This window comes from Coregonus lavaretus, assembly GCF_964263955.1.
Source record: "Coregonus lavaretus genome assembly, chromosome: 27".
In the NCBI taxonomy this organism is placed as follows: domain Eukaryota; kingdom Metazoa; phylum Chordata; class Actinopteri; order Salmoniformes; family Salmonidae; genus Coregonus; species Coregonus lavaretus.
The window spans coordinates 4981926-5270283 of NC_140014.1; the positions used below are offsets into that span (position 1 = coordinate 4981926).

Consider the following 288358-nt stretch of genomic DNA (forward strand, 5'->3'; position numbering starts at 1 on the left):
ACTGTGTGACAGGAGTGCTAGATCGTTCCCAAAATTGAGTTCGTCCAATTGTGTCAATTAAGACCAATGTATGCCATTTTGCCTGTTCGCTTTTGTCTTCCTTATGATCCAGTCGATTGCTAACAGGAAAAGGAAAGGTGACAGAAGACATCCCTGTTTTACCCCAGTCAGCACTTTGAAGGGTGTGCTGAGCTTGCCGGCATGCACAACCCTGCATGTTGTGCCATCATAGGTGGTGCGGATCACTCTGGCAAGCTTCTCTGGTATACCATAGTGTTAAAAACTAATGACTAGAGCACGTTTTAGTTGCATAATGAGCTCATATATAATTGCATAATCTGCTTATTAGTAGTAATAACAATCAATTTATTAGTAGTAAAAACTTGTTATAGGTTGTTTATTACTGTTTTATATCATCATATCCCCTTAGTATGAATAAATGCCTTTTACATATTCTGGGAGATTGAAAGTAGTGTTCTAGGAATGTGTACTCTCCTAACTCAAGGCCTCTCCTAAGGAGATAACCTAACAATAGTGTCTGAGGAGCATCCATAGGGTCTCTCCATCTAGGCTGTCAAACGCGTTCTCATAGTCCACGAAGTTGACATAGAACGATGAGTTCCACTCAATAGATTGCGCGACTATGATGACTATGTGTGAACAGTCTTTACGGAAGCCTGCTTGGTGGTGTCTCTGCTGGGTTCTGTCCACTGCTGTTTTCAGTCTTTCTAGGATTACCATGTTAAAGACCTTTCCCGGCACAGATAAGAGTGTCATTCCCCTGTAATTATTGCTGTCCCGTAGATCTCCTTTCTTTGGAAGCTTGATCAGGTGGCCTGTCTTCCAGTCCTCTGGGATGTCTTCTTCCTGCCTGATACGTGATAGAATAGCCTATACTGTAGCTCTGTAGAGGTGTTCAGGTCCGCTTTGATTGCTTCCGCAGGGATCCTGTCTGGTCATGGGGCTTTGCCATTATTCAGCAGGCAAATTGCTCTCCTGATCACTTCCTTGCTTGGCGTCTTGCAGTTGATTTGTAGGTCCGTTTCTGCTGGTGGGATATGGTGTGTAGTGTGAGGTGTTGGCCTGTTTAGGAGTTCATCAAAGTGCTCTGTCCATTTTTCAGCTGTTCATCATGTGTTGTGAACCTGGGTTACAGTCAGGCCTGTTCACTACCATACCGCCTATGTATTTTTCTGCCATCACCTACCACATAACATTCCCTAAAGATAAAATCTGTTCAAATAGATGGCCTGATATCTGGATGTCATAAATAAATGCAGAATGAAACATAACATTATTTCCCACTTTAGTCTGTATACTTTGAGTTCTAATATTGTTGGGAAGCCTAGAATGGCTTTATAGGCCTGTGCCCCGTTTCCCAGAGCCTTTCTTAGCATTAAGATCATCGTTAGAACCTTCTTACGATGTATCTTTAGTAGGCAAGGTGTTTCCCAGAGCCTTCGTTAGTAACGTGGCTCTTAAAAACCTTTGCACGTCTACAGACCGAGAATGGTACAATTGCGGCCTGCAATTCCGGGCGTTCTTGCATGTGGTCATTCCTGCATCTGCAGGAACCCCTCTTCATACTTTTATTGGTCAATTTTTAACCTAGGACAGGCGGGAGGTGGGGGCGCTCCAGTACAGTAGGTACCATAAAGTTGGATGCCAAACGCCGATAAACCTCACAGAAGAAGAGGCGGGAGCGAAGGACAATGTGTGCTAGCTAGGTAGTCCTACGGTGGACTCCGGTACACAGCAGGCGGGAGGCGGGGGTGACACTGTGTGCTAGCTAGTATGCATACAGTGTCGCCTCCTGCCTGCTGTGTACTGGAGTAGCTAACAGGAGGCGGGGGCGACACCGGTAGACAATGTCCTTCGCCACCCGCCTGTCGGGCACTGTTTTCCCACAGTTCTGTTAATGACGGCGAGGGTAGGTGTTCAGCAGGCGGGAGTGAAGGACACTGTGTGCTAGCTAGCTAGTCCTAGGAGGACTCCGGTACACAGCAGGCGGGGACGACACTGTGTGCCAGCTAGCTAACTAGCAAGTTAGCTAGCACACAGTGTCGCTAACTAGCAAGCTAACAGTAGACAGTGTCCTTTGCCCCCGCCTGTTGGGCCCCGTTTTCCTGCAGTTCTATTAACAACTGTCTACCAGTGTTGCACCGCCTCCCACTAGATAGTAAGAAGGACTCCGGTACACAGCAGACGGGGGCGACACTCTCTGCTAGCTAGCTAGCAAGCAAGGAGGACTCCGGTACACAACTCTGATAATACTTTTATTTCCCTTTTTTTTTTTTTTTTTTTTTTTCACCTTTATTTAACCAGGTAAGCCAGTTGAGAACAGGTTCTCATTTACAACTGCGACCTGGCCAAGATAAAGCAAAGTAGTGCAATAAAAACAACACAGAGTTACATATGGGGTAAAAAAAAACATAAAGTCAGAAATACAACAGAAAATATATATACAGTGTGTGCAAATGTAGCAAGTTATGGAGGTAAGGCAATAAATAGGCTATAGTGCAGAATAATTACAATAGTATTAACACTGGAATGCTAGATGTGCAAGAGATGATGTGCAAATAGAGATACTGGGGTGCAAAAGAGCAAAATAAATAACAATATAGGGATGAGGTAGTTGGGTGGGCTAATTTCAGATGGGCTGTGTATAGGTGCAGTGATCGGTAAGGTGCTCTGACAACTGATGCTTAAAGTTATTGAGGGAGATAAGAGTCTCCAGCTTCAGAGATTTTTGCAATTCGTTCCAGTCATTGGCAGCAGAGAACTGGAAGGAATGGCGGCCAAAGGAGGTGTTGGCTTTGGGAATGACCAGTGAGATATACCTGCTGGAGCGCAGACTACGGGTGGGTGCTGCTATGGTGACCAATGAGCTAAGATAAGGCGGGGATTTGCCTAGCAGTGATTTATAGATGGCCTGGAGCCAGTGGGTTTGACGACGAACATGTAGTGAGGACCAGCCAACAAGAGCGTACAGGTCACAGTGGTGGGTAGTGTATGGGGCTTTGGAGACAAAACGGATGGCACTGTGATAGACTACATCCAATTTGCTGAGTAGAGTGTTGGAGGCTATTTTGTAAATGACATCGCCGAAGTCAAGGATCGGTAGGATAGTCAGTTTTACGAGGGCATGTTTGGCAGCATGAGTGAAGGAGGCTTTGTTGCGAAATAGGAAGCCGATTCTAGATTTAACTTTGGATTGGAGATTCTTTATGTGAGTCTGGAAGTTGAGTTTACAGTCTAACCAGACACCTAGATATTTGTAGTTGTCCACATACTCTAGGTCAGACCCGTCGAGAGTGGTGATTCTAGTCGGGTGGGCGGGTGCTAGCAGCGTTCGATTGAAAAGCATGCATTTAGTTTTACTAGTGTTTAAGAGCAGTTGAAGGCTACTGAAGGATTGTTGTATGGCATTGAAGCTTGTTTGGAGGTTTGTTAACACAGTGTCCAATGAAGGGCCAGATGTATACAAAATGGTGTCGTCTGCGTAGAGGTGGATCTGAGAGTCACCAGCAGCAAGAGCGACATCATTGATATACACGGAGAAAAGTGTCGGCCCAAGAATTGAACCCTGTGGCACCCCCATAGAGACTGCCATAGGTCCAGACAACAGGCCCTCCGATTTGACACACTGAATTCTATCTGAGAAGTAGTTGGTGAACCAGGCGAGGCAGTCATTTGAGAAAACAAGGCTATTTAGTCTGCCAATAAGAATGCGGTGGTTGACAGAGTCGAAAGCCTTGGCCAGGTCGATGAAGACGGCTGCACAGTACTGTCTATTATCAATCGTGGTTATAATATCGTTTAGGACCTTGAGCGTGGCTGAAGTGCACCCGTGACCAGCTCGGAAACCGGATTGCATAGCGGAGAAGGTACGGTGGTATTCGAAATGGTCGATGATCTGTTTGTTAACTTGGCTTTCGAATACTTTCGAAAGGCAGGGCAGGATGGATATAGGTCTGTAGCAGTTTGGATCTAGAGTGTCACCCCCTTTGAAGAGGGGGATGACCGCGGCAGCTTTCCAATCTCTGGGGATCTCAGACGTTATGAAAGAGAGGTTGAACAGACTAGTAATAGGGGTTGCGACAATTTCGGCGGCTAGTTTTAGAAAGAAAGGGTCCAGATTGTCTAGCCCAGCTGATTTGTAGGGGTCCAGATTTTGCAGCGCTTTCAAAACATCAGCTGTCTGAATTTGTGTGAAGGAGAAGCGGGGGGGGGCATGGGCAAGTTGCAGCAGAGGGTGCAGAGTTGGTGGCCGGGTTAGTGGTAGCCAGATGGAAAGCATGGCCAGCTGTAGCAAAATGCTTGTTGAAATTCTCGATTATTGTAGATTTATCGGTGGTGATAGTGTTTCCTAGCCTCAGTGCAGTGGGCAGCTGGGAGGAAGTGCTCTTATTCTCTATGGACTTTACAGTGTCCCAAAACTTTTTGGAGTTAGTGCTACAGGATGCAAATTTCTGTTTGAAAAAGTTAACCTTTGCTTTCCTGACTGCTTGTGTATATTGGTTCCTAACTTCCCTGAAAAGTTGCATATCGCGGGGGCTATTTGATGCTAATGCTGTATGCCACAGGATGTTTTTGTGCTGGTCAAGGGCAGTCAAGTCGAACCAGGGGCTATATCGGTTCTTAGTTCTGTATTTTTTGAATGGGGCATGTTTATTTAAGATTGAGAGGAAATTACTTTTAAGGAACAACCAGGCATCCTCTACTGACGGAATGAGATCTATATCCATCCAGGATACCTGGGCCAGGTCAATTAGGAAGGCCTCCTCGCTAAAGTGTTTTAGGGAGCGTTTGACAGTGATGAGGGGTGGTCGTTTGACCGCGGACCCGTTACGGACGCAGGCAATAAGGCAGTGATCGCTGAGATCCTGGTTGAAGACAGCTGAGGTGTATTTAGAGGGTATGTTAGTCAGGATGATATCTATGAGGGTACCCATGTTTAAGGATTTAGGGTTGTACCTGGTAGGTTCGTTGATAATTTACGTGAGGTTGAGGGCATCTAGCTTGGATTGTAGGATGGCTGGGGTATTAAGCATATCCCAATTTAGGTCACCAAGCAGTACAAACTCAGAGGATAAATGGGGGGCAATCAATTCACATATGGTGTCCAGGGCACAGCTGGGGGCTGTAGTCCCATAGTCAAAAGTGTCACACAAGCATGAAGATGTCGTGTTTGAGGGGGGGTGTTCATGCAGGAACCATATTGATGCTCGAGGGGGGGGCGTTCCTGCAGATGCAGGAATGCCCACATGCAGGAACGCCCCGAATTGGGGGCCACAATCACACACTATTGTCCAGACCACTCGTAGAGCAGCCAAAGCGCATCGTTAGATACTTTTTTGCCCTTCTGTGTCACTTTATTCACAGAACATCTCCACTAAACATAGAACCAAGATGTTTAGGCTATCTGTCTGACTGTGACTGCTGATAACTTCAGAACGAAGTTGACTACAAATACAAAGTTGCCAAAGTATTTGCAATTGTTACAAAGAAGTGAAGGATAAAATGATGCGTCAAAAGATGACTCCATTAAAAGATATATAAGCTACATGGGCCAATATAGGCTATTTCAGTGATATTGAAATACATTTTATGTTCAATCAATTGAGTTATTTTTTGCAACTAGGCTACTGTCTGTAATTTTTGTCTCAATGTGTTTCATGATGTGTGACGTGCACAATGATGTGCCCTATTTGCGATTTAGTGCATTATATTATTGGGTAAGCATAATAAGCCGCTTCAATAGCCTATTTGCAGCCCTAGGTGGTAATATCTCTCTACTAAGCTGATCCGTCATCAGTATTGTGGAATAATTCTAATGTCAATGTAAGACTTGCATGGAGAATGCTGATCCGAGACCAGCGCTGCTTTTCTTTCCATTTGTTCAGTATGCCAGTGTCAACATATGTGAAAACAGCACATTTCTACATTATGTCAAAAAATATATAAAGTTAAAAAGTTCTACCCATCTAGTTCTACATCATCAAAAGTTAAAACATTTAAAAAACAGTGATTTTCAAACACTGAGATTTGTGGTGACGTAGGGAGCAATAAAATACCCTACCTTGGCCTGGAAACTCGTTGCAGGTTTTGAAAATCACTGTTTTTTTTACTTTTAATCCTACCCTGTGATGTCACACAGTACGGTTACATGCACACAATAATATGATTACTGTGGATTGATATAATAGTTAGTTAAAACATTTACATCAGAGACAGCCACAGGCATAAGCAACATAAGTGGTCGCTTAGGGCCCCAGGAACTCAGTCAGGGTCTCAACTTACTATTGAGAGTAAGAATAGTAGAATACGCAAGGTGCAAGTTCGAAATTTGGTTGTGCATTAGCAATTTTTCTCTTGTTATGTCAGTCACTGACAGTCACTCAATTAGCCATGTCAGCTAACAATTTTTGGATTGGTAAATCAGTCTAGCCAGCTATCTAAACTTGTAGTAATCATGTCTGAATACCGACCGGTCACGCAGGGCTCGTGCCCAGTGGCCCTGACCTCCAGGGGGCCCCAATTGATTTTGTTAGTCACTAGTACTCAGATATCATTAACATGACATAAGTCATGGCAAAATGTGCAGAATTGCAGAAAATGTGCTTTAAAACTGGAAAATAATCTCTCCACCCCATGGCAAAACGTGTAGAACTGCAGAACACTCGCTTTAACTCACCAACCATATCTAGTTTAGGGCCCCCAAAAGGCTGGTTTTCATGCTTTGCAAGAATAACTATTTCCCTAATAACCTGATGGGACTTAAATACATTCAGAAAATCACCAATCAAATTAAACATCTATGTTATTTTTGAGAAGCCTATTTGATTCTGAGTTTGGACATATAAAGTTTTATGTGAAAGCTATTTCTAAGATGCATACTTTCAGTTTTTCGAACTTACTTCACTGGCATGCATGAGAGAGAGGCTTGCACTATGTGCAGATCAAATACACAGCTGGAACACAGATTAAGCTGTTTACATGTCCTAATAATTTGAAAGATTGGTCAGAAAACCAGGTGCTTTAATCAGTCTATGCTTACTTCGATTTTTAACATACCCCTATTAAGATAAGCAGAGTAACACGACTATTGCCATACTCGGCCTACTGCCTTAATCAGTTTAATATCGAATTATTAGTGTGCATTTAAACATAATCACAGAGAAGCATTTTTTTAGGACCTTTCTATTTATCTTTTTAACCACAGATCATAGAAACGTGCTGTTTTCACATATGTAGACACTGGTTTGGTGCTGGAGATGATGAATATGAGGTTGAAAAGTGGCGGAATTGTCCTTTAAATTGGCTAGTAAATAAAGATGCATCTGGTTTGATCATCGTAACCCACTGGGCACAGACGTCAATTCAACATCTATTCCACGTTGGTTCAACGTAATTTCATTGAAATGATGTGGAAACAACGTTGATTCAACCAGTGTGTGCCCATTTGGAATTACATCGCAACTGCAAAACGAGGCCCTGGTCTCTTTCTCTCTCGTGCTCTCTCTCTCTCGCGCTATATCTCTCATCAATAGGCTACCCCTGAACAAAACAGAAAGAGACATATGAACCCACGAGAACTGATTAAAAAAAAGCTTATAATTATAAGCCGAGTTAAATAATTATATGAATTACATTGTTATAACTAAAGTTCAACAATGAAAATCCTGACAAAATGATGTATGTAATGTTCCCATTCATTGTTGTGGATAATAGTTACGAAAAGGTCGTGTGGATTAAAAATTATATTTTTCTTTCTCAATTGAAACCAGATGGTGTCCAGTATCTTGCCAGTCAAGACAAACGGAACCAATCAACAGTCCCTAAACTTTTAAATCCCTCCCGCTTAACTTCGGGTGAGTTTGGGTCAGAGGTAGAAGTTGATGTGGGTTGAAATTCCTATAGAACGCGCTGTCCCCCCGTCCGCTTCTTCTTATCTAGCTGCAAGAGCCGCCGACTGAATCAACCGCTGCTAGATCAATGCACAGCTTTTAAAACATTTATAATGGCGATGGGAAAATTAACGATATTTCTACTTCAGTTGTCGTGGACTGTCCATCTTGTAACAGGCATTCAGAGGAAAGATATATTTCCTTATGGGACACTGAGCGGCGATTTCACTCTACAGGAGGGGGACGACGAGACGTCCAAAGTACTCGCATTGAAGAGACCTCTCTATTTCTATGAGGCGCAGTTCAATGAGCTATACGTGAGTATGAACTATGACTTATATTTGCCTTGTGCGCTAAGTATTCGGGGTATATTTGTGGTTCTTGGTCATTGCACATATATGAGAATGATAACTAATATGTCAAGAGACATTTTCTAGTACGGTCACTGAAGAAATAACACGTTTAGTAATCTTTTAAAAACTTGTCAAACTGTGTTCTGTCGAGGTACATTGCACGTGAACATGGAGTTTAACTAGGCAAATTCAGGGTAATGAAATTATGAAATGAATAACATATCTCATTCCTCGTAGCATAGCCTACTGTTTCTTGTCAATGGATCGATTTTGGACATGATGGAATTAAATAGGAAAATATGCCGATGCATAGGGAAAATTGAATAAGATTATTATTCATTCAATTAAGTATTTTGGTTCTATGTTCCAATCATGAAACACTTGCTTTCTTTGCATCTGTTACATGAGTTCATTAAAGGAAAGATTCACGTATTTGAATGTTATATCGTATTTGTGCATCTCTGAGCGATGTTCTATCGATTCCCATGGTAATTTTATGTTTATGAGTATCTAGGCTATTCGTTTAAGCAGGCAGAAATACAGCCGGTATGACACGTTTTGCATAATGCGTCATACTGGCTGTATTTCTGCCTGCTTGAACGGCGAATAGCTCAGATACACATACAAACTGAAATGATCCCAGGAATCGATTAAACATTGCTCAGAGATGCACAAATACGATATAACATTAAAAATGGGTGAATCTTTCCTTTAAGTCACTCTTAGGAATCTGTGACCATTGAGTCGCTACCCCGCAGGTTGTCAGAGTTGAACTCCCTTGGGCAAATCACCCATGTACTCATATCAATAGATCACTTGTTAGAATCCATTGGGGTTCCAGCGAAAGAGTTTTAAAACGGACATTTTAAATTAAAAGTAGTACAACAAAGTTAATATTTTGTGCTGATTGTCAGAAGAAACACGTTTTCAACTAAATAAATTCCCTGAGGAAATGTATTTTACACATTGGAATTTTCTCAGGGCATCAGAGCATGGAAATACCAAGGCACAATTCGCCAGACAACTCGACGCAAATATACACAACCAGTCAAAAGTTTGGACACACCTACTCATTCAAGGGTTTTTCTTTATTTTTTACTATTTTTTACATTGTAGAATAATAGTGAAGACATCAAAACTATGAAATAACACATATGGAATCATGTAGTAAACAAAAAAGTGTTAAACAAATCAAAATATATTTTATATTTGAGATTCTTCAAATAGCCACCCTTTGCCTTGATGACACCCACCAGTTGAGAATCGCTGAGTTAAAGTGCATGTTTTTGACTCACAAGGTAAAAAGTGCATGTTTTTGACACCAAGGTAAAAAAAAGTCCTTTATAGGATCTGGTACACTTCTTGAGAGGTCTTCCCTTTGGCCTTTGGAGCAAAACATTTTCAATTACAAATTGCCCCTTATCCCTAACTCCAACCCCATAAGGCATCCTCTAGCTCTGAAAGGATTGGATAAGCTATCTGTAATTACTTCAGCTCAACTTATGATAGGTTGGGTGACATTTTTTTGTTTCAGATCTACAGGAGTGCCTAAGGGCCAGGGCTCACTTGATAAAAACAGATGTCAATCTCAATTTGACCTCCCTGGTTAAATTGTGGCCCCGTGTATCTCAGTTGGTAGAGCATGGCGTTTGCGACGCCAGGGTTGTGGGTTCGATTCCCATGGGGGGCCAGTATGAAAAATGTATGCGCTCACTAACTTTAAGTCGCTCTGGATAAGAGCATCTGCTAAATGACTAAAATGTAAAAACAAAAATGGTTAAATAAGGGGTCGATTTGCAATTCAGCACTAAATCCTATTTCCCTCACTGCATTCTTTCCCCATTCCTTCTTCTCCAGGTGGCAACCAATGGTATCATCTCAGCCCAGGACCTGCCTATGGAGAAGCAGTACGTGGACGACGGCTTCCCCACCGACTTCCCTGTCATCGCCCCCTTCCTGGCAGACATCGACACCAGCAAGGGGAAGGGCGCCATCTACTACCGGGTCACAGAGTCGCCCACCCTTCTCAACCGGGTGGCGCAGGAGGTGCACCGGGGCTTCCCCGACGGCCGCTTCACACCCACGCACGCCGTCATCGCCACCTGGGAGAACGTGGCCGCCTACGAGGAGGTTACGCGCGCCACTGGGCCATCCGATAGGGTGAGTCTGGCTGTCTGTTTGTCTATCATTTTCTTGGTCTGTCTTTCTATCGGTCCGTTTGTCTGTCTGTCTGTCTCTCTGTAGTTGTGTCTGCAGCCTGTAGGGAGTTACTAAGTATATATGACTCCCCCCTCCCTCCCCCTAGGGATTTGGGTTCCCCTCCCTCCCTCATCCCTAAACTGCCTCTTGACCTTTGGTCACTGGCCAGAGGTCATCAATCCGGGTCATCAGCCGTCCACTTCAACTCGTCCCCCCTCCATCCCGCCACCCTCTGTCCCCCTCCTACCCCCAAGGGCGACTGGGCATGTCTCTCCCACCCGCACAGTCTATTAGGGATCAAGTCATCATATTATGTGTTACCCATAGAAATATAACTACTAGAATGGATATTCCCATTCAAGTCAATGTTCAAGTAATTATATTTCTATGGTCATCTTCATGTATTACTCACAGAAAACATGTTATGTGAAAGTCTCTCAAACCCTCCATTAGGCATGTAACTTATCATTAAGAGTGCATATTTCTGGCTAGCTACTAAAGAGGTATTGCAGAGATTATGAGGACAAAAACGTAGAAAGCAGCTTGGTTCAATCAGATAACATCTCCTCTACTCTGACTGTGCCAAGATCCTAGAATCAGATCAGATGTGTCGGAGTCTTATTCTCTAGAGAGCCTCTGTGGAGTGTTACCTTTCACTATAAAAACACTTGATATAAGTCTATGGGGAGAAACCAGAGAAACCATACCCTTGCCCCATGCTCAATGGAGAGGCTTGTGCTTTCTAATATGGGAGCAGTGTGAGACTGCCGCTGCTAGTGCTATCAGTCATCATCATAATGCTTGAGCTTTACTTCTTAAGGTAATGGATTAAACGTAATGGATTCAATCACACAGACTGGCTATTGTGCCTTGTACATCACACTGATAGCTCTTAGGGTTGCTTGTTCTAGAATCTATAAGGTCCTGGATAGACTTATTCACAGAATACAAACCTAGATTTCACCTATCCCATTTATAATTGACCCTTTGCTAATTCCCGCCCTGGGATTTTGGGCAACCAATCGCAGCGCTCCAATGGATAGCAACTGTCGTCGAGTCCAACACCTCAGAAAAGCTCACAAGCTCACGTTTAAATTGCATGAAAGACAATGACAAAACGGAGACTTCTTTAAAAAATACATTGTTTAACCTCTTAAGGATCAGACCCTTTTTTCAATTTTTGCCTAAGATGACATACCCAAATCTAACTGCCTGTAGCTCAGGACCTGAAGCAAGGGCATGCATATTCTTGATACCATTTGAAAGGAAACACCTTGAGGTCTGTGGAAATGTGAAATTAATGTAGGAGAACATAACACATTAGATCTGGTAAAAGATAATACAAACAAAAAAACATGCATTTTCTATTATTTGTTTGGTTCCATCATCTTAGAAATTCAAGAGAAAGGCCCCAATATAATATTGCAGTTTAGGCGCAATTTAGATTTTGGCCCTAGATGGAAGCAGTGTGTGTGCAAAGTTTCAGATTGATCCAGTGAAGCATTGCAATACTGAAATGTGCCGAATTGGTCAATTGATACATTTTCAAGTACATAACTATAGAGAACATACAAAAATGATATGGTAATACAAAATGCAAGTTTACACACTCCCAGGAATGTCATACATGATGGATCATTAGCTCACTTTCACACATCTAGATGGGTGTGGAGCCAGAGACAGCAGGGGTTCAAACTGTAGAACCCAGTTCCTAAATTTGAATATAAAAATGGATTTTATCAAACTATGCTACATTTTATCTCTGGGACCCTTAGGATGAAATCAGAGCAAGATTACTGAATGTAAGTACATTATTTACCTTCAAAGGTGAATGTATCAACCCAGTTGACGTGATACGTTTTTTGTTGTTGCGCACTCTCCTCAAACAATAGTATGGTATTTTTTCCCACTGTAATAGCTACTGTAAATTGGACAGTACAGTTAGATTAACAATAATTTAAGATTTCTGCCCATATAAGACATGTCTATGTCCTGGAAAGTTTGCTGTTACTTACAACAGTCATGCTAATCACATTAGCGCACGTTATCTCAACCGTCCCGTATACGTGACATCGATCCCGTAGAGGTTAAATTACTAAATAATTTAACAGTGCATCAGTAGTACTTGCTACTGTGTGTTGGAGTATTTTTCAAATCTGAAATTATACTTTTGTTACATTGTTTGTTAGCTCAGCTGGTTAGCTAGCTTTCAGTCTCATTGACCACCAAACATTGCTTACGCTTGCTAGCCACTTAATATAACTTGTTTTCTCAAAATGTATATTAGCTAGCAAAGTTAGCAGTTTTGAATACAATTCCCATCTGCTGTCGACGTCAGGATACGATTTGAGAGCACTAGTTAGCTCCAAAAGTGGTTATAGCTTTGACTGCATGCTAACAGTAAATTCAGAGCCATTCAGCGGCTAGCCACACTACAAACATAATTTTACCAGGTTCCCGTGAACCAATTGTAATAACAGTCCACCACAACATACCCAAGAGTTTCATGATTAGCAAGGGGTAGTCTGTGTTTAATTTAATTGTGTATTAAAAACACAGTTTGAGATCATTGTGAGGGGATTTTTCCAGTGGTTAGAATGGGTAAATATTGTCTGAGGTTGCAATAGTAACTAAGGGGGGTGGGGCTTAGCGAAGGGTCAATTGGATTAACTAACATGTTCGCTAAGCACGAGGGCAATGTTTGTGAAAGTGTGGTCCTAGACACAGTACACAAATAATGCAATACCTTTCATGAAAAATACCAAGATTCTCCCTTCAGCTGCTAATTCATTAACTCTTGGAATCGGGAGATTCGGGGTATTAAGAGTGTCTGGTTGTTCGCTATGAGGGGGGTCCCTCAGGTTGAAATGGATTGACTTCAGAGTTCTGTGTGTGTGCGTACATGCGTGCATGCACGTGTGTGATGAGGAAAGTCCCACTGACTTGAACTGAACAGCCATAATATTCAGTGTCGCCTAGTGATTCTAATGCGTGTGAATGAATAGGCTTTTCTGTTGGACCAGGGCCCACGCCTTCTCTCTCAGTGAGAGAGAGCAGACAGCTGTGACGGCACACTGGAAATATTGTATTTTGTTATTTATTAGTTCTGGGAACGCCTCTGCTCTTGCCCTTAACAAGGGTCCTCCTTGGAAACACCTCCCCTCTTGTTGAAGTCTCTAAGTGCAAGGGAACATGAGTAAACCAAACAATCTGAATCAAAACCATACAGCTTGTTGATTAGAGGCCTTACTGTTCTGTTTCTCTCTTATGCTTGGATCATGTTCGGGGGGTTTTGGTGCCAAAACCACATTTTGTCACCCTAAAGCACAATCTGTCCCCACATTTTATTACATTGGTGTAAGAGAACATGAAAGCAGGCTGTAAAATTAGCAGACCTGTCTGGCAACCCTGCTAATGTGTGTTTGTTTGTGTGTTCTTGTCTGTCTGTCCGTGTGTGTGTCTGTCGAATCAAATCAAATTCTATGTGTCACATAATAATAATATGCCATTTAGCAGACGCTTTCATCCAAAGCGACTTACAGTCATGTGCGCATACATTTTTACATATGGGTGGTCCCGGGGATCGAACCCACTACCCTGGCGTTACAAGCGCCATGCTCTACCAATTGAGCTACAGAGGACCACATGCGCAGAATACAACAGTTGTAGACCTTAGAGTGAAATGCTTACTTACAACCCCTTAACCAACAATGCAGTTTTAAGAAAAATAAGTGTTAAGTGAAAAAGAGATAAGTAAATAGTAAAAAATAAGCAAAATAACAAATAATTCAAGAGCAGCAGTAAAATAACAGTAGCGAGTCTATATATTTACATTTTAGTCATTTAGCAGACGCTCTTATCCAGAGTGACTTACAGTTAGTGAGTGCATACGTTTTCATACCGCCCCCCCCGTGGGAAACAAACCCACAACCCTGGCGTTGCAAGCACCATGCTCTACCAACTGAGCTACACGGGGCCACCGGTACAGGGGGTACCGGTACAGAGTCAATATGCGGGCCACAGGTTAGTCTGTGTGTCCTTCTGTGTGTGTGTGTGTGAGTTCCCATATCGTTGGCAGTGCCTAATGGACTGGTTGGCAGCCTACTCATCTGCAGCTGCGGACCCTGCGGACGCTGCCTCAAAACCTGGCAACAAACAAACAACGGCATCTGTCTCGTGGCATTTTTGCCATTCCACTCTTCCTCTCTCACACACACACATTTCAAGAGGGTCTGGGAGACGTCTGGTGTGTGTCTGTCTGTGTGCTCCGATCCCAGACTGGCCCCTAGTCATCACTGACTCACCCAACAGATCTTTGTGGTAGTCTCCAGTTCAAGTGTTGCTGTGACATGACCAAGAATACACTCCTTGAACATCTTTGATAGACAGTATTAATGAAGTGTGTGCGCGTGCATGTTTTCTGTGCGTATGTGTGTGTAGGAGTTGGACTCTATAGTAAAAGCACACTCTCTTCCTCTGGCTTTTGGTTATCTACTATGTTTCCGCTTGACCGACCGCACCATGGAGGGGAAGAAGAGAGTGTGACAGCCGGTGTGTTTCACTCCGGTCGGAGGAGGGGAAGCGACATTTCAAGGGCAAAGGAAAAACCTCTGGATGATCCCTCTGTGTTTTCCTTTGGGATTGGAACGGCTTTATCTCTTGGAACAACACAGCTCTCCAGCCTACCACCCCTCCAGCTCAACCAAGCCTCTGCAACCACCCCCAGCCCCAGATGTCCATCTCCCCACCTCCCTACCTCCCCAGCTGGTGTTGGGGGTGGGTGTGTGGTGGGTGGAGGATGTTGGAGGTCTGTTGAAGTGTTAGCCCTTGAGCAAATATGCAGTGGTGGAAGTCTGCTCTAAAGTATTTGGAGCAAATCTCAACAATGAGAGGGTCTGGGTGCCATCATCTGCCATCATCTCATCAGGCTCGGCACGGTGACCTGTGGTACCATCCGTCTCCATTCCCAGTCCCCTACCTCCACGTCAAACCCAACACCCCCTTCCCCCAAATGTATGCCCGCCTCCCCATCCCCATCAAATCAAATCAAAATGTATTTGTCACATACACGTGTTTAGCAGATGTTTTTGCGGGTGTAGCGAAATGCTTGTGCTTCTAGCTCCAACAGTGCAGTGATATCTAACAAGTAATATCTAACAATTTCACAGCATATCCCCAATACACACGTGGGAAGAGTCATTTACAATACATCTTTAAACAATCTTGTTTATGGGCTTGTTTTCTGGAGCTGCTCCGAGGCAGTGTGGTCTTGTAATTAGGGAACTTTTCTGTGGCTGTGGGGGAGGGGTGGGGTGGGGGGTGGGGGGGGTGTAATTAGTAAGCCTAAGGGTCTCTCTTCTCTCTTGTCTGTCTCTTGTCTTTCTGTCTCTCGCTATTCTCGCTCTTTCTCTTCTTTCTCTGTCTTTTTCTCTCTCTCCTGTCTCTCTTGCTATTCCCTCTCTCTCTTTGAACCAGATGCATGATTGTCTCTGGGGTCTGGAATGGGGGAATGAGGGTGGAGGAGGGGTTTGTTTTTACTGTGACAGTGGTGATGAAGGTGATAGCTCCGCTCTGGGATAGCTCCTTGGATTACTGGAGTGGGGGGAGGAGAGGAGTGAGGGATTTCATACAGGTCCAGGGTGAAGGAGAGATAAGAGAGGTTGGGGGGGGGGGGTTGGGTGTCTCTGTCCTCAAAGTTGAAAATACCATGCTGGGTGAGATATGGGCCTCTATCACCATTTGCTCTCATTCCCAAACTACATCAGTCTAGGCCTGTAAACTGTGTGTGTAAACTGTGTGTGGCCATCGAGAAGTCGTCTTCTCCTCTTTGACGGTTGAAGACGTAACCCCCACTCAGCCGCTCTCTTGAAGTTTTTGTGTTCCCACACTTCCCACACATTTAATTAAACGGCTCAGAAAACCACACTGCTTGTAATAATAACAAATTGCACAAGACAAGACATCAAGAGCGGGTCCCCTCCCAAGCCCTCTACACATTTAATTATGGTATTTTAAGCCTTTTAGTGGTGTGCAGGACCTCTTTAAAAGGGTGTGAAAACCTGCTTGGAGGGGGAAGAGGTCAGCTTCAAAAAAAAAAACTCCATAAAGGGTATCGGGCGAAATGTTTCCGGGGGGTGGGGGGGCACATTTGGTGAGAAACCCTGGCTTGTAAAAACGGTGACGCGCCTGTAAAAGTTGGAGGACAGGAATGATATTCAGTCAACATTTTGGAGTAGGGGGGTAGGGGGAGAGTGGTGTGAAGTTTAAACATGGGGAGTCAGTGTTAAAATGTTAGGAGGATGACTGTCTGTTCCCTGGGCACTGATAAGGCAGAGGATGAGAAATGGAATGCAGTGCACTGTACTATACATTACTTGGAAAGAGCTGTTACAGAGTTTGATTGAAGCTCTGTTCACTTTCAGTTGGCTCTCCTTTAAGAAGTGTGGCTTTTTGATTCTCAACTCTAAACATTGTGAGGGCAGTGGCACCACTACTTTTGAAAAGTTGTTTGTGTATTGAGGAGTTTGAGTTTTGCACTTCTGTTATAGCACTGATAATGCTACCACTGTGCTTACCACAGTGTTTTTCTTATACTGTTAAATCCTTACTTGAGACTTATACACAAAATGTCAACCTTTGAGTGAATCATACATTGATGTCAATGGGAGTCCAAAATACACATTTTTATTCTGTTACAGTGTTTTCCCTATAAGCGCCGGCCGTCGGCTAAACAGCCGGTAACAGCCTCATTTTCAGCCAGCAACTTTTTCTACGAGAATGCCCTTGTCTGTCTGTGTGTCTACCACTATGCTAACGGAAACTGTCTTCTTGTACATAGAAGGTCTTTCCCAAAAACCTCAAGTAAATGTTAACTACAAAGTCGCCTATGCTTACCTGGCAGAATGATATCATGATTATTTGCATCAATCCAGTGGGTGTTTGTTTTGCAACCTCTACCATGTGCGCTACAGAAACATGGCTAAAGAACAGCCTCTTGGTAGGTGCAGACTTGAATTAAAGGGTAACTACACAAAGAAAATAACAAAAATCATATTTTTCCCAGACCTCAATTTGGTTGCTTTGCTATTAAAAATGCGTGGTTTTGAGAGTGAAAACGTGGAAAAACAGGGAACATTTCTAAACCTGAAAAAACTAAAGCAGAATTAGGCAAAAAATTAAACAGATTTTATAGGGCTCTACGAATCGCATCGGTAAGAGAGTCATTTGGCTCTCTAATTTATATATTGGTAGGCTACTACTGCTTTTTGGCGATTATCTGCAAATAAATGATGAAAACATTCGATGAAGATGGTGAATCCTCCCTGCAGTAACAATAGGTAGTGGAGAGAGAGCCTCATTCTGGTCCAAAATACGATAAAAGAAAGATTGAATTCTTATAAAAGCCCATGATACTTATATGGTATTTTTTAAAGATATTAATATAGACCTACTAATTTGATGAAAGTGTAGAAAATGGAGTAGTCAACTGCTGCTTTCGGTGTAGCAGAAACACCTGCTTCATCATACATGTTGCAGGTAGCTGAAAAAAATGCCGAATAAAAGAAAGCTAAAAGAAAGCATTAATATCATGTGGAAACACTGCCAAGGAAACTAAACGAAACGAAAGCATGGGTTGCTGTCATACCTTGTCAATAGACTGCTTACAGGGTAAGGAAACCAATGTGTCATTTTGTAATTTGGGTGAACTATCCCTTTAATAATAATAATAATAATAAAAATAACTCCTGAGTGGCGCAGTGGTCTAAGGCACTGCATCGCAGTGCTAACTGTGCCACTAGAGATCCTGGTTCGAATCCAGGCTCTGTCGCAGCCGGCCGCGACCGGGAGACTCATGGGCGGCGCACAATTGGCCCAGCGTCGTCCAGGGTAGGGGAGGGAATGGCCGGCAGGGATGTAGCTCAGTTGATAGAGCATGGCTTTTGCAACGCCAGGGTTGTGGGTTCGATTCCCACGGGGGGCCAGTATAAAAAAAAAAGATGTATTCACTAACTGTAAGTCGCTCTGGATAAGAGCGTCTGCTAAATGACTCAAATGTAAATGTAAATGTAATATTTTCTTAGAAAATAGTCCTGATCATATAGGCCTAGGCCTAGACGTTATCCAAAACAACTAACAATACACTGAATTCATACATTTTCAAATTGTAAAGTCACATCTTTCTACTCAATACCACAACTCATTTTACCAATCTGGGAGGTAACCTCGATAAAGTATTCAATAACTTCGCTGTGTATTTCAGATGGAATCAAGGCATTAGAATGTACCAGAGGCCACCAAAATAGAGCTTGTTCAGGGGGGGGCATCTCCCGAGCCCGGAGAACCCTGTCTGGCTACATTTTCTATTTGTCTGGCTACTCCATGTACATAGGGAAAACACTGCTGTTAGCTAGTCACTTGAAATAAAAGCGTCTTCAAATTCCATGTACAGTAAATGCCATGCAAAACATTTCCAATGAAACTGTAGAGGTACAGACTGTAAAATGCAAGGTTGCCAAACTAAAAGGGCTTTGTACAAACAGTGCACTTACTCCACACCCTCCACCCTCTTATCTCCTCTGTAGTTGAACACATTCCAGGCGGTGGTGGCCTACGATGAGAACGACTCCTATGCCCTCTTCCTCTACCCCGAGGATGGATTGCATTTCTTTGGGACGCGCCCTAAAGAGTCCTACAATGTGGAGATTGAGCTGCCGGCTAGAGTTGGCTTTAGCAGGGGAGAAGTGTCCTTTATATTTTCTCGGATGGAGGGACCCTACTACAGCGTCACCAGCAATGAGCAGAGCCTAAAGAACCTCTACCAGTAAGTACAGGACGTCCCTACTCCTTATGGCATAAGACCCAAACATAGTGTTAGTTATATTGAATTCCTTACCTGAGGTTATAAAACTGGGATCTGTTATGAAAGGTTTTTAGTGTTCCAACTGTTCTGGCACTTATTTTACAGAGATGTTATGTAAGGACTTTGTAGCAAGATAGATAGTACATGCAGTTTCTTTCTCCTGAAATGCAGAAAGATGCTTCTTCTCCTCCTTTTCCTTTTCTCCCTTTCCTCAGGGTTGGCAATACTGGCGTACCTGGTGTGTGGCTCTTCCACATCGGCAACCGCTACTCCTTCGAGAATGTTGTGCCCGCCGCTGTGGGTGGCGCCCTCGCCACGCCACCTCCTAGAGGCCAGGAGGGCGATGACAGCACCACTGCAGAGTACCCAGAGGTAGAGTACCATGAAACCTTTGAAGAAGAAGAACCCGACGAGGACTACCCACCCATCGCCGACCCCGACTTCCAGTCCCCAACTATCCCAGAGTTCCTCCAGCCCTCACACCCGGACCATGGCGCCCTCCCGGATCAAGCCCGCCTGCAGTCCTACGGAGGTGACCTTCCTTTAACCTCTGACCCCCAGTATCGTGAACATGACAACCATGGCAAGCCACCTCCAGCATCCAGTCCATCCGGTCCAGGGGAGTACCCGGCCGAGTACCCAGCCCGGGAGCCCGAGCCCAGGAACCAGCCCCACGAGCCCCCTCTGGAGGACGTGCAACAGCAACAGCATCAGCAGCTCCAGCCCCAGGCCCAAGCCCCCCAGGTGGTCCCTCGGCCGGAGCACACGGTCCTGGAGGTGTTCCCCAACAACAGGAGGGAGAGCAGCCCTCGTACGGAGAGCGGTCCCCCGCTGGCCCCCGGTGGCGGACATTTTGTTAGCGTAGTAGAGGAGGAGGACGTGGACTTTGACACAGGAGGTGGGTTCAAGTCTGATGTTTTCTCTTAAGCTAGCTAGTTTAGTCAGTGTTCTTCACTGTGGGGTCCTGAGAACCCACAGTGGATTTGCAGGCTTTTAGTCCAACCCAGTACTAGTAACATACCTGATGCAGCTCATAACCTCCTCTTGTATCATCCTGTATCCTTGTATACTCATGTATATCACCTCTGTCTTTTTTAGCTTTTGTCTGCCTTTCACTCTGTCCATCTGTAAACCAGCTTCCCACTCAAGGCTGGATAGGACCTGTTCTCATTCACCATCATTCCTTGGTTTCATTGTTTATATCTCTGCTACACTCTTGACCTGTAAGCTGGTCACTTCCGTTTATAATTGAAACAGGCTTTCTTCACTCTGACATCATCCAAGGGCCAGTATTTGTATTTATTAGGGATCCCAAGGCAGCAGCTACTCTTCCTGGGGTAAAAACACATCGAGGCACTTACATCACAAATAAAACACAAGATAAAACTGTACATCATATAACATTATAACACCACTACATATCTATAATATAAAAAGTATAATACCACCATACAACAATATTACAAAGTGCGTTTGTTTGTAGAGTGTGTGTGCGCTAGCGGGTGTGTGCGTATGCTTGTGTCTGTTCCTGTGTGTGTGTATCTCTTCACATTCCCCGCTGTTCCATAATGTGTACCTTTATCTGTTTTTTAAATCTGATTCTACTGCTTGCATCAGTTACCTGATGTGAAATATATAGGGTGAACGCACCAATTGGTGAGTCGCTCTGGATAAGAGCGTCTGCTAAATGACGTAAATGTGCCCTTGAGCAAGGCACTTAACCCTAATTGCTCCTGTAAGTCGCTCTGGATAAGAGCGTCTGCTAAATGACTAAAATGTAAATGTAAATAGAGTTCCATGTAGTCATGGCTCTATATAGTACTGTGTGCCTCCCATAGTCTGTTCTTGGGGATTGTGAAGACACCTCTGGTGACATGTCTTGTGGGGTATGCATGGTTGTCCGAGCTGTGTGCTAGTAGTTTAAACAGACACGTCGGTGCATTCAGCATGTCAACACTTCTTACAAAAACAAGTAGTGATGAAGTCAATCTCTCCTCCACTTTGAGCCATCAGAGATTTACATGCATATTATTATTATTTGTAAAAAAAAAGACCCCTTTTTCTCCCCAATTTGGTGATATCCAATTGGTAGTTACAGTCTTGTCCCATCGCTGCAACTCCCGTACGGACTCGGGAGAGGCGAAGGTTGAGAGCCATGCGTCCTCCGAAACACGACCCTGCCAAGCCGCACTACTTCATGACACACTGCTCGCTTAACCCGGAAACCAGCCGCACCAATGTGTCGGAGGAAACACCATACAACTGGCGACCGTGTCAGTGTGCATGCACCCGGCCCGCCACAGGAGTCACTAGAGCGTGATGGGACAACGACATCCCGGCCGGCCAAACCCTCCCCTAACCCGGACGACGCTGGGCCAATTGTGTGCCGCCTCATGGGTCTCCCGGTCGCGGCCGGCTGCGACACAGCCAGGGATGGAACCCGGATCTGTAGTGACGCCTCAAGCACTGTGATGCAGTGCCTTAGACCGCTGTGCCACTCAGGAGGCCCCTACATGTATCATCAAAGGTATTATCTAAGTGAGTTTCAGAGATAGTCAGAATATGAATGCCATCTGTTACTAGCAAGTTATTGATTTCATGAACCTTGTTTCTTAGGCTACATATGTTAATGTGGGTAATTTGTAGCACTTTTCTGGGATGCTTGATTGTTTTTATTGCTTTACTGCGAAGCTTAGCAGAAGTAGACATGCTCATGTTATTTATGTTTGAGCTGATAGTTTCAGGGTGAGCTGCACACAGTGGACTTCCTACTAGGGCAGACCGCCTCAGTGCTAACAGTATAACTCTGGTTCATAGGCACATGATTACTGCATACAATAGCTGTAGGATCAACAGAGGAATCAGGGCAGTTAGAGGGACATAAATTAGGTTACTTACATTGTGTCTGCCAACACCCATGGGATAACGTACATTTGCTGCAGCATTATGACATCTCAGCGATACAATTGTAGGGACTAACTGAGCTGGGCTTGGGTCATTGATAAGTCTCTCAACGCAGCCTTGAAATGCGTGGACAGAGTCCAGGAGCAAAGATGATTCAGATGGACTCCATTATTCCTGCAGAGCATCTTCTGTTTCCAGAAGGTGTCAAAGTTATCTATAAAAGTGATTCCAACAGAGCTACAGCAGTCTTTTAGCCAAGTGTGTAATGTCAGTAGCCTGCTGAATCTTTCACACCTGTGGCCCAACGATGGTACCGGACCTGAAATAATTGGCCACTCTTTGGAATCTTTCAGTGCTAGAATCAGTTCTTTAAAATACATTTTCAGAAGTTAGGAGCTAGCCCTCCTAATGTCGTTTGACCCCACATGGACTATGACAGCGTCAGCTCCCGGCAGCTGCCATAGAACGGTCGGAAGCAGCGTTGTAATGTCCTGTACTCGTGCTCCAGGATAGCACAGAGTATTTCCCCCGGGAACTATGATGTTTCTTACCATAGAACTGCCGAAGAAGACAGCTGGTGCAATGGCAGAGGAAGTCCGGCCGTTCTTTCGCCTCTAGTGGTTTAGGAAACCCCTCGAGGACCAAAGGGCGGTGAGCCCGATGGACCCGAGCCAGCTGTAGTATCCATCGTGGATGATGAATGGGCTGGTGTCTCAGACAGCCTCACGGTATGATGAGGGTGGGAGCTCTGAGGATCTGAACCCGAGGTAGAAGCCACCGGAGAGGGAGACAGATGAGAGGACAAAGGCACCGGAGCCTCTGGATCCAGGGCGGCGAAGCTGTTTCTAGTCTGTGTCTGGTCCGGGCTTAACATCTAAAAAGAAGGCCCCCGTTGCTAGAGAACGGCGAGTGACTTATTTCAATGGATGGTTAGCAGGATCTAGAACAAGAACATCCACCAAGTCATCCAGGAGCATCCTACCAACTCCATTCTGTGTGTAAGTGTGTGTACTCGCTCATGCGCATACATGCTGGCAAGTGTTCGTGTTCGTCTGTATGAGTATTTGTGAGTGTGTACTGTATAAGAGTGTGTGTGCGTGCATGTGTGTGTGTGTACCTTAGCCACAGACACTTAGCAAATAAGCCTGGCGTACAGGCTCCGCCGAGCGAAGGGAGATTCCCCACTCGGATGAGGAAATGCAGTATCCAGAAACCCAGAGAGTCTTTCTCTCTCCTCGCTAGATTGCCAAGAGTTGTTTTGCTAAAGCAGACAAGCAGATGTAGAGCATTAGCCTCTCATCTGGCAAGATGCTCTAACGCTAAACCCTCCATGTTTAGATAATTGATTAGGAGCTTTTAGTGGGCCAGAGCAGAAGGGGAGTTTGGCCAGAGCAGAAGGGGAGTTTGGCCAGAGCAGAAGGGGAGTTTGGCCAGAGCAGAAGGGGAGTTTGGCAAGCTAGTTCATTGTAATTCTGGATGACGAATGACTTGAGGTTTGAGTTTCTCCACAAAGACGTACTGTATGTGTCTGGCATTTTAGTTGGTCTCCCAGCAGCTTACATTGTAAAAACGTGCAAAAACATTCCAACATTCTGTGAGTTCGTAGTAATGCAATGAATCGTCAAATGAAATATCGTCAAAAGAGCTACAGTAAAAGTATGTGTAGTATCTCTCTCGCTCTCTCTTTCTCTATGTCTCTCTCTCTCTCTGTGTGTCAAGAGGGAAAGAGTAAGGTGTGCTCTGACTTCTACTAAGCCTACTTTACGAGGAGAAGATAAGCTAATAGTGTTTTAGGGCTGTCGTTTTCTCTGCAAGGTTCTCAGCTCTGCCATGGTCAGGTATGTAGTGCTGCCGTAGCGCGGGGAAGCGGCGCTCCCTCTCTTTTTTTCAATTTGAATATACATGGAGCTGGTAAAAATATTTCTGGAAAAATGACCACTTACATTCCATGAAAACGATAGAATGACAAACTAAATAAATATGTAGTCTATAGCAGCCTATAGGTTGGTATGATGGTTTCCTCCCTGTCTTCTCTCTCTCTGGCAGTGGCGCGAATTATGAATAACTGTAGATGTGTGCAGAGGCCCGTCGGTCTGCGGCTTGACCACTTTGAGCGGGCCAAATCCGACGTAACAACAGCCACAGCCAGAAAACTAAAATGTCTGTCCTCAAAACAGTTGGTTATGGACTTGGGGCTCATGTACGATGCACTTGAACTCGCCCTACTGTCCTAGTGCTTAGCTTACAGAAATGTACCACCTCTATTGTGTATGAAGAGAAAACTGATCCACCGCATGAACCGTATCATCACACCAACGAGGTCTAGGATCCAAATTCACCGCCTGTCTGCCTTGATGTTCATAAAACTCCACAGACCTCCTCTTGCGTAGTGGAACCCAGAACGATATGTTGACCACTTGGTTACGGTTCTATCCTTTCAGCACCACGTTTCGAAGGGCGCTCAAATCGCTTAAAATAACCCTCATCATCAAGATCTGTTGCCATGCCTAATAGACCTACTCATCACTTATTATTATTACAAATAAAAGATGATCACTTTTCACAATGGTGCTCGTTTAGTAAAGTTAGATCAAAGCTGAATCATTGTCTCGCAAGATCACATAATGATTCAGTAGTATTTTACACAACAGAACCAAATATAATAGCGTTTGCTGTAGCATAGTAGGCTTATACAATGTTGCACCAAAAACACCTCCTCAGTCATTTCTTATCTGAAGCTGAATAGTCAAAACAAATTCCTAATGCTGCCAAAACCCAACAGCGCCCACCACTAGGCAGGCTTTGATTGAATCAAAATTGGCCTACAAGAAAGGCTTATAATTTGTTAACACCATCTGCTTTAATTAGCTTACGAAACAGTAATTCAGAAAGATCTAAATGCATATTCCCATGACACTGATTGAGAATATTTCACCGGTAAAACGTGAAGAATTATCATTCACTATTGACAGTGATGATGGCCTATTTTGAAATTGGGTATGCCTAACTTAGTGTTTGAGGGTATTAAACATATAACATTTTGTTGAGATAGGCAGACGTTGCAATTGGAGGATGCATTTTATGTATGGTCCTATTGTACAATGATATTCAATAGGGTACATCTGTCGGTACCAACTTTGATTGGGAAATGATGACGTCATTACATTTTCCATCACCTAAAAAACATAGCACTACACCACTACACCACCCCCATAGGGTTCCCCCCCAATCACCTCCAGCGGAGTCAGCGTATTTTGACAGATTCAAGTTCTGACTGTTTTCTCTTCTCTTCTTCCCGTCTTTCTTTCTCGTCCTCCCTCTCTGTGTCTCTATCTTTATTTCTGTCTTTGTGAATTATCTACTACCCTCTCTCCCCTCCCCTCCCCTCTCTCACTCCCCCTCTTTTTCTTTCAATTGAATTCAATTAGCTTTATTGGCATAATAAGAAAACATCTTACATTGCCAAATCAAACATAGAGGAACATATTAGATCAATGATTATTAGGAAATAATCTCTCTCTCTCTCTGTGTGTGTCTTGCTCTCTCTCTCTCTGTCTCTCTGTCTCTCTCTCTCTGTGTGTGTCTTGCTCTCTCTCTCTCTGTCTCTCTCCCGCTCCTGCAGTGATACAGTACAGCACAGAGACCAAGGAGACGTGTGCCCGCTTCCAACAACAGTGTTCTCAGAACGCCTACTGCACCGACTACTCTTCCGGCTTCTGCTGCCTCTGCCGCTCTGGTTTCTACGGCAACGGTCGTCACTGTCTACCTGACGGTGAGTCCTGGGGAGGACGGTATAGGTCGTGACACAGGCTCCGAGGGTCACCGCCAGGGTCATAATATAGCATAATGTCACAAATTTATATTTATGGATTTGAACCAGTGTGGTTTTGTCAGTCATACAACATCTGTGAACAATATTTGGGGTTATTGGTGAGAAAATTGTAATTTGGCTTTCCGTACCTGTATTCCTATTTCCACAGTTCACATTGCCTTAGTGGAAAGGTATGTGTGATATGTATGTACTTAGTGTTGCCTAGAGGGAAAAGAAACACACACACTCCAACTCTTTCCATCTCCGAAATACACACACACACCAATTCTCTCTATTTTACACACACCCAAACTCTCACACACTCATCAAAACCTGGTCTCCACCTCCCCCTCTCCAACCCCCCCGGCTCTCTCTCACATGACAGCATCATCTTGTTTCTAGGCCCTGCAGCCATTTCCTGCCAGATCAACACCTCTGACGCAGTGGTGGGCTCCTCAAACAATCCTCCTATTGGTCCCAGGGCCATGCCAAGCTCCTCTAGCCCCTCGCTAGCTGGCTAATTACCTGGAAGTGGCTTGACAGACATTCCTATTTGGAGAGCAGCGTAAACGCTCTCTCTCACACATGCACACACACACACACACACACACACACACACACCCACCCTCTGCACTCTCAACCGCCTCCCTTTATTAGTCTGGCTGCATGTTATTAATCAAGGGGGGTAAGTGTGAGTGTGTGTGTGTCGAAGGGCATGTAAAGTAATGTGGGTGGTATTTAAATTTTTGCTTTATTACAGTATGAAAATGTATGCACTCACTAACTATAAGTCGCTCTGGATAAGAGTGTCTGCTAAATTACTAAAATGTAAAAATAACCAGATGTTTTGGCAGCCAGTCAATGCTTTGACAAATAGAGTCAGTTGACTACTTGAAAGAGTTGGAGGGGATGATGTCACCCTGACTGACTTTCCACTGGGTTGGTTCATCCTCAGGAATGAGGTGTTTTGTCAGAGGCTGAAGTGTCACAACAAACGTGAACACATTGTTCCAGGTAGAAGTGTCAAGGCGAACGTGTGTGTATTGTTCCAGGGCTGGAGTGTCAAGACTTGTCAAGCGTGGTACTTGTGAAGCCTTTGTGTGATTTGAGAGACAGTGTGAGACACTGACAGACATGCATGTGCTTTGATGGAACAGGAACACAAACACACAGGGTGCTTTGTAGGGACCTAGTGTGAGTAAATAGAGGAAAATAACCTATTGAGACTGTCAACACAGTGTCACATAAAGGCATGTTATACAACAAAGTGGGGACCTGAGCCGTATTTTCATAGTGAGATAATTACTACAATAATTCCATATGAATTCAATCAATTACCAAAATAGGTAGGAATAAATGGCACTTCTCAATTCTTGAATTTGAATTTGAATTGACGGAATTGAAATGGAATTGACGCCAATGCTGAAACCTATACGCCCAGTCTATGTCCCCAAAATACCCCCATGTCCCTTCCTGCTACCTCTGTAGCTGTGTGTTTGTTCCTCAAGTCATACACTTCAAAGACCTGTTTTTAAGCTAAAAATACAGGAAGGATTATAATATTCCATTGGCATCTGTTTTGTCACTTTGTATGTCTATGGAGTTGAATTTGGTGCAGATGTGTGCTATTTGTGGTATTGGTGTTCTCTACATGTTTTGTGTTAGATACGCAGACATTGATTGGTTGACAGGCGATGTGTGGGGAAAGTGTTTCTGGTATCCCATTCTGAAAAATGTGAGCAGCATGAATGTTTGCGGAGACTGCATTCTCAGTTTTTTTTACCGGATTAAGCATAAATGAGCTTTTAGAATGTATGCCCAATACATTGATTCATTCTGAGTAGTATCCCCCCTTCTATTTTCTCAGGTGCTCCCCATCGCGTCAACGGCAAGGTGAGCGGGACAGTGATAGTAGGTTCCACCCCCGTGGACCTCAACAGCGTGGACCTGCATGCCTACATCGTAGTGGGTGACGGGCGGGCATACACAGCCATCAGCGAGGTGCCCGAGCCCGTAGGATGGGCACTAATGCCCGTGGCGCCCATCGGAGAGCTCTTCGGCTGGCTCTTTGCCCTGGAGCTGCCCAACAGCCAGGCTGGCTTCAAGATCACAGGTGAGCTGAATCACGATGTTACCGGCGCTTAGTGAAGTTGTCACCACGTTAACAAAACATCCTTTTACAACCCGTGTTCAGCCTGAACATGACGTCATTGCATCCAATTTTCAGAGTCCTAGTACCTCACTCAATAGTCTCCCTCAGAGTTAGTGTGGCGGTGCTATAAACGTGTTTTAATCTCTACATAAAACTTGTTCTCCATGATGTCACCACTGCATCTATTGCTCTGTGTGTGTGTGTGTGCGTGTGCTTAGGTATGTGTGTGTGTCTGTGGTGTGTGTGTGTGTGCGTGCGTGCTTCGTTTGTGTGTGTCTGTGGTGTGTATGTGTGCGGGCATGCATCTGTGTGGGCGTGCGTGTGTGTTTCTGTGTGTGTGTGAACGAGGCTGTTAGCAGATGCCCCCATGTTGGCAGACTTCAGGTCGCTCTGTGTGTTTGTGTAATGTGAGTTTACAGTCATACAGCTGTGTTGTCTCCAGAGGGGTGACATGCCTACTCCACCCCTCTCAGGCTAATTTGAGTCAGGTGTTCCGTTGTTGTGTGTTTAGACTCGTTTTATTAGCTAAGAGGCTTGTGGATTCAAACTGTCAGAATGATAGTATGCTCAGATTCCCTGTCTGTTGAACAGTTTATCATCTGGCAAATCTGATAGGAGTGACCTACTATTGCAGGCATTAATGTTATTATGGAGAATTGAGAGACTGGGTGTAGTAGTGAGATTCTGCTGGGTCCCAGCCCATTCGAGTGTGGAAGGGAATTAAATTGTAGACCAGATAGCCAAAAGAGCTATACAACGAGATATAATTGAGGTTAATGTTCCACTGGTTAGTGGTGAGGCCAAATGTAAGATCCTTTTTGATAGATGTGTGGCAGCGGAGATGGGACTCTGAGCCCAAGGGCCGGAATTTACACTACCGGTCAAAAGTTTTAGAACACCTACTCATTCAAGGGTTTTTCTTTATTTTTACTATTTTCTACATTGTAGAATAATAGTGAAGACATCAAAACTATGAAATAACACATATGGAATCATGTAGTAACCAAAAAAGTGTTAAACAAATCTAAATATATTTTATATTTGAGATTCTTGAAATAGCCACTCTTTGCCTTGATGACAGCTTTGCACACTCTTGAGGAGGGACACATGGATTGTGGGATGCACCCGCATGGTGGGGGGAAGTTGCAGGCGGTAGGCCACTTGGTTGACTCGCCGGACCACTCTGAATGGCCCGACGAACCGGGAGGACAGCTTCCTGGACTCCACGTGGAGGGGAAGATCCCGCGTGGAGAGCCAGACCCTCTGTCCCAGGCAAAAAAATGGGGCCGGGCGACACCTGCGGTTGGCCTGATATTGAGACCTGACCGAGGCCCGCTTAAGCGCCACCCGTACCTGCCTCCAGGTGCTGCGACAGCGACTGATGTGGGCCTGGACCGACGGGACCGCCGCCTCCTCCTCTTGCTCTGGGAATATGGGGGACAGGCCAGTGGATGAGCAGAGAAGGGTGTTGTGGGCGTACTCTGCCCATGCCACCAGGTCCACGGTGTCGAACTGCCGGGAGAGCGCGTCAGGCTTGGTGTTCTTTGACCCCGGACAGTATGAGATGGTGAACCAGAACCTGTTGAAGAACAACACCCACCTGGCCTGGCGTGAGTTGAGCCTCTTGGCCCCCTGAATGTAGGCTAAGTTCTTATGGTCCATACGACGAATGGATGGGCGGCCCCCTCTAGCCAATACCTCCACTCCCCCAGGGCGAGCTTGACCGCTAGCAACTCACGGTTCCCCATGTCGTAATTCCGCTGCGCCGTGGACAGCCTACGGGAGAAAAACGCGCGGGGGTGAGTCTCACCATCCGTGAGGAACCGCTGGGACAGGATTGTTCCCACCGCAACGTCTGAAGCATCCACCTCCACAATGAATGCAGGGAAGGATCAGGATGCCCTAGGACCGGGGCCGATGTAAAGTGCCGCTTCAGCGCATCAAATGCGTTCCCCGCTTCCGGGTTCCAAGCGAAGGAGCGCACGCTCGTCTGGGTGAGGGCTGTCAGGGGAGCGGCTAGGGAGCTAAAATTGCGAATAAATCGGCTATAAAAATTTGCTCTATGAAGGTCGAATAGCAAAGACCTTACTCAATTGTTATAGTTGTAAAATAAACATATCAGGTTCAAACCACCCAAGGTTTAATCTCATTGCCATGCATTCAACACTACGTATGATGAAAGTAAACAAATATGAAGGGATGACGTCTCTTCCTGTCGCTTATATAGAGATATCACTTCCTTATGATGTCCCTTCCTGTCCCACAGGTGCAGAGTTCACACGCCACGCCGAGGTTACCTTTTACCCCGGCAACCAGCGGCTGAGCATTGTCCAGACGGCCCAAGGATTGGACAGCGAGAACCACCTCAGTGTTGACACACGTCTCTACGGTGACGTGCCCTTCATTGCCCCCGGCGCCACCGTGCAGGTGGAGCCCTACAAGGAGACCTATCAGTACTACCCTTCAGGTGCGCTAGCCAATCACTACGCTAGCCAATAAATAGCCAATCACTGCCCACCAGGGTTGGGATAAATTCCATTTCAATTCGGTCAATTCAGGAAGTAACTAAAATTAGAATTTTCCTTATTGTTTTTCAGTGTGGAAATGTTCAATTGGTATTGGAATTTCAGTTTGCTTCCTGAACTGACTGAATTGAAATTTTTGTTGACCACCTCCACCCCACTTTACCTCACAGGCATTCTGGGCCTTCCATGGCTCCGTTCCAATATCCACACTAGCATACCACCTAGAACGAAGTTCACCTTTTGGGCATATATACATTTTAAGTGGTAAGCTAGTATAGACGTTGGAGCATAGCCATAACTGGAGCCCAGTGGTTTTGCAGACTATGGAACCTGATCAGGAAAACCTCTGAGGATGAGATGGACTATTAGGTGGTAGTTTAAGGAGGTTAGGAAAAATCTCCCTAGCCCGAGTCATGACTTCCTCTCTTCCTGTACCCCCCTGACTCTATTTCAAAGGAAAAAGTTGTTGGCTTCTAGACAGTGGAAAAGCAGATGTGTCTCTTATTTCTCCTCGCAAATGAATCCTAACTTGATAAGCCGAACAAAATACTTTTTCCAACCTACACTACTATTTAACTGGTCCCCATCTGATCTAATGTCATGATGTGACAAAGGCGCCACTAGCCTCCCTCTCCCCTTCCCGAGTGTCTCAGCCATCTCTCGTTGCATGGAGATAAGGATCGGAGGGGGGCTAGTTGCTAGTGGACGGTTGGGGCTATAAAAAGAACCAACCTCTGAGACTTCACTGCCTTCACTTCCTTTTGGAGGAAGCCGGGGACAGATTTTTTATGTGCTCCCGGAACGTAAACTGTTTTTCATCTGAAGGGCCCACTGGATGAGGAAGTGTTCAATTAGCAGAGCCACTCATCCTGCCAGGGCTGATTATAGACCAGGGTCGTTAGGGTCATCAAAAGGAAGGGGGTTTTCTGGTCTTGGTAAAAATGTTATTTCAAGGTGCACTGCTCCAGACCAAACCGTAGTCCATATAACAGATCATAAGCATTGTAGAAACAGCTCACTGGGCAAAAACGGGTTGCATCAACATTATTTCCTCGTCATTTTAACAAAACAATTCTATGTGATGACGTTGAATCAACGTGGAAAACTGATTGGATTTGCAAAAAGTCATCAACGTAAGGGAATCTCGTATTTTTGTCACCCAACTTTTAACCTAAATCCAATGACATGGTAATTTGTTTTGTTGATTTCACTTTGAATTCACGTTAGTTGACAACTCAACCAAATGTAAATAAATAAATAAATAATAAATAAAAAATAGACGTTGAACTACTGTCTGTGACCGGTGGGAGAGCGGCACAGACCTGAGTAAAAATAGTACTTGTTTTCTTTTGAATACTTTGTGTTTGATTGAGCCTGTCTAGAGTGCTAGACGGGTGGGTATTGCACTTTTGGGACTATTCAATTGGTTCCATTGCGCCAGGCAAGTTCAGTCGAGTGCCGCTCAAGTATTAGAAAGAAAACAAATACTATTTGGACTGTGCTGTTTCTAGAATGTGTCTATGATCAGTTATAAAAACTACGACAAATGGTGCTTGTAAAACAAATGTAAAGAGCGTTCATGACACCCAGTAACACAAAATGCTAAATTTTATCATATGCCATGACTCTATAAAATGGCATAAAAGCTTTATTACAGCACAGATACATCAACAACAGACAATTTCATATGATCTATTATTGTGGATAATGTACTCTGTCAACAGACTATTTCAACTCGTACATCGTAGGTAATGTAGCCTTTCGATAGGTTTCAACTGGTGCATAGTGGGTAATGTAGTCTCTTCTCCCCTCCCGACTCAGTGGTGAGGTCCACGTCGGTGCGGCAGTTCACAGTGGTGTCGGCGGAGCGCGGCTCGGAAACATTCACCTTCCAGCTGCATCAGAACATCACATACCGCGACTGCCGCTACGGGCCTCGAGTGGGGCCTGAGACGCTGCAGCTGACCACAGAGCGTGTCTTCGTCATGTACGTCAAGGAGGAGAACATCTTGAGATACGCCATTACCAACAAGATAAGCCCAGTCGGAGGTCAGTTCAAGTTTAAAGTTCAGAAGTTATTGTACCATTTTTCTTCTTGGTAGTGTTGTCTGTGAGGTTGTGTGATGGGAAAAGGTATGGGGCTGGGTATGTGTTTTGTCTGGTTGTGCAGTCGTTTGTGAAAGATGACAGTTACAAAGGTAAAGTTTCCGGATAAACTTTTTTGGCATACAGTAATTATAAACCTGTTATTACATGAAGTAGAGTCAGTTGAGTGTGGGCATACAGTACCAGTCAAAAGTTTGGACACACCTACTCATTCCAGGGTTTTTCTTTATTTTTACTATTTTCTACATTGTAGAATAATAATGAAGACATCAAAACTATGAAATAACACATATGGAATCATGTAGTAACCAAAAAAGTGTTAAACAAATCTAAATATATTTTATATTTGGCATTCTTTAAAGTAGCCACCCTTTGCCTTGATGACAGCTTTGCACACTCTTGTCATTCTCTCAACAAGCTTAATGAGGAATGCTTTTCCAACAGTCTTGAGTTTCCACATATGCTGAGCACTTGTTGGCTGCTTTTCCTTCACTCTGCGGTCCAACTCATCCCAACCCATCTCAATTGGGTTGAAGTCAGGTGATTGTGGAGGCCAGGTCATCTGATGCAGCACTCCATCACTCTCCTTAGTCAAACAGCCCTTACACCTTGCCTGGAGGTGTGTTTTGGGTCATTGTCCTGTAGAAAAACAAATGATAGTCCCACTAAGCGCAAACCAGATGGGATGCCGTATGGCTGCAAATGCTGTGGTAGCCATGCTGGTTAAGTGTGCCTTGAATTCTAAATAAATCACAGACAGTGTCACCAGCAAAGCAGCCCACACCATCACACCTCCTCCTCCATGCTTCACGTTGGGAACCACACATGCGGAGATCATCCGTTCACCTACTCTGAGTCTCACAAAGGCACGGCGGTTGGAACCAGAAATCTCAAATTTGGACTTTACAGACCAAAGGACAGATTTCCACCGGTCTAATGTCCATTGCTCGTGTTTCTTGGCCCAAGCAAGTCTCTTCTTCTTATTGGTGTCCTTTAGTAGTGGTTTCTTTGCAGCAATTCGACCATAAAGGCCTGATTCATGCAGTCTCCTTGGAACAGTTGATGTTGAAATGTGTCTATTACTTGAACTCTGTGAAGCATTTATTTGGGCTGCAATCTGAGATGCAGTTAACTCTAATGAACTTATTCTCTGCAGCAGAGGTAACTCTGGGTCTTCTTTTCCTGTGGCGGTCCTCATGAGAGCCAGTTTCATCATAGCGCTTGATGGTTTTTGCGACTGCACTTAAAGAAACTTTCAAAGTTCTTGAAATGTTCCGTATTGACTGACCTTCATGTCTTAAAGTAATTATGGACTGTTGTTTCTCTTTGCTTATTTGAGCTGTTCTTGCCATAATATGGATTTGGTCTTTTACCAAATAGGGATATCTTCTGTATACCACCCCTACCTTGTCACAACACAACTGATTGGCTCAAACGTATTAAGAAGGAAAGAAATTCCCCAAATTAACTTTTAACAAGGCACACCTGTTAATTGAAATGCATTCCAGGTGACTACCTCATGAAGCTGGTTGAGAGAATGCCAAGAGTGTGCAAAGCTGTCGTCAAGGCTACTTTGAAGAATGTCAAATATATATCTATTTTGATTTGTTTAACACTTTTTTGGTTACTACATTATTCCATATGTGTTATTTCATAGTTTTGATTTCTTCACTATTATTCTACAATGTAGGAAATAGTAAAAATAAAGAAAAACCCTAGAATGAATAGGTGTGTCCAAACGTTTGACTGGTACTGTATGTCAACTGTGAACATGTATTATTTCGGTTGATGTCTTCGCTAACATTAGCCATAGAAGTCCAGTATCTGCTGTTGAATCACCCCTGCTGAGTACGTACAGTACTCCCCCTCAGCCTCTACTGCCCCTCCCCACCTCCCCTCATTTTTGGGATGGCTCCTTTATTAACACGTTGACAGATAACACACTGTACCTATAAAGTGCACTACTTTCGACCGGAGACCGTAGGGCTCTGGTCAAAAGTAGTGAACTATGTAGGTAGCAGGGTGCAATTTGTGATGCAGACTACTGTAGCTTCTGCAGATATGGCTGCATGCCTTTAATACAGCCCAGCGTGTACAGAGGCAGTGTAAGTAACAAATCAGTTAGGAAGTCACTCCCCTATGTGTGATAAATCCAAGCACTAAAACCCATTTCTTCCCCCATAAAATAGCTACATGCTTACACGAGGTCTCCGTAGTGGTAAGGCTACAATCAGTAAAGATGTATGTCTTTATGTTACCCATTTGGGTCAAGTTTTGGTCATGGTTGTAATGGGAATGAGCTTGTTATGACATCAGTGACGTCAACCCCGTTACAGTGCTTTTAAGTTACGGAGATGAGGTTACTCATACACACCGAATACACACACACACACACACACACACACACACACACACACACACACACACACACACACACACACGCACACACACACACACACACACACCCTTTTACATCACTTATTCACACAGGTGAAGTCTGGGACCCTCTGTGGAGACAGGGTGAGTCTGGGATATGTCTCCTTGCATCTTTCTCCCATCCCCCCTCAAAGAGAGAGAGGGGGGGGTTAGCGGTCCCATCTGAGGCCGTGGGCTCATATGTTCCTCAAGGACAACCTGTACCCCTTTCACCTCACCTCCACATCCTTTTAATCCTCCATTCCTCCCCTATCCTGCCTTCCCACACACTTGAGGCTGATGCAAGATAGAAGGAAATCAAAAAGGAGGTGGTTTGCTGCGACAGCACCTGCATCTGTGAAAGAGTTGTGTTTTGCCGTAATGCTGCCCTCTTTTGAACCGCCGTTCGTCTTCTTTGTCGTAAGCATGTCAACAAATAGCTTAAGAAGCTTACACTGAAATGTTTGAAAAGACAGGCTTCCAGTGTGGCCGCGGAAAAAGAGGGCGATGCACTCGCACACAGATGCACGGACATGCACACACTTACACCACAAACACATACACACACACACACCCACATACACACACCCACACACACATACATAGAGTTGAAGTCGGAAGTTTACATACACCTTAGCCAAATACATTTAAACTTAGTTTTTCACAATTCCTGACATTTAAGGTTAGGATCACCACTTTATTTTCACCACTGACAAGGTCAGTTAGGATCACCACTTTATTTTAAGAATGTGAAATATCAGAATATTAGTAGAGAGAATTATTTATTTCCGTTTTTATTTCTTTCATCACATTCCCAGTGGGTCAGAAGTTGACATACACTCAATTAGTATTTGGTAGCATTGCCTTTAAATTGTTTAACTTGGGTAAAACATTTCGGTTAGCCTTCCACAAGCTTCCCACAATAAGTTGGGTGAATTTTGGCCCATTCCTCCTGACAGAGCTGGTGTAACTGAGTCAGGTTTGTAGGCCTCCTTGCTCACACACGCTTTTTCAGTTCTGCCCACACATTTTCTATAGGATTGAGGTCAGGGCTTTGTGATGGCCACTCCAATACCTTGACTTTGTTGTCGTTAAGCTATTTTGCCACAACTTTGGAAGTATGCTTGGGGTCATTGTCCATTTGGAAGACCCATTTGCGACCAAGCTTTAACTTCCTGACTGATGTCTTGAGATGTTGCTTCAATATATCCACATAATTTTCCTTCCTCATGATGCCATCTATTTTGTGAAGTGCACCAGTTCCTCCTGCAGCAAAGCACCCCCACAGCATGATGCAGCCACCCCCGTGCTTCACGGTTGGGATGGTGTTCTTCGGCTTGCAAGCAACCCCCTTTTTCCTCCAAACATAACGATGGTCATTATGGCCAAACAGTTCTATTTTTGTTTCATCAGACCAGAGGACATTTCTCCAAAAAGTACGATCTTTGTCCCCATGTGCAGTTGGAAACCGTAGTCTGGCTTTTTTATGGCGGTTTTGGAGCAGTGGCTTCTTCCTTGCTGAGCGGCCTTTCAGGTTATGTCGATATAGGTTTAGTTTTACTGTGGATATAGATACTTTTGTACCTGTTTCCTCCAGCATCTTCACAAGTTCCTTTGCTGTTGTTCTGGGATTGATTTGCACTTTTCGAACCAAAGTACATTCATCTCTAGGAGACAGAACGCATCTCCTTCCTGAGCGGTATGACAGCTGCGTGGTCCCATGGTGTTCATACTTGCGTACTATTGTTTGTACAGATGAACGTGGTACCTTCAGGCGTTTGGAAATTGCTCCCAAGGATGAACCAGACTTATAGGAGGTCTACAATTCTTTTTCTGAGGTCTTGGCTGATTTCTTTTGATTTTCCCATGATGTCAAGCAAAGATGCACTGAGTTTGAAGGTAGGCCTTGATATACATCCACAGGTACACCTCCAATTGACTCAAATTTAGTCAATTAGCCTATCAGAAGCTTCTAAAGCCATGACATAATTTTCTGGAATTTTCCAAGCTGTTTAAAGGCACATTCAACTTTGTGTATGTGTCACGTTCGTTCAATGATGGGTCAGACCAAGGCGCAGCGTGATATACGTACATGTTTATTAAACTAAATAAACACATGACAAAACAATAAACGAAACGAAACGTGAAGTCCAAGGTAGAACACACAACATACCTTACACGGAACAAGATCCCACAACTAGACAGTGCCAATAGGCTGCCTAAGTATGGTCCCCAATCAGAGACAACGAGCGACAGCTGCCTCTGATTGGGAACCACACCGGCCAACATAGATCCACACATACTAGATCGACAACATAGAAAAAGCACAACAAGGAAATATACACACCCTGACTCAACATATAAGCGTCCCCTAAGTCAGGGCGTGACAGTACTCCCCCCCAAAGGTGCGGACTCCGACCGCACAACATAAACAAACAGGGTAGGGGCCGGGTGGCCATTCCGCCTCGGAGGCGGATCCGGCTCGTGGCGTGACGACCTCTCACTCTCCGCCTCCCTGTTGCGCCCCTGGTCTGGTCTGGACCTCGGCGCGCTGCTTCTCCTCTCCTTCCTCCCACGATATGCCAGGCCCTGTCTGGACCCTGGTGTGGGAGACCCCGAACCTGGTGAGGGGCTGACGTCATGGTCTGGACTGGAGCCGCTGACCGCAGCTGGATTGGGCACCGGTGGAGCGGATTGCTCTGGCTCCGGAGTGGAGCCGCTGACCGGAGCTGGACTGGACCCCGGTTTAGCGGACTGCTCTGGCTCCGGAGTGGCTCAGCTGACCGGAGCTGGATCAGGCACCAGTGGAGCGGACTGCTCTGGCTCCGGAGTGGAGTAGCTGACCGGTGCCGGACCAGGCACCGGTGGAACGGGCACGGGCCATGCCGGACTGGACAAACGCACCATTGGTCTGGTGCGAGGAGCAGGCACGGGCCGGACCTGACTCGGAACACGCACCACTGGCTTGGTGCGAGGGGCTGGAACGGGCCGGGCCGGACTGGCGACGCGCACCACTGGCTTGGTGCGAGGAGTAGGAACGGGCCGGGCTGGGCTGGCGACGCGCACCACTGCCTTGGTGCGAGGAGCAGGAACGGGCCGGGCCGGGCTGGCGACGCGCACCACTGTCTTGGTGCGAGGAGCAGGAACGGGCCGGGCCGGGCTGGCGACGCGCACCACTGGCTTGGTGCGAGGAGCAGGAACGGGCCGAGCTGGCGACGCGCACCACTGGCTTGGTGCGAGGAGCAGGAACGGGCCGGGCCGGGCTGGCGACGCGCACCACTGGCTTGGTGCGAGGAGCAGGAACGGGCCGAGCTGGCGACGCGCACCACTGGCCTGGTGCGAGGAGCAGGAACGGGCCGGGCCGGACTGGCGACGCGCACCACTGGCTTGGTGCGAGGAGCAGGAACGGGCCGGGCTGGCGACGCGCACCACTGGCTTGGTGCGAGGAGCAGGAACAGGCCGGGCCGGACTGTAGAGTCGGACTGGAGGTCTGGAGCGGAGAGCTGGCACAACCCGTCCTGGCTGGATGCCTATCTTCGCACGGCACGTGCGTGGTGCAAGCACAGAACGTACAGGACTGTGCCGGCGCACTGGCGACACAGTACGTAGCTCCGCATAACACGGAGCCTGCCCAGTCATACACTTCCTCGCGTGAGTACGGGGAGTTGGCTCTGCTCTGACACTAGGCTCCGCCAACCACCCCGTGTGCCCCCCCCCCAAAATGTTCTTGGGGCTGCTTCTCGGGCTTCCTCCTCGACCGGCCTCCTCCGTGTTGCCGTTGCTCCTCTCCTGCCTGGGCATCTATTATAGCCCATGGTCCTCTCCCCGCAAATATCTCTTCCCATGACCACAAATTGCCCACCTGTGACATGGCTATTCGCTCCGCCTGGGCACGTTGCTTGGTCCTCGTTTGGTGGGATCTTCTGTCACGTTCGTTCAATGACGGGTCAGACCAAGTTGCAGTGTGATATACGTACATGTTTATTAAACTAAATAAACACACGACAAAACAATAAACGAAATGAAACGTGAAGTCCAAGGTAGAACAAACAACATACCTTACATGGAACAAGATCCCACAACTAGACAGTGCCAATAGGCTGCCTAAGTATGGTCCCCAATCAGAGACAACGAGCGACAGCTGCCTCTGATTGGGAACCACACCGGCCAACATAGATCCACACATACTAGATCGACAACATAGAAAAAACACAACAAGGAAATATACACACCCTGACTCAACATATAAGTGTCCCCTGAGTCAGGGCGTGACAGTATGTAAACTTCTGACCCACTGGAATTGTGATACAGTGAATTATAAGTGAAATAATCTGTATGTAAACAATTGTTGGAAAAATGACTTGTGTCATGCACAAAGTAGATGTCCTAACCGACTTTCCAAAACTATCGTTTGTTAACAAGAAATTTGTGGAGTGGTTGAAAAACAAGTTTTAATGACTCCAACGTAAGTGTATGTAAACTTCCGACTTCAACTGTACACACACACATACACTAGTATTTAGCTCAACCCCATCAGTGGAAAGCTCCTCCAGCTGTATTGCGATGAGCTGTCATGTCATGTGGAGGGGGATGTCAGTGCTAGAGGAAGGGGGGTTATTGTTAATCTCTGCTGCTCTCTGGGAAATAATATCTCCTCCAATGACAGATTTACAGAAAGGGGGGGGGGGGTGGTCGTGATGAATAGCTGTGGAGTGATGTCATGGGAACCAGAGCAGAGACCCGGGAGCGATACCATGTTTCCGATGCCCCAGGAGAGAGCTCCAATCACAGGGAAGGAGAGAGGGGGAGGTGGGGTTGGGGCTGGGGCTGGGGGACATAGGGGCCAAACCAGCTGGGTGTGGGGGTCTAGGGTTGGGGGTGGGGTTGTGGGGGGCCACAGCTGGTGCTGTCTGTCTGGGAGTACTTGGGTAAGATACACTTACATGATACATGTAATTACACTGGCTGAGTGAGTCATGATTGGGGATTGGGACGTACTGACTGTCATGGCTGTGATGGACTGAAGCTTAATCCCAAATGGCATCCTATACCCTATATAGTGCACTACTTTTGGCCAGGGCCCATTTACATTTACATTTAAGTCATTTAGCAGACGCTCTTATCCAGAGTGACTTACAAATTGCTCATGGTGCTCTTGCCAAAAGTAGTGCACTTTAAAGAGGATGGGGTGCCATTTGGGATGCAGCCTTAGTCGACCTTCACTGAAGGGTATGATGCAAGAGGGTTTTGTGGTCAGGGTTCAGCAGAAAGAGACCAGTCTTCAAATCATCCAGAAATTGTTGAAGTAAAATGCAGCCATTGTCCTTTCTCCTCCCCTCTCAATTCCTTTTCCCGCTCTTTTGTTGTATGTTCGTTTTTAGTGTCACAAAAATTCACACACGCACGCAAACAATTGAAAACAATCACAGTAAGATACTTAATTGTCACCCAGAAATGATTTAATATTGAGATAAAAATGGCTGCATTGGACCTTTAAGTACCTTACTTTGATTGTTTTCAATGAAAATGGTCTAATGGAAACAAAAATAGCTTCTTAGCAAAGAGCAATTTCTCAAGCAAGACATTTGCTAGGACTGACTGGGAGTGGGCTGAGCTGGGAGGGGAAAACTGAAAACTAGCTGTAATTGGAAGATAAGTTTGGAACACTCTTTCCTACTGGTTTATTAACTCATTTGATGTCACCAGGCAGGCCAAAACTCCATCCCACCAAAACAGGCAGAATATTTCAGCCGGTCTTTTCAAACAGCTCTTACACTAAAAGGGCATTATCATCATTTTCACAATTTCACAGTATTATTACAACCTCATAGTGTGTATATACACTGCTCAAAAAAATAAAGGGAACACTAAAATAACACATCCTAGATCTGAATGAATGAAATAATCTTATTAAATACTTTTTTCTTTACATAGTTGAATGTGCTGACAACAAAATCACACAAAAATTATCAATGGAAATCAAATTTATCAACCCATGGAGGTCTGGATTTGGAGTCACCCTCAAAATTAAAGTGGAAAACCACACTACAGGCTGATCCAACTTTGATGTAATGTCCTTAAAACAAGTCAAAATGAGGCTCAGTAGTGTGTGTGGCCTCCACGTGCCTGTATCACCTCCCTACAAAACCCTGGGCATGCTCCTGATGAGGTGGCGGATGGTCTCCTGAGGGATCTCCTCCCAGACCTGGACTAAACGTGGCGTTGGTGGATGGAGCGAGACATGATGTCCCAGATGTGCTCAATTGGATTCAGGTCTGGGGAACGGGCGGGCCAGTCCATAGCATCAATGCCTTCCTCTTGCAGGAACTGCTGACACACTCCAGCCACATGAGGTCTAGCATTGTCTTGCATTAGGAGGAACCCAGGGCCAACTGCACCAGCATATGGTCTCACAAGGGGTCTGAGGATCTCATCTCGGTACCTAATGGCAGTCAGGCTACCTCTGGCGAGCACATGGAGGGCTGTGCGGCCCCCCAAAGAAATGCCACCCCACACCATGACTGACCCACCGCCAAACCGGTCATGCTGGAGGATGTTGCAGGCAGCAGAACATTCTCCACGGCGTCTCCAGACTCTGTCACGTCTGTCACATGTGCTCAGTGTGAACCTGCTTTCATCTGTGAAGAGCACAGGGCGCCAGTGGCGAATTTGCCAATCTTGGTGTTCTCTGGCAAATGCCAAACGTCCTGCACGGTGTTGGGCTGTAAGCACAACCCCCACCTGTGGACGTCGGGCCCTCATACCACCCTCATGGAGTCTGTTTCTGACCGTTTGAGCAGACACATGCACATTTGTGGCCTGCTGGAGGTCATTTTGCAGGGCTCTGGCAGTGCTCCTCCTGCTCCTCCTTGCACAAAGGCAGAGGTAGCAGTCCTGCTGCTGGGTTGTTGCCCTCCTACGGCCTCCTCCACGTCTCCCGATGTACTGGCCTGTCTCCTGGTAGCACCTCCATGCTCTGGACACTACGCTGACAGACACAGCAAACCTTCTTGCCACAGCTCGCATTGATGTGCCATCCTGGATGAGCTGCACTACCTGAGCCACTTGTGTGGGTTGTAGACTCCGTCTCATGCTACCGCTAGAGTGACAGCACCGCCAGCATTCAAAAGTGACCAAAACATCAGCCAGGAAGCATAGGAACTGAGAAGTGGTCTGTGGTCACCACCTGCAAAACCAGTCCTTTATTGGGGGTGTCTTGCTATTTGCCTATAATTTCCACCTGTTGTCTATTCCATTTGCACAACATTATGTGAAATGTATTGTCAATCAGTGTTGCTTCCTAAGTGGACAGTTTGATTTCACAGAAGTGTGATTGACTTGGTGTTACATTGTGTTGTTTAAGTGTTCCCTTTATTTTTTTGAGCAGTGTATATAAACCACAGAAAAATCACGTTTATGACTGCACTGGGCCTTTAATGTGACTGTGGAAGGAGGGAGGGAAGGGAGAGGGATTGAAGGAAGGAAGATTCTCAGAATAGAGGAGCGAGAGAGAGGTAGAATGAGGGGCACGGAAAGAGGGAAGAAGAGAAATTGAAGAGGGCTAAGGAGAATAAAAAAGTTACATGAGATTGAAGAGGTCAGAGAAAGAGAGGAACGAGAGAACTAAAGGCGAAAAAGTATTAGCAGTACGCTGCAAATACTGCGTCCAAAATAACACAGTTCTTTTTTTGTATTAGATATATATATTTTTTGTATTTTACCCCCCTTTTTCGATAGTCTCATCGCTGCAACTCTCCAACGGGGTCAGGAGAGGCAAAGGTGGAGTCATGCGTCCTCCGAAACCTACCTGCGCTCCTTAACACCTGCCAGCTTAACCCGGAAGCCAGCCATACCAATGTGTCGGAGGAAACACAACGTTCAACTGGCGAACGGGGTCAGCCAGCAGGCACCCAGCCCGCCACAAGGAGTCGCTAGAGCGCGATGAGCCATGTAAAGCCCTCACCATCCAAACCCTCCCCTAACCCAGACAACGCTGGGCCAGTTGTGCACCGTCCTGTGGGACTCCCGGCCACGGCCGGTTGTGGCACAGCCCAGGAATGAACCCGGGTCTGTAGTAACGCCTCTAGCACTGCGATGCAGTGCCTTAAACCGCTGCGCCACTCAGGAGCCGTGATTTTGCAGTATAACTGCACTCAGCTAGCCGAACCGAACGATTGTGCTTGCATACTCCCTTAAAAGACCTGCGCTTGAAAAAACTAGAAAGAAGCTGCAATAGTACTGTTTGTCAATTTTGAGATGCCGTAGCCAGTATACACTTTCTCAAAATAGTCAGAATTAATCTAAGATAACCCAAGAAGTCTGTCATTAATTTTGACGTTTTTGCAGAGGAGATCTTAGTTGCGGAATTTTACATCTAACTAAGATGTTTGGTGCAGTATTTCTCAATGAAAAAATGTTCTTTGAAAATGAGTCGTCTCTCGTTGAATGACAACAAAGACTTTATTGAAGAATCCCTAGTGTTCACCGATCACCGACATGGGCACAGACTTCGGCTCTGAACTTAGACTTGCCTGCAGAAAAAAATGTGTGTGCCCGAACAGCCGAAAAAGTCCAAAACGAACAAACACGTCACAAAATGTCATCAAAATATATGCACAAACTCTACCGAACTGTTTCGGCAGGCAAGCATGCAGACGCCTTTAGCAGGCAGGAAAGAATGAACGAAGAGACAGGAAAGAGGGAAGAGTGGGGGGACTGAAGTGAAAGAGGACAGTACAGAAAAGGGTGGTCGAGTGTTCTTCCTTCTTGTTGTCCCTTGAAAAAACAGCATGAAACACGGGGGCCCCTTTGACTCTTTCCCAGGAGAGTCTCGTATTTTGAACACAATGGGGTCCCGTCTTCTCTCTTTATGACAGAAGATCAGAGAGAACGAGTGTTGTTAACTACCCTAGCGTGTTTTTACGAAGCTTGTGTAAGGGACCCCCTGCTCATAAACACTGAGAAGAGAGTGAGGGATGTCTTTTGTTGTGTTTTACGGCCATTTTAAGCGTGTCACGCGAGCCAGGTCAAGTGCTTTGAACCTCAAGGTCTCCCAGAGCGGCGATGGTGGAGCACCAGCTGTGTTCAAATCCTTTGCCTCCAGTATCGGCACATTTAGCCAATGCAGCTACTGTAAAAGCTGTTTTCAAATGGAATTGTACCCATCACCCCATACTGTTGCTCAGAAGTCATTTTATGCCAGAACACTCACCACTCATCGGCTTTGATGTGAAGCCATTGTGACTGACTTGGTTTGAAACCCAGGTCTTCTGCACACCATAACATTGCGTTAGCCCGCTGAGCTTAAGCCTTAGCTCGGGTAACTCATCATGCGAGTGTGGTTCACTGAACCATCTCCTTTACACCATGATACTCCAACTATAACAGTATACAAACACTGCATCATCATACCATGTCATCCCTCCATATTTCTTACAGTCACATCCAATAATGGTGGGTTTAATCATCTAAAGACTATGGTTATTTTGCAATACGATTTCGACATTCCAAAATTCTTCCCGTACATGTTCCCATTTCCCACTCGATTTTTCCGTGTTCTGTGACTATATAATGTTGATTGTGAGTCATCTGTGGTTTTGGGGAAACCCTGGCCCGCACTCATCCGGTTACTCATCCATCTCTCTCTTTCTCCCTGTCTCTCTCTCTCTCTCTCTCTCTCTCTCAATCTCTCTCTCTCTTTCACTCAGTCTCTCGCTCTAATCTGTCTCTCTCTCTCTCAGTGTTTGTCTCTGTCTCTCTCACTCAGTCTCTCCCTCTCTCGCTCTGTGGTAGTCTGGTATTTATTTGCCTAGTCTGCCATGTGGTCCATGGCTGTGTGTGAATGTGTCTTGTCTTACATGGATAATTGTACATGAGGTTGTACAATTAGGCCAGGAATGCTTTTGTGTCTGTCTGGTTTCCAGGGAATTGAGTCTACTTGCCATTCACCACCGGATAGAGTAAAGACACAACTCAGGATTTCAATCTTCATATATGATATATACACTCATCGGCCAGTGTATTAGGTACACCACCCTGTTCACGAAAATTGATCGCTCCTACAGACAGTGAGTCACATGGCCATGGCTTGCTATATAAAGCATGCAGACAGGCATCGAGGCATTCAGTTACTGTTCGATTGAACATTAGAATGCGACTTTGAGCGTGGTATGATTGTCGGTGCCATGCGCGCCGGATCCAGTATCTCCGAAACGGCCGCCCTCCTAGGCTTTCCGAGAATGGTGCAACAAACAAAAAACATCCATTCATCGGCAGTCCTGTGGACGAAAACAGCTTGTTGATGAGAGAGGTCGAAGGAGAATGGCAAGAATCATGCAAGCTAACAGGTGAGCCACAAACAGACAAATGACGGCGCAGTACAACAAGTGGTATGCAGAATGGCAACTCAGAACGCACAACTCGTCGATCCTTGTCACGGATGGGCTATTGCAGCAGACGACCACACTGGGTCAGCTAAAAACATGAAGAAGCAGTTCCAGTGGGCACGCAATCACCAACACTGGACAATTGAGGAGTGGAAAAACATCACCTGGAACATCAGTTTACTTGAGTGGCCTGTGCAGTCCCCAGGCCTCAACCCAATAGAGCATATTTGGGATGAGATGGAACGGGCTGTTCGCAGCATAAATGTACCGCCGTCCAATCTGCAGCAGCTGCGTGATGCCATCGCATCAGCATGAGCCAACATCCTTGTGCAACGTTTCCGACACCTTGTAGAATCCCCCGAATAATTCAGGCTGTTCTGGAGGCAAAGGGGGGTCCGACCAAGTACTAGATGGGTGTCCCTAACAAACTGGCCTGCACACTGAATTTTATTGACAGCGTTTCGATCCAACACGGATATTCGTCAGGTCAAGCAGACTGAGTGATCCCATCACCAAAGATGTACATATTTCATCCCACATGATCATTACACACATGACACATTGTGGGTGTGGATACAATACAAAACACGGCTATACAAAAACACTTATACGCATAATAATCAGAGAGGTACAAATATTTGAATTTAATCCTTGACGCCTACGTGCAGGGCTCTAAAGTGCAGCCATTTTGGTCACATATGTGGAGCGGCACGTAGCCTACCGGTTAGGAGCGTTGGGCCAGTAACCGAAAGGTCGCTTGTTTAAATCCCTGAGCTGACAAGGTAAAAAAAATAATAATATCAATGTGCCCTTGAGCAAGGCACTTAACCCTATTTGCTCTGGATAAGAAAATATGCTCCTACATTTTTTGCTGTGTGACCTGCCATTTTAATTTTGGGAGCACCAGTGCAACCAGGAAAAGAATCACCCAGATAATAATTGTTGTAATGATAGGCTTCACTGTGCAGTTGTTTCCGAGTACCCTAGAAAAAAAAGCAAGCACAGATTAGTTAAATCCAGAGCCTACATGTAAATAATTTTAAAGAATGCATTGGTGATTTGTATATCTTGCAACTTTCTGAAAACTCCACGACGGCACTTTGTGTAGTCAGTTAGTGATACCGAAACAATCATTTCTAAAGGATTTCCCATAAAATTTTCCAAATGAAATGTTAACTGCAAAGTAGGTTTACCTGACAGAATTATATGATATCATGATGATTTGTATCAATCGGGTGGTCTTTTGCAAACTCTGCTATTGTGCATGCAGTATAGAAACACAGCCAGCCAAACACCAGTCTCTTGAGGTGCACAATCTAAATTAAAGGGCAACTATACCCTCCATTTTATTTTATTTTTCTTCCCCAGACCTCAAAAGTGGTGTCCTGGTGTGGAATAAGAACATCCAATGTTGTTATCTTTCGATTTAAAAAGTGTGATTTTGATAGTGAAAAGCTGAAAGAAATGTGGGAAATCCGAAACCTGGAAAAACAAAACCTAGAAAAAGTTATTGTGTGGTTTTTGGTGTTACAATGGCGAATACATTTACTAGCTGGTAAGAATTCTGAGTGGCTGGTAGATTTTTTCATCTACCTGCCACAGTGGCTGGTGGATCAAAAAGTTAATTTTTAGGCCCTGTTCATAAACCATGCCGCGGGTCATTCCAAAACCACTCATGGGCATTTGTTTAGACCTTGTTCAGTCATGTTACCTAGTTAGCTAGCTCGCTAACAACCTGGTTACTTTACCAGTATATTTAGAAATGTCGGGGCACAGAAAGAAAGGAAAAGGGATAGCTTCTTTAGAATAGCAATGATTATAGCAATGAATGAATTACTGATTTCTTGCATGTCATCACTCACAAACTTGAACGCTCTTAAAGAGACAGTGTACATTTTCAATGTAATGCATCTCAGTAGGTAGTGCATTTACACAATGCAGGAATCTAATATTCCACAAATGACTTTGTAATTTCAATGACAGGTTTTTGCATCAACATTTTAGCTTTTTATAATAAACAAATGTCTTTACAGGGTTAAATATTAGTTTCTAGAGCACATGTGCTTCATAAGTAGCCAGAATTAATATAGGCCCAATATGCTATATCTCAATTAATACCAAAATATATATATTCTGGTGCTCCTATATTTTATGTTGTGATCCTAACTATTTTAAGTTGGGAGCACCAGTGCTACCAATTTTTTTTAAAATTTTATTTAGAGCCCTGCCTACATGTATTGTATTGTATTGTATTGTATCTACACCAACAATGTGTCATGTGCGAAATAATCATGTGGGGTGAAATATTTGGGGATGGGATCACTCAGTCTGCTTGTCCCTGTTGCTCTGACAATATCATTGCTCATCCATATATTTATATATTCTTATTCCATTCCTTTACTTAGATTTGTGTGTATTAGGTATTTGTTGTGGAACTGTTAGATATTACTCGCTAGATATTGCTGCACTGTCGGAACTAGAAGCACAAGCATCAATCCAAGATGGCGTAGTAGTGCGGTCATGTATTGTGTTGTGTCCTCGTGTAAATAGCCTTTTTTTTGTGTCTTTTATTTGTATATATTTCTCTATCTCACTTTCCATCCTTTAACTAAATATACTTTCCTGCAACCCGCCTCACCCAATGTGGAACGGATTCTATTATTTCTTTATTTTTATCAAGAACCTACGGCTGAAACTAGCCAGCTAGCCAGCTAACTAGCTACTTGCTATTAGCCACCGTTAGCGGTCTTCACCACTGTCCATGGCCTGCACTACCTACCAGCCAGCTCTAGCCTGGACAATTATCGCTCAGTCTGCACAGCGTGCTATCGACCCAGAGCATATTAGATTTTCTGCCAGAATCACTGGACCTTAACACCGGACCATCGCAACTAGCTAGCTGCAACCGAATGGCTGTTGTTGGCTAATATCCACCTCCCGACGTACCAGTTAGCCTTGAGCTAGCCTCGAGCCAGGCCCATCTCCCGGCTATCTACCTCTCTGTCAACCGGACGGGACCTCCTAGTGTCGACACGGAGCCCCGCCGATCCATCACGACTGGTCTGCCGACGTAATCGTCTGATGTGGTTTCAACAGGCATCCCGTTGCGACGACCACGAAGATCCATCTGCTAGCCCCGGCCCGCTAGCACGCGCAATCAACAGCCGTGCCTCCTGCTCGCCTGTGCTGCCTCCTGCTCCCGGACTTACTTAGTGCTGTTCACTGGACCTTATGATCACACAGCTACACAGCTAATGCCTGCTGGACTGTTCCTTTACACGGTACCCCATCCTGTTTATCTGTTTAGCCTCAACCCAAACTTTCGTCGCCATTACCAGTTGTTGTCTTAGCCCTCTCGAATAACACCTGTGATTGCGTTATGCCTCTCTCCCATGTCAATATGCCTAGCCTATTGCTGTTTGGGTTAGTTGTTATTATACAATTTCACTGTAGCTCAACCAGCCTCAGAGAGCTCCTTTGTCCACTGTACTCATATCCTTCCATGTCCTTGTCTGTACATAATGCCCTGAATCTATTCTGCAACGCCCGGAAATATGCCCCCTTTCTCTGTACCCAACGCACTAGAAGACCAGTTCTTAAAGCCTTTAGCCGTATCCTTATTCTATTCCTCCTCTGTTCCTCTGGTTATGTAGAGGTTAACCCAGGCCCTGAAGCCCCCAGTATCACTCCTAGCCCCAGGCGCTATCATTTGTTGACTTCTGTAACCGTAAAAGCCTTGGTTTCTTGCATGTTAACATCAGTCTCCTCCCCAAGTTTGAGTTATTCACTGCGTTAGCACACTCTGACACACAACCCTGATGTTCTAGCAGTGTCTGAATCTTGGCTTAGGAAGGCCACCAAAAATTCAGAAATTTCCATTCCGAATTACAACATTTTCAGTCTAGATAGAACTGCCAAAGGGGGCGGAGTTGCAATCTACTGTAGAGATAGCCTGCAGAGCTCTATCATACTATCCAGGTCTGTGCCCAAACAGTTTGAGCTTCTACTTCTAAAAATCCACCTTTCCAGAAATAAGTCTCTCACTGTTGCCGCTTGCTACAGACCCCCCTCAGCCCCTAGTTGTGCCCTGGAAACCATATGCGAATTGCTTGCCCCCCATCTATCCTCAGAGTTCGTACTGCTTGGTGACCTAAACTGGGATATGCTTAACACCCCGGCCGTCCTACAATCTAAACTAGATGCCCTCAATCTCACACAAATTATCAAGGAACCTACCAGGTACAACCCTAAATTCATAAACATAGGCACCCTCATAGATATCATCCTGACTAATTTACCCTCTAAATACACCTCCGCTGTCTTCAACCAGGATCTCAGCGATCACTGCCTCATTGCCTGCGTCCGTAATGGGTCCGCGGTCAAACGACCACCCCTCGTCACTGTCAAACGCTCCCTAAAACACTTCAGCGAGCAGGCCTTTCTAATTGACCTGGCCCGGGTATCCTGGATTGATATTGACCTCATTCCATCAGTAGAGGTTGCCTGGATGTTCTTCACAAGTGCTTTCCTCTCCATCTTAAATAAGCATGCCCCATTAAAAAAATTCAGAACTAAGAACAGATATAGCCCCTGGTTCACCCTAGACTTGACTACCCTTGACCAGCACAAAAACATCCTGTGGCATACTGCATTAGCATCTAACAGCCCCCGCGATATGCAACTTTTCAGGGAAGTCAGGAACCAATATACACAATCAGTTAGGAAAGCAAAGGCTAGCTTTTTCAAACAGAAATGTGCATCCTGTAGCACTAACTCCAAAACGTTTTGGGACACTGTAAAGACCATGGAGAATAAGAGCACCTCCTCCCAGCTACCCACTGCACTAAGTCTAGGAAACACTGTCACCACCGATAAATCTACGATAATTGAGAATTTCAATAAGCATTTTGCTACGGCTGGCCATGCTTTCCACCTGGCTACCCCTACCCCGGCCACCAGCTCTGCACCCTCCGCTGCAACTTGCCCATGCCCCCCATGCTTCTCCTTCACCCAAATTCAGACAGCTGATGTCCTGAAAGAGCTGCTAAATCTGGACCCCTACAAATCAGCTGGGCTAGACAATCTGGACCCTTTCTTTCTAAAATTAGCCGCCAAAATTGTCGCAACCCCTATTACTAGCTCTCTTTCGTATCGTCTGAGATCCCCAGAGATTGGAAAGCTGCCGCGGTCATCCCCTTCTTCAAAGGGGGTGACATTCTAGATCCAAACTGTAACAGACCTATATCCATCCTGCCCTGCCTTTCGAAAGTATTTGAAAGCCTAGTTAACAAACAGATCACCGACCATTTAGAATCCCACCATACCTTCTCTGTTATGCAATCTGGTTTCCGAGCTGGTCATGGGTGCACCTCAGCCACGCTCAAGGTCCTAAACGATATAATAACCGCGATCGATAAAATACATTACTGTGCAGCCGTCTTCATCAACCTGGCCAAGGCTTTTGACTCTGTCAATCACAGCATTCTTATTGGCAGACTAAATAGCCTTGGTTTCTTAAATGACTGCCTCGCCTGGTTCACCAACTACTTCTCAGATAGAGTTCAATGTGTCAAATCGGAGGGCCTGTTGTCTGGACCTATGGCAGTCTCTATGGGGGTGCCACAGGGTTCAATTCTCGGGCCGAATCTATTCTCTGTGTATATCAATGATGACGCTCTTGCTGCTGGTGATTCTCAGATCCACCTCTACGCAGACGACACCATTTTGTATACATTTGGCCCTTCATTGGACACTGTGTTAACAAACCTCCAAACGAGCTTCAATGCCATACAACACTCCTTCCGTGGCCTTCAACTGCTATTAAACGCTAGTAAAACTAAATGAATGCCCTTCAATCGAACGCTGCTTACACCCGCCCGCCCGACTAGAATCACTACTCTCGGCGGGTCTGACTTAGAATATGTGGACAACTACAAATACCTAGATGTCTGGTTAGACCTTAAACTCTCCTTCCAGACTCACATTAAGCATCTCCAATCCAAAATTAAATCTAGAAACGGCTTCCTATTTCACAACAAAGCCTTTTTCACTCATGCTGCTAAACATGCCCTCGTAAAACTGACTATCCAACCGATCCTTGACTTCGGCGATGTCATTTACAAAATAGCTTCCAACACTCTACTCAGCAAATTGGATGTAGTCTATCACAGTGCCATCCGTTTTGTCACCAAAGCCCCATATACTACCCACCATTGTGACCTGTACGCTCTCATTGGCTGGTCCTCACTACATATTCGTCACCAAACCCATTGTCTCCAGGTCATCTATAAATCACTTCTAGGCAAATCCCCGCCTTATCTTAGATCATTGGTCACCATAGCAACACCTACCCGTAGTATGCGTTCCAGTAGGTACAGTGGGGAAAAAAAGTATTTAGTCAGCCACCAATTGTGCAAGTTCTCCCACTTAAAAAGATGAGAGAGGCCTGTAATTTTCATCATAGGTACACGTCAACTATGACAGACAAAATGAGGAAAAAAAATCCAGAAAATCACATTGTAGGATTTTTTATGAATTTATTGGCATATGATGGTGGAAAATAAGTATTTGGCCAATAACAAAAGTTTCTCAATACTTTGTTATATACCCTTTGTTGGCAATGACACAGGTCAAACGTTTTCTGTAAGTCTTCACAAGGTTTTCACACACTGTTGCTGGTATTTTGGCCCATTCCTCCATGCAGATCTCCTCTAGAGCGGTGATGTTTTGGGGCTGTCGCTGGGCAACACAGACTTTCAACTCCCTCCAAAGATTTTCTATGGGGTTGAGATCTGGAGACTGGCTAGGCCACTCCAGGACCTTGAAATGCTTCTTACGAAGCCACTCCTTCGTTGCCCGGGCGGTGTGTTTGGGATCATTGTCATGCTGAAAGACCCAGCCACGTTTCATCTTCAATGCCCTTGCTGATGGAAGGAGGGTTTCACTCAAAATCTCACGATACATGGCCCCATTCATTCTTTCCTTTACACGGATCAGTCGTCCTGGTCCCTTTGCAGAAAAACAGCCCCAAAGCATGATGTTTCCAACCCCATGCTTCACAGTAGGTATGGTGTTCTTTGGATGCAACTCAGCATTCTTTGTCCTCCAAACATGACGAGTTGAGTTTTTACCAAAAAGTTATATTTTGGTTTCATCTGACCATATGACATTCTCCCAATCCTCTTCTGGATCATCCAAATGCACTTCAGATGGGCCTGGACATGTACTGGCTTAAGCAGGGGGACACGTCTTGCACTGCAGGATTTGAGTCCCTGGCGGCGTAGTGTGTTACTGATGGTTGGCTTTGTTACTTTGGTCCCAGCTCTCTGCAGGTCATTCACTAGGTCCCCCCGTGTGGTTCTGGGATTTTTGCTCACCGTTCTTGTGATCATTTTGACCCCACGGGGTGAGATCTTGCGTGGAGCCCCAGATCGAGGGAGATTATCAGTGGTCTTGTATGTCTTCCATTTCCTAATAATTGCTCCCACAGTTGATTTCTTCAAACCAAGCTGCTTACCTATTGCAGATTCAGTCTTCCCAGCCTGGTGCAGGTCTACAATTTTGTTTTTGGTGTCCTTTGACAACTCTTTGGTCTTGGCCATTGTGAAGTTTGGAGTGTGACTGTTTGAGGTTGTGGACAGGTGTCTTTTATACTGATAACAAGTTCAAACAGGTGCCATTAATACAGGTAACGAGTGGAGGACAGAGGAGCCTCTTAAAGAAGAAGTTACAGGTCTGTGAGAGGCAGAAATCTTGCTTGTTTGTAGGTGACCAAATACTTATTTTCCACCATAATTTGCAAATAAATTCATTAAAAATCATACAATGGGATTTTCTGGAATTTTTTTTCTCAATTTGTCTGTCATAGTTGACGTGTACCTATGATGAAAATTACAGGCCTCTCTCATCTTTTTAAGTGGGAGAACATGCACAATTGGTGGCTGACTAAATACTTTTTTTCCCCACTGTATATCTCACTGGTCATCCCCAAAGCCAACACCTCCTTTGGCCACCATTCCTTCCAGTTCTCTGCTACAAATGACTGGAACGAACTGCATAAATCTCTGAAGCTGGAGACATCTCCCTTACTAACTTTAAGCATCAGTTGTCAGAGCAGCTTACCGATCACTGCACCTATACACAGACCATCTGTAATTAGCCCACCCAACTACCTCATTCCCATATTGTTATTTACATTGTTATTTTTTTTGCTAATTTGCACCCCAGTATCTCTATTTGCACATCATCTTCTGCACATCTATTACTCCAGTGTTAATACTAAATTGTAATTATTTTTGCACTATGGCCTATTTATTGCCTTACCTCCTTAACTTACTACATTTGCACACACTGTATATAGATTTTCTATTGTGTTATTGACTGTACGTTTTGTTTTTGTTTATTCCATATGTAACTCTGTGTTGTTGTTGTTTTTAATCGCACTGCTTTGCTTCATCTTGGCCAGGTCGCAGTTATAAATGAGAACTGGCTTACCTGGTTAAATAAAGGTGAAATAATAATAAAATAAATAAAATTTCGCTACACTCGCATTAACATCTGCTAACCATGTGTATGTGACCAATAAATTTGATTTGATTTTGATTTGATTTGACCAGATGAAGACCCGTGTTGGATCAAAACGGTGGTAAATTGGAAGCATATTCAGTGTGTGGGCCTTTCTGTTCTTAACAAGCATTGTTAACCACAAACAAATGGTACGTGAAGGCACATTGGAATCTTTGAATCATTTCATTATTTGCAATCGGACTGTAAAGTTAAGTTGGTCACACGTTAAACTAACAATTTTAGGCATGAAGGCTTCATAGTTGATACACAAATCATTTATAAATCGTCATCCAATAGAGGCCACGTGGCAAAGCGCCAGATGTAAGTACCTCTTATAACGCCTTTTTTACATAGTATGAATTTGCGAATCATCAAGGCCATACTAAGGCTTCAAAAGATGTTGTTAGTTTTAGGTGGTACCGTAAATCCCAACTGACTTGGTTTGTAACTAAAGATGTGCTCCTTGTCTCCTCAGTGGAACCTTCAGAACCTGCCCAGGTGAACCCGTGCTACTCAGGAACCCATGACTGTGACACCACCGCCCAATGTCTGCCCAGAGAGGGCCAGCAGTACCAATGCCAGTGTGCCACTGGGTACAGGGGCGACGGGCACAACTGTTACGGTAAGAGTGGGGTACTGTGGATGGGGTGGGTCTTGGGGGATGGAAGGGTTGAAAGGAGCAGAGCCTTTGAATACATTGTATATGTTCATGGGGGGGGGGGGGTGGGGGGGGGTAGATCAGCTATAATATTGCAGATAGATTGTAGCTTCCATCAATGTAATTGTCTGCATCATTTCCAATCCCCCATATATATTTTCTTTTGCATATATATACAGTACCAGTCAAAAGTTTGGACACACCTACTCATTCCAGGTTTTTTTTTTTTTTTTTTTTTTTACAATTTTTTACATTGTAGAATAATAGTGAATAGAGCAAAACTATGAAATATCACATATGGAATCATGTACTAACCATAAAAGTGTTAATAAACATATCAAAATATACTTCAAATAGCCACCCTTTGCCTTGATGACAGCTTTGCACACTATTGGCATTCTCTCAACCAGCTTCATCTGGAATACTTTTCCAACAGTGTTGAATGAGTTCCCACATATGCTGAGCACTTGTTGGCTTCTTTTCCTTCACTCTGCGGTCCGACTAAGCCCAAACCAGATGGGATGGCGTATCGCTGCAGAATTCTGTGGTAGCCATGCTTGTTAAGTGTGCCTTGAACTCTAAAGAAATCACAGACAGTGTCACCAGCAAAGCACCCCCATACCATAACACCTCCTCCTCCATGCTTTACGGTGGGAACCATACATGCGCAGATCATCCATTCACCCACACCATGTCTCACAAAAGCACGGCGGTTTGAACCAAAATTCTCCAATTTTGGCCCAGCAAGTCTCTTCTTCTTATTGGTGTCCTTTAGTAGTGGTTTATTTGCAGCAATTCGACCATGAGAAAAAAATGGCGCCGACAGAGAGGGCTGCCTCGCTCCTAGTCCTTAGGAAACTTTGCAGTATTTAGTTTTTTATGTATTATTTCTTACATTGTTAGCCCAGAAAATCTTAAGTGTTATTACATACAGCCGGGAAGAATTACTAGATATCAGAGCGGCGTCAACTTACCAGCACTACGACCAGGAATACGACTTTCCCGAAGCGGATCCTTTGTCAGCACCATCCAGGGCATTTGAATTGATTCCAGAGGCCGACCCAAAACAACGGCGCCGGAGGAGAGGCAGCTGGAGCGGTCTTCTAGTCAGACCAAGGAGGCGCGCACACCACCCATCGCTTCCGAGTATATTACTCGCTAATGTCCAGTCCCTAGATAAAAAAGTTGATGAGATCAGGGCAAGGGTTGCTTTCCAGAGAGACATCAGGGATTGTAACAGACTCTGTTTCATGGAAACATGGCTCTCTCGGGATATACTATCCCCGTCCATATAGCCATCTGAGTTCTCAGTACATCACGCCGACAGGAATAAACATCTCTCCGGGATGAAGAAGGGTGGGGGGTATGTTTCATGATTAACGACTCATGGTGTAATTGTAACAACATACAGGAACTCAAGTCATTTTGTTCACCTGACCTAGAATTCCTCACAATCAAATACCGACTGTATTATCTCCCAAGAGAATTCTCTTCAGTTATTGTTACAGCCGTGTATATCCCCCCTAAAGCCGATACCACGATGGCCCTCAAGGAACTTCACTGGACTTTATGCAAACTGGAAACCATATATCCTGAGGCTGCATTTATTGTAGCTGGGGATTTTAACAAAGCAAATTTGAGAAAAGGGCTACCTAAATTCTATCAGCATATTGACTGTTGCACTCGGGCTGGTGAAACAATGGATCATTGCTACACTAACTTCCGCGATGCATACAAGGCCCTCCCCCGCCCTCCTTTTGTAAAATCTGACCACGACTCCGTTTTGCTCCTCCCTTCCTATAGGCAGAAACTAAAAACAGGAAGCACCCGTGCTAAGGACTATTCAACGCTGGTCTGACCAATCGGAATCCACGCTTCAAGATTGTTTTGATCACGCGGACTGGGATATGTTCCGGGTAGCCTCTGATAATAATATAGACGTATATGCTGATTCGGTGAGTGGGTTTATAAGGAAGTGTATAGGAGATGTCGTACTCACTGTGACTATTAAAACCTACCCCAACCAGAAACCGTGGATAGATGGCAGCATTCGCGAAGAACTGAAAGCACGAATCCCCGCATTTAACCATGGCAAGGTGACGGGAATATGGCAGAATACAAACAGAGTGGTCGTTCCCTCCGCAAGGCAATCAAACAGACAAAAGTCAATATCAAGACAAAGTGGAGTCGCAATTCAACGGCTCAGACAGGAGACGTATGGAAAACCAGCCACGTCATGGACACCGACGTCTTGCTACCAGACAAGCTAAACAAGTTCTTTGCCCGCTTTGAGGATAACACAGTGCCACCAACGCGGCCAGCTGCTAAGGACTGTGGTCTCTCCTTCTGCGTGGCCGACGTGAGTAAGACATTTAAACGTGTTATCCCTTGCAAGGCTGCCGGCCCAGACGGCATCCCTAGCCGCGTCCTCAGAGCATGCGCAGACCATCCAGTCTGCGGTCCCCATATGCTTCAAGATGGCCACCATTGTTCCTGTACCCAAGAATGCAAAGGTAACTGAACTAAATTACTATCACCCCGTAGCACTCACTTCTGTCATCATGAAGTGCTTTGAGAGACTAGTCAAGGATCATATCACCTCCCCCTTACCTGTCACCCACTTCAATTTGCTTACCGCCCCAATAGGTCCACAGACGATGCAATCGCCATCACACTGCACACTGCCCTATCCCATCTGGACAAGAGGGATACCTATGTAAGAATGCTGTTCATTGACTATAGCTCAGCATTCAACACCATAGTACCCTCCAAGCTCATCATTAAGCTTGAGACCCTGGGTCTCAACCCCGCCCTCTGCAATTGGGTCCTGGACTTCCTGATGGGCCGCCCCCAGGTGGTGAAGGTAGGAAACAACATCTCCACTTTGCTGATCCTCAACACTGGGGCCCCACAAGGGTGTGTGCCCCTCCTGTGGTCCCTGTTCACCCATGACTGCATAGCAATGCACGCCTCCAACTCAATCATCAAGTTTGCAGACAACACAACAGTAGTAGGCTTGATTACCAACAATGATGAGACAGCCTACAGGGAGGAGGTGAGGGCTCTCGGAGTGTGGTGTCAGGAAAATATCCTCTCACTCAACGTCAACAAAACAAAGGAGATGATCGTGGACTTCAGGAAACAGCAGAGGGTGCACCCCCCTATCCACGTCGACGGGACAGCAGTGGAGAAGGTGGAACGTTTTTAGTTCCTCGACGTACATATCACTGACAAACTGAAATGGTCCACCCACACAGACAGTGTGGTGAAGAACGCGCAACAGTGTCTCTTCAACCTCAGGATGCTGAAGAAATTTGGCCTGTCACCTAAAACCTTCACAAACTTTTACAGATGCACAATTGAGAGCATCCTGTAGGGCTGTATCACCGCCTGGTACGGCAACTTCACCGACCCACAACCGCAGGGCTCTCCAGAGGGTGGTGCGGTCTGCACAACGCATCACCGGGGGCAAACTACCTGCCCTCCAGGACACCTACATCTCCCGATGTCACAGGAAGGCCAAAAAGATAATCAAGGACAACTACCACCCGAGTCACTGCCTGTTCACCCCGCTATCATCCAGAAGGCGAGGTCAGTACAGGTGCATCAAAGCTGGGACCGAGAGACTGAAAAACAGCTTCTATCTCAAGGCCATCAGACTGTTATACAGCCATCACTAGCACAGAGAGGCTGCTGCCTACATACAGACTTGAAAATCAATGGCCACTTTAATAAATGGAACACTAGTCACTTTAATAATGCCACTTTAATAATGTTTACACATCTTGCATTACCCATCTCATATGTACAGTGAGGGAAAAAAGTATTTGATCCCCTGCTGATTTTGTACGTTTGCCGACTGACAAAGACATGATCAGTCTATAGTTTTAATGTTAGGTTTATTTGAACATTGAGAGACAGAATAACAACAACAAAATCCAGAAAAACCGATGTCAAAAATTTTATAAATTGATTTGCATTTTAATGAGGGAAATAAGTATTTGACCCCTCTGCAAAACATTATTTAGTACTTGGTGGCAAAACCCTTGTTGGCAATCACAGAGGTCAGACGATTCTTGTAGTTGGCCACCAGGTTTGCACACATCTCAGGAGGGATTTTGTCCCACTCCTCTTTGCAGATCTTCTCCAAGTCATTAAGGTTTCGAGGCTGACGTTTGGCAACTCGAACCTTCAGCTCCCTCCACATACTTTCTATGGGATTAAGGTCTGGAGACTGGCTAGGCCACTCCAGGACCTTTAATGTGCTTCTTCTTGAGCAACTCCTTTGTTGCCTTGGCCGTGTGTTTTGGGTCATTGTCATGCTGGAATACCCATCCATGACCCATTTTCAATGCCCTGGCTGAGGGAAGGAGGTTCTCACCCAAGATTTGATGGTACATGGCCCCGTCCATCGTCCCTTTGATGCGGTGAAGTTGTCCTGTCCCCTTAGCAGAAAAACACCCCCAAAGCATAATGTTTCCACCTCCATGTTTGACGGTGGGGATGGTGTTCTTGGGGTCATAGGAAGCATTCCTCCTCCTCCAAACACGGCGAGTTGAGTTGATGCCAAAGAGCTCGATTTTGGTCTCATCTGACCATAGCACTTTCACCCAGTTCTCCTCTGAATCATTCAGATGTTCATTGGCAAACCTCAGACGGGCCTGTATATGTGCTTTCTTGAGCAGGGGGACCTTGCGGGCGCTGCAGGTTTTCAGTCCTTTACGGCGTAGTGTGTTACCAATTGTTTTCTTGGTGACTATGGTCCCAGCTGCCTTGAGATCATTGACAAGATCCCCCCGTATAGTTCTGGGCTGATTCCTCACCGTTCTCATGATCATTGCAACTCCACCAGGTGAGATGTTGCATGGAGCCCCAGGCCGAGGGAGATTGACAGTTATTTTGTGTTTCAAACTGTTGTCATCTTCTCACCAAGCTGCTTGGCGTTGGTCTTGTAGCCCATTCCAGTTTTGTGTAGGTCTACAATCTTGTCCCTGACATCCTTGGAGAGCTCTTTGGTCTTGGCCATGGTGGAGAGTTTGGAATCTGATTGATTCATTGCTTCTGTGGACAGGTGTCTTTTATACAGGTAACAAGCTTAAGAGTGTGCTCCTAATCTCAGCTCATTACCTGTATAAAAGACACCGGAGAGCCAGAAATCTTTCTGATTGAGAGGGGGTCAAATACTTATTTCCCTCATTAAAATGCAAATCAATTTATAACATTTTTGACATGAGTTTTCTGGATTATTTTGTTGTTATTCTGTCTCTCACTGTTCAAATAAACCTACCATTAAAATTATAGACTGATCATTTCTTTGTCAGTGTGCAAACGTACAAAATCAGCAGGGGATCAAATACTTTTTTCCCTCACTGTATACAGTAATGTAAAAGTTATATATTTTTGTGATCCAATACTTAATACAGTACATTTATGGTTGTAATCCAGAGAGGTTAGAAAAAGTATCTGGATCCTCAATTGAAAACTTGGCAAACTCTGTTTGAGATTTCACATTTTCATGGGTGCCATATTGACACGAAAAGCTTGATGACAATCCCATTGTCACGCCCTGGCTCTGGGGACACTTGTATGTTGAGCCAGGGTGTGCATTTCATTTATTTATCTAGTATGTGTATTTCTAGGTTGGCCTGAGTGGCTCCCAATCAGAGGCAACGAGTGTCAGCTGTCGTTGGTTGTCTCTGATTGGGAGCCATATTTAAACTGTCTGTTTCCCATTTGTGTTTGTGGGATCTTGTTTCAAGTCTGTTTATGTTAAACCGTGAACTGTCACGTATCGTTTGTTGTTTTGATCGTGTCTCTAATTAAAGAGTATGTTTGCCTGCAACGCTGCGCCTTGGTCCTCATCTTTGGTAGACGAACGTGACAGAAGAACCCACCATGCAACGACCAAGCAGCGTGTCCAGGGGCATCTCTTGGGCTGGACATGGGAGGAAGCGCCGGGAGAAGAGACGGTGGAGGCGCGCCGTAGAGAGGAGCAGCGGCGCCAAACGGGTCAACGTCGGACAGGCGAGAGGCAACCCCAGAAAATGTTTAGGGGGGGGCACACGGCATGGACGACGGGGCTGACGGAGGCAAAAGAGGGGCGGATTCAGAAGGCCACCAGGTTACGGATACACCGCCCTGTACGTCCTGTGCGGATGCCTCACACAGAGTGTGTGAGGGTAGGCATTCAGCCAGGACGGGTTGTGGCCGCTCTTCACTCCAGGTCTCCTATCCGTCTCTACAGCCCGGTTCGGCCTGTCCCTGATCCACGCACCAAGCCTACGGTGTGCGTCGCCAGCCCAGTCCGGCCAGTCCCTGCTCCACGCACCAAGCCTACGGTGTGCGTCGCCAGCCCGGTCCGGCCTGTCCCTGCTCCACGCACCAAGCCTACGGTGTGCATCGACAGCCCAGCCCGCCCTGTCCTCCTCCACGCACTAAGCCAGGGGTGCGAGTCGTCAGCCTGGTAAGGCCCGTTCCTCCTCCACGCACCAAGCCAGGGGTGCGCGTCGTCAGCCTGGTAAGGCCTGTTCCTCCTCCACGCACCAAGCCAGGGGTGCGCGTCGTCAGTCCAGCACAACCCGTGCCTGGGTCACCGGTGCCTGGTAAGGTACCGGTCAACTGCTCCACTATGGAGCTGAAGCTAACCGCTACTGCTAAGTCCAGTTCAGCTCCAGCCGGCGGGGCCAGACTGGACCAGGGGCGCTATGGGGGGTGTATTGGAGGGTGGTGGTCAAGGCCGGAGCCAGAACCGCCGCCGAGGAGGTATGCCCGCCCAGCCCTCCCCTGTTTTGTTCAAGTTGAGGCGCGGTCGCAGTCCGCGCCTTTAGGGGGGGGTACTGTCACACCCTGGCTCTGGGACTCTATATGTTGAGCCAGGGTGTGTTCATTCTATGTGTTTATTTCTATGTTGGTAATTCTGGTGTGTTTATTTCTATGTTGGCTAGAGTGACTCCCAATCAGAGGCAACGAGTGTCAGCTGTCGTTGGTTGTCTCTGATTGGGAGCCATATTTATACTGTCTATTTTCCCTTTGTGTTTGTGGGTTCTTGTTCCGTGTTCGGTCATTGTTACCGTTGGACGTTACGAGTCGTTTATTGTTTTGTTGGTTGTGTATGTTATCACTGAAGATAATAAATACCATGTTCGTTCAACACGCTGCGCATTGGTCTCTCCCTGACGATCGTGACACCCATTGTAGTTACTGACTTTGCATAACTCTGCATCGCTAGCTAGGAGCTGACAAGAGGGAGTTATCATGAGAGGTCCTGTGCAGTGGAAAGAGAGATGGGGCAGCGTGGGGTTGGATAAAAGTAGATGAAATGTACAGTATAAGGCATTGGGGTACAAGGTTGCTGGCCAGTAGAGAAGGGAATGTCGGCTGTGGCACTATAGATGGAGTTGTTTAGGGAGTGGAGAGGAATTGCCCACCATCCCCCTCCCCCACCAAGTATATCTCTCTCTCGCTCACCCTCCTCTTCTCTGAGTCATCCATCCAGCGAGGAGACAGAGTGCGCCAAGGCTTTGACACTCTGTTTACTCTCTGTGGAGTGTCCTGGATACGCCCTCATGCCCCTCCTCTCCTCTCTGCCCTCTTCAAAGCCCCCCCCCCCCCCCCCCCCCCCCCCCCCACTCAGTCCAAGGCTGCATCTGCCTTCCATCAATATTTCACATCTCAGCTCATTGACCAGGGGAGAGGGGAGGAGAGGAGAGGTTGGAGAAAGAAGAGAAGGAAGGGAGTGGAGGTAGGGAGGAGAGGAGGGGAGATAGGGGAGAGGAAGGAAGGAGACAGGAGTGTAGAGAGGAAATTAATCGAGTATGCCAGCATGGGAGTGCATGTTTCTATAACAATCTTGGTAACTCTTCTTCTCCCCCCCCCCCCCCACACTCTCTGTGGTCTGTCCCTTGTGTGAGAAAACTGGGGTGGAGGAAAGGAAGAGAGGGAGAGAGATCTGTCATCTGGGAAGAGGAAAGAGGGCTCTGCATGTATGGGGATTAACAAGCGACACCGCTGGGTTTTGGCATGAAAGCCTCTCTGCCACTAAAAAGGGGAACACACGGAGGGGCAGCTGTGGGCCCGCAAGGGACAGAGAGACGAGCCCACCTGGGGGTGAGAGACAAGTCTTCGCACCTCCCCTTTAAACCGTCCCGCCGACCCTGCACAACTTCCACCCCTTCCCTCTTCGCAGCCCATCAAAACACATGCACAACACAGATACACACATGCCCATGTGCGCACAGTCACACGCAGAAACGCATGTATGCACACACACACATACACCTCACCTTCACCCATTCCCATTCCCACTACTGCAGAGGAATCTGGAGCTGATTTCCTGGCTGCCGAAGGGCACCTCTCATGTTGGTTGGGTGAGCAGGGATCTGACAGTGTGTAATTTCGTCACCTGTTAGAATGCCCCTCTCCACCATCCCTCCCCCTCCCCTCCGGGGCAGGTAACAAGGGGTCAAGGAATGGGGATGCCCCTCCCCCTTCCAGCCTCCACTGTCATTAGCCCCCATGATCAAAACCAGCTCCCCCGCTGCGTTCGCTACGACCACCCTCATCGGCTCCCAGCAGCTCATGGGGCTCCCAGGCCCCGTTCTCACGAGGCGTGGTGCGGAGCCATCACCTGCCAGCCTCCCGCTGTCATCACAAACAGCCGTGATTGCAGTGCATGGTTTATATCCCATGTCTTGAGGCGCCATGCACAGAGCCTTCTTTACATTCACCAGGACACCAGCAATGGGTCTTAAACAAACGTCAGACTAATTCATGTCAATGGTGGGATCCCGGCTCCCCTGTGGAGTGGAGCTTTATAGGGCTGGGTTACGCTGTGTTTCTCAGGGAAGGCAGATTATACCAAATATCTGGGTTGAAATATGATGTGTATTCTCTCAAATACTCTCTCTGCGCTTGATTGAGCGTGCCTGGCATGATGGAAACAATGGAATAGTCCCAAAAGTGAAAATGTCAAACCCCACCCATCCAGGCAGACTCAATCAAACGCAGAAATATTTGAAAGAAAGTAAACACTATTTTAACCCAGGCAGGGGTGTTTCTAAGATTTTAAGACATTTGGGGCTTGCTTAGCCCAAAGCCAGTAGGGAGGTCCGGGGGCATTCTCCCCCCGTCAAAAATAACTACCAAATTTCAACAGCTAGAAAGCATGAATTTGGTGCACTTTGTGATGAACATTGAGAGATTTGAACCTTGACAGATTATATATTTTTCAAGGTAACTTGCACCTTCCCACCTGCTACCTGCCACAGGTTTAGTGTCAACAGTAGGATCCCAGCTCCCCCGTGGGAGCCGGTACTCAATTACAGTAGCTACTGTGGTTGTCTCTACTCTGGATCACTCTCTACTCTGGATCACTCTCTACTCTCTGCTCTGGAACACATACATCTACAGTGAATTGCCAAAAACCACTCAACAACTTAAAACATAGACTGACCTGTTCAATGAGCCAAACTGATTAAAGAATCCCACAGTACCCAAACGCACTCTCTCTATCAGACACACACACACACACACACACACACACACACTGTGCAGTAATTAGAATCCATTGAGCAGTTTTAAGTGATACAGTCTCACCCCTCCTCTGCCTCTCTCCATCGCTTTCTCTGTGTCGTCTGTTGCTGTCTTTTAGTATTCTATGTTGCTGTCTCTTGTCTACCCTCCTCTCTCATCCTATCCTGGTTGTAAAAAGTGTCAAAGTAAACAATTGTTTTAATAGTAACTTCACAGGCCTTTTCACCTCATCTGCAATTTTTTTTTTTTGCAAATAAATGCAACTAATTAGAATCTATAGCGCAGCTTGAGGTGATACAGTCTACCGTGTGCTCAATCCACCTCTGTTCTCTCTCCACCTGCCCTCTTCTGTCACTCTCTCTGTGGCTTGTCTGTTGCTGTCTGTGTCTCGTCTGTTGCTGTCCAAATAAAATAAAATTGTATTGTTCGCGTACACATATTTTGCAGATGTTATCACATGTGCAGTGAAATGCTTGTTTTTCTAGATCCAACAGTGCAGTATACCTAACAATACACAACAATCCCAAAAAATAGAAATTAAGAAATATCAGAGTCCGGAATACACTGAGTGTACAAAACATTAGGAAGACCTTCCTAATATTGATTTGCACCCCCTTTTGCACTCAGAACAGCTTCAATATTTCGGGGCATGGACTACAAGGTGTCTACAATGTGTCAAAAGCGTTCCACAGGAATGCTGGCCCGTGTTGACTCCAATGCTTCCCACAGTTGTGTCAAGTTGGCTGGAGGTCCTTTGGGTGGTGGACCATTCTTGATACACATGGGAAACTTTTGACCGTGGAAAAACGGTGACATCAACAAGGAATCATAGCTTTTTCACCTGTCTATGTCATGAAAATGGCATGTTTTGTACACTCAGTGGATATATACAGTACAAGTCAAAAGTTTGGACACACCTACTCATTCAGGGGGTTTTCTTTATTTTTACTATTTTCTACATTGTAGAATAATAGTGAAGACATCAAAACTATGAAATAACACATATGGAATCATGTAGTAACCAAAAAAGTGTTAAACAAATCAAAATATATTTTATATTTGAGATTCTTCAAAGTAGCCAGCCTATGACTTGATGACAGCTTTGCACACTCTTGGCATTCTCACAACCAGCTTCATGAGGAATGGTTTCCAACAGTCTTGAAGGAGTTCCCACATATCCTGAGCACTTGTTGGCTGCTTTTCCTTCACTCTGCGGTCCAACCCATCCCAAACCATCTCATTTGGGTTGAGGTCGAGTGATTGTGGAGGCCAGGTCATCTGAAGCAACACTCCATCACTCTTGGGGTATGTCTCTATAAGCTTGGCACATCTAGCCACTGGGAGTTTTTCCCATTCTTCAAGGCAAAACTGCTTCAGCTCTTTCAAGTTGGATGGGTTCCACTGGTGTACAGCAATCTTTATGTCATACCTCAGATTCTCAATTGGATTGAGATCTGGGCTTTGACTAGGCTATTCCAAGACATTTAAAGGTTTCCCCTTAAACCACTCGAGTGTTGCTTTAGCAGTATGCTTAGGGTCCTGCTGGAAGGTGAACCTCCGTCCCAGTCTCAAATCTCTGGAAGACTGAAACATGTTTCCCTCAAGATTTTCCCTGTATTTAGCGCCATCCATCATTTCTTCAATTCTGACCAGCTTCCCAGTCCCTGCCGATGAAAAACATCCCCACAGCATGATGCTGCCACCACCATGCTTCACTGTGGTGATGGTGTTCTCGGGGTGATAAGAGATGTTGGGTTTGCGCCAGACATAGCGTCTCATCTGACCAGAGTATCTTCTTCCATATGTTTGGGGAGTCTCCCACATGGCTTTTGTCTTTAAGCAATGGCTTCTTTTCTGGACACTCTTCCGTAAAGCCCAGCTCTGTGGAGTATACGGCTTATGGTCCTCTGTAGCTCAGCTGGTAGAGCACGGCGCTTGTAACGCCAAGGTAGTGGGTTCGATCCCCGGGACCACACGTACACAAAAAAAAAAAAATTATGCACGCATGACTGTAAGTCGCTTTGGATAAAAGCGTCTGCTAAATGGCATATTATTATTATTATTAAAGTGATCCTATGGACAGATACTCCAATCTCCGCTGTGGAGCTTTGCAGCTCCTTCAGGGTTATCTTTGGTCTCTTTGTTGCCTCTCTGATTAATGCCCTCCTTGCCTGGTCCATGAGTTTTGGTGAGCGGCCCTCTCTTGGCAGGTTTGTTGTGGTGCCATTTTCTTTCCATTTTTTTTTCAATGGATTTAATGGTGCTCCGTGGGATGTTCAACATTTCTGATATTTGTTTATAACCCAACCCAGATCTGTACTTCGCCACAACTTTGTCCCTGACCTGTTTGGAGAGCTCCTTGGTCTTAATGGTGCCCCTTGCTTAGTGGTGTTGCAGACTCTGGGGCCTTTCAGAACAGGTGTATATATACTGAGATTATGTGACAGATCATGTGACACAGATTGCACACAGGTGTACTTTTTATTTCACTAATTATGTGACTTCTGAAGGTAATTGGTCACACCATATCTTATTTAGGGGCTTCATTGCAAAGGGGGTGAATACATATGCACTCACAACTTTTCAGTTATTTATTTTTTTGAATTTTTTGAAACAAGTTATTATTTTCATTTCACTTCACCAATTTGGACTATTTTGTGTATGTCCATTACATGAAATTCAAATTAAAATCAATTTAAATTACAGGTTGTAATGCAACAAGGGGGGTAAATACTTTTGCAAGGCACTGTAATAAGTTGCATGGACTCAACCTGTGTGCAATAATAGTGTTTAACATGATTTATGAATGACTACCTCATCTCTGTACCTCCCACATACAATTATCTGTAAGGTCCCTCAGTCGAGCAGTGAATTTCAAACACAGATTCAACCACAAAGACCAGGGAGGTTTTCCAATGCCTCGCAAAGAAGGGTACCTACATGTCTTGGTAGATGAGTAAAAATAAAAGCACACATTGAAAATCCCCTTGATCATGGTGAAGTTATTAATTACACTTTTAATGGTGTATCAATACACCCAGTCACTTCAAAGATATGAGCGTCATTCCTAACTCAGTTGCCGGAGAGGAAGGAAACCGCTCAGGGATTTCACCATGACGCCAATGGTGATTTTAAAACAGTTACAGAGTTTAATGGCTGTGATAGGAGAAAAATGAGGATGGATCAACAACATTGTAGTTACTCCACAATACTAAACTAATTGACAGAGTGAAAAGAAGGAATCCTTTACAGAATACAAATATTACAAAACATGCATCCTGTTTGCAACAAGGCACTAAAGTAATACTGCCAAAAATGTGGCAAAGCCATTAACTTTATAGTCCTGAATACAAAGTGTTATGTTTGGGGCAAATCCAATACAACACATTACTGAGTAACATTCTCCATATTTTCAAGCATAATGGTGGCTGCATCATGTTATGGGTATGCATGTAGTCGTTAACGACTGGGGAGTTTTTCAGGACAAAAATTAAACGGAATGGAGCTAAGCACAGGCAAAATCCTAGACCTGGTTCAGTCTGCTTTCCACCAGACACTGGGAGATTAATTCACCTTTCAGCAGGACAATAATCTATAACACAAGGATTTGCTGGAGTTTCTTACCAAGAATACAGTGAATGTTCCTGAGTGGCCGAGTTAGTTTTGACTTAAATCTACTTGAAGTCTATGGCAAGACCTGAAAATGGTTGTCTAGCAATGATCAACAACCAATTTGACAGAGGTTGAAGAATTTTGAAAAGAATAATGGGCAAATGTTGCACAATCCAGTAGAGACTTACCCAAAAAGACTCACAGCTGTAATCACTGCTGAAGGTGCTTCTACAAAGTATTGACACAGAGGTGTGAATATTTATGTAAATTAAACAGGGTTTAAACAGGGTTAAATATAAAGTTGTAGTAAAGTTCAGCTTCAGTCCACAGGTGGGCACTGTGTCACTGTCTGAAGATATATGCTTCAGTCAGAAAAACATTCTCTCATCTATTCGGTCTCAGCTAGCTAGCCAGCAGCTACTGAAGTGGCTAGCCAGCCAAGCAAGCTGAAGAAGCGAAACCCATCAAATACACTAGCTGTAAATAATCACTTTTCCTAATATCATGACTTATATCAGCATCCAGCTTGCCCATTCACTAAATATACTGTTAAATAACTCTGACTGACACCCAATAGCTTAAGGATGCTGAGCGCTAACACTAGCTTATTAGCATTAGCCAACCCTTATGCTGAGGGAGACTAGCTAGTTAGCTACCACCAACCCTGCGCAAACCTCTGGCTAACTCTGCTGCTGCTACTGCACTATGACTTTCTCTCCACCTCATTCACGGATGCCTCAACCTGCTCAACCTGAACTCTTTCGGATATAGTTCCGAATATCCATATTTGCTCTTTGCTATGCTGCAGACTCTGATTGGCTGAAAGGCATTTTGCTGAGTGATGACATTGACATCTAACCGGTGCTGTAGGGGTGGGGAGGGGTCAAGGTACATGAGTGTTTCACTGCGTTGTGAAATCTTGACCAATCACAGCAGGCACCGTGTCTCTCCAGGGGCTTTGCGCAGTATATTGTATTGTTTATTTTTTTCATAAAAATGTGTCAGTAAAACTACTTTTTTTTATACTGCAAATTGAAACTCATATCAGACTGAAATGTGATCAAAAACATCCGGGACTGAAGCCTCGGAAACCCAGGCCTAATGATGCCACTGAACCCAAGTCTGGTCTCAGCAGTGGAAACGGACAGAGAATCTACTCAAACTGATGGTCTGATGATACTATAACTGTGACATAACAGTTCTGTTCTCTCTCTCGTCTCCCTCAGATGTGGATGAGTGTGTTGAGGGCCTTACCCTGTGCGGTGCCCACGCCCAGTGTTTCAACCTGCCAGGGAGCCATCGCTGCCAATGCCAGAGCGGCTACGAGTTTGGCTTTGACGGGCGAACCTGTATAGGTAATTGTTCTGTACTATTGGAATTCTGACTGGACTGCAAACTTATACTGAACTGCAGACTGGCTGTACATTCCTTGCAATTCCCCATTGCTGCCTGCAACCCCTTGAAGATTATGCATGCACAGTACAATCCCTTGATAAGATCTCTATCTTGTCATTGTCTTCATTTTATTGAGGAAATTATTCATTGTAACCACACTATCACCTACAAGTGACTAGGAAATCAACAGCGTTGATTCATTTAAATAATAATAATAATAATAATAATAATAATAATAATAATAATAATACATGGGATTTAAAGAGAGAACAAACAAAACAAGAAATTAAAAAGATAAAATTGAAAAGCTGCTTAGCTTAGCTAGATCTGAGTTAGGCAGAGCTAAGCTGAGGGAAAGCCAGGCCGAACAGGTGGTGTTTGAGTCCGTTTTTGAAAGTGGTGATGAAGTCAGAATTGCAGGTGGCTGGGGGGAGTGTGTTCCAGAGTTTAGGAGAAGCGCGCTGAATGCCCGGTCCCCGTCTTATTTTTGGGATGGTGAGTAGTCCAGAGTCAGAGGAACAGAGACAGCGGGAGGCGTGTGTGTGTGGAGGAGGTCGGAGAGGTATGAGGGGGCAAGGCCATGGAGGGCCTTGTAGGTGAGGAGTAGGATCTTGTAGGGGATGCGGAATTTGACAGGGAGCCAATGAAGGTGGAGCAGAGTGGGGGTGATGTGTTCCCAGGGTTTGGTGCATGTGAGGACCCTGGCAGTGGAGTTCTGGATGTACTGGAGCCTATCCAGTGCTTTGCTGGACACCTTGAATAGGACTCCATTGCAGTAGTCCAGACATGATGTGACAAAGGCATGTATGAGGGTCTCCGCTACTGGGTCCGTGAGGGATGGTCGGAGTCGGGAGATGTTACGGAGGTGGAAGAAGGAGGAATTGGTGAGGTAGTTGATATAAGGCTCGAAGGAGAGAGTGAGGTCCAGGATGACACACAGATTTCTGACCTCGGAGGAGGGCAGATGGAGCAGCCCTCAATGGACAACAATAGGTCACCCACTTTTTTGAGGAGAGCCTTGGGAGGCACCAGCATGACCTCAGTTATATAGCTGTTGAGTTTGAGTAGATCAGATGTCATCCAGTTTTTTATATCCCGGAGACAGTTGATCAGAGACGGGGGAGGGAGAAGTGGGTTTGGTGTGGATGTAAAGCTGGGTGTCATCCGCATAGGAGTGGAAGCTGAGACCATGGTGGCGGAAGATCTGGCCCAGGGGAAGAATGTAGCTCTCTGTGTTTATTAAAACTCCCATCGCACTTATTGGAATAGTAGAGGTGTTAACCCCTGTGTCATGGCAAAATTCCCAACCTGGCCCCATTCCATCATGGCCACCTAATCATCCCCCTCATTCCTAATTGGCAGATATCACTCCTCACCTCTCCACCTGATAGCTGATGTGTGGTGAGCGTTCTGGCACAAAAATGGTCGCCGTGCATTACCTAGGTGGGTGCTACACATTGGTGGTGGATGAGGTGAGTTTCCCCCTACTATGCAAAGCGCTTTGAGTACCTCAGTTGGTAGAAAAGCTCTATATAAATCCAATCAATTATTCAAAGGCTGGGGGAGAGGAGTGTGTCATAGTGAGACACAAGCTCCTCGGCCGAGGATAGAAGGATGAGGATTGTTGTGTGTTTGAAGCCTGTTTCTGAGAGACTTTATGTTCCTGTATGTAATGGTCCGTTTTTGCCGCAACTTGGTTAGGGGGATAGGCACATTACAGTGGATGGCAAAGTGGTCTGAGATGGTAGGATCCAGGCCACGCAGGTTGAAGGGGGCAAAGTCTGTCGAGCACACGAGATCCAGAACATGACCTTTGTCATACAGTGAGGGAAAAAAGTATTTGATCCCCTGCTGATTTCGTATGTTTGCCCACTGACAAAAAAATGATCAGTCTATAGTTTTAATGGTAGGTTTATTTGAAGAGTGAGAGACAGAATAACAACAAAAATATCCAGAAAAACGCATGTCAAAAATGTTATAAATTGATTTGAATTTTAATGAGGGAAATAAGTATTTGACCCCCTCTCAATCAGAAAGATTTCTGGCTCCCAGGTGTCTTTTATACAGGTAACGAGCTGAGATTAGGAGCACAGTCTTAAGGGAGTGCTCCTAATCTCATCTTGTTACCTGTATAAAAGACACCTGTCCACAGAAGCAATCAATCAATCAGATTCCAAACTCTCCACCATGGCCAAGACCAAAGAGCTCTCCAAAGATGTCAGGGACAAGATTGTAGACCTACACAAGGCTGGAATGGGCTACAAACCATCGCCAAGCAGCTTGGTGAGAAGGTGACAACAGTTGGTGCAATTATTCGCAAATGGAAGAAACACAAAAAAAACTGTCAATCTCCCTCGGCCTGGGGCTCCATGCAAGATCTCACCTCGTGGAGTTGCAATGATCATGAGAATGTTGAGGAATCAGCCCAGAACTACACAGGAGGATCTTGTCAATGATCTCAAGGCAGCTGGGACCATAGTCACGAAGAAAACAATTGGTAACACACTACGCCGTGAAGGACTGAAATCCTGCGGCGCCCGCAAGGTCAACCCTGCTCAAGAAAGCACATATACAGGGCCGTCTGAAGTTTGCCAATGAACATCTGAATGATTCAGAGGAGAACTGGGTGAAAGTGTTGTGGTCAGATGAGACCAAAATCGAGCTCTTTGGCATCAACTCAACTTGCCATGTTTGAAGGAGGAGGAGGAATGCTGCCTATGACCCCAAGAACACCATCCCCACTGTCAAACATGGAGGTGGAAACATTATGCTTCGGGAGTGTTTTTCTGCTAAGGGGACAGGACAATTTACCGCATCAAAGGAACGATGGACGGGGCCATGTACCGTCAAATCTTGGGTGAGAACCTTCCCTCAGCCAGGGCATTGAAAATGGGTCGTGGATGGGTATTCCAGCATGACAATGACCCAAAACACACGGCCAAGGCAACAAAGGAGTGGCTCAAGAAGAAGCACATTAAGGTCCTGGAGTGGCCTAGCCAGTCTCCAGACCTTAATCCCATAGAAAATCTGTGGAGGGAGCTGAAGGTTCGAGTTGCCAAACGTCAGCCCCGAAACCTTAATAACTTCGAGAAGATCTGCAAAGAGGAGTGGGACAAAATCCCTCCTGAGATGTGTGCAAACCTGGTGGCCAACCTCAAGAAACGTCTGACCTCTGTGATTGCCAACAAAGGTTTTGCCACCAAGTACTAAGTCATGTTTTGCAGAGGGGTCAAATACTTATTTCCCTCATTAAAATGCAACTGATGGTCTGATGATACTATAACTGTGACATAACAGTTCTGTTCTCTCTCTCGTCTCCCTCAGATGTGGATGAGTGCGTTGAGGGCCTTACCCTGTGCGGTGCCCACGCCCAGTGTGTCAACCTGCCAGGGAGCCATCGCTGCCAATGCCAGAGCGGCTACGAGTTTGGCTTTGACGGGCGAACCTGTATAGGTAATTGTTCTGTACTATTGGAATTCTGACTGGACTGCAAACTTATACTGAACTGCAGACTGGCTGGACATTCCTTGCAATTCCCCATTGCTGCCTGCAACCCCTTGAAGATTATGCATGCACAGTACATTCCCTTGATAAGATCTCTATCTTGTCATTGTCTTCATTTTATTGAGGAAATTATTCATTGTAACCACACTATCACCTACAAGTGACTAGGAAATCAACAGCGTTGATTCATTTAAATAATAATAATAATAATAATAATAATAATAATAATAATACATGGGATTTAAAGAGAGAACAAACAAAACAAGAAATTAAAAAGTTAAAATTGAAAAGCTGCTTAGCTTAGCTAGATCTGAGTTAGGCAGAGCTAAGCTGAGGGAAAGCCAGGCCGAACAGGTGGTGTTTGAGTCCGTTTTTGAAAGTGGTGATGAAGTCAGAATTGCAGGTGGCTGGGGGGAGTGTGTTCCAGAGTTTAGGAGAAGCGCGCTGAATGCCCGGTCCCCATCTTATTTTTGGGATGGTGAGTAGTCCAGAGTCAGAGGAACAGAGACAGCGGGAGGCGTGTGTGTGTGGAGGAGGTCGGAGAGGTATGAGGGGGCAAGGCCATGGAGGGCCTTGTAGGTGAGGAGTAGGATCTTGTAGGGGATGCGGAATTTGACAGGGAGCCAATGAAGGTGGAGCAGAGTGGGGGTGATGTGTTCCCAGGGTTTGGTGCATGTGAGGACCCTGGCAGTGGAGTTCTGGATGTACTGGAGCCTATCCAGTGCTTTGCTGGACACCTTGAATAGGACTCCATTGCAGTAGTCCAGACATGATGTGACAAAGGCATGTATGAGGGTCTCCGCTACTGGGTCCGTGAGGGATGGTCGGAGTCGGGAGATGTTACGGAGGTGGAAGAAGGAGGAATTGGTGAGGTAGTTGATATAAGGCTCGAAGGAGAGAGTGAGGTCCAGGATGACACACAGATTTCTGACCTCGGAGGAGGGCAGATGGAGCAGCCCTCAATGGACAACAATAGGTCACCCACTTTTTTGAGGAGAGCCTTGGGAGGCACCAGCATGACCTCAGTTATATAGCTGTTGAGTTTGAGTAGATCAGATGTCATCCAGTTTTTTATATCCCGGAGACAGTTGATCAGAGACGGGGGAGGGAGAAGTGGGTTTGGTGTGGATGTAAAGCTGGGTGTCATCCGCATAGGAGTGGAAGCTGAGACCATGGTGGCGGAAGATCTGGCCCAGGGGAAGAATGTAGCTCTCTGTGTTTATTAAAACTCCCATCGCACTTATTGGAATAGTAGAGGTGTTAACCCCTGTGTCATGGCAAAATTCCCAACCTGGCCCCATTCCATCATGGCCACCTAATCATCCCCCTCATTCCTAATTGGCAGATATCACTCCTCACCTCTCCACCTGATAGCTGATGTGTGGTGAGCGTTCTGGCACAAAAATGGTCGCCGTGCATTACCTAGGTGGGTGCTACACATTGGTGGTGGATGAGGTGAGTTTCCCCCTACTATGCAAAGCGCTTTGAGTACCTCAGTTGGTAGAAAAGCTCTATATAAATCCAATCAATTATTCAAAGGCTGGGGGAGAGGAGTGTGTCATAGTGAGACACAAGCTCCTCGGCCGAGGATAGAAGGATGAGGATTGTTGTGTGTTTGAAGCCTGTTTCTGAGAGACTTTATGTTCCTGTATGTAATGGTCCGTTTTTGCCGCAACTTGGTTAGGGGGATAGGCACATTACAGTGGATGGCAAAGTGGTCTGAGATGGTAGGATCCAGGCCACGCAGGTTGAAGGGGGCAAAGTCTGTCGAGCACACGAGATCCAGAACATGACCTTTGTCATACAGTGAGGGAAAAAAGTATTTGATCCCCTGCTGATTTCGTATGTTTGCCCACTGACAAAAAAATGATCAGTCTATAGTTTTAATGGTAGGTTTATTTGAAGAGTGAGAGACAGAATAACAACAAAAATATCCAGAAAAACGCATGTCAAAAATGTTATAAATTGATTTGAATTTTAATGAGGGAAATAAGTATTTGACCCCCTCTCAATCAGAAAGATTTCTGGCTCCCAGGTGTCTTTTATACAGGTAACGAGCTGAGATTAGGAGCACAGTTTTAAGGGAGTGCTCCTAATCTCATCTTGTTACCTGTATAAAAGACACCTGTCCACAGAAGCAATCAATCAATCAGATTCCAAACTCTCCACCATGGCCAAGACCAAAGAGCTCTCCAAAGATGTCAGGGACAAGATTGTAGAGCTACACAAGGCTGGAATGGGCTACAAACCATCGCCAAGCAGCTTGGTGAGAAGGTGACAACAGTTGGTGCAATTATTCGCAAATGGAAGAAACACAAAAAAAACTGTCAATCTCCCTCGGCCTGGGGCTCCATGCAAGATCTCACCTCGTGGAGTTGCAATGATCATGAGAATGTTGAGGAATCAGCCCAGAACTACACAGGAGGATCTTGTCAATGATCTCAAGGCAGCTGGGACCATAGTCACGAAGAAAACAATTGGTAACACACTACGCCGTGAAGGACTGAAATCCTGCGGCGCCCGCAAGGTCAACCCTGCTCAAGAAAGCACATATACAGGGCCGTCTGAAGTTTGCCAATGAACATCTGAATGATTCAGAGGAGAACTGGGTGAAAGTGTTGTGGTCAGATGAGACCAAAATCGAGCTCTTTGGCATCAACTCAACTTGCCATGTTTGAAGGAGGAGGAGGAATGCTGCCTATGACCCCAATAACACCATCCCCACTGTCAAACATGGAGGTGGAAACATTATGCTTCGGGAGTGTTTTTCTGCTAAGGGGACAGGACAATTTACCGCATCAAAGGAACGATGGACGGGGCCATGTACCGTCAAATCTTGGGTGAGAACCTTCCCTCAGCCAGGGCATTGAAAATGGGTCGTGGATGGGTATTCCAGCATGACAATGACCCAAAACACACGGCCAAGGCAACAAAGGAGTGGCTCAAGAAGAAGCACATTAAGGTCCTGGAGTGGCCTAGCCAGTCTCCAGACCTTAATCCCATAGAAAATCTGTGGAGGGAGCTGAAGGTTCGAGTTGCCAAACGTCAGCCTCGAAACCTTAATAACTTGGAGAAGATCTGCAAAGAGGAGTGGGACAAAATCCCTCCTGAGATGTGTGCAAACCTGGTGGCCAACCTCAAGAAACGTCTGACCTCTGTGATTGCCAACAAAGGTTTTGCCACCAAGTACTAAGTCATGTTTTGCAGAGGGGTCAAATACTTATTTCCCTCATTAAAATGCAACTGATGGTCTGATGATACTATAACTGTGACATAACAGTTCTGTTCTCTCTCTCGTCTCCCTCAGATGTGGATGAGTGCGTTGAGGGCCTTACCCTGTGCGGTGCCCACGCCCAGTGTGTCAACCTGCCAGGGAGCCATCGCTGCCAATGCCAGAGCGGCTACGAGTTTGGCTTTGACGGGCGAACCTGTATAGGTAATTGTTCTGTACTATTGGAATTCTGACTGGACTGCAAACTTATACTTAACTGCAGACTGGCTGGACATTCCTTGCAATTCCCCATTGCTGCCTGCAACCCCTTGAAGATTATGCATGCACAGTACATTCCCTTGATAAGATCTCTATCTTGTCATTGTCTTCATTTTATTGAGGAAATTATTCATTGTAACCACACTATCACCTACAAGTAACTAGGAAATCAACAGCGTTGATTCATTTAAATATAATAATAATAATAATACATGGGATTTAAAGAGAGAACAAACAAAACAAGAAATTAAACAAGTTAAAACTGAAAAGCTGCTTAGCTTAGCTAGAGCTGAGTTAGGCAGAGCTAAGCTGAGGGAAAGCCAGGCCGAACAGGTGGTGTTTGAGTCTGTTTTTGAAAGTGGTGATGAAGTCAGAATTGCAGGTGGCTGGGGGGAGTGTGTTCCAGAGTTTAGGAGAAGCGCGCTGAATGCCCGGTCCCCATCTTATTTTTGGGATGGTGAGTAGTCCAGAGTCAGAGGAACAGAGACAGCGGGAGGCGTGTGTGTGTGGAGGAGGTCGGAGAGGTATGAGGGGGCAAGGCCATGGAGGGCCTTGTAGGTGAGGAGTAGGATCTTGTAGGGGATGCGGAATTTGACAGGGAGCCAATGAAGGTGGAGCAGAGTGGGGGTGATGTGTTCCCAGGGTTTGGTGCATGTGAGGACCCTGGCAGTGGAGTTCTGGATGTACTGGAGCCTATCCAGTGCTTTGCTGGACACCTTGAATAGGACTCCATTGCAGTAGTCCAGACATGATGTGACAAAGGCATGTATGAGGGTCTCCGCTACTGGGTCCGTGAGGGATGGTCGGAGTCGGGAGATGTTACGGAGGTGGAAGAAGGAGGAATTGGTGAGGTAGTTGATATAAGGCTCGAAGGAGAGAGTGAGGTCCAGGATGACACACAGATTTCTGACCTCGGAGGAGGGCAGATGGAGCAGCCCTCAATGGACAACAATAGGTCACCCACTTTTTTGAGGAGAGCCTTGGGAGGCACCAGCATGACCTCAGTTATATAGCTGTTGAGTTTGAGTAGATCAGATGTCATCCAGTTTTTTATATCCCGGAGACAGTTGATCAGAGACGGGGGAGGGAGAAGTGGGTTTGGTGTGGATGTAAAGCTGGGTGTCATCCGCATAGGAGTGGAAGCTGAGACCATGGTGGCGGAAGATCTGGCCCAGGGGAAGAATGTAGCTCTCTGTGTTTATTAAAACTCCCATCGCACTTATTGGAATAGTAGAGGTGTTAACCCCTGTGTCATGGCAAAATTCCCAACCTGGCCCCATTCCATCATGGCCACCTAATCATCCCCCTCATTCCTAATTGGCAGATATCACTCCTCACCTCTCCACCTGATAGCTGATGTGTGGTGAGCGTTCTGGCACAAAAATGGTCGCCGTGCATTACCTAGGTGGGTGCTACACATTGGTGGTGGATGAGGTGAGTTTCCCCCTACTATGCAAAGCGCTTTGAGTACCTCAGTTGGTAGAAAAGCTCTATATAAATCCAATCAATTATTCAAAGGCTGGGGGAGAGGAGTGTGTCATAGTGAGACACAAGCTCCTCGGCCGAGGATAGAAGGATGAGGATTGTTGTGTGTTTGAAGCCTGTTTCTGAGAGACTTTATGTTCCTGTATGTAATGGTCCGTTTTTGCCGCAACTTGGTTAGGGGGATAGGCACATTACAGTGGATGGCAAAGTGGTCTGAGATGGTAGGATCCAGGCCACGCAGGTTGAAGGGGGCAAAGTCTGTCGAGCACACGAGATCCAGAACATGACCTTTGTCATACAGTGAGGGAAAAAAGTATTTGATCCCCTGCTGATTTCGTATGTTTGCCCACTGACAAAAAAATGATCAGTCTATAGTTTTAATGGTAGGTTTATTTGAAGAGTGAGAGACAGAATAACAACAAAAATATCCAGAAAAACGCATGTCAAAAATGTTATAAATTGATTTGAATTTTAATGAGGGAAATAAGTATTTGACCCCCTCTCAATCAGAAAGATTTCTGGCTCCCAGGTGTCTTTTATACAGGTAACGAGCTGAGATTAGGAGCACAGTTTTAAGGGAGTGCTCCTAATCTCATCTTGTTACCTGTATAAAAGACACCTGTCCACAGAAGCAATCAATCAATCAGATTCCAAACTCTCCACCATGGCCAAGACCAAAGAGCTCTCCAAAGATGTCAGGGACAAGATTGTAGACCTACACAAGGCTGGAATGGGCTACAAACCATCGCCAAGCAGCTTGGTGAGAAGGTGACAACAGTTGGTGCAATTATTCGCAAATGGAAGAAACACAAAAAAAACTGTCAATCTCCCTCGGCCTGGGGCTCCATGCAAGATCTCACCTCGTGGAGTTGCAATGATCATGAGAATGTTGAGGAATCAGCCCAGAACTACACAGGAGGATCTTGTCAATGATCTCAAGGCAGCTGGGACCATAGTCACGAAGAAAACAATTGGTAACACACTACGCCGTGAAGGACTGAAATCCTGCGGCGCCCGCAAGGTCAACCCTGCTCAAGAAAGCACATATACAGGGCCGTCTGAAGTTTGCCAATGAACATCTGAATGATTCAGAGGAGAACTGGGTGAAAGTGTTGTGGTCAGATGAGACCAAAATCGAGCTCTTTGGCATCAACTCAACTTGCCATGTTTGAAGGAGGAGGAGGAATGCTGCCTATGACCCCAATAACACCATCCCCACTGTCAAACATGGAGGTGGAAACATTATGCTTCGGGAGTGTTTTTCTGCTAAGGGGACAGGACAATTTACCGCATCAAAGGAACGATGGACGGGGCCATGTACCGTCAAATCTTGGGTGAGAACCTTCCCTCAGCCAGGGCATTGAAAATGGGTCGTGGATGGGTATTCCAGCATGACAATGACCCAAAACACACGGCCAAGGCAACAAAGGAGTGGCTCAAGAAGAAGCACATTAAGGTCCTGGAGTGGCCTAGCCAGTCTCCAGACCTTAATCCCATAGAAAATCTGTGGAGGGAGCTGAAGGTTCGAGTTGCCAAACGTCAGCCTCGAAACCTTAATAACTTGGAGAAGATCTGCAAAGAGGAGTGGGACAAAATCCCTCCTGAGATGTGTGCAAACCTGGTGGCCAACCTCAAGAAACGTCTGACCTCTGTGATTGCCAACAAAGGTTTTGCCACCAAGTACTAAGTCATGTTTTGCAGAGGGGTCAAATACTTATTTCCCTCATTAAAATGCAACTGATGGTCTGATGATACTATAACTGTGACATAACAGTTCTGTTCTCTCTCTCGTCTCCCTCAGATGTGGATGAGTGCGTTGAGGGCCTTACCCTGTGCGGTGCCCACGCCCAGTGTGTCAACCTGCCAGGGAGCCATCGCTGCCAATGCCAGAGCGGCTACGAGTTTGGCTTTGACGGGCGAACCTGTATAGGTAATTGTTCTGTACTATTGGAATTCTGACTGGACTGCAAACTTATACTTAACTGCAGACTGGCTGGACATTCCTTGCAATTCCCCATTGCTGCCTGCAACCCCTTGAAGATTATGCATGCACAGTACATTCCCTTGATAAGATCTCTATCTTGTCATTGTCTTCATTTTATTGAGGAAATTATTCATTGTAACCACACTATCACCTACAAGTAACTAGGAAATCAACAGCGTTGATTCATTTAAATATAATAATAATAATAATACATGGGATTTAAAGAGAGAACAAACAAAACAAGAAATTAAACAAGTTAAAACTGAAAAGCTGCTTAGCTTAGCTAGAGCTGAGTTAGGCAGAGCTAAGCTGAGGGAAAGCCAGGCCGAACAGGTGGTGTTTGAGTCTGTTTTTGAAAGTGGTGATGAAGTCAGAATTGCAGGTGGCTGGGGGGAGTGTGTTCCAGAGTTTAGGAGAAGCGCGCTGAATGCCCGGTCCCCGTCTTATTTTTGGGATGGTGAGTAGTCCAGAGTCAGAGGAACAGAGACAGCGGGAGGCGTGTGTGTGTGGTGGAGGTCGGAGAGATATGAGGGGGCAAGGCCATGGAGGGCCTTGTAGGTGAGGAGTAGGATCTTGTAGGGGATGCGGAATTTGACAGGGAGCCAATGAAGGTGGAGCAGAGTGGGGGTGATGCGTTCCCAGGGTTTGGTGCATGTGAGGACCCTGGCAGTGGAGTTCTGGATGTACTGGAGCCTATCCAGTGCTTTGCTGGACACCTTGAATAGGACTCCATTGCAGTAGTCCAGACATGATGTGACAAAGGCATGTATGAGGGGCTCCGCTACTGGGTCCGTGAGGGATGGTCGGAGTCGGGAGATGTTACGGAGGTGGAAAAAGGAGGAATTGGTGAGGTAGTTGATGTAAGGCTCGAAGGAGAGAGTGAGGTCCAGGATGACACACAGATTTCTGACTTCGGAGGAGGGCAGATGGAGCAGCCCTCAATGGACAACAATAGGTCACCCACTTTTTTGAGGAGAGCCTTGGAAGCCAACAGCATGACCTCAGTTTTATAGCTGTTGAGTTTGAGTAGATCAGATGTCATCCAGTTTTTTATATCCCGGAGACAGTTGATCAGAGACGGGGGAGGGAGAAGTGGGTTTGGTGTGGATGTAAAGCTGGGTGTCATCCGCATAGGAGTGGAAGCTGAGACCATGGTGGCAGAAGATCTGGCACAGGGGAAGAATGTAGCTCTCTGTGTTTATTAAAAATCCCATCGCACTTATTGGAAAAGTAGAGGTGTTAACCCCGGTGTCATGGCAAAATTCCCAACCTGGCCCCATTCCATCATGGCCACCTAATCATCCCCCTCATTCCTAATCGGCAGATATCGATCCTGACCTCTCCACCTGATAGCTGATGTGTGGTGAGCGTTCTGGCACAAAAATGGTCACCGTGCATCACCATTGGTGGTGGATGAGGTGAGTTTCCCCCTACTATGTAAAGTGCTTTGAGTACCTCAGTTGGTAGAAAAGCGCTATATAAATCCAATCAATTATTCAAAGGCTGGGGGAGAGGAGTGTGTCATAGTGAGACACGAGCTCCTCGGCCGAGGATAGAAGGATGAGGACTGTTGGGTGTTTGAAGCCTGTTTCTGAGAGACTTTATGTTCCTGTATGTAATGGTCAGTTTTTGCCACAACTTGGTTAGGGGGAAAGGGACATCACACAGGATGGCAAGGTGTTCTGAGATGGCAAGATCCCGGCCACACAGGTTGGAGGGGGTAAAGCCTGTCGAGCAAACCAGATCCAGAACATAACCTTTGTCATCAAATTCAAATCAAATGTATTTATAAAGCCCTTTTTACATCAACAGATGTCACAAAGTGCTTATACAGAAACTAAAATCCCAAACAGCAAGAAATGCAGATGTAGAAGCACGGTGGCTAGGAAAAACTCCATAGAAATGCAGGAACTTAGGAAGAAACCTAGAGAGGAACCAAGTTCTGAGGGGTGGCCAGTCCTCTTCTAGCTGTGCCGGGTGGAGTTTATAAGAGTACATGGCCATTAAGGCCTGATTGTTCTTCAAGATCTTCAAACGTTCATAGATGACCTGCAGGGTCAAATAATAATCACAGTGGTTGTGTGTGGGAAACTGCACATGCTGTGTGATGTTGAAACAATCCAGGAGAGACAGGAACTTGGCAGCAAAGGCACAACTGTTGGAAGGACTTTAACCTTGAAGTCTGTATGATGGATAACAGCAAGCCCCCCACCCCGACCAACATAGCGAGGTTTTTGTAGTTACAAATAGCCTGGTGGTGTAGCTTGATTAAGCACCATAAAGTCATTTGACTGCTGCCAGGTTTCTTTTAAGCACATCATGTCAATATCTTTATCCATGATAGCATCATAAACAAGCAGTGATTTGTTATTGAGAGAGTGAGTGTACTGTTCAGCAGAGCAAACTTACTGGTGTTCTGGGTAGTAGAGGAGGAATTGACACCGGGGTGCTCAGTTATGTATTTGTTGTGGAGGCGAGCACTCGCTCAGAACAAGCGAATCTTACAGTTCAGTCACTCGCTGTGTAGGTATTTTCTGAGCGCGACCCTTTGGCAGTAGGCCCCCAGACGTACAATACCCAGGTCGCGGTGCGTCCGTAGGGAAACAGGGCATTAAACCTGGCAGTTTGTAAAAAGCAATCCTAATACTCAGCAAGCAAGACTCAGCAGGCAACAAAAGGTAAAACTATTAGCAAGAAATCCTATTAAGCAAAAAGCACAATGATCAACACTAGATAGCAAACAATATCAACGTTTCAAGAGGAGAAGCGGCAGCCATAGCGCACCTTGGTACTCACAACCCAGAACTTCTCAAATTAAAGGGGAGTCCCATGTATTATTACTATTATTTTTTTCAATGTTAATTCAGTTTAGCTATCATTACTGCAGCAGTAGAGGTGGAAAAGTAAGGCAAGTAACTTGAGTACATTTGTAGTTATGTACCAGTTTATAAGCCTGACAAGCGTGGCTACTAAGTTAGGGAATTTGTTGCACGCTGACTCTCTTGCACAATCATTGCGTACACTCATTCAATGCTATTGACACCAATGAAATCCATGAGTAAATCATTAGGAGGGAATCAGTGAATAAGCAGGGGCTGTTCCGGCTTCCATGTAGGTGAGGGGGCTGAGGGGAAAAGAGAAGAAGAGAGACGAGAGAGATTAGAGAGGAGAGACAATGGCTCAATGTTCTCTTCGGGAGAATGTGTGCGTAGGAGACACAGAGCACAGCTGAGGAGCACCGGGAGGTCGGGATGGTTAACTCTTCCTGTGTCTCCAAAAAGGCCCAGAAAACAGCCTCCAGGCTGCTTAACCCCACCTTTTATTTAACCCCATCCTCCCTTTCTCCTCCCCTGATGTTGGCCATAGAACTAGAATCACTAGAATAGACATTCAAGTCAAGGTTCTATAGTGGGTGAAAGATCATCACCGACCCTTCCCACCAGATCCCAGTTCTATGATATTGTCCACTTGGCCCTATTTCTGATGTTTGGTGTTTGACTCTATGCTTGTTGTGCCACAGACTTGGACGAGTGCCGCTCTCAGCCCTGCCATCCCCAGGCCACCTGCTCCAATACTCTGGGCTCCTTCCAGTGCCAGTGTCAACACAATTTCCAAGGAGACGGCTTCCAGTGTGTCCCTAGCAATGGTGATGCTCATTAAAACTTAAAAGACTTCATAGCAAACTAGATTAGCTTTTGTGCCACACTGTCTCATATCGAAATCTTACATCATGCACTAGGCCTAGAAGTTAGTGGCACTGTCTTCCAACAAGCTTTGAGTCACCATAGATATGGGGTTTAGGCTAGGTGTACTGAACCTTGTGTCTTAGGTCTTGTTCTCCATGTGTCTTGGTCCTCAGGGCATCCGGAGCGCCCTAAGACACAGTGTGAGCAGCACAGAGACAGCCTGCTGGGTGGGTTGTCTCCCCGGGGGCCCCGGCCTGTTCCTGGGGGCCCTGCTCCGGGGGCCTTTGTCCCCCAGTGTGATGAGCAGGGTCAGTACAGAGCCCTACAGTGCCACAGCTCCACAGGACACTGCTGGTGTGTGGACAATAGGGGGCAGGAGAGAGCAGGGACCAGGACTTTGCCCAGAACTTCCCCCACCAACTGCGACGGACCAGGTGAGAGCTGCTCAGACACACAGCATATCACATGCACACACACACTGAACACACTTTTCAAAGAGACAGCACTTGTTTTGCCATTGTTTTCAATGGTGTGGAGCACATGTGCTTTTCACACAACGTGGACAATAGTTCAACTTTTGTGTCGCCCCTCTCCGGTGACGAACCTCACATTGAGGAAAAAAGGCGATGTGGTCAGCGGGGAACACTGTGGTGTGTAGAGAAGAAGCTTAGGGCCTTTTTACTCCAAGGAAAATTGTGAAGTAAGATCTGCCTTACTTCAATGTCAGATTTGCTGTGTGTAAAAAGGCTCTTAGCAATGTTCAGCCGCATCGTATGTCCCCAGTATGATTCATAGTCAGTTTGTTGTGTTAAACTCTTATGTTATCCCATCAAGTTTGTCTTTTGGTTAAACCTCAACTCTTCCGCAGTAGATGCTTTTTCTGACCACCGTCTTTTGACTGTTGATATTTGTGACCGACCGTCTCGATTCGGTGTTATGTAGCAACATTTTAAATTGTGTTTTTTACATTGGATAAAAGTAGAGACAGAGCTAGAAAATGGTATATCATACACTACAGTTGAGGAACAATGGGAAAGTAAATCTGCTTTGAAAGTTGATAAACTTGTAACCTCACTTTTGAGAGAATGGCCCTTGAATGTTTTGGTAAACCTACTGGAGAGCTCTTCTTTGTCTACACCCATTCAGCATCGTTCACACCCTCTTAAGCCTTAGCCCCACCCATCTCTTTAAGGATTCACATGTGAGGCTATGTACTAAACAACCAAAGATTTCAAGACTAAAGTATGGTTTTTACTACGTCTATCGACAGTTGTCGCAGTGACAACATTCTATTGTTGTCCGACATAAACTTGTCGTTGTCGTTATGAAAAAGTATAAACACAAAAACTACAGGCTGCATGACATTAGCAGCCTGGTGGTCTAAAATAACACCAATAAACCCACCAGTTTAAAAATGAATTTAGTATATGTCAATCTAGCAAACCATGGAACTAAAAGCAACTTTCTAAACAATCTTTTGGTTTGTTTCTAGCTTGTTAGCTAGCTAGCTAATGTTAAGTTAGCTGGCTAGCCAGTTAAAATAATGACCATATCATATAGTTGACAACGTCTTCACTTTAGCTAATTTGTCTTCATTATTACAGGAAAATAAATGTACAACATGATCATTATTTACAAGTTAATTAGCGAGCCAATTATAGAAAATAGCTTACGGTTGTGAGTGTGACAAAATAAAAGCAGGGCATTCTACCTGAGAATTTTAGAACTTGCACACTGTCTCGTTGGCCTAACGTTATATCCTAATTTGACTTTGGTGCAGGTCATGTTCTTCACATTACTGTCTCTGGTAAACACATAATATATCAAATATAATCAAAGTGTATTTGTTACATGCACAGAATACAGAAGGTGAAGTAAAATGGTTACTTGCATAGTGGAGTCTTCTGTTGCATTCCACTGATTTCAAAACTCGGTCCTCCAGAAAGTGGAGAGCAACACTTTTGGAGTTCTACTACGTGATATCTTAAAAAAAAGCAGCATTAGAAAGGATTACTTAACATATACTGACCAGCTCATGTAATAGACAGAAGCGTGCTACATGGCAGACCAATCCAAACTCATCTCTCGACATGTCCAGCCCATCCATTTCCTCAACCAATCATGGCTAGCGGGAAGGTTCCTATCTTTTTCCGTGGCTAAACCAACTAGGCTCGTACTTTAACAATTGTATTTGTATTTACAGATGGCATACAAGTTTGTTATTAAGGCACATGAAAGTTCACATGTTCCAGAAGGCATTTCTGCCAAAAAACGCATTTTGATATAAAAAAAAAGTTACGTTCAAATGCCTCTCCTGTGAAGTAGTGACGCGCGACATACGCCTAGTTTCCTGAAACTAGTCACATTTAGTCTTTGGCGAAACCTTTTGACATATTAATCTAGACACTCTTACATTCTATTGTAATCCTACATATTAAAACCATCCAGCGACGGTCTCCCTCTCTTTTCAACCTCCAATGCGATGTGTCCACATTGTCTGGAAGTGCTTATTTGTCTGAGAGAAGTAGTTATTGCCTCAAACAGACTATACCAGTGGTACTAACTTCCAGATGCCACGACAGATTCAACACAGCTTTTGAACGACTTGAGAAAATAAAGAAGAAATATGTTTTTTTGTTTGACCCTGAGAGGGAAGTGTGGATGGGACCACTCACCAGATGGTTTTTTTATACACAAAGCTGTCAGGGAGAGAGAGAGGGGAGAGAGGGCGAGAGGCCTCCGTGTCAAGGATACACCAGTTAAGTGTTGACACCCCCTAGAAACTGGTTTTTCAAAAGGACGAGTGATGTCCAGGAATTTCTCTCTCCTCTCTCTTGGCAGATGGTGTTCCCTACTGGAATTCATGTTATATCTACACTTGCTTTAAAGCCACAATGTATTAGATTTCCGATGGCTCATTGGTGATTTCAACTAATGTAATATCCCCATTTATTTTTGAAGAATATGGCTTGTACTTTAAAGGTAGACTCAGCAATGCTCAAAGTAAACAGCAATATTGGGCTGATTTCCAAACTGGATAACTTTTTTCAAAAAAAATTAGGAAACTGATCGCCTCAAAGAAATTAAGTTAAGAAACTTAAATAGCTGAAGTGAGCAGTACTAGTATTTTGATTTCTCTATACATAAAAAACACTAGTTAAATTAAATCTATATGGTGAAGTGAACACGACAATCTTTTTTAAGTCAAAGTCACTTAATAAGTATACGTTGCAGTACTTGAAACGTTTGAGTTCACTAAAGTCCACCTTACTTAGAAACTATAATTTACCATTACTCAAATATAACTAAGTTTACAAAAACAAATGTGGGAAACTGATTACATCAATTTGATCAATTAGCCTTAACTCAAATATAAATCAGTAAACACATAAACGTTAGTTAACTACACTCAAATAGCAAAAGTTCAGAAGCGTTCTGAGTCGCTAGAGCACAATGGGACAAGGACATCCCGGCCGGCCAAACCCTCCCCTAACCCGGACGATGCTGGGCCAATTGTGCGTCGCCTCATGGGTCTCCCGGTCGCGGCCGGCTGCGACACAGCCCGGGATCGAACCTGGATCTGTAGTGACACCTCAAACACTGCAGTGCCTTAGACCGCTGCGCAACTCAGGAGGCCATTAATTGTAATTTCTGTTGGGATCCAGCCAGAGTTAAGATATCCAACAGTTGAAATGTGTATTCACCCGCAACCTGCATTCATAATGACTGCCAGCGTTAGGAACAGTGGGAGTAGACTACCTAAGCCATTTAAACTGGAACAACCATTTCAGTAACGGATGCAAAAATTCAAATTAAATGATTGGATTAGTTTAGAAAAATGTATGTTATATACACTGCTCAAAAAAATTAAGGGAACACTAAAATAACACATCCTAGATCTGAATGAATGAAATAATCTTATTAAATACTTTTTTCTTTACATAGTTGAATGTGCTGACAACAAAATCACACAAAAATTATCAATGGAAATCAAATGTATCAACCCATGGAGGTCTGGATTTGGAGTCACCCTCAAAATAAAAGTGGAAAACCACACTACAGGCTGATCCAACTTTGATGTAATGTCCTTAAAACAAGTCAAAATGAGGCTCAGTAGTGTGTGTGGCCTCCACGTGCCTGTATGACCTCCCTACAACGCCTGGGCATGCTCCTGATGAGGTGGCGGATGGTCTCCTGAGGGATCTCCTCCCAGACCTGGACTAAAGCATCCGGCAACTCCTGGACAGTCTGTGGTGCAACGTGGCGTTGGTGGATGGAGCGAGACATGATGTCCCAGATGTGCTCAATTGGATTCAGGTCTGGGGAACGGGCGGGCCAGTCCATAGCATCAATGCCTTCCTCTTGCAGGAACTGCTGACACACTCCAGCCACATGAGGTCTAGCATTGTCTTGCATTAGGAGGAACCCAGGGCCAACCGCACCAGCATATGGTCTCACAAGGGGTCTGAGGATCTCATCTCGGTACCTAATGGCAGTCAGGCGACCTCTGGCGAGCACATGGAGGGCTGTGCGGCCTCCCAAAGAAATGCCACCCCACACCATGACTGACCCACCGCCAAACCGGTCATGCTGGAGGATGTTGCAGGCAGCAGTGTATATTTTTGTAGCAGAAGATTAATCAATCAATCACAATGTACATGCATAAACACAGATATTAAAAACAATTCAAAAAATCTACATGCAGTCGAGCATGCTTAGGAAAAAAGTTAATTTGTTATCATAACTTTTAAAAAATAAAGTTGGTGTGACTTCTCATTTAGTTTTGAGTCAGTACCACATAAACATTTTAAGTAATAATGACTTTTCATTGACTTTAAATTCAACTTACTAGAAGTATTTGAGTTGGCACAACAACTAAGAGCATTGTGTCTGTGTATGTGTGTGTGTCTGAGCACCCTTTATTAACCCCTTACCTGTCTCTACAGATCGCCCTGAGAGGCCTAAGACTCATTGTGAACACCACAGAGACAATGTCCAGACGACCAGTCCTGAGGGGTACCCTATCCTGGAGGTCTTTGTGCCTCAGTGCGATGAGCAGGGTCAATACAGAGCCCTGCAGTGCCACGGTTCTACAGGACACTGCTGGTGTGTGGACAACAGGGGGCAGGAGAGGGCAGGGACCAGGAAACCACCCGGTACTGGCCAGCCTAACTGTGACGAAACAGGTAGGAGTTTTAACTTTAATGCCCCCCTCTACTGATCTGTATGTGTCTTGCACAGGGGCACACTTTTGATGGCCTTACAGGAGTAGCATCCCACACTGACACCAACGCAGCAAATTCAGGGAGAAGTCCGACTGGGACTCAAACTCATGTCAGTCCGATACCTAAGATATTACACTAAGTGGCCCTTCCTTGAGCCTTTTTGCTTTGTTATAATTAACTGTGGCATGTAGAGTGTAGATTTCTGGAAAATCATGAGCCAAAAAACTGCAAATCCCTATCTCCACCAGCCTTCCCATAGACATTAGCGAATGTTACTACATTTACTAGCGGTAGCTAGCTGACAAGCTAACTGAAGCTAGCTAGCTTGGTAAGGAGCACTGGATTTTGACTGGTCGCTGAACACAAGTTGTGGATCTTTTAATAGCTAGCTAACTAAGTTGCCATTTGGGCGAAGTAAAATGTTCTCCCTTTTCTCTTTTCAATTTTACCTGGCCAGTTAGCTTGTTGGCTAGCTCCGGTTAACGCATCTGTGCTAGCTTTTGCACTAGCTACCAAAGACAATAGCTAGCATGCTACCACATGTAGTAAACAATAATAAAGCAAACACCTTGACTCAAGGCGTGAGCATAAATATTTACTACCAGAATTAAATGTATAATCCATTGCTTTGACATATTAGAACATTTGAGGAAATTTTGTTTTACCAAGTTAGTATTTTGTACCGGAAATAACACCACAACCAATTTTTTGCAAGGTATGATTGGATTGATCAGTTACCTGGTTTAACCCCTTACCTGTCTCTACAGATCGTCCTGAGAGGCCCAAGACTCAATGTGAGCAGTATAAAGACCGTGTCCAGACAACCAGTCCTGAGGGGTACCCTATCCTGGGGGTGTTTGTGCCTGAGTGCGATGAGCAGGGTCAATACAGAGCCCTGCAGTGCCACGGTTCTACAGGACACTGCTGGTGTGTGGACAGCAGGGGGCAGGAGAGAGCAGGGACCAGGAAACCACCTGGTACTGGCCAGCCTAATTGTGATGAAACAGGTAGGAGTTTTAACTTTAATGCCCCCCTCTACTGATCTGTATGTGTCTTGCACAGGGACACACTTTTGATGGCCTTACAGGAGTAGCATCCCACACTGACACCAACGCAGCAAATTCAGGGAGAAGTCCGACTGGGACTCAAACTCATGTCAGTCCGATACCTAAGATATTACACTAAGTGGCCCTTCCTTGAGCCTTTTTGCTTTGTTATAATTAACTGTGGCATGTAGAGTGTAGATTTCTGGAAAATCATGAGCCAAAAAACTGCAAATCCCTATCTCCACTAGCCTTCCCATAGACATTAGCGAATGTTACTACATCTACTAGCGGTAGCTAGATGACAAGCTAACTGAAGCTAGCTAGCTTGGTAAGGAGCACTGGATTTTGACTGGTCACTGAACACAAGTTGTGGATCTTTTAATAGCTAGCTAACTAAGTTGCCATTTGGGCGAAGTAAAAAGTTATCCCTTTTCTCTTTTCAATTTTACCTGGCCAGTTAGCTTGTTGGCTAGCTCCGGTTAACGCATTTGTACTAACCTTTGCACTAGCTACCAAAGACAATAGCTAGCATGCTACCACATGTAGTAAACAATAATAAAGCAAACACCTTGACTCAAGGCGTAAGCATAAACATCTACTTCCAGAATTAAATGTATAATCCATTGCTTTGACATATTAGAACATTTGAGGAAATTTCGTTTTACCAAGTTAGTATTTTGTACCGGAAATACCACCACAACCAATTTTTTGCAAGGTATGATTGGATTGATCAGTTACCTGGTTTAACCCCTTACCTGTCTCTACAGATCGTCCTGAGAGGCCCAAGACTCAATGTGAGCAGTATAAAGACCGTGTCCAGACAACCAGTCCTGAGGGGTACCCTATCGTGGGGGTGTTTGTGCCTGAGTGCGATGAGCAGGGTCAATACAGAGCCCTGCAGTGCCACGGTTCTACAGGACACTGCTGGTGTGTGGACAGCAGGGGGCAGGAGAGAGCAGGGACCAGGAAACCACCCGGTACTGGCCAGCCTAATTGTGACGAAACAGGTAGGAGTTTTAACTTTAATGCCCCCCTCTACTGATCTGTATGTGTCTTGCACAGGGACACACTTTTGATGGCCTTACAGGAGTAGCATCCCACACTGACACCAACGCAACAAATTCAGGGAGAAGTCCGACTGGGACTCAAACTCATGTCAATCCGATACCGAAGATATTACACTAAGTGGCCCTTCCTTGAGCCTTTTTGCTTTGTTATAATTAACTGTGGCATGTAGAGTGTAGATTTCTGGAAAATCATGAGCCAAAAAACTGTAAATCCCTATCTCCACTAGCCTTCCCATAGACACTAGCGAATGTTACTACATTTACTAGCGGTAGCTAGCTGACAAGCTAACTGAAGCTAGCTAGCTTGGTAAGGAGCACTGGATTTTGACTGGTCGCTGAACACGAGTTGTGGATCTTTTAATAGCTAGCTAACTAAGTTGCTATTTGGGCGAAGTAAAATGTTCTCCCTTTTCTCTTTTCAATTTTACCTGGCCAGTTAGCTTGTTGGCTAGCGCCGGTTAACGCATCTGTGCTAGCTTTTGCACTAGCTACCAAAGACAATAGCTAGCATGCTACCACATGTAGTAAACAATAATAAAGCAAACACCTTGACTCAAGGCGTGAGCATAAACATTTACTACCAGAATTAAATGTATATTCCATTGCTTTGACATATTAGAACATTTGAGGAAATTTCGTTTTACCAAGTTAGTATTTTGTACCGGAAATACCACCACAACCAATTTTTTGCAAGGTATGATTGGATTGATCAGTTACCTGGTTTAACCCCTTACCTGTCTCTACAGATCGTCCTGAGAGGCCCAAGACTCATTGTGAGCAGTATAAAGACCGTGTCCAGACAACCAGTCCTGAGGGGTACCCTATCGTGGGGGTGTTTGTGCCTGAGTGCGATGAGCAGGGTCAATACAGAGCCCTGCAGTGCCACAGTTCTACAGGACACTGCTGGTGTGTGGACAGCAGGGGGCAGGAGAGAGCAGGGACCAGGAAACCACCCGGTACTAGCCAGCCTAATTGTGACGAAACAGGTAGGAGTTTTAACTTTAATGCCCCCCTCTACTGATCTGTATGTGTCTTGCACAGGGACACACTTTTGATGGCCTTACAGGAGTAGCATCCCACACTGACACCAACGCAGCAAATTCAGGGAGAAGTCCGACTGGGACTCAAACTCATGTCAGTCCGATACCTAAGATATTACACTAAGTGGCCCTTCTTTGAGCCTTTTTGCTTTGTTATAATTAACTGTGGCATGTAGAGTGTAGATTTCTGGAAAATCATGAGCCAAAAAACTGCAAATCCCTATCTCCACTAGCCTTCCCATAGACATTAGCGAATGTTACTACATTTACTAGCGGTAGCTAGCTGACAAGCTAACTGAAGCTAGCTAGCTTGGTAAGGAGCACTGGATTTTGACTGGTCGCTGAACACAAGTTGTGGATCTTTTAATAGGTAGCTAACTAAGTTGCCATTTGGGCGAAGTAAAAAGTTCTCCCTTTTCTCTTTTCAATTTTACCTGGCCAGTTAGCTTGTTGGCTAGCTCCGGTTAACGCATCTGTGCTAGCTTTTGCACTAGCTACCAAAGACAATAGCTAGCATGCTACCACATGTAGTAAACAATAATAAAGCAAACACCTTGACTCAAGGCATAAGCATAAACATCTACTACCAGAATTAAATGTATAATCCATTGCTTTGACATATTAGAACATTTGAGGAAATTTCATTTTACCAAGTTAGTATTTTGTACCGGAAATACCACCACAACCAATTTTTTGCAAGGTATGATTGGATTGATCAGTTACCTGGTTTAACCCCTTACCTGTCTCTACAGATCATCCTGAGAGGCCCAAGACTCAATGTGAGCAGTATAAAGACCGTGTCCAGACAACCAGTCCTGAGGGGTACCCTATCCTGGGGGTGTTTGTGCCTGAGTGCGATGAGCAGGGTCAATACAGAGCCCTGCAGTGCCACAGTTCTACAGGACACTGCTGGTGTGTGGACAGCAGGGGGCAGGAGAGAGCAGGGACCAGGAAACCACCCGGTACTAGCCAGCCTAACTGTAATGAACCAGGTGAGTTTAATGCTAAACACATTACGGATAATAACAGTAATATCCATGTTGTATCTGTAAAATTCCGAATAACTAACTATAACCAGTGAGCAAAACTGGTTACAATAAATTGTACTCCCGAGTGGCGCAGTGGTCTAAGGCACTGCATCGCAGTGCTAAACTGTGCCACTAGAGATCCTGGTTCGAATCCAGGCTCTGTCGTAGCCGGCCGCGACCGGGAGACCCATGGGGCGGCGCGCACAATTGGCCCAGCGTCGTCCAGGGTAGGGGAGGGATTTGGCCGGCAGGGGATGTAGCTCAGTTGGTAGAGCATGGTGTTTGCAACGCCAGGGTTGTGGGTTCGATAAAATAATGTATGCACTAACTGTAAGTCGCTCTGGATAAGAGCGTCTGCTAAATGACTAAAATGTAAAATGTAAAATGTAAATTGATGTCATGGTCAGGTTGTATACTGGTTGTAATCTGGTAATAACAACCAAAAGATGTCTTGATGTTGTCATGAAATAGCCATCTTTACCTGGACATAACAGAGTCCAGTTGGTTGTAATGTGGTTACATTGAGGGAAAAAAGTATTTGATCCCCCGCTGATTTTGTACGTTTGCCCACTGACAAAGAAATGATCAGTCTATAATTTTAATGGTAGGTTTATTTGAACAGTGAGAGACAGAATAACAACAAAAAATACAGTAAAACGCATGTCAAAAATGTTATAAATTGATTTGCATTTTAATGAGGGAAATAAGTATTTGACCCCCTCTCAATCAGAAAGATTTCTGGCCTCCAGGTGTCTTTTATACAGGTAACGAGCTGAGATAGGGAGTGCTCCTAATCTCAGCTTGTTACCTATATAGAAGACACCTGTCAACAGAAGCAATCAATCAATCAGATTCCAAACTCTCCACCATGGCCAAGACCAAAGAGCTCTCCAAGGATGTCAGGGACAAGATTGTAGACCTACACAAGGCTGGAATGGGCTACAAGACCATCGCCAAGCAGCTTGGTGAGAAGGTGACAACAGTTGGTGCGATTATTCGCAAATGGAAGAAACACAAAAGAACTGTCAATCTCCCTCGGCCTGGGGCTCCATGCAAGATCTCACCTCGTGGAGTTGCAATGATCATGAGAAGGGTGAGGAATCAGCCCAGAACTACACGGGAGGATCTTGTCAATGATCTCAAGGCAGCTGGGACCATAGTCACCAAGAAAACAATTGGTAACACACTACGCCGTGAAGGATAGAAATCCTGCAGCGCCCGCAAGGTCCCCCTGCTCAAGAAAGCACATATACAGGGCTGTCTGAAGTTTGCCAATGAACATCTGAATGATTCAGAGGAGAACTGGGTGAAAGTGTTGTGGTCAGATGAGACCAAAATCGAGCTCTTTGGCATCAACTCAACTCGCCGTGTTTGGAGGAGGAGGAATGCTGCCTATGACCCCAAGAACACCATCCCCACCGTCAACCATGGAGGTGTAAACATTATGCTTTGGGGGTGTTTTTCTGCTAAGGGGACAGGACAACTTCACCGCATCAAAGGGACGATGGACGGGGCCATGTACCGTCAAATCTTGGGTGAGAACCTCCTTCCCTCAGCCAGGGCATTGAAAATGGGTCGTGGGTGGGTATTTCAGCATGACAATGACCCAAAACACACGGCCAAGTGGCCTAGCCAGTCTCCAGACCTTAATTCCATAGAAAATATGTGGAGGGAGCTGAAGGTTCGACTTGACAAACGTCAGCCTCGAAACCTTAATGACTTGGAGAAGATCTGCAAAGAGGAGTGGGAAAAGATCCCTCCTGAGATATGTGCAAACCTGGTGGCCAACTACAAGAAACGTCTGACCTCTGTGATTGCCAACAAGGGTTTTGCCACCAAGTACTAAGTCATGTTTTGCAGAGGGGTCAGATACTTATTTCCCTCATTCAAATGCAAATCAATTTATAACATTTTTGACATGCGTTTTTCTGGATTTTGTTGTTGTTATTCTGTCTCTCACTGTTCAAATAAACCTAACATTAAAATTATAGACTGATCATGTCTTTGTCAGTGGGCAAACATACAAAATCAGCAGGGGATCAAATACTTTTTTCCCTCACTCTATATGACGTTGTGTCAATCAGAAAAACAATTTACACCAGACAATGACGTCATTAAGATGGCATGTGCCTAATTTTTCCCACTCAAGTAAATATTTTCACATTCTGGCCAGGCAATTGCAAGCATGTGAGTTTAAGCTAGTAGAGTTACAACTGTCAATAACCCCTTACCTGCCTCTACAGATCACCCTGAGAGGCCCAAGACTCATTGTGAACACCAGAGAGACAGTCTGCAGACAACCAGTCCTGAGGGGAACGTTGGTGGGGCCTTTGTACCCCAGTGTGATGAACAGGGCCAGTACAGAGCCCTGCAGTGCCACGGTTCTACAGGACACTGCTGGTGTGTGGACAGCAGGGGGCAGGAGAGGGCAGGGACCAGGAAACCACCCGGTACTTCGCAACCTAACTGTGACGAACCAGGTGAGAGGAGTTTACGTGTGTTGTGCATATATTTGACGTACACACAACACACCTGTATACACTAATACACATGCTTAAACACCACCAATTGCAAGAGCACACACACACACACACACACACCTGGAGGTTCATGCTGCAATGCAATCCACCTCATGTGGCCAGCTCAGACACACTTAAATATTTTCTCTAGGTTTAGAATTAAAGCCAGGCAGCAGACACTGTTGCTATGTAATACAGCTAAACAAAATGGGATCGTATAAAGATTAGGCACCAATAATGTGTTACGCCCTGTAAAGCCCCAGCTCAGCTCCTCATTGCATATGAGTAATCACTTTCATTTGAACCGAGTAAATGGTGCCAAGTCACGCAGTCGGGTCTATATTTTTAGGTGATCATATGTTAGGCGGAGGAGGTAGGTCAGTGATGTGGTTCGCCCATGGTTTTCCTGCCGAAACACGCTGCGTCTTCTACACTGTGCCCAATGTATGCTCTTCTCTCCCACGTCACAAAAAACATACTTTTTGTTCCGTGTAGGACTCTTGAGTTGGAAAAAAAGACAACTTTCGGTTTGTTGTTGTTTTTAACAGTTTCAGAGATATATATTATTTTTGGACTTGGCCGTTTAACCTAAGGTGGTATGTTTTAAGTGCACCTGAAAGCATGTTATCAAGTTGGATTTGATAAAGTAAACACTTGAAAATCCATAAGAATGTATACGTGGGTAGGTGACAAGGGAGGGGGTGAGTGTGTGTGTGCGTGCGTGCGAGCGTGTGTACAGGTGTGCTTGTGTGTGAAAGAGACTGATGTGTGTGTAAGGGGTCGGACATACCACGCTGGAGTGTGTGTTTGTCCACAGCCATTGGACGGCCCTTAAAAGTGCAATGGGGGATTTCTACCAGAGTCATATAACGGTTCACAGTCTAAATGTACGCATTACTCATGAAGCACTACGCTTAACTCTGGCTATTAACACATTCCTGGAGAATTAACCCCTGACCACAGTTGTTTATAATATTGTCTCGTCTTCAAAGACCGACTTGTCACAATGTGAGCTAGGTAGGTTAGTAATACAGCATGCATTTTCAAACATAGGCCTAGATTCAATAAGATCAAGCATTAACCGGCGATAGCAGACACCCGCATAGCAGATGATTTGGCATGTCGGAGGTGGAACTGCGTTGGTGAGCAGCTGCTCTTTAGATCATTGTCACGAAGCCACATGCGTTAGAAGTTCAGAATGAGAAAGTGTAGGATATATAGAAATAATTATGCTCAAATTGAAAAATAATTTAGACAAAATAATGAGGTGTTCCACGTCGATAGCGCCAAAACAACCGCTATGCAGTGTTGGCTAAAGCGGATCTGATTGAATCGAGCCCATAGTCTTTAGAGCTCACATTGCGTCAAACTTTAGTCTGTTTTTCTTATTAGATCGCTTTTCCTTGTCAGGAAAATTTTTATTTTGAAGTGGAACTGTTGACTGTGCATGCAGTTGGATTTACTGCAAGTGTTGAAGATAACACATTGGAACTCGGGCATAACAGCTTACTTAGTCATAGAAAGGACCATGTGAAAGAAGAGTGTACAAACCATCCACATACTTTGAAGCTTTGGTCATCATTCAATGATCAATTGGTGTCCCGACGTGATGATTTGATGATCGACATTTTAGTAATTTAGCAGTAGTGAGTTCATACATTCTCAGACTGGTCCCCCGTGGGAATCAAACCCACAACCCTGGCGTTTCAAGCGCCATGCTCTACCAACTGAGCCACACGGTACCCTTGGTGCAGGAGGACAGAACTAATTACTTTCAGTGACACTTTATTTGGCTCGTCCCCTATAGATGATCTATAGATGCTCACACTATCAACAAACTATCAACTGCAACTCTGTTGATATGCAACCGTTTGCCAGGGTTACAGTTAGGTTTAAGGTTAGGGTAAAGGTTAATATTAGGGTTAGAGTTAGGGTTAAGTTTAGGTTAAGGTTAGGGTTTGTAGTAGTTAGTTAGTTGAAATGTTGCTGACAGTTAGTTGAACATCTACTGAACATCTATAAACCATCTATTTGGGCTTATCCAAATAAAGTGAATTCATTCAATACAAAAATACCTGAGTTTCTCCTAGCCCTACTTACTGTACATGAACCATGTGCCCTCTCCCTCTGTCCCCCTCTCTCCCTCAGCGGTAGTGCCCCCTACCCAGCGGCCGGAGACGGTGTGCGAGCGTTGGCGGGCCAGCCTGGTGGATCACTACGGGGGCAAGCCCGAGCCTCACCACTACCTGCCCCAGTGCGACCCCCAGGGTCAGTTCAACCCCATCCAGTGCTACGGCGACAGCAGCTACTGCTGGTGTGTGGACCGGGACGGCCGCGAGGTGGCCGGGACGCGCTCGCACGACGTGGTCAAGCCTGCCTGTGAGTAACGTTACATCTTTTCACATTTTCAAATTTGTAGGATTAAATGTTGAATGCTAATCTGTATGTATCTTAAACTGGATAAACATTTGTTGATGTGAATTTGAGGTTTGGGATGAACATTTAAATTATGATAATGTGAGGTATCATTTAGTTAGTTAGTTAGTTAGTTATCTACACAGGTAGGTTAATTAACAACTTCTAATACAGTACCATCTGTCAATGTTTTATCCTGACTTTCTTCCTTCTTCTCACCCACCCCCCTCCAGGTATCCCCACTGTAGCCCCTCCCACCATGCACCCTCTGCCTCGCCCTGATGTGACCCCGCCCCCCTCAGGCACCTCCCTCCTGTACGCCCAGGGACAGCAGATTGGGGCACTGCCTCTCAATGGCACACTCATGGACTCGGAACGCTCCTCTACACTACTGGCTCTGCATGTAAGGAAGAACACTAGGCCACTCCAAACTAGTCCTTACAAGAGCTTAATCTAGAGTTTGTACTATTGAACAGCTAGGAATGTCTCATTGTATGTCAGCCATTCACAATTTCTGTGTTCTTTCTAGGCCTTAAATGAAGTTCACGGCACTCACCACTGTAGATTCATATGGTTTTGTGTCACTGTGTTGAACTGGTAGATTGTAAGTCTAAGTGTAAAATGTATGTGTGTCTCCACAGGGCTCCATTGTGGTTGGCATCGACTATGACTGCAGGGAGAAGAAGGTGTACTGGACCGACCTGGCAGGCAGGACCATCAACAGAGCCAAACTGGAGCCTGGGGCCGATCCTGAGACTCTCATCAACACAGGTATACTCACACCAGGGTTTCCATTATGAAAATGTGGCACCGGACATTTTGCATTATTATTTCGGCTAATAAGATAACTCAATCACTGTTTGCAAAAAAGACTGTTCAATGCATGGCTGAGCGCGTATAGCGTAGAGGCCTGGGCTATAGGCTATATCAGATACGTTTCTTCTTTCATTGCACGGGAAAAACACATTTCATGCAATTCTACTACACTTTACAGTGGGGAAAAAAAGTATTTAGTCAGCCACCAATTGTGAAAGTTCTCTCACTTAAAAAGATGAGAGAGGCCTGTAATTTTCATCATAGGTACACGTCAACTATGACAGACAAAATGAGGAAAAAAAATCCAGAAAATCACATTGTAGGATTTTTAATGAATTTATTTGCAAATTATGGTGGAAAATAAGTATTTGGTCAATAACAAAAGTTTCTCAATACTTTGTTATTTTACATTTTACATTTTAGTCATTTAGCAGACGCTCTTATCCAGAGCGACTTACAGTTAGTGAATACCTTTTATTTTTTTTATTTTTTTATACTTGCCCCCCGTGGGAATCAAACCCACAACCCTGGCATTGCAAACGCCATGCTCTATCAACTGAGCTACATCCCTGCCGGCCATTCCCTCCCCTACCCTGGACGACGCTGGGCCAATTGTGCGCCGCCCATGAGTCTCCCGGTCGCGGCCGGCTGCGACAGAGCCTGGATTCGAACCAAGATCTCTAGTGGCACAGTTAGCACTGCGATGCAGTGCCTTAGACCACTGCGCCACTCAGGAGTGGCAATGACACAGGTCAAACGTTTTCTGTAAGTCTTCACAAGGTTTTCACACACTGTTTCTGGTATTTTGGCCCATTCCTCCATGCAGATCTCCTCTAGAGCAGTGATGTTTTGGGGCTGTCGCTGGGCAACACGGACTTTCAACTCCCTCCAAAGATTTTCTATGGGGTTGAGATCTGGAGACTGGCTAGGCCACTCCAGGACCTTGAAATGCTTCTTACGAAGCCACTCCTTCATTGCCCGGGCGGTGTGTTTGGGATCATTGTCATGCTGAAAGACCCAGCCACGTTTCATCTTCAATGCCCTTGCTGATGGAAGGAGGTTTTCACTAAAAATCTCACGATACATGGCCCCATTCATTCTTTCCTTTACACGGATCAGTCGTCCTGGTCCCTTTGCAGAAAAACAGCCCCAAAGCATGATGTTTCCACCCCCATGCTTCACAGTAGGTATGGTGTTCTTTGGATGCAACTCAGCATTCTTTGTCCTCCAAACACGACGAGTTGAGTTTTTACCAAAAAGTTCTATTTTGGTTTCATCTGACCATATGACATTCTCCCAATCCTCTTCTGGATCATCCAAATGCACTCTAGCAAACTTCAGACGGGCCTGGACATGTACTGGCTTAAGCAAGGGGACACGTCTGGCACTGCAGGATTTGAGTCCCTGGCGGCGTAGTGTGTTACTGATGGTAGGCTTTGTTACTTTGGTCCCAGCTCTCTGCAGGTCATTCACTAGGTCCCCCCGTGTGGTTCTGGGATTTTTGCTCACCGTTCTTGTGATCATTTTGACCCCACGGGGTGAGATCTTGCGTGGAGCCCCAGATCAAGGGAGATTATCAGTGGTCTTGTATGTCTTCCATTTCCTAATAATTGCTCCCACAGTTGATTTCTTCAAACCAAGCTGCTTACCTATTGCAGATTCAGTCTTCCCAGCCTAGTGCAGGTCTACAAATTTGTTTCTGGTGTCATTTGACAGCTCTTTGGTCTTGGCCATAGTGGAGTTTGGAGTGTGACTGTTTGAGGTTGTGGACAGGTGTCTTTTATACTGATAACAAGTTCAAACAGGTGCCATTAATACAGGTAACGAGTGGAGGACAGAGGAGCCTCTTAAAGAAGAAGTTACAGGTCTGTGAGAGCCAGAAATCTTGCTTGTTTGTAGGTGACCACCATAATTTGCAAATAAATTCATAAAAAATCCTACAATGTGATTTTCTGGAGAAAAAAAATCTCAATTTGTCTGTCATAGTTGACGTGTACCTATGATAAAAATTACGGGCCTCTCTCATCTTTTTAAGTGGGAAAACTTGCACAATTGGTGGCTGACTAAATACTTTTCCCCCCACTGTATATGACTGGAGACATTAGCAGAATCTTTTTTAATATGAAAAATTAGAGCGATCAATAAAAACGACGTTGTCCATATAATAGGTATATGAGAAGGGGAGACACAAATAATATATGACGTCCATGTAAACTGTAGGAACAAATGATTGTCGAAAAACTAACTTTTAAGTGGCACTGACCCAACAATGATAAAGAGTGAATATGTGCAATGCGCACTCACCGGAGATACAGTGAGGGAAAAAAGTATTTAATCCCCTGCTGATTGTGTATGTTTGCCCACTGACAAAGACATAATCAGTCTATAATTTTAATGGTAGGTTTATTTGAACAGTGAGAGACAGAATAACAACAACAAAATCCTGAAAAACGCATGTCAAAAATTGTATAAATTGATTTGCATTTTAATGAGGGAAATAAGTATTTGACCCCTCTGCAAAACGATGATTTAGTACTTGGTGTGAAAACCCTTGTTGGCAATCACAGAGGTCAGACGTTTCTTGTAGTTGGCCACCAGGTTTGCACACATCTCAGGAGGGATTTTGTCCCACTCCTCTTTGCAGATCTTTTCCAAGTCATTAAGGTTTCGAGGCTGACGTTTGGCAACTCAATCCTTCAGCTCCCTCCACAGATTTTCTATGGGATTAAGGTCTGGAGACTGACTAGGCCACTCCAGGACCTTAATGTGCTTCTTGTTGAGCCTCTCCTTTGTTGCCTTGGCCGTGTGTTTTGGGTCATTGTCATGCTGGAATACCCATCCACGACCCATTTTCAATGCCCTGGCTGAGGGAAGGAGGTTCTCACCCAAGATTTGACGGTACATGGCCTCATCCATCGTCCCTTTGATGCGGTGAAGTTGTCCTGTCCCCTTAGCCGAAAAACAACCCCAAAGCATAATGTTTCCACCTCCATGTTTGATGGTGGGGATGGTGTTCTTGGGGTCATAGGCAGCATTCTTCCTCCTCCAAACACGGCGAGTTGAGTTGATGCCAAAGAGCTCGATTTTGGTCTCATCTGACCACAACACTTTCACCCAGTTCTCCTCTGAATCATTCAGATGTTCATTGGCAAACTTCAGATGGGCTTGTATATGTGCTTTCTTGAGCAGGGGGACCTTGCGGGCGCTGGAGGCTTTCAGTCCTTCATGGCGTAGTGTGTTACCAATTGTTTTCTTGGTGACTATGGTCCCAGCTGCCTTGAGATCATTGACAAGATCCTCCCGTGTAGTTCTGGGCTGATTCCTCACCGTTCTCATGATCATTGCAACTCCACGAGGTGAGATCTTGCATGGAGCCCCAGGCCGAGGGAGATTGACAGTGCTTTTGTGTTTCTTCCATTTGCGAATAATCGCACCAACTGTTGTCACCTTCTCACCAAGCTGCTTGGCGATGGTTTTGTAGCCCATTCCAGCCTTGTGTAGGTCTACAATCTTGTCCCTGACATCCTTGGAGAGCTCTTTGGTCTTGGCCATGATGGAGAGTTTGGAATCTGATTGATTGCTTCTGTGGATAGGTGTCTTTTATACAGGTAACAAAATAAGATTAGGAGATTAGGAGCACTCCCTTTAAGAGTGTGCTCCTAATCTCAGCTCGTTACCTGTATAAAAGACACCTGGGAGCCAGACATCTTTCTGATTGAGAGGGGGTAAAATACTTATTTCCCTCATTAAAATGCAAATCAATTTAAAACATTTTTGACATGCATTGTTATTCTGTCTCTCACTGTTCAAATAAACCTACCATTAAAATTATAGACTGATCATGTCTTTGTCAGTGGGCAAACGTACAAAATCAGCAGGGGATCAAATACTTTTTTCCCTCACGGCATGGCCGATGCTCTCAGCTGGTGCCAATAAAATAGGCTATAGGGCTACTGTTGTTCTCTCAATTAAATTGAGAATTTTGTTAACTAAAAGACAGATTAGAGTATTTTCATTGTCTTCTCTTTACAGCCATTTGCTTTCCAAACTATGTTTTTCTGTGATTTAATTTTGAGATATTGCTATATGCCTGGCTCTACTTTTCACTGACAGTCGCAACTCAACAATAATCTATTAGGTATTTGCCGCACTCTCTGCCTAAATTGTGCATGCTGCCTTTCCTTCTGACTGTAGGCAATGTGATTTAAAACAATCCACAACTTTTTAAGGCTAATGATCCTCTGGCCAAATCATGCTTTAGTAGCCTGTTTTGAATTATTTTATTTATTTCTGTATAGACAGGAGTAGGCTAATTAGGCTATATAATTTTGGCAATTTAATTAAATTTACTTAGGGAAAGCTTCCCCTAGCCTTATCAACACACCGCCTATGAGCCTATGTCAATCTACTATACCCTATAGTAGAACAGTTGACCTATTCTATTGGTCAGCTTGTTGAGAAAGAAATAGCCCAAACAGACTCTGGGACAGTTGTGTGACGATAGATCCCAAATTCATACAACCAGTAGGCCTAGGCTACATACAAAAGCAAAAAAACTAGTTTAAAAGGCAATGAATCTGATGCAACAGATCAGAACGTTTAGCTTAAAATGTTGATAAACTATTATTTCTTAACATTATTAGCGCAGCAATGCACACAAGGCAGTAGGCGACGCGCAAATGTGCATTTGGCTACCGGACAATGAAAGAATGTTGAAAACCAATAGAACATGAGAGAAATAGGCTACTGGTTTCAATAGCATATGGACGTCTTTATAAAATAATTGCCTCCATGGATATGGTCGGATTTTGCTTAGGCTACTTTGAAGCAAGGTAAAACATGACTCATAATATGTAGTAAAACAGCTATATGTTTTCAAAATGCATACTACCTCCAGGACATTGCAAAGTGGTGTGTGACGCGCTGATGAAGCCTGCATTCCGTTGCCTATGCATTTGAATGGCGAATGGGAAGCGCATTTCAATTACCAGTCGAGAAATAAAAATAGTAGCTCTTTTTAATCGTGGCCCCAAAAATATTTTTAACACACGATTACATTTAGAATTGTTGCACAATGACTGCATCTGTATGCTGTGCGAGTGTGATAAATAAGATACATAACAAATATACACACGCAGCAATTTAATTCCACTAAATTATGCAAATGAACCCATAGGCCTATAAGCATGTATTTCCATCAACTGGTATTTCCATCAATGAATAGGCTAAAAAGCATTATTTCACAATGGGTTTTTTACTTCCCTCTGACAATTTGATTTATCAGCTTTATATATATATATATATATATATATATATATATATATATATATATATATATATATATATATATATATATATATATATATACGCCCAAAAGCAGGCCTTTACCGGCTGATGGAAACACTGACTCACACCCACTGGTAACACAGACAACAAGGGCATTTCACACAGCCAACACAGATAACAGAATCAACAAAGGTATAACACACACACTACCAACACAGTTAACACACACTCTGCAGTCACCTTCACAGATAACTGACTACTACGTTTACATTTCAGGTATTTACTATGTTCAACTGAATAACCTTTATGACTGTCCATTGTCCTTAGGTCTGACCAGTCCAGAGGGCTTGGCGGTGGACGTGGTGCGCAGGGCCATGTTCTGGGTGGATAGCACGCCGGACAAGATCGAACGTGCTAACCTGGACGGCAGCGGGAGACAGACTCTCTTCGACACCGACATGGTCAACCCCCGTGCTATCATAGTGGACTCTTCCACTGGGTAAGGTTGAGGTTTTAAGTTGGTCATGTCAAAATCTCTCACAGGGATGTGCACAATAACACAAAAATACATCATGTAATAAAGAAAGTGTACATGCACATTGATGTGCGCTCCCAATATTTGAGGTTTTACAGTATTTCAGTTAAGTGTGCATGTCTAGTATTCTCACTTTTTACTCTAGAATAAAACATCACTTTTTGAGAACATACAGTAAATGTTCTGGTTGGTTTTCTACATAGCAGTGACTCTCGGCCATGGCTGTCTTATGTTCTGAGTTCAGTTACTGCACCGCTGCTTTCACAACATCATAATAACATCTCTGACCTAAAGTTGATTTCCCCGAAAGTCATCAAGTGTTCCGCGGAAAGGCCGGCGTTTGACGAGCTAGGGCACTATGTAGGGAATAGGGTGCCATTTGGGACACTATCTACATTTACATTTACGTCATTTAGCAGACGCTCTTATCCAGAGCGACTTACAGGAGCAATTAGGGTTAAGTGCCTTGCTCAAGGGCACATCGACACATTTTTCACCTAGTCGGCTCGGGGATTAGAACCAGCGACCTTTCGGGTACTGGCACAACGCTCTTAACCAGTAAGCTACCTGCTGTTAATGAGACGGCCTCGGGTGGCCTCGGGTGACCCTAAGGTCAAGGGTCACAGGTTTTTCTGGATAACCTCATCAGCTCCAAACAAAACCCAGCCTCACTAAGATATCTCTTCTGAGGCAAGAAGTGTACTTCAGGTGGTCCCTTAAGAGCAGGCTACCCTACCCTGTCAGATCCAGGTTGTGTGTGTGTGGGTGGGTGGGGGGGGGTGTCTTTAAGTGTGTGTGCGTGTGCGTGTCTTTAAGTGAATGTGTGTCTTAAGTGTGTGTTGTTGTTTTTTTACATCTGTGAGTGTGCGTGTGTTTGTATTTTCTCTAATGTGTATGCCTTTGCATCAGCATGTGTGTGTTTGATTTGAGTCTGGGCGTTTCCCTTCTCCTTCAGTTAATAGCACGTTAATTAGGCTTCATTTCCTGTGGCCCGGCTGTCTTCCTGTCTCCTGTGATGTGCTGCATAGCTGGAGCTGCATTACTGACAATACGCTCTCTGCACATCAACACTCACTGAGGAGGGCAGAGGAAGGCTGGGTTGTGTCCCAAATGGCACCCTTATTCCCTATATAGTGTACTACTTTTGACCAGGGTCCATAGAGCTCTGGGTATACCAAACATTAGGAACACCTTCCTAATATTGAGTTGCCCTCAGAACAGCTTCAATTCATCAGGGCATGGACTCTACAAGGGGTCGAAAGCGTTCCACAGGGATGCTGGCCCATGTTGACTCCAATGCTTCCCACAGTTGTGTCAAGTCGGCTGGATGTTCTTTGGGTGGTGGACCATTCTTGATACACATGGGAAACTGTTGAGCGTGAAAAACCCAGCAGCATTGCGGTTTTTGACACAAACCGGTGAGCCTCGCACCTACTATCATACCTCGTTCAAAGGCACTTAAATATTTTGTCTTGCCCATTCACCCTCTGAGTGGCACACATACACAATCCATGTCTCAATTGTCTCTAGGCTTAAAAATCCTTCTTTAACCTGTCTCCTCCCCTTTATCTACACTGATTAAAGTGGATTCAACAAGTGACATCAATAAGGGATCATAGCTTTCACCTGGATTCACCTGGTTAGTTTATGTCATGGAAAGAACAGGTGTCCTTAATATTTTGTACACTCAGTGTATAGGGAATAGGGTGCCATTGGGGACGTACACTAAGTCTGACGGAGGATGGAGACAACCCATGAAGGAGAAGGCAAAAGAGGGAAAGAAAGAGACAGATGGAAGCAGAGACAGAATCAAGGAGATAGAGAGGGAGGTAGAGAAATTAGTTGAGATAGGGACAACTGAAGGGAAAAATCAAGATATCTGTCTCTCCCCATCTCTGTCCTTCTCTATCTCAATTCAATTCTAAATGTTTTTATTAGCATGACGAATGTATAAACTATATATTCAAAAGTATGTGGACTCCCCTTCAAATTAGTGGATTCTGCTGTTTCAGCCACACCCGTTGCTGACAGATGTATAAAATCGAGCACACAGCCAAGCAATCTCCATAGACAAACATTGGCAGTAGAATGGCCTTACTGAAGAGCTCAGTGACATTCAACATGGCACCCTCAGTTCGTAATTTTTCTGCCCTGATAGAGCTGCCACGGTCAACTGTAAGTGCTGTTATTGTGGATTGGAAATGTTTAGGAGCAACAATGGCTCAGCCGCGAAGTGGTAGGCCACACAAGCTCACAGAACGTGACAGCCAAGTGCTGAAGCGCGTAGCGCGTAAAAATAATCTGTCCTCGGTTGCAACACTCACTACCGAGTTCCAAGCTGCCTCTGGAAGCAACGTCAGCACAAGAACTGTTCGTCGGGAGCACACAAGCCTAAGATCTCCATGCGCAATACCAAGCGTCGGCTGGAGTGGTGTAAAGCTCACCGCCATTGGAGTCTGGAGCAGTGGTAACGCATTCTCTAGAGTGATGATTCACGCTTCACCATCTGACAGTCCGACGGACGAATCTGGGTTTGGCGGATGCCAAGAGAACGCTACCTGCCGCAATGCATAGTGCCAACTGTAAAGTTTGGTGGAGGAGGAATAATGGTCTGGGGCTGTTTTATATGGTTCGGGCTAGGCCCCTTAGTTCCAATGAAGGGAAATCTTAAAGCTACAGCATACAATGACATTCTAGACGATTCTGTGGTTCCAACTTTGTGGCAACAGTTTGTGGAAGGCCCTTTCCTGTTTCAGCATGACAATACACCCGTGCACAAAGTGAGGTCCATACAGAAATGGTTTGTCGAGATCGTTGTGGAAGAACTGGCCTGCAGAGAGCCCTGACCTCAGCCCCATCGAACACCTTTGGGATGAATTGGAACGCCGACTGTGAGCCAGGCCTAATTGCCCAACATCAGTGCCCGACCTCATTAATGCTCTTGTGGCTGAATAGAAGCAAGTCCCCGCAGTAATTTTCCAACATCCAGAAGAGTGGAGACTTTTATAGCAGCAAAGGGGGGACCAACTACATATTAAAGCCCATGATTTTGGAATGAGACATTCGGCGAGCAGGTATCCACACACTTTTGGTCATGTAGTGTACATAGTTGCATTGCCAAACTGACAGGAGGAGTGTCCTGTCCAGATGTCTCACACTACAGAAACAGGAGATAGGCTCTTGCCCTAAGGACCATTCTGGCTTGGACAAGGCTTACTTACTTACCTACTTATTGCCAAAGCAACCGCTCTCCCTCTCTCACACTCCCCCCTCCCGCTCTCCCTCTAAGGAACCACACATTCTGAGCCTGTCTGTCTATCTAAGCCCCATTCCACTCCACATCTGGAAGAACTGCTGGCCCGCTCTGCTCGGCCCACAGGATCAGCAATCAGCACAGCTACAAGTGCACGTGTGTGTGTGTACTGTGTGTGTGTGTGTGTGTGTGTGTGTGTGTGTGTGTGTGTGTGTGTGTGTGTGTATGTGTGTGTGTGTGTGAGAGTGAGAGAGAGAGATATGGCTTTTGTGTATGTGTATTTAGGATTTAGGCTTGTGTGTTTGTGTCAGCAAAAATGTATGTGTGTGTTTGCGTGTGTCTTTGCAGATGTTTGCCATACATTAAATATTCTGGGTTTATGTCTGGTAGAGGGATTGGCTGTGGGTGGGTGCACGTGTGTATGTCCAGCCTCAGAAATCATAAAGCACATGGTTAATCATGAATCGCAATCATGCGAAGCAAAATTACACCGATGTCACGTCCAAAGACCTGGCCTTTCTCCCAAATACTTTGACTTAGGTTCGCTCTGGAGTAACTCAAGCGATCCGTCTTCTTTTGTTATTTACACTGAATAAAAATATAAACGCAACATGTAAAGGGTGCCATGGGTGCTGAGGAGTATTTCTGTCTGTAATAAAACCCTTTTGTGGGGAAAAATTCATTCTGATTGGCTGGGTTTGGCTCCCCAGTGGGTGGGCTTGGCTCACCCATGGCTGCGCACCTGCCCAGTCATGTGAAATGCATAGATTAGGGCCTCATTTATTCATTACAATTGACTGATTTCCAAAATCTTTGAAATTGTTGCAGGTTGCGTTTATATTTTTGTTCAGTGTAGGTTATTGCTATGCCCAATGATTTTGTGGATAATATGTAATAAGATAACCAAAGCAAGCCCTATTCATAATAAAGAATGAACGTATGTTAGATATTATTGCGTCTGATTAGTTGGATTTATGCTAACCATATGTCAGTCAAAACCGTTGAAACATAATAGCGAGTGCTTATATTTCTCCTTCTAATATCTGATAATGTGGCAAGAAGTATCGCAAGAGACCCAGGGGGTACTTTATGTGATGGTGAAATTTAATGAGCTTAATAGTGTTTGTGAATTTGCGCAGGATTTCTTGGCACCCCTCAGGGTTACTTTTTGGAGAAATGTCCTCTGGTCTGATGAAACAAAAATATAACTGTTTGGCCATAATGACCATCGTTATGTTTGGAGGAAAAAGGGGGTTGCTTGCAAGCCGAAGAACACCATCCCAACCGTGAAGCACGGGGTGGCAGCATCATGCTGTGGGGGTGCTTTGCTGCAGGAGGGACTGGTGCACTTCACAAAATAGATGGCATCATGAGGAAGGAAAATGATGTGGATATATTGAAGCAACATCTCAAGACATCAGTCAGGAAGTTAAAGCTTGGTCACAAATGGGTCTTCCAAATGGACAATGACCCCAAGCATACTTCCAAAGTTGTGGCAAAATGGCTTAAGGACAACAAAGTCAAGGTATTGGAGTGGCCATCACAAAGCCCTGACCTCAATCCTATAGAAAATGTGTGGGCAGAACTGAAAAGGCTTGTCCGAGCAAGGTGGCCTACAAACCTGACTCTGTCATCAGCTCTGTCAGGAGGAATGGGCCAAAATTCACCCAACATATTGTGGGAAGCTTGTGGAAGGCTCCCCGAAACGTTTGACCCAAGTTAAACAATTTAAAGGCAATGCTACCAAATACTAATTGAGTGTATGTAAACTTCTGACCCACTGGGAATGTGATGAAAGAAATAAAAGCTGAAAGAAATCATTCTCTCTACTATTACTTCTTCTATACATGTCACATTCTTAAAATAAAGTGGTGATCCTAACTGACCTAAAACAGGGAATTTTTACTAGGATTAAATGTCAGGAATTGTGAAAAACTGAGTTTAAATGTATTTGGCTAAGGTGTATGTAAACTTCCGACTTCAACTGTAAGTATTCACACCCCTGAGTATTGCAATACATGCTATAATCATCTTTGGCAGCGATTACAGCTGTGAGTCTTTCTGGGTAAGTCTCTAAGAACTTTTCACACCTGGATTGTACAATATCTTCATTATTATTTTTTAAATTCTTCAAGCTCTGTCAAGTTGGTTGTTGATCATTGCTAGACAGCCATTTTCAAGTCTTGCCATATATTTTCAAGCCGATTTAAGTCAAAACTGTAACTAGGCCACTCAGGAACATTCAATGTCATCTTTTTAAGCAACTCTAGTGTATATTTGGCCTTGTGTTTTAGGAGATTGTCCTGCTAAAAGGTGAATTTGTCTCCCAGTGTCTGTTGGAAAGCAGACTGAACCAGGTTGTCCTCTAGGACTCTAGCTCTATTCCGATTATTTTTGTCCGAAAAAACTCCCTAGTCCTTGCCGATTACAAGCATACCCATAACATGATGCAGCCACCAACATGCTTGAAAATATGAAGAGTTGTACTCAGTGATGTGTTGTGTTGGATTTGCCCCAAACAAAACGCTTCATATTGAAGAAATGAAGTTAATTTCTTAGCCAAATTCTTTGCAGTTTTATTTTAGTGCCATATTGCAAACTGGATGCATGTTTGGGAGTATATTTATTCTGTACAGGTTTCCTTCTTTTCACTCTGTCATTTAGGTTAGTTTTGTGGAGTAACTACAATGTTGTTGATCCATCCTCAGTTTTCTCCTATCACAGCCATTAAACTCTGAAACTGTTTTAAAGTCACCATTGGCCTCATGGTGAAATCCCTGAGCGGTTTCCTTCCTCTATCAATAGGTGCCCTTCTTTACAAGGAATTGGAAAACCTCCCTAGTCTTTGTGATTTAATCTGTGTTTGAAATTCACTGCTCGACTGAAGGACCTTACAGATAATTGTATGTGTGGGGTACAGAGATGAGGTAGTCATAAAAAAATCATGTTAAACACTATTATTGCACACAGAGTGAGTCCATGCAACTTATTGTGTGACCTATAAAGCACATTTTTACTCCTGAATTTATTTAGGCTTGCCATAAATACTTTTTGACTTAAGACATTTCAGCTTTTCATTTTTTATTAATTTGTAAACATTTCTAAAAACATAATTACACTTTGACATTATGGGGTATTGCGTGTAGGCCAGTGACACAACATCTCAATTTAATCAATAAAAAATTCAGGCTGTAACACAACAAAATGTGGAAAAAGTTGAGGGGTGTGAACACTTTCTGAAGGCACTACCTGGTTTCATATTCAGTGTATGCAGGAATTGAACCCACAACCTTGATGTGTAGCGGAGTTGATTTGGAATCACGCTCTCGGTTGCACTCCCTCCCAGGAGACTTGTAACCCCAAATGACCCCCTCGGATCTAGAGGATGTTAAGACTTGGTTAAGACGTTGGGTTGGAGAGCGGGAGACCTGGGTTCGATCCCACCAGTTACACTTGCACACACCATTTATGAACCATATGAGCCACCATGCACACCACCATAATTGCCCTTTCTAAGTGCTTTCTAACTGTGTGTTGACTCTCTAGGACCCTGTACTGGACCGACTGGAACAGGGAGGCACCGAAAATCGAGAGTTCCTCAGTGGATGGCCACAGCAGGAAGGTGCTGGTGAAGGACGGGATTGGCCTGCCCAACGCCTTGACCTTTGACACATCCACGAGACAGGTGTGCTGGGCGGACGCAGGTAAGAATCCCGTGCCTCTAGGAGCTTGGAGCGTTTAGAACCACACCTAAGGCATATAACTAGAACCAGCTTACTTTCCCAAATCCTCACCATCTTAAAGAGGAAAAAATTGCTAAACTGATCTTGGATCAGGATTTAAGGCAGGGCTCCAGACATTTTCCCCAGTTGGCACCAGCCCATGATTTGGTCGCATCCCCAAAAATTAATTTGCGGAGTCACGCAATAGAAACATTTGTAATCATCTGATAAAGTCATTATAAAGTATTTCACAATGCTTAATAAGAAGTGTAATATACTACTGAGATGGTATTCAATAAATACATTGTTACATCTAACATGTCCAAGCAGCAATGCATGATTCAAGGTATTTTGATATGCAACCGAATCCAGTGATTTTCATGAATTCACTGATGCATTCTGTTCATTTCTTATTATAAACTTGGGCAGACACTTTCATTACAGGAATCATGAGGATAATGCACTAAACTGTTTGACAAATTATGGTTTTATCCTCCCAATTGAGGTGACCCTTTGAATGAGGCGACCAGGTAGAATGTACAGCTCGCACCAGTACGACTAATATATTTTTTTACTAGCACAGACAAGTCAAAGGGTCGCAAAATGCGACTATATGGTCGCAGTCTGGAGCCCTGATTTAGAGGCATTTTCATGAGCTCTTTTGAAGTTCAAATTGCTACATTACATCTCTGTGATCCAAGTCTCTATCTTTGTAACCTACGCTTTTGTTTGTATGTTCCCACCATGAAGTCGTTAAGGTTGAGCTATATATAATAATGCCCATTTCATGATGTTAAATCTCATGACGCTAAAATAGTAAGCTATTAAAAGTATGGTAAGTTATTAGAAAGCAGTGCTGCTGTCACTTCTCAGCACTTTAATATGCTGACTACAACCGCCATGCCCATGCGTCCGCGTGCGCCTTCGCGCGCATGTTGATTTTGTCTATCCCCACCAGACACGATCATGACACGCAGGTTAAAATACTAAAATCGTAAATCAGTTAAATAAATATCGGGGCAGGTCGAAACACACATGAAACATTCGTGGACATTGAGACTATAGCCTTTGCTAGCTAGTTTGTCCTGGGAGATTATCATTGGGTTGTTATTTTACCTGACATGCATATGGTCTTCTTTTTAGCTGGTTCTTTGTGTTTCTCTATTGAAATTCTAATGACAGTGTGTTGAATAGACTTACAGTATTTAGGAAAACTCAAGGAAGCGGGACATGACTTTGAAAATGGCAAAGTAACTAAAATGTTAAATGACAATTAACACTAGAAAAGCTGGGCCTCTAGTAATCCCGTTCTGAGCCAATGCATTCTAACAGTTTAATAAATACATTTAATATATGCTATAAAACATTTGGTTGTGTTTATGAAGGTTTTAGGTAGGCCTACCATTAGAAAATATTTTTCATGAGTTTTGTTACTGTAGGCTATATGTAAAAACGAAAAACCACAAAAACACCCAAATTCAAGTGTTATACACCATCACAAAGATATGCATTATTATTTCATTAAGGCAGGTATTTAAAAACATTTTTTTTAAACACTAATAGCTTGTATTTCAAAATAACTAATTATGCTCACATGTAGAACGCATGGAATAGCAGCTGTAATATTCTACCAAAAAAGTGATATTTTGAAATAGAGCCCATGCCTTAATTTTAAGTTTTTTGGCAAATGTATGTATTTTAGAAACCTTAGAACCTGCTCTTTCTGATTATGAAATCAAAATGTCTTACCTGCATGAATGACGATTTGAAAAATTTGCTTTTTGGTAAGCGCCATTCCCTTTTTTGGCAATTACCCACGCTGTGCAGCAGTCTCTTCATTCGCAAGGCAATTGATAATATTGTCACCCATAAGCCTATTGTCAATGTAATCTTGTCTTTAGGCTATATCTATTATTATAGGCCTATGTGTGAAATGAGTTTAGGTGTAGTTTCGATGGACATGTCTACCTAAAACTGCTTATAACACAAACTCTGTTTGTGATATTGAAATTCTAACGACAGTGTGTTGAATTGACATATTTAGAAAAAGTCAAGGAAGGGGGGACATGACTTTGAAAATTGCAGAGTAAATAAAATGTTACATTCATATGACCGCAAAATGATGGTCTCTGAGTTTTTAGTTCGTTATCTATGATTAATCTCTCAAATACATACCTGGAGTTGTATGCTCCTGAAAACCAATGGGTAGATGGGAGAGGCGGAACTTGCAGCGTGTCGAGCGTCTCAAATAGAACCAAGTTCTATTTTAGCGCTTAGCTACGCAGACGCTTGTTCACGCACGCAAGCTTATTTTTAAATTTTTAATTTTACCATTATTTAGCTAGGCAAGTCAGTTAAGAACAAATTCTTATTTACAATGACGGCCAAACCCGGACAACGCTGGGCCAATTGTGCGCCACCCTATGGGACTCCCAATCACGGCCGGTTGTGATACAGCCTGGAATCGAACCACGGTCTGTAGTGATGCCTCTAGCACTGAGATGTAGTGTCTTAGACCACTGCGCCACTCGGGAGCCCACTTATGGGCGAAATGATTAAATAATATGTATATGTACATTTATTTTGCGATGCTCGAGCTTGTAACATGCTGACCAAACCGGCCGTCGCGTCTGCGTAGCCACGCTTGACCCGTTGCAAGTCCCGCCTCTCCCATCTACTCATTGGTTTTTACGAGCATATACCAACATGGATGATTGAAAGATGAAAGCGATCCACACTCCAGTCCAGTTGGTAATGGTAATCCACTTTAAAGTTGGTTGCCAACCGCCATATAAAATCCACAGAAGAAGAAGAAGAAGAAGAAAGATGAAAGAGGAGAGGTTCATCAAAGAACTAACTATGTTTCCCATTTTTATCTGTGGATTAATTGTCGGAGTAGAGAACACACGATTTTGTATGACTCAACACGGGTCCAAATTCTACAAAGATACAGCTAAAAAAAAGGACCATATGCATTTTAGGTGAAATAACAACCCAATGTTATCTCCCAGGACAAATTAGCTAGCAACAGCAAGCTAGCTACATGTCCATGAATATTCCATGTGTTTCGACCTGTCCCCAAATGAATATAGTTGGCAGGGGTGTAGTGATGTAGGAACGCGCCCCCTCCCTTTTTTTCAATTTGAGGAGCTGATAAATATTTTTCAGGAAAATTATTTCTGAAGCTTAATTAATTACTGCAACACCACATAATGATGAATTAGTATTTTACATAACGTAACCGAATATAATAGCATACTGTAGCATAGTAAGTCTATAATGTTACTGTTACACCAAAAACACCAGATTTGTAGAGGTTTTAGGACGGTTAGCTGAAGCTGAAAATACTCATTTCTTTTCTCATGCGGCCAAAACTCAACAGCGTGCACCACTAGGCAGGATATATGCTTTGATTGAAACAAAATACAAGAGAGGCTAATAGTTTGTTAACACCATTACACCAAGTAATTCAAGATCTACATTTCCCATGAAACTGATTGAGATCAAATGATTGCAGACGCAGTTTGTACATTTCACAGGTAAAAGGTAAATCATTATCATTCACGATTGACAGTGATGATGGCCTATTTTGAAATGAGGTATGCCTAACTTGGTGTTTGAGGTTATTAAAATATAAAATATTCTTGAGACAATGTGTGGGCCAGGGTTTCTGTTAGCCGGTAATTGCCTGCTAGATAAAATTGTAGCCGCCCAAATTGTCCGGGCTGCATATCATACATCCCGATTTCACGCTTCAGCACCATTCTCTCACTCCTTGCCTGCTGCGTTACGTCTCGATCACACCAACAGTGTCTTGCGCAAAATGGTACGCAGCATCATCTGGATATGTGTGCAACAAAAGTTCAACATTCACCTTCTGCTACCATTTCTGTTCAAGCTATCCACGCATACAGTTTGACGCATACATTCGATAAATCCAAAGTATGCACCACACAGAAGGCACTGCAACTGCCTCTGCAACGCAATGCTGCAAGGCAAATGCAGCGTTCACTGTCGGTGTGATCGAGGTGTTATGTGCATGCTGCTGAGGAGAGCGAGAGAGCGAGTGAGAGAAGCCTTGGGCTACTATTGATTGCGAAGATGGAGGCCTTTTTCATTGAAGTAAAACAAAAGTTAGAGAGTATGCTTATAGTGAAAAGCCTACAAGGGGAATGTCCTCCATATGGACAAGTTTTAATGTTGTAGTGGACAAAGATGGGAAGAATGTTGGCGCGGCCAAATGCAGGCATGTGCAACTTGCTATTCAGGTAGGATGCAATTTTAGAACGTAGATTATTTAAAAAAAAAATTGTATTTACAGTATAATCATTTGTTTTATCATTATTATTACTGTATATCATTGTTATTATTGTAGGCATATTTATTAATCTGAACCAGTTATTTAAATATGCAAAGCTTGTTTTGTTTCATTCTGTTGAGACATTTTCGTTGGCTAAATTAAGTTCGATCTGTCTTTTAATTGTGTGCTGCATGTATTTAGTTTAAGATGGGTTGTCAGAAGCCTGTTGCTGTGATTTATTGGGGACGCACTAGCCTTTCTTGGTAGCCTAATTGCTGCAATACAGCCTGTTCAAAACTTTTGTGAAGGTTTAAACCAGAGAGCAATACACCACTGATAGTTGTTTCACAGTTGGTTTTGGTATGTGAACCTGCTTGTCATGAACTCGTCTGGTGGGGATAGACTAAATCAACATGCACACGATGGCGAACGCAGACGCACGTGCGGAGCCGGTTTGGTCAGCATGTAAAAGCCAATTTATGGTCAATCTGGCTCTGTATTGGCCGTACAGCATTTACTGCGATGCGGTCTCTGCAGAAGTCAGGGCATTCATACTTCTTGCGCTTCGCGGAGCAGAACAGAGCTGTTGTGAAGGAAGTTGTCAAGGAAATGACTTTGTGTTTATACAGGACCTCCCATGGTCCCACCCCCACCTACTGTCAAGCAATCATGTCAGTGTGGAGCTATACAGAGCCCTCCGCATTGTTACTAAATTTGGGAGGCGCATGGCGATGCGGTACGGAGCTCGATTTGACCTCTGCAAGCCATCCTCTGTATGTAGCCTCCGGACCGCATTGTCGGATCAAGCATAAATCGGCTTTAAGGAGGGGACCAAGTTCTATTTTAGCGCTTGGCTGCGCAGACACCAATTTGCGTGCTCAAGTGGTGTTGGTGAAATGATTGAATAACATGTATGTGTAAATTTTTTTTGCAACACTCACATTTGCATGTTAGTGGGGATGGGGCCAAGCTGTTTTGGAGCAGAGTCAGAGGTGATACACAGTTCAGATGCATACAGACTGTATACTACTCTACATACTATGGAAGGGGCTTATACTGTTATCAACCTGATGAAACCTATAAAATCTCTCCCTTACCATCCCCATCTCTTTCTTACCTTTTCTCTCTGTATCGTCTCCTCTTTCTCTCTCACACTCGCTCTCTCTCTCTAAGGAACCAAGCGTTTGGAGTGCATTGCGTCTGATGGGACGGGTAGAAGGGTGATCCACAGCAACCTGAACTACCCATTCAGTATGGTGTTCTATGCCAACCACTTCTACTTCACAGACTGGAGGAGGTAAGAGAGGAACATATCTGGGTTTAAATAGTATTTGTTATCTGTCAAATACTTAAGCTGTGCTTGATGGAGGTCCATAGGTGCGACGGAACCAATGGAATAGACCCAGAAGTGCAAACCCTGTAAATACTGTTTAAAGTAGTGTTCTTTTTAGGTTCAGTGTAATGGTATGAGAGAATATTTTTTTTTTTTTTCTGATCTTCAACAAGATATTGCACAACTGGCAGCAACAAACTGAATTGCGAGTACAATTTACATTTAGAAAAATTGTGTACCAAAACACAAACAAAAGACCAATAAGTTCCAAGCAATAGCAATTAATGAAATGAATGAAAGTATCTAGTAATGTGCATCATTAGCTGTTGGACAGTTGTCTTGAGCAGAGGGGGCATTGATGTTAAAGCCAGGGAGAAACAATCAGCGCCCAATTCAGCGCTCCCGAGTGGCACAGTGGTCTAAGGCACTGCATCGCAGTGCTAGCTGTGCCACTAGAGATCCTGGTTCGAATCCAGGCTCTGTCGTAGCCGGCCGCGACCGGGAGACCCATGGGGCGGCGCACAATTGGTCCAGGGTAGGGGAGGGAATGGCCGGCAGGGATGTAGCTCAGTTGGTAAAGCATGGCGTTTGCAACGCCAGGGTTGTGGGTTCGATTCCCACGGGGGGGGGTATTTAAAAATAAAAAATAATAATAATGTATGCACTAACTGTAAGTCACTCTGGATAGGAGCGTCTGCTAAATGACGTAAATGTAAATCTGTATTGCTTGAGTGTTACAGATTGCGCGATTGAAATGTAAAGGTCATTTCAAATTGAGCCAACATATGCAGCATTTACCGTGAATGCAGTCTCCGCTAACGCTGGAACATTGCTTTTACATTTCAATCATGCTGTAATGCCGAACTTCTCCACTACGGATTGAATCCAGCCCTCCGTCAGACAGACGGGCCAGGAGCTCTTCATCACGGCACTTTGCTTGTTCAAACTTGAATATGTATTTTTTTCTGTGGTGTTTGTAGGGACGGAGTCATTGCTCTGAGTCGGGACAGCAGCCAGTTCACAGACGAGTACCTACCTGACCAGAGGTCTCACCTGTACGGTGTCACCGTAGCAACCACCCACTGTCTATAAGGTAATACTGTACATCTTTATAGCGTCCTGTCTACGGGGTGAACTTGTACATCAAGCTGCCTCATGCTACAGAAACATAATTATGTGGGCTCACACACAAATCTTGACTCGTGATTGGTGACGTTCCAGGTTGTCTTTTTTGCAGTTGTGCTGTGCATCTCAGAAGATTGCTATGTCAAATGAATTGGTAACAAGACACTTCCCTAGACATTGTGAGATATGATCATCTGTGCAGCGCGCCTGCAAAAAAAGATGACATGGAACACCATCAATATTACCCTCATGTCAAAGTGATAGCAATAGCATTCACTGTTGTCAGTGGTTTTACACATCTGGTGGAAATAAATCAGATGAACTGTTCCACTTGAATTGTACTGTATGGCTTATGCCTTTTTGCAGTCTGTGTAGCCTGAAACGCTAATCTTTTTGCAACTCTGCAGATTAAGTATTGACCCCAGTGTTAAGGCTCCCTGCTTTCTCACAAGCTTAGTTATATTATGTGACAGTATCAGAGCTGACACCTGCAAAAAGAAAAGACAGTAAAACACCAAATAACAGACAGAGGCAGTACAAACAGCCTTGAAACAGAACCTGTCAACTAGGAAGTTCCTCTGGGGAGTGGGGGGGTTGGGAAAGTAGAAGGCACCTGCTGCCAAATCACTGTACTTCAGACCTAGGTGACGAAATGTGACCGGTCCTCGCAGAGACAGCAAAGCACTTCAAAGCCATGGAAATCTAGTGGCAAGAGCCCTATGAGATCACAGCCTTGCGTTTGGTGGAAGAACACTTGAAATGTAAAAAGAGGGGTATTTATGGAGGTTAAACAAATTACACGTTTGGAAAGTAATGTTTGTTCTGTGACTGGTGCTAGTTTTTTTTAGCTGAGTGTGAGGTAGCCGTCAAGGATGTCCGCTGTCCTTCCTGTGGCCCTAATGTGGTTGTCATCTGTTGCAGGGAGACAATGAGAGAGAATCGTTTTTATGGTGCTATTTTGGCAGTCTTGACATGCTTGCCCCTGTGAGAACCCTTTCGTTGTACACTGCTACAGAGGCGACGAAAGAAGGACTCTCGCGACGGAGCAAGGATTTCACCAACCACCAGCAGAGCAAATTTACAAAACGCCAAACTGCGACCCCCCCCACCCCCCCCGCAAATAAAGTTTTGTACATTTGTTTAATACCTCATTTCATACTTTCTACTGTATTTTTGTATGGGACTTTTTATAGAAAGCCAAAGAAAAGAGTTTTAAAATAAATAAGATCTTTGAGCCACAAGTCCTGTTATAACTGTCAATGTGTATTGAATGAACACACAGCAATGCAGTATGAGTATTCTGTGCACTAATAATAATTTTGTATTTCACCACATGGAATTGCATTGTCTTGCCAAATATCTGTTTTACCAGTGCTTTTTTTAATCCTTTATTTTTTGTAAGATGTGATATTTATAACAATAAAATGTGATTCAGGACTTAAAACAGACATTCTCTCATGGGTCATTTCAGCAGAGAATCTGGTAGGACTTCCCATTTCTTATGAACAAAAAAAAAAAACATTTCTTTTTTTACTATGCATTTCACACATTTTCATTCCAACACTCATTCCACGAAAAGGCTAATTCCCCTTCCAAAACAAAAAAACAAGTCAATTTCATTCCAATCTTTCCAAATCCTTCACAAAAACATCACAATCAAAAAGGCTTCATCATGGTTGTTAGAGAGGGGGGGAGGGTCAAAATAAAATAACAGGGTCTTGGACCAATATCCATGTAGAGTTTGTGTGACTGGTACTGCTTTTTACACAGACCGCGTGTGTTGGGGGTTATAGGGCAGAGGTCAAGTGATCAGGCAGGCCATGTCATCTGCCGACCTTGCCCAGGCGGTGGTCTGTTTTGGGATCTGCGATGATAGCCTGGACGGCTACTATGGCCTCGTTGATCCGGGTCTGCAGGTCTCGCAGCTCCTCGATGTGGAGCAGACGTAGGATCTGAGCCGCCTCGTTCAGGGTGGCGTCTGCAGAGAAAGGAGCAGCACATCACTAAGAGGCCGTGTTCCACAACACGAGATTATGCTCAGTAAGTGATCAGCGACTGAGGTCACAGATGAATTATTGTATGAATGTAGGACCACATGTTGACAGGATGAACGACGCATGCAATTGTGCTTTTGTTTTCCCTTTGTCAATGCTGGGTTAAAAAAAGCCATATTTAATCTTTGTAGTGAGCCGTAAAAATAAACACTTACATACATACACCCCTCTCGGCAAGTATGTACAACCCCTGCACTGACATAGCCTGATATTATGTTGACACGACAGGCCACTTCAAACAAAGTGGTTCACAGGGAAATGACACTAGTCTCCACAATGACACGTTCCATGTCGTTTCCTTTGCCCGCATGCATCTCCAACAGATCTGGATCAGATCTTGACTATGTGATGGCCCTAGCCACCCAAGCAATCCTACCGAGTATTACATCAACAGTAGTCAAGATCAATTCCATTACAATCATATCAATAGGACAGAATGGATTTGCTATGGTGCCCTAGGGGGCAGCCTAGCTGGGCTGTTAGCCCCTGAAAATGTATTGTTCATTTTGTTATATTATTTTTCTGCAAACTATTGCTTTAGGAAGATAATTAGATAGAGATCATGTAAATCTGGTGATCTGAAATCTGTTAATTTTCAATAACACAGTAAATCCATTATTAGATCGATTGCACTGCTAGCTAGCTTTACAGCTAGCTTTCGCGATGCAGTTTTGATTTGAACATGCTGTCCTTGGGGAGCTCATGCCAGGGATTTCCTCTGTGGTTTCGGGCTGCTTGGACAGACTGGACTCTGTGCTGAATCATGGCGCTGTAATGGAAGCCTGCTACATTGGGACTGGGAGACCAGTCAGCCAGGAGAACACCACTGGAGATTACTCGGGCTGAGGAGCAACGGGAGGCGATTCAACTCAGTGAGGGTGGCTAAGCAGTGGAAAGATTTGCAAGGCGGAGCCAGGCTACTCGCAAGTGGTCACAACCAATGCGGTTTGGACAGTGAAGCACGCTGGCTGGCTAGTTCTGCAAGCTATTCCCAAGGAAAGAGCAACCACTGTCATCTGGAGGACTATTCAAATGTGTTATGTTTTGGTCATTGCAGTGTTTAATTATTTGGGCCATGTGAGGTTTACTGCAATTCAGCTTTTAGCTGTGATTGTGTAACATGTTTGAAGAGGACCACAATGGAAATACATTTTTTACTTAAATGCATTGTGTCCACATTTATGGTTGTATTGTGTTTTTAAATTGTCAAATAAAAATCTATCAATGTGTGGAGCCCATTAAGATTATAATAATCGTCTTGGGGACAAGAACACAGGGAATTGACAGCGTAAGCATTTGCAGTTACAGAAGCACTTCAAAATGTCATTTAGGGACTATAGTCCCTTCATGAGGATATGAAGGATAACACACTGCCGTTTGAAATGTGCCCCGTGTGTATTACTTCAAATACTCGACTGCGAGCACTCACCTCCGGTATCAAAGCCGAGGATGTGCTTGTCCAAGGCCACAGGGAGACCCTTGAGGAGGAGGCAGAAACAGGAAGAGATACATCACAGCAATTAGGGGACACAGGAAGTGCCAATATATAGCCGTCCTCTTAAAATAGCATAGCCACGGAGACGACTTCCAGACCACTGCACACAGGCCTTACCCATCACACTCTGAGGCTCTATTTATCATCAAGCGTATAAGAGTAGGAGTGTCCCCACCCCTGTCCATATCATATTATTATTTGTGATCTAAAAGGCAAAATGGATCCTAAACCAGTACTCTGTGATGTTTCATACAGTAATGTGTCCTGAGAGTTCAGAGTGCACTTGAGTGAGCTTGCCTTGTGCAAATGGTCCCAAAAATACAAAAACCCATCCTGTTTGGACCCAGTTCTGAAGTATTGTGGGCACTATTTCGGATCACGTTTTAAAACCTTTGGCATTTTGATGAGGCCTAAATGTGTAGGCGGGTGGATCTGCCGCAGTAGCTCACCTCTTTAGACTGGCTGGCCTTGGCTATGGCTTCTGGGGTCAGCCTCTCTTGGATGAGGATCCTTATAGCCTGTTAGAGAAGTGAAATAACCACACCATTGCTACCAAATCTGCACAAGTCTGAAATCTGCACAGGGTCGTCATTTCCAACATGGTCATAAGAAATGAGTAAAACCCTTTCCACAGTATAGCGCTGATCCGAACCGTACGGGCTCTGATATTTTCATTTTACATTGTCCTTTCCAGCAAGGTTCCAGTTACTATGGTGGGTGCGTAACCAGGCCATCGCACTACCGCTCGGCACGACCTGGATCAGTAGTGTAAAAAGGGCATTAGTAAGTCTGTCCCACTTCATAGACATGGTGCTTGGTTGCAACTGGTTCTCACCTTCAGCATGACCAGGTAGTCGTCGTGACGCTGGATCTTCAGCATGTTAGCCAGGCCCATCACGCCAGCCTTAAAGTCTGGGTTGTTGCCTTGAGGAGCAAGAAGGGAACACACCCAGTTACCTTAGTCCCCTTACACATCTACCCCTACCACTCCAGTATCCCTGCACATTGTAAATATGGCATTTTTCAAATCAAATTGTATTTGCCACATGCACCGAATACAACTGTTATAGACCTTACAGTGAAATGCTTACTTACAAGCCCTTAACCAACAATGCAGTTTTAAGAAAAATAAGTGTTAAGTAAAAAATGTATAACTAAAAAATTAAGAAATTAAAGCGCAGCAGTAAAATAACAGTAGCGAGGCTATATACAGGGGGTACCGGTACAGAGTCAATGTGCGGGGGCACAGGTGAGTCTAAGTAATTGAGATAATATGTACATGTAGGTAGAGTTAAAGTGACTATGCATAGATAATAAACAGAGAGTAGCAGCAGCGTAAAAGAGGGAATAGAACAATGCAAATAGTCCGGGTAGCCGTTTGATTAGCTGTTCAGGAGTCTTATGGCTTGGGGGTAGAAGCTGTTTAGAAGCCTTTTGGACCTAGACTTGGCGCTCCGGTACCGCTTGCCGCGCGGTAGCAGAGAGAACAGTCTATGAATAGGGTGGCTGGAGTCTTTGACCATTTTTAGGGCCTTCCTCTGACACCGCCTGTTATAGAGGTCCTGGATGGCAGGAAGCTTGGCCCCAGTGATGTACTGGGCTGTACGCACTACCCTCTGTAGTGCCTTGCGGTCGGAGGCCGAGCAGTTGCCATACCAGGCAGTGATGCAACCAGTCAGGATGCTCTCGATGGTGCAGCTGTATAACTTTTTGAGGATCTGAGGACCCATGCCAAATCTTTTCATTCTCCTGAGGGTGAATAGGCTTTGTCGTGCCCTCTTCACGACTGTCTTGGGTGTGTTTGGACCATGATAGTTTGTTGGTGATGTGGACACCAAGGAACTCAAAGCTCTCATTCTGCTCCACTACAGCCCAGTCGATGTCAATGGGGGTGTGCTCGGTCCTCTTTGTCTTGATCACGTTGAGGGAGAGGTTGTTATCCTGGCACCACACGGCCAGGTCTCTGACCTCCTCCCCTCTCCTTCTAATCAGGGGCTAATTCAGACCTGGGACACCAGGTGAGTGCAATTAACTACCAGGTAGAAATAAAAAAACAGAAGTGTTTTGGCCCTCCAGGACCGGAATTGAAGAACCCTGGTCTAGGGTTTCTGGGATAATGGTGTTGTTGTGAGCCATGACCAGCCTTTCAAAGCACTTCATGGCTACAGACGTGAGTGCTACGAGTCGGTAGTCATTTAGGCAGGTTTGTGTTCTTGGGCACAGGGACTATGGTGGTCTGCTTGAAACATGTTGGTATTACAGACTCAAATCAGGGACAGGTTGAAAATGTCATTGAAGACACTTGCCAGTTGGTCAGCGCATGCTCGGAGTACACGTCCTGGTACTCCGTCTGGCCCTGCGGCCTTGTGAATGTTGACCTGTTTAAAAGGTCTTACACACATCGGCTACGAAGAGCGTGATCACACAGTCGTCCGGAACAGCTGATGCACACATGCATGCTTCAGTGTTGCTTGCCTCGAAGCGAGAAGTAATTTAGCTCTTCATCCATTTGTAGTCTGTAATAGTTTGCAAGCCCTTCCACATCCGACGAGCGTTGGAGCCGGTGTAGTACGATTCAATCTTAGTCCTGTATTGATGCTTTGCCTGTTTGATGGTTTGTCGGGATAGCGGGATTTCCGGGTTAGAGTCCCGCTCCTTGAAAGCGGCAGCTTTACCCTTTAGCTCAGTGCAGATGTTGCCTGTAATCCATCTGGTTGGGGTATGTATGTACAGTCACTGTGGGGACGACGTCATCAATGCACTTATTGATGAAGCCAGTGACTGATGTGGTGTACTCCTCAATGCCATCGGAAGAATCCCGGAACATATTCCAGTCTGTGCTAGCAAAACAGTCCTGTAGCTTAGCATCTGCGTCATATGACCACTTCTTTATTGACCGAGTCACTGGTGCTTCCTGCTTTAGTTTTTGATTTTCCTGTTTTCTTATGGCATTATACAGCTCATTGAGTGCGGTCTTAGTGCCAGCATCGGTTTGTGGTGGTAAATAGACAGCTACACAAAATATAGATGAAAACTCTCTTGGTAAATAGTGTGGTCTACAGTTTATCATGAGATACACTACCTCAGGCGAGCAAAACCTTGAGACTTCCTTAATATTAAATTTAGTTGTTTACAAATATACACAGACCGCCACCCCTTGTCTTACCGGAGGCAGCTGTTCTATCTTGCCGATGCAGCGTATATCCCGCCAGCTGTGTTATGTCGTCGTTCAGCCATGACTCGGTGAAACATAAGATATTACAGTGTTTAATGTCCCGTTGGTAGGATATCCGTGATCTTAGTTCGTCTATTTTGTTATCCAATGATTGTATATTGGCTAATAGGACTGATGGTAGAGGCAGATTACCTACTTGCCGTCAGATCCTTACAAGGCACCCCGACCTACATCCCCGATATCTCCGTCTCTTTCTCATGCGAATTACAGGAATTTGGGCCTTGTCGGGTGTCTGAAGAAAATCCTTCACGTACGACTTGTTAAAGAAAAAATCTTCGTCCAGTACGAGGTGAGTAATCGCTGTCCTGATATCCAGAAGCTCTTTTCGGTCATAAGAGACGGTGGCAGAAACATTATGTACAAAATAATGCGGGAAAAACACACACAATAGCACAATTGGTTAGGAGCCCGTAAAACGGCAGCCATCTCCTCCGGCGCCATTCAGAACACCATCTGTATATACAGTAGCTTACTTTCTCGTGTTTTTCTTATTTCTATTCCTTGTGTGTTTTTGTTCTACTTGACTTTATAGTACTACAGATATTGATTACTGCATTTTTGTGAAAGAGCTTGCCAGAAAGGCATTTCACTGTATAAGTCTAGCCTAAACAGACCAGGTAGGTCATAATGAGCATAAAGCAAACCAAAAAATGGCTCCTACGCTAGTAGGGCAGCTAGTGAAAGACTACGTGAGGCACCACATGAGCCTGAGGTATCCAACGTTTCTAGTCACCACTGTCAGCCTCTACATTCCCATAGCAGTGGTAGGTTGCTGTGTGCGTGCGCAGCAGTGTGTGTGTGTGTAATCAGTCTGGTGGTCTGGGCCAGACACAGTTGCGCTAACCCACTTCAGTACTACGTTGCACGCTGGTTTCTTTAATCAGATGATTTTATCACAGAACATCAGGGACAGAGGAAGAGGAGTGAAGAGGGGATGAGATAGATGAGCAGAGAGGTAAGGGGAGAGGAGGATAGGCATTTAGAGGAAGAGATGAAAGAGTGGTTTCGCTCACTGTCCAGATGGATGAGGGGATCCAAGGGTTTCTCCGCCTCGGTGGCCGTGGCTGGCGGGCAGTTCTTGTACTTCTCAACTGGGGAGCCAGTGGGACATACAACAACCAGACAGTGACCACTTAGTCAATGCCCCCCACTTATTAAATAATACTACTACGACTTAACTGCTTTTACAACAAAGACTTGCTTTAATAGTGTGTAAGCACAGTCATTTAACATTCCTGTTCACTGACAATACAGTGTATGGCAACAGAGGGTGGAACCACAACTAGATTATCCCTTATGGTGGAGCAGCCCAAGCTGTCAAAGTTGCCACTGTTAATACAATGCTACCATCTAGTGGCTGAACAACGCATCACCACAACAATACATTGAAAGTAGTAATATGCCCCAAGCAGCCCAAGTACACACAATGGGCACCGAATCACACAAGGAAAATAACACTAGTCCCTTCAATAAATCAAGAGATATAAGGCGGAAATGGATGGTACAGTACCATTGTCGCCATACTCGAACCGAACTGCTAGACCCAGCAACCAGTCTACCGACTCCGGTCTCTCTTGGACAGTGAATGGGCAGTTCACATCTTGAAGATACTGCGTAGGAAACAGAGAATCAAGCTCATGTTCAGTAGGGAGAAAACTTGCCACAGTGTGCCTTACTGAACATGACCCAGGGTACCGTGAATACGAGGTTCCTGGGACCATAACCGTGATACAATCTTCGTCAAATGGTTAACTTCCATCGGAGTGGTGTCGTTACTAGCTCTCATTGGGTAGCTCTTTGTTTCAGAGCTCTTGTCTATTCATCAGTGCTCACCGTAAAAACTAAAAGAAGCGTTTATTGGACAAATGCACGTAGGTCCCTCCCTGTTTCATCCTGTTTGCTTCCGTTTGGTTCCTATTGAATACACCCCAGGTGAGACATGGCTGAACAATTGTTTTTAGATGCCGCCATTCACATTTCATGAAAAAAAATGGTAGATTCTCCTTGAGCAGCATGCCTTATCCCAGAGGAACCTTTACTGTCCAGACTCATCACACTGGGGAACTATTCAAGCCTGGAGAGACAAAGGTTTCTGGTGCAAGCACTGACGTGCTATGTCTCAATAGTCTTTCCTCCTTTGGGGACCGAGTGGCGCAGCGGTCTAAGGCACTGCATCGCAGTGCTAGAGGCGTCACTACAGACCCGGGTTCGATCCCGGGCTGTATCACAACCGGCCATGATCAGGAGTCCCATAGAGCTGCACACAATTGGCCCAGCATCGTCCGGGTTACGGGAGGGTTTGGATGGGGTAGGCCGTCATTGTAAATAAGAATTTGTTCTTAACTGACTTGCCTAGATAAATAAATAAAAAATCCTGTTCTCGCCTCTTTCTAAAAAATGGCAGTTGGTAGCGAGAGGGTGCTTCCTGGACAGGAAATGGGATGGTAACTTCACAACCCCAATGGAGGTTCTCCAATTAAAAGAGTGTGTCACAGCTATGTGATTAGGGCGGTAAATCGGATTGCTTTCAGCATTCTAGAATGATTAGGCCTACTGACTGATCATGGGGCGCGTTCAGCAGGACACAACGTTTTGGAACGCTCAGAAAGAAATATGCCATGTAGAACAAACATGCCTCTCCGACATGTAGAACAAGGCTTCACGTGGTCCTCTGTAGCTCAATTGGTAGAGCATGGCGCTTGTAACGCCAGGGTAGTGGGTTCGATCCCCGGGACCACCCATGCATAAAAATTTATGCACATATGACTGTAAGTCGCTTTGGATAAAAGCATCTGCTAAATGGCATATTATTATTATGTATGCTCTATTCATGGGATTTCTATCTGCAATGCTTGACATAACTTGGCAACTGAAAGTGGCCCTGGACTGGATCTATTGTTTTGCCTATGATGTAAACAGTTAGGGAAGGGGTTGAGAGAACAGATCCTCCTAGATACATTGATAAAGTGGAAAAAGAGCCCCATGGTTCAGTAAGGAGACAATGTTATGAAGCATGGAGATACTACATGAAGTTGCCCAATAAGAAAGAACACAGATTTTCATTTTCCGTCGCAAAACGTTTTGCTACAGTGCGCCTTCCTGAACACAACACAGGTTGTAATTGCTTGGATGTAATATGAACCGACCTTTGACTGACCCAAGGTTGTTTTCAATACAGTAACTGCAGCTAGCCTTGCTGCTCACCTGCTCAAAGGACTTGGCCCATTCCGAGCTGGGGATATTTCTCAGGTTGCCACGGTCTTCAATTTTGTAGTGTCTAATTTTCTGGTCCTCCAGCCACACAATGAAATTCCTGAACTCTGTCTCATCTGTGCAAAGCAGAACATAAAGACAGTGACACAATAACTAGACGCACATATACTCTCTGCAAAGCTAGTTGACCTGCACAACTATGTGTCAGTGGTAATAATAGATTTCCTGTGTTAAATTATAGACTGTGTTATAACAAATGGGGAGCCAGTGGGAATAATATATAATGTGTTATGTAATAGGACAAATATAAGTACCCACCACATTTATATTGAACCGGCAGAAATTCACATAAGAAGATTCTGTCAAATTCCTAAGACTATTCACTTATAATATACCAACAAGGAATAGAGTATCACTTTCAGATGCCACCCCTAGCCTAGCTAACGTTAGCGAATTATCTAACGTTACCCAGTTGCGTTCTGTCTCCACTTCTGTTAGTAAAGTAGCTACGCTATCTGGCTTAGCTAGCTCCCAAAAAGCTAGTTAGCTGGGCTAATGCACAAAAAGTACAATACCTGACCACCTAACAAGACTCACAGGTTAATAATTTTGTATGACATAAACACTGCTAATATAAACAAATCATGCATACATATTACAGACATGGCTGTATCGAAATGTTTTAGACTTAACATCAAAGATAGTACGGTAACAACTAGCTAGCTAGATGCTATAGCTACCTATTTTGAGCATGGCCATGGGTGGCTCTGAAAGTGCACGTCATTCACTAGCAGATAGCTCGTTTATCGTGGCTTTGTTATTGCTACCTTTGCAGTCAAATCCAGAGGGGTTATGATAATCCAACGCTGTCAGTTTTCTTCGAAACATTTTGTCAAGTGGTTCTAGCTTTATAGGTCAGAAACAGTGCAACTTCTAGCAGAGACGCACAGAGTTCTTCTTCTTCTTCTTCTTCTTCTTCTTCTTCTTTAAAGTTTTATGGCAGACTACACCTATTGTTGTATTGCCCCCACCTACTGTACGGGGTATTGAAACAAAACATAAATAATATATTCCATTGCGGTAAAGGGATTGTGGGCGGGAACCAGAGATAATACAAAATACAAAAATAAATCAAAACAACCATCCCACTCCTTCAGTCACATTCATCGAGAGGATTCCTTGTAATGCCTCTGCAGAAAAGATTCTGAGTCCCAAAAAACGCTCAGCTGCTTTCACAATGATGCCTATTTTCTCCGACTTCCTCTCCTTTTGCACTGTGCAGTTGATAACCAAAGTAATAAACGCTACAAAGTCCACTTTTTAACATGCAACATGTCAGGATCCCTCTGTTGATAAAGAACATAATCTTGTGTCTCTACTCCTACTACCATTACTTCTTCAACTTCACACCTTTCTTCCACTCTTCTCAATTCCTCTGGATAGGAGACATTCTGGACAGCCCTTATTCTTGCCACCTCCATCTCCTTCACCCTAACAGGACACTTCAGAAATTCAGGTGCATGTTCACCACCACAATTGCAGCATTTAGGCTCAGCTGGCATGTAATACTCCTCCCGTCTACATACACTTGACCAAATAATGTACATTATCACACTGCATGGGTTTGGGCACGAAGGCTCTCACAGGGAATCTCATATAACCCAAATACACGTGAGAAGGGAGAGACTCTTCATTTAAAAAACAATAGAATGGATGGAGAGGGCTTCCGCACTCCATCCACCATGCGGGTCAGTTGTTGTGCACCAACCACTTGATCCAATTCTTCACGTACAGTTGAAGTCAGAAGTTTACATTCACTTAGGTTGGAGTCATTAAAACTCGTTTTTCAACCACTCCACAAATTTCTTGTTAACAAACTATAGTTTTGGCAAGTCGGTTAGGACATCTACTTTGTTCATGACAAGTCAGTTTTCCAACAATTGTTTACAGACAGATTATTTCACTTATAATTCACTGTATCACAATTCCAGTGGGTCAGAAGTTTACATACACTAAGTTGACTGTGCCTTTAAACAGCTTGGAAAATTCCAGAAAATGATGTCATGGCTTTAGAAGCTTCTGATAGGCTAATTGACATCATTTGAGTCAATTGGAGGTGTACCTGTGGATGTATTTCAAGGCCTACCTTCAAACTCAGTGCCTCTGCTTGACATCATGGGAAAATCAAAATAAATCAGCCACAAAATTGTAGACCTCCACAAGTTTGGTTCATCCTTGGGAGCAATTTCCAAACGCCTGAATGTACCACGTTCATCTGTACAAACAATAGTACGCAAGTATAAACACCATGGGACCACGCAGCCGTCATACCGCTCAGGAAGGAGACGTGTTCTGTCTCCTAGAGATGAACATTCTTTGGTGCGAAAAGTGCAAATAAATCCCAGAACAACAGCAAAGGACCTTGTGAAGATGGAGGAAACAAATATCTATATCCACAGTAAAACGAGTCCTATATCTACATAACCTGAAAGGCCGCTCAGCAAGGAAGAAGCCACTGCTCCAAAACCGCCATAAAAAAACCAGACTACGGTTTGCAACTGCACATGCGGACAAAGATCGTACTTTTTGGAGAAAAGTCCTCTGGTCTGATGAAACCGAAATAGAACTGTTTGGCCATAATGACCATTGTTATGTTTGGAGGAAAAAGGGGGTTGCTTGCAAACCGAAGAACACCATCCCAACCGTGAAGCACGGGGGTGGCAGCACCTGTGGGGGTGCTTTACTGCAGGAGGGACTGGTGCACTTCACAAAATAGATGGCATCATGAGGATGGAAAATTATGTGGATATATTGAAGCAACATCTCAAGACATCAGTCAGGAAGTTAAAGCTTGGTCACAAATGATCTTCCAAATGGATAATGACCCCAAGCATACTATCAAAGTTGTGGCAAAATGGCTTAAGGACAACAAAGTCAAGGTATTTTTTATTTTTTATTTTTTATTTAACCTTTATTTAACCAGATAAGCCAGTTGAGAACAAGTTCTCATTTACAACTGCGACCTGGCCAAGATAAAGCAAAGCAGTGCGATAAAAACAACAGAGTTACATATGGGGTAAACAAAACATAGTGAAAAATACAACACAAAATATATAATCAGTGTGTGCGAATGTAGTAAATTATGGAGGTAAGGCAATAAATAGGCCATAGTGCAAAATAGTTACAATTTCGTATTAACACTGGAATGATAGATGTGCAAAAGATGATGTGCAAATAGAGATACTGGGGTGCAAATTAGCAACATAAATAACAATATGGGGATGAGGTAGTTGGATCATTGGAGTGGCCATCACAAAGCCCTGACCTCATCCTATAGAAAATCTGTGGGCAGAACTGAAAAAGCGTGTGCGAGCAAGGAGGCCTACAAACCTGACTCAATTACACCAGCTCTGTCAGGAGGAATGGGCCAAAATTCACTAAACTTATTGTGGGAAGCTTGAGGAAGGCTACCCGAAACGTTTGACCCAAGTTAAACAATTTAAAGGCAATACTACCAAATACTAATTGAGTGTATATAAACTTCTGACCCACTGGGAATGTGATGAAAGAAACAAAAGCTGAAATAAATCATTCTCGCTACTGTTATTCTGACATTTCACATTCTTAAAATAAAGTGGTGATCCTAACTGACCTAAGACAGGGAATTTTTACTAGGATTAAATGTCAGAAATTGTGATAAACTGAGTTTAAATATATTTGGCTAAGGTGTATGTAAACTTCCGACTTCAACTGTATATCCTTTGCATTTACTTCTAGCACCACCCCCAGAGATAACACCCTTGATAGGCACCATGCTTTGAAGATCCACACGACACATTCCAATCCGACATCTTCTTGATGCGCAAAGCACACTCCTTCTCTTTCTTAGAAACACACAAAAACGAATTAACTTCTCGTTATTATCATCAACGCCACCTCATCCACAATTTTAATAGAAACTTCAAAACTGATCTCCCAGGTAACAACATCGATCCAAAACCATTATTCAAACCAAAAGACTCAGAACTAGGTTTGTTTTTACTAGTTTCCACTACCACTGTACTTCTCTTATTCCTTTTGCATTCACCACTGTAATCCAATTCTTCTCACTCTCATCTCCACGTCATCCCATTCAAACAGAACATCCGCTTCCGCAATTTTCCCAAAACCTTCATCCGACACTATGGCTCCTCGTCCTCACCGTCTCCTACTTTTGTTGCTATCCCCACAGTCATTTGGATGGCTCGGAAATCCAGAGTTCTTCTTCTTTAAAGTTTTATGGCAGACTACACCTATTGGTGTATTGCCACCACCTACTGTACGGGGTCTTCTTCTTTGATGTTACTGCGATCCACAAACAAATGCTATAGGTGCATGCCACCACCTACTGTTCTAATTAACACAATAAAACTAAACTCAATGTACTCCTTTATTCAGATTAAACTGCCAACGCCCATCCCTAGAGGCTCTGGGGCCTGAGAAGGAAGAGCATCTTCAGACATTATTCTTTGCAATGTTTTAGCAGTGAAGTTCTGGAAACCCAAAAACCTTTCAGCCGCAGATACTATTATGTCCAGTTTCTTGGACTTTCTGTTCATTTGTACAGTTAATCACATGCTAAATAAACACCATAAAATCCACCTTGTTCACGATCAGCATATCAGTTTCCCTCAACTGTGGAACAACACTCTGAATCTCCACAGTCTGCGGAGCATCCACCGCCATATCTTCAGTTCCCCTCGCTCCTTCAACTATTTCACGTGCCTCCGTGTAGGAGACCTGCTGTATAGCCCTGACCCTTGCCACTTCATACTCATTTACCCTAACCGGGCACTCCGGGGAATTGGGAACGTGATTGCCATCACAATTACAACATCGTACACCCTCAGAATCTTCAACAACATTCCTTCGTCACACACTTGATAGATGTCCATATTTTTTGCAACTCCGGCAAAACAACACCTTGGACACAAAAGCTCTCACCGCATATCTAACATATCCCTTCTTCACATGTGAAGGGGGATACTCTTCATCAAACATCAGTAATACCGACAGGCTTTCTTCTTTTCCCCCATCCACTACACGGTTCAGACGCACAGAGTTTAAGCGAGATACTTCTTACTGAGTTTGGCTTTCTTTTTCTTTTTTGGGATTGGGTTGGCAGATTGCATCCAACTTTTAAGGTGCATACATCGCCACCTACTGTACTGGAGTGTGAGGCCAGTCACGGCCTACCTACATTAAATTCTCTTCATTAGTCCTGTTCCTCTAAGTGAAATAGAGCCCTAGACACTACTTCCCTCCCCTTTCCTCCCGCCACTACAACATCCAAACCCCATCTAGCCTCTCTAACCCTTTCACACAATCTCTCCCTATCTGCATCATACAGTTCACAAAATATCAACACATGCTCCACCGTTTCCTCCACTAAACACTCATCATACAGACCTGTTTAATGTCTCCCTATCATCCACAACGTGGCATTCTAACCTGTGTGCCCAAACCGTAGTCTACTCCACACAACTTCCTCGCTCCTACATCCCATACTCCCCACCTCTTCTTTTACTGACCGACGCACGTGATATAATTGCCTCCCCTTACTACTAGCATCCCACTCCCTTTGCCAAAGATCGAGCCCTTTTGCCTGGATCAAGGACTTGACTTCCATGCAGCCCAGTGGGACCTGAATATCTACCCCCTCTCTCCTCACAGCACTCTTAGCCACCACATCGGCCTTCTCATTACCCTCCACACCCACGTGGGCGGGAATGCAGCAAAACCTTACCACCACTCCCATTTAATAGCATCATCATCTCCACAAACAAGTGTCCCCTATCTGACCTGCTTCACACTACTCAACACTGCAGCTGAATCAGAGCAGATCACCACTCCACCCATCTCAAACCTATAATCGTGGCCATCGACTAGGCGCTTTCTGGCGCGTTGCTGTCTTTCACAGGTCAGAGTGGAATTCTCTGGAATTTTTATCTTCACATTGCCAAAACATCATCATCCCTCAATAACTTCAAGTGAAAACTGAGGGTCAGCCTGATGAACCAAAATACTCAGTAATCTCCTCCATATAGCCTAACTCTCACACACTCACATGCACACACACATTTAAACAAAACAAAATACAGTGAGGGAAAAAAAAAATATTTGATCCCCTGCTGATTTTGTACGTTTGCCCACTGACAAAGAAATGATCAGTCTATAATTGTAATGTTAGGTTTATTTGAACAGTGAGAGACAGAATAACAACAAAAAAATCCAGAAAAACGCATGTCAAAAATGTTATAAATTGATTTGCATTTTAATGAGGGAAAGAATGTGGTGAATTATTATTAATGAACTGTAGAGTTTAATGGACTATGAGGTAGAACTGGGTTAATCATTCATCCTGGTCCAGGAGCTCTGGGAGGAGGTCGTCGGACCATCTCCGGTGACCTTCTCCCTTACCTCACCTCGCTGATCAACTCATCCTTGACCGCTGGCTATGTCCCTTCCGTCTTCAAGAGAGCGAGAGTTGCACCCCTTCTCAAAAAACCAACACTCGATCCCTCCGATGTCAACAACATCAGACCAGTATCCCTTCTTTCTTTTCTCTCCAAAACTATTGAGCGTGCTGTCTTTAGCCAACTCTCTTGCTATCTCTCTCAGAATTACCTTCTTGATCCAAACCAGTCAGGTTTCAAGACTGGTCATTCAACTGAGACTGCTCTTCTCTGTGTCACAGAGGCTCTCCGCACTGCTAAAGCTAACTCTCTCTCCTCTGCTCTTGTCCTTCTAGACCTGTCTGCTGCCTTTGATACTGTGAACCATCAGATCCTCCTCTCCACCCTCTCCGAGCTGGGCATCTCCGGCGCGGCTCACTCTTGGATTGCGTCCTACCTGACCGGTCGCTCCTACCAAGTGGCGTGGCGAGAAGCTGTCTCCACACCACGTGCTCTCACCACTGGTGTCCCCCAGGGCTCAGTTCTAGGCCCTCTCCTATTCTCGCTATACACCAAGTCACTTGGCTCTGTCATATCCTCACATGGCCTCTCCTGTCATTGCTACGCTGACGACACACAACTAATCTTCTCCTTTCCCCCTTCTGATAACCAGGTGGCGAATCACATCTCTGCATGTCTGGCAGACATATCAGTATGGACGACGGATCACCACCTCAAGCTGAACCTCGGCAAGACGGAGCTGCTCTTCCTCCCGGGGAAGGACTGCCCGTTCCATTATCTCGCCATCACGGTTGACAACTCCGTTGTGTCCTCCTCCCAGAGTGCGAAGAGCCTTGGCGTGACCCTGGACAACACCCTGTCGTTCTCCGCTAACATCAAGGCGGTGACCCGATCCTGTAGGTTCATGCTCTACAACATTCGGAGAGTACGACCCTGCCTTACACAGGAAGCGGCACAGGTCCTAATCCAGGCACTTGTCATCTCCCGTCTGGATTACTGCAACTCGCTGTTGGCTGGGCTCCCTGCCTGTGCCATTAAACCCCTACAACTCATCCAGAATGCCGCAGCCCGTCTGGTGTTCAACCTTCCCAAGTTCTCTCACGTCACCCCGCTCCTCCGCACACTCCACTGGCTTCCAGTTGAAGCTCGCATCTGCTACAAGACCATGGTGCTTGCCTACGGAGCTGTGAGGGGAACGGCACCTCTGTACCTTCAGGCTCTGATCAGTCCCTACACCCAAACGAGGGCACTGCGTTCATCCACCTCTGGCCTGCTGGCTCCCCTACCTCTGCGGAAGCATAGTTCCCGCTCAGGCCAGTCAAAACTGTTCGCTGCTCTGGCACCCCAATGGTGGAACAAGCTCCCTCACGACGCCAGGACAGCGGAGTCACTCACCACCTTCCGGAGACATTTGAAACCCCTCCTCTTTAAGGAATACCTGGGATAGGATAAAGTAATCCTTCTACCCCCCCCAAAAAATAAAATAAAAAAATAAAAATAAAAACATTGTAAAGTGGTTATCCCACTGGCTATAAGGTGAATGCACCTATTTGTAAGTCGCTCTGGATAAGAGAGTCTGCTAAATGACGTAAATGTAAATGTAAATGTATGTTAATCAAGAGCATAAAGTTAGAATTATTTTTTACTGGGCCAGGAATTGTATTGGGTCATTTAATTTCACTGTGTGGGTGAGTAGAGAGGGAATCTGCCCTAGGGTCAGATTGCTTGCTCTTACTTAAATCCATGGCTGTCTTATCTGATGAGAGACTGAAACTAGCTTGTGGCCTTTTGTCTCTCTCTTCAAACACAGTGAAGGGAGCGGCACCAGGGTTGAATGGAGTTTGGGCTAGACTTTTGTCTCCTTGGTATCTTCTTGATTGATTACAGCATGATGGGGTGAGGTTTGTGTATGTTAGGTTTAGCCACCCTCAGAGACAAAGGAAGTGGGCGTGGAGTGATAAAGAGCGGGAAACTGAAGAGGGAGTGATTTAGAGCTAGAAGAGTTGGGGGTGATGGTATATAATGTGACGTGAGGGAGAACGAACGGGGTGCCACTCTGCAGACTGGTATCGGCTTTGTTGAAACTTTAATAAAGTAATTTCTTGATGCAACAAAAACTCTGTAAGACCTTATTTGTAATAAAGTATAGTGGTTATTTTCCACAACAATAAATATTTGACCCCCTCTCAATCAGAAAGGTTTCTGGCTCCCAGGTGTCTTTTATACAGGTAACGAGCTGAGATTAGGAGCACACTCAAGGGAGTGCTCCTAATCTCATCTTGTTACCTGTATAAAAGACCTGTCCACAGAAGCAATCAATCAATCAGATTCCAAACTCTCCACCATGGCCAAGACCAAAGAGCTCTCCAAGGATGTCAGGGACAAGATTGTAGACCTACACAAGGCTGGAATGGGCTACAAGACCATCGCCAAGCAGCTTGGTGAGAAGGTGACAACAGTTGGTACGATTATTCGCAAATGGAAGAAACACAAAATAACTGTCAATCTCTCTCGGCCTGGGGCTCCATGCAACATCTCACCTCGTGGAGTTGCAATGATCATGAGAACGGTGAGGAATCAGCCCAGAACTTCACGGGAGGATCTTGTCAATGATCTCAAGGCAGCTGGGACCATAGTCACCAAGAAAACAATTGGTAACACATTACGCCGTGAAGGACTGAAATCCTGCAGCACCCGCAAGGTCCCCCTGCTCAAGAAAGCACATATACAGGCCCGTCTGAAGTTTGCCAATGAACATCTGAATGATTCAGAGGAGAACTGGGTGAAAGTGTTGTGGTCAGATGAGACCAAAATCGAGCTCTTTGGCATCAACTCAACTCGCCGTGTTTGGAGGAGGAGGAATGCTGCCTATGACCCCAAGAACACCATCCCCACCGTCAAACATGGAGGTGGAAACATTATGCTTTGGGGGTGTTTTTCTGCTAAGCGGACAGGACAACTTCACTGCATCAAAGGGACGATGGACAGGGCCATGTACCGTCAAATCTTGGGTGAGAACCTCCTTCCCTCAGCCAGGGCATTGAAAATGGGTCGTGGATGGGTATTCCAGCATGACAATGACCCAAAACACACGGCCAAGAGTGGCCTAGCCAGTCTCCAGACCTTAATCACATAGAAAATCTGTGGAGGGAGCTGAAGGTTCGAGTTGCCAAACGTCAGCCTCGAAACCTTAATGACTTGGAGAAGATCTGCAAAGAGGAGTGGGACAAAATCCCTCCTGAGATGTGTGCAAACCTGGTGGCCAACTACAAGAAACGTCTGACCTCTGTGATTGCCAACAAGGGTTTTGCCACCAAGTACTAAGTCATGTTTTGCAGAGGGGTTAAATACTTATTTCCCTCATTAAAATGCAAATCAATTTATAACATTTTTGACATGCGTTTTTCTGGATTTTTTTGTTGTTATTCTGTCTCTCACTGTTCAAATAAACCTACCATTAAAATTATAGACTGATCATGTCTTTGTCAGTGGGCAAACGTACAAAATCAGCAGCAGATCAAATACTTTTTTCCCTCACTGTATGTGTTCCCAATTAGGCTAAATGTAGTCCAAATAAAAAGGTTTGAATGTTTTGCTATTCATTTGCATAAGCTAACATTGTGATGAATGATATTTACTATCTTCTGCTTCTTATGAATAAACAGGCATCTGTAAAAAATTATAATTGGTTTCGATGCTCTGCATGGCCCTTTGACTACTGCTTTATGCCTGACCACGTTTTTAAGGTTACTCCTAGGCCTATTCCTATTGAGTATAATAAACAAAAAATGTCTAGACAAGGAGGGTATGGGTATGTGGCAACGACGCACTAAAGGCATGTTTCTGCCTCCCGGCAAATCGTGCACATTTATTGTGTCATTGTGAATTGTTTAGGCTACCCTTTGTTTGTTAATGTTGATAAATTCCCTGATATATAAATATCACCACCAGTAAATGTTCACCGTTAATTCCCGTCTTTTATAATCTACAATGTTGATTTATGGTAATTTATGTTCATGCAATTCAAACAGCTACACTTGATCAACAAGTTTTGTTTTCTTTCATAACATTTACGTACATTTCTTCATTGTTTTGTCAATGTACTTTTTGTCTTTTGCTTTGCATGTGAGCATGTCTTTTTTGTCAGCCCTGTCAATGTTGGGTGATCATGCCTCAGCATGCATAGAAGTAGGCTACTTTGCCTGCTTGTAAATGTGTGCTAAAAGTGGGGAGGTTTCATAGTATTTCTGATTATCTTAACTCACCACCACCTATTAACCCTTTATTAGATTTTTTTTGAAAACCATGGAACCACCACTGCAATATAGGCCTACATTCAGAAAAAAAGGTGCTATCTAGAACCTAAAATGATTATTCCACTGTCCCCATAGGAGAACCCTTTGAAGAACCCTTTTTGGTTCCAGGTAGAACCCCTTCAGTGCCTAGGTAGAACCCTTTTGGGTTCCATTCCACAGATGGTTCTACATGGAACCCGAAAGGGTTCTTACTGGAAACAAAAATACTTCTACCTGGAACCAAAAATAGTTATACCTGTAACCAAAAAGGGTTCTCCTGGTGACAGCCAAAGAACCCTATTGGAACCCCTATTTCTAAAAGTGTAATTGACATGGTGTTTAAATCAAATGCTATGGTGTCAAAAAACAAAACGGAATATACAGTTACAACTAGTAGGCCTACCATGTAAGAAGAAAACATACTTATTTTAAACCTACAATAAAGATAATCTAATCAAAATCGTATGAGTTCACCCTCCCGCAGATGAGACTCTTAAAGATGAATAATATAATTATAGGTGATTTTAAAGTGTAAGTCATTTTTTGAGATGTTTGACTACCTTGACATTTTGGCTTCCAGAGTGCTCTTCCTGTTTAGGAGAATCAAGTGCTTTATGATGCAAATATACATTATTTGGTTTTTATTGTGAAAAGCACAGCAAACCATAACGGATAAGTTATTAAACACCAGATTGTGGTTCCCAAGGTCTTGAAAATAACTGTACCAGTGTTTGGGGGCAAAACAATTCATTTTCAAAACAAACAAACGTACATATTTATTTTTAAGCTACAGTCCTCTCATCATTGACATCAATTTTCATCAGCAATGACAAAAAGGAGACACAACAGGGTATCCCAAACTAATTTTAGATCTATTTTCATACACTCTCACTCACATCTATCTCCTTCCATTTCAACATGAGAGGGGCTCATCACACTCATCAGCTTTAATGACTGTAAGTCGCTTTGGATAAAAGCGTCTGCTAAATGGCATATTATATATTATATTATATTAATATTGCAGATAGATTGTAACTTCCATCAATGCAATTGTCTGCATCACTTCCAATCCCCCACACTCATGTATTTTCTTGGAATACATTTTCTTGGAACTCCATCCATCCACACACACTCTCTCACACACACAAACAACTACTGTAGCATCTTGTTTACATTTAAGGCTTTGGATGGATCGTATTGCACTGAGATGGGCACAGGGGTATGTAGTATGTACAGTCCTTTTCTGTGTGGCAGCAAATGAGTTGAACAGGAGAAGAGGATGTGGTTGCTTGTGGAGGGAGAGCAGCTGCAGTGAAGCTGATTGGTTGCTCTGGCTCATCACATCTTCTTGACTAAAAGAAAAACAGATTTAGAAATTAGTTCAACATTGCTATAGTTCACATGTGAGGCCATGTACTAAACAACCAAAGATTTCAAGACTAAAGGCTGGTTAATACTATGGGTGTGTTCGTAAATTCAACCTGGAGTGCCAGAGTGCGCTCAGAGTGCGCTCTGGGCGTTCATAAACTCAGAGCATTGTCAGATTGTCCAGTAAATTCAGAGCGTTTCGCTCTCGGAGCGTTCAGAGCACACACTGGACACTCTGGCTGAGGAGTAGGGTTGATCCGAGTGTTCTGACCTAACAACAGCAGTCAAGCACCCAAGCTAAATGGCTAACGTTGGCTAGCTTGCTAGCTACTTCCAGACACAAATGAGCGAACAGCTCGCTGACCATTTTACTCGCCCTAGCAGAGCTGGTTAGGCTGTTTTTATGTTATCCAGAGCAATGCAAATGTCTCTGAGATATGAATAATATTACTACACAGATCATAAACGTAACGTTAGCTCATGAGCCAGCCAGCTAACGCAAGCTAGATATTTAACAGTACGCTTTAACTTGAAATGAAATGACTGACAAAATTAGAAACGCGTAATATCTGAAAATGTAGCTTGCTAGACTATCTTAACCGTATACATGGCTGGATGCTTCTCCCTCTCTATCATGGATGCCATGGTTGCCCTTAGTTTGAAGATGTAATCTGGAGACAGGTGTTTTATACAATAGCCTTCTGTGTGTTCTCTTTTCTACTCCCTCTGCATATTTGCAATCAAACGCCAGAATTTTCTCCATCTCCTTAGCTATCATACTCTAATTCCACTGGGCATTCCACTGATTTCAAAACTCGGTCCTCCAGAAAGTGGAGAGCAACACTTTTGCAGTTCTACTACGTGATATCTTTTTTTTTTAAGACGCGTTAGAAATGATTACCTACATATACTGACCAGCTCATGTTATAGACAAAAGCGTGCTACATGGCAGACCAATCCGAACTCATCTCTCGGCATGTCCAGCCTATCCAGTATTTCAGCCAATCATGGCTAGCGGGAAGGTTCCTGTCTTTTTCCGTGGCTAAACCAACTAGTCTCGTAATTTAACAATTGTATTCGTATTTACAGATGGCATACAAGTTTGTTATTAAGGCACATGAAAGTTCACATGTTCCAGAAGGCATTTCTGCCACAAAACGCATTTTGATTTTTAAAAGAAAGTTACGTTCAAATGCCTCTCCTGTGAAGTAGTGAAGCGCAACATATGCCTAGTTTCCTGAAACTAGCCCCAATTAGATAAATATTACTAGCACATAGTTACATTATTGTAGAATAAGCTACTCCTGTATCCACACTATAATACATTTTAATACGATACCGTTATGATTTCATTGGTATGATTTTAGGTCTTCAATCGAAGTTGTATGTTGTACCTCGTTTCCCTCCTTCAGGGACAAGTAGTTATGCATCCCCCATTCAATCAAATGCGGGTCTGAATGTGTAGACCTACCGACAGTGGAAAAATAAACCCATAGCTCCAGCACACAATGGCATGTAGGGGTAGTGTATTACAATGTAAAATATGTAAATTATATATCCTATAATTACTGTGTGTATATTTTCATTTACAATTCATCCATTAAATAAATAATACTACCACATCAAATGACGTTATTATTGTACACTAACCTACTCCCCTATCGACACAGTAAATAATATTGCCTACGTGCCTTTGACAATATGTGTCACGCCCTGGCTCTAGGGACTCATATGTTGAGCCAGGGTGTTAGTTTCGATGTGTAGTTCTATGTTTCGTTTTCTATGTTCTTGTTCTAGTTTATGTGTTTCTATGTTGGCCGGGGTGGTTCCCAATTAGAGACAGCTGTGGCTCGTTGTCTCTGATTGGGAACCATACTTAGGCAGCCTTTTGTGCACTTGTCATTTGTGGGATCTTGTTCCGTGTAGGTTTGTGTATATGACCAAGGACTTCACGTTTCGTTTTGTTGTTTTGTTGCTGTGTGTAAGTACTCAATAAAAGATTTCACGCTGCGCCTTGGTCCAATCATTACGACGATCATGACAGAAGATCCCACCATACAAGGACCAAGCAGCGTGTGCAGGAGCAAACGCCGGGTAAGGAGCTGGAGAGGTTGGCGATGGCCCAGGTGGGCCAATGGTGGTCCTGGGAGGACATGTTCGCGGGCAAAGGGCCATGGGCTAAAGTTAAAGCCCTGGCGAGAGAGGAGGTACGGCGCCAACAGTGTCGTCGTCGGACAGGCGAGAGGCAACCCCAAGACATTTTTTGGGGGGGGGCACACGGCATGGACGACGGGGCTGCTGGAGGCAGCTACAGGGCGAGTTTGTGGACTAGGAGAGGAGGTCACCAGGTTACGGGGGCCATTGGTCAGGAGGGAGAAGGAGAGTGTGGAGGCACGGCGAGAGGAACTGAGTAGGCAGCAGAGGGAGCGGAGGTTTATGAGGAAACCCAGTCCCGCTCCTCGCACCAAGCAAGTGGTGTGTGTCACCAGTCCGGTCCGGCCCGTTCCTGATTCCCGCACAAGGCCAGTGGTGTGTGTTCCCAGTACGGTCAGGCCCATTCCTGCTCCCCGCACTAAGTTAGTGGTGCGTGTTCCCAGTACGGCCCAACCCGTTCCTGCTCCCCGCACTAAGTTAGTGGTGCGTGTTCCCAGTCCGGCCCGGCCTGTTCCTGCCCCTTGCACCAAGCCTGTGGTGCGCGTCGCCAGCCCGGCCCGGCCTGTTCCTGCCCCTCGCACCAAGCCAGTGGTGCGCGTCGCCAGCCCGGTCCGGCCTGTTCCTGTCCCTCTCCCCAAGCCTGTGGTGCGCATCGCCAGCCCGGTCCGGCCTGTTCCTGCTCCCCGCACCAAGCCAGTGGTGCGCATCACCAGCCCGGTCCGGCCTGTTCCTGCTCCCCGCACCAAGCCTGTGATGCGCGTCGTCAGCCCGGTCCGGCCCGTTCCTGCTCCCCGCACCAAGCCAGTGGTGCGCGTCGTCAGCCCGGTCCGGCCCGTTCCTGCTCCCCGCACCAAGCCAGTGGTGCGCGTCGTCAGCCCGGTCCGGCCCGTTCCTGCTCCCCGCACCAAGCCAGTGGTGCGCGTCGTCAGCCCGGTCCGGCCCATTCCTGCTCCCCGCACCAAGCCAGTGGTGCGCGTCGTCAGTCCGGCACAGCCCGTGACTGTTTCACCGGTGCCTGGTCAGGTACCGGTCAGCTGCTCCACACCGGAGCCTAAGCAATCCGCTCCACCGATGTCCAGTCCAGCTCCAGCCAGCGGGGCCAGACCAGACCAGGGGTGCTACGGGGGGGTAGTTAGAGAGTGGTGGTCACGCCCGGAGCCGGATCTGCCTCCGAGGCGGAATGCCCACCCGGCCCCTCCCCTGTTGGGTTTAGTTGGTGCGGTCGCAGTCCGCGCTTTTGGGGGGGGGGGGGGGGGGGGGGGGGGGGGTACTGTCACGCCCTGGCTCTGGGGACTCTTATATGTTGAGCCAGGGTGTTAGTTTCTATGTGTAGTGTCTATGTTTTGTTTTCTATGTGTTCTTTTCTAGATCGTGTATTTCTGTGTTGGCCGGCGTGGTTCCCAATCGGAGGCAGCTGTGTCTTGTTGTCTCTGATTGGGAACCATACTTAGGCAGCCTGTTGTGCACTTGTCATTTGTGGGATCTTGTTCCGTGTAGGTTTGTGTTTATGACCGAGGACTTCACGTTTCGTTTTGTTGTTTTGTTATTATTAATAGTACTCAATAAAAGATGTACGCATTTCACGCTGCGCTTTGGTCCACTCATTACGACGATCATGACAATATGTTATCAACTCAGCAAAAAATAAACCAAATTTGCCTAATCAACACAGTAGGCCTAAATATTTCTAACAATATCACAACTTAAATATACCTACTGCTCTTTCGGATCAAGGACATCTTGCTAATTCTTTTCATCTTCTCTAAATAAACTATCTGGGGCAGACACTCTCAAAAATCGCATCTCCCACTTGTTTTGTGGTGTACCATTTCTTTGCCACCCAGACAAATGAATGTCTGGGTCGCCGCTGAGCTCTCAAATATCGTGCCGGTCTCTCACTCTATGAACGGTCACTGCTATCCGCATTCCTTGGGATGTCCCTACCCTGAACCCAACACTAAACTTAACCCTTACTTAAACCATTTTACATTTCTACTTGATTGAGGTAGGGACATCCCAAGGATTCCAGATAGCACGGACCCTCTGGGAAATCCTATTACCCTCATCTATTCGACTAAAAGTCACGGACACAACTCCTATTGGTTGTCTGACGTACTGGGAACTGGCAACAACAGTTTGATTAGCTAACAATGTATCCAGCTAAATAAGATAACGTACCATCCCATGAGGTGTTGAGGGAAATCCAGATTACCTATACTGTAGATTGGACATCATCTTTACTAGGCTGTGATAACCAGAAATACCCAAGCTGTAGGCTACACTATATATAGCTCAATGTGGCTACATCGGAATGTCCGCTTGCACAGGAAAAATTGTAAGTTTCTAACATTTATGGTTGAGATTTAATTAATATAAACTATGCACCTTGTGACTTTTATTAGCACGCAGGCATCACAGACATTAGTAAGGCATTGGTATCTCGTCATGTCAGTCAGACGTTCAATGGTAGGTGACAGCCACACGGCAGTACTCTTGCCTAGGCGTATTTGGCCTTTATCACCCCTCATACATTTTCTTTATTATGAAATATCTCACCCTGTATGCCTTACAATAGTGTACATGACATCTACGTGTTAATTTTTTAAAGATATTTTTCCATTGGCAGAATAACCTAATAAATTACATTTGTAGATTTAGCTAAAATAGCCTATCACCTCTCTAAAAAAAAGATTAGGCTAGTTGATTTGTAGCCAGCCACGATATAGATGATAGCCTATAGGTCTATTTCTCAAATCAATATGGACACTAGGGCTTTGTTGGAGCCCTATTCAGAAATAAGAGTTAGGTCTTTACCTGTTTGACAGACACAATCACGGTCACCATGCACTCCGTATGCTATCAATTTCTGTGCAGGGCTTGATGTGTTGTGGTTAAAAGCAGACCTTGAATTGAGGGGGTATGTGAGGATATAACCCTTGTCATAGAGAAGGGCAAAAAGCGTAAACTTCCCCTTGCTGGCTTTTAATTTGTGATTAAAAAAACTACGGTCCAGATTAGGCTATATAAATCAGTGTAGGCTATAACAATGATTACCTCCTCGATGCTTTCTGGATAGTCTACTAGCCTATCGAAGGTCTTGCTCTGTAATGAATACTCAGGGAGAAAAAAGGTGTAGATTCACACGCAGAGCACGGCAGGTGTTTATTTCGCCTTCGCAGAAGGCAGGAATCTTTGTCACAGGTGTGCAATGGTCATATACAGGTAGGCAAACAGGCAGGTGAATCAAAACTAGGCTTGAAGGCTTTAACTGGTTCCCATAATGAGCTAGGAAAAGGCTTAGTAGAGTCAAAAACAAACAATACCTCCAAGGCACAAACAGAATGAACTGAACTAAATAAGGAGCTGATGAGACCAGGTGAGTAACTAACATAGGTGAAATCAATGAACAAAAATGAAAGACAGGGCTACGTTCAAGAACACAAAGAAACAGGGCAGTGTTCAAGAACACAAGGGGAACTAAGAAAATAAATACAGAACCTTACATGCTCAGCCTCAACAAGGGTTCATGGGAGGCATATAGGCCTACCATTTAATTTGAAATATAAAGCAAGTATCATTATCCCACGGAAAATATGGTTGTTTTAAATGCTCCAGAATTGAGAATATTAGTGGTAGGCTATGCTTATAGCAAACGTTTTAAAAAGATATGCAGTATGGGTCTGTCTATAGACCAGTGGTTCCCAACCTGGGGTCTGCGCCCCCCGGCGCCAGAGTTCACAGGAGGGGCGCTTGATCTCATTTGCTTTGAGGTCAGACATGCATAAAATGTTCCACTATAATTTAATTGTAAAATTAATACATTTTAAAATGTTATTAAAAATCATATTCTTGCAATGCCAAGGCCAATCTAAATAATAATGGCAGAAAAACGTAAAAGCGGTAATTCCCTGAAAAAAAAATGTGTGCACGTCAGTGACCCGCGCTCAATCAGTTTCAGCTAGCAGCTCGATTTTCCTGCAGTCAGAGCAACACTATTTTATGAATAAAATAACATGTCTAAGAAACGTGAAAGTGCTGATGACTCATCATCAAAAAAGAAAGTAAGGAGTTATCTTAACTTCGGTTTTATTGAAGGACAGGACAGGACTCGGCCAGAAAGTGTCATTTGTGGCGAGAAGCTAGCTAATGACAGCATGAAGCCAAGCAAAATGCAACGACACCAGGAAACAAAACACCAGGAGACTATTGGTGTAGGTCAAGATTTTTTTGAGAGGAAGAAGCAATTGGCACTATCAAAAAGATCCACAGACATCAGAAAACCATTTGAAAGAGCAAGCAATGATTTCCACAGAGCCACGGAGGCGTCATTTGAGTGTTGCACAATTGTCACGATCGTTTAGAGACGGGTCAGACCAAGGTGCAGCGTGATATGCGTACATGTTTATTAAGACAAATCGTCCTATGGGCTATACACACAACAAGCCTAACAGGAACACAAACAAGATCCCACAACTAAGGTAGGCAACATGGCTGCCTAAGTATGATCCCCAATCAGAGACAACAATAGACAGCTGCCTCTGATTGGGAACCACACCCGGCCAACATAGAAATACAAAACTAGATCAACACATAGAAATTCACACCCTGACCAAACCAACTAAAGACAACCGGCCTCTCAAGACCAGGGCGTGACAGTACCCCAAGGTGCGTACTCCGGCCGCACCAACCGGACTCATTAGGGGTGGGCCTGGGTGGGCATTCAGCCTCGGAGGCGGCTCCAGCTTCGGGCGTGACGACCTCTCCCTCTCTGCCTCCCCGTTGCACCCCTGGTCTGGTCTGGACCTCGGCGCGATGCTTCCCGTCTGGACCCTGGTGTGGGAGGCCCCGAACCTGGAGAGGGGCTGACATCTGGGCCTGGATCGTCAATCCTCCCGCGATGCACCAAGCCCTGTAAGGACCCTGGTGTGGGAGGCCCCGACCCTGGAGAGGGGCTGACGTCTGGGCCTGAAGTGGAGCCGCTGACCGGAGCTGAACTGGACCACGGTGGAGCGGACTGCTCTGGCTCCGGAGTGGAGCCGCTGACCGGAGCTGGACTAGGCACTGGTGGAGCGGACTGCTCTGGCTCCGGAGTGGCACCGCTGACCGGAGCTGGACAGGGCACCGGTGGAGCGGACTACTCTGGCTCGGGAGTGGAGCCACTGACCGGAGCTGAACTGGACCCCGGTGGAGCGGACTGCCCTGGCTCCGGAGTGTAACCGCTGACCGGAGCTGGACTGGGCACCGGTGGAGCGGACTGCTCTGGCTCCGGAGTGGAGCCGCTGACCGGAGCTGGACTGGGAACACGCCCACTGGTTTGGTGTGGGGAGCAGGTACGGGCCGTACTGGACTGGATACGCGCACCACTGGTTTGGTGCGGGGAGCAGGTACGGGCCGTACCGGGCTGGTGACACGCACCACTGGTTTGGTGCGGGGAGCAGGTACGGGCCGTACTGGACTGGATACGCGCACCACTGGTTTGGTGCCGGGAGCAGGTACGGGGCGTACCGGGCTGGTGACATGCACCACTGGTTTGGTGTGGGGAGCAGGTACGGGCCATACTGGACTGGATACACGCACCACTAGTTTGGCACCATTGTCATTCAGTTGGATGAAACAACAACAGTGTCAGACAAATCTTTGCTCATCGTTTATGTGCAATACATTGACGGTTATGACTTTAAACAAGACATTCTTATGTCTACCTATCTAGCCACAACAACAACAGGCCAATATATTTTTATAGCTATGGACTCAAATCTCTCGTCCAACAATCTGCCCTACGAGAATATTGTTGCATGCTGCACTGATGGGGCTGCAGCGTTGATGGGCAAAAACAAGTGATTTAACAGACGATTGAAGGAAAAAGCCCTGGGGTGCACAATTTTCCACTGCATGCTACATCGCCAAGCATTGGCCAGTAAAAAACCTTTGAAAGACCTTAGTAACACCCTGGCAACTGTTGTTAAAGTTGTAAACTTCATTAAGGCTTGCCCTACTAACAAGAGACTGTTTGCCCAGCTGTGTGAGGATGAAGCACATCAAACACTGCTGTTACACACAGAGGTACGCTGATTGTCACGTGGACAAGTGTTTGTGCGTTTTATGGAACTGCAGGAAAAAATAAAGGAATTCTTGCAAGATCACAATCGACCACTCTCCGAACAGCTGACTGATGCGTTTTGGATCAAAACAGCATACCTAGCGGATACATTCACTCTCTACAATGAGACAAACAAGCGGATGCAGGGTCCTGAATCAAACGTCATGCAGCGCAACAACGCTCTCAACGCTTTTGTGCGGAAACTGGAGTACAGAGTTGAAAACATGTCAAAAGGGGAGCTACAACAATTTCCACTGCTGATGAAACAGTCTGGTGGCACTGTGCCTGCATCTTTACGCACTGAGTTTACCCGGCACATGAACATGCTTCGGGAGGAAATTAAATCCCATTTTGCCAATGTTGACGAATACTTATCAAAGGAATCGTGGGTGATGGACCCTTACATTTGCAGTCTCGAGGACGTGGAATACCTCGGCTGTGAAGATGAGCTTGCTGACCTTCAAGCCGATTCTGTGTCAAGAAAATATTTCCACAAGAACGGATACAAAAAGTTTGGATTTTCAAAGGACATGCTGTTGCACCCAGACTGGCCAAACACGCAGCTACAAGGGTTATTCTACCATTCAGCGCTACGTACCTGTCTGAGACAGCCTTCAGCACACTTGAAACAATAAAAACAAAAGCCCGTAACAGGCTTTTATGCGTTCTTCCGCATAACCTCTAACCACTGTTCTACAGCCTAAATGGAACTGAAAACTTCCCAGCCTATTTTGATTACGGATCAATACAAAGCCTGTACATTACAGCTAGCCTACATTTATCCTTGATTTAGCCTACTATTGCCTATAGATTTGATACTCATGAATGCCTATATTTATTCTGGATTTGAGTAACAATACCCTGACTTCTAGGATCATTTGACTTCTTCCCACGCCATATGTTTCCAATTAGGCAAAATGTAGTCAAATAAGGTCAGAATGCTTTCCTATTAATTTGAATAGGCTAACCATTGTGATTATATTTACTGTCTTCCGCTTTTTATGAATAAACAGGCATCGAAAAAAATGGTTAAATCAAAAACACGAAGTGCCTATGGCACTCCAGGACCAAGGTTTAGATGCTCCGCGTTGAACCTGACCACATTTTTGAGAGGAGGCCTAGGCCTATTCCTTAAAACAATTAGGCTATCTCTATTGAGTATAATTAAACAATTTATATCTAGACAAGGAGGGTATGGATGTGTGGCGAAGATGCAATAAAGGTATTTCTCTCTCCGTCTCCTGACAATTTGTGTGAATTTATTGTGTCATTGTGTGAATTGTTTAGGCTACCCTTTCTTTGTTACTGTATATGTAACGGGGAATGAATTAACATTATCACCACCAGTAAATGTCACTGTTGATCCCCATTCTTTTCTAAACTACAATGTTAAATTACGGTAGGCTAATTTCTGTTAATGCAATTCAAAACTGCTACACTTGATCAACAAGTTTTGATTTATTTCATACCATTTACGAGTTTTGTCAGTTTCTTCATTGTTTTGTTAATTTCTTCATTGTCTTTCGTTTGCATGTGAGTATGTGTCTGTTTTCTCTGTCCTGTCAATGTTGAGTGATCACGCATGCCTCAGCACGCATAGAAGTATAGGCTACTTTGCCTGCTTGCAAGTGTGTGCTAAAAGTGGGGATGTTTCATGCTATTTCTGATTATCTTAACTCACCACCATCAATGAACAAATCTTTAACAGAAAAAGACAGAAAGGTGCTATCTGTACTTAACAAAAATATAAATGCAACATATAAAGTTTTGGTCCCATATTTCATGAGCTGAAATAAAAGACCCCAGAAATATTCCAGAAGCACAAAAAGCTTATTTCTCTGACATTTTGTTCACAAATGTGTTTACATCCCTGTTAGTGAGCATTTCCCCTTTGCCAAGATAATCCACCCACCTGACTGTCATGTGAAATTTATAGATTAAGGCCTAATTCATTTATTTCAATTGACTGATTTCCTCATCTGAACTCAGTACAATCTTAAATTGTTGCATGCTTTTTTATTTTTGTTCAGTATACAGTGGGGGAAAAAAGTATTTAGTCAGCCACCAATTGTGTTGGTTTAATACACATATAATTGAGGGATGTAGCTCAGTTGGTAGAGCATGGCGTTTGCAACGCCAGGGTTGTGGGTTCGATTCCCACGGGGGGCCAGTATGAAAAAGAAAAAAATTATGTATGCACTCACTAACTGTAAGTTGCTCTGGATAAGAGCGTCTGCTAAATGACTAAAATGTGATGTACAGTGGGGGAAAAAAGTATTTAGTCAGCCACCAATTGTGCAAGTCCTCCCACTTAAAAAGATAAGAGAGGCCTGTAATGTTCATCATAGGTACACGGCAACTATGACAGACAAATTGAGAAAAAAAAATCCAGAAAATCACATTGTAGGATTTTTTATGAATTTATTTGCAAATTATGGTGGAAAATAGTAAAGTAAAAAGTATTTGGTCACCTACAAACAAGCAAGATTTCTGGCTCTCACAGACCTGTAACTTCTTCTTTAAGAGGCTCCTCTGTCCTCCACTCCTTACCTGTATTAATGGCACCTGTTTGAACTTGTTATCAGTATAAAAGACACCTGTCCACAACCTCAAACAGTCACACTCCAAACTCCACTATGGCCAAGACCAAAGAGCTGTCAAAGGACACCAGAAACAAAATTGTAGACCTGCACCAGGCTGGGAAGACTGAATCTGCAATAGGTAAGCAGCTTGGTTTGAAGAAATCAACTGTGGGAGCAATTATTAGGAAATGGAAGACATACAAGACCACTGATAATCTCCCTCGATCTGGGGCTCCACGCAAGATCTCATCCCGTGGGGTCAAAATTATCACAAGAACGGTGAGCAAAAATCCCAGAACCACACGGGGGGACCTAGTGAATGACCTGCAGAGAGCTGGGACCAAAGTAACAAAGCCTACCATCAGTAACACACTAAGCCGCCAGGGACTCAAATCCTGCAGTGCGAGACGTGTCCCCCTGCTTAAGCCAGTACATGTCCAGGCCCGTCTGAAGTCTGCTAGAGTGCATTTGGATGATGCAGAAGAGGATTGGGAGAATGTCATATGGTCAGATGAAACCAAAATAGAACTTTTTGGTAAAAACTCAACTCGTCGTGTTTGGAGGACAAAGAATGCTGAGTTGCATCCAAAGAACACCATACCTACTGTGAAGCATGGGGGTGGAAACATCATGCTTTGGGGATGTTTTTCTGCAAAGGGACCAGGACGACTGATCCGTGTAAAGGAAAGAATGAATGGGGCCATGTATCGTGAGATTTTGAGTGAAAACCTCCTTCCATCAGCAAGGGCATTGAAGATGAAACGTGGCTGGGTCTTTCAGCATGACAATGATCCCAAACACACTGCCAGGGCAACGAAGGAGTGGCTTCGTAAGAAGCATTTCAAGGTCCTGGAGTGGCCTAGCCAGTCTCCAGATTTCAACCCCATAGAAAATCTTTGGAGGGAGTTGAAAGTCTGTGTTGCCCAGCGACAGCCCCAAAACATCACTGCTCTAGAGGAGATCTACATGGAGGAATGGGCCAAAATACCAGCAACAGTGTGTGAAAACCTTGTGAAGACTTACAGAAAACGTTTGACCTGTGTCATTGCCAACAAAGGGTGTATATAACAAAGTATTGAGAAACTTTTGTTATTGACCAAATACTTATTTTCCACCATAATTTGCAAATAAATTCATTAAAAATGTTTTCTCATTTTGTCTGTCATAGTTGACCTGTACCTATGATGAAAATTACAGGCCTCTCTCATCTTTTTAAGTGGGAGAACTTGCACAATTGGTGGCTGACTAAATACTTTTTATCCCCACTGTAGCATGTGTCTCGGAACTTGGCATTCAACTTTGGTTTCTCCATACTTGCGATGTACACAATGTCTCCAACATCGAAGTTGTGTCCTTTGGCTCTGTTTGTTTTGTCAGCATATTGCTTTATTTTCTTTTGTCTTTTGTTTTTGTTTTTTCCTTTTCCTTCTCAATACATGGCAACTTTGTTAGAATGTCTCTTCCAAACATGAGAAAGGCTGGTGTTCTCCTGAAGCAGGATGAGGTGTTAAGCGATAACCTAGGAGAATCTTTGGAAGCTCCTCTTTCCAGCTCTTCCCCTCACTTTTGACTGTTCTGAAGGCTTTCTTCAGATATCAATGGAATCGCTTGATCTTCCCCATTGCTCTTAGGATAATACGGCGATGCTCTAATGTGTTTGATTCCACACACTGTCAACATCTTTCTAAAGTCTGTCCAACGAATTGTCTGCCAGTATATCTAACCACCTCTAGGGGGTATCCAAAGTGTGCGAAGATGTTCAACATCTGCTGACAGTGTACTTGAAGATATGCCAGATGTGACAACAGCTTCTGGGTAAGAGGAGTAAAAGTCAATTACGGTAGGTATGTATTAATTATGGATCGGCCCCACTACTGTAAGTCAATACCTAGTTAACTCCAGGGTCTTGTGACAGTTCAAGTGGTTGGCCTTCATTCAGTGACTGGTTTATCACACATGCTGTACAATTTCTGATCAGTCTTTCAACATCTAAGTCCATGTTAGGCCAATAGAATTAGCTTCTTAGGTACTGTTTTGTACGAACCACTCCTTGATGAGTTTCGTGTGCAATTTTCAAGGCTTGCTTGATCTCTGTTTTTGTGTCCTCTTAGAATAAGTCCATCATGTGTTGATAACTCCATTGAGCATCTGTTGTATGGCTGTAAATCCTTTTGAATTGGATCTGCCCATTTTTCTGTTTCCACAGTTTGAATCAACTTTGTCAAGGTTTTATCCTGTTTTGTTGCTTCTTTCAGATCCTCGATTGTCATTGCAGGTATGTCGCGTGTGCTAACTGAAAGCACTCTCTGCACATAATCGTCAACGTATCCATTTTCTTCAGTTTCAGGTAAGGAAAGTTGAGATACGATTGTTTTTCCCGCGATTTCCCAACTCTTTGAATTCTCTGTGACCACAGCATCGACTTCTCAGGCTTGAACAGTGGTTTGTGATCAGTTTGTAGTACAAACTTGCCTCCAAATAGAACAGTTTTGAAGTGTTCTACTGCCCACACGCATCCAAGAGCTTCTCGCTCGATCTGAGAGTATCTCAGTGAACGACTTGCATAAGCGATTGGCTAGTTCTGTCCATTTTTCGGTTGCTGTAGCAATATAGCTCCAAGTCCTACTGGGCTTGTGTCACTAATCACTACTGTTGGTACATCTAGTTTGAAGTATGCTAGACATGGTTCACTAGTCAGGGCTTTTTTCATTTCTCTAAATGATTTCTCTGTTTTGGATGTCCATTCCCACTCTTGTCCTTTTCTGATCAGTTTCCGTAGTGATTCTGAGAGGTTTGCATAGTTTGGTATGAATTTCATGAGAAATCCACGTCCCCAGGAATGATCGTAGTTCTCCTGCATTCTCTGGTCTTGTTGCTTTTCCAACGGCCTCAACTTTCTTTGGGTCTTGTTTTATCCCTTCTGCCGTGACTACGTGTCCAAGGATTTCAATCTGCTTTAGTCCAAAGATGCATTTTTCCATGTTAAGTGTCAGTCCTCTGTCTTGGAATCTTTGTAAGACTTTCTTCAGTCTCTGTTCCAGTTCACTTTCGCTTTTAGCAAACTACACCTTGTAATCCACATAGCATAAAGTCCATGGCTTTCTGGTAGGCCTCAGGTGCGCTTGATAATCCGAAAGGAACTTTCTTGAATCTGTAGCATCCTCTGTGTGTGATGAATGTTATCAGGTTTGTTGATTCTGAGGCTAGTTCAACTTCCCAAAATCCTTTTCTCGCTTCCAGTTTTGCAAACACTTTCGCTCCTTACATTGCTTGCAGTATACTGTCTACTGTGGGAACTGGGTGTCGTTCTCGTATGACAGCTTTGTTTGGTTCTCGTAAGTCATCACAAACTGTGACTTCTTTTTTGTCTTTCTTTGGAATGAGGAGAATATTGGAAATCCATTCTGATCCTTCATTCACTTCTTCAATGAAGGATGAAGGACTTCTTCTTTAAGAGGCTCCTCTGTCCTCCACTCGTTACCTGTATAAATGGCACCTGTTTGAACTTGTTATCAGTATAAAAGACACCTGTCCACAACCTCAAACTTCAAACCCCAGGCTCACGCCAAACTCCACTATGGCCAAGACCAAAGAGCTGTCAAAGGACACCAGAAACAAAATTGCAGACCTGCACCAGGCTGGGAAGACTGAATCTGCAATAGGTAAGCAGCTTGGTTTGAAGAAATCAACTGTGGGAGCAATTATTAGGAAATGGAAGACATACAAGACCACTGATAATCTCCCTCGATCTGGGGCTCCACGCAAGATCTCACCCCGTGGGGTCAAAATGATCACAAGAACGGTGAGCAAAAATCCCAGAACCACATGGGGGGACCTAGTGAATGACCAGCAGAGAGCTGGGACCAAAGTAACAAAGCCTATCATCAGTAACACACTACGCCACCAGGGACTCAAATCCTGCAGTGCCAGATGTGTCCCCCTGCTTAAGCCAGTACATGTCCAGGCCCGTCTGAAGTTTGCTAGAGTGCATTTGGATGATCCAGAAGAGGATTGGGAGAATGTCATATGGTCAGATGAAACCAAAATAGAACTTTTTGGTAAAAACTCAACTCGTCGTGTTTGGAGGACAAATAATGTTGAGTTGCATCCAAAGAACACCATACCTACTGTGAAGCATGGGGGTGAAAACATCATGCTTTGGGGCTATTTTTCTGCAAAGGGACCAGGACGACTGATCCGTGTAAAGGAAAGAATGAATGGGGCCATGTATCGTGAGATTTTGAGTGAAAACCTCCTTCCATCAGCAAGGGCATTGAAGATGAAACGTGGCTGGGTCTTTCAGCATGACAATGATCCCAAACACACCGCCAGGGCAACGAAGGAGTGGCTTCGTAAGAAGCATTTCAAGGTCCTGGAGTGGCCTAGCCAGTCTCCAGATTTCAACCCCATAGAAAATCTTTGGAGGGAGTTGAAAGTCTGTGTTGCCCAGCGACAGCCCCAAAACATCACTGCTCTAGAGGAGATCTACATGGAGGAATGGGCCAAAATACCAGCAACAGTGTGTGAAAACCTTGTGAAGACTTACAGAAAACGTTTGACCTGTGTCATTGCCAACAAAGGGTATATAACAAAGTATTGAGAAACAGCCGTCCCATATAGATTGCAAAATAGTTGGGAAGAGATCTTTGACGTACCGATCCCATGGCATAGTGTTTATGAACTGACACGCAAAACGACACCGGATTCAAAAATTAGAATCTTTCAATATAAATTATTATATAAAATTCTTGCTACCAATAGAATGTTATTTATATGGGGGATACAATCTTCCCAGCTCTGCAGATTTTGCTGTGAAGATATAGAATCATTAGATCATTTGTTTTGGTTCTGTCCATTTGTAGCTTGTTTTTGGACACAGGTCCAGGAATGGCTAAAGGATTGCAATATTTACCTGGAACTAACCTTGCAGATAGCATTACTGGGTGATCTGAAAAGTCATAGTCAATCAATCAATAATATAATAATACTTTTAGCAAAAATGTTTATTTTTAATTCACAATCTGTAGAAGCAATGAGAATAGAAAGGTTCAGAACTTTTGTAAAACATCATAGTACGGTTGAAATATATATGGCAAATAGAAATCCTATATGGATGGTGTTAAGAGATAGATGGGAGGTATTGAATAGAGTTGAAGGATGGGACTAATAACAAATAACAACAAATAATAACAAAGATAGCTAATAATGTAAGCATACTGTGTCCATAATAAGTATATAGGTTGTATGTTGGGAGCTTTTGGGAAAGAGCACAGTTAGAAAGATATGGCATTTAGAAGCAAACCGGATGGACATCATGAAAATGATCGGAGAGGTTGAGAGTAGAAGAAGTTCAGGAGCAAAAAAATAAATAAATATATATATATATATATATATATATATATAGATATAGAATTATTGTAAAATTAACTCTGTCCATAAGGTGTAGATAGTAAGTATAGACCGGAAGTAGAGGCCTGGGCGTTGTTGTTCACTAATTTACTCCAAGTAGGGAAAGGATGGTGGGGTTGAAAAGTAATAAAGGGGAATATATATATAAAAAATAAAAATAAACATGGGGGATTGGAAGTGATGCAGACAATTACATTGATAGAAGATGCAATCTATCTGCAATATTAAGCTGATCCATCCCCCCATAAAAAAAAATAAAAAAAATAAAAAAAAAAAAAAATATTGAGAAACTTTTGTTATTGACCAAATACTTATTTTCCACCATAATTTGCAAATAAATTCATAAAAAATCCTACAATGTGATTTTCAATGACAACAATGCCATCACAAACATCATCTGAAAACACTACGAACAGAAGGGCATTTCTATTGTGAGTACGTAGATAATCGGTCACCAGGGATAGTGATTGGAAGCATGGAACTTTGCATAAAACAATATGCATTATGGAAAACAACAGAGTTGTCTTAACATGAAACCAAGCATTACAGAGGTACTATTTTGGCCAGAATACATATATTATGTCCCCCAAGCTTTGCAATACAGTATATACTCTGATATACTGATATTACAATGTATTTCCAATTTATTTAACAAAATTCCAGTGGCTTCTGTTGCTTATTTTTGTGCACAAGAGTTTGTTTTATAGCTGATTTTCACTAATGATATACATGTAAGCTACATAATGTTAATAGTAATAGCTAAGAATTTTAAACTTTTTTTTATCAAATACATTATAGCATTTAGAAATTGTCTTATTTAACATTGGATGTTTTTTGTAACATCAAAGTAATTCCGTTTTACTCTTATGAACCTGTATACTGAAAGACCAACAAACTAATAATCTAAACTAAACAAATATTAATTCTATAGGCCTACATCAAATGTAGTTGTGTATTAGCTCTGTTTTATAATTATTAAATTTTTTTATTAAAATGTATGCATATCAAATTAAGAATAAAACTGATCACACCATTAAGCTTGCATGTGCTTGTATGTGACGCTAGAGGTCGCACTTTGCATGAACAAAGAAAACAAAATTACATCCCTTTCTTCCTCTATAACTACATCACACCCTTTGCCTTCCATAGCCACTGTTCGGGTCGTACAAACCGACCACAAACTTGTGTAATGCTTTCTTCCCACTTCTCATTTTGGATTGGATGACCTTCTCCCACGTGTTTTGCCCGGTGATGGTTAAATATGCCCCCAGAGAGCAAATGTTTGTATTCAAGGTTTAGTATTCAGAATTGCTTCTTGAGACGTAGCCTACCTTAAAGAACCACCTGCCACAGGATGACATTGTTAATCCGAGGACTCATCTGTTGCATGTTGTTGCTTGCTATGGAGGTCCAAGGAACATACCGACTTCATGGAGGATACCATCCTCGGCAGCATCACGCAGACACCCGTATCCTGCCACCGCAAACGTTTCAGCGGAGCATTCAACAGCAACAACCATTTCAGAGTGCTCCACAAGGACAGCAACAAATTGGGAATGTTCAGCAACCAGCTCAGTTGTCTCAGAATCAGAATCAAAGAACTATTGATTTGGGAGGTTGGTTCATTTTCGTGCCATGTAGGCCCATAATATTCTGTAGAGAGCCTTTTATGCACGGGGTATGCTTGCTGGTCATTGTGCAAAGACATCGGTAGCTGATATTTTCTAATAGATTGCGCAGTTATTCACCTTTGTTAAGTTTTATTGCTGTTTATGACTTTACATTTAAGATTATAGTATCTTTAAATTTGAGATAATTTGGCATTGTTGTCCATGTATGACAAAAGTTCTGAAATGTAAGCGGGTATTGGCCAGTCCTTGGGTATTACAGAATAAAGGCAGATATACATTTGTTACTGTAAATATACTTTATCTTGCCATACAATTGCATACATTTTGAAATTCATTAGCTGGAAAATGTTAACAAAATAGTACACCAAAGGAAGGACTGGCGTCAATGTGTACTCAAACCTTTGGGCTAGGGCTATAGTAAATGCTATAGTAAATGCTATAGTAAATGTTCTGGCTATTATATCCATACAATAATGGATTTATGAAGCGCTTTTCCAGGAGTTCAGAACATTGACATTGTGCGAATTGAGAAACAACCTACTGTATGTTTGTAGCTTAGTAGCTGCAATAAGCATGAAGAAATACTGATGCATAATTTACTTAATTGCTAGCATACAGCCTCTCACTGATGCTTAAGGCTAATAACAGCAGGCTAATGTACTTCACATCATCACCTAGCCATAGGCATCTCATTGCGCTTGAGGCAAACAAAATAACCGTTGCTCTACTGCTTTTCCATCTTCCTCCCTCATGGTGGCCCAAAGTACATGGCAATAATTACAGGTTTAATGGCTATCACTACTATCACCAGCCGCCCAGGAAATGGCCACCAGTCATGTACCTCCGGCCCACAGCACCACCCCCTCCACCTGAACAGCCGGTCAGTACCCCAAGCGGCACCCCCACTCCCATCATCAGTGCTGGCACAGGTAGAATACTTTAGCTAAAAAACAAAAACCTCCTTTTGATTGAACCCCTCAAGGACTGATTGGTTGCTGGGTAGAAATCTGAATCGGAACCCCCCCCCTTATGTTGGTGTTTTTATGTGTTTTATTTTTCTTCCTTTTTACAATCTATTTGTCCTATGATTGAGCAGGTGCTATCATATAAGTCACTATTGGGTAGTTTTCATTTTTTCCTCCTCTGCATGTGAATCTTGAGAGAAGTAAACATGAGCCTTCTATTTGGTTTACCATGTTACATTGAAATTGGTTTGGTTGAATTGAACCTTATCTTTCCCTGTTTCCAAGTGTCCATGTTTACTTGCCTCGGAAAAGTTCAGAAACTTCTCTCACTAAGCTTTGCTTCCCCTTATATCTATTCATAGCTTTAGAAGTTTGTATTCATCCACTTTTTCTTTAGACTTTTTAAAACGTTTATTTTTACTGCTGTTTTTAGTATCATTGCTGTGTGTACTGAAGCATACACGGTTGCCCGCTTAAAAACTAACGCTCCCATCCAATCTATTTGAAATAGTAGCACCTAGTAAATTCACCAGTAAAACATGTCAAGCTGACTTGCTAAAACCCTCAGCAACCCAGACCTGAATGTGAAGCCAGAATGTGTTTGATACAGCAGTTCTCTGTCAAAGTGTGTAGAGCAAACCATTCCACCTTCGGTGGTAAAAACCAATGCCCCATCTTTTCCCTCACAGTAACCCACTGCAAAAGCCGGCCCCTAGATCTGGTGTTCATTATCGACAGTTCCCGTAGCGTGCGCCCCGCAGAATTTGAGAAGGTCAAAATATTCCTGGCTGACATGGTCGACACGCTCGAGGTTGGCTCGGACGCCACGCGTGTGGCCGTCGTGAACTACGCTAGCACAGTGAAGATCGAGTTCCTGCTCAAGACGCACTTCGACAAGCCGGGCCTGAAGGCAGCGCTGGCCCACATCGAATCTCTAGCGGCTGGCACCATGACTGGCCTGGCTATCAAGACGGCCATGGAGGAGACCTTCACCGAGGAGTCAGGCTCCCGGCTAGCCAACAAGAACATCGCCAAGGTGGCCATCATCGTGACGGACGGACGGCCCCAGGACACGGTGGAGGAGGTGGCCTCGGCAGCGAGGGCGGCGGGCATCGAGATCTACGCAGTGGGGGTGGACAGGGCGGACATGAAGTCCCTACGCCTCATGGCCAGTCTGCCACTGGACGAACACGTGTTCTATGTGGAGACCTACGGCGTCATCGAGAAGCTCACGTCCAAGTTCAGGGAAACCCTGTGTGGTAAGAGAGTGAGGCAATTTGTATATTTTTAAACTGTGTTGAAGCAGGGAGTCATGCTGAGACCATGGTTTCATTCGCAGATTAACCCTGCATGAAAACATCAATAAACAACAATTACACTATACATACGCTACCGGTCAAAAGTTTTAGAACACAAACTCATTGAAGGGTTTTTCTTAATTTTTTCTATTTTCTACATTGTAGATTAATAGTGGAGACCTCAAAACTATGAAATAAGAGCTATGGAATCATGTAGTAACCAAAAAAGTGTTAAAAAAAATCTAAATATATTTGTGAGATTCTTCAAATAGCCACCCTTTGCCTTCATGACAGCTTTGCACACTCTTCGCATTCTCTCAACCAGCTTCACCTGGAATGCTTTTCCAACAGTCTTGAAGGAGTTCCCACATATGCTGAGCACTTGTTGGCTGCTTTTCCTTCACTCTGCGTTCCGTTTAATCCCAAACCATCCCAATTGGGTTGAGGTCGGGTGATTGTGGAGGCCAGGTCATCTGATACAGCGCTCCATCACTCTCGTTCTTGGTCAAATAGCCCTTACACAGCCTGGAGGTGTGTCATTGTCCTGTTGAAAAACAAATGATAGTCCCACTAAGCCCAAACCAGATGGGACAGTGTATTGCTGCAGAATGCTGTTGTAGCCATGCTGGTTAAATGTTCCTTGAATTCAAAATAAATCACAGACAGTGTCACAAGAAAAGCACCCCCACACCATAACACCTCCACCTCCATGCTTTACGGTGGGAAATACACATGCGGAGATAATCTGTTCACCCACACCGCATCTCACAAAGACACGGCGGTTGGAACCAGACCAAAGGACACATTTCCACCGGTCTAATGTCCATTGCTCATGTTTCTTGGCCCAAGCAAGTCTCTTCTTCTCCTTGGTGTCCTTTAGTAGTGGTTTCTTTGCAGCAATTCGACAATGAAGGCCTGATTCACACAGTCTCCTCTGAACAGTTGATGTTGAGATGTGTCTGTTACTTGAACTCTGTGAGGCATTTATTTGGGCTGCAATTTCTGAGGCTGGTAACTCTAATGAACTTATCCTGCAGCAGAGGTATCTCTGGGTCTTCCATTCCTGTGGCGGTCCTCATGAGAGACAATTTCGTCATAGCGCTTGATGGTTTTTGCGACTGCATTTGAAGAAACGTTCAAAGTTCTTGAAATGTTCCATATTGACTGACCTTCATGTTTTAAAGTAATGATGGACTGTCGTTTCTCTTTGCTTATTTGAACTGTTCTTGCCATAATATGGACTTGGTCTTTTACCAAATAGGGCTATCTTCTGTATACCCCCCCCCCCCACACACACACACCTTATCACAAGACAACTGATTGAGAAGGAAAGAAATTACACAAATTAACCTTTAAGAAGGCACACCTGTTAATTGAAATGCATCCCAGGTGACTACCTCATGAAGCTGGTTGAGAGAATGCCAAGAGTGTGCAAAGCTGTCATCAAAGCAAAGGGTGGCTATTTGAAGAATCTCAAATATAAAATATATTTTGATTTGTTAAAAACACTTTTTTGGTTACTACATGATTCCATGTGTTATTTCATGGTGTTGATGTTTTCACTATTATTCTACAATGTAGAAAATAGTAAAAATAAAGAAAAACCCTTCAATGAGTAGGTGTTCTAAAACTTTTGACAGGTAGTGTATCTATATACACATAAATTACACAATACATGAAAAGCAAACAGAAAACACGAAAAGCAAAACCCAATCATATGAAACAAACACATTCTTCAGTAAAAAGGCTCTCTAACATCCGCCTGAATTGCCCTAGAGGCACCAACTCCACCTACTTTAAGGACTTTTGGAGATCAAAAGATTAAGTCATGTTATGTACAATTCCTTAAGGGCCACAGTCCAGCTGATTTGGCTTTCTTCCAGTCCTTGACACCTACTTGATCAACTAATGTTATTGATCACCCAGGAAGTACACATATCTGGTTTCTCAGATTGAAACTAGTTGTTGGTTAAAATTCAAGAATGGAAACCAGCAGATGCAGCCCTCGAGAACTGGTGTTGTGCACCTGTACCCAAAAAACATTGATTAATGTGTTAGGTATGCAAATCATAGAATAATAATTATGTCAACATTTAATGTGAAACAGCAATCTTCGATTAGATTCCGTATGATAACCCTCAATTGACCAATTAGAAAGTAATTGATCATTTACATTAATCCAAACCTAATTATTCCTGTTCACGTTGACGATGTTGTCAGACTGAGCCAATCAGCTGTGAGGATGTTTGTTTACAGGTGTGGATGCCTGTGCCTTGGGACACGATTGTGACCACATTTGTGTCAAGAACAACAACTCGTACACCTGCAAGTGTCGAGAAGGCTATACACTGAATGCGGACAAGAAAACATGTTCACGTAAGGACCACAAGCCTCTATCGGGAATGTAGGTATCACTTTGTTTTATAGGTACCTATATAAGGACTTCATAATACATTCATACCCATGAATAACCCATTCACAAGCAATAATTTCTTAAATGCTCATGCCAACAGCCACAGGTAGATTTTTCTGTTATGTCACCGGTATATTGCTTATATTGCAGATTTCAACTTGCGATTGTTGACATAAGTATATTATGAAATGCTTATGTACTGCTTATGAATGTGTTATGTATGAGCTATACATGCATTATGAAGTCCTTATGTAGGTACCCTTCAAATAAAGTGTTACCTGAATGTTTTTTGTGTGTAGTGGACGTTTCTACTGTATTAATTGTGTAATAGAGAAAGGAGAGGGCAAAGAATACAAGCCTTGTATTTAGGGGCAAAGGTTAATATTAATGTGAAAGATTTTGTCTTATGTTTACACCTGGCAGCAGGTTCTTTGCAAAACCAAAATGGATCAGGTTTGAACGGTTGGTGCACCTTTATTCCAGAATTCATGGGCTAGAAAACCAAACTCTGCTGTCATGGTATGCATGCCCAGTGCTTGAAGTAGATTGAAATAGGTGCCGGTGCTTAACTTGGGTGCTGGTACTGTTTTATATTTAGGTGCCGGAACTTTATATTTTTAAGCCAATATTCAACAAGAGTTGCAGGAACTAATGCAGGAGAACATTTGAGGTGCATGGAACTCAGTTTCTGTGTGTTCCTGCCGAAGTCAAGCACTGTGCATGCCACTATCCAATGCAGTTATGCCATCTTTGCTAGCTAACATTGCTGTCCCCCCCTTCACCTTACGGCTAATACATGGTGAGTTTGTTGTGACGTGTGGGCATGGCTTATTTAGTATTCGCACCCATGGAGCTGTAGAGTAGCCCGGGCAGCAGGGCCGGAGCTCTCGACCTGATCTTGGTCATCGACGGCTCCAAGAGCGTCCGCCTTGACAACTTTGAGCTGGTGAAGCGTTTCGTGGTGCATCTGGTGGACTTGCTCCAAGTCAGCCCTGGCACTGTACAGGTCGGCCTGATCCAGTAATCCAGCAGAGTCCGGACCGAGTTCACCTTAAACCAGCACCGGACCGCCAAAGCTTTGAAGGAGGCGGTGAGAGGTGGACAGAAGCATCTCGCAAGGAGTGGGCGCCAGGCCAAAGTCAGCCAATGTGCTCCGGGACAGTCAAAATACGACATCTCTGAGCACTCCAGGAACCTCAATGAGCAGGGTGAGACCCCTTTTTCTTATACAGTATAATGTAACACCATTTTATTTTTTACTTTTTACCCCTTTTTCTCCCCAATTTCGTGATATCCAATTGGTAGTTACAGTCTTGTCCCAATGCTGCAACTCCCGTATGGACTCGGGAGAGGCGAAGGTCAAGAGACATGCGTCTTCCAAAACACGACCCTGCCAAGCCGCACCGCTTCTTGACACACTGCCCGCTTAACCCGGAAGCCAGCCGCACCACTTCTTGACACACTGCCCGCTTAACCCGGAAGCCAGCCGCACCAATGTGTCGGAGGAAACACTGTACAACTGGCGACCGTGTCAGCGTGCATGCGCCTGGCCCGCCACAGGAGTCGCTAGAGCGCGATGGGACAAGGACATCCCGGCCGGCCAAACCCTCCCCTAACCCGGATGACGCTGGGTCAATTGTGCGTCTCCTCATGGGTCTCCCGGTCATGGTCGGCTGCGACACACCCCGGGATCGAACCCGGATCTGTAGTGACACCTCATTCACTGCAGTGCCTTGGACTGCTGTGCCACTCGGGAGGCCCTAACACCATTTTATTGAGTGTAACATTTCAGAAGATGTAAAATGGTGACTAAAAACTCTAAAATGACTCCAGATATCTTCCCCTCCAAATGTAAAGGCAGTATTTCCCCCCCGAGTGTATTATATGAATGCATGTTTCCTCATACCATAGCTCTGTAATCCTTAGACGTCCCATCCCATGTATCATATACCCTACCTCAGTTTTGGGTTTGTCTAAGTGACCCTTGTCATGTCCTGTCTTCCTCTCTTTCCCCAGGTGTGGAGATATACAAACGGAGGAGAGAGAGCTCCAGGAGATAGCCTCTGAGCCCCACAGCCAGCATTACTTTCACTCGGCCAACTTTTGCACCATCGACTCCATAGCTCACACCTTAAAGAGCAAGTTGTGCCACAGTAAGGAAGAAGGAAATGGATGAGCATAGGGAGGTGCAGCATGAGCTAGCTGCTAGCGGAACAGGAGTTAGACACAGGAAAAGGACACAAAGGAGCTCGGCCGTCTGACTTGTTTTTGGCCTCATGCGTTTGTTGGACTGATGTCTGGGTCTCTCAAATTGCATGCCGTCACCTATGGTTTGCTTTTAATCTTCGGGAGACCTTGAAAAATCTAAGTATATGAACTACTACATGATGGGTTTGTGTTATGATGAACAAGTGCTTGAATGAATGGCTGTTGTTAACCTTTTGCAAAAACCAATTGATTTACCACTGACTTCCCCTCAATGATCGAAAAAGCTTCACCTGATCTTTGACTAACCACTTGACTGTATGCAATGTCTGTATTTGAAGTATTGACATTAAGTCAACTAGTTGTCACACTTTACATTAAGTTGCTCCAGAACCACGTAGTAACAGGTAATTATAATATTTGGTAGCACTGTGCAATTTGTAACTACACAAGTAGTTTCCTTGTAACCAATAGGGAAAAGGGTTTTAATAGATTCCTAGGTGTGGACGAAGTGTCACGTTATTACACTTTACGTTTCTATGTAGCCTATCAACTTGTCAGCTATAACTTGTTTAATGGTAACTAGAGTTACTTAATGTACATTTCTATATCAAAATGTACAATTTATTCATGATTGACTTCTGCCATTGATGTCTCTTTCAGAGGACGCAAACGAGATGAGTGGGAATAAGCTGAGTGAAGACGCGTGCATGTGTGAGGCTCAGATTGCCTTCCAGATGAAGATGCAGTCCACCATACAGGAGCTGACCAGCAAACATATCCTTTTACCCCACCATTGTTTTTTAATGGGTGGTATTTATTCATATAGCAATTTCACAAGATCTCAAAGCCACTACCACCAGCTGCAATGTTGTACATACAGTTTGCCTACCAGTGGGGTAGCACAGTTCTGTGTGGATTTAGTTTTTTTCCATGGGGCATGGAGAAAACTAGAGAAAAATTTGCAATTTTATAGCTAATCACATGCTATTTTACACATTTTGCCATGAGGCTGACAGACGGGACAATCTCAATATTTGTCTTAATATTAACACAATTTGAAATATATATTTTGATAGACCATCTAAATGCAACTAACTGGATTTATGTCAACTCCCTAAGGCATTTCATTTTTACAATTATTGTCCAACAAGTGTTTGAAGGCCTTGATTGTTTATTCTAACATTAGATTATTTAAAAAATGTAATACAAATCTACAAACTTATTTTTGTTTGGTCTTGTAGCACTATTAAATGCTCCAGGGCTAATGATCCAGGGCATTTTGGCATGTTTTTCTAGATTTAGAACTTAAAACAACATTTGTGTGCTACGCCAGTGACGCCTACATATATTGCTCTACTTTCAACTGTTACCCTTTTCTCTTTCCGATTCCCGAGACAGTAAAGAACTATGACACTTTAAGATTGCTCATATGCATATACTGTATATGTATTGAAGAAGACAAATGTTTCCTTGACTGTTATGTCCACTAGATGATTTATCGAGGATAGTGACCCAGGTTGGACGAAAGCGTTGATTCTAAAGAAGAGGACACAGCAAAGAGACCATTTAGAGCTCACCCAGTTACCCTCAATCTAAAATGGCTGTATAGTTTTCCTGTTTTAGCAACGTTCATTATTAACAACAGTCCATTTTGGAGTTATTGTATGTACTGTATAACCTCCTTCAATCTATGTGTTTTACATATAAGACATTTTGTTTACCATTGAATGACTTGGCCAGTAATGTTCCATTTGCTCACAACAGATATCCCCAATTTCATCCCATTTAAGCTAAGAACAAAGACCAAAGTAGATTTTTTTTGCACAATAATTTGCTCCCCATGGTAGCACCTTTCCAGTTAACAATATTCGATATGTATTTTATCTTCCACCTATAATGAAAGTGCAGAGGAAGCAATAGGCTACATCACTGACAAGTGATTTGTTTCCTTATTGTGGCATGTGCGAGATAAATGAAAGACATGACACAGGAAATGTAATTTATGTAAATGCATAATTATTGAATATTTATATATATATAACTTGTATTTACATAAGAAGACTAGCTTGTAATATTCATGTGGCTTACGGTTTGTGTTGATGAGGAAAAAGGAATTGTGCATTTTTGTGTAGTGTGTGTGTATATATCAAAATACAGTGCCTTCGGAAAGTTTTCAGACCCCTTGACTTTTTCCACATTTTGTTACATTACAGCCTTATTCTAAAATGGATTAAATAAAACATTTCCCTCCGCAATCTACCCACAATACCCCATAATGACAAAGTGAAAACAGGTTTTTACAAATTTTAGCAAATGTATTAAAAGTACAAAACAGAAATACCTTATTTACATAAGTATTCAGACACTTTGCTATGAGACTCGAAAGTGAGCTCAGGTGCATCCTGTTTCCATTGATCATCCTTGAGATGTTTCTACAACTTGATTGGAGTCCACTTGTGGTAAATTCAATTGATTGGATATGATTTGGAAAGGCACACACTTGTCTATATAAGGTCCCAGAGTTGACAATGCATATCAGAGCAAAAACCAAGCCATGAGGTCGAAGGAATTGTCCATAGAGATCCTAGACAGGATTTTGTTGAGGCACAGATCTGGGGAAGGGTACCAAAACGTTTCTGCAACATTGAAGGTCCCCAAGAACACAGTGGCCTCCACCATTCTTAAATGGAAGAAGTTTGGACCCACCAAGACTCTTCCTAGAGCTGGCTGCACAGCAAAACTGAGCAATCGGGGGAGAAGGGCCTTGGTCAGGGAGGTGACCAAGAACCCGATGGTCACTCTGACAGAGCTCAAGAGTTCCTCTGTGAAAATGGGAGAACCTTCCAGAAGGACAACCATCTCTGCAGCACGCCACCAATCAGGTATTTATGGTAGAGTGGCCAGATTGAAGCCACTCCTCAGTAAAAGGCACATGACAGCCTGCTTGAAGTTGCCAAAGGGCACGTAAAGGACTATCAGACCATGAGAAACAAGTTTCTCTGGTCTGATGAAACCGAGATTGAACTCTTTGGCGTGAATGCCAAGCGTCACATCTGGAGGAAACCTGGCACCATCCCTACGGTGCCAGGTTGAGGAAAAAGTAAAGCGGACTGAATACTTTCAAAATGCACTGTATATTGGCAAACCGTGCCAATATATCCTCCAAACACTGCGAGGGCATTAGTACTTTTATACAACGGGTTACCAACATATTCAAATATATTTTCATTGAAAACATTATTTTGATGAATTTATTCATATTACAGTACCAGTCAAAAGTTTGGACACACCTAATCATTCAAGGGTTTTTCTATAATTTGACAACTGATGCTTAAAGATAGTGAGGGAGATAAGTGTCTCCATCTTCAGAGATTTTTGCAGTTCGTTCCAGTCATAGGCAGCAGAGAACTGGAAGGAATGGCGACCAAAGGAGGTGTTGGCTTTGGGGATGACCAGTGAGATATACCTGCTGGAACCCATACTATGGGTGGGTGTTGCTGTGGTGACCAATGATCTAAGATAAGGTGGGGATTTGCATAGAAGTGATTTATAGATGACCTGGAGCCAGTGGGTTTGGCGACGAATATGTAGTGAGGGCCAGCCAACGAGAGCGTACAGGTCACAATGGTGGGTAGTATATGGGGCTTTGGTGACAAAACGAATGGCACTGTGATAGGCTACATCCAATTTGCTGAGTAGAGTGTTGGAAGCTATTTTGTAAATGACATTGCCGAAGTCCAGGATCGGTAGGATAGTCCGTTTTACGAGGGCATGTTTGGCAGCATGAGTGAAGGAGGCTTTGTTGCGAAATAGGAAGCCGATTCTAGATTTAACTTTGGATTGGAGATGCTTAATGTGAATCTGGAAGGAGAGTTTACGGTCTAAAGAGACACCTAGGTATTTGTAGTTGTCCACATATTCAAAGTCAGATCTGCCGAGAGTAGTGATTCTAGTCGGGCAGGCGGGTGCAAGCAGCGTTTGATTGAAGAGCATGCATTTAGTTTTACTAGCGTTTAAGAGCAGTTGGAGGCCACGGAAGGAGTGTTATATGACATTGAAGCTCATTTGGAGGTTTGTTAACACAGTGTCCAATGAAGGGCCAGATGTATACAAAATGGTGTCGTCTGCGTAGAGGTGGATCTGAGAGTCACCAGCAGCAAGAGCGACATCATTGATATACACAGAGAATAGAGTCGGCCCGAGAATTGAACCCTGTGGCACCCCCATAGAGACTGCCAGAGGTCCAAACAACAGGCCCTCCGATTTGACACATTGAACTCTATCTGAGAAGTAGTTGGTGAACCAGGCGAGGCAGTCATTTGAGAAACAAGGCTATTTAGTCTGCCAAAAAGAATGTGGTGATTGACAGAGTCAAAAGCCTTGGCCAGGTCAATGAAGACGGCTGCTCAGTAATGTATTTTATCGATCACAGTTATTATATTGTTTAGGACCTTGAGCGTGGCTGAGGTGCACCCATGACCAGCTCGGAAACCGAATTGCATAGCGGAGAAGGTACGGTGGGATTCGAAATGGTCGGTGATCTGTTTGTTAACTTGGCTTTCAAATACTTTCGAAAGGCAGGGCAGGATGGATATAGAGCTGTAACAGTTTGGATCTAGAGTGTCACCCCCTTTGAAGAGGGGGATGACCACGGCAGCTTTCCAATCTCTGGGGATCTCAGACGGTACGAAAGAGAAGTTGAACAGGCTGGTAATAGGGGTTGCGACAATTTCGGTGGCTAATTTTAGAAAGAAAGGGTCCAGATTGTCTAGCCCAGCTGATATGTAGGGGTCCAGATTTTGCAGCTGTTTCAGAACATCAGCTATCTGAATTAGGGTGAAGGACAAGCGGGGGAGGGAGGCATGGGCAATTTGCAGTGGAGGGTGCAGAGCTGGTGGCCCGGGTAGGGGTAGCCAGGTGGAAAGCATGGACAGCCGTAGCAAAATGCTTGTTGAAATATTTGATTATCGTAGATTTATCGGTAGTGACAGTGTTTCCTAGCCTCAGTGCAGTGGGCAGTTGGGAGGATGTGCTCTTATTTTCCATGGACTTTACAGTGTCCCAAAACGTTTTGGAGTTAGTGCTACAGGATGCAAATTTCTGTTTGAAAAAGTTAGCCTTTGCTTTCCTAACTGATTGTGTATATTGGTTCCTGACTTCCCTGAAAAGTTGCATATCGTGGGGGCTGTTCGATGCTAATGCAGTACGCCACAGGATGTTTTTGTGCTGGTCAAGGGCAGTCAAGTCTGGGGTGAACCAGGGGCTCTATCTGTTCATAGTTCAGATTTTTTTGAATGGGGCATGCTTATTTAAGATGGAGAGGAAAGCACTTTTAAAAAACAACCAGGCATCCTCTACTGACGGAATGAGGTCAATATCCGTCCAGGATACCCGGGCCAGGTCAATTAGAAAGGCCTGCTCGCTGAAGTGTTTTAGGGAGTGTTTGACAGTGATGAGGGGTGGTCGTTTGACCGTGGACCCATTACGGACGCAGGCAATGAGGCAGTGATCGCTGAGATCCTGGTTGAAAACAGCGGAGGTGTATTTAGAGGGTAAATTAGTCAGGATGCTATCTATGAGGGTGCCCATGTTAACGGATTTAGGGTTGGACCTGGTAGGTTCCTTGATAATTTGTGTGAGATTGAGGGCATCTAGTTTAGATTGTTGGACGGCCGGGATGTTAAGCATATCCCAGTTTAGGTCAACAAGCAATATGAACTCTGAGGATAGATGGGGGGCAATCAATTCACATATGGTGTTCAAGGGCACAGCTGGGGGCTGAGGGGGGTCTGTAGCAAGCGGAAACAGTGAGAGACTTATTTCTGGAAAGGTGGATTTTTAGAAGTAGAAGCTCAAACTGTTTGGGCACAGACCTGGATAGTATGATAGAGCTCTGCAGGCTATCTCTACAGCAGATTACAACTCCGCCCCCTTTGGCAGTTCTATCTAGACGGAAAATGTTGTAGTTGGGAATGGACATTTCAGAATCTTTGGTGGCCTTCCTAAGCCAGGATTCAGACACTGCTAGAACATCAGGGTTGGCGGAGTGTGCTAATGCAGTGAACAACTCAAACTTAGGGGGGATGCTTCTGTTAACATGCAAGAATGTTAACATGCAAGAAACCAAGGCTTTTCCGGTTACAGAAGTCAACAAATGATAGCGCCTGGGGAGCAGGAGTGATACTTGGGGCTACAGGGCCTGGGTTAACCTCTACATCACCAGAGGAACAGAGGAGGAGTAGAATAAGGATACGACTAAAGGCTTTAAGAACTGGTCTTCTAGTGTGTTGGGTACAGAGAAAAAAAGGGGCAGATTTCCGGGCGTTGTAGAGTAGATTCAGGGCATTATGTACAGACAAGGATATGGAAGGATATGAGTACAGTGGAGGTAAACCTAAGCGTTGGGTAAAGATGGAAGTGATAGCATCACTGGATGCACCGATTTAGCCGGTCTCCGCGTGTGTGGGGGGTGGGACAAAAGAGCTATCTGAGACAGGTTGAGCAGGACTGGGGGCTCTACATTGAAAAAGTACAGTTAGAACTAACCGAAACAGCAATAGGCAAGGCATATTGACATGGGAGAGAGGCATAAAGCAGTCACAGGTGTTATTCGAGAGAGCTAAGACAACAGCTGGTAATGGCGATGAAAGTTTGAGCTGAGGCTAAACAGATAAACAGGATCGGGTACCGTATAAAGGAACAGTCCAGCAGGCATCAGCTGTGTAGCTGAGTGATCATAAGGTCCAGTGAACAGCAAAAAGTAAGTCCGGGAGCAGTTCAGTGGCTGCTACGCTACAGGCGAGCTGGAGGCACGGCTGTTGATTGCGTGTGCTAGCGTGTGCTAGCGGGCCGGGGCTGGCAGATGGATCTTCGTGGTCGTTGCAACGGGAAGCCTGTTGAAACCACATCAGACGATTACGTCGGCAGACCAGTCGTGATGGATCGGCGGGGCTCCGTGTCAACACTAGGAGGTCCCGTCCGGTTGACAGAGAGGTAGATAGCCGGGAGATGGGCCTGGCTAGAGGCTAACTGGGGTTAGTCAACAACGACAACAGCCATTCGGTTGCAGCTAGCTAGTTGCGATGATCCGGTGTTAAGGTCCAGTGATTAAGTGATTCCGGCAGAAAATCCGATATGCTCTGGCTCGATAGAGCGATGTGCAGACTGTGCAGACTGGCCGATAATTGTCCAGGCTTGAGCTGGCTGGTAGGTAGTGCAGGCCACGGCCACCGACAATGGTGAAGACCACTAACAGTGGCTAACAGCAAGTAGCTAGTTAGCTGGCTAGCTGGCTAGTTTAAGCCAGAGGTTCTGGATAAAAATGTATGAAGAAATAATAGAATCCGTTCCACATTGGGTGAGGCGGGTTGCAGGAAAGTATATTTAGTTAAAGGATGGAAAGTGAGATTGAGAAATATATACGAAAAAAAAAAAAAAAAAAAAAAAAAAAGGCTATTTACATGAGGACTCTACAGAAAACACGACTGCACTGCAATGCCATCTTGATGACAGCTTTGCACACTCTTGGCATTCTCTCAAACGGCTTCACCTGGAATGTTTTTCCAACAGTCTTGAAGGATTTCCCACATATGCTGAGCACCTGTTGGCTGCTTTTCCTTCACTCTGCCGTCCGACACATCCCAAACCATCTCAGGTTGGGGGATTGTGGAGGCCAGGTCATCTGATGCAGCACTCCATCACTCTACTTCTTGGTAAAATAGTCCTTACACAGCCTGGAGGTGTGTTGGGTTATTGTCCTGTTGAAAAACAGATGATAGTCCCACTAAGCCCAAACCAGATGGGATGGCGTATCGCTGCAGAATGCTGTGATAGCCATGCTGGTTAAGTGTGCCTTGAATTCTAAATAAATCACAAATAGTGTCACCAGCAAAGCACCCCCACACCATAACACCTCCTCCTCCATGCTTTACGGTGGGAACTACACATGCGGAGATCATCTGTTCACCCACACCTCGTCTCACAAAGACACGGCGGTTGGAACCAAAAATCTCCAATTGGGACTCAAATGTCCACCGGACTAATGTCCATTGCTTGTGTTTCTTGGCCCAAGCAGGTCTCTTCTTCTTATTGGTGTCCTTTAGTAGTGGTTTCTTTGCAGCAATTTGACCATGAAGGCCTGATTCACACAGTCTCCTCCAAACAGTTGATGTTGAGCTGTGTCTATGACTTGAACTCTGTGAAGCATTTATTTGGTCTGCATTTCTGAGGCTGGTAACTCTAATGAACTTATCCTCTGCAGCAGAGGTAACTCTGGGTCTTCCATTCCTGTGGCGGTCCTCATGAGTGCCAGTTTCATCATAGCGCTTGATGGTTTTTGCGAATGCACTTGAAAAAAAATTCAAAGTTCTTGAAATGTTCCGTATTGACTGACTTTCATGTCTTAAAGTAATGATTGACTGTCGTTTCTCTTTGCTTATTTGAGCTGTTATTGCCATAATACGGACTTGGTCTTTTACCAAATAGGGCTATCTTCTGTATACCCCCTCTACCTTGTCACAACACAACTGATTGGCTCAAACGCATTAAAGAAGGAAATAAATTCCACAAATTCACTTTTGTGAATTTGTTAATTGAAATGCATTCCAGGTGACTACCTCATGAAGCTGTTTGAGAGAATGCCAAGAGTGTGCAAAGCTGTCATCAAGGCAAAGGGTGGCTATTTGAACTTTTTTGGTTACTACATGATTCCATGTTATTTCATAGTTTTTATATCTTCACTGTTATTCTACTATGTAAAAAGTCGTAAAAATAAAGAAATACCCTTGAATGAGTAGGTGTGTCCAAACTTTTGACTAGTAGTGTATTTCATCCTTCCACAAGATATAGTCCCGACACAAATCTAGGGTTGCTACCAAGCCGGCTGGTTGTTCGTTCTATCGGTTTGGTTGCCAAAGACGCGGCCCAATCGTTCGTTCTAAATGTTCTATTGCCATACTGGCTTATCCCTTGCTTGCTAGCTAGCCAACTATGGCTAACTTACAGTCACGTCAAACAGTGCAGCCAGAATAACAACAAAGTAGCTGCCTTTGCGTTTGTTCAAGCTGTTTTCTAGTGATATTTATTAGGATACATCTATAACAATGAGATAATGATAAGCGATTTCACCTGGCATAGAAAATGTGCTCTCTGTTGTTCAGAGGAGCTAGCCAACAACACAGCTAACACAATCACTTCAAACTGAAGCAGAAAAGACTGCAAACTAGCTGCACTTCGTTTCATTTGACATGTTTTCTATTGATATTTCTTTGTATACATCCATAAAAATTATGCTGATTCATGATTTCGACTGGCTGAGAAGAATTGCCTGCCTGTCTGTCTCATCCTGACTCATTCATTACTATTCGACAGCTGGAGATCGAATTTGAATATTGAAGCAATGTTGCAAGGCTTATACAAATCGCCGCTGTTGAAAACTTAATGTTAGTCTGAAAGAAATGTGAGATAATGTCTAGATGCTTTTTATAGTGGAGATCAAGTTTATAAATGGCCTGGCTGGTCTGATGAGACAGTGGATTGCGCAGTCAGATGGAACAGAGTAAATAGGCATTTTAACGTCTTAGATTTAGCTGGTGGTAACTTGTGGAATAGACACCAGCTGGAATGCGGTTTTAACCAATCATCATTCAGGATTAGACCCATTTGTTGTATAATTGCCAGCAACGATGTTTATCTATCTAAGTAAAATGATAAGCATCAATTTCCGTGACATTAAGCTATAAGATATTTGTGTTGATACACGTGAAACAGCTTTGCATTTTTTTGTTGCCAATCAGAGAGCAACAACATGTATTGTCATATGACATTGCCAATCTTTGGTGTTGAGTGTACTGTAATTATTGTTTTCTTGCTCGTTGAGACATCCAAAACTGGTCATGAAATGAGCTGTTCCCATCTTGGGTAGCAGTCTTATTTTTCAGAGGTTCTGTTGACATGACAGATACAATCAGTGTCCCTTCTCTGCCTACACCAGTACAACACAAAGTTATTTTTCTAGCTAAATGCAACCCTCTTTCTCTCACAGATTGCCATCCCCAACAACACATGGCTGAAGTGTGTGTCTTGGAACAAAGACCAGGGCTTTATAGCTTAAGGAGGAGATGAGGGTCTTAAAGTCCTAAAGCTGGAGACACAAACAGGTGAGCTGGGTTTCCAGCACAAGTTACCTCTATATACGATTTTCTGAGTCCAGATTTGCTGACACCCATCTTAGCTGTGTTATGCAATGCTTACAAGCCCATGTGATTCAGAATCAAAATGTTTGTGAAACAGCTACAGTAGGTAATTGTGTGTTAAAAACCATTTAAATCCATAATGAGCTTAGCAACAGAAGGAATATTCTGCCAGCAGTATTAATCAGCCTGTGTCAATCAGAAGGTAGACCTACAGTGCTATGGTGTCAGGAACCAATTTGCTCAGTCTTCTCTATATTAGAGCTATTGTATAATTCAAGCAGCTTGTGAAATTGACAGGGTTATTTAACTTACTATAGGCTATACACACAGTTTATTAGGTACACCCATCTAGTAACGGGTCGTACCCCCCTAAGCAGAACAGCATGAATTATTCGGGGCATTATTCGGGGCATGTAAACGTTGCTCAATTGGTATCAAGGGGCCTAACGTGTGCCAGGAAAACATTCCCCACACCATTACACCCCCGCCACCAGCCTGTACCACAGGGCCGTCACCAGAGTTTCATAACATTTGGGGCTCAGTCTTGAAGACCAGGGGCTGAGGGGTTTGTGGGTCAGATACATTTTTATTTATTTATTAAAATCGTTTCCTGCAATTCTATGTCATTTTACATGATTGGAGACATTACAATAATATTTTTTAATACCACACAAATGATCAAAATGACAAGCCATTCTAACATTTACATACTGAGATCAATAAAATGAACGACACATGTCTTAAATGAAACCAATAGCATAGGCCAATGAAAAGAGTGGATACACAGATCTTAGGCCTACAATATGAGGAGGAAATTATAGTCCACCAACTTTCCAGTGGCACTCACCTATTCAAATAGACGTTTCCCGCAGGAAGAGGAGGAAGAGAAGCGCTACTAAGGTACACAATAGTAAATGTTGGTAGACAGAAGGTGCTCTTTGGTAAAAGGGGTGAATTGGTCATCAAAAAGAAAGGAGGACCAAGGCACTCTTCATATAATTAATTAAAATGCCTTTATTTGTATGGCATGTTCAATTGTATTTTGAAATATTGCGAAATACCTTCTAGCTGCTGCCTGCTTTTCATTGATAGTCACAACTCAACAATCAGCTGGCTGCCCAATTGCGGGATTCTCGACTGTTGACTAGGTCTATGCGCTCATAATATGACAAAACACAATATACAGCATAAAATAATTTAAAAAAGCTATTGATCTTCTGTGGCTAAATTATTCTGGTGTAGTATTTTCAATGATTTCATTTATTTATAGAGACAGGAGTAATTATATAATTTGGCAAATGTATTTCAATTTATCTGCAGCACTTCCAGCACCCCTGTCACAAGTGTAGAGAGGAGTCGGCAGGAGGCAGTCGCAGGTTTAGAACTACTGAATTTATTAAAGCACCATAGCTTAAAGCGGGACGAAACCCACAGTGCAAAATGTAAAGTACTCAGGAAATAGTAGGCGAGATTCCTCTCAGGAAAACAAGCAACATATACAATGACCGACAAAGACAATTGACAGAGGGAGTATATATACAGTGATAGAGTGGGGATTGGAACCAGGTAATGATAATTCTTCACGTTTTATAGGTGAAACGTCCATGCTGCATGCATGCCAACCATTTGATCCCATTCAGTTTCATGCATTTCGATCTTCTTGAATGATATAAGTAAGGGTGGCTAACTGTTCGAGCTAATCACATTTTAGAGCAGATGGAGTTAAACACAGCCACCGCATGAGAAACAAAATGCAACATTTCAGCACAATCATCCTAAATTGTCATAAGAAATTACATGGTGTTTTTGCTATAACAGTAACCTGACATTATCATGACACTATATTTGGTTTGTTATGTAGAATACAAATTAACCATTAAGGGATCTTGCGAGACATAGCAGCATTCTGAGAAGTGGCGGAGCATCGCTCTTCTGTGCACTGGCAACACTACACCCCTGATTATAATGGTTGGATGACTTTGGGAGTTTCGCTTAACCACAGCTCTATGAACTAAGTGGCACATTCAGTTGACTACTACTGTGTTTATACCATTTCAGCAGCGCAAAAGATTCAGGGCTGACCCAAAATCACTAAGGGGTAAAGCCCCGAAAGCCAGGTCCTGGTGACATCCATGCTGTACCATTGACACCAGGCAGGATGGGGCCATGGACTCATGCTGCTTATGCCAAATCCTGACTCTGCTGTCAGCATGACGCAACAGGAACCGAGAATGGTGTTGCACCATTGTCGGTAAACCCTAGACACAGTCATGCGTGAAAAGCCCAGGAGGCCGGACGTTTCTGAGATACTGGAACCGGTGTACCTGGCACGAGGATCATACCACCCTCAAAGTCGCTTAGGTCACTTGTTTTGCCCATTCTAATGTTCAATTGAACAGTAACTGAATGCCTAGATGCCTGTCTGCCTGCTTTATATAGCAAGCCATGGCCACTGTCTGTAGGAGTGAACCATTTTCTTGAACGGGGTAGGGTACCTAATAAACTGGCCACTCAGTGCCTTGCAAAAGTATTCAGACCCCTTGGATTTCTTCATATTTTATTGTCTAACAAAGTGGGATTCAAATGGATTCAATTGTCATTTTTTGTCAACCATCTAATGTTACTCAAAATACTCTGTCATGTCAATGTGGAAGAAAAGTAGTAACATTTTCTAAAGATAAAAAACAAAAAATATAGTCGTTGCATCTCCCTGAGCCAATACATACATGTTAGAAACACCGTTGGCATCAGTTACAGCTGTGAGTCTTCTTGGGTAAGAGCTTTGCACACCTGGATTGTGCAATATTTGCCCATTATTCATTTCTTCGTAATTCCGCTCCGCCGGCGACAGCCGACGGGAGAAAAACGCGCAGGGGTGAGTCTTACCGTCCGCAAGGAACTGCGGGGACAGGATTGTTCCCACCGCAACGTCTGAAGCATCCACCTCCACAATGAACGGTAGGGAAGGATCAGGATGCCCTAGGACCGGGGCCGATGTAAAGTGCCGCTTAAGTGCATCAAATGCGTTCCCCGCTTCCGGGGTCCAAGCGAAGGAGCGTACGCTCGTCTGGGTGAGGGCTGTCAGGGGAGCTCAAATTGAGAATAAATTGTGTATAAAAATTAGCGAACCCTAAAAACCGTTGTAGTTGCTTGAGGGATGAGGGCTGGGGCCAATCCAGTACCGCGCTGACCTTGGCTGGGTCCATCCGTAGGTCCCCCTGGGTGATGATGAACCCCAGGAAGGAGACTGTCTCTGTGTGGGACACACACTTCTCCGCCTTGACATAGAGCTGGTGACGTAGAAGGCATTGGAGGACCTGCCGAACGTGCTGCTGGTGTTCACTCATGTCCTTCGAAAATATTAGGATGTCATCCAAAAACACGAAGACGCTGTAGTCGAGGAGGTCCCAGAGCACGTCATTGACCAAAGCCTGGAACACCGCAGGCGCTTTGGCTAGACCGAACGGCATGACTTGGTACTCGTAATGTCCACTGGATGTGTTAAAAGCCGTCTTCTACTCGTCCCCCTCCCGAATCCTCACCAGGTTGTAGGCATTACGTAAGTCCAGCTTGGTGAAGACCTGGGCTCCCTGCAACGACTCTTACTAAACACCTCCCCTAGATCCCAATACTCCCGGGGAACGCCTTCCAGGTCTGGGCTAGTGACGGAGTCGGTAGCCGTCGTCCTCCCGGTGGCAACCGCCGCTAGGGCGGTAGGCGTTTCGGAGTGCGGGACCTGGGAAAGAGGTGAGGACTGGTAGGTGGTCTGGGACGGTGGTCTGGGCTGTTGAGTGGTCGTGGAGACCGGAACAGGATGGGGGCGGAGCCTCCCTCCAGGGTGAGCCGCCCCGTGGACCAGTCTATCCAGGGTTTGTGGGCGACAAGCCAGGGGTTCCCAAGGACGAGGGGACACTCCGGAGAGTCCACAATGAAAAACTGGATATCCTCCCATAGCCCCACCACCACCCGGACACGCACGGTGACAGTGCGCTGAGTGATGAAGCCCGACCCCAACGGCCGGCCTTCCAGGTCCATGACCGGAACTGGCTCGGGGAGGGAGAGTAACGGAACGCTCCACCCCTGGGCCAGCCTCGCGTCCATCAGGTTTCCCGCGGCCCCAGAATCCACCAGTGCATGCGCCCGACGCGAAGTGCGGGCCCACTGAACCCTGATGGGGAGAAAAGTCAGGGTCTCTGGAGTTGGGGTTTCAGTTCCGGCTCGCTAGCACCCCTCCCGATACTAGCGAGCCCTCCCATTTCCTGGCTTCTCCGGGCACGTGTTGCATTGGTGACCTTCCTGGCCACAGTACAGGCAACGTCCCTGGCGCAGATGCCTCTGCCTCTCCATCCTGGACAAGCGTTCCGCCCCCAGCTGCATAGCCTCCTCTTGAGGCGTCTCCTCCCAGAATCGGCAGAAAGCCTCCGGGTTGATAGGGGGACGCGGAGGCGCGCCTTGCGTCATCCCTCTCTCCTACGCCCTCTCACGACGGCGGGTCCGGAACTCCACGGAGAAGTCCACCACCGAACGCTCACTCTGCCAACAGGCCGTGAGCCGCCTCCCGGCCTCGTGCCCCGACACCACCCGAGAGGTATTGAACACCTTGTATAGCCACAGGTGAATTGGTAGGAGTCGCAGCATGCCGGAGTTTGGCTTTCCCACTCCGCGGTAGCCCAGGAAAGGGCCCATCAACAGAGTGATGATGTAGGCCACCCAGCCCTGCTACGTCAGGAAGGAGGAGGGTTGAAGGCTGAATATAAGGGAACACTGGGTGAGAAATTCCTCTGGACGTCCATCATACCTCTCCGGAGGTGGTAGGCGGGGTTCCCGCGATGTCGCAGGCGAGAACGGAGACGCCGCTGCTGCGGCTTCCGCTCCGCTGGCTGCCGGGGCTGGTCGGGTGTCCACCCGGCTCTGCACGGTGATCGTCAGCTGGCGGAGATTCTCGGTGATCTGCTGCAGGCTGCGGTCGTGTTGGTTCAGCATAGTTCCCTGTGCTGCCTCCGATGGGTTCAAATTGGCTCAGTTTTCTGTAAGGGTTGGGGTGAAGTGTGACCCAGGTGCGGTGCAGGATATACAATAGGCAGTAGGCAGAGATGGTGAAACAAGGATCTTTACTGGTGGTCCTGAAGCCAAAATACAAAAGAACGGACTTATTACCATAAAAGAAAGGCGGAGCAAATAAGTCTCCAAAAACCGGCTGACAGACAAAATACGAAATACTACCTAAGACTGAAACAAATAACGAAACAGGGAGAACACTTCTCCCCCAGACTCATGGATAGACATTTTGGAGCGTAGCTTAAGGTAACCAGGGTATAAACTAGACCAATTATGTACTCAAGACATCTTAAATCAGTTTTATGTTTTTTTTGCCATGTGTAATATGCGGTAGGCTATGCATTGTATAACAGCACAATCATAATTTTAATTCCGTATTTTTCTCGGGCTTGGGCTCATAAACCTATGCATTTGCATAAGCTCTAATATGCATATGGGAGTTTGGAATTAATCATCACCTTAGAAAACGCTGTACAGTTCACTGTGTTAGGCTTTGAAACAACATCCACAACAACCATGTTTTAAACTGTTTCAACTTGCTGTTGAACTTCTTTCTTTAAATTGATCATCACAGTGAGGTGAGTTTTAAAAGTACCATAGGCCTACTGTTTGATGTGATTTAAGATTTCATTTGCATTTATGTCAGAGTGGTTAGAGGGACAATAGAGCCCTGAGTACCATGTCATTAGGACCTGATGGTGGTTAGCAAATTGGGTACTACCAAAGCAGTTTCAGAGTGCATAAAAGGAGATTACCGTGATAATATGGTAATATGGTCACTGCAACAGCCCTACTCCCATCACAGCCATTAATCTCTGTAGCTGTTTTAAAATCACCAATGGCCTCATCGTAACATCCCTGCGCAGTTTCTTTCCTGTCATGCTCAGTTCAGAAGATCGACTGTATCTTTGATGAGTCTGGGTAGTTAGCTTAGTGGTTAAGAGCGTTGTGCCAGTAACCGAAAGGTCGCTGGTTCTAATCCCCGAGCCGAGCCGACTAGGTGAAAAATCTGTCGATGTGCCCTTGAGCAAGGCACTTAACCCTAATTGCTCCTGTAAGTCGCTCTGGATAAGAGCGTCTGCTAAATGACTAAAATGTAAAAAATGTAAATGTACATAATCCACAGCATAATTATTAATTTGACCACGCTTAAACAGATATTCAATGTCTGATTTGTTATTGTTAACTATCTACCAATTACTCCCCTTCATTATGAGGCTTTCGAAAAGCTCCCTGGACTTTGTAGTTGAATCTGTGCTTGAAATTCAATACTTGACTGAGGGACCTTACAGATGTTGTATGTATGGGGGACAGAGGAAGGATTAGTCATTCAAAAATCATCTCAACCCCTATTATTTCATACAGAGTGAGTCCATGTAACTTATTTTGTGATTTGTTAAGGCAAATCTTACTCCTGAACTAATTTAGGCTTGCCTAAACAAGCCTATATTAGTTCAAAAATATTTTTACCACTTTGACATTACAGAGTATTTTCAAATCAAATCAAATCAAATATTATTGGTCACATGCGCCGAATACAACAGGTGCAGACATTACAGTGAAATGCTTACTTACAGCCCTTAACCAACAGTGCATTTATTTTAAACAAAAAAAGTAAGAATAAAACAACAACAAAAAAAAGTGTTGAGAAAAAAAAGAGCAGAAGTAAAATAAAGTGACAGTAGGGAGAAAAGATTGTGTAGATTGTTGACAAAAAAGTACAATTAAATCAATTTTAATCGCACTTTGTAACACAATAAAATGTGAAGAAATCCATGGGGTCTGAATACTTTTGCAAGGCACTGTATATGCTTTAGCATTTCCATACATGTAAAATGTACACCTTTTGTATCCGGACGAAAAACACACACAAAGGAATTACTTTAGTAGTAGTCTAGAACAAGTAGTAGCCTATACCTCCCGAGTGGCGCAGTGGTCTAAGGCACTGCATCGCAGTGCTAGCTGTGCCACTAGAGATCCTGGTTCGAATCCAGGCTCTGTCGTAGCTGGCCATGGGGCGGCGCACAATTGGCCCAGTGTCGTCCAGGGTAGGGGAGGGAATGGCCGGCAGGAATGTTGGTAGAGCAAGGCATTTGCAACGCCGGGGTTGTGGGTTCAATTCCCCCCGGGGGCCAGTATGAAAAAGAACAAAAATAATGTATGCACTCACTAACTGTAAGTTGCTCTGGATAAGAGCGTCTGCTAAATGACTAAAATGTAAATGTATATCCATAAGTAGCCTAAATCATAGTTTATTACCTAAAATTGATCAATTGAAAGTGTGGGTTCACAGCTCCAATCCAGATGTGTTGGTCATTATTGATACGTGGTTAAGAAATAGTGTTTTGAACACTGATGTTAACCTTTCTGGTTATAACCTTTTTCGGCAAGACAGATCTGAATTTGTCCTGCTAGGTGACCTAAACTGGGACATGCTTAAACCACCTGACCAAGTCCAAAAAACAATGGGACTCCCTAAATCTCTCTCAGATTATTACCAATCCCACAAGGTATGACTCCATACACCCAGAAAAGGCTACTCTCCTTGATGTTATCCTCACAAATAATCCTGATAGGTATCAGTGGTGATTTCTGTAATGACCTTAGTGATCACTGTTTTACAGCCTGTGTTCGTAATGGCTGCTCAGTTAAACGACCTGTCCTGATTTGTCATAGACACTTGTTAAAAAACTTTAATGAGCAAGCCTTCCTTCATGACCTGGCCTCTGCTTATTGGTATAGAGTCAGCTTGATCCCCTCTGTCGAAAACGCTTGGACCTTCTTTTTTGATATTTTCAGTGGTATTGTTAACAAGCACGCCCCCATAAAGAAAATGATCATTAAAAACATGTTCAGCCCCTGGTTCGACCGTTATCTGGCAGAGTTACTCCAACTCGAGAACACCATTTGGCGAAAGGCTCGGCACACAAATATTCAGGCAAATGAGAAATACTGTAAGTGCGCTCAGGCTATCCGGAAGGCTAAAGTTAGTTACTTTAAGGAGAAGTTATCTCTCTGTGGGTCTAACCCCAAGAAGTTCTGGAAAACAGTGAAAGACCTGGAGAATAAACCCTCCTCCTCACAGCTGCCCATGTCCCTTAATGTTGATGATGTGGTTATTACTGACAAGGAGCGAATGGCTGAGCTCTTTAATCACCAGTTCATTAAGTCCTATTTGACTCAGCCATGCCTCCTTGCCCATCCAACATTTCCTAGTCTCCCAGCCCTTCTAATGCGACTAGCCCGGATGCTCCTTCCGCTTTTTCCCCTGCGCCGCTACACAGTTTCTCACTGCAGGCAGTCACTAATTCTGAGATGCTAAAGGAGCTCCTTAAACTTGACCCCCAAAAAACATCCGGGTTGATGGTTTAGATCCTTTCTTCTTTAAGGTTGCAGCCCCTATCATCACCGAGCCTATCTCTCACCTTTTTAACCTCCTCTCTGGGGAGGTTCCCATTGCTTGGAAGGCAGCCATGGTGCGTCCTTTATTTAAAGGGGGAGATCAAGCTGGTCCTAACTGTTATAGGCCAATTTCTATCTTGCCCTATTTATCAAAAGTGTTGGGAAAACTTGTCAATAATCAACTGACTGGCTTTCTTGATGTCTATAGTATTCTCTCTGGTACGCAATCAGGTTTCCACTCAGGTTATGGATGTGTCACTGCAACCTTAAAGGTCCTAAATGATGTCACCATTGCCCTTGATTCTAAGCAATATTGTGCTGCTATTTTTATTGACTTGGCCAAAGCTTTTGATACGGTAGACAAATCCATTCTTGTGGGTCGGCTAAGGAGTATTGGTGTCTCTGAGGGGTCTTTGGCCTGGTTTGCTAACTACCTTTCTCAAAGAGTGCAATGTATAAAGTCAGAACATCTGTTGTCTCAGCCACTGCCTGTCACCAAGGGAGTACCCCAAGGCTCGATCCTGGGCCCCACACTCTTCTCAATTTACATCAACAACACAGCTCAGGCAGTAGCAAGCTCTCTCATCCATTTATAAGCAGATGATACAGTCTTATACTCAGCTGGTCCCTCCCCGGATATTGTGTTAAATGCTCTACAACAAAGCTTTCTTAGTGTCCAACAACCTTTCTCTGCCCTTAACCTGGTTCTGAACACCTCCAAAACAAAGGTCATGTGGTTCGGTAAAAATAATGCCCCTCTCCCCACCAGAGTGATTACTACCTCTGAGGGTTTAGAGCTTGAGGTAGTCACTTCATACAAGTACATTGGAGTATGGCTAGACGGTATGGCTAGATGGAGTATCACTCTCGTCCACGCTGTTGTTCTTTTGGGTCTGGAGGCGGCAGGCAGGGCACTCTCGCATCACCACAGGTATCGAACACCCGCACGTGTTCAGAGCCCTCTGCTGCGCACTGTACCCTACACATCCGCTTTCCTGATTACACAGTAGGTCCCCAGTGTAAGGCGCTGGTCGAGTCAGGCGCAGCTGGGACTTTATGGACAGGTCATTTGCACATAGTCTAGGCATTACATTGGTTCCCCTATCCATTCCACTCCCCATCAGAGCACTTGACAGTCGACCATTAGGGTCCGGGTTCGTTAGGGAAGTTACAGCACCAGTCACTATGGTTACGCACGAGACCCATAGAGAGCAAGTCACCTTGTTTATTATTGAGTCTCCTGATTTCCCTGTTGTGTTAAGTCTTCCCTGGTTAGCACTACACAACCCCACCTATTCATAGCCACAGAGGGTTCTCACAGGGTGGTCGCGAGAGTTTCAGGGTACGGGTCTAGGGGTTTCTGTTGGTGCAACCACGGTGGAAAGTCCAGACACTGTGCGCATTCCCCCCGAATACCTCGATTTGGCGCACACGTTTTCCAAAACGCAGGTGACCAAATTAGCACCTCATCGGGCGGGGATTGCGCGATAAACCTCCGGGTAGACGCTGTGCCTCCCAGGAGTCATGTCGCAGGCTGAAAGGGAGGCGATGGAGACATACGTCTCCGAGTCCCTGCGCCAGGGGTTCATACGTCCATCCACTTCGCCTGCCTCCTCAAGTTAATTTTTTGTGAAGAAGAAAGACTGAGGTCTGCGCCCTTGCATTGATTACCGAGCACTGAACAAGGGGACAATATGTTATAGTTATCCTCTACCCCACAAAATGTAATCTCCGGAGTGCATACAACGTGGTGCGTGTCCGAGAGGGGGAGGAGATGGAGGGAGATCGCATTTCAGCCGTGCGTAATTGGCCGACTCCAACCACGGTCAAGGAGGTGCAGCGCTTTATTGGCTTTGCCAACTACTATCGGAGGTTTATCCGGGGCTTTGGCAAGGTCGCAGCTCCCATCACATCTCTGTTGAAGGGTGGGCCGTCCCGACTCCGCTGGTCTGCTGAGGCTGACAGGGCCTTCAGTAACCTGAGGGTTCTGTTTAACTCAGCCCCGGTACTGGCCCATCCCGATCCATCACTACCGTTCGTAGTGGAGGTGGATGTGTCTGAGGTAGGGATAGGCGCTGTCCTATCTCAACGCTCGGGTACGCCACCCAAGCTCCGCCCCTGTGCCTTCTTCCTCAAGGAGCAAAACTAAGACGTTGGTGATCGGGAGCTGTTGGCAGTTGTCCAAGCCCTGACCGTGTGGAGGCACTGGCTCGAGGGGGCGAAACACCCTTTCCTCGTTTGGACGGACCCACCGTAACCTGGAATACATCCGGGCAGCGAGGAGGCTGAACCCTCGCCAGGCCAGGTGGGCCCTATTCTTCACCCGGTTTGATTTTACTCTGTCTTACATCCCGGGTACGAAGAACATGAACGAAGACGCACTGTCATGGCTGTACGACAGGAGAGGCCCAAAGACAACATCCCATACTCCCGGCCTCCTGCATTATGGCGCCGGTAGTGTTTGCGATGGACGCGGACATAGAGCGGGTGTTACGCACAGAGCCATCTCCACCTCAGTGTCCAGCTGGGCTGCAGTAGGTGCCGTCTCTTGTCGGTGACCGTCTGATCTATTGGGTACACACGTCCTCCTCCTCTGGTCACCCAGGTATCGGTCGTACAGTGCTCTGCCTGACCGGAAGTACTGGTGTCCTACCTTGCTCGGTGTGCGCCCAGAGTAAGGCATCTAGGCACCTCCCAGCGGGTAAGTTACAGCCCTTACCAGTTCCACAATGGCCATGGTCCCACTTGTTTATTGACTTCCTTACTGATAATCCCATCTGTCAAGGTAACACCACCATCCTGGTCGTTGTGGACCGCTTTTCCAAAGCCTGCCATCTCCTTCCTCTGCCCGGTGTCCCCACGGCCCTGCAGACTGCGGAGGCCCTGTTTACACAAGTCTTCCGGCACTACGGGGTGCCAGAGGACATAGTGTCTGTCCGGGGTCCCCAGTTCACATCCCGGGTCTGGAAGGCGTTCATGGACAGTCTGGGTGTCTCGGTCAGCCTGACCTCTGGTTTTCACCCCGAGTCTAATGGGCAGGTGGAACGGGTGAATCAGGATGTGGGTAGGTTCCTGCGGTCCTACTGCCAGGACCGGCTGGGGGAGTGGTCACTGTTCTTGCCATGGGCCGAATATGCCCAGAACTCTCTCCACCACTCCTCCACTAACCTAACGCCATTTAAATTTGTTTAGGTTATCAGCCGGTTCTTGCACCATGGCCTCAGAGCCAGACCAAGGCTCCTGCAGTGGATGACTGGTTTCGGCGTGCGGAGGAGACGTGGAACGCTGCTCACGTCCACCTCCAGTGCGCCATGCGTCGTCAGAAGGCCAACGCTGACCGCCACCGCAGTGAAGGCCCAGTCTTTGTATCCGGAATCTGTCCCTCTGCCTGCCCTGCCGGAAGCTGAGCCCACGGTTTGTGGGGCCGTTCAAACTCCTGAGGAGAATAAACGAGGTTACTTACAGGTTACTACTCCCTCCTGATTACCGCATTAACCATGTGTCTCTCGTCAGGCCGGTGGTGGCTGGTCCGCTCCAGGAGTCTGAGGTGCAGGAGGTCCCTCCGCCCCCTCTGGACATCGAGGGGGCCCCGGCGTACTCCATCCGTTCCATCCTGGATTCGAGGCGTCGGGTGGGGGGGCCCCGTACCCCTCCCTCTTGGAGTGGGAGGGGTACGGTCCGGAGGAGCGGTGCTGGGTCCTGGTGAGGGATATCCTCGATCCCTCCCTGTTGCGGGATTTCCACCGTCGCCATCCGGCTTGCCCTGCTCCGCGTCCTCCGAGGCTGGGGTTGGCGCGCTGCAGGAGCTGCACGTTAACGGGGGGTACTGTCACGACTTCCTCCGAAGCTGCCTCCTCTCCTTGTTCGGTCAGGCTTCAGCGTTCGTCGTCACCGGCCTTCTAGCCACTGCCGCTCCACATCTCATCATTCCATTTGTTTTGTCTTGTTTATTACACACACCGGGTTCATATCCCCTCATCAGTACCTGTATAAGTGTTCCCTCTGCCCCCTTGTCTTTGTGTGTGATTGTTTATTTTGGCGGATAGTGAAGCTCGGTGGAGCTCCGTGTATTTTGTATCGCCGGGATATTTCCCAGTGTGCCGTGTATTTTCCAGTGCGCCTGTTTTGCGCACTAGAGTATTTTGATGCATTTCTGCGTAACCCTGTAATTGCGGAATAAAGCCTGTTATTTTGTGGTTTACCCTCCTGCACCTGACTCCTTCGACATCACCTCATCACAGTTAAAGGTCCCCAAAGCACACACATCCCTGCGTTGCTCCTCTTTTCAGTTCGCTGCAACTAGCGACTGGAACGAGCTGCAAAAAACACTCAAACTGGACAGTTTTATCTCCATCTCTACATTCAAAGACTCAATCATGGACACTCTAACTGACACGTGTAGCTGCTTCGCGTGATGCATTGTTGTCTCTACCTTTTTTCCCTTTGTGCTGTTGTCTGTGCCCAACAATGTTTGTACCATGTTTGTGCTGCTACCATGTTGTGCTTCTGCCATGTTGTGTCGCTACCGTGTTGTTGTCATGTTGTGTTGCTACTATGCTGTGTTGTCATGTGTTGCTGCCATGATGTGTTGTTGTCTTAGATCTTTCTTTATGTAGTGTTGTGGTGTCTCGTCGTTTTTTCAGCCCCCTTCCTAGCAGGAGGACTTTTGCCTATTGGCAGGCAATCATTTTAAATAAGAATTTGCTCTTAACTGACTAATAAATAATAAAGGTAAAATAAAAAAAGTATTTATACACTACCGGTCAAAGGTTTTAGAACACCTACTCATTCAAGGGTTTTTCTTTATTTTTACTATTTTCTACATTGTAGAATAATAGTATAGACATCAACACTATGAAATAACACATATGGAATCATGCAGTAACCAAAAAAGTGTTAAACAAATCAAAATATTCTTCAAATAGCCACCCTTTGCCTTGATGACAGCTTTGCACACTCTTGGCATTCTCTCAACCAGCTTCACCTGGAATGCTTTTCCAACATATGCTGAGCACTTGCTGGCTGCTTTTCCTTCACTCTGCCGTCCGACTCATCCCAAACCATCTCAATTGGGTTGAGGTCGGGGGATTGTGGAGGCCAGGTCATCTGATGCAGCACTCCATCACTCTCCTTCTTGGTAAAATAGCCCTTACACTGCCTGGAGGTTTGTTGGGTCATTGTCCTGTTAAAAAACAAATGATAGTCCCACTAAGCCCAAACCAGATGGGATGGCGTATCACTGCAGAATGCTGTGGTAGCCATGCTGGTTAAGTGTGCCTTGAATTCTAAATAAATCACAGACAGTGTCACCAGCAAAGCACCCCCACACCATAACACCTCCTCCTCCATGCTTTACAGTGGGAATTACATATGTGGAGATTATCTGTTCACCAACACCGCGTCTCACAAAGACACTGCGGTTGGAACCAAAAATCTCCAATTTGGACTCCAGACCAAAGGACAAATTTCCACCGGTCTAATGTCCATTGCTTGTGTTTCTTGGCCCAAGCAAGTCTCTTCTTCTTATTGGTGTCCTTTAGTAGTGGTTTCTTTGCAGCAATTCGACCATGAAGGCCTGATTCACACAGTCCCCTCTGAACAGTTGATGTTGAGATGTGTCTGTGACATGAACTCTGTGAAGCATTTATTTGGGCTGCAATTTCTGAGGCTGGTAACTCTAATGACCTTATCCTCTGCAGCAGAGGTAAATCTGTGTCTGCCATTCCTGTGGCGGTCCTCATGAGAGCCTGTTTCATCATAGCGCTTGATGGTTGTTGCGACTGCACTTGAAGAAACATTCAAAGTTCTTTAGATTTTCAGTATTGACTGACCTTCATGTCTTAAAGTAATGATGGACTGTTGTTTCTCTTTGATTATTTGAGCTGTTCTTGCCATAATATGGACTTGATCTTTTACCAAATAGGGCTTATTTCTGTATACTCCCCCTACCTTGACACAACACAAATGATTGGCTGAAACGCATTAAGGAAAGAAATTCTACAAATTCACTTTTAAGAAGGTACACCTGTTAATTGAAATGCATTCCAGGTGACTACCTTATGAAGCTGGTTGAGAGATTGCCACGAGTGTGCAAAGCTGTCATCAAGGCAAAGGGTGGCTATTTGAAGAATCTCAAATATAAAACATATTTTGATTTGTTTAACACTTTTTTGGTTACTACATGATTCCATATGTGTTAGTTCAAAAGTATTATGTCTTTACTATTATTCTACAATGTGGAAAATAGTAAAAATAAAGAATATCCCTGGAATGAATACAGTGGAGAAAAAAAGTATTTAGTCAGCCACCAATTGTGCAAGTTCTCCCACTTAAAAAGATGAGAGAGGCCTGTAATTTTCATCATAGGTACACGTCAACTATGACAGACAAAATTAGGAAAAAAAATCCAGAAAATCACATTGTAGGATTTTTAATGAATTTATTTGCAAATTATGGTGGAAAATAAGTATTTGGTCAATAACAAAAGTTTCTCAATACTTTGTTATATACCCTTTGATGGCAATGACACAGGTCAAACGTTTTCTGTAAGTCTTCACAAGGTTTTCACACACTGTTGCTGGTATTTTGGCCCATTCCTCCATGCAGATCTCCTCTAGAGCAGTGATGTTTTGGGGCTGTCGCTGGGCAACACAGACTTTCAACTGCCTCCAAAGATTTTCTATGGGGTTGCGATCTGGAGACTGGCTAGGCCACTCCAGGACCTTGAAATGCTTCTTACGAAGCCACTCCTTCGTTGCCCGGGCGGTGTGTTTGGGATCATTGTCATGCTGAAAGACCCAGCCACGTTTCATCTTCAATGCCCTTGCTGATGGAAGGAGGTTTTCACTCAAAATCTCACGATACATGGCCCCATTCATTCTTTCCTTTACACGGAGCAGTCGTCCTGGTCCCTTTGCAGAAAAACAGCCCCAAAGCATGATGTTTCCACCCCCATGCTTCACAGTAGGTATGGTGTTCTTTGGATGCAACTCAGCATTATTTGTCCTCCAAACACGACGAGTTGAGTTTTTACCAAAAAGTTCTATTTTGGTTTCATCTGACCATATGACATTCTCCCAATCCTCTTCTGGATCATCCAAATGCACTCTAGCAAACTTCAGACGGGCCTGGACATGTACTGGCTTAAGCAGGGGGACACGTCTGGCACTGCAGGATTTGAGTCCCTGGCGGCATAGTGTGTTACTGATGGTAGGCTTTGTTACTTTGGTCCCAGCTCTCTGCAGGTCATTCACTAGGTCCCCCTGTGTGGTTCTGGGATATTTGCTCACCGTTCTTGTGATCATTTTGACACCACGGGGTGAGATCTTGCGTGGAGCCCCAGATCGAGGGAGATTATCAGTGGTCTTGTATGTCTTCCATTTCCTAATAATTGCTCCCACAGTTGATTTCTTCAAACCAAGCTGCTTACCTATTGCAGATTCAGTCTTCCCAGCCTAGTGCAGGTCTACAATTTTGTTTCTGGTGTCCTTTGACAGCTCTTTGGTCTTGGCCATAGTGGAGTTTGGAGTGTGACTGTTTGAGGTTGTGGACAGGTGTCTTTTATACTGATAACAAGTTCAAACAGGTGCCATTAATACAGGTAACGAGTGGAGGACAGAGGAGCCTCTTAAAGAAGAAGTTACAGGTCTGTGAGAGCCAGAAATCTTGCTTGTTTGTAGGTGACCAAATACTTATTTTCCACCATAATTTGCAAATAAATTCATTAAAAATCCTACAATGTGATTTTCGGGATTTTTTTTTTCTCAATTTGTCTGTCATAGTTGACGTGTACCTATGATGAAAATTACAGGCCTCTCTCATCTTTTTAAGTGGGAGAACTTGCACAATTGGTGGCTGACTAAATACTTTTTTCCCCCACTGTATATGTGCTGTAATACAGCACAATGTTAGGTCGATTCATATTTAAACTGGTAATGACATTACTGATAATCATTACTGATTACATTACTGATAATGACATTACTGTATAATGACTAAGGATAACATATAATGTAAGGATAGACTCATTGAGTTAAAGTCACCCAACATAATGTACACATCAAAGCACTGGTGTAGCTGTACTTACTAGGGCCGGGACGATACCAGCATCACAATATTTTTTTAAATGGCAAAAATGAAAACACGAAGCAGATCTAACTCTTTGGTCCTTTTAAAAACCAGCTGTATGTAAAATATTGTGTGCTATAGCATGGAAAATAAATGAATGTGACTCTGGATGTCAACATAATGATTTGTTTGTTTCCAACTTTAGGGCGGTGTTCCTAAATAAGTTGAATCCACTTAGTTTTTTGTTTTTTATTGCCCACGATACTAATGAGTATCGCGATACTGGTATCGTCCCGGCCCTAGTACTTACAGTACCGACTATCATTTTCACTGTACGCACATTGTAGTCCTAATGGAAATGCCGTCATAAAGAATAATTATAATCATGTAACAATGCAACATTACACAGCAACTTTTTTTTATTACAGTTACTTCTACCAATTTATATCATCATGGCTAGTGAGTTCTGAAGGAGGCTATAATGCATTAGCCAGGAGTCTCTTTGGTGGTCTTAGGTGCTAGACCAAAGCACCCACGCAATACCAAACATCCAAACATTTTTCTTCAATGAAGGATATGTTTTAAAGAAAAACAACTGATCGAAGTGGGTCTGTCTGAGGGAGGCATTCGGTCTTAAACTACTCCTGTGTATATTTTCTTCTCCGCCCCAAAAAATATTATGTCATTTAGGGAATGTTAAGATTTGTTATTTTTTTCTTTTTTCAGACGTAGAGCAAAGTAGTCTAGATAGTTTTGTGAATAATACACACACACATTTTTGAGTTTTGTGTGCATAAAAGAGAGAAAGAGAGCGAGAGCAATTTGCTTGGATATGGTCATTTTCACGTTTTCATAAATTCATAGAATAATTGGGAATGACTTATAGTAAGGCATTAGTGGAAATTCTATAGCAATATAGAGTGGGAAAGCGGCCGTGCGTTTGGACAATTAATAGACACTGCAGTAAATAAAACCTAATAAAAACATCTGTCTTGTCCAGGACCGGAGTGTACGCAGACCGGTGCGCCAGAGCCAATCAGAGCTACTGTAGGACTATATGCAAGTAAGCCATTTGCCACACGGACCTGCCATCATTCACTTTGAACTGGACTGTGTGTTTATGGACAGTTGCAACAGCGTGACTTTAGATCATTCGAACGCATTCGCCAAAAGCCACAAAATACACCTGAATGGATTTCTGCAAATATGTAAATTCCACGGGAGTCCACTTACATTTGGGAACTTCACAGTCCTATTGATCAAACAACCATGAAAAGGTAGGTTCGCTCCCTCAGTTGGCTATGCACATCAACAACAACAAGATCAACAACTAATGCTAGCCAGAGTGAGATGAGTTCAAATCTAACAAGGGAACATTAGATAAACCCTCTAAAACTTTTTCAGCTAGTTGGGCATTAAAATTGCACTGATAAACGATGGATAATATTAGCCTGCTCGTCCTTCTGCAGCTTGCCTTCCAATGCATGCCTGTCCCAACCCACATTTTGACAACTGAATAGGAACTTGCCTGCCTGCCTGCCCGCCAATTTGATCGATGCCAAATACATTTGATTGATAATTAGCTAGCAAAGCGATTCACATTTCTTACTAGCTAACCAAATGACACCTGCATCTCTAGCTGTAGCCACCGAAAAACTATGAGGGGGAAAAAATCGGTCACTCAACACTCTTCCAATGACATGACATCGTCCCAGCAGCTAGCTAACGTTAGGCTCCGTGTTTTTAGCTTGCTTAAATAAATAGTTAGCTACATAAATAGATACGCTAGCCCAGGGGTGTTAAACTCAATCAGGGCATGGGCCATATTATAATGTCCACTTATGTACATAGGAAGCTGTATATAGCATTATAACATCTTTAAAAAAAAGAAGAGATAAATGGTATTTGTCCAGCCTTTGTTGCTATGGTTGCACATGTGCATAATATGCTGCGACCCTAATCCAAAAAAATTTAATAACTACAAATAACACAAATGTAGGTATAGGTTGTTAAACTTAAAACATGTTTTTCATTTTTTTGCACTGCATGGATCACCGGTGCGGTTGAATGCAATATTTCTGTATGGTGCTCTCAAAATGTATTGTAGTTGTGTAGCCAGCCTAGGCTACTGCTCAAATTTTGCTGTAATAGTTCTACATGTTTCTCCATTGCATGGTGTTTTGTTGCAGGTTTTGTTTTTTGGTTAGTCATTGTCAAGCTTTAAAAACTGAAGCCAGACTGCAACATTTCAGTAGCCTAGCTAGGACTGGCATGTGTCTGTACACTTTCCCTTCGCTGCCTGCTTTAAACGGGACACACGAAAGCAGCGCAATTTAAGTTGAAATCACTGATGCGAGCACATCAGGCTGTAAATTCATAAAGTAGATGACTCAACTGTTGACTCATTTATACTCTCTTGTTGTCCTATTCGGCCCGCGGGCCTTCTGTTTGACACGTGTGCTAGCCTATTAGCCACGTTATGTCTGGCTTGTGATCAGTGCCCTTGCTAGTTTGATTGTATTGACATTCCGAACCTTGAGTTATTGAAACTGAAACAGTGCATCCCGAATGGGTGGAGGCAGCAAACAATGTACCAGGCAGACCAGCTGTGATTTACAAGCTGATAGCAATATTTTTTTTGTATTTGTATTTTTTATTTGATTATGATCCCCATTAGCTGTTGCGAAAGCAGCAGCTACTCTTCCTGGGGTCCACACAAAACATTAAACATGGCATAATACAGAACATGAATAGACAAGGACAGAACTACATACATTTAAAAACGGCACACATAGCCTACATATCAATACATACACACAAAATTCTAGGTCAAATAGGGAGAGGCGTTGTGCCGTCAGGTGTTGCTTTATCATTTATTTGAAACCGGGTTTGCTGTTCATTTGAGCAATATGAGATGGAAGGGAGTTCGATGCAATAGTGGCACTATATACAGTTGAAGTCGGAAGTTTACATACACCTTAGCCAACTACATTTAAACTCAGTTTTTCACAATTCCTGACATTTAATCCTAGTAAAAATTCCCTGTCTTAGGTCAGTTAGGATCACCCCTTTATTTCAAACGTTTCGGGTAGCCTTCCACAAGCTTCCCACAATACGTTGGGTGAATTTTGGCCCATTCCTCCTGACAGAGCTGGTGTAACTGAGTCAGATTTGTAGGCCTCCTTGCTCGTACACGCTTTTTCAGTTCTGCCCACACATTTTCTATAGGATTGAGGTCAGGGCTTTGTGATGACCACTCCAATACCTTGACTTTGTTGTCCTTAAGCCATTTTGCCACCACTTTGGAAGTAAGCTTGGGGTCATTGTCCATTTGGAAGATCCATTTGCGACCAAGCTTTAACTTCCTTACTGATGTCTTGAAATGTTGCTTCAATATATCCATATAATTTTCCTTCCTCATGATGCCATCTATTTTGTGAAGTGCACCAGTCCCTCCTGCAGCGAAGCACCCCCACAGCATGATGCTGCCACCCCCGTGCTTCACGTTGGGATAGTGTTCTTCGGTTTGCAAGCAACCCCCTTTTTCCTCCAAACATAATGATGGTCATTATGGCCAAACAGTTCTATTTTTGTTTCATCAGACCAGAGGACGTTTCTCCAAAAAGTACGATCTTTGTCCCCATGTGCAGTTGCAAACCGTAGTCTGGCTTTTTTATGGTGGTTTTGGAGCAGTGACTTCTTCCTTGCTGAGCGGCCATTCAGGTTATGTCGATATAGGACTCGTTTTACTGTAGATATAGATACTTTTGTACCTGTTTCTTCACAAGGTCCTTTGCTGTTGTTCTGGGATTGATTTGCACTTTTCGCACCAAAGTAGGTTCATCTCTAGGAGACAGAACGCATCTCCTTTCTGAGCGGTATGACGGCTGCGTGGTCACATGGTGTTTATACTTGCGTACAATTGTTTGTACAGATGAACGTGGTACCTTCAGGTGTTTGGAAATTGCTCCCAAGGATGAACCAGACTTGTGGAGGTCTACAATGTTTTTTCTGAGGTCTTGGCTGATTTCTTTAGATTTTCCCAGGATGTCAAACAAAGAGGCACTGAGTTTGAAGGTAGGCCTTGAAATATATCCACAGGTACACCTCCAATTGACTCGAATGATGTCAATTAGCCTATCAGAAGCTTCTAAAGCCATGACATCATTTTCTGGAATTTTCCAAGCTGTTTAAAAGCACAGTCAACTTAGCGTATGTGAACTTCTGACCCCACTGGAATTGTGATACAGTGAATTATAAGTGAAATAATCTGACTGTAAATAATTGTTGGAAAAATTACTTGTGTCATGCACAAAGTAGATGTCCTAACCGACTTGCCAAAACTATAGTTTCTTAACATGAACTTTGTGGAGTTGTTGAAAAACGAATTGTAATGACTCCAACCTAAGTGTATGTAATATTCCGACTTCAACTGTAATACTGTATGCTTTCTTGAATTTGTCCTGGATTTGGGGACTGTGAAAAGACCCCTAGTGGCATGTGTGGTGAGGTAAGTGTGTGTGTCAGAGCTGTGTGTAAGTTGACTATGCAAACAATTGGGAATTTTCCACACATTAATGTTTCTTATAAAAAGAAGAAGTGATGCAGTCAGTCTTTCCTCAACTCTTAGCCAAAAGAGACTGGCATGCATAGTATTTATATTAGCCCTCTGATTACAATGAAGAGAAAGATGTGTCACTCTGTTCTCGGCCAGCTGCAGCTTAACTAGGTTTTTCTTTGCAGCACTTGACCACATGACTGGACAATAATCAAGATAAGACTAAATTAGAGCCTGCACGACTTGCTTTTTGGAGTGTGGTGTCAAAAAAGCAGAGCATCTCTTTATTATGGACAGACCTCTCCCCAACTTTACAACCATTTAATCTATATGTTTTGACCATGACACTTTACAATCTAACATAACACCAAGTAATTTAGTCTCCTCAACTTGTTCAACAGCCACACCATTCACTACCAGATTCAGCTGAGGTCTAGAGCTTAGGGAATGATTTGTACCAAATACAATGCAGAGAAGCTTCCATTAAAGAAAACCCTATTAGACAGATACAGTGCATTTGGAAAGTATTTAGACCCCTTGACTTTTTCCACATGTTGTTACATTAGAGCCTTATTCTAAAATTGATTAAATTGATTTTTTTCCTCATCAATCTACACACAAGAGTGGCCAGACGGAAGCCACTCCTCAGTAAAAGGCACATGACAGCCCACTTGGAGTTTGCCAATAGGCACCTAAAGACTCTCAGACCATGAGAAACAAGATTCTCTGGTCTGATGAAACTAACATTGAACTCTTTGGCTTGAATGCCAAGCGTCACGTCTGGAGGAAACCTGGCACCATCCCTATGGTGAAGCATGGTGGTGGCAGCATCATGCTGTGGGGATGTTTTTCAGTGGCAGGTACTGGGAGACTAGTCAGGATAGAGGGAAAGATTAACAGAGCAAAGTACAGAGAGATCCTTGATGAAAACCTGCTCCAGAGCGCTCAGGACTTCAGACTGGGGTGAAGGTTCACCTTCCAACAGGACAACGACCCTAAGCACACAGCCAAGACCACGCAGGAGTGGCTTTGGGACAAGTCTCTGAATGTCCTTGAGTGGCCCAGCCAGAGCCCGGACTTGAACCCGATCGAACATCTCTGGAGAGACCTGAAAATAGCTGTGCAGCGACGCTCCCCATCCAACCTGACAGAGCTTGAGAGGATCTGCAGAGAAGAATGGGAGAAAGTCTCCAAATACAGGCATGCCAAGCTTGTAGCTTTATCCCCAAGAAGACTCAAGGCTGTAATCGCTGCCAAAGGTGCTTCAACATAGTACTGAGTAAAGGGTCTGAATACTTATGTAAATGTAATATTTCAGTTTATTTATTTATTTTAATTTGCTAAAATTATGGGGTATTGTGTATAGATTGAGGGGAAAAAACGATTGAATCCATGTTAGAATAAGGCGCTAACGTAAGAAAATGTGGAAAAAGTCAAGAGGTCTGAATACTTTCTGAATGCACTGTAGCTCTGAATCCACTATATGGGAGAGGTTGAAAAGCCATGAAACATAAATTTTCTACCAAGAAATGTATTTGTGAATTATATTGTAGCATCCTCGGCCATGTGCCAAGTAGCCTACTTTGCCTTAGTCGTCTCCTGCTAATTGAGAAAGGAGTCACAGAGAATTGGCTGCTGTGACGGTGCCCCCGAATCAACTACCCTTCTGCTTCAGAATACAGCAGCCCCTCCCAGACACCGGGAATGGTTCATATCCTTTCAAAGTATGAAAAATGTATGCACTCACTAACTGTAAGTCGCTCTGGATAAGAGCGTCTGCTAAATGACTAAAATGTAATGTAAATGTAAAATATTAATAATGCATTGAACTGCATCCATCTATTCTGCCAACAATGCCTTACTGTACATCATGGAATGAACCTATTTTTAAAACCTCTTATGAAGTTGGTTTTGAAGCATAAACTGGGAATTGTATATTTTTGACTGATTTTTATAATTGTCTTTTGTTTGACATCTGCAAAGTAGTTAAAACACTGTCAGTTCCACTTTAAGTATTTTGTATGTTTATTGGATAGCGAGAGATAAGAGGTGAAAGGTAGGAGAGAGTGCTGAAAGAGCAGTAGGCCAGATTTGAATTCATGCTGGCAGCGGTACATTGTACATGTGCTCCAGATGCAGTGGCTTAGACCGCTAGACATTTGTATAGAATTTTCTACATTGCAGAACCAATTTTTCTTTTTGAAACTTAAGTTTACACATTTTAATTTAGAAAAAGATAAACAAATGTCATGGACAAAATCATTAGCATCCAAGAGCTAATACATGGTTACACAGCCTTTGGCCATGATAACTTTTGACAAGCGCTCCTTGTAGCCATTAATGAGCCTGCTGCACCTTTCTACTGACAGTTTGGCCCACTCTTCAGCCTGAAACTGCTCCGATGTTTTCAGATCTCGCCATAGGTTTTCGATGGGATTAAGATCTTGACTCATCGCTGGCCACTCCTGAACAGTCCAGCGTTTCTTCTTGAACCATTGCTAGGTGCTTAGCTCATAATATGTAATTTGTGAGACAAAGTTTATTTTCTGTCATTTAACAGTCTGGTTGTGATGATTATATAACCACCATACAACTCAAATGAATCACAATGGAGCGGTTGGATCTCCCCAGAGAGAGTGAGAGAAAAATACAAAACTGTTAATCTTATTCCTTTGCTACATGTTTTCTCAACCCTACATATTTGGCATAGTTTATATAAGCGACTATTGACTCAACCTCTTCCCCAGGCTATTGCGCACAGCTGGTTCACGAGACTAATTGATTCTAAACTTGCTGTAAGCATTGTTCATGTTAAGACCATATGGGACATTGCCAACAGACCACCCATTCAGTATACTGTATAGTTAATGCGAAATTGGAAACTACACACTACTTCTAATTTGTTGTTCCCCTCCCTTCCAAGTGGAAATGAGATGGGAGGTTTTAAATGTTATTCAGAGCATAACGCAGGGATCATCAACTATATTCAGCCGCGGGTCGATTTTTTTCTTGAGCGGATGGTCGAGGGGCCAGAACATAATTACGAATAATTTGTAGACTGCAAATTGACCACAAGAAGCCCAAACAGATATGTTTGACTGAAACATAATCATTTCAAACCTTGCTTACATTTTTATACGATCATGTGTCTCTATTATGCGTGAGAATTCTTGGGAACAGATTTCTTAAATTAAAATCACTTGGAGTTAATTTCCTGGTGTTTTTACAGTCTTTTATGTCCAATAATGAAAAACCTATTTTTTGTTGTTCAGAAAACATCTATCATTAAGTAAAAGATGAGGAAAACATCCATTACGCCAGGGGCCAAATAAAACCACCCGCGGGCCAAATTCGGCCCACGGGCCACCAGTTGGGGAACCCTGGCATAATGGATGTTTTCCTCATCTTTTACTTAATGATAGATGTTTGTAGTAGTAAATGACCATCATCAAGGGATCACCCCCAAAAATAAAAAACTAGTTGGTGTTTTATTATTAATTATAAACTGGGAGGTTCGAGCCCTGAATGCTGATTTGGGTGAAAGCCGTGGTATATCAGACCGTATACCACGGGTATGACAAAACATTTATTTTTACTGCTAATTACGTTGGTAACCAGTTTATAAAAGCAATAAGGTACCTCTGGGTTTGTGGTATATTGCAAACTCCACGCTGCGTCGTGCATAAGATCAGCCCTTAGCCGTGGTATATTGGCCATATACAACATCCCCTCTGGCCTTATCAGGAACCCATTCAAATGTCTGGATACATCTGCAATTATAAAAACCTGTCACGCCCTGGCTCTGGGGACTCTTTAATGTTGAGCCAGGGTGTTAGTTTCTATGTTTAGTTTTCTAGGTTTATGTTCTAGATCGTGTGTTTTCTATGTTGGCCAGGGTGGTTCCCAATCAGAGGCAGCTGATTCTCGTTGTCTCTGATTGGGAACCATACTTAGGCAGCCTGTTTGGCACAGTTAATGGTGGGATCTTGTTCTGTATAGGTTTGTGTTGGTGAACCTTTAGACTTCACGTATCGTTTTGTTGTTAGTGTAAAGTACTCATTAAAAGATGTACGCCTATCACGCTGCGCCTTGGTCCGCTTCATCCTGTAACGATCGTGACAAAACCTGGATATCAAATCTGTCCTATTGGATGAAATCATGATGGTAACCTTTTTTTCAACATAATAGTACCCATAATTTGATAACAATAAACAAAGTAAGGCAGTTAGCTGTACAGTCCTGGTCAAAGGTTTTGAGAATGACACAAATACTAATTTTCACAAAGTCTGCTGCCTCAGTTTTGATGATGGCAATTTGCATATACTCCAGAATGTCATGACGAGTGATCAGATGAATTGCAATTAATTGCAAAGTCCCTCTTTGCCATTAAAATTAACTTAATCCCAAAAAAACATTTCCACTGCATTTCAGCCCTGCCACAAAAGGACCAGCTGCCATCATGTCAGTGATTATTTCGTTAACACAGGTGAGAGTGTTGATGAGGACAAGGCTGGAGATCACTCTGTCATGCTGATTGAGTTAGAATAACAGACTGGAAGCTTTAAAAGGAGGGTGGTGCTTGAAATCATTGTTCTTCCTCTGTTAACCATGGTTACCTGCAAGGAAACACGTGCTGTCATCATTGCTTTGCACAAAAAGGGCTTCACAGGCAAGGATATTGCTGCTAGTAAGATTGCACCTAAATCAACCATTTATCGGAACATCAAAAACTTAAAGGAGTTCAATTGTTGTGAAGAAGGCGTCAGGGCGCCCAAGAAAGTCCAGCAAGCGCCAGGACCGTCTCCTAAAGTTGATTCAGCTGCGGGATCGGGGCACCACCAGTGCAGAGCTTGCTCAGGAATGGCAGCAGGCAGGTGTGAGTGCATCTGCACGCACAGTGAGGCGAATACTTTTGGAGGATGGCCTGGTGTCAAGAAGGGTAGCAAAGAAGCCACTTCTCTCCAGGAAAAACATCAGGGACAGACTGATATTCTGCAAAAGGTACAGGGATTGGACTGCTGAGGACTGGGGTAAAGTAATTTTCTCTGATGAATCCCCTTTCCGATTGTTTGGGGCATCCGGAAAACACCTTGTCCTGAGAAGACAAGGTGAGCGCTACCATCAGTCCTGTGTCTTGCCAACAGTAAAGCATTCTGAGACCATTCATGTGTGGGGTTGCTTCTCAGCTAAGGGAGTGGGCTCACTCACAATTTTGCCTAACACAGCCATGAATAAAGAATGGTACCAACACATCCTCAGAGAGCAACTTCTCCCAACCATCCAAGAACAGTTTGGTGATGACCAATGCCTTTTCCAGCATGATGGAGCACCTTGCCATAAGGCAAAAGTGATAACTAAGTGGCTCGGGAACAAAACATTGAAATGTTGTGTCCATGGCCAGGAAACTCCCCAGACCTTAATCCCATTGAGAATTTGTGGTCAATCCTCAAGAGAAATGTGGACAAACAAAAACCCACAAATTCTGACAAACTCCAAGCATTCAGTCAGGATCTGGCCCAGAAGTTAATTGACAGCATGCCAGGGCGGATTGCAGAGGTCTTGAAAAAGAAGGGTCAACAATGCAAATATTGACTCTTTGCATAAACTTAATGTAATTGTCAATAAAAGCCTTTGACACTTATGGAGTGCTTGTAATTATACTTCAGTATACCATAGTAACATCTGACAAAAATATCTCATAACACTGAAGCAGCAAACTTTGTGAAGAGCAAAACTTTTGACCACAACTGTATGTGAACAGATGTTTTCTATTGCTATTGGAATGCATAATTGTTTCCAGCAGAACACAAATGGGTGTACACAACAACAGGAAAGACATTGCCCAATGCATTGCAACCTTAGGCATGTGTCTACTTCTGTTTTTTAGTATAGTTTGCTAAATGGAGTCTGATGCCAAAAGGTCCGGAATATACATGAATTTATGGGAATGTGAAGTGATCCCGTATTTCCTCTCAGGATCCGGAGAGGCCAAACAAGGATTATCTCATCAACTTTGAGATCCGCTCCATCCGGGACAGCTGCGCGCTGATAGAGAAAGTGGGCATTGAGGACGCCTCCCAGTTCATCGAAGACAACCCTCATCCCAGACTCTGGTAAATACCTTGGACAGTAATCGTGTTCCAAAACACTTTCGCCCCTTTGCCCAAAAGCCTGTGGATGAGGTTACATGGACAGTAATCCTGCATTTAATGGACGCACTTAAAAAGACAGTTTACTCCAAAATCTTCAAAAGTTTAATAGATGCCTTCAGAAGACTACAACAGTGGTCCAGGTCCCCGGCCATCTGATGTGTAGATACAGCTATATATCCATCAATCCAAAATGCTTGGAAAAGATAAGCACTATATACTTTTTTTACGCATTTGATGTATCATTTCTGTTAACTTGGTTTTGAGGCATGCAGCTGGATCTACACAACTGATGGCTTGTGACATGGATTCGTCTTGACATTAGATTACTTTTGAGGTCTAAAAACATCTGATATCATTTGATATTGGAGTGAACTGTCCCTTTAAGGCCTTTCAAGAATCTATACTCTCAATCATTCCTCCATTCCTACCCAATTTGAATTAATTCCTGTATTGCAGCATCTTCAGTAGGCTCGCTTTCACACCAAACAAGCATCAACTCGCCCTGAAAACACACCACGTAGAAGTTTGGGTTGGGTGTCAGAGTATATTTGTAGGACCCATAGTGATGTGAGAAAGTGGGAAGTCAGTGGTTGTTACACACTTATGGTCTGTTTAATAAGGTTCTCCTTAAAGGAACCCCAGGCCCCAAGGTGATTGATCTCACTGAAGATGTCATGCCATTCAACCTAAAGGCAAAGCTGTTTGTACAAGCAGATGAGAAACTGTGGTATGTGTGACATGCGGAATGTCTTACAACGCAGAGATTCAAAGTAGGAGATTTGTCCCATTCCGAAAATGCCATTAGGTCGCATTTTCAGTTTAGTCGTATACTCGTATTCAAGAATGTCATCTAAGGTGAGCTTGGCCTTTCCATCCGTGATACAGGTTGAAAGCATCACATTTGACATTTTAGTCATATAGCAGACGCTCTTATCCAGAGCGACTTACAGTTAGTGCATTCTTCTTAAGATACAGTAGCTAGGTGGGACAACCACATATTACAGTCATAGTATCACTGTATCCTTTTTATCAAAGGGTATTATTCATCTGGTTATGTGGGAGAATCCCCACGCTGGCGTGACAGAGTTTGTTTGATTTATTGTGCTGTTTTGGTAGCACTCGGCTGAAGGATGCCGGTTGAAAGAGGACTTCAGCTCCCCGTGTCATTTCTCATAGCAACTCAAGGAATTTGGGAACTTCTGGGAAAAGGGTAACCTTTCGGGTAACCTTTCATACCTTCTCTCTCTCTCACACACACACACACGCACACACACACGCACTGGCAAACACACACAGGGGTCAAAACCAGCAGAGCAGAAGTCGTGGCCTAGATTCTCTCCTTTTCTCAGCCATGACTTCAAATTTGACCCACAGTGTTGGAATGAAGAGGGAAAAGAAAGAAAACATTCCATCCCAACACCCCCAGTCTGATTCCTATACATTCTCAGCAGCATGTCATAGAAGAGAGTGAGTCAAACGCTTACATATGACAACCCTAAAGTGTGGAGTATTCTCAAAATGTCTGTGTTATTTCAAACTCAGAATGGTTTTGGTTAGTATACGGCATATAATGATTATATTGCATTTGCATGTAGGGTTAAAAAATTCCAGTTACTGTACTTTCCCAAAGTATACCAGAATCAGGAGCGAATTCAGAATCCTCCAACCTGGATCTCTGGAAAACCTGGGATTTTTGGAAAAGTTATCAGAATTTTGCAAACCTTATTACATACAGTGAGCCTGTATAAATGTTCACTGCCTTCACAATGACATTGTACAAAATTATTGTCTTCTGCCCCTCACCCTGCTAACGATCTGCTCCTGCTCTCACGCGCCTTTTGGCTGAGGCAGCCCTCCAGAAGCTGGACCTGAAGACGGCCGAGCAGGCCTTCGTCCGCTGTATGGACTACCAGGGGATCGAGTTTGTCAAGAGCCTGGGCAACCTGCATTGCGAGGCCATGAAACAGGCCGAGGTGGCGGCCTACTTTGGGATGTTCAAGGAGGCCGAGAGGATGTACCTGGACATGGATCGCAGGTAAGGTGTAGGATGTCATGTAGAATGTTGTGCTTTACCTGTAGGGCCTTATGCTAACCTTTGTAGACACTCTTTAACAATTATTCACTTGTTTTGCTGTTCATTTCTCAGAGTTCATATTTTTTTGTGTGTTAATGCAAAATTGGTTCACTTGTGGAATGGGTTTGAGCTTTTTTGTTGTTGATGTAACTTCCATGGATGTGTGATGCTGTCCTAATATGGATACCGTACCCAACAGCTAATGAAAAATAACATCCCCGGATCTGGCCATCAGCTTTAGGATAAAGCTGGGTGATTGGTTCAGGGTCCTGCAGCTAGTGAAGGCTGGATCGAGTGACTATGATTATGCACTGCTGGAGCAGGCGTACAATGCCATTGGGGACTACTTTGCGGACAGACAGAAGTGGAATGGGCCTCTCAGTTGTACACATTGATGTGAATGAAGTATAACACTAGCATAATAAAGTAATTAATAGCCTACATTAAGCATAGTCAAGTATTGTAGTACGTAATGTGGTCAATGATGGTCAATTGATGAGGGTCAATTGAATCTGAACTCTATAATCGAGGTAATGAAGTGAAAATGGTAATTGAACTGATGTTAAATAACATTGACCATCAGACAGATACTCTTACAGTTGCCCCAATATACTCCTTGTAAAGATAACCCTTGACATTAGAGTAGGGTCTACAGATGCCAATGTTCTTCTATCCAGGGTGAACATGGTCCAAAACTACCTTCAGGGGCGCAACCAAGAGAGGCTAGCAGAGTGCTACTACATGCTGGAGGATTATGACGAACTGGAGAGGCTGGCTAGAACCACAAACTGCTACTGTGAGGGGGCGCCCTGTAGAAAAGGGATAACATGATCAGTTATGCTTATAGCTACAGTGCTGTGAAAAGGTATTTGCCCCTTTCTAATTTTCTCTACTTTTGCATATTTTTTATACTGAACTGGCTGAGGCCTACCACTTCTTCCTGTTGGCTCAGATGCAGCTGTACGAAATGATTAAACAATTATTTATTTGGCCTTACTGCTATTAGCCCATACAAACACATTTAATAACAGATTCATTACATGGTACAACAGATAGTCCCCCCCAAAAAGGAAGTTTTTTTCTGAAGTGTCTGTCCTATAACTGAGAGATATAAGAAAGATCAGGAAACATAAAAAAAAAAATTGTACATGTATTTAACCCCTTATTGTTGGCACTAAACAGTCTCCCTACATACAGTGCATTCGGAAAGTATTCTGACCCCTTGACTTTTTCCACATTTTGTTACGTTACAGACTTATTCTGAAATTAATTCAATAAAAACATACCAAAACATTTCTGCAGCATTGAAGGTCCCCAGGAACACAGTGGTCTCCATCGTTCTTAAATGGAAGCAGTTTGGAACCACCAAGACTCTTCCTAGAGCTGGCCGCCCAGCCAAACTGAGCAATTGGGGGAGAAGGGCCTTGGTCAGGGAGGTGACCAAGAACCAGATGGTCACTCTGACAGAGCTCCAGAGTTCCTCTGTGGAGATGGGAGAACCTTCCAGAGTGCCAACCATCTCTGCAGTACTCCACCAATCATGCTTTTATGATAGAGTGGCCAGACGGAAACCACTCCTCAGTAAAAGGCACATGACAGCCCACTTGGAGTTTGCCAAAAAGCACCTAAAGACTCTCAAACTATGAGAAACAATATTCTCTGGTCTGATGAAACCAAGATTGAACTCCTTGGCCTGAATGCGAAGTGTCATGTCTGGTGGAAACCTGGCACCGTCCCTATGGTGAAGCATGGTGGTGGCAGCATCATGCTGTGGGGATGTTTTTCGGCAGCAGGGAAGAATAGTCAGGATCGAGGGAAAGATGAACGGAGCAAAGAACAGAGAGATGCTTGATGAAAACCTGCTCCGGTGCACTCAGGACCTCAGGCTGGGGCGAAGGTTCACCTTCCAACAGGACAACGACCCTAAGCACACAGCCAAGACAACGCAGGAGTGGCTTCGGGACAAGTCTCTGAATGTCCTTGAGTGGCCCAGCCAGAGCCCGGACTTGAACCTGATTGAACATCTCTGGAGAGACCTGAAAATAGCTGTGCAGCAATGCTCCCCAACCAACATGACAGAGCTTGAGAGGATCTGCAGAGAAGAATGGGAGAAACTCCACAAATACAGGTGTGCCAAGCTTGTAGCGTCATACACAAGAAGAATCGAGGCTGTAATCGCTGCCAAAGGCGCTTCAACAAAGTACTGAGTAAAGGGTCTGAATACTTATGTAAATGTGATATCAGTTATTTTTAATTTTTTTTGGCCAATATGTCTTTTGCTTTGTCATTATGGGGTATTGTGTGTAGATTGATGAGGAAAAAAACAATTTAATCTGTTTTAGAATAAGGCTGTAACGTAATAAAATGTGGGAAAGGTCAAGTTGTCAGAATACTTTCCGAATGCATTTATAAGAGCCTCAATGCAGATAAGCCTGCCAAACTCATTTGAGTGTTTCTTTAACATTACAAAATTAAGTATTTCAGTTATCAGAATAATCACCTCATTTTGTTTGGAATTAAATAAGCTATGATAAACTTCTGAAACCCAACCTCTTCTAAATTTAAGTGCCTCTATATCTGTTAAATGTGATTCCTGTATGAACACAATATCCGCCTGTTTTGATTTTAAATGTCTAAATCTTTTTCCTGTTCACTTGGTTACCACAACCATTTACAGTATGTTCCAAGAGATTATGTTTACATAACAATTAGCCATATTTGTTCTGAGAAGTTATAGCCTGTGAGCGTGAAGTGTCCCATTTAACACGTGACAACTCTAATGAACATCATTATATACAATTTCACAATATTTGCTCATGCTGTACAATAAAACAATGTAAATAAACATAGAAAACCAATCCCAAAATAAAAGAAAGCAACTAGGAACGTAACGTTGCTTCTCGATGAATAAATCATCACATAACTGTCTTTGATGCTGCAGAAGATAACCTGCAGTCTCAACTCAAAATTCCTTATGGTCCATGAGGCGCTTGAAAGGCTAAATTAGCAACACTCCCCAGATTCCCGCAAACACATAGGCTACCTTAATTTGTATTGTAAACAGCATACAATTCAACTTGTATTTTACCTTGTCTTGCCTTCTTTTCTAGGCTAAAAATCTCTCTGCCTCCACGTTGTCCTTGGAAATCATTTTAATTCCCTTCCAATTAAAGAGAAGGGTCACCGGGAATGCCTGTCTGTGCCTGACGTTCTTCTCGTGTAGTTGTTTCTTCACCTTTGCAAACTTCTTCCTCTTCATTGCCAGTTCATTAGACAGGTCTGGGATATTTTGTGTGCAAATGTATTGAAAATGAAATACAAAAATGTCTACTTTACATTAGTATTCACACCCCTAAGTCAATACTTTGTAGAAGCACCTTTGGCAGCGATTACAGCTGTGAGTCTTTCTGGGTAAGTCTTTAAGAGCTTTCCACACCTGGATTGTTCAACATTTGCCCATTATTTTTTTCAAAATTCTTCAAGCTCTATCAAATTGGTTGTTGATCATTGCTAGACAGCCATTTTCAGGTATTGCCATATATTTTCAAGTAGATTTAAGTCAAAACTGTAACGCTGCCACTCAGGAACATTCACTATGTTCTTGGTAAGCAACTTCAGTGTAGATTTGGACTTGTGTTTTAAGTTATTGTCATGCTGAAGGTGAATTTATCAACGATTACAAGCATACACATAACATGATGCAGCCCACCACTATGCTTGAAAATATGGAGAGTGGTACTCACTAATGTGTTGTATTGGATTTGCCCAAAAACATATTCAGGACAAATAGTTAATTGCTTTGCCACATGTTTTGCAGTATTACTTTAGTGCCTTGTTGCAAACAGGATTCATGTTTTGGAATATTTTCTGTCAATTAGGTTAGTATTGTGGAGTAACAACAATATTGTTGATCCATCCTCAGTTTTATCCTATCACAGCCATTAAACTGTAACTGTTTTAAAGTTACCATTGGCCTCATGATGAAATCCCTGTGCAGTTTCCTTCCTCTCCGGCAAATGAGTTAGGAAGGATGCCTGTATCTTTGTAGTGACAGTGTATTCATACACCATCAACGTGTAATTAATAACTTCAGCATGCTGAAAGGGATATTCAATATCTGTATTATAATTTGTTTTGCCATCTCCCAATAGATGCCCTTCTTTAAAAAAAAAAAAATATTTCCCCTTTATTTAACCAGGTAAGCCAGTTGAGAACAAGTCCTCATTTACAACTGCGACCTGGCCAAGATAAAGCAAAGCAGTGCAATAAAAACAACAACACAGAGTTACATATGGGATAAACACAACGTACAGTCAATAACACAATAGAAAATCTGTATACAGTGTGTGCAAATGTAGCAAGATACTGGGGTGCAAATGGGCAAAATAAATAACAATATGGGGATGGGGTAGTTGGGTGGGCTAATTACAGATGGGCTGTTTACAGGTGCAGTGATCGGTAAGCTGCTCTGACAACTGAACCTTAAAGTTAGTGAGGGAGATAAGAGTCTCCAGCTTCAGAGATTTTTGCTGTTCGTTCCAGTCATTGGCAGCAGAGAACTGTAAGGAATGGCGGCCAAAGGAGGTGTTGGCTTTGGGGATGACCAGTGAGATATACCTGCTGGAGCGCATACTATGTGTGGGTGTTGCTATGGTGACCAATGAGCTAAGATAAGGCAGGGATTTGCCTAGCAGTGATTTATAGATGACCTGGAGCCAGTGGGTTTGGCGACGAATATGTAATGAGGGCCAGCCAACGAAAGCGTACAGGTCACAATGGTGGGTAGTATATGGGGCTTTGGTGACAAAACGGATGGCACTGTGATAGACTACATCAAATTTGCTGAGTAGAGTGTTGGAGGCTATTTTGTAAATGACATCACCGAAGTCAAGGATCGGTAGGATAGTCCGTTTTACGAGGGCATGTTTGGCAGCATGTGTGAAGGAGGCTTTGTTGCGAAATACGAAGCTGATTCTAGATTTAACTTTGGATTGAAGATGCTTAATGTGAGTCTGGAAGGAGAGTTTACAGTCTAACCAGACACCTAGGTATTTGTAGTTGTCCACATATTCTAAGTCAGACCTGCCGAGAGTAGTGATTCTAGTCGGGCGGGCGGGTGCAAGCAGCGTTCGATTGAAGAGCATGCATTTAGTTTTACTAGCGTTTAAGAGCAGTTGGAGGCTACAGAAGGAGTGCTGTATGGCATTGAAGCTTGTTTGGAGGTTTGTTAACACTGTGTCCAATGAAGGGCATGGGCAAGTTGCTTATTGAAATTTTCGATTATCGTAGATTTATCGGTAGTGACAGTGTTTCCTAGCCTCAGTGCAGCTGTCAGCTGGGAGGAGGTGCTCTTATTTTCCATGGACTTTACAGTGTCCCATAATGTTTTGGAGTTAGTGCTACAGGATGCACATTTCTGTTTGAAAAATGTGTTTGTGATGACCGGCATGTACGGAGACCCCTCAGAGATGGGTGCTGGGATATGCCTGCTCATCATCATTCAGCTTTTTGTGGCAGGTCTGATTGTGCTTCTGCTGGATGAGCTGCTGCAGAAGGGCTATGGTCTGGGCTCTGGTATCTCCCTGTTCATCACCACTAACATCTGTGAGACCATCGTCTGGAAGGCTTTCAGCCCCACCACTGTCAACACTGGCAGAGGAACGGAGTTTGAAGGTGCCATCATTGCCCTGTTCCACCTGTTGGCCACACGCACAGACAAGGTGCGTGCCCTGAGAGAGGCCTTTTACCGCCAGACAAAGGAGCTATCTGAGGCAGGTTGAGCGGGACTGGGGGCTCTACAGTGAAAAATTACAGTAAGAACTAACCGAAACAGCAATAGGCAAGGCATATTGACATGGAAGAGAGGCATAAAGCAATCACAGATGTTATTCGAGAGCGCTAAGACAACAGCTGGTAATGGTGATGAAAGTTTGAGCTGAGGCTAAACAGATAAACAGGATGGGGTACCGTATAAAGGAACAGTACAGCAGGCATCTGCTGTGTAGCTGAGTGATCATAAGGTCCAGTGAACAGCAATAGGTGAGTCCGGGAGCAGTTCAGTGGCTGCTACAGCACAGGTGAGCAGGAGGCACGGCTGTTGATTGCGTGTGCTAGCGGGCCGGGGCTAGCAGATGGATCTTCGTGGTCGTCACAACGGGAAGCCTGTTGAAACCACATCAGACGATTACGTCGGCAGACCAGTCTTGATGGATTGGCGGGGCTCCGTGTCAACACTAGGAGGTCCCGTCCGGTTGACAGAGAGGTAGATAGCCGGAAGATGGGCCTGGCTCGAGGCTAGGTCAAGGCTAACTGGGGCTTGCTTCTGGACAGCGGTGATTAGCCAACAACAACAACAGCCATTTGGTTGCAGCTAGCTAGTTGCGATGATCCGGTGTTAAGGTCCAGTGATTCAGTGATTCCGGCAGAAAATCCGATATGCTATAGCTCGATAGCGCGATGTGCAGACTGGCCGATAATTGTCAAGGCTAGAGCTGGCTGGTAGGTAGTGCAGGCCACGGACAATGGTGAAGACCACTAACGGTGGCTAATAGCAAGTAACTAGTTAGCTGGCTAGCTGGCTAGTTTCAGCCAGATGTTCTAGATAAGAAGGTATAAAGAAATAATAGAATCAGTTCCACATTGGGTGAGGCGGGTTGAAGAAAGTATATTTAGTTAAAGGATGGAAAGTGAGATTGAGAAATATATACGAAAAATACAAGAAAAACGAAAAAACAGGCTATTTACATGACCGCACTGCTACGTGAGCCTTTGGAAAACCTCCCTGGTCTTTGTGGTTGAATCTGTGTTTGAAATTCACTGCTTGACCGAGGGACCTTACAGATAATTATATGTGTGGGGGTACAGAGATGAGGTAGTCAATACAAAAATTATGTTACACTATTGTCACACACAGAATGAATCCATGCAACTTATTATGTGACTTGTTAAGCACATTTTTACTCCTGAACTTGTTTAGGCTTGCCATAACAAAGGAATTGAATACTTACTGACTCATGACATTTCAGCTTTTCATTTTGTGTTAATTAGTAAAAATTTCGAAAAACATATTTCCACTTTGACAATATGGGGTATTATGTGTACGCCAGTGACAAAACATCTAAATGTAATACATTTTTAATTCAAGCTGTAACAACAACATTTGGAAAAAGTCAACGGGTGTGAATACTTTCTGAAAGCACTGTATCACTAAGGTTTCAAAGGGTGTTTTTTAAAATGTGCATATGGTTGCTACTTTTGTTTGTTGACAGTTTACATATTATATATGTTCTTAGCTCTCAATAAGCAGTATTTTATCTTATTTTTTAATATATAAAGACTATAATATTTGTGTGATGTGTCACGGTAATACATTTGTAACTGGCTTCATTAAACTATTACTCATAATTGTTATTGAACAAAATATTGAAAAGGGACCCATTTTTGTATGGCGTCTTTACGTAATTACATGGAATATAGTTGCAAAGAAAAAGCCATATCTCAGACTGGCCAATAAAAAGAAAAGATTAAGATGGGCAGTCTGAGATATGGCTTTTTCTTTGCAACTCTGCCTAGAAGGTCAGCATCTCGGAGTCGCCTCTTCACTGTTGACGTTGAGACTGGTGTTTTGCGGGTACTATTTAATGAAGCTGCCAGCTGAGGACCTGTGAGGCGCCTGTTTCTCAAACTAGACACTCTAATGTATTTGTCCTCTTGCTCAGTTGTGCACCTGGGCCTCCCACTCCTCTTTCTATTCTGGTTAGAGCCAGTTTGCGCTGTTCTGTGAAGGGAGTAGTACACAGCGTTGTACAAGATCTTCAGTTTCTTGGCAATTTCTCGCATGGAATAGCCTTCATTTCTCAGAACAAGAATAGACTGACGAGATTCAGAAGAAAGTATGGACAATGTATGCACTCACTAACTGTAAGTTGCTCTGGATAAGCGCGTCTGCTAAATGACTAAAATGTTAAATGTAAAGTTATTTGTTTCTGGCCATTTTGAGCCTGTAACCGAACCCACAATTGCTGATGCTCCAGATACTCAACTAGTCTCAAGAAGGCCAGTTTTATTGCTTCTTTAATCAGCACAACAGTTTTCAGCTGTGCTAACATAATTGCAAAATGGTTTTCTAATGATCAATTAGCCTTTTAAAGTGATACACTTGGATTAGCAAACACAACGTGCCATTGGAACACAGGACTGATGGTTGCTGATAATGGGCCTCTGTACGCCTATATTCCATAAAAAATCAGCCATTTCCAGCTACAATAGCCATTTACAACATTAACAATGTCTACACTGTACTTCTCATCAATTTGATGTAATTTTAATGGACAAAAAAATTGCTTTTCTTTCGAAAAGAAGGACATTTCTAAGTGACCCCAAAGTTTTGAATGGTAGTGTATATTAAATGAAATATACTGGGCTTGCCTTGTGTCTTGCCAGGAGACTCCAGAATCCGCCTTTACCTTCCGGTTGAGCAGTAATGCTGTTCAGGGAGATTGTCTTAATGTCTGAATGAAATTAATAACTGATGTAAACAACGTTAAAGTTGGTCCGGAATGAGCTTGGTCCTAGAGCTTGGTCCTATCTTATAAACTCTATTTAAGCCATTTTAATTAATGTCTGCAACAAGCATGCAACAGAAAATGCTTTGCAACGGAATACAAAAATAATTGTTTCATATTGGACAAGTAGTCCCTCCCTGTTTCAGTCTGTCTTATGAACACCTGCCAAGTTCAAATCAGGATGATCAAGGTCAGGCTGGCAACAGGAGTGGGATCCTTGGCTTGCGTACAGTCTTTCTGCCACCTATGGTCCTCAATTGGTATCACACAGAACAATAAATGACAAATCAGCTACTGGGAGGCAGTATAAAGAACGCCTATATTTGAAGTGTGGATTCACTAAAGTAGATGATGTCAAATAATTGTATTGTTGAGTCCATTTTCCTCAAGGTCCCAAAAAAGCAGATCTCAGTCACTCGAGTATTCTGGTGAGAGATAAGCTTTTTCTTTCTCCACCAGGTTTATCCAGAGCGAAATTGCAGGGATGGTATTTTTACAAACTTAAAAAGGCTCCAAATGGTGAATGAGGAAAACATGAAATGCATAAAATCTGATTGACTGAAATATATGATTGAGTGGGCAAATTTGATTTATTACTTACATGGGTAACAATATGAACACGATTATTAAATTCCACAGAACAGAGAACACACAAAAAGCTACAATCAAACATTATTGCCCCATGCAGCACAAAAATATATGTAATATCAAGTAATTTAAACATAACATTTTGACACAGAGATTACTACTTTTATAAGTGAAAAACATTCATTTAAACAAATACGTTACGTTGACCTACTGCGATATCAATGGACTTCGATGGAGAAGCCATACACCTCTTGCTCAGCCTTAGTGCTTAAACAGTTACATGCTGAGATAAAGGACACACTCTCTCCCTATAAACATTGTTGTTATTGTGTGGTATAGATGTAGCTTTATATTATTATTATTGGGTGTTATTATTACAGTTGACAGGATGGGAAGAGTGTACAGTAATAATGCATTAGTAGAAACAACCCTTTGCTTGTGGATACCAGTCTTATATTAACTGTATCAGGCTCTGTTAGATACTATTACATGTCCCTTGTTAAACCTGTAGATGGAGATAGAGGGTTATTTATGGGAGCTGCCTTCTCAAGGACATTTACACTAACCGTCCACTCCAGCCCTCTGTATTATCAAGGACCACAGTCATCCCGGTCATGAACTGTTTTCAACCCTATGGACCAGCAGATGATACCAAAGTATTAAAGGGGCAGTCTGCGATTCAGAAAACAACAAACCACGCTCCCCACCACTTGTTTTGCATAACAGCTGAGGGATGGGGCTAGAAAAATGTAACCACTCTCAAATTCATATATGACGGAACTATGGATGCAAGGGCTGACCATCCATGAGATACAAATGATAGTTTTAACCATGTTTTGAAGCTATACACAGTTTTTGTTTACAATTGATTAGAAACAAGTAAAACGAGCTTAAATGTTGCATGTTGACAGTTGAACTTAGCTCATGAGGCATTTATAAGTTATATTCTGGAAGAAACAATGACAATCATTATTTTAAAAGTACAAAAATGGCTGTACCAAATGCAGACTGCAGCTTGAAGGCCCATGAGGCAGGTTCTACCCATAGTCAGTGTGGATACTGAAAAGGTGGCTGAATTGCTGATGACACAGGCCTGTTCCACTGTGCTACCTTATCAGCTTTACATTTTCATTGCTGGTTGTTTTATGTATATACATTTGTATATTTATTTCTGAGTAAGATTTCCAATCTAAGTAAAGTTCCCTATCCCAGTTGCCAGTTATCTACATTTTGCCACTGTTAGTGCTGGCTTTGCTGTCATTAGATTGTAGAAAGCCCCCAGATGAGCCTATAATATTCACTCATAAACATAATATATTGATAGAAAGAAACATGGGTAGGCTGACTAGGCTCATGTCACGAGAAATATGCAGAAAATAGGAGGGACTAGTATGAGAGTAGGCTCTCAATTTATTTATGTCTGTAAATGAATATCATGCCATTTTAATATTATACAGCATTATACTGTCCTATACTTTGATATTGGTCATGCTTTTGTGGTGAAGTAGTAGTCTAACATAAGTATGTCTAAACATTCAAGATTTGTCAATATTGACTAATAACAATGTTAACTGAGACTGGTGAGCCACCATCCAAAATGCTTTGTTCATCTTGCATTTGGAATTGTCAATTCAGCATTTCTTGCACATTGTGTTTCAAGCTTAATTTACAATGAATAGCCTTGAAATGTGAGATCTCACTTAGATTTCCCTTGAAGAATCTTTCCTGTCTACTCAGCTTATTATCTTATCTGGCTCTGGGGACGCTGCGTGCACCAAGTGGATAGTGCGCAGCTTGGGGAGTGAGAAGTGCGAGCGCGCATGCTACTGGTAAATGGACCACTGAGTGACGCATTGATGTTTCCCTTGGCCATTGAATCACTTTGCTCCTCTTCAAAACGCCCGGAGCATCCCGACTGAATCGGTGTGATGGGCCATGGGAGGAACACGAGTGCGAGTTGACGAGCCTTTCAGCAAAATAAGTTTGCCTCTGGAATAATGTTCTTTAATATAAAGGGGATCCCCGAAAGACAGGTATGTGACTTTGTTGTTGAGGTTTTGTTGTTTGTGGGGAGTCTACAATTAACTTTCTTAGATAGTGCTGTGGTTTCTGTTGTTGTTTTGTATTGTGTCACATTAACTTCAGTTTCAGCTCTTAGGCTTGGCACAACTCTTCTGAATATGCTTTATTATCCATTATTACATTGATGTAGGAACGTTCTGAACTACTTTTAAAAATTGCATCTATGTAAAAAGGACTAAATGTAGAAACCAATAATTTATCAAATAATGTTATTGTTTTTAATGTTGGATTGGATGGGTTTATGAAGCACAGGGATTGTAGCATGGCTATGGGCCATCTACAATTGTAGTCAAAGTCATATTGTTTGAAATCTTGATATCTAATATCTCAACTTGGGTTTCAATTAACCCAATACTGTGGAACAATATCAAGGTATCATGTTCATATAAAGCACTGTAATGTAGGCCTAAGCACTATGATAAGGTATAGTACTATTATGTTTTATAAGATATCATTATTTGTGATAAATAAATAATATACTATTTGTTTGCTGAAAGCACAAAGCTTTTCAGAACCAAAATATATTGTGGAAGAAGTATTAATTCACACAATGTCTCAAACTCGGGCCGCTCTTTTAAAAGTGTGCAAATCGTTTTTTCTTCTTGATCTCACAGTTTGAAACAGATATAGTATACCAATGCTGTGGCTTGTGGCAGTCACTGATGTTGGTATATTGTTTCCTTGTGTAGGTGATGGATCCTCAGCCTGGAAGTGACCTGAGCAAGCATTGAGCAGTGAACGCCTCCACCTTCTCGTAAGGCTCCACCCATGCCACAGATCCACCATGCTGTATGGCCAGATCCTTCACAGGCGTGGCACGGACGAAAGCTTCCTCAACCTGAATGTGGGCGGCTTCAAGCATCGCGTGGAGCGCAGCATCCTGCAGCGCTTCCCCGGGACCCGCCTGGGTTGCCTGCTGGGTTGCGTCTCAGAGGAGGCCATCCTGGAGCTTTGCGATGACTTCAGCCCCACTGACAAGGAGTACTACTTTGACCGCAACCCACGCTTCTTCCGCTATGTCCTCAACTTCTACCACACCGGCAAGATCCACCTGATGGAGGAGCTGTGTGTCTTCTCCTTCAGCCAGGAGATTGAATACTGGGGCATCAAGGAGCACCACCTGGACTCCTGCTGCAGCAACAAGTTTCAGGAGCAGAGGGAGTTTGCAGAGGACAAGGACTGGGACCGGAGGAGCGATGAGCAGCAGCAGCAGTTCGGGAGCATTGACTCATCCATGGAGGAGCTCTCAACTATAGACAAGGACTTGGAGAAGTTTGAGGGCACCTGGTGCTCGGAGGTCCGCAAGAACATTTGGCTGCGCCTGGAGAACCCAGGCTACTCACCTTTGGCCAAGGTGATCGCCGTGGCCTCACTGGCCATGGTGCTGACCTCCATCGTGGCCATGTGCATCCATAGCATGCCCGAGTTCCACCAGGTGGACCTCAACGACAAGGAGATTGAAGACCCGGTACTGACTATCTTTGAGGCTGTGTGCGTTTTCAGCTTCTCTGTGGAGTTCCTGGTGCGGCTTTCCGTGGCACCGTGCCCCCGGAAGTTCCTGAGCAACGCGCTCAACATCATCGACTTTGTATCCATCGTGCCCTTCTATGCCACGTTGGCCTTCGAGACAATGGACGAGGAGAACGAGGAGCTGGAAAACGTGGGGAAGGTGGTGCAGATCCTGCGGCTGATGCGCATCTTCCGCATCCTCAAGCTGGCGCGCCACTCAGCGGGGTTGCGCTCGCTGGGTGCCACGCTAAGGCATAGCTACCACGAGGTGGGCCTCCTGATGCTCTTTCTCTATGTGGGCATCTCCATCTTCTCCGCGCTCATCTACTTTGTGGAGAAGGAGTCAGAGGAGTCGGACATAACGACCATCCCCGTGGGCTGGTGGTGGGCCACTATTAGCATGACGACGGTGGGCTACGGCGACACCTGCCCGGTGACGGTGTTAGGGAAGCTGGTGGCAACCCTGTGCATCATCTGTGGGCTGCTGGTGGTGGCACTGCCCATCACCATTATCTTCAACAAGTTCTCCATGTACTACCAAAGGCAAAAGGCCATGGATGCCAATCAGAGCAATAATGAGGCCGACCAATGCAATAATAACGATATTAAGATCCCCGACCCCAGCAAACCTTACTTGAATGTCGGGGACCTGTACACCCAAAAGATTAACTCATTCATCGCCAGTATCTCTGTCAGGAGCAGCATCGGCAGTGATAAGGACACAGACGTCTCGAGTATCCAGGATGGAGAGACGACTTGTATCCTGAGGGGCACTTGAGAGCTCAACTTACTAGACTTAAACCCTTTTACTCCTTGAGGAGCATAGGTCATCCACAAATTATCTTCTTCACTTTTGGGCCAGTTTCTCAAGTTCCATGAGTAGTTCAGTTCTTACATCTATAAATTACAGATCTTCTCCAGGTGTTCCTTGGTCTCCCACAGTTTCCTTTGCCTTGGGGGTTCTATAAAAGGGACTGGAACATCGGATGCTGGCTTTCTTGGAGTGTGGCCACAGTTGTGACCTGTTTCAGGAAACTAGGCGTATGTCGCAGGTCACTACTTCACAGGAGAGCCGTTTGAACATAAACTTTTTTTATTTATCAAAATGCGTTTTTTGGCAGAAATGCCTTATCGAACATGTGAACTTTCATGTGCCTTCATAACAAACTTGTATGCCATCTGTAAATACAAATACAATTGTTAAATTACGAGCCTAGCTGGTTTAGCCAAAGAAAAAGACAGCAACCTTCCCGCTAGCCACAATTGGCTGAGATAATGAGTGGGCTGGACATGCCGAGAGATGAGTTTGGATTGGTCTGCCAAATAGCACGCTTCTGTCTATTTGAGCTGGTCAGTATGTCTAGGTAATCCTGTCTAACGCGCCTTTTAAATTGTTTTATTGTGAATTAAAACTGCATAAGTGTTGCTCTCCACTTTCTGGAGGATGAGTTTTGAAATCAGTGGAATTTGAGTATGATAGCTAAGGAGATGGAGAAAACACCTGTCTCCGGATTACATCTTCAAACTAAGGGCAACCATGGCATCCAACAGGAGACGCGCCCATCCATGAATGATGTATACGGGTAAGATAGTCTAGCTAGCTACATTTTCAGATATTACACATTTCAAATTTTGACAGAAAGAGCCAATTGCTTGGCTAGCTAAAGCCTAATGTTAGCTAGCTAACATTGGACCTGGTTGGTTAGCTACCTGCAGATTCATGCAGGGTAGTAACGTCATGAGTTGTGATTATGGTTCATTGTTTACCTAGCTCGCTAGCTAACGTTACGTGTATGACCTTATTATTTGTATCTCAGAGCCATTTGTTTAGCTAGCTATAGCCTAATGTTAGCTAGCTAACATTGAACCTGGTTGGTTAGCTACCTGCAGATTCATGCAGGGTAGTAACGTCATGAATTGTGATTATGGTTCATTGTTAACCTAGCTAGCTAGCTACATGTCTTAACACAAGACTCCACAATGCAAGTAACCATTTCGGGTGCGTTCGTAAATTCAGTCTGGCCATCTACTCCGATTTCAGAGCACTCTCATCTGAGTACGCCAGAGTGCAGAATAACTGATTAATTTACGAATACTCAACACCCATTGAATATGGCCGGTGTCAGTAAACGTTGGCAAAAAAGCGTAATTTAAGTGTCAATTAAGTGGTCCTCTGTAGCTCAATTGGTAGAGCATGGCGCTTGTAACGCCAGGGTAGTGGGTTCGATCCCCGGGACCACCCATACGTAAAAATGTATGCACACATGACTGTAAGTCGCTTTGGATAACAGCGTCTGCTAAATGGCACATATATTTTTTTATATATATTATAAATTGTTGCCAGCAGCAAAGTTACAGTCACCAACGCTCTGGATAACATGAAAACAGCCTAATCAGCTCTGCTAGGGTGAGTAAAATGGTCAGAGTGGGGTGTTCTCTCATTATGTATCTGGAAGTAGCTAGCAAGCTAGCCAATGTTAGCCAGTTAGCTTGGGTCAGAACGTTCGGATCAACCCTACTCATCGGCCAGAACATCCAGTGTGCGCTCTGAACGCTCCAAGAGCGACACGTTTTGAATTTACAAACGGACAATCTGACAGCACAGTTGCAGTCACCAACGCTCTGGATAACATAACAGCCTAACCAGCTCTGCTAGGGCGAGTAATGTTCAGTGAGCTGTTCAATTGTGTCTGGAAGTAGCTAGCAAGTTAGCTTGGGTGCTTGACTTCTGTTGTTAGTACAGAATGCTCGGATCAACCCTTAAAGAGATGGGTTGGGCTAAAGCTTAATAGGGTGTGAACGATGCTGAATGGGTGTAGACAAAGAAGGGCTCTCCAGTAGTAGTAACAAAAGATTCAAAGCCCATTTTCTCAGAAGTGAGTTTACAGGTTTATTAACTTTCAATGCTAAATTACATTCCCAGTGTTCCTCAACTGTAGCGTATGATATACCATTTTGTAGCTCTGAGTCTCTACTTTTATCCAATGTAAAAATCACAATTTCAAATGTTGCTACATAAGACCGATTTGAGCCGGTCAGTCAAAGTTGAGAGCATGGTGGCGAAATAGGACCACCTTGCTTTCACCTGAGGCTTTTGACATGGCAAAAAGCACTTTCCAGGTTCTCAGGGTGGAACTAAGTGTGCTGTATCTCTCCACGCTCTCGTCCTTAGCGACTACGATCCATTAGGCCTAAGAAGTGGCCTGTTTTGCATTAGTGACTTGAGAACCTATTTTGATACTGAGCAGTATCTGTCAACATTTCTTTTGAATGAATACTTTTTATTTTTACATGTCAATTATATTGTTATGAAATAGCCATGGTTTGAAACAAAGTCACTGAAACAAAATTACATTTAGCAATATCTGGCAAGCGTCTACTCAATAATAATAATATGCCATTTAGCAGACGCTTTTACCCAAAGCAACATTCAGTCATGCGTGCCAACATTTTTTTTGGTGTATGGGTGGTCCCGGGGATCGAACCCACTACCTTGGCATTACAAGCGCCGTGCTCTACCAGCTGAGCTACAGAGGACCACCATACTCAATGGCATGCTACTGCATTTCTCCTTCTCTTCTATACTAATATTTAAAAGACGACTGCATGTGTGCTTTAATGATAAAGTGAGTAAAGGGGTTCTATTGCTGTAATAAAGTATGACCTTTGAAATTTTACAGCTGTGGCTTGTCCTTAAGAAATCATTGCATCAATCCAGAGTTCTCTGCTTCAGCTGTCAGTCAATTATGCAATACCTACCACATAACCATCAGTTGTGGCACGATTACCTATTTTAGGTCATCAAATATTTCCCATATCAGTTAGCCATATGACAGTCATACAGCACAAACATACAGATATACTGAATATTTGTTACACATCACTGTTTTTATGCCCTGTGTGAAGCTTATTGTCTTGAACACATTTTTAATTTACCAGAATTTCAACATTTTGACATTGTTCATAGGTGCATAAAATATGCTTTGCCTGTCTCTCTCTCTCAATCTCTCTCTCTTTCTTAATCCGCCTTCCTCATCCCTTCCATTTGATCTCCCTGAATGCACTCAGAGGGACGTCTCTCTCAGATTAAGACATGTACATCAGATCGATCTGAGAGAGAAAGGCCAAACATTGGGGCTGCGATCCAAGAATTATAACGTAATGGCCCAGACAAAAGTGCTTTCCAAATGCCCCAGTTAATCCAATTGATTTGTTCTCATTTTGGAGGCGATCATTGATCAAAGCGTCTCAACTGAATTCAAATTGCACCTGTCACAGCAGTTAACCATCTACCCTTTTCAAATATAAATGTCATTATATCGTCGGTCAATTGTTTTTATCTCTGCTTTTACTCTAAAACGTGGCAGAACCATTTAAAAAATACTGTAATTGAGGTTGGTTTGGCATAGGTTCATCCAAGTCTATATGTCTTTGATTTTGACATTGCTTTTATATCACCTAGACTAGCAGATTATTAGTCCATCTGCAGAGACAGACATTTGTCTTCAGGTCTGCTCCAAACAACACACAAACACAACACTTGCAATGTCCGAAAGCTCTGGCCATCAGAGTACCTTGACTGTATTACCTACGGTATACTGTCACTTTATACACACCTTTTTATTTGCCTTAAAATGGAATTCCAGAACTATTTCATGATGTGACATTTAAAAAATCGATAAGGTTACTGTTTGGTAGCCTCACATACAATGTGTATGTTTTTTCTTAGCACATGTTATTATTATAATTGTTTTTATCCACCACAGCAAACAGTAAATGCAGACCATTTGAAGTATAGACTGAAATGACCACAAGCTAAGCTATTGAAAAGGCAGGAAGCTGCAGTTGTCAGGGATTGCTAAACAGGCTGATACTGATATTTTAACAAATGTTTGCACAGCACTGCATAGTGTGACATTACCCTTTACGAGATATCCATGACCTTTTATTGTAGACCTGATAGTTGGTTGATAATTGAGTGTCGGCCAACTCCTTCACAGTTGTAATACACCATTATTGCCATCCACATTATTATAAGGCTAATTTATATAGCAATATAGGTATGTAGCAGAGCAATATAATTTACACTGTCCTCATGACAGCTTTACTTTATCTATATGCTGTACACTTTTGAATAGATTTATTGTAGTTGTAAATACAGCATAAGCTGCATACACCCCTTACCTACAGTACCAGTCAAAAGTTTGGACACACCTACTCATTCAAGGGTTTTTCTTTATTTTTACTATTTTCTACATTGTACAATAATAATGAAGACATCAAAACTATGAAATAACACACATGGAATCATGTAGTAACCAAAAAAGTGTTAAACAAATCAAAATATATTTTATATTTGAGATTCTTCAAAGTAGCCATCCTTTGCCTTGATGACAGCTTTGCACGCTCTTGGCATTCTCTCAACCAGCTTTATGGGGTAGTCACCTGGAATGCTTTTCCAACGGTCTTGCAGGAGTTCCCACATATGCTGAGCCCTTTTCCTTCACTCTGCGGTCCAACTCATCCCAAACCATCTCAATTGGGTTGAGTTCAGGTGAATGCGGAGGCCAGGTCATCTGATGCAGCACTCTATCACTCTCCTTCTTGGTCAAATAGCCCTTACACAGCCTGGAGGTGTGTTGGGTCATTGTCCTGTTGAAAAACAAATGATAGTCCCACTAAGCGCAAACCAGATGGGTTGGCGAATCGCTGCAGAATGCAGTGGTAGCCATGCTGGTTAAGTGTGCCTTGAATTCTAAGTAAATCACCAACAGTGTCACCAGAAAAGCACCCACACACCATCACACCACCTCCTCCATGCTTCACGGTGGGAACCACACATGCAGAGACCATCCGTTCACCTACTCTGCATCTCACAAGACACGGCGGTTGGAACCAAAAATCTCAAATTTGGACTCATCAGACCAAAGGACAGATTTCCACCGGTCTAATGTCCATTGCTCGTGTTTCTTGGTTTCTTTGCAGCAATTCAACCATGAAGGCCTGATTCACGCAGTCTCCTCTGAACAGTTAATGTTGAGATGTGTCTGTTACTTGAACTCTGTGAAATATTTATTTGGGCTGCAATTTCTGAGGCTGGTAGCTCTAATGAACTTATCCTCTGCAGCAGAGGTAACTCTGGGTCTTCCTTTCCTGTGGCGGTCCTCATGAGAGCCAGTTTCATCATAGCGCTTGATGGTTGTAATGATGGACTGTCATTTCTCTTTGCTTATTTGAGCTGTTCTTGCCATAATATGGACTTGGTATTTTACCAAATAGGGCTATCTTCTGTATAACGCCCCTACCTTGTCACAACACAACTGGCTCAAACGCATTAAGAAGGAAATAAATTCCACAAATTAGCTTTTAACAAGGCTCAACTGTTAATTGAAATGCATTCCAGGTGACTACCTCATGAAGCTGGTTGAGAGAATGCCAAGAATGTGCAAAGCTGTCATCAAGGCAAAGGGTGGCTACTTTGAAGTATCTCAAATATAAAATATATTTTGATATGTTGAACACTTTTTTGGTTACTACATGATTCCATATGTGTTATTTCATAGTTTTGATGTCTTCCCTATTATTCTACAATGTAGAAAATAGTTTTAAAAAATAAAAAATAAACTGGAATGAGTAGGTGTGTCCAAACTTTTGACTGGTACTGTCATATAGGCTTATGATTTTGTTATTCTGCTAGTTAGAAATGTATTTTCATAAGCCATGGGACTGGTGCAATGATTATCATGCATCATATTAAAATATTTTTTCAATTTCTAACCCAGAATAATATTTTATACTCAGTGAGGCATTGTAAATGTTAAAATTGACAGACTTCAGCGATTGCACTACAGCCAGGCTCAAATGACAAAATGTCAATAAATGACTAACAACGTGTCTTGAAAGAAAAACCAATGAGTGGTCACTATTTGCCCACTAGCAACCAGAGCTCAGCTGACTCATACCACCATGTCTAAGTACAGGGGCGTCATGCACCCCAAAAGTCTGAGGGGGCACAAAATACGTGAAGATGTCTTGGGGGTGGTCCGGAGAACAGAACAGATGAACCAGATTTACATTTACTCTCATGGGTGGCCAAAAAGAACTATATGAAAGCCATGCCCCTACTAAGCCCCACCTCTAGTCTTCTGATCTGACCCGGTGGATCATATCTCAATAACCCAACTAAGTCACCCAACTGGCTGGGTCAAAAATAACCCAATGTGTTTTCTGTCCACTATTTACCCAGCACTGGGTTGTTTTTAACCCAGCATTTTTCAGAGTGAAGTGTCTGGAACTCTACTGGAGGGATGCGACACCATTCTTCCATGACAAATTCCATCATTTGGTGTTTTGTTGATGGTGGTGGAAAACGCTGTCTCAGGAACCGCTCCAGAATCTCCCATAAGTGTTCAATTGGGTTGAGATCTGGTGACTGAGACACACACACACGCTTTAAACCCCTATGCTCCTTTGAGACCCCTCTTTCAAAGTCACTGCGATCTCTTCTTCTAGCCATGGTAGCCAACAGAATGGGCAACTGGGCAGTTTTATACATGACCCTAAGCATGATGGGATGTTAATTACTTTATTAACTCAGGAACCATACCTGTGTGGAAACAACTGCTTTCGATATACTTTGTACCCATTATTTACTCATGTGTTTCCTTTATTTTGGGCAGTTACCTGTAGGTATAACACATTCAAGTAATACAGTGAGCTACAAAAGTATTGGGACAGTGACACATATGTTGTCGTTTAGGCTCTGTACTCCAGCACTTTGAATTTGAAATGATACAATGACTGAGGTTAAAGTGCAGACTGTCAGCTTTCATTTGAGGGTATTTTCATCCAAATCTGGCGAACCGTTTGGAAATCATACCACTTTTTGTACATAGTCCCCCTATTTTAGGGGACCAAAAGTATTGGGACAAATTTACATTTACATTTTAGTCATTTAGCAGACGCTCTTATCCAGAGCGACTTACAGTTAGTGAGTGCATACATTATTTTTTAATTTTTCATACTGGCCCCCCGTGGGAATCAAACCCACAACCCTGGCATTGCAAACGCCATGCTCTACTAACTGAGCTACATCCCTCAATTTTATGTGTATTAAACTAATCAAAAGTTTAGTATTTGGTCCCATATTCCTAGCACACAATGATTACATCAAGCTTGTGACTACAAACTTGTTGGATGCATTTGCTGTTTGTTTTGGTTGTGTTTCAGATTATTTTATGCCCAAATAGGAATGAATGGTAAATAATGTATTGTGTCATTTTGGAGTCACTTTTATTGTAAATAAGAATACAATATGTTCTAAATATTTCTACATTCATGTGAATGCTACCATGATTAAGGATAGTCCTGAATGAATCATGAATAATGATGATTGATAAAGATACAGACGCACAAATATCAAAACCCGTTATTGTAATGGTGAGAGGTTAGCATGTCTTAGGGGTATGATATTTGTACGTCTGTAACTTTTCTCACTCATCATTATTCATGATTCATTGCGTGCTAGGAATATGGGACCAAATACTAAACTTTTGTACACATACAGTGCATTCGGAAAGTATTCAGACCCCTTGACTTTTTCCATATTTTGTTACGTTACAGCCTTATTCTAAAATGAATTAAATTGTTGTTTTTTCTCATCAATCTACACACAATACCCCATTATGACAAAGCAAAAACAGGTTTTTAGAAATGTTCGCAAATGTATCATAAATAAAACACGGAAATATGACATTTATATAAGTATTCAGACCCTTTACTCAGTACTTTGTTGAAGCACCTTTGGTAGCGATTACATCCTTGAGTCTTCCTGGGTATGACGCTACAAGCTTGGCACACCTGTATTTGGGGAGTTTCTCCCATTCTTCTCTACAGATCCTCTCAAGCTCTGTCAGGTTGGATGGGGAGCATTGCTGCACAGCTATTTTCAGGTCTCTCCAGAGATGTTAGATCGGGTTTAAGTCTGGGCTCTGGTTGGGCCACTCAAGGATATTCAGAGACTTGTCACGAAGCCACTCATGTAATTGTCTGCATCACTTCCAATGCCCCATATGTTTTTTTTCTCACAAATACAGGGGGGAAAAAAGTATTTAGTCAGCCACCAATTGTGCAAGTTCTCCCACTTAAAAACATTTCATCATAGGTACACGTCAACTATGACAAACAAAATGAGAATTTTCTTTCCAGAAAATCACATTGTATGATTTTTAATGAATTTATTTGCAAATTATGGTGGAAAATAAGTATTTGGTCAATAACAAAAGTTTCTCAATACTTTGTTATATACACCCTTTGTTGGCAATGACACAGGTCAAACGTTTTCTGTAAGTCTTCACAAGGTTTTCACACACTGTTGCTGGTATTTTGGCCCATTCCTCCATGCAGATCTCCTCTAGAGCAGTGATGTTTTGGGGCTGTCGCTGGGCAACACAGACTTTCAACTCCCTCCAAAGATTTTCTATGGGGTTGAGATCTGGAGACTGGCTAGGCCACTCCAGGACCTTGAAATGCTTCTTACGAAGCCACTCCTTCGTTGCCCGGGCGGTGTGTTTGGGATCATTGTCATGCTGAAAGACCCAGCCACGTTTCATCTTCAATGCCCTTGCTGATGGAAGGAGGTTTTCACTCAAAATGGTGTTCTTTGGATGCAACTCAGCATTCTTTGTCCTCCAAACACGACGAGTTGAGTTTTTACCAAAAAGTTATATTTTGGTTTCATCTGACCATATGACATTCTCCCAATCCTCTTCTGGATCATCCAAATGCACTCTAGCAAACTTCAGACGGGCCTGGACATGTACTGGCTTAAGCAGGGGGACACGTCTGGCACTGCAGGATTTGAGTCCGTGGCGGTGTAGTGTGTTACTGATGGTAGGCTTTGTTACTTTGGTCCCAGCTCTCTGCAGGTCATTCACTAGGTCCCCCCGTGGGGTTCTTGGGATCATTTTGACCCCACGGGGTGAGATCTTGCATGGAGCCCCAGATCGAGGGAGATTATCAGTGGTCTTGTATGTCTTCCATTTCCTAATAATTGCTCCCACAGTTGATTTCTTCAAACCAAGCTGCTTACCTATTGCAGATTCAGTCTTCCCAGCCTGGTGCAGGTCTACAATTTTGTTTCTGGTGTCCTTTGACAGCTCTTTGTACTTGGCCATAGTGGAGTTTGGAGTGTGACTGTTTGAGGTTGTGGACAGGTGTCTTTTATACTGATAACAAGTTCAAACAGGTGCCATTAATACAGGTAACGAGTGGAGTACAGAGGAGCCTCTTAAAGAAGAAGTTACAGGTCTGTGAGAGCCAGAAATCTTGCTTGTTTTTAGGTGACCAAATACTTATTTTCCACCATAATTTGCAAATAAATTCATTAAAAATCCTACAATGTGATTTTCTGGATTTCTTTTTCTCAATTTGTCTGTCATAGTTGACGTGTACCTATGATGAAAATTACAGGCCTCTCTCATCTTTTTAAGTGGGAGAACTTGCACAATTGGTGGCTGACTAAATACTTTTTTCCCCACTGTACATACACATACCTAATTTACATATAAAAACATTTACATACATACAGTGAGGGAAAAAAGTATTTGAACCCCTGCTGATTTTCTACATTTGCCCACTGACAAAGACATGATCAGTCTATAATTTTAATGGTAGGTTTATTTGAACAGTGAGAAACATAATAACATCAAAAATCCAGAAAAATGCATGTAAAAAATGTTATAAATTGATTTGCATTTTAATTAGGGAAATAAGTATTTGACCCCTCTGCAAAACATGACTTAGTACTTGGTGGCAAACCCTTGTTGGCAATCACAGAGGTCAGATGTTTCTTGTAGTTGGCCACCAGGTTTGCACACAACTCAGGAGGGATTTTGTCTCCCACTACTCTTTGCAGATCATTAAGGTTTCGAGGCTGACGTTTGGCAACTCGAACCTTCAGCTCCCTCCACAGATTTTCTATGGGATTAAGGATTGGAGACTGGCTACTCCACGACCTTAATGTGCTTCTTCTTGAGCCATTCCTTTGTTGCCTTGGCCATGTGTTTTGGGTCATTTTCATGCTGGAATACCCATCCACGACCCATTTTCAATGCCCTGGCTGAGGGAAGGAGGTTCTCACCCAAGATTTGACGCTACATGGCCCAGTCCATCGTCCCTTTGATGCGGTGAAGTTGTCCTGTCCCCTTAGCAGAAAAACACCCCCAAAGCATAATGTTTCCACCTCCATGTTTGACGGTGGGGATGGTGTTCTTGGGGTCATAGGCAGCATTCCTCCTCCTCCAAACACGGCGAGTTGAGTTGATGCCAAAGAGCTTGATTTTGGTCTCATCTGACCACAACACTTTCACCCAGTTCTCCTCTGAATCATTCAGATGTTCATCGGCAAACTTCACACGGCCCTGTATATGTGCTTTCTTGAGCAGGGGGACCTTGCGGGCGCTTCAGGATTTCAGTCCTTCACGGCGTAATGTGTTACCAATTGTTTTCTTGGTGACTATGGTCCCAGCTGCCTTGAGATCATTGACAAGATCCTCCCGTGTAGTTCTGGGCTGATTCCTCACCGTTCTCATGATCATTGCAACTCCACAAGGTGAGAACTTACATGGAGCCCCAGGCCGAGGGAGATTGACAGTTCTTTTGTGTTTCTTCCATTTGCGAATAATCGCACCAACTGTTGTCACCTCACCAAGCTGCTTGGCGATGGTCTTGTAGCCCATTCCAGCCTTTTGTAGGTCTACAATCTTGTCCCTGACATCCTTGGAGAGCTCTTTGGTCTTGGCCATGGTGGAGAGTTTGGAATCTGATTGATTGATTGCTTCTCCCTTTATGAGTGTGCTCCTAATCTCAGCTCGTTACCTGTATAAAAGACACCTGGGAGACAGAAATCTTTGTGATTGAGAGGTGGTCAAATGCTTATTTCCCTCATTAAAATGCAAATCAATTTATAACATTTTTGACATATGTTTTTCTGGATTTTTTTGTTGTTATTCTGTCTCTCACTGTTCAAATAAACCTACCATTAAAATTATAGACTGATCATTTTTTTGTCAGTGTACAAAATCAGCAGGGGATCAAATGCTTTTTTCCCCCACTGTATATTTGATACACTGCCAATTTTGCAGGTTTTCCTACTTACAAAGCATGTAGAGGTCTGTAATTTTTATCATAGGTACACTTCAACTGTGTGAGACGGAATCTAAAACAAAAATCCAGAAAATCACATTGTATGATTTTTAAGTAATTAATTTGCATTTTATTGCATGACATAAGTATTTGATCACCTATCAACCAGTAAGAATTCCGGCTCTCACAGACCTGTTAGTTTTTCTTTAAGAAGCCCTCCTGTTCTCCACTCATTACCTGTATTAACTGCACCTGTTTGAACTTGTTACCTGTATAAAAGACACCTGTCCAGACACTCAATCAAACAGACTCCAACCTCTCCACAATGACCAAGACCAGAGAGCTGTGTAAGGACATCAGGGATAAAATTGTAGACCTGCACAAGGCTGGGATGGGCTACAGGACAATAGGCAAGCAGCTTGGTGAGAAGGCAACAACTGTTGGCGCAATTATTAGAAAATGGAAGAAGTTCAAGATGACGGTCAATCACCCTCGGTCTGGGGCTCCATGCAAGATCTCACCTCGTGGGGCATCAATGATCATGAGGAAGGTGAGGGATCAGCCCAGAACTACACGGCAGGACCTGGTCAATGACCTGAAGAGAGTTGGGACCACAGTCTCAAAGAAAACCATTAGTAACACACTACGCCGTCATGGATTAAAATCCTGCAGCGCACGCAAGGTCCCCCTGCTCAAGCCAGCGCATGTCCAGGCCCGTCTGAAGTTTGCCAATGACCACCTGGATGATCCAGAGGAGGAATGGGAGAAGGTCATGTGGTCTGATGAGACAAAAATAGAGCTTTTTGGTCTAAACTCCACTCGCCGTGTTTGGAGGAAGAAGAAGGATGAGTACAACCCCAAGAACACCATCCCAACCGTGAAGCATGGAGGTGGAAACATCATTCTTTGGGGATGCTTTTCTGCAAAGGGGACAGGACGACTGCACCGTATTGAGGGGAGGATGGATGGGGCCATGTATCGCGAGATCTTGGTCAACAACAACCTTCCCTCAGTAAGACCATTGAAGATGGGTCGTGGCTGGGTCTTCCAGCATGACAACGACCCAAAACACACAGACAGGGCAACTAAGGAATGGCTCCGTAAGAAGCATCTCAAGGTCCTGGAGTGGCCTAGCCAGTCTCCAGACCTGAACCCAATAGAAAATCTTTGGAGGGAGCTGAAAGTCCGTATTGCCCAGCGACAGCCCCGAAACCTGAAGGATCTGGAGAAGGTATGTATTGAGGAGTGGGCCAAAATCCCTGCTGCAGTGTGTGCAAACCTGGTCAAGACCTACAGGAACCGTATGATCTCTGTAATTGCAAACAAAGGTTTCTGTACCAAATATTAAGTTCTGATTTTCTGATGTATCAAATACTTATGTCATGCAATAAAATGCAAATTAATTACTTAAAAATCATACAATTTGATTTTCTGGATTTTTGTTTTAGATTCCGTCTCTCACAGTTGAAGTGTACCTATGATAAAAATTACAGTGTATCAAATACTTGTTCTCCCCACTGTATATATATATATATATATATATATATATATATACACACTTTAAAAAATATAATAATAATAATAATAATATGCCATTTAGCAGACGCTTTTATCCAAAGCGACTTACAGTCATGTGTGCATACATTTTTATGTATGGGTGGTCGTGGGGATCGAACCCACTACCCTGGATTTACAAGCGCCATGCTCTACCAATTGAGCTACAGAGGACCACATTTCACTTAATTACTTTCCAACCCCACCACCCCTTCCCTAATTGGAGTAAACTAGTGAACAACAACACTTAGGCCTCTACTTCCAGCATTTACATTTGGGTCGTGGCTGGGTATACATTTTATGGACACAGTCAATTTTACAATAATTATATTTTGTTTGTTTTTACTCCAGAACTTCCTCTTCCCTCAACCTCTCCGATCATTTTCATGATGTCCATCTGGTTTGCTTCTATATGCCATATCTTTCTAACTGTGCTCTTTCACAAAAGCTCTCAACCTATAACCTATATACTGTACTTATTATGGACACAGTATGCTTTACATTAGATATCTTGTTGTTATTAGTTGTTGTTAGTCCCATCCTTCAGCTCCATTCAACACCTCCCATCTATATCTTAACACCATCCATATTGGATTTCTATTTGCCATATTTTTCAACTGAACTGTGATGTTTCACAAAATTTCTGAACCCTTCTCTTCTCATTGTTTCTACAGATTGTAAATTGCTCAACGGTTGTTACATCCCAGAGCCCAACTCAAGAAAGGACCTGATTTACGAATGCATATACAGTTACAGCTGTTTGAGAAAGCATGCAAGATTGAGCAAAAATTGACAAAAAATTGAGATTTGATGAACCTATGTCAAGTCCTAGGTGATGGAGATCAGATCCCCTCTCTTCCCCTGAAACACAAACACTCTGGTCCCCCGTTGTAACCATTTTTCCCAAGCATCTCCGTGCAGTCAGACCTTTGATTATTTTGTGCCATCAGGGCCACAATAATATGCCCCCTCTCTGATTGTCCGAGTGTGACCCCCTCCCCATGGGTTACTGCAGCCAGTGTTGCCAGCACTGCCACTACCTGGGTGGGGGTACCCCACCGGAATCCCCAACGGCTAGTTACAAGGTCGTCTTGGTACTCATTAGCAGCTTTGAGAATTTCCTTGTATATTATGCTCTCCCATCAGGGGGCTCTGGCTTTTTAAGACCAACCCTGCCAGGCAGGCTCAGAATCTTGAGGGGGTGGTGCTGCTCTAGTAGGTCTCTGACCGCATTTATCTTTCTGTTTTTGCTGCATATAGGCAACTTACAGCAGGGCCATAAAACAGATGGGGACTTCTCTTTGGTGTATGGGACGCTCAGGTGGGTGTCTAGGATATATGGTTGGGGACCATTCCATCATGATAGGACAATAAAAAAAATAATTAGATGTATACTTAAAAAAATAAATTATATCCCTCATCTGCACAAAATTGAAAGCTCTCTCTCACAACCCCTGCTCACAGACACACGTTGGTTCTGGGATATGCAACCATTTCCTTTCTCACTCACTTAATGCCAGACTTTTCCAAACACAAAAACGCACACCACACCTTCCATCACAATACATCCACACATACCCACAATCTGTGCGCTATGTTTTTATCTCCCCTATGTTGATTGAGTACTTGTGTTCTAAACAGTTACAGTTGAAGTCGGAAGTTTACATACACCTTTGCCAAAAACATTTAAACTCAGTTTTTCACAATTCCTGACATTTAATCCTAGTAGAAATTCCCTGTCTTAGGTCAGTTAGGATCACCACTTTATTTTAAGAATGTGAAATGTCAGAATAATATAATATAATTTAATTTCTTTCATCTTTTATTTCTTTCATCACATTCCCAGTGGGTCAGAAGTTTACATACACTCAATTAGTATTTGGTAGCATTGCCTTTAAATATTTTAACTTGGGTCAAACGTTTCGGGTAGTCTTCCACAAGCTTCCCACAATAAGTTGGGTGAATTTTGGCCCATTCCTCCTGACAGAGCTGGGTAACTGAGTCAGGTTTGTAGGCCTCCTTGCTCGCACACACTTTTTCAGTTCTGCCCACACATTTTCTATAGGATTAAGGTCAGGGCTTGGTGATGGCCACTCCAGTACCTTGACTTTGTTGTCGTTAAGCCATTTTGCCACAACTTTGGAAGTATGCTTGGGGTCATTGTCTATTTGGAAGACCCATTTGCGACCAAGCTTTAACTTCCTGACTGATATCTTGAGATGTTGCTTCAATATATCCACATAATTTTCCTTCCTCATGATGCTATCTATCTATTGTGAAGTGCACCAGTCCCTCCTGCAGCAAAGCACCCCCCACAGCATGATGCTGCCACCCCCGTGCTTCACGGTTGGGATGGTGTTCTTCGGCATGCAAGAACCCTCTTTTTCATCCAAACATAAAAATGGTCATTATGGCCAAACAGTTCTATTTTTGTTTCATCAGACCAGAGGACATTTCTCCAAAAAGTAAGATCTTTGTCCCCATGTGCAGTTGCAAACCATAATCTGGCTTTTTTAATGGCAGTTTTGGAGCAGTGGCTTCTTCCTTGCTGAGCAGCCTTTCAGGTTATGTCGATGTAGGACTCGTTTTACTGTGGATATAGATACTTTTGTACCTGTTTCCTCCAGCATCTTCACAAGGCCCTTTGCTGTTGTTCTGGGATTGATTTGCACTTTTCGCACCAAAGTACGTTCATCTCTAGGAGACAGAACGCGTCTCCTTCCTGAGCGGTATTACGGCTGCGTGGTCCCATGGTGTTTATACTTGCATACTATTGTTTGTACAGATGAACGTGGTACCTTCAGGCATTTGGAAATTGCTCCCAAGGATGAACCAGACTTATGGAGGTCTACAATTATATTTCTGAGGTCTTGGCTGATTTATTTTGATTTTCTCATGATGTCAAGCAAAGAGGCACTGAGTTTGAAGGTAGGCCTTGAAATACATCCACAGGTACACCTCAAATTGACTCATATTATGTCAATTAGCCTATCAGAAGCTTCTAAAGCCATGACATCATTTTCTTGAATTTTCCAAGCTGTTTAAAGGAACAGTCAACTTAGTGTATGTGAATTTCTGACCCACTGGAATTGTGATACAGTGAATTATAAATGAAATAATCTGTCTGTAAACAATTGTTGGAAAAATTACTTGTGTCATGCACAAAGTAGATGCCCTAACCGACTTGCCAAAACTATAGTTTGTTAACAAGAAATTTGTGGAGTGGTTGAAAAACGAGTTTTAGTGACTCCAACCTAAGTGTATGTAAACTTCCGACTTCAACTGTATATTTGAAGATGTATTATTTTGCTTGTTATCCTTTCTTGTAATGCCGTCTTATCCCTTTATAAAATACTATAAATGTCACGACTTCCTACGAAGCTGCCTCCCCTCCTTGTTCGGGCAGGCTTCGGCGTTCGTCTTCACCGGCCTTCTAGCCACTGCCGCTCCATATCTCATCATTCCATTTGTCATGTCTTCTCTTGTCAATTACACACACCTGGTTCATATTCCCCTCATTAGTATGTGTTTAAGTGTTCCCTCTGCCCCCTTGTCCTTGTGGGTGATTGTTCATTGTGAGGATTAGTAGCTCGGTGGAGCTCAGTATTTTGTATTGCCGGGGTATTTTCCCCGTGTGCATGTTTGTTCCAGTGCACCTGTTTTGCACACTGGACTGGTTACGCTGGAATACGGAATAAACTCTGTATACTGTGATTTACCCTCCTGCGCCTGACTGCTTCAAATCACGCATCACAATAAATGTGTTTTATTATTACAATGGCTAGTATTGGGTGTTCCATTATTTGACTCCTCTATTGGAACTTTCAGAATAGCCAGGAGTAGTCTTTGTGTCGCGGAACATTTGGTTGTCAATATACAGTTTATCGACTACGAGAGCAACATGCTTCCCTTTTAATCTATTTTCCTTGAAGATTGGGTACAGAACTTTGCGCCGTTCTGCAATCTCCCTCGGGAACTGATCATTCATGCCTATTTTCGTGCCAGCAAGTCTTTTACCTAGGCTTTTAACCATTACTTTGTCCTTAAAGAAAGCAAATTTGGCAACGATTGGACGCTCATATCTCTGTCCTCTTTATCCGAAACGGTGTACACATTTGAGTTGGATTTTATCGACAGCATCGAGTGCGATTTGAAGTCCTTCACAATTTTTTCGATAACCTCTCCTTCTTTTTCTTGGATACCCGTAAGTACTAGATTTTCTCTCATCGGTCTAGTCTGTATGTCTGGTAAGGCTTCTCTCAGAAAGTTGTTCTCCTTTTCAAGTTCCTTAACGTCCATTTCAATCTTAGTGACTGTCACTTTTAGCTCCATTATCGCAGCTTTTTCGTCACTCATTTCAAGACTATCCTTCAACTCCTTTACATCCTTACTGACCAACTCTAGCATGCCCAGTTTGTCATTTATCGACTTCAACAGATCGCTTTCCACACTTACCAGTCCCAGTGGTGAAAAGCATAAATCATCTGTATCCGTCGAGGAGTCGCGTTTTCTCTTACGAGATTGATTCTCCTCGTTTATCCTCTGTCATGTTTGAGTGTTGCTTGTTGTTTTAATATTTGTAGATACATTTCTCTAGCCTTATGATTTGTTTTGTATTATCCAGATTGAATGCTATTACTCATGAGTATATGAAGTGCTAATATTTAGTCTAACTTACTGATATTGAATAATACGTTTTTATCTTGGAGGTGATTCGCACCGCTGTGTGTTCAATACACCATCTTGTCTATCTCTGCTGGGAGGTGGCACTCTCTCTCCATTCATCTTTGCCTCGATCCTGACTAGTCTCCCAGTCCCTGCCGCTGAAAGACATCCCCACAGCATGATGCTGTCACAACCATGCTTCACCATAAGGATGATGCCAGGTTTCCTCCAGATATGACGATTGGCATTCAGGCCAAAGAGTTCAATCTTGGTTTCATCAGACCAGAGAATGTTGTGTCTCATGATCTGAGAGTCATTTAGGTGCCTTTTCTGCAAACTCCAAGTGGGCTGTCATGTGCCTTTTACTGAGGAGTGGCTTCCGTCTGGCCACTCTACCATAAACCCCTGATTGGTGGAGTGCTGCAGAGATGGTTGGCCTTCTGGAAGGTTCTCCCATCTCCACAGAGGAACTCTGGAGCTCTGTCTGAGTGACCATTGGGTTCTTGGTCACCTCCCTGACCAAGGCCCTTCTCCCCTGATTGCTCAGTTTGGCCGGGCGGCCATCTCTAGGAAGAGTCTCGGTGGTTCCAAACTTCTTCCATTTAAGAATGATGGAGGCCACTGTGCTCTTGGGGACCTTCAATGCTGCAGAAATATTTTGGTAGCCTTCCCCAGATCTGTGCCTTGACATAATCCTGTCTCGGAGCTCTACGGACAATTCCTTCAGCCTCATGGCTTGGTTTTTGCTCTGACATGCACTGTCAACTGTGGGATCTTATATAGACACGTGTGTGCCTTTCCAATTCATGTCCAATCAATTGAATTCACCACAGGTGGACTCCCATCAAGTTGTAGAAACATCTCAAGGATGATCAATGGAAACAGGATGCACCTCAGCTCAATTTCGAGTCTCATAGCAAAAGGTCTGAATATTTATGTAAATAAGGTATTTCAGTTTTTAATTTGTACTAAATTTGTAAAGCTTTCTAAAAACCTGTTTTCACTTTGTCATTATGGGGTATTGTATGTGGATTGATGAGGAAAAGTCTTTATTTAATCCATTTTAGAATAAGGCTGTAACGTAACAAAAAAAAGTCAAGGGGTCTGAAAACTTTCCGAATGCGCTGTATAAGTGAATTTGTCCCAATACTTTTGGTCCCCTAAAATGGGGGGACTATGTACAAAAAGTGCTGTAATTTATAAACGGTTAGCCCAATATATTTGAAATGATAAAATCCAAAGTGCTGGAGTGCAGAGCCAAAACAACAACAAAAAATTCACTGTCCCAATACTTTTGGAGCTCACTGTATGTAACTATGTGTATCTACACTGTAACTATCTGCCTAATATAACCACCATGCAAATACATTATTTTTTACAAATACCTAGGCCACTTAGTAAACAGTGGGACCAAAAATACAGCTGGAAGAAGCATCATGTGTCTGTCATCCACTACTAAATGATAGATTCTAAAAGCAGCTTAAAAGGAGGCCAAGTGAAATCTCAACAGATACAAATCTGTCTCCGAGGCATTCCCTCTAGCTAGAGAGATATTGATTTTGTGTCCACTGTTAATGTTTGGGATCCTGAGGCCCCACAGCATTTGACACGTCTTTTCGATTTGCCTCCGGTGGAGACGAGCGTGAGCAGCAGACTTTGGCTAAACGAAAATGCATGTTTGAGATGCACCAATAGTTCAGATGCCAAGTTGACAAACAGCCTCTCAACAACGTTTCCATGGAATGCTAAGGATAGCAAAAATAAATCAAGTGTAAATAAAGTCGACATCAAAATCAATTCACTATACTCCCTTACACAAAATAACAGGTGCACATGTTTAGTAAATCAGGGCTAAAGAGTGGACACAGCTGGAGGAAAACATATGCTATAGCAACATGCTCTCCAGTGTGGTATAGTTAAAATAAATGGTATAGCTTGCTCCAATCTAGATTGAAACAGCTATTTACATGTAAAAAAAAAAAAGAAATGACATGTTACAAAGCCATCTGCTTTTCTCTATCTTTTTCCTGGTTCGTAAAATTGGAGAATAACATTTTTGTGGGCAAACGGCTAACATGACTCAGATAAACAGGGAATTGTATTGATTTATTGCCATCCCACTCGCTGACCTGCCTTTTTTATCATATGGCAGGTCTTTCCCCACTTTTACAAGCAGCATGCTTGAGATATCCTACTAATGCAATAGACACCTGAAGGGATGGCTCACAGGCTGATGGTTAAAGACTGTGTGGTTTAATGGTTATAGGTTATGTCAATCAATCCAGACGCGTGAAGGAGATTCCAGTGTGTGAGCGAAGACCCACAGAAGCAAATACAGTATGTCCAATGACATTGATGTCATCAGTTATTTTCTTAAATCATGAAAATGAGTACTGAAAAAAATGCTACCTGACTGATTACACATGCAGGTGTACCAGGGCCGTGCACAGACGTTTTAGGGGGCATGTGCTCAAAATGAAAAAGTTGATTATTTTTTTGTTACTTTCATAATTTATATCTCGAAATTCATAACATACCAAATGGCTCTGTAGCGATGTATTTTTTGTTTTTTTTGCACAAGGTCTATTTATTTCTGCAACAACACACTCATCATCATACATTGTAAGCAAGCTAGTTTCTGTGCCTCCTAAAGACATGCTTGACTTCGGGAAAAGAGGGTAGGCTATCAGCTGATCATTGATGTTGATAATTGATGGAAATAAATTAGTTCTGCTAGCTTGGTGTACAGCCCTATCTGTGCATGTGCCTGAGGTGTACACTGCACAGCTGCACAAATGTCCTTCATTTCTTGTCTGTGTTTTTACCGTTACTCTTAGGTCCATTTACAGTTGTCAGGTGACAACAGCCACAGAGATTTCTTCAACAATTTCACACCTTCAAGGTCACAAGAACTATCCAGACACCTCTGATTTATCCCTTGATGGATAAAGTTATCTGCCAGCAAACCTTGTGAAGGAAAATGGGCCATCAGGAGCTGAGAATACGATTCGGATTTCATATGACACGGAATTCACACCTAAATGGAAAGTTAGCTTGTCTCCTATGAGGGATCATAGCCTGGGGGCATACTGTGAGGTAGATCTGCTATATCTATTTTATCTAATCGCAACAAAAAGCAATGTGAAGAGCATCTTCTTATCACTGCACCTGATATTACACATTACTGGATCGGGAAAAAAAATGTGACCAACCGGCTCGATTCGGTCTAATGTAGCAAAATTTGAAATTGTGTTTTTTACATTGGATAAAAGTAGAAAATTGTATATCATACACTACAGTTGAGGAACAATGGGAAAGTTATTCTGCTTTGAAAGTTGATACATTTGTAACCTCACTTTTGAGAAAATTGCCTTCTGTCCTAACAACAGCAGTCAAGCACCCAAGCTAACTGGCGTTGGCTAGCTTGCTAGCTACTTCCAGACACAAATGAGAAAACAGCTCACTCTGACCATTTTACTCATCCTAGCAGAGCTGGTTAGGCTGTTTTTATGTTATCCAGAGCGTTGGTGACTGCAACTGTGCTGCTGGCAACAATTTAATTAAGCTTTTTTGGCAATGTTTACTGACACAGGCCATATTCAACGGGTGTTGAGTGTTCGTAAATTTGTCTGTTATTCTGCGCTCTGGCACTGTGACGTTCTGGCTCCGGGACTCTTAGGAGTGAGCCAGGGTTGTCATTTTCATTTGGGTATAGTTCATTGTGGGATCTAGTTGTTTCATTTCTATGTTTGGTGTTGATGTTGATTTAGTCATATGACTCCCAATCGGAGGTAACGAGTGTCAGCTGTCGGCTCGTTATCTCTGATTGGGAGCCATATTTATACTGTGTGGTTTCACTTTGGTTTTGTGGGTTTTTGTTCCATGTTTCTGTTAGTGTTACAGAGGACTTCACTATCGTCATTTGTTGTTTTTCGTGGTTGCTTTATTTAATAAAGTCATTATGTTCACTCCACGCGCTGCGTATTGGTCCGCTTCTTCAGACGATCGTGACAGAAAAACCCACCATAAAGGGACCAAGCAGCGCGTCCAGGAACAAAGGGTCTGGACATGGATGGAACTGTTGGACGGTAAAGGGTCCTGGACTTGGGAGGAGATCCTGGATGGTATGGATCGCCGACCATGGAACGAGACGGTGGAGAGGCGACGGCGAGAGGAGCAACGGCATCGGCAGGGCCATCGTCGGAAGGACGAGAGGCAACCCCAAAAAGTTTTTGGGGGGGGGCACATGGCTTGGGCGACTGAGCAGCAGGAGGCTGCCACAAGGCAGATTCAGAAGGCTACCAGGTTAAGGGGGCTGACGGAGGCAGAGAAGGGACGGATTCAGGAGGCTACCAGGTTAAGGGGGTCACTGGCCAAAGTAGGGAAAGGAGATGTAGAGGCACGGCGTGAGAGACTGAGGTGTGTATCCAGTCCGGTCCGGCCCGTTCCTAATCCCGAGGTACAGCCAGTAGTGTGTGTCCCCAGTATGGTACGGCCTGTTCCGGCCCCTCGCACTAAGTGTACGGTGCGCGTCGCCAGCCCAGCCCGGCCTGTTCCTGAGCCTCATACGAAGCCTACGGTGCGCGTCGCCAGCCCAGCCCGGCCTGTTCCGGCCACTCGCACCAGGGATACGGTGCGCTTCGCCAGCCCGGCCCGGCCTGGTCCGGCCACTCGCACCAGGGATACGGTGCGCGTCGCCAGCTCAGCCCGGCCTGTTCCTACTCCACGCACCAGGGATACGGTGCGCTTCGCCAGCCCGGCCCGGCCTGTTCCGGCCACTCGCACCAGGGATACGGTGCGCGTCGCCAGCCCAGCCCGGCCTGTTCCTACTCCACGCACCAGGGATACGGTGCGCTTCACCAGCCCGGCCCGGCCTGTTCTGGCCTCTCGCACCAGGGATACGGTGCGCTTCGCCAGCCCGGCCCGGCCTGTTCCGGCCTCTCGCACCAGAGATACGGTGCGCGTCGCCAGCCCAGCCCGGCCTGTTCCTGCTCTCCGCACTAGGCCTACGGTGCGTCCCCAGGGCCAAGCATGCCCTGTTGCTTCTCCCCGCACTAGCCCTGAGATGCGTGTCCTCAGCCCGGTACCTCCAGTTCCGGCACCACGCACCAGGCCTACGGTGCGCCTCAGACGGCCGGAGTCTGCCGTCTGCCCAACGGGGCCTGAACTGTCCGTCTGCCCAACGCCGTCTGAACTGCCCGTCTGCCCAACGGCGCCTGAACTGCCCGTCTGCCCAACGCCGTCTGAACTGTCCGTCTGCCCAACGCCGTCTGAACTGCCCGTCTGTACTGAGCCTGCAAAGCCGCCCGTCTGCCATGAGCCTTCAGAGCCGTCCGCCAGACCGGAGCCGCTAGAGCTCTCCGCCAGACAGGATCAGCCAGAGCCTTCCGCCAGACAGGATCAGCCAGAGCCTTCCGCCAGACAGGATCAGCCAGAGCCTTCCGCCAGACAGGATCAGCCAGAGCCTTCCGCCAGACAGGAGCAGCCAGAGCCTTCCGTCAGACCGGATCAGCCAGAGCCTTCCGCCAGACGGGATCAGCCAGAGCCTTCCGCCAGACGGGATCAGCCAGAGCCTTCCGCCTGCCATGAGCAGCCAGATCCGTCAGCCAGCCATGAGCAGCCAGATCCGTCAGCCAGCCATGAGCCGTCCAGCCAGGATCCGCCAGAGCCGTCCAGCCAGGATCCGCCAGAGCCGTCCAGCCAGGATCCGCCAGAGCCAGCCAGCCAGGATCCGCCATTTAGTCAGGTGCTGCCCCTTAGTCCAGTGCTGCCCCTTAGTCCAGTGCTGCCCCTTAGTCCGGTGCTGTCCCTCAGCCTGGTGCTGCCTCTTAGTCCGGTGCTGCCCCTTAATCCAGGTGGGTTTAAGTGGAGGGTGGTCATTGGGAGGAGGTTAAGAAAGCGGGTAGTAACTATAGTGGGGTGGTGGTCAAGCCCGGAGCCGGAACCGCCTCCGGGGAGCAACACCCACCCAGCCCTCCCCTATTGTGGGGTTGTGAGGCGCGGTCGCAGTCCGCGCCTTTAGGGGGGGGTACTGTGACGTTCTGGCTCCGGGACTCTTAGGAGTGAGCCAGGGTTGTCATTTTTATTTGGGTATAGTTCATTGTGGGATCTAGTTGTTTCATTTCTATGTTTGGTGTTGATGTTGATTTAGTCATATGACTCCCAATCGGAGGTAACGAGTGTCAGCTGTCGGCTCGTTATCTCTGATTGGGAGCCATATTTATACTGTGTGGTTTCACTTTGGTTTTGTGGGTTTTTGTTCCATGTTTCTGTTAGTGTTACAGAGGACTTCACTATCGTCATTTGTTGTTTTTCGTGGTTGCTTTATTTAATAAAGTCATTATGTTCACTCCACGCGCTGCGTATTGGTCCGCTTCTTCAGACGATCGTGACAGGCACACTCAGACCAGAGTGCTCTGAAATCGGAGTAGATAGCCAGAGCGAATTTACCAGCTACGTCTGTCAACAGCTGTCGCAGTGACATCATGAACATTCTATTGAAATGGATACTTGCATAATGGGGTCTTTTGTTAAGACAGCTTTGTTAAGTAGCTAGCTAGCTAAACAATTAACCATAATCCCAATTTATGACGTTACTACTTTGAATGAATCTGCAGGTAGTTAACCAACCAGGTTCAATGTTAGCTAGTTAACATTAGGCTATAACTAACAAAGCAAATGGCTCTGAGATATGAATAATATTACTACACAGATCATACACATAACATTAGCTAGCGAGCCAGACAGCTAACGTTAGCTAGCTAGCTAACAGTACAATTTCATTTGAAATGAAAACGACTTTCAGACAAAATTTGAAACGTGTAATATCTGAAAATGTAGCTAGCTAGACTATCTTAGCCGTATACATGGATGTACGCTTCTCCCTCTCTGTCACGGATGCCATGGTTGCCCTTAGTTTGAAGATGTAATCCGGAGACAGGTGTTTTCTCCATCTCCTTAGCTATCATACTCTAATTCCACTGATTTCAAAACTCGGTCCTCCAGAAAGTGGAAAGCAACACTTATGCAGTTCTACAACGCGATACATATTTTTTAAAGTCACTTAGACAGGATTACCTACACATACCGACCAGCCTAAATAGACAGAAGCGTGCTACATCGCAGACCAATCCAAATTCATCTCTCGGCATGTCCAGCCCACTCATTAGCTCAGCCAAACATGGCTAGCGGGAAGGTTGTTCTCTTTTTCTTTGGCTAAACTAACTAGGCTCGTAATTTAACAATTCTATTCGTATTTACAGATGTCATACAAGTTTGTTATTAAGGCACATGAAAGTTCACATTTTCCAGAAGGCATTTCTGCCAAAAAACGCATTTTTATTTTTTTAAAAAGGTTACGTTTAAATGGCTCTCTTGTGAAGTAGTGATGCACAACATACGCCTAGTTTCCTGAAACGAGTCACAAATATGTGGGGTGATGTGAATGCCTTTGAATGACTGATAATGTGACAAAATGTGGAGACTTTTGACAGCCCCTCTGAAACAGAGCAGTGATCTGGTTGCCCTTGAATTGTACCTCTGTGATGAAAAGGCCCTATAAAATAGGCCTGAGCGAGTTTTAAATTACCAATACATGTGTCAATGGAAGTGTTCTTTCAAATGGCAAAAGCCTAACTGTCATTCAAGTCTATAAATATTGATTGAAATTGAGCGTACGAGGTACATCCTATTATTGAGTACTGTACAAATGACAAAAAACATTACCTCATCAATTCAATCAAGTTTAAAAATTACAACATTTGAAAGAATGTGTTCCAGTCCAAATATCAGAATTAATGTAGGGAGACCAGGCCAGCTGCTGCTTCTCTTCCATCCAGCCCCATTGAGGGATTGCCATCACTGTCTGGCATCCATCTTTATTTACATGGGCGTCACATCACCCACCCTGCATCTGATCCACAGTCATACCATTTGTCAATTAATAGAGAAAGGGCCAGCATTACAGAATTATTTGGCAACTACATCAGAGATCCAAATAAATGTTTGATATGGGAATTTTATGAAATTGCATTGTCACAGGAGGCTACCATCAGCCATCCCTCTCCCTAGTTCTGTTATCATCATTTACCAGAACTATAGATGGATACAAACAAAATACAAAATCACTGGAATGAGGATTCAAAGCACCGTGGATAGAAATGTTGTTATAGAATGAACTAAATACAACAACTCCAGTGAAAGAAAGTTTGGGAAGTCATTGTTTCGTGGTTGGAGTCATCTGCGGAAATCCAGACATGCTTAAATAACTATACGATTATACAAACAGGCTGGCAGTCCACAAGTGTAATGGCATGGTTCAATGTTACAGGAGGGGGTCGCAGTTCCGGAGCGACCCACTAGGTGTCATCCTCCGACAACCTTAGGCACCTCACTCACAGTCTGGACTAGTCATCATTCTATTGATGTCACCTGTGTATTTATGCCCTCACTTCCCTGTGTTCCCTTGCTCAGTTTTCTCTGCTAGTTTCTCTGTGTCCAGCAGTACTACTCAGTGTCTGATCGGAGACCTATGTGTACAGCTACTTGAGAAGTGTTCTCCCTGTTTCGTTATTTATTTCAGTCAGGTAGTATTTCGTATTTTGTCTGTCAGCGTTTGTTTTGGAGACTTATTTGCTCTGCCTTTCTTTTATCGTGATAAGTCCGTTATTTTGTATTCTGGCTTCGGGACCACCATTAAAGATCCTCGTTTCACCATCTCTGCCTACTGCCTACTGTATATCCTGCACCACACCTGGGTCACACCTTACCCCAACCCTTACAGTTAAATTCTACACACATTGACAGATATTGGATATGTAACAAAATGAAAAATACATTATTACATGGTTTTTGAGTTTTATACAAAGAGCATGTTGTCCAATGTTGTTACATGCTAAAGTGAGGGAAATGGTATAGAATTGACACAGATAGCAGGGATTATACCAGAAGAAAATAGTTTAACTGCTAAACAATTATATGGCACAAACAGTGTCTGTGTAAACTGTTGGTTGCTTTCTTATTGATTTAATTCAGCATAATTATGAATACATTCTACATTAGCAAAAAGCTAACTTTTTTTGACAAGATCTTCAGATACTGAATACCAATGATGGCACGGGAAATTTGCATGTGGTATGCACTTGGAAAGATATGGTGTCCATACAGTGCCTTCAGAAAGTATTCATACCCATTGACTTATTCCACATTTTGTTGTTTTACAGCCTGAATTAAAAATTAATTAAATATATTTTTTTCCCTCACCCATCTGCACACAATAATATTATCCATAATGACAATGTGAAAACACATTTTCAGACATTTTTGCATATTTATTGAAAATGAAATATCTCATTCATATGAGTATTCACACCCCTCAAAGTCAATACTGTGTAGAATCACCTTTGGCAGCGATTACAGCTGTATTCCTGGGTAAGACACTGAGCTTTGCACACCTGGATTGTACAACATTTGCACACTATTCTTTGTCATGTTGGTTGTTGATCATCGCTAGACAGGCATTTTCAAGTTTTGCAGTAGATTTTTAAGCTGATTTAGGTCAAAACTGTAACTAGGCCACCCAGGAACATTCAACGTTGTCTTGGTAAGCAACTCCAGTGTATATTTGGCTTTGTATTTTAGGTTATTGTCCTGCTGAAAGGTGAATTTGTCTCCCAGTTTGTTGGAAAGCAGACTGAACCAGGTGTTCCTCTAGGAATTTTCCTGAGCGTAGCTCTATTACGTTTATTGTTATCCTAAAAAACTCCCTAGTCCTTGTCGATGACAAGCATACCCATAACATGATGCAGCCACCACCATGCTTGAAAATATGAAAAGTGGTACTCAGTGATGTGTTGGATTTGCTCAAAACATAACACTTTTGTATTCAGGACATAAAGTTAATTGCTTTGCAAAATATTTTGCAGTATTACTTTAGTACCTTGTTGCAAACAGGATGCATGTTTTGGAATATTTGTATTCTGTACAGGCTTCCTTCTTTTCACTCTGTCATTTAGGTTTGTCTTGTGGAGTAACTATGATGTTGTTTATCCATCCTCAGTTCTCCAATCACAGCTATTCAACTCTGTAACTGTTTTAAAGTCACCCTTGGCCTCATGGTGAAATCCCTGAGCGGTTCCTTTCCTCTCCAGCAACTGAGTTAGGAAGGACGCCTGTATCTTTGTAGTGACTGGGTGTATTGATACACCATCTAAAGTTTAATTAATAACTCACTGGCCAATCAGAACGTGTGCCATGGCTAAATATGTGGTTGCTTAGAGTTGTGTATTTACGGTATTTTATGTGTTGTTATCAAGTCCAATTTGAATGACAGTCCATTATAGCCTAGTTCGATAAATAGCCTGCCCCATATTTGCTAAATATATTGCCACACCATTCTAATTGCATTGCTTCAATATGGAAATACCTTGATGGGCGGCGCACAATTGGCCCAGCGTCATCCAGGGTAGGGGAGGGAATGGCCGGCAGGGTTGTGGGTTCGATTCCCACGGGGGGCCAGTATAAAATGTATAAAATGTATAAAATGTATAAAATGAAAAAAATAAACTGTAAGTCGCTCTGGATAAGAGCGTCTGCTAAATGACTAAAATGTAAATGTAAAATAAACATAGGCTATAGTATGCACACTAATAAAAGGGCTAGGCCTACTGTAAATTGTAGTCTGGGCATATGTGTTTCAGGAAACTAGGTGTATGTCGCGTGTCACTACTTCACAGGAGTGCAATTTGAAAGTAAACTTATTTTTAAATCAAAATACATTTTTTGGGCAGAAATGCCTTCTGGAACATGTGAACGTGCATGTGCCTTAATAACAAACGTGTATGCCATCTGTAAATACGAATAAAATTGTTAAATTACAAACCTAGTTGGTTTAGCCACGGAAAAAGACAGCTACCTTCCCGCTAGCCATGATTGGCTGAGATAATGAGTGGGCTGTCTATAATATGAGCTGGTCAGTATGTGTAGGTAATCCTTTCTAACGCAGCTTTTTTGAAAGATATCACGTAGCAGAACTGCATAAGTGTTGCTCTCCACTTTCTGCAGGACCGAGTTTTGAAATCAGTGGAATTAGAGTATGATAGCTAAGGAGATGGAGAAAATTGAGAAAATTCTAGCGTTTCATTGCAAATATGAATAGGGAGTCGAAAAGAGAACACACAGAAGGCTGTTGTTTAAAACACCTGTCTCCGGATTACATCTTCAAACTAAGGGCAACCATGGAATCCGTGAAAGAGAGGGAGAAGCATCCATCCATGTACAGTCGTGGTCAAAAGTTTTGAGAATGACACAAGTATTGGTCTTCACAAAGTTCGCTGCTTCAGTGTTATGAGATATTTTTGTCAGGTGTTACTGTGGTATACTGAAGTAAAATTACAAGCATTCCATAAGTGTCAAAGGCTTTTATTGACAGTTACATTAAGTTTATGCAGAGTCAATATTTGCAGTGTTGACCCTTCTTTTTCAAGACCTCTGCAATCCGCCCTGGCATGCTGTCAATTAACTTATGGGCCACATCCTGACTGATGGCATCCCATTCTTGCATAACCAATGCTTGGAGTTTGTCAGAATTTGTGGGTTTTTGTTTGTCCACCCGCCTCTTGAGGATCGACCACAAATTCTCAATGGGATTAAGGTCTGGGGAGTTTCCTGGCCATGGACCCAAAATGTCGATGTTTTGTTCCCCGAGCCACTTAGTTATCACTTTTGCCTTATGGCAAGGTGCTCCATCATGCTGGAAAAGGCATTGGTCATCACCAAACTGTTCTTGGATGGTTGGGAGAAGTTTCTCTCGGAGGATGTGTTGGTACCATTCTTTATTCATGGCTGTGTTCTTAGGCAAAATTGTGAGTGAGCCCACTCCCTTGGCTGAGAAGCAACCCCACACATGAATGGTCTCAGGATGCTTTACTGTTGGCATGACACAGGACTGATGGTAGCGCTCACCTGTCTTCTCTGGACAAGGTTTTTTCCAGATGCCCCAAACATTCGGAAAGGGGATTCATCAGAGAAAATTACTTTACCCCAGTCCTCAGCAGTCCAATCCCTGTACCTTTTGCAGAATATCAGTCTGTCCCTGATGATTTTTCTGGTAAATTCACTCTGGCTATCTATTCCGATTTCAGAGCACTCTCGTCTGAGTGTGCCAGAGCGCAGAATAACTGACAAATTGACGAACACTCAACACTCGTTGAATATGGCCGGTGTCAGTAAACATTGTCAAAAAAGCGTAGTTAAATTGTTGCCAGCAGCACAGTTGCAGTCACCGACGCTCTGGATAACATAAAAACATCCTAACCAGCTCTGCTAGGGTGTGTAAAATGGTTAGAGTGAGCTGTTCTCTCATTTGTGTCTGGAAGTAGCTAGCAAACTAGCCAACATTAGCCAGTTAGCTTGGGTGCTTGACTGCTGTTGTTAGCTCAGAACGTTCGGATCAACCCTACTTTTCGGCCAGAGTGCCAGTGTGCACTCTGAACGCTCAGAGAGCGAAACACTCTGAATTTACGAACGCCTAGAGCACACTTTGACACTCCAGATTAAATTTACGAAACACACCGTAGTATAAGCCATCCTTTAGTCTTGAAATCTTTGGATGTTTAGTACATCGCCTCACATGTGAATCCTTAACGAGATGGGTGGGGCTAAAGCTTAAAAGGGTGTGAGCGATGCTTAATGGGTGTAGACAAAGAAGAGCTCTCCAGTAGGTACCAAAACATTCAAGGACATTTTTCTCAAAAGTGAGGTTACAAGTTTATCAACTGTCAAAGGAGAATTACTTTCCCATTGTTCCTCAACTGTAGTGTATGATATACCATTTTCTAGTTCTGAGTCTCTACTTTTATCCAATGTAAAAAACACAATTTCAAATTTTGCTACATAAGACCGAATCGAGCTGGTCGGTCACATAGGCCAAACGTAGTCAATAAGGAAGATTACATTCACTAGGCTATTGATAAGGCCTAAAAAGTGTATAATTCTAATCAAATTCTAATAAAAAAGAAACAACAATTTGTTTTAAATTGGCTGTGTCTAAATACAGTTACAGGCACCATAATTGCTCCCAGTGTGAGAAGGCCTATAATACATGCAAGGCAACTTAGACTATTGAAGGTTTTACACACATCCAAAATTTCACAGGAGCTGGATAAAGATCCAGTATAAAGACAAATGGGGAATGTCCACTCACCTTTATACTGCTCGCGAATGTAATGTTTTGAAAACATAATGGAACCATCTTACAGAGCATATTTGCACTTTTCCGGTAATAGCAGACTTGCAAATTGCATTGCATTCGATGTATGCTGCATTGCATGTATGCTCTCACCATAAACCATCCATAAGATGGCATCGATAGACATTGCCGCCTTGTTTCAGGCTCCTGAGCAACTTTGCAGTATTTTTATTTTTTAAATGTTATTTCTCACATTATTAGCCCAGAATGTTCTTTGCATTATTACATACAGACGGAAATAACTTTTGGATATCAGCGAGGTGGTAATTCACCAGCATTTCAACCAGGAATATGACTTTTTTGGAATTGGATCCTTTGTTCGTACCTTCCAAGGTGATTTAACTTATCCCAGAGGATGCTCCAAGACGCCGCCGGCGGAGAAGAGGTATTTGGAGTGAACTTTTAGTCCGACTCAGGAGGCGTTCACACCATCCACCGTTTCTGAGTATATTACTCGCTAATGTTCAGTCCCTGGACAATACAATTGACGAGCTCAGGGTGAGGATCTCCTTCCAGAGAGACATCAGGGACTGTAACATACTCTGTTTCACGGAATCATGGCTCTCTCCGGATATACTGTCCCTGTCCATATAGCCAGCTGGGTTTTCAATACATCGTGCGGATAAGAATAAAGAACTCGCTGGGAAGAAGAAAGGCGGAGGTGTATGTTTCATGATTAACTACTCATGGTGTGATTGTGGGAACGTACAGGAACTCAAGTCCTTTTGTTCACCTGACCTAGAATACCGCACAATAAAATGCCGACCCTATTACCTCCCTAGAGAATTTTCTTCAGGTATTGTCACAGCCGTGTAAATTCCCCCTCAAGCCGATACCACACCTCTCAAGGAACTACACTGGACCTTGTGCAAACTGGAAACCGCATATCCTGAGGCCGCATTTACTATAGCTGGGGACTTTAATAATGCAAATCTGAAGAAAACGCTACCAACGTTATATCAACACATCGCCTGCAGTACTCGGGCTTCAAAAACTCTCGACCATTGTTACTCTCCCTTCAGGAGACTACAAGGCCCTCCCACGACGTCCGTTCGGCAAATCAGATTACGACTCCATTTTGCTCCTCCCTTCCTATTGGCAGAAACTCAAACAGGAAGTACCCATACTAAGGTCTATTCAACACTGCTCTGACCAACCAGAATCCATGCTTCAAGACTGTTTTGATCACGCGAACTGGGACATGTTCCGGGTTGCCTCTGAGATTAACATTGATGTTTACACTGACACGGTGACTGAGTTTATAAGGAAGTGTATAGGGGATATTGTTCCCACTGTGACGATTAAAACCTATCCAAAACTGAAAGCACGAACCACCGCATTTAACCACGGCAAGGAGATTTGGAATATGATCGAATACAAACAATCCAGTTATGCCCTCCGAAAGGCAATCAAACAGGCAAAACGTCAGTACAGAGACAAAGTGGACTCACAATTCAACAGCACAGACACAAGACGTATGTGGCAGGGACTCCAGACAATCATGGATTATAAAGGGAAAACCAGCCACGTCGCAGACACCGACGTCTTGCTCCTGGACAAGCTAAACACCTTCTTCGCCCACTTTGAGGATAACACAGTTTCGCAGACATGGGCCGCTCCCGAGGACTGTGAGCTCTCGTTCTTCATGGCCGACGTGAGTAAGACATTTAAGCGTGTTAAACCTCTCAAGGCTGCTGGCCCAGACGGCATCCCTAGCGGTGTCCTCAGAGCATGCGCAGACCAGCTGGCTGGAGTGTTTACGGACATATTCATTCTCTCCATATCCCAGTCTGCTGTCCCCACTTGCTTCAAGATGTCCACCATTGTTCCTGTACCCAAGAAAGTGAAGGTAACTGAACTAAGTGACGATCGCCCCATAGCACCCACTTCTGTCATCATGAAGTACTTTGAGAGGCTAGTTAAGGATTATATCACCTCCACCTCACCCGACACCCTAGACCCATTGCAATTTGCATACCGCCACAATAGATCCACGGATGATGCTATCGCCATCGCACTGCACACTGCCTTATCCCATCTGGACAAGATACGTGTCTATGTAAGAATGCTGTTCATTGACAACAGCTCAGCCTTCAACACCATAGTACCCTCCAAGCTCATCATTAAGCTCGGGGCCCTGGGTCTGAACCCCGCCCTGTGCAACTGGGTCCTGGACTTCCTGATGGGCTGCCCCCAGGTGGTGAAGGTAGGCAACAACACCTCCACTTCACTGATCCTCAACACAATGGCCCCACAAGGGTGATTGCTCAGCCCCCTCCTGTACTCCCTGATTACCATTTTACATTTTACATTTACATTTTAGTCATTTAGCAGACGCTCTTATCCAGAGCGACTTACAGGAGCAATTAGGGTTAAGTGCCTTGCTCAAGGGCACATTTACGTCATTTAGCAGACGCTCTTATCCAGAGCGACTCACAAATTGGTGCATTCACCCTATAGCCAGTGGGATAACCACTTTACAATTTTTTTTTTTGGGGGGGGTGTATATATATATATATATATATATATATATATATATATATAGGGGATTGGAAATTATGCAGACAATTACATTGATGGAAACTACAATCTATCTGCAATATTAAAGCTCATCTACAAAAAAAATTTAAAAAATTACCATGTATACTGATTGTTTCAAGCAAAACTTCCAAAAGTATTGCTGATGGTGAACCTGAACAATTTAAATGAATTCTAATGTAGCCCCGATCAGAATGTAGCTTACCTATAGCCAGATGAGAGTTGTGCCTCCGGCGGTAGCTAAGGATACTTTTATTCAGGTACAACACAATTTTCAACAGCGCATTTGATAAAAATAACCTAGCAAATTACTTTGGTTGTCACCAAACTAATAAAGCCTAATATTGCGCAAGCCATTTTACAAAACATTTGAATGTTGAAGGTGACCCGCAGATGTGCCAGATCAGGAATAGGCCTACCACTCGTTGGTCAGCGCTCGAAGCTGAGCACAGTTTGACTAGGCTATTGATATTGCCTGGGGTTGTTCGGTATGCAAAATGACTTGTAGATCAATGACTGTCAACATACTTACCCATGACTGCGTGGCCACGCATGCCTCTAACGCAATCATCAAGTTTGCAGACGACACAACAGTGGTAGGTCTGATTACCAACAACGACGAGACAGCCTACAGGGAGGAGGTGAGGGCCCTGGCGGAGTGGTGCCAGGAAAATAACCTCTCCCTTAACGTCAACAAAACGAAGGAGCTGATCGTGGACTTCAGGAGACAGAAGAGGGTGCACTCCCCCATCCACACCGATGGGGTCGCAGTGGAGAAGGTGAAAAGCAGTTCCACGGCATACACATCACTGACAATCTGAAATGGTCCACCCACACAGAAAGTGTGGTGAAAAAGGCGCAACAGTGCCTCTTCAACCTCAGGAGGCTGAAGAAATCTGTCTTGGCCCCTAAGACCCTCACAAACTTTTACAGATGCATCATTGAGAGCATCCTGTCAGGCTGTATCACCGCCTGGTATGGCAACTGCACCATCCGCAACCGCAGGGCTCTCTAGAGGGTGGTGCGGTCAGCCCAACACATCACTGGGAGCACACTGCATGCCCTTCAGGACATCTACAGCACCCGGTGTCAAAGGAAGGCCAAGAAGATCAAGGACCTCAGCCACCCGAGCCACGGCCTGCTCTCCCCGCTACCATCCAGAAGGCGAGGTCAGTACAGGTGCGTCAAAGCTGGCACCGAGAGACTGAATAACAGCTTTTATCTCAAGGCCATCAGACTGTTAAATAGCCATCACTGATGTTGTGTATTGTTAGATATTACTACACTGTTGGAGCTAGGAACACAAGCATTTCACTACACCCTCAATAACATCTGCTAAATATGTGTATGCGACCTACTGGTGGAGAGAGTGCTGGGTAAAGTGAAGGATGTGAGGATCACGAGAGGCGGGCTTGTTTTGCAGTGTGTGTGCACACGCAGGGCTCGGCAGGAGGCATGAATGTTTGTCCTATCCATACACACATTGCAGTCACATTTCGAAAATGCCCTGCATGTTCGAGCCATGGATATTTGTACATTGCCCAAATGTTATAATAATATTAGTTTCCCACATGTACATATTACCTCAACTACCTCAACTAGCCGGTGCCCCCGCACATTGACTATGCAACGGTACCCCCCTGTATATATAGCCTCCCTACTGTCACTTTATTTTACTGTATATATAGCCTCCCTACTGTCACTTTATTTTACTTCTGCTCTTTTTTTCTCAACACTTTTTTGTTGTTGTTTTATTCTTACTTTTTTGTTTAAAATAAATGGGCTGTAAGTAAGCATTTCACTGTAATGTCTGCACCTGTTGTATTCGGCGCATGTGACCAATAAAATTTGATTTGATTTGATTTGATATAAGATTTGATTTGATGGTGAATCTCTCTCATAACTTTGGTTTTTAATTAAATTAAATGAAAAACAATCAATCTGTTTTTTAAACCAACAACAAAATCTCTTAATAGTATCGGGTCAGAAGCATGAAATCATAAATCACATTTCTCAATCCATGAGCATAAGGCAGTGTGTGTGCACACGCAGGGCTCGGCAGGAGGCATGAATGTTTGTCCTATCCATACACACATTGCAGTCAAATTTCGAAAATGCCCTGCATGTTTGAGCCATGGATATTTGTACATTGCCCAAATGTTATAATAATATTAGCCAACCATAGCCGTTGATATGGCCTGTTTGTGACTTTGCCAAGTGAAAGTCAAAGAAACGAACAGGCAAATAGCCTAGGCTACAAGTGGACTCAGCACCAAGGACAGCGATCGGAATTCCCGCGATTTGACAGTTAGGTCCAACAGATTATTTTACAAAAGGAAAAACAATAAACAGTATATTGTATAACTTGATGTTCCCTAACAGACATCCTACAGTCACTGACACCTTTCATTCAATGAGCATTGCACATTGGGCTTATGAGTCCAAACTTTTCACAGAAGCTGCATGGACAAAGAAAAAACTGCTGTTTTGCTGCTCCTGATATTTTAATAAAAAACATTGGTTATATGCTACTGATTAGGCTACTGTGCGCCTCCGCTGGCAAAATCGATGCCATAACCAATTGCATTACCACTAAGACCAGCTTTTAGTGAGTCTTAAATATCACCAGTAGTGCTGCTTGAAATTGGCACATTGGCACACGTTTTTAAGGACACAACTAAAATATTTTCATCCCTCCCACCTCTGCACAAGCCAGATGATATAACATGCTGACTACACCGGGCACACACGTGCGCCATCGCGCACATGTTGATTTTGTCCATCCACACCAGACACGATCAGGACACACAGGTTGAAATATTAAAACGAACTCTGAACCAACGATATTAATTTGGGGACAGGTTGAAACACGTGAAACAGTCATGGACATTTAGCTAGCTAGATTGCTGTTGTTAGCTAATTTGTCCTGGGATATAAACATTGGGTTGTATTTTACCTGAAATGCACAAGGTCCTTTTTTTCCTGCACTTTTGTTGAATTGTGACCCATTCTGAGTCACACAAAATCGTGTTCTCTACTCCGACAGTTAATCCACAGATAAAAGGGGAAACCTAGTTAGTTTTTAGTAATCTCTCCTCCTTCAGTCTTAGTCTTAGTAGTCTTCTTCTTCTTCTTCTTCTGTGGGTTTTATGGCGGACTACATCCAAAAGTTGTATTGCCGCCACCAACTGGATGGTTTGAAACCAAAAATAAAAGAACAATTCATAAATACTTAATAGTGATTCTAACAATCCACCCTAATAAAAATAGTACATTGCCAAAACAAACAAATAATATGCCATTTAGCAGACGCTTTTATCCAAAGCGACTTACAGTCGTGTGTGCATAAATTTTTACGTATGGGTGGTCCCGGGGATCGAACCCACTACCCTGGCGTTACAAGCGCCATGCTCTACCAATTGAGCTACAGAGGACCACATCTTCCTTCTTTAAGTTCTCCATATCTCCCTTCTCAGGCTCTAGGACCTGAGAAGGTGGTACGGCTTTTGCTAATATTCCATGTATCTCCTTTGCTGTGAAATCTTTCAGCCCCAGGAACCGCTCCCGCCGCAATCACAATTATTTCAATCTTCATAGAGATTTTCTCCACCTTGGCAGTGCCATTTATCACCATTGCGATAAAGGTCACAAAGTCCACCTTTTTAACCTTTAAAATGTCAGGATCCTCTTGGTGTAAGACAACCCCTGCAGCCTGCAGTGAAGGCCTATCCACTACCATGGACTCTTCTGGTGCAACATTCAAACCCTCAACCCTTTTCACAGCTTCTGCATATGAAATGCTCTGTACAACCCTGACTTTGGCCACGTCATTCTCTTATATCCTTGTGGGGCATTCAGAAGACCTGGCTTCATGATTCCCACCGCAATTACAACATGTTACATTTTCTTCACTTTTATAACACATATGATCTATTCCACATCTTGTACATCTCGGCTTCTCCCTTCTGCAAACACTTTCTACATGACCAAAAGCTTTACAATGTTCACACTGCATTGTTCTTGGGATAAATGCTCTAACTCTGTAGTTAATATACCCTAACCACACTTCATTAGGGAGAGACTCCATTTCAAAAAACAAAAGTAACAGATAAACTCTTCACTTTTTCCCCATTCACCACTCGATTCATCCGACATGCTTCAATCACTCCAGGAATATTTTTCATCTCTTCCAAATCAACTTCCCATGAAACGCCAGCTATAACCCCCTTAAGGGGTGCCCTGTTCCGAAGCGACACACACAACACTTAAAACTTAAGACACAACACACGTTCCTTCTGTTCCGCAGAATCAGAAAAATTCAAAACAAGCCCGCCTCTCGTGATCCTCACATCCTTCACTTTACCCAGCACTCTCTCCACCAGTTTGGATAACTCAAATGGCTTCTTCAAGATTGGTATTCTGCTCAGCTGCTCCTTATTAACAAACCGTACTCCTACTAGATACGAAGGGTCATTCTCATCACTGTAAAAAACCCTACTTCGCTCCGTTTTACATTATTTTGAACAATGCTCCAATTCTCCTTGATTCTACCGCCATTGGATTCAGGTTCCACTTCATCATCCGCTTCCGCCATCTTCTTCTTCTTCTGTGGACTTTATATGGCAGTTGGCAACCAACTTTAAGGTGCATTACTCAGTTCAGCTTTCAATCACCCACGTGGGTATTTGCACCTAAAAACCAATGAGGAGATGGGAGAGGCGGGATGTGCAGCGCGTCAAAAATAGAACCAAGTTCTGTTTTAGCGCCTGGCTACGCAGACGCGCGAGAGCAGTTTGGATAAAATGATTGAATAACATGTATGTGTACATTTATTTGCAAAGCTCGTGCGCACAACGCGGGCGGAGTGGTCAGCATGTAAGACAGGCATAGCAGAGCTCTGGCTTTTACGAGTTGACATTTCCAAAGAGTGTGCGTTTGACACTAGCGCCGCGTTAACAGCAGCCGAAAATAGAGCCTTAAGTTTCAAAGTGCAGAGGATCTTGTCTGGACAGAGAGGGAAGCGAGGGTGAGGTTTCATCTGGGCAACATGCCACATGGCCCTAAAAGCATTGTCATCAGAAGCGCTAGTGCCCTATTTGAAATGTAAGGTTATCCATTATTCAAGAAATTAGGGCTGCTCAATTTCTGGGATTCTTATATAGTGTCACATAAATTATAGCTTGGCTTTCAAAGATTGCATGCCTGGTTGAGAACTGGACAGTACCAAATGATTTCCAATTTATAAATTGTGTAGAACAGAGGATCTCATACCTCACTCGTGTGCAGCATGGATAAAACAGCCTCCACTCTTCTGGGAAGGCTTTCCACTAGATGTTGGAACATTGCTGCGGGGATTTGCTTCCATTCAGCCACAAGAGCATTAGTGAGGTCGGGCACAGACGTTGGGCAATTAGGCCTGGCTCGCAGTCGGTGTTCCAATTCATCCCAAAGGTGTTCGATGGGGTTGAGGTCAGGGCTCTGTGCAGGCCAGTCGAGTTCTTCCACACCGATCTCGACAAACCATTTCTGTATGGACCTTGCTTTGTGCACGGGGGCATTGTCATGCTGAAACAGGAAAGGGCCTTCCCCAAACTGTTGCCACAAAGTTGGAAACAAAGAATCGTCTAGAATGTCATTGTATGCTGTAGCGTGAAGATTTCCCTTCACTGGACTCGGCGGTCCCGTTCTGTAAAGAAATTAGAGGAACTGACTTGTTGGAAAGGTGGCATTCTTTGACGGTGCCACGTTGAAAGTCACTGAGCTCTTCAGTTAGGCCATTCTACTGCCAATGTTTGTCTGTGGAGATTGCATGGCTGTGTGCTCGATTTTATACACCTGTTAGCAACGGGTGTGGCTGAAATAGCCGAATCCATTAAGTTGAAGGGGTGTCCACATATTTATGTATATATAGTGTATGTATATGAAGAATGTGATATTTGGCCATAATAAAGTATTTAGCCATTTATTAAAAAGCCCAGCTCAAGATCACTTTGCTTAACATTACCTTGTAGCGAGTCATCATAACATCGTATTAACAACTGGATAATTGCGCTTTGATGGATTCAGACTTCAGAAGGTGATAAAATAATTGTCATAGAAAATGGAATCTAGTTACATTTGTAAAACATGCATTGATTGATTTTGGAACTAGACCAAAGAAAAACGGCATTGTCATTTTATCACTACCGACAGTGGATATGATATTGTATCTCTTAGTTTTAAAGAAGAATTGTGCAGGAGATTGATTAGAATCAACCACATCCATATTAATAATAGACATGCACTAACTTCGGCTTTGACAGAGAAATTCCTCTCTTTTACAAACCAACGCAAACCTCCAATCAATAATTGAAATTAGTTTGGAGTGGACCTTACGTCGCCAGCTACAATCTAGTTTATTGTGTCATTAGTTTTATAGAAAATGTCACATTACAGCTAAATTAAATTACTGCTGCTCCTACGAGAGCCTCTTGTGAATTTATGTCATAAAACAATAGACACACACTTTCAATATAAAGTTTGGAGACCAGGACGTGGTCTAATCCAATCATATTTTGGCAAACCTGCAGGGATGATTGGTATTCCCCTTATCATGTTCTTGAGGAAATTAGTATGATTGGGTAGTGAATGAAAGCAGGGGTATTGGCTGATACTCACACTAACTGATCCAGGAACAGCTGATTTATAACCCACCACCTGGGCCGTGTTTAGAAGGGGACAACCATAGAAATACAATTAAATATTGCAACCTGATCGTACTTTATATACAGTGCATTCGGAAAGTATTCAGACCCCTTCCCTTTTTCCACATTTTGTTACATTACAGCCTTATTCTAAAAATGAATTCAATATAAAAATGTTCTCATCAATACCTCATAATAACAAAGCGAAAACAGGTTTCTAGACATTTTTGCTCATTTATAAAAAATTAAAAACAGAAATACCTTATTTACATAAGTATTCAGACGCTTTGCTATGAGACACGAAATTGAGCTCAGGTGCATCCTGTTTCCATTGATCATCCTTGAGATGTTTCTACAACTTCATTGGAGTCCACCTGTGGTAAATTCAATTGATTGGACATGATTTGAAAAGGCACACCCTGTCTATATAAGGTCCCACAGTTCACAGTGCATGTCAGAGCAAAAAACTAAACATGAGGTCAAACAAATTCTCCGTAGAGCTCTGAGACAGGATTGTGTCAAGGCACAGATCTAGGGAAGGGTACCAAAATATTTCTTCAGCATTTAAGGTCCCCAAGAACACAGTGGCCTCCATCATTCTTAAATGGAAGAAGTTTGGAACCACCAAGACTCTTCCTAGAGCTGGCTGCCCGGCCAAACTGAGCAATCGGGGGAAAAGGTCCTTGGTCAGGGAGGTGACCAAGAACCCGATGGTCACTCTGACTGAGCTCCAGTGTTCCTCTGTGGAAATAGGAGAACCTTCCAGAAGGACAACCATCTCTGCAGCACTCCACCAATCAGGTCTTTATGGTAGAGTGGCCAGACGGAAGCCACTCCTCAGTAAAAGGCACATGACAGCCCGCTTGGAGATTGCCAAAAGACACTTAAAGGACTCTCAGACCATGAGAAACAAGATTCTCTGGTCTGATGAAAACAAAATTGACCTCTTTAGCCTGAATGCCAAGCATGGTGGTGGCAGCATCATGCTGTGGGGATGTTTTTCAGCGTTAGGGACTGGGAGAAAAGTCAGGATCAAAGGAAAGATGAACAGAGCAAAGTACAGAGAGATCCTTGATGAAACCTGCTCCAGAGCGCTCAGGACCTCAGACTGGGGCGAAGGTTCACCTTCCAACAGGACAACCCTAAGCACACAGCCAAGACAATGCAAGATTGGCTTCGGGACATGTCTCTGAATGGTCTTGAGTGGCCCAGCCAGAGCCTGGACTTGAACCCGATTGAACATCTCTGGAGAGACCTGAAAATAACTGTGCAGCGACGCTCCCCATCCAACTTGACAGAGCTTGAGAGGATCTGCAGAGAAGAATGGGAGAAACTCCCGAAATACAGGTGTGCCAAGCTTGTAGCATCATACCCAAGAAGACTCGAGGCTGCAATCGCTGCCTAAGGTGCTTCAACAAAGTACTGAGTAAAGGGTCTGAATACTTACAGTGGGGGAAAAAAGTATTTAGTCAGCCACCAATTGTGCAAGTTCTCCCACTTAAAAAGATGAGAGAGGCCTGTAATTTCCATCATAGGTACACGTCAACTATGACAGACAAATTGAGAAAAAAAACAACAGAAAATCTCATTGTAGGATTTTTAATGAATTTATTTGCAAATTATGGTGGAAAATAAGTATTTGGTCACCTACAAACAAGCAAGATTTCTGGCTCTCACAGACCTGTAACTTCTTCTTTAAGAGGCTCCTCTGTCCTCCACTCGTTACCTGTATTAATGGTACCTGTTTGAACTTGTTATCAGTATAAAAGACACTTGTCCACAACCTCAAACAGTCACACTCCGAACTCCACTATGGCCAAGTACAAAGAGCTGTCAAAGGACACCAGAAACAAAATTGTAGACCTGCACCAGGCTGGGAAGACTGCATCTGCAATAGGTAAGCAGCTTGGTTTGAAGAAATCAACTGTGGGAGTAATTATTAGGAAATGGAAGACATACAAGACCACTAATAATCTCCCTCGATCTGGGGCTCCACGCAAGATCTCACCCCGTGGGGTCAAAATGATCACAAGAACGGTGAGCAAAAATCCCAGAACCACACGGGGGGACCTAGTGAATGACCTGCAGAGAGCTGGGACCAAAGTAACAAAGCCTACCATCAGTAACACACTACGCCGCCAGGGACTCAAATCCTGCAGTGCCAGACGTGTCCCCCTGCTTAAGCCAGTACATGTCCAGGCCCGTCTGAAGTTTGCTAGAGTTCATTTGGATGATCCAGAAGAGGATTGGGAGAATGTCATATGGTCAGATGAAACCAAAATATAACTTTTTGGTAAAAACTCAACTCGTCGTGTTTGGAGGACAAAGAATGCTGAGTTGCATCCAAAGAACACCATACCTACTGTGAAGCATGGGGGTGGAAACATCATGCTTTGGGGCTGTTTTTCTGCAAAGGGACCAGGACGACTGATCCGTGTAAAGGAAAGAATGAATGGGGCCATGTATTGTGAGATTTTGAGTGAAAACCTCCTTCCATCAGCAAGGGCATTGAAGATGAAACATGGCTGGGTCTTTCAGCATGACAATGATCCCAAACACACCGCCCGGGCAACGAAGGAGTGGCTTCGTAAGAAGCATTTCAAGGTCCTGGAGTGGCCTAGCCAGTCTCCAGATCTCAACCCCATAGAAAATCTTTGGAGGGAGTTGAAAGTCCGTGTTGCCCAGCGACAGCCCCAAAACATCACTGCTCTAGAGGAGATCTGCATGGAGGAATGGGCCAAAATACCAGCAACAGTGTGTGAAAACCTTGTGAAGACTTACAGAAAACGTTTGACCTGTGTCATTGCCAACAAAGGGTATATAACAAAGTATTGAGAAACTTTTGTCATTGACCAAATACTGATTTTCCACCATAATTGGCAAATAAATTCATTAAAAATCCTAAAATGTGATTTTCTGGATTTTTTTTTCTCATTTTGTCTGTCATAGTTGACATGTACCTATGATGAAAATTGGTGGCTGATTAAATACTTTTTTTCCCCACTGTATGTATATGTGACATTTCTAAAAATAAATATGTGTACATTTGCAAAACATTCTAAAAACCTGTTTTTGCTTGGTCATTATGGGGTATTGTGTGTTGATTGAACAATTTAATCCATTTTAAAATAAGGCTGTAACGTAGCAAAATGTGGAAAATGTCAAGCGGTCTGAATACTTTCCGAATGCAGCTGCGCCTTGTGAAAATTATTACTTAAAGGACGCCATATCCTCGAAGGTTTAATGTTAGGCAATAACCCCTCTGTTGTTAAACTCAGGGTATGGGTTAGGTGCAGGTTAATTAAAACATAAAAAACAACTCCTCCATGCAAAATGTAAAACAAGAAAAATAGATATTGGCTAGCCACCTGGCTGAATAATGGTTCATTCAAAGACCCCTGGTAAACTCAATTCAAGCATTCTTAATTTGGTACTTGTCATTTTATCACCTAATTTCTCTTATGGCTTTAAATTATGATTTATTAATATGATGTGCCCTTGGATAATCTTTGGGATAGGTCATATTACGTATGCTGCATATTCAGAGGACTGCCTCAGTTTCTCTGAGTTATCCGCCTGTTCGAAATGAGCCATCAGCGTAATGAAAACTGTAATTGCTTCTGATAGTGTTTGTCCTATACTGAGATTGAGCGAGATAACTATTGCTGAATCGGCTCCAATCTTCTAGGGGCAAACTGCGATGAGCAAAGTTATTCTAAAAGCCAACCGTGTGTATCTGAGTGTGATGCCTTTATTTAGTGGGTAGAAGTGCATTTCCCCTATCTCGACAAGGACCACATGGAGACGCCATAATTAAAAACCTGACCAGACTATATTTGAGTGGATTATTATTCACTTCTGATCTGAAGCAGCGCAAACTAACTGACAGAAGGGCTGGATATTGAAATGAGATACATTTTGTCACATGCCATTGTGCGCATTGACCCTTTCATCATTGATATCAACAATCATTTGGAAAGATATGCACTACATCAATTAAGAAAAACCAAGATGTTGCATATATATTTTGCATGATCAGTTATCTGCTGTCCCTTTGACTTTACTCACCTAATTGTCATTACTGTGCTGAAATGTGTGTGTGTGTGTGTGTGTATTTTGTGTGTGTATGGTGCACTCAACAGATCTTGCAAATTGCAGTCCATCTGAAGGGGAAGATAAGAATACTGAAATGGGGATAGAATATTCTGAGATTTCAGTGCAGTCCTGAGGTCATTACAGCATAATCGATGAGACGGTAACATTTCCCCTTGACAAAAGCCTACTGACACTGGCCTCTCTATAGACTGCCAACAGACAGCATTTACTACAGACACCTCAATGCCTTTGAGGTGTCTAAACAAGATGGACAACCGTTACAACTTTTATACTCACAAGGAACAATGTCTCGTCACTTTAAGTCATCCTAAATAGAGAGAGAAATACAGAGTCCGTAGATTGGAATGTGCGATAGCATGTCTGTTTCACCATGCTTCTGTCTGAAATGGACTGGAAGGGGTAACACACGAGGTCATAGTTGACAGTGGAAAATAAAGATATACAAAAAACGACCATTTCAAAAACTCGCCACCGCATTTAACTCAACAAGTTTAGAATAAGACCGCAAACATATTGTGTAGCTACAGTGCCTTCAGAAAGTATTCATACCCCTTGACTTATTGTAGCGTAGACAGAGGGAGTCTGGAAGCAAGTGCAGTGTGAGTTTAATGAAAGCGAACATGGAACGAATACAAAACAAGAGAAGCGACTAACAAGGAAAACATAAACAATATTACCTGATGACTGAAACAACAGAGTGAGTGCTAGATACAGTGAGGGAAAAAAGTATTTGATCCCCTGCTGATTTTGTACGTTTGCCCACTGAAAAAGAAATGATCAGTCTAATTTTAAATGGTAGATTTATTTGAACAGTGAGTGACAGAATAACAACAAAATAATCCAGAAAAACACATGTCAAAAAGGTTATAAATTTATTTGCATTTTAATGAGGGAAATATGTATTTGACACCCTCTCAATCAGAAAGATTTCTGGCTCCCAGGTGTCCTTTATACAGGTAACGAGCTGAGATTAGGAGCACACTCTTAAAGGGAGTGCTCCTAATCTCAGTTTGTTACCTGTATAAAAGACACCTGTCCACAGAAGCAATCAATCAATCAGATTCCAAACTCTCCACCATGGCCAAGACCAAAGAGCTCTCCAAGGATGTCAGGGACAAGATTGTAGACCTGGAATGGGCTACAAGACCATCGCCAAGCAGCTTGGTGAGAAGGTGACAACAGTTGGTGTGATTATTCGCAAATAGAAGAAACACAAAAGAACTGTCAATCTCCCTCGGCCTGGGGCTCCATGCAATATCTCACCTTGTGGAGTTGCAATGATCATGAGAACGGTGAGGAATCAGCCCAGAACTACACGGGAGGATCTTGTCAATGATCTCAAGGCAGCTGAGACCATAGTCACCAAGAAAACAAATGGTAACACACTATGCCGTGAAGGACTGAAATCCTGCAGCGCCCGCAAGGTCCCCCTGCTCAAGAAAGCACATATACATGCCCATCTGAAGTTTGCCAATGAACATCTGAATGATTCAGAGGAGAACTGGGTGAAAGTGTTGTTGTCAGATGAGACCAAATTGGAGCTCTTTGGCATCAACTCAACTCGCCGTATTTGGAGGAGGAGAAATGCTGCCTATGACCCCAAGAACACCATCCCCACCGTCAAACATGGAGGTGGAAACATTATGCTTTGGGGGTGTTTTTCTGCTAAGGGGACAGGACAACTTCACTGCATCAAAGGGACGATAGACGGGGCCATGTACCGTCAAATCATGGGTGAGAACCTCCTTCCCTCAGCCAGGGCATTGAAAATGGGTCATGGATGAGTATTCCAGCATGACAATGACCCAAAACACACGGCCAAGGCAACAAAGGAGTGGCTCAAGAAGAAACACATTAAGGTCCTGGAGTGGCCTAGCCAGTCTCCAGACCTTAATCCCATAGAAAATCTGTGGAGGGAGCTGAAGGTTCGAGTTGCCAAACGTCAGTCTCGAAACCTTAATGACTTGGAGAAGATCTGCAAAGAGGAGTGGGACAAAATCCCTCCTGAGATGTGTGCAAACCTGGTGGCCAACTGCAAGAAACGTCTGACCTCTGTGATTTCCAACAAGGGTTTGGCCACCAAGTACTATGTCATGTTTTGCAGAGGGGTCAAATAGTTATTTCCCCCATTAAAATGCAAATCAATTTATAACATTTTTGACATGCATTTTTCTGGATTTTTGTTGTTGTTATTCTGTCTCTCACTGTTCAAATAAACCTACCATTAAAATTATAGACTGATCATTTCTTTGTCAGTGGGCAAACGTACAAAATCAGCAGGGGATCAAATACTTTTTTCCCTCACTGTAAATGGTAAGTAATCAAAGTAGTAATGAAGTCCAGGTGTGACTGATGATGAGGCGCAGGTGTGCGTAATGATGGGTTGCCAGGACCTGTGGTCAGTAGACCGGTGATGTCGAGCGCCGGAGGGGCCGAGCGGGAGTAGACTTGACAGTTACGGCGGCGATCTGCCTGCTCCTTCTGACGGCGGACGGCGAGCTGGAGTCTCACGTTGGCATCGTTCCATACATCCTCTCCGCGCCTGAACCACTCGTCCACCGCAGGAGCTTTGGTCTGGCTCATAGTCCACGGAGCCAGGGCTGGCTGATAACCCAGAACACACTGGAAGGGAGTCAGCCCGGTGGAGGAGTATCGCAATGAATTCTAGGCGTATTCTGCCCAAGGAAGGAATCGGGCCCACTCCCCCTCGTGGTCCTGGCAGTGGCTCCTCAGGAATCTCCCCAGCTCCTAGTTCATCCTCTCCCCCTGCCCGTTAGACTGAGGCCGGTACCCGAAAGTGAGGCTGACCATGACCCCCAGCTTCTCCATAAAGGCTTTCCAAACACGTGACGTGAATTGGGGGCCACGGTCGGAAAACGATGTCCTCCAGAAGGCAATAGTGCCGGAAGACCTGCTGGAACATTGCCTCAGAAACCTGGAGAGCGGTAGGTAGACCAGAGAGAGGAATAAACCGGCAGGCTTTAGATAATCTGTCAAAAACAACCAGAATAGTGGTAAAACCATCAGAAAGGGGGAGATCCATTACAAAGTCTATGATCACCAAGGCCGCTGAGGCATGGGAAGGGGAAGTCGTTTTCCTGCTAGAGCGTGCCAGGGAGTTTTGTATTGAGTACATACTGTACATGAGTTGACATAGTGGGCGACGTCCTGTGCCAAAGTGGGCCACCAGTATTTATCAGAAAGAGATTGATGGTATGGGGGTGATACCTGGGTGTCCAGCGGTGAGGGATGTGTGTGCCCAGGTCAACAGCCGGTCTCTCACCTCCATTGTCGTCCCAACACGCCAACTCCGTCTGGACCTCCTCGTGCAGTCCTCTTCAGAATAGGGTGCGGCGCGACGGCTCATTCCATCCACTGGAGGCTGCCACTGTCTGGAAGGTGAGGGCGTACTCCGCAGCGGTCTGGGCACCCTTTCCGGATTTGGAGTATTCGCTCACCTCCCTCTCTAACCTCTGGTGGATGGTCGAAGACCGCTCTGAACACAGCCATTAACCCCTCGTAGGAACCCTGCTCCTCCTCTCCTCTCTCCCAGATGGCCGTTGCCAACTCCAACGCCCGCCCGGTCAGCAGGGAAATGACCGTGGCGACCTTGGACCTCTCGGTGGTGGGGGCTCCCGTCTGATGAGTGAAATAGAGGGAGCACTGGAGTAGGAAGCCACGGCATTTGGATGGAGTCCTGTCATATTATCCCGGGAGAGACAGTTGGGCATCGCTGACCTGGGCAGACTGCTGGGTAGGCTGGGGGACTGGCTGGCTGGGACGACTCGTGGTAGAAGGCCCTCCGCTATTTGAAAGTGAATCCTCTCGGGTAGGATCGTGGTGGTGGAGGATGCAGAGGACCTCATCCATAGTCGCACGCAGTTGCGCCAGCTGATTGTGATGTTGATGGAGTAGGTGTCCCTGTTCGCTGACTGTCTGGTATATATTCAGTACCAGTCAAAAGTTTGGACACACCTACTCATTCAAGGGTTTATCTTTATTTGTACTATTTTCTACATTGTAGAATAACAGTGAAGACATCAAAACTATTAAATAACACAAATGGAATCATGTAGTAACCAAAAAAGTGTCAAACAAATCAAAAAATATTTTATATTTGAGATTCTTCAAAGTAGCCAACCTTTGGCTTGATGACAGCTTTACATATATGTTATTTCATAGTTTTGAATAAGGAAAAACCCTGGAATGAGTAGGTGTATCCAAACGTTTGACTGGTACTGTATATTTATATATACAGTTGAAGTCGGAAGTTTACATACAAGTTTACATACACGTTTTTCAACCACTCCACAAATTTCTTGTTAACAAACTATAGTTTTGGCAAGTCGGTCATGGCATCTACTTTGTGCATGACACAAGTCATTTTTCCAACAATTGTTTACAGACAGATTATTTCACTTATAATTCACTGTATCACAATTCCAGTGGGTCAGAAGTTCACATACACTAAGTTGACTGTGCCTTTAAACAGCTTGGAAAATTCCGGAAAATGATGTCATGGCTTTAGAAGCTTCTGATAGGCTAATTGACATCATTTGAGTCAATTGGAGGTGTACCTGTGGATGTATTTCAAGGCCTACCTTCAAACTCAGTGTCTCTTTGCTTGACATCATGGGAAAATCAAAAGAAATCAGCCAAGACCTCAGAAAAAACATTGTAGACCTCCACAAGTCTGGTTCATCCTTGGGAGCAATTTCCAAACGCCTGAAGGTACCACGTTCATCTGTACAAATAATAGTACGCAAGTATAAACACCATGGGACCACGCAGCCGTCATACCGCTCAGGAACGAGACGCATTCTGTCTCCTAGAGATGAACGTACTTTGGTGCGAAAAGTGCAAATCAATCCCAGAACAACAGCAAAGGACCTTGTGAAGATGCTGGAGGAAACAGGTACAAAAGTATCTATATCCACAGTAAAACGAGTCCTATATCGACGTAACCTGAAAGGCTGCTCAGCAAGGAAGAAGCCACTGCTCCAAAACCACCATTAAAAAAAACAGACTACGGTTTGCAACTGCACATGGGGACAAAGATCTTACTTTTTGGAGAAATGTCCTCTGGTCTGATGAAACAAAAATAGAACTGTTTGGCCATAATGACCATCGTTATGTTAAGAGGAAAAAGGGGGGTGCTTGCAAGCCGAAGAACACCATCCCAACCGTGAAGCACGGGGGTGGCAGCATCATGTTGTGGGGGTGCATTGCTGCAGGAAGGGACTGGTGCACTTCACAAAATAGATGGCATCATGAGGAAGGAAAATTATGAGGATATATTGAAGCAACATCTCAAGACATCAGTCAGGAAGTTAAAGCTTGGTCGCAAATGTGTCTTCCAAATGGACAATGACCCCAAGCATACTTCCAAAGTTGTGGCAAAATGGCTTAAGGACAACAACGTCAAGGTATTGGAGTGGCCATCACAAAGCCCTGACCTCAATCCTATAGAAAATGTGTGGGCAAAACTGAAAAAGCGTGTGCGAGCAAGGAGGCCTACAAACCTGACTCAGTTACAACAGCTCTGTCAGGAGGAATGGGCCAAAATTCACCCATCTTATTGTGGGAAGCTTGTGGAAGGCTACCCAAAACGTTTGACCCAAGTTAAAAAATTTAAGGCAATGCTACCAAATACTAATTGCGTGTATGTAAACTTCTGACCCACTGGGAATGTGATGAAAGAAATAAAAGCTGAAATAAATCATTCTCTCTACTATTATTCTGACATTTCACAGGGAATTTTTACTAGTATCAAATGTCAGGAATTGTGAAAAACTGAGTTTAAATGTATTTGGCTAAGGTGTATGTAAACTTCCGACTTCAAGTGTATCTCTTCTGCTGCTGCTTCCATATTTTTGAGGTAGTATTCTGTAACGTAGACACAGGGAGTCTGGAAGCAAGTGCAGTGTGAGTTTAATGAAAACGAACATGGAACGAATACAAAACAAGAGAAGCGTCTAACAAGGAAAACATAAACAATATTACCTGATGACTGAAACAACAGCACTAGATAAACAGTAAGTAATCAAGGTAGTAATGAAGTCCAGGTATGACTGATGATGGGGCGCAGGTGTGAGTAATAATGGTTGCCAGGTGTGCGTAGTGATGGGTTGCCAGGTCCGGTGGTTAATGGACCGGTGATGTCGAGCGCCGGGGGGGGGGGGGGGGGGGGGTCGAGCTGGAGTAGACGTGACACTTATTCCACATTTTGTATTGTTCAAAATCAAACATTTTCTCACCCATATACACACAATACCCCATAATGACAAAGTGAAAACATGTTTTTAGAAATGTTTGCTAATTTATTGAAAATGAAAGACAGAAATGGGTGAGTCTCTAAGAGCTTTCCATATCTGGATTGTGCAACTTTTGCCCATTATTATTTTCAGAATTCTTCAAGCTCTAGCAAATTGTCTGTTGACCATTGCTAGACAACCATTTTCAGGTCTTGCCATATATTTTTAAGTATAATTAATTCAAAACTGTAACTCGGTCACTCAGGAACATTCACTGTCTTCTTGGTAAGCAAGCCATTCAACTCTAACTGTTTTAAAGTCACCATTGGCCTCATGGTGAAATCCCTGAGTGGTATCCTTCCTCTCCAGAAACTGAATTAGGAAGGACCCCTGTATTTTTGTAGTGACTGGGTGTATTGATACACCATCCAAAGTGTAATTAATAACTTCACCATGCTCAAAGGGATATTAAATGTCTTTTTTTAATTTTTTTTATCCATGTACCAATAGGTACCCTTCTTTGCGAGGCATTTGAAAAACTCCCTGGTGTTTGTGGTTGTATCTGTGTTTGAAATTAACCGCTCGACTGAGGGACCGTACAGATAATTGTAACAACAACAAAAGGGTTGAATACTTATTGACACAAGACATTTCAGCTTTTCATTTTTTATTAATTTGTACACATTTCTAAAAACATAATTCCACTTTGACATTATGGGGCAATGTGTGTAGGCCAGTAATAATAATAATAATAATAATAATAATAATAATAATAATAATAATAAACATCTCAATTTAATCTATTTAAAATTCAGGCTGTAACACAACAAAATGTGGAAGAAGTCAAGGGGTGTGAATACTTTCTGAAGACACTGTACATCACATAGCTTTTCCCCATCCTCTCTTGGACAAAATAATAATATACTTTTATTATAAATGTCACTAGGTATGGTGAGCGATACATTTTTGACAACCTCTCTGTCCAACCTCTCTGCACTTTCCAAACGGGACCCAAGGTGTGAGGGATGAATAATCCTCGTCCACCTGGCTGATGGCTCTCCACTAAGGCCATTGCCATGGTTCAGTCCCCCTCCTGCCTTGTCAGCGTTCCTCAAGGGCCAACACATGCTGACACATTGAGAAGCCATCTCCCTGATTAAGAGGCTCGCTATAGGACAGTAAAATGGGAACATTTATCCGACAACCTCTGACTGAGGAAATATCTCACTCTCTCCAGGACAGATTTACCAACTAGCATATACAGTACCTACAGTGCCTTGCTAAAGTATTAAAAAGTATGCTTTTCCTATTTTTTTGCATTACAACGTGTAATTTAAATGGATTTTAATTTGGTGAAGTGAAATGAAAAAAATAACTTGTTTCAAAAAATTCTAATAAATATATAACGGAAAAGTGGTGTGTGCATACAATGGGGAAAAAAAGTATTTAGTCAGCCACCAATTGTGCAAGTTCTCCCACTTAAAAAGATGAGAGAGGCCTGTAATTTTCATCATAGGTACACGTCAACTATGACAGACAAATTGAGAAAAAAAAATCCAGAAAATAACATTGTAGGATTTTTTATTAATTTATTTGCAAATTATGGTGGAAAATAAGTATTTGGTCACCTACAAACAAGCAAGATTTCTGACTCTCACAGACCTGTAACTTCTTTTTTAAGAGGCTCCTCTGTCCTCCACTTGTTACCTGTATTAATGGCACCTGTTTGAACTTGTTATTAGTATAAAAGACACCTGTCCACAACCTCAAACAGTCACACTCCAAACTCCACTAAGGCCAAGACCAAAGAGCTGTCAAAGGACACCAGAAACAAAATTGTAGACCTGCACCAGGCTGGGAAGACTGAATCTGCAATAGGTAAGCAGCTTGGTTTGAAGAAATCAACTGTGGGAGCAATTATTAGGAAATGGAAGACATACAAGACCACTGATAATCTCCCTCGATCTGGGGCTCCACGCAAGATCTCACCCCATGGGGTCAAAATGATCACAAGAACGGTGAGAAAAAATCCCAGAACCACACGGGGGGACCTAGTGAATGACCTGCAGAGAGCTGGGACCAAAGTAACAAAGCCTACCATCAGTAACACACTACGCCGCCAGGGACTCAAATCCTGCAGTGCCAGACGTGTCCCCCTGCTTAAGCCAGTACATGTCCAGGCCCGTCTGAAGTTTGCTAGAGTGCATTTGGATGATCCAGAAGAGGATTGGGAGAATGTCATATGGTCAGATGAAACCAAAATAGAACTTTTTGGTAAAAACTCAACTCGTTGTGTTTGGAGGACAAAGAATGCAGAGTTGCATCCAAAGAACACCATACCTACTGTGAAGCATGGGGGTGGAAACATCATGCTTTGGGGCTGTTTTTCTACAAAGGGACCAGGACGACTGATCCGTGTAAAGGAAAGAATGAATGGGGCCATGTATTTGTGAGATTTTGAGTGAAAACCTCCTTCCATCAGCAAGGGCATTGAAGATGAAACGTGGCTGGGTCTTTCAGCATGACAATGATCCCAAACACACCGCCCGGGCAACGAAGGAGTGGCTTCGTAAGAAGCATTTCAAGGTCCTGGAGTGGCCTAGCCAGTCTCCAGATCTCAACCCCATAGAAAATCTTTGGAGGGAGTTGAAAGTCCGTGTTGCCCAGCGACAGCCCCAAAACATCACTGCTCTAGAGGAGATCTGCATGGAGGAATGGGCCAAAATACCAGCAACAGTGTGTGAAAACCTTGTGAAGACTTACAGAAAACGTTTGACCTGTGTCATTGCCAACAAAGGGTATATAACAAAGTATTGAGAAACTTTTGTTATTGACCAAATACTTATTTTCCACCATAATTTGCAAATAAATTCATTAAAAATCCTACAATGTGATTTTCTGGAATTTTTTTCCTCATTTCGTCTGTCATAGTTGACGTGTACCTGTGATGAAAATTACAGGCCTCTCTCATCATTTTAAGTGGGAGAACTTGCACAATTGGTGGCTGACTAAATACTTTTTTCCCCACTGTATGTATTCACCCGCTTTGCTATGAAGCCCCTAAATAGGGGATAGAACCTGTTTAGGAGTCCATTGGTCTGAGCCTTGCTGCACCGGTACCGTCTGCCGAATGGGAGCATGGAAAACAGTCCATGTCTCAGGTGGCTGGAGTCTTTGACAATTGTTGAGCCTTTCTCAGACACCGCCTGGCTTGTACGTTCTGGATGGCTGGGAGCTCACCCCCAGTGATGCGCTGGGCCGTCCGCACCACCCTCTGTAGGGCCTTCCGGTCGAGGGCGGTGCAGTTGCCATACCAGACGGTGATACAACCTGTCAGGATGCTCTCAGTGGAGCAGCTGTAAAAGTTCCTAAGGATCTGAGGGGCCATGCCAAATAGTTTCAGATTCCTGAGAGAGAGGAGGCACTGCCGTGTTCTAGCAGTAGTGCACTTCGAAGGGAATAGGAGACCATTTAAAACGCAGCCATGGAATTTTATGTCTCAATCCTTTCTATTCCCCACCGTGGTGAATTCATATCTCATCAGCCATGCTATTGATTCCTCTAATCTACACGGTGTTAGGGAGGGAGTTAGAGACTGATGGGGGACTGAAATTAAACGCTGCAGCGTACACTGTTAAGTCGGCTAATAATGTTTCCAAAGAATCCTTTTGTCATTCCTATCTAAATGTTGAAAAAACAAATGTCCAGCTGTGATAAAGTCGCTGTTTTCACAGAATAGTAATTGTGGTTTAGGCAGGTGCAAGCACATTAAAATAATTTGTCTTCAATGGGCTATGTGCTACATGTTCGATTTATGCATGAGATATCAATATATTGTTTTGAATCCAATCCACTTTTTCTACCAACCTTGCAAGCTTATTTGTAACAATACATTCATAAAGTATTTGCTTGTAAGTTGGCAGAAAATTTTATTGAAACCAGTAGTCATGAGTGCCAACAATTTGGTTTAATTTAAAGTTATATTTTAGATGTTATTTCTGTTGGAGTTTATTTTATAGGGAATAGGCTGGCTTGCCGGGTCCTCCATATTTCGTCACACCCCGCAAATGTTGGCATGACTTCGGCATTCTGATCAGTTTGATGTAATAATTTGAAAAATAGAAAAGTAAGGTGTAACTTTGCATTGGGACTTTTAATGTGTATTCTAACGCAAATCCATATGTTACATGTTGTTACGTTTATGCTGCCTATCCTTTAACTACCTTCAACATTAACACACTCCAATGTTAGAAGTATTTTTCAAGAGGTCGAAGAAGTAATCATAGTCATGGATGGTAGTCCATAACAAAGCTTTTGTCTGTGAGTGGACCATTCTAACATTTTACTGCATATAAAAAGGATGAAAGACCCATGCAATCCCCAATACCTGCCTGCAAGAACACTAACTGGCTAATTTATGACTGTTACGAACCCCGTGGTTTTAAACGTCTAGGGTGGATGGAAAAGAGACCCGTAACATAAATCATGCAAATTAGAATCGTGACATGGAACAGTGAGAACAAAAACTACACGACAACCATCAACTACCGTCAAACATAAAATGTTTATTTGTGAACACACGGTAAAGGTTTGGGAAAAAGGGCTGAGCAGGACCCAAGAAATGAAACAATAGTGTAAAAAAAAACTAAACTGATCTTGCCTGCCTCAAGAACCGCTAAGCTACTGCTAAGCATACAAAAATGACAGTGGGTGGTCCGCTCAGGTCTAACTAGTGTTTTTAGACAGTTTTCGGGTAATGTATGCCCAAGGGCAACTGGCTTAAATTCCCCTTTTCCCAGAAACACACAAAGTTACCAAACAGAGTAACCAGCAAATGAGTGAGTACACAAAACACAGGACACCACAGTATCCATACTCACATACGGAAAATAGTCTCTAACAACAAACACAACTGACCGGCTTTTAAACAATGGGATGTGTGATTGACAAACCAGAAACAGGTGGTGCAATGCAGAGGAATGTCCACTGATTGGTCCACCTCAGCAATCAGCAGACACCCCAACGACCACCAATCAGGAACATCAGGACACCTGTGATTAGGGCAGAAGGAGAGGAAAAACACAAAAAGACACAGGATACCTGTATCCGTAACAATGACTCCTGACGCAGGGGCTGCCATGTTTTTAACAATGGAGGACATTGACAGAACCGTTGCAGTGTCTGTTCCAAAGGACGTTCCAGCATTTTCAACCTGATACCAATTTAACATTACCCATTTGATATACGCTAACCAATTGAGTTAATTTGTGAATCATGATAATAATGTTGTTATGACATAGTAATTCTAGTGTTGGCGTAGTGTTGATTTTTATGAGTTTGTTGTCTTGGTTATGCTCCAAATGTAGCTTGGTGTCACGACTTCCGCCGAGGCTGTTCGGGCAGGCTTCGGTGTTCGTCGTCACCGGCTTACTAGCCACTGCCGCTCCATATGTCATCATTCCATTTGTCTTGTCTTGTTAATTACACACACCTGGTTCTTATCCCCTCATTAGTCCATGTATAAGTGTTCCCTCTGCCCCCCTTGTCCTTGTGGGTGATTGTTTATTCGTGAGAGTAGTGTAGCTCGGTGGAGCTACTCGTACATTGTTATTGCCGGGGTAGATATTTCCCCTGTGCCTGTTATTGTTGGAGCTACCGTTACCTTGTATTGCCAGGGTAGATTTTCCCCTGTACCTGTTTCGTTTGTCGCTATCCAGCGCTATTTGTGTTCGACGGAATGAACTCTGCATTCGGTGATTACCCTCCTGCGCCTGACTCCTTCTATCACACTCATCACACTTGGCAATGAGAAGTAAGTTATTTGAATTCCCCCAAATTCAAAATCATGATTACATTAGCACATTACTTTGATAATAGCAATGATTCTATTTCAACAGTTAAATGTGGTTACGAGGCACGGACCCTTTCGCTGATGTGAAATGACAAGTATGCATTTGTTTGGATTTACATTTAAATGCGCTATCTTGGATATTTAAAAGAAAGATTATTTTCTCTAAATTTGTCCTTTTTCAGTGCAAATCATTTTGTCCTCTCTGAAGAATAATTATATGAATCTGACTACAAAAGGAAAATGGGATTGGCTTTTGCTGTGTAGGAAGGCAAACTATATTGATAGGCATATTTTCCAACTTTGTCTGAATCGTAGTCAAAGTGAACAAATGCCAGGGAGGCAGTAATGATTAATTTAGCATAAGAGCTGACTGATGGAGCAACGCTCGATTAGCGATTGTTTGCAATTGAGATTAGTTTTATGAGCTCCGTGAATGGCAGGAGCAGGCCGCGCTACGACCCACTCTGAAGACCCAGTGAAAGATCAAGGAGTCGTGGACATGACTAGGGTTATAAACATCAGAAAAGGATAACAGGTTACAAGGGTGCTTAATAATATAGTCGCCCCATCTCAAGGCCTGTTTTGATTATCGATTTTATTTCACCAGCATAACTGCATTGATTGAATAGATGTGTAGCTCAATACACTGTCACTTACTCAAAGATTATGTTGATAGTCTGCATGTTGGTTTGGCACAGGGATCGAATTGAAAGAGCATGTACAATTCTGAAACTATGTTTTTCAACACAAGAGAAAGAGGAAAAAGCTTATACTGTCTCATGATCCTCAAATAAAGTGCCACCTCCTCAGAAAATTGATGAGTAAGGGCCTAGACAAGAGATGGCGCATGAACATGAAGCATGGCCGCCCCCGCTCCACCCTCCCGTGCTGACCTGAGGTAACCTGAACCTTCAATAGGTTCTTGGGGTGTAGAGTTCTCTCGCTTTTATTTGCTCTTCCTCCCGAATAGCGGTGAATCAGGATTTCTGTTGGAACCTATTATCATAGACCAAAGTCAGTGCTTTGTCACGTTTGTCTTCACTTAGCAGGATTGAACATTTTCAAGCAGAAGCACTACTCCCTGGTCAAGTAAATGTACCCAAAGGTTTCAGAAGGTCTTAGTAGTATTTTGTCAGCTAATGAACAAGACCCCAGTTTGCTTTTGGTGTATATTCTAAAACAAAACCGAAAAATTGTTTAAACTACACTGGAGAGGTTGGTAACTTATGCCATCCCACCCACTTTACTTCCTTTAGTGCGATGCACAGTCAACAGAGCTGAACGCATGGACGCACGCTTGTGGGTTTTTTCGTCATAAAGTGTGACACGAGAGGGTGCGGTGCTTCACTTGGGTGTCCGTATTGATGAGGTTTTGCCACGGAAGTCCCGCTCTTGTAACTACATCACATCCCTACCGTATTTCCAGAGGGTAAACACGGAAGTGAGGGACTTGCTATTGTTGCTACCTAGCTATCTGCTTTGCTTTTGTTACTGTTGTTTTTACTACTGTACTTGCACATTTGAAATCATGGCCTGATTTTCGAGGAGTTTCTTATTGAGGACATTAGGAGGTACGAGCAGTTGACAACACTTTGATAAGTCTCTGTCGTAGCCGGCCGTGACCGGGAGACCCATGGGGCGGCGCACAATTGGCCCAGCGTCGTCCAGGGTAGGGGATGGAATGGCCGGCAGGGTTGTGGGTTTGTTACCCACGGGGGGCCAGTATGAAAAAAAAATAAAAAAAATAATGTATGCACTCACTAACTGTAAGTCGCTCTGGATAAGAGCGTCTGCTAAAATGACTAAAATGTAAAAAATGTAAATAAGGTTGAGGCTATTGAAAACAGCTGACATGAGATAAACAGCTGATGCAAGATTGCACAAAATGTGTTCTCCGTTTCAATATGTTTGTGCGCTCAAAAAAGATGAAGAAGACGAAGAGTAGTGATGCTGCCTAGAGTGTATGTGTCCCGAGTAGAGTCTGGCACCTTGGATGGCTACACTCAAAAAACCTTGAAGCTTTCAGCAGTGGTGTTAAGAGTACACCAATTCCCCAAGTTATCTACAGCAACAGTGCCCTGTGCCTCATTGCCATGTCGGTCCTCCTATTGTCCTCTCAAAAATGTTTAAAGAACAACAAAAAAACTAAAGGTAGACTATCCTGAAAAAGGAGGTGAGGTGAGAGCTGCCATCCATAAAATGTAATAACACAGTGTTTTGCCAGACCGCTTGAAATCCTTCACTCTCCAGTGAGTTTCTCAGTGGAGGTGAGCAGCGGCATTAAAAAGGTAAGCTCCAAACTTCTCCTGTATCTCAGAATTGTGTTTGTCAGCTTCGACGGCTGTGTCAAGTGAATTGAGGATTTAATATTTTAACACTATTGATTCCTTTCCCAAAACATTGTGGGGAAAAAACATCATGGTATATTGAGCTGGGTTTGTTTTCCAATAAGGAGTTATGTCAACAGGAGGAGGTGCAGACCTAACCAATCCCCGATTCAATTCAAATTTACGCTGAAGTGGTGGAAGGAAAAGGTTCAACTGTAGTGGACACATTCTTATATGTGAGACTATCACTTTCACATGCAAATGCAGCCACTTGTTCCCAATGTTCTTCAATAATATGAAGTTGTATGATTGTACTATATGTATACCATTGCAATACAAGGAATATGTGTACACATGCCACTTCAGTGTGGGAAAAGGATCATCCTTAGCCTAAAGTATCATTCATAATAAGGTCTTCACTAAATATTTGTCATCCCATGTCATAACATATTTATAAATATTCCAATGACTTAATGTCAAGCTCCTTGACATAAGGATGACTATGAACATAGTTATGTAATATGTTATGTAAAATCAAGACCTGCCACTTGACAAATGGACACTAAATGTGATAGATGGGTGGTTACTGCAAATGTTATTCCTTATTGATTGAAAACTTCCTCTGCCATGTGTGTGAGAAAACAAACCTGTGACTAATCAGTTCACAGATGAGAGAATGAAGTGCATTATACAACAGGTGGGTCTAATCCTTGATTGGTTAAAACCGCACTCCAGCCGGTGTCTATTGCACAAGTTACCACCGGCTAAGGCTATGACGTTGAAATGCCTATTCACTGTTCCATCTCACTGCACAATCCACTGTCTCATCAGCCCAACCAGGCAATTTATAAAGTTGATCTCCTCTGTAAACAAGTATCTAGACATTATCTACCCATTCTTTTAGACTAGCATTTGGCTTTCAACAGCAGAGATTTGTATAAACCTTGCTGTCTGTCTCTCCGACCTTTGCAACATCGTTTCAATATCGAAATTTGATCTCCACTGTCCCATTGAGGATTAAAGTGTCAGGACGAGACAGACAGCTTTTCTCAGCCAGTCGAATTCATGAATCGGCATAATTGTTATGTATATATACAGTGGGGAGAACAAGTATTTGATACACTGCCGATTTTTCAGGTTTTCCTACTTACAAAGCATGTAGAAGTCTGTAATTTTTATCATAGGTACACTTCAACTGTGAGAGACGGAATCTAAAACAAAATCCAGAAAATCACATTGTATGATTTTTATGTCATTAATTTGCATTTTATTGCATGACATAAGTATTTGATCACCTACCAACCAGTAAGAATTCCGGCTCTCACAGACCTGTTAGTTTTTCTTTAAGAAGCCCTCCTGTTCTCCACTCATTACCTTTATTAACTGCACCTGTTTGAACTCGTTACCTGTATAAAAGACACCTGTCCACACACTCAATCAAACAGACTCCAACCTCTCCACAATGGCCAAGACCAGAGAGCTGTGTAAGGACATCAGGGATACAATTGTAGACCTGCACAATGCTGGGATGGGCTGCAGGACAATAGGCAAGCAGCTTGGTGAGAAGGCAACAACTGTTGGCGCAATTATTAGAAAATGGAAGAAGTTCAAGATGACGGTCAATCGGTTTAAAATCATACAATGTGATTTTCTGGATTTTTGTTTTAGATTCTGTCTCTCACAGTTGAAGTGTACCTATGATAATAATTACAGACCTCTACATGCTTTGTAAGTAGGAAAACCTGCAAAATCGGCAGTGTATCAAATACTTGTTCTCCCCACTGTACAAAGAAATGTAAATAGAAAAACAGGTCAAATGAAACAAAATGCAGCTAGTTTGCTGTCTTTCCAGCTTCAGTTTGAAGTGATTGTGTTACCTGTGCAAGTTAGTTGGCTAGCTCCTCTGAACAGTGTCCTGATGAGAGAGCACTTTTTCTATGCCAGGTGAAATCACGCATCATTAGCTCGTTGTTATGGATGTATCCAAATACATCACTATAAAACATAAACAAACGTAAATGCAGCTTCTTTTATGTTATTTTGGCGGTACTGTTTGATGTGACTGTGTTAGCCGTAGTTGGGATAAGAACTCAACTTCGTCTCGGGCTTAACAACACCCGTGCTAATATAACCTCCAAACACCGGCTTCTCGGCATTATCACTTAATTATAATTACTAGGTCCAGTGACCCAAAAACCCACCCAACTCTTTTTCAGTTTGAACATTCTAGCTCCAACAGTGCAGTATACCTAACAATACAAAACAATACACAAAATGTAAATAAAGAAATATCACAACTAGCAATGTCAGAATCCAGAATATAAATGTATATATATATATAATGTTGTATATGTATATAAAGCAGTAGTTATAAAGGATGAGCCTTGACTAGAATACAGTATATACAGTGAGGGAAAAAAGTATTTGATCCCCTGCTGATTTTGTACGTTTGCCCACTGACAAAGAAATGATCAGTCTATAATTTTAATGGTAGGGTTATTTGAACAGTGAGAGACAGAATAACAACAACAAAATCCAGAAAAACACATGTCAAAAATGTTATAAATTGATTTGCATTTTAATGAGGGAAATATGTATTTGCCCCCCTCTCAATCAGAGAGATTTCTGGCTCCCTGCTGTCTTTTATACAGGTAAGGAGCTGACATTAGGAGCACACTCTTAAAGGGAGTGCTCCTAATCTCAGTTTGTTACCTGTATAAAAGACACCTGTCCACAGAAGCAATCAATCAATCAGATTCCAAACTCTCCACCATGGCCAAGACCAAAGAGCTCTCCAAGGATGTCAGGGACAAGATTATAGATCTACACAAGGCTGGAATGGGCTACAAGACCATCGCCAAGCAGCTTGGTGAGAAGGTGACAACAGTTGGTGTGATTATTCACAAATGGAAGAAAAAAAAGATCTGTCAATCTCCCTTGGCCTGGGGCTCCATGCAAGATCTCACCTCGTGGAGTTGCAATGATCATGAGAACGGTGAGGAATCAGCCCAGAACTACACGGGAGGATCTTGTCAATGATCTCAAGGCAGCTGGGACCATAGTCACCAAGAAAACAATTGGTAACACATTACGCCGTGAAGGACTGAAATCCTGCAGCGCCCGCAAGGTTCCCCTGCTCAAGAAAGCACATATACAGGGCCGTCTGAAGTTTGCCAATGAACATCTGAATGATTCAGAGGAGAACTGTGTGAAAGTGTTGTGGTCAGATGAGACCAAAATTGAGCTCTTTGGCATCAACTCAACTTGCCGTGTTTGGAGGAGGAGGAATGCTGCCTATGACCCCAAGAACACCATCCCCACCGTCAAACATGGAGGTGGAAACATTATGCTTTGGGGGACAGGACAACTTCACCGCATCAAAGGGACGATAGACGGGGCCATGTACCGTCAAATCTTGGGTGAGTACCTCCTTCCCTCAGCCAGGGCATTAAAAATGTGTCGTGGACGAGTATTCCAGCATGACAATGACCCAAAACACACGGCCAAGGCAACAAAGGAGTGGCTCAAGAAGAAGCAAATTAAGGTCCAGGAGTGGCCTAGCCAGTCTCCAGACCTTAATCCCATAGAAAATCTGTGGAGGGAACTGAAGGTTTGAGTTGCCAAACGTCAGCCTCGAGACCTTAATGACTTGGAGAAGATCTGCAATGAGGAGTGGGACAAAATCCCTCCTGAGATGTGTGCAAAACTGGTGGCCAACTAACTACAAGAAACATCTGACCTCTGTGATTGCCAAGAAGGGTTTTGCCACCAAGTACTAAGTCATGTTTTGCAGAGGGGTCAAATACTTATTTCCTTCATTAAAATGCAAATAAATTTATATAATTTTTGACATGCATTTTTCTGGATTTCTTTTGTTGTTATTCTGTCTCTCATTGTTCAAATAAACCTACCATTAAAATTATAGACTGATCATGTCTTTGTCAGTGGGCAAACGTACAAAATCAGCAGGGGATCAAATACTTTTTTCCCTCGATGTACAGTTTTTATTTGATAAGCAGCGATCGCCCGCCACCATTAAGGTGTTTGCAGCTGCGATTTCAGCTTGTCACGAGGGGTTTGGCAGAGACACTGTCTTCAGCCACCCTCTAGTGAAACGTTTCCTTTTAGGAACGCGGCGGCTTAGGCCAATGCCTAGAGCCACGCTTCCTCAGTGGGATTTGGCTTTGGTACTCTAAGCACTTTGTGAGGCATTGTTCGAACCATTGAATCAAATTCCCCTCAAGATGCTGTCTTTAAGGACGGCACTGTTGCTCGCTTTGACCACTGCTAAGCCTGTCAGTGATTTGTGCGCTCTATCGACGAGACCTGACTGCCTCACCATTAATGGCGATCTGAGCAGAGCGGTGTTACGTCCTAACCCGGCTTTTATGCCTAAGGTTATTAAGAGCTCATATAGATCACAGACCGTGGAGCTGTGGGCCTTTTCTCCCCCTCCTCATGGGGAGAGGAGAGAGGAGAGGCTTCATCGTCTGTGCCCAGTGCGTGCCTTGGCATGTTACGTGGAGCGCACGGCGGCGATAAGGTCATCGCCTTAGCTGTTTGTGTGTCACAGTGCGGCTGCGCTAGATAGACCACTTTCTAAACAGTGTCTGTCTCAATGGCTTTGTGAAGGCATTGAGACGGCGTACAGTGGGGAAAAAATGTATTTAGTCAGCCACCAATTGTGCAAGTTCTCCCACTTAAAAAGATGAGAGAGGCCTGTAATTTTCATCATAGGTACATGTCAACTATGACAGACAAAATTAGAAAAACAATCCAGAAATTCACATTGTAGGATTTTTTATTTTACATTACATTACATTACTCTTATTCAGAGCGACTTACAGTTAGTGAGTGCATACATTTTTTAAATTGTTTTATTTCATACTGGGCCCCCGTGGGAATCGAACCCACAACCCTGGCGTTGCAAACGCCATGCTCTACCAACTGAGCTACATCCCTGCTGGCCATTCCCTCCCCTACCCTGGACGACGCTGGGCCAATTGTGCACCGCCCCATGGGTCTCCCGGTCACGGCCAGCTACGACAGAGCCTGGATTCGAACCAGGATCTCTAGTGGCACAGCTAGCACTGCGATGCAGTGCCTTAGACCACTGCGCCACTCGGGAGACCATTTTATGAATTTATTTGCAAATTATGGTGGAAAATAAGTATTTGGTCAATAACAAAAGTTTCTCAATACTTTGTTATATACCCTTTGTTGGCAATGACACAGGTCAAACGTTTTCTGTAAGTCTTCACAAGGTTTTCACACACTGTTGCTGGTATTTTGGCCCATTCCTCCATGCAGATCTCCTCTAGAGCAGTGATGTTTTGGGGCTGTCGCTGGGCAACACGGACTTTCAACTCCCTCCAAAAATGTTCTATTGGGTTGAGATCTGGAGACTGGCTAGGCCACTCCAGGACCTTGAAATGCTTCTTACGAAGCCACTCCTTCGTTGCCCGGGCGGTGTGTTTGGGATCATTGTCATGCTGAAAGACCCAGCCACGTTTCATCTTCAATGCCCTTGCTGATGGAAGGAGGTTTTCACTCAAAATCTCACGATACATGGCCCCATTCATTCTTTCCTTTACACGGATCAGTCGTCCTGGTCCCTTTGCAGAAAAACAGCCCCAAAGCATGATGTTTCCACCCCCATGCTTCACAGTAGGTATGGTGTTCTTTGGATGCAACTCAGCATCCTTTGTCCTCCAAACACGACGAGTTGAGTTTTTACCAAAAAGTTCTATTTTGGTTTCATCTGACCATATGACATTCTCCCAATCAACTTCTGGATAATCCAAATGCACTCTAGCAAACTTCAGACGGGCCTGGACATGTACTGGCTTAAGCAGGGGGATACATCTGGCACTGCAGGATTTGAGTCCCTGGCGGCGTAGTGTGTTACTGATGGTAGGCTTTGTTACTTTGGTCCCAGCTCTCTGCAGGTCATTCACTAGGTCCCCCCGTGTGGTTCTGGGATTTTTGCTCACCGTTCTTGTGATCATTTTGACCCCACGGGGTGAGATCTTGTGTGGAGCCCCAGATCGAGGGAGATTATCAGTGGTCTTGTATGTCTTCCATTTCCTAATAATTGCTCCCACAGTTGATTTTTTCAAACCAAGCTGCTTACCTATTGCAGATTCAGTCTTCCCAGCCTGGTGCAGGTCTACAATTTTGTTTCTGGTGTCCTTTGACAGCTCTTTGGTCTTGGCCATAGTGGAGTTTGGAGTGTGACTGTTTGAGGTTGTGGACAGGTGTATTTTATACTGATAACAAGTTTAAACAGGTGCCATTAATACAGGTAACGAGTGGAGGACAGAGAAGCCTCTTAAAGAAGAAGTTACAGGTCTTTGAGAGCCAGAAATATTGCTTGTTTGTAGGTGACCAATACTTATTTTACACCATAATTTGCAAGTAAATTCATTAAAAATCCTACAATGTGATTTTCTGTAAAAAAAAATCTCAATTTGTCTGTTATAGTTGACGTGTACCTATGATGAATATTACAGCCTCTCTCATCTTTTTAAGTGGGAGAACTTGCACAATTGGTGGCTGACTAAATACTTTTTTCCCCCACTGTATAAGGCAGCGGGGGGACCATTGCCTCAGGGTATAAGAGCCCACTCCACTCGTGGAGTAGCGACTTCTACTGCCCTTTTCAGAGGAACAGGGGTAGAGGATATTTGTGCAGTGGCGTCGTGGTCATCACCATCTCCTTTTATCAGTTTCTATCTATTAGATATGTCTTCTAACTCTTTTTCTCAGTCTTTACTCAGCGTGGCTGAGGGGAGGACTTGAGCTAGGAGAGAGGAATGCAGGACTGAGGAGACAGGTCTCTTTCAGTTCCGCTCCTTATTGAAGACATATATGGCATGACTCCTGACTGACATGTTCAGTGCAGTAGAAGGCATGTATTGATCTGCCCACCCAGTGCATAACTGGGTTGGGGCGGAATGATGAGGGAAAATAGTAATCTATCTGCTTGTTCAGATTAGTATGACTCATGTTCTGGAGTCTGCCCACTAATCTTTGGAGATCCATAGATTGAGTGTGGCGGATTACCGAATACACAGTGTAGAGTGACACTTTGTGTCATTCCATTAGTGATCGGTTTTGTTTTGACAGGATATTGAGGCACCATCTATCTGCTGGTTCAGATTAGTATGGCTCATATTCTGGTTATCTGCCCACAGTGTGTCACAATACTGTGGGACTTGGTCGCAGCCATTGCTAGGCCCGACCTTTTCATTTAAGTGGGAAGTGTTGGGCTCGGCAGGGAATATATTTTGGAGCGTTATGCTCCGCCTTAAACCAATAAGAGCAGAGCTCCCCTATGGGGCGGAGCTCCACAGTATACAACGATAGTTACCGGAGTTATAACTCCAGTTCTATGAGTGGAGCAGAGCCCCATAGTACTTAAGGCCCTGCCGACCCTCCAGTCTCGCTGAAGATAATTTCTCGGAAGGCTGATTGAGGGGAAGGTTCCCCTCTTATAGGGACACCTGTACTCCTATTGGCTGCAGGCTGTTCGCTCCCTAGGCAGCGGGGTAAACCAAAAGGAGCAGAGCTCCTCTATGGGGCTCCGCTCCACTCATAGAACTTGAGTTACAACTCCGGTAACTATCGTTGTCACTGTACAATTGAAGTGGCAAACATATACTGATCACTGAGAGTCAGTCAGTTCGTCTCAAGGACAACCTGGCACAAGTACTACTGACTGATGTGTTTGAATTTCGTCTGTTTAAACTCATACTCTGTTATGACCAATGAATTCTGTATATTGTCTAGGAATGTATCTCCTGGACGATCAGATTGAGGGTTGTTTCAGAAAAAGAAGCCTTGGGGCTCTCTTTACTCTGGTGAAGCGTGCTTCGTGATTTTTAACAGGGCAGTTAAATCTATAGAGTGGTTATAATAGGCTGGGGAATGTGTCAAGGTCCCTCTGTCATCGCTCTGATAGAGTTGCCCTCTCCTGTGCATATTGATATGAGTCTTCCCTCTGCTTCATTGCCTGCTGTCCTCCCAATAACCATCTCCTCCTCATGTTACAAAAGCACACCCCACGCAAAACCGAATCCATTCACCCAAATGAAATGAAACTATCCAACCGGAAGAAGATGGAAAATGGTCCCTTGGGACGCAAAGGGTCATCCTCCTGTCATGCCCTGGCTCTGGGGACTCTTATATGTTGAGCCAGGGTTTGTAGGGTCTATGTTTTGTGTTCTATGTTCAGTTTCTAGTTCATGTGTTTTCTAGGTTGGCCAGAGTGGTTCTCAATCAGAGGCAACGAGAATCAGCTGTTGCTTGTTGTCTCTGATTGGGAACCATACTTAGGCAGCCTTTTGTGCACTTGTCTTTTGGGGGATCTTGTTCCGTGTAGGTTTGTGTTTTGTTAACCGAGGACTTCACGTATCGTTTGTTGTTTTGTTGTGTTATTGTGTTGCTAAGTACTCTATTAAAGAAGATGTACGCATATCACGCTGCGCCTTGGTCCACTCATTATAACGATCGTGACACCTCCCTATTGGGACTCTATAATGACAAATGTTGTTATTCATCTCTTAAGATACGATCGCAATAGAGTTAGAGATAGATAATGCTGAAATAACAATACATTTACTGAGACTTGTCTTGGAGTAAAGAAATACGTTTTTGAATAGAAGAGAGTTAAATCAGGCTACAATAGCTTCTGATTCCCCTAATTCAAAGACTGCCGTAGTTCCCGTTCACTCCTTCAGATCGAAAACAACCATTCTAGAAGACCTAATAAATAAATATCCCGAGTGGCGCATTGGTCTAAGGCACTGCATCGCAGTGCTAGCTGTGCCACTAGAGATCCTGGTTTGAATCCAGGCTCTGTCGTAGCCGGCCGCGACCGGGAGACCCATGGGGCGGCGCACAATTGGCCTAGCGTCGTCCAGGGTAGGGGAGGGTATGGCCGGCAGGGATGTAGCTCAGTTGGTAGAGCATGGCGTTTGCAACACCAGGGTTGTGGGTTCGATTCCCACGGGGGGTCAGTATTTAAAAAAAATATAATGTATGCACTCACTAACTGTAAGTCGCTCTGGATAAGAGCGTCTGCTAAATTACTAAAATGTGATAAACATGTGCATAATACCCAGCTTTCCTAAGGCACTATTGTGCTATTGCCTTTACTAAATAACCACACCATGTCCAGACAGTCTTATTTATAGCAATTTAAAATGTATATCACCGCTTTATATCGCTTTGAGAAAAAACATTTGCAGACAAATATGCAAACCAATGTGCTATTTGGACTGTCCATTTTAAATATGGAGACTGCAATTTAGTAATGCAATTAACCAAACCTACTCTAAATCTGCCTTCATCAGGCTCATTGGGGAAACATAATATTGGGGAACCATTGGTTTGGGTAATTCCGGGATGTTTATAAGATAATAAGTGAAAGGTATTAACCAGTCTGTGAATTTAGACCAGATGCTAATTATGTTAAGATTCACATTAGCTTTTCTCAAATAAAGGGGCAATATGCATTTACTAAATACATTTTTTGACTTTTAAATTAATTATATGTACCCATTGATTCTTGAAGAATATGACTTATAAATGCCTCATGAGCTTATATCAATTGTTTTACCCCAAAGGGAACCCAAAATATAAGTTTGTTTTACTCCTTTGTTTGTAAACAATGTAATTGTAAACAAACACGGTATAACCTCAAAACATGGTTAAAACTAGAATTTTTATCTCATGGACGGTCAGTCCTTGCATCCGTAGCGCTGTCTATGAATTTGAGAGTGGTTACATTTCTCCAGCCCTATCCTTCAACTATTTACCAAATCAGTGGTGGGGTGTCTGCATTGTTATTGTTTGAACCGCAGATTGCCCCTTTCAGGGAACAATGTGTTCAGTCCAATTTCAATTGAAGGCAGAATTCTCTTTGTTTACCTGCTGACTTGCAGGTACAGGAAAATCCATACAACATTTGTCACAATACAACAAATGTCAAACATGACAAACATCCATACGTGGATCAGCTTTAGCCACATCAGATTCTAAACAATTCTTGTCCAGAAGTCATGTACCAACATGTACTAGTTATGTTCTAAATCATTGCCAAAGCCATCAAGTTTATGTTTGCATTTACTCATTTGCATGTTAAAACTAATAACTTGGTAATAAATTGAGCGCTCTTAAGTTCACCTCCCCTTAAGTTGGTGGCAGCAGTGGGATTCCGGTGACATCTCTGCCTTTCAGTGGTTCATGGGTGGGGCTTTGTCCGCAATAACATTTATTGAGATAGGGGGAATTATAATACAATGTGTGTTCTACTGCCTTTAAAAGATGTGACTAGGGCTGTGGCGGTCATGACATTTTGTCAGCTGGTTATTGTCATGCAAAAGCCTGCCAGTCTCACGGTAATTGCTTATTAATATAAACAAGTTTAGCATCTCCAGTCCTCCACGGAGCCCACACATACAGTTGAAGTCGGAAGTTTACATACACTTAGGTTGGAGTCATTAAAACTTGTTTTTCAACCACTCCACACATTTCTTGTTAACAAACTATCGTTTTGGCAAGTCGGTTAGGACATCTATTTTGTGCATTTTTCCAACAATTGTTTACAGACAGATTATTTCACTTATAATTCACTGTATCACAATTCCAGTGGGTCAGAAGTCACATAGTCACATCTTTTAAAGGCAGTAGAACACACTTTGTATTATAATTCCCCCTATCTCAAGAAATGTTCTTGCGGACAAAGCCCCACCCATGAACCACTGAAAGGCAGAGATGTCACCGGAATCCCACTGCTGCCACCAATTCACCCAACTTATTGTGGGAAGACCCAAGTTAAACAATTTAAAGCCAATGCTACCAAATACCTTTAAACAGCTTGGAAAATTCCAGAAAATTATGTCATGGCTTTAGAAGCTTCTGATAGGCTAATTGACATCATTTGAGTCAATTGGAGGTGTACCTGTGGATGTATTTCAAGGCCTACCTTCAAACAGTGCCTCTTTGCTTGACATCATGGGAAAATCAAAAGAAATCAGCCAAGACCTCAGAAAAAAGACTGTAGACGTACACAAGTCTGGTTCATCCTTGGGAGCAATTTCCAAACGCCTGAAGGTACCACGTTCATCTGTACAAACAAGAGTACGCAAGTATAAACACCATGGGACCACACAGCCGTCATACCGCTCAGGAAGGAGATGGCATCTGAGGAAGGGAAATTATGTGGATATATTGAAGCAACATCTTAAGACATCAGTCAGGAAGTTAAAGCTTGGTCGCAAATGGGTCTTCCAAATGGACAATGACCCCAAGCATACTTCCAATGTTGTGGCAAAATGGCTTAAGGACAACAAAGTCAAAGTACTGGAGTGGCCATCACAAAGCCCTGACCTCAATCCTATAGAAAATGTATGGGCAGAACTGAAAAAGCGTGTGCGAGCAAGGAGGCCTACAAACCTGACTCAGTTACACCAGCTCTATCAGGAGGAATGGGCCAAAATTCACCCAACTTATTGTGGGAAGACCCAAGTTAAACAATTTAAAGCCAATGCTACCAAATACTAATTGAGTGTATGTAAACTTCTGACCCACTGGGAATGTGATGAATGAAATAA

At 43.9% G+C, this 288358-nt stretch overlaps 4 protein-coding genes across 4 annotated transcripts; 3 read left to right on the plus strand and 1 right to left on the minus strand.

The window, feature by feature from the left end:
- The first annotated feature begins 8017 nt into the window (after positions 1-8017).
- Positions 8018-119688, plus strand: nid2a (nidogen 2a (osteonidogen)). The gene is made up of 28 exons (XM_084144703.1): positions 8018-8227; positions 10121-10423; positions 19045-19283; positions 19538-20220; positions 25849-25998; positions 27905-28150; positions 30456-30656; positions 32536-32763; positions 54661-54807; positions 72706-72834; positions 76193-76321; positions 79662-79790; positions 83365-83490; positions 83704-83964; positions 88477-88716; positions 89523-89762; positions 90569-90808; positions 91615-91854; positions 92661-92900; positions 95180-95416; positions 97604-97834; positions 98104-98273; positions 98512-98641; positions 104300-104471; positions 111307-111464; positions 116956-117079; positions 118096-118208; positions 119162-119688. The coding sequence occupies exons 1-27, from the start codon at positions 8024-8026 to the stop codon at positions 118205-118207; spliced, it is 5709 nt and encodes a 1902-aa protein (XP_084000829.1). The 5' UTR covers positions 8018-8023; the 3' UTR covers position 118208; positions 119162-119688.
- Positions 119602-129429, minus strand: LOC311103152 (RNA transcription, translation and transport factor protein-like). Its single transcript, XM_084144702.1, has 8 exons — positions 129065-129429; positions 128229-128353; positions 126535-126634; positions 126038-126115; positions 122625-122713; positions 122239-122307; positions 121724-121772; positions 119602-120218 (listed from the first exon to the last, which is right to left on the minus strand). The coding sequence occupies exons 1-8, from the start codon at positions 129123-129125 to the stop codon at positions 120064-120066; spliced, it is 726 nt and encodes a 241-aa protein (XP_084000828.1). The 5' UTR covers positions 129126-129429; the 3' UTR covers positions 119602-120063.
- Positions 129430-158030: 28601 nt separating this feature from the next.
- Positions 158031-178971, plus strand: LOC311102585 (matrilin-3-like; the record flags this gene model as incomplete). The annotated part of the gene is made up of 7 exons (XM_084143959.1): positions 158031-158178; positions 158996-159160; positions 159886-160455; positions 162751-162898; positions 164924-165060; positions 165776-165883; positions 178961-178971. 7 exons carry the CDS (start codon positions 158031-158033, stop codon positions 178969-178971), a joined length of 1287 nt encoding a protein of 428 aa, XP_084000085.1.
- A 37666-nt stretch (positions 178972-216637) lies between these two features.
- On the plus strand, positions 216638-218140 carry LOC311102350 (delayed-rectifier potassium channel regulatory subunit KCNS3-like; the record flags this gene model as incomplete). Its single annotated transcript, XM_084143666.1, has 1 exon — positions 216638-218140. One exon carries the CDS (start codon positions 216638-216640, stop codon positions 218138-218140), a length of 1503 nt encoding a protein of 500 aa, XP_083999792.1.
- Between the last annotated feature and the right edge of the window lie 70218 nt (positions 218141-288358).

What these genes read in the sequence shown, in the direction of transcription:
- nid2a (XM_084144703.1), top strand. Translation starts at nt 8,024, where the DNA reads ATGGCGATGGGAAAATTAACGATATTTCTACTTCAGTTGTCGTGGACT. An exon ending in TCGTCACTGTCTACCTGACG is followed by an intron (nt 25,999 to 27,904) that starts GTGAGTCCTGGG and finishes CTATTTTCTCAG; the next exon opens with GTGCTCCCCATCGCGTCAAC. An exon ending in CTATCAGTACTACCCTTCAG is followed by an intron (nt 30,657 to 32,535) that starts GTGCGCTAGCCA and finishes CTCCCGACTCAG; the next exon opens with TGGTGAGGTCCACGTCGGTG.
- LOC311103152 (XM_084144702.1), bottom strand. Translation starts at nt 129,125, where the DNA reads ATGTTTCGAAGAAAACTGACAGCGTTGGATTATCATAACCCCTCTGGA. An exon ending in CTCTGGATTTGACTGCAAAG is followed by an intron (nt 128,354 to 129,064) that starts GTAGCAATAACA and finishes TGCTTTGCACAG; the next exon opens with ATGAGACAGAGTTCAGGAAT. An exon ending in AGGCCAGCCAGTCTAAAGAG is followed by an intron (nt 121,773 to 122,238) that starts GTGAGCTACTGC and finishes CTCCTCCTCAAG; the next exon opens with GGTCTCCCTGTGGCCTTGGA.